The following is a 244,802-nucleotide window of genomic DNA, read 5'->3' as shown; positions in this document are numbered from 1 at the left end:
TTGTAGCTTTTGCGTGCCGTCGTCTAAGCAAACCAGGCTAGGAATTGCCTAGGGACAGTAGAAGCTACTACAAAACATGTCTAGACTCTAGACAAAGATGCTAACAAAAAGGCTTACTTACCTTACTTCTCAGATGCGTCTGAAGCAAGCATACATGCTTATTGAATCAAGTGTAGTGGACACGTGGCTCACAGCCTACCCTTGTAGGCTATATGCAAAAATGTCAGTCATCAAAGAAGTAGTTCGGATCCAATTATAAATCTAGGTCTAGGTTTAAGTGCGGTCTGCGGTCTATTTTGGGTTTTTTTGCGTAAAGTAAAAAATTCCCATCTGATCCTGATTATTGAATGGGGTTATCAATTTGAGAACGTCACTGATAAGTAATATATTGATGTTTTGTATGTGTCAATGAATCACGCAATTCATAACAATTTGTCAAATATAACAAACATAAATTAGGGGCCATTCACTTATTACGTTACGCAAAAAACGAATTTCTAGACCCTCCACTCCCTTTTTACTATCCCTAGACCCCCTCCCCCAAAAAAGCGAACGTAATAAGTGAATGGTCCCATACCTAACTCAAGTAAAAACAACAAATTGTTTTAAAATAATATTTTTTTTTTATTTACTTGATTTAACCTACAAATTAGTCATCATCATTGATTGTTGGTGGTTGAGCATTTGGAGGAACTATGGCATCTGATGGAATTTGAGTTATTCCTGATCCTTGACTCCATCCACTTACAGTTTCTTGTGGCTTAATGTTGGAATATTCTGGTGGAATCTCATTTGCTCTTGTTGAGCCATTGGCCGCGGTCCTTGATGAGTTTACTGGATTTGGCCTGTTTTGTGTTTCGTCAATACATACAACGTAAATCTCACGACTTATAATCGCTAAAATTTCCCAAAATTATTATTTAATCACGAATAATTTGTTTTTTGTTTCGATTTCTTACGAACTCTATCCGATTCTTTTGGTACGGTTTGTTGTAAATCGTCACAAGTACAGTACTTAACACCCAAATAAACAAGCAAAATAATGACACAAATAAATAATACAGCGTCAGGGTCATGCATTTTTTAATAGCTCTGGAATATTTATGGTAGTGACTCCTTTGAAAGTTTAAGAATTACTGATTTCACTTAAAAATTTTTAATATTAATTCCTATAAAATACAAATTTTAATCTAATACATTTTTTTAAATGTGTTAAGAATTTTAATATTATACGAAATAAAGCTTTATACATAAATAATTTAGTAATTTCACCATCACAATTCTAAATTGTCAAATTAGATCAGTGCTGAAATTTAATTTTAGAGTTGGTGGCAGTGGTGGCATTAAAGTGTCGTAAGGTGGAGGGTTGATTTCAAAATTATTTGACTATCTCAAGTGTCCGTATAAAAATCTTCTATTTTAAGTTAAGTGGTTCATTGCCTTAACAGGCAAAGAACATGTTTTCACGGTACATAAATACCACTACGGTATCTAAAAGCGTTCTGCTTGCCTGTTAGGGTTTGTGCTATGAAATTTTCATGATATAGGGTCACTAGAAGCAGAAAGTTAAGCATGATTGACAACAGAGATTGTAATACACTTGATAATTTAAATTGGCTAATTTTAGCTAGAAAAACAGCGAGGTATGAGCAGAAACTGATATAATCCATGGATTAGATATTTAAACTTACCATTTGCAGACAGATTTCTCTTTCTCTTCCTTAAACATCATTCTACATATTAAGCTTAAACAGAAATAGAATATTGTAGCAAATGCAATAATATGCAGAATTTCCTAATGTTATACGCCGATGAATCTATGACCTGGCAAATATGCTGTGCTGTTCGAATCATAACATTATTTTAAAGTTTATCAAGTTGTCTTGTTGCCCTTAATTAAACAATTTTTGAAGGACGTTGACGTTTTTCTAGCATTTATGTCAAGATTTTTGTATGGTTATGGTTCTATTTATTATAAATATTTTACATCATTATATGTATCTAAAAATAGCAAATGATGTTAACTAAGAAATAACATTAGCAAAAAGTTAAAGTTGCTTTGTCATTCAGCTTCCATTAGTCCAATGCCAAACCAATAATAGAACATAAAGCACAAAATAAAACTTTTTTACTTTTGTTAATTAAGCAAATGTGTCATGTAAGAAGAAAGACTCAGTTTCAGACTCAATTCACACTTGTTTGCAGTTCCATAAGAGTAATTAAGCAAAAATGATATTTGTCTGTAAAATAAACCTCAAAATGGACAAGAAATTAATCAAATTAAATAATTTCCTTTTAGGTACCCAACAGCAATGCTCAAAAAGACACCCAGAATGATGAAAAATTGTCCAAAATAGTCAAAAAGGAATAAAAAAATCCTAAAAAACACAAATTCTCATTTAGTCCAGTTTTCAAAGTCAATTCCTATGAGATAGGTAAGAAGATTGCCATAAATATCCATCACATTTCATTTTTTCTGTACATTTTACTTCTGTAAATGAAAGAAAACAGAACCAGAAAAAAAGTCTACAAGATTAATCTGCCTAATATCTTATAATGCCGAGTAATAAATGAGTAATAAACTAAAGATGGAATTTAAGTTCAATTTTTCATCTCCAATTCTCTCTTTTTTCAGCTCTTTCCAGAACATAAAGTTTAATAGATTATCATTAAATCTTTATACTCGTTTCCGGAGTTCATGCATAAGTCTTCGTCGTCTTTGAAACTAACTTGGAAGTTTTAAAAATGCATTATTTATGCAATATAAATTGTGTTGTGAAACTTAATCCTTTCTATACTGACTTACATTGTAGATGGGGGTTGGGATTATGGGTTAGATAGGATAGAAAGTATAAAGTTCCACAAGCTTCTTATTAAATTGGTTTTTGTTTCTTTTTGCTATACTCAAATGATATCCATATGCAAATCAGATTGTGCTCTAAATTTTTTATGAGGAACTCCTCTTAAAATAGCATTGATCATCAATACAAGTCGATGGGATGTTGTGTCAAAGTGACCGAATTCTTCTAGTTCAGTTATTTTGTATTTCTGAGATTATATCTATCTTACCACATCATCATGACAAGCACTCAGTATAGAACATAGTGCTCTACGTAGCTGTTGTATTGTGGATTGACAGCTGGTGTTGATATCGAAGAATCTTCTTTGCATGCCATTTCAGATATACTATTAATAAATCCGTCAGCTAAAAATGGATATACAATCTATTGTATGCGAGTATAATGTTACTTGTCAGTAGCATGGCATGATAAAAACTTAAATGGTTATATCAGTATTGTCGGTGGTTTTACTATATTTAAAGGGATTCGAATAGAAAAAAGCTTGAAGCTTTAGAACAATTCATAAAATTCTGAATAAATTATGATTTAAATTTTGTTTCACCTGGGGATATAGTTTCAGGGGAATTAGGTGCATCTAGAAAGTACTTTTTCGTCATCTATGTCTTATCAGACATCAGTTAATAAATCCAAATTAAAGCTGAATCCAGAACCAATTCATTATCATATCGCTCTGGGGTCGGGTGATCGATTAGTCGATATGTCGGGCCTGATTCTATAGAAAAAAGTAAACTTCCCTACAGCATAGCCCAAGTGGGATTCTAATCCACGACTTTTTAATTACATGTCAAGTAGTCATACCTTTTGAGTTGCAAGATAGTTGGGCACAATGCTTATTTGAATTAACTTTCTCTATACAATGCTCATTGCACAACTTTTATCGTTGTATTTATTCAAGGCATAAAATCCAACATTTTTGCTATTCAATGCAATATACAACAAAGAGGCATGGCGTGAAAAGGTCAGAAAATAGTATCCCCAAGACAACAAAATCTCATTGTTCCGAATTTTGCTGAATCCAAAAAAGCAATTCATCTTGAAGTTATGAATGTGCATTTCCGCAATTTTAATTTATTTTACTTTGTTTGTAAAGTATTAAGTTATGGTCTAGTCATCATTCTTTGCTACTGTGTTGACTTTGTTCCTGCATATATCATTGCATACAGTTAAAGTGAATAAACTTCCGAATAGCACAAGTGGGTTAATTTGTCCAAAAATCTGGAACCAGCTCTGAGAGACTCTGGAATGGTGTCGGAGACAAACAAAATACGGCATGAAGTCAGAGTCTCCATCAGAAGACCGGATTTTTGATCGAATAAACAATTTGTGCTATTCAGGACTTAATTACATACTTCCTTGGTTGAGGCGCACGAGGGTCCATTGCCGCGCGGAAGAAGTGTCTAAAGATAGCTTCAGGACTATTTGATAGAAATACAAAACTTCTGAAACTAAAACAAATTTAATTTGTGAGATTTTCTTTGTAACTTCAAAGTCGATAACACATTTTATTCTATTAACACCATAAGTTATGTGCTTGCCCATTAAAAAAAAGTTTCAATATTGATCTAAAATTGTAGATTGTCGATGATGCTTAATTCCTAGTTGAAACTTACTTACAAATTCAATAGATACTTCAGGAAATCCTTAAAATGAGAGAACAAAGAAAACAAACAAAAAATTAAATTTCGATAATAAATGAGCATCTTCCTGAAAAGTAGAACAAGACCAAAGAAGAATAAGATGAGATGAACATTTTTCTGCAAGACTAATCTGTAAGCGAGGAAGTGAAGAATAAGAAGATGTAAAATAATAAAAAAAGTAAAAACAAATTCAATTGATAAAACATTAAAAAAGTTTTCTTTTTATATTCCACTCAATACTCTTTTTATTGATTTTTAAGAAAAAAAAGGAAAAATTTGTTGCTTTTCATTTAATGCTTTGATTGCAAATTTATTATTATTCTGTTTTTTTTTGTCTGATACACCTATATAACATGCTATATGAGAAGATAAAGTTTATTTTTTTTTATTTCATCTTAATTTAATTCAATTCTCCGAGGTCAGATGAATGAACAAAAAAAAGAAAGTTTCTATTCGATTCCGCTTTTTTTTTTCGTCTTCATTTCATTCCATTTCCGTTTTCCAAACAATTTTTCATTTCTTTTTCGTTTCTTTCATTCTTTGTTTCAATGTGATTGTCGTCATGCAGCAATGAAACAATTCGTTTTTTTTATCTGGGTTATTTATGGAATTGAAGAAAACAGGCTCACTTCTTATACTTATTTCTCTGTCTTGATTTCTTAATTGGGTATGAATGAAAATTTCTTAACATGGCATTGATTTATTTTAATTTAGTTTTCACATGAATTCTAAACTAAGGAAGATATACGATTGGGGATCGTTCAAAAATTACGTGTTCTGAATAGCAGAAATCGGTTGATCTTTCAAAAATCCGTCTCCAGGCTGGCATGACACTGATTTGAACGGGTGGAAAAAAATACGCTTTAACTGGTAAATTTCCAGTTAACGACCAATTCTAACCAGAGCTCAGAATCGATTCAGATTTTGTAAGAAAAAGTCGACACGACTCCCTTCAATACGACTTCGAGCTCTGGTTCTAGCATATTTTTGTCCATTTGAGTTAGTGCAAAATTTAAACCGAATGCCAAATTGTCGGTCTTGTTGGATTTTGAATCGTTTAACCTGTGCTATTTGAATTTGTTTTTTACGGATAAATTTGGAAGGCTGTTTTGATATTTTTATATTTCGTTCATAACTGACCTGAGCGACACAAATGAAAAAGGCTCCGACAACCATGGATCCTTTAATTCTTCAAAGATTTTGAAAGCCAAATGGTCGCTCGAAGACAACTCGGATTTTTTAAATAGAGTCAGCTTCCATCTGATATCAATAAATGTATCCGTAGCGTAGTCTTCTTCATTTGTGTCACTCGGATTTAGTAAAAACTGTGATTTTCAAGAACAAATTCCATCCTTGTCACAAATTTCCCATAACTCTCCGTATAAGGAATGTTAAGCAGTTTTAATTCCCTATTTAAATGTTCCCGGAAGGCACAATTTATACAATCATCATGATCTAAAACCAGATTTTTTGCATATTCTACACAGTGTGCCTTTCGGGGTTTAACTAGAGCTCAAAGTCAACTCGGATTTTTTATGGAAAAGTCGACTCAAGTTAACTCGACTCCATATAAAGTTTGAGTCGATTTTGAACTCTGAGTTTAACATAGGAGAGTGGTACTGAATATCAGTTTTTCAGCGTAACGTTATTTATGAACGACCCCCTAATCGATTTTTCTTTTCTATTTAAAAAATATATACTGTTTATCTAATAGATTCAACATTTTTTCCTCTGAATAAATGCAAAAAATTTTGTTTACGGATTTTTTTAGTTTCATTGAATCAATTTTTCAAATGAGAATTTTTTTTTACATCTGTGTACAAAAGTTTATAATTCATAGGTGGGTGGATCTTTGAAGGAGGATTCATCTTAATGGCATCCTATTTAGAGATACTTTAAATGATATTATGCAATATTTCATTACTATATCAAATAAAGATTTATATTCTACTGGGAGAGATTCTTGCGGTTCATTAAAGTTATAGATTGTTTAATATTTTGGATCTTTGCAGTCTGTCTTTAAAGTCTAGTCACTATTTTTTTGAATGTTTAAATACGAAATATAAGTCGATATCAAGCTTTATTCGATGACAATTTAAGAAATGTAAGATTTCCGACAACAAATGAGGTTGCTTAACAGGGGCGCTATACAGGTGTCGATTTCCAGGTCAATCCTTTTTGGATAATATTCTTAATTTTGCTAAGGTTTTTCGAAAAAAAAATTCCAAAATCCTTTTCAATTTTAGTGTTTGATACCCCCCTGAATACACCCCTTTCCGCATAATAAATGAGCTAATTTATAGACTTTCATCTAGTCGATAAGTATACATAATTAAGAATAAACATTACGATTCATTTTAATTAACTTTCATGTATGCTACATAAGACTAAAAATCCTTTCAATCTCTCTCTTAATTTCCGATCAAATATTTATATTGCATTTATTCATCATCACATAGTATGTATGTCTAGGTGTAAGAATTCATCATTGTAACTCCTTCATTATCGTTTCATCATGAATTATCACAATAAGGATTTTTATCTACATTTAACTAAGTAAGGTAAGGTAAGTAACTGTAAGGAATTATTACTTTTTAATGAGAAATATTGAAGTTGTTTAATTAAAACTTCTGGTTAAGATTTGTTTTAAAAGAAATTATATTTCAAGACAAATACTACATTACTGCTTATTTGAAATATTTTATGCCGTACTTGAAATGGTTTGAAATGTGGAAAAAGGTAAGAAATGATAACAAGTTGAGGAAATAATAATGGCAAGGGATGGTTGTTGATTTTGTTATATTGTTTTACTATGAACAGGCTCAGACGCTCATCTGTATCCCGAATAGCACAAGTCGATAAATCTATCCAAAATTCGGAACCAGACCGGCTTGATTCTACCATTTTGAAAATGAATCCGAATGACGATCGTGACTAAATTGGAGTCACGAGGGCCTTTGCCAGATTTTTGATCAATTACGACTTGTGGGACTTATGCTGACTTGTGCTATTATTCGGATGGATGATAAGTGTCTGAGCCTTACATATGATGTCAATTTCCATTAACTCTATCAAGTCTCTTATTTTTCCATCAAATTTTAATGAACTAACCTAAAACACTCTACAAAATTCAAAATTTACATCCCTTGACAGTAAATTTTCTTTTTAAATTAAAAGTTTTTCCACAATTTCCATATTTCATACAAATGAAACCTAAATGTGTCTACATATGTGATGGAAATACATATACGAAGAAGCTGATGATAAATTGATTTAAATTGAATTAAACTTTTGCATTTTTAATACTCAATTCATGTATGAAATATTTATTCACATTTTGACAACTGCTTAGATACAGGCACGTCGATTGATTATTTGAATTTTTGAAAATAATATATTTTTGTCAAGGATATTTTGGGGGTTGTTCATGTATGACGTTCAATGTTTTTGGTTTTATTCAGTATTGACACCTTCATTTTATGCTTTCTCATTATCGGGATCGAGATATCCCGGGAAATTTCAATCCTGATCAATTTTTGAGACCGGATTTCGAGAAAGCATACTTCAGTGGTAGGAGAAAGAGTGTGTCCTGGCATGAATCTCGGCAATTGAATCTTAAAAACTTAGAGGTTTCAGAGATTTTTTCCAGAGTTTGAAGTCGACATAAATTTTATGTAGAGTTGAATAGACTTTTCCATACAAAATCCGAGCTTTGGATTTTCCCGAGCAGCACGATGCAGCGACTATGCATATTTTATATAAAGAGGATCGAAATCAACCATCGCGAAATCGTCAGGGCCACTGTCTCACCGTTAATACGGCGTTTCAGTGTCCTTTCAAACACATTGTGCTGTTCGGATTTGTCTCGAAAAATCTCTAGCAAATTAAAAATTTTGTCAAAAATCACTATCCTTCCCCTACCTCTCACACTTGAGCGAATTCTCAATACTTCCATGGACGTCATAAATGAACAACTCCATTCAATCATGCATACTTTTTGATACACATTGAAACTATGTAGGGTAATAAAATAATCAGAAATATAATAACGAATTCATGTGGAAAATATGTAGGTAGTTTGATTTTCTCATAATATAGAAGCTGCTATAAAGGTTTACCATTAATTAATAAAATATCCCGAGCAGCACAATGAAGTCGTCAGGGTGCATCTGAATTGCCGAATTGACAATAACACTTGAAAGTGCCCTGACAGACTAGATGATGCCAAGTGTCAGACACTATCGTGAAAATCACGATTTCTATCCCTAACAGTCAAAGAGCATGTTCTTGAGAGCTTAATGTACTAGACGTGTATGCTCGTAAGCGTTGGTGAACACGCACTTTGCATGATAGGGCACGATTTTTATAATAATGTCTGACTATTGGATGATGCCCAATATCGGCTCATTTTTACATCAAATTGTGCTGTTCGGTTCTTCCTTCTTCTTTGTCATCAAGATTTCACATAAATACTCGAGTAAAATTTGAAAGAAAAAATTCTTTTTAAACACAAAGAAGAAATTTTTATCAAATTTTTCGTTGAATATAAATATTTTTTTTATTTTCATCCATTTATTATCATATTCTCGCCTTATTCTTACTTTCATCGTTATTAATAATTAATATCTACTTCCTTTCATCATCGTCATGAATCTTATATATCTCTAATATTCTTCTTCTCATTTTAACATACACAAAAATTGAATTTATAACTCTAGGTGAAGATATTTAATTTATTCTTTCGTTTCCTATACTGTATGTTCGTGTTTTCGTGTGTATCTTTCATTGTTTTATCATGTACAAAAAAAATTATTATGAATATTGGGTAAGAATGACGTCTGACTGTATTATAAGGTTGCTTGCTTGTTGCTGTTGATGATGATGATGATTAAATTATCCTTGGAAATGTTTTGATGAACAATTTTTCTTTTTGTTCTTCTCTCTCAACTTTTGTTTATCTTGTCTTATCATAATCAAATATCTTTAGAATTTACTTCAGTGTATCCAATTTCTGGTACTTAATCCTCTCAAAATAGGAGAAAAACTAGCAATAATTACACTTAGTTTTTGGGTTGAACATTTACAACTTTTTGGGTTCATGACCCAAAAGTTTTTTGGATAGATAGATGTTAGTTAACAAAAATAATCCATTAAGGGATTTTCTGATGAACTCAGATTAACATTTTCAAGCTTATTAATTTGTTTTTGATGTCGATTAGTTGAAAAAGCGAGTTGAGAAGTTATTTGGGGATAGTGGGTGTCATTTGAATATTTTGGGACACTAAGGTTATATGGTATTATTAGTTACATCAAAAGTGTATTGAGTTGTAGTTTTAGGAAATTGAAGTATTGACATCATTGACTCTAAATAAGTTCTCTCATGGTTGTATTAAGAAGATTTTTGAAAGGGATATTAATTCAATGAATTTTCTGTAGGATTCAAATTAGGATACCCTAATTCCATTACTTGCATCTTTAATACTGAGCGAATCAAAGAAGATTCCTTCATGATCAGTATGATATTCATTTGACAACCATAAGAATGTCACACTGAAGTGACTTACATATGGAGATAATAAAAGAGCTTTGGTGTAGCCTCTAAACAGTCCGAAGGGGAGCCTTCTTCATTTGTGTCGCTCGAGGTCAAACAATTTGAGAATGTGAAAAATTAAAAACCCCTCTCGTCGACAAAATGCCGTCGATTTTTTAGAGCCACTAAGAAAAAAATTTGGAAAACTAATCTAAAAATTTCAAATCCTCTTCTACTCCATACTACGTCTAATTACTCATTTTCAGTTTGGAACTAGAGCATCCCTACCCCAGAACTTTCTGTCAGATCCCAAAGAAATCAAGCATGATTTCTAAAAAAAAGATTGACAAATTTTACAGCAATTGAACACAATTGGTAATTTTTTGACGCAATAGAAGCTTTAAAAATGTTCTACAAAATTCTCCCAAGGATACAATGATTCGGCGAAATTGTTGAACAAAAAAAAATATATATTCGGAGCTAACAAATTATCTCTTCCATTTAATCGAGGTCAAATATCTTTTCTCGTTATTTTTCTTTTTATTCTTATGTTCTTTTTCTGCATGAAGAGATAAATGAAAGTAATTCATTAACATTCCATGGTGTAACAAGCATCCACCCCTCAAAATTGGAATATAATGACTTAATGAAAAAAATAACAAAAAAAATTCTCACTGTGCGGAATTTTTCATTTTCATTCATTTCTTTTAAGTCGGTTTTTAGCGGATTTTTGAAGGAAAATTCACTTTGATCGATCGGTTGGCTGGGTGGATGGGTGAGGATTGGGGAGAAAGCTCGGATTTGAAGCATAAGCTCCGTCTTATATAGTTACTGACTATCTTGACTTATGTGCGAATTCTTCAAGTTTTATCTACAAAATTTTTCCAAATATTCAAAATTTTGAATTTGAACTTTTCAAATCCTTCATTTGTCAATCAATTACTGATCGTTGGCCAAAAATGCGCTGAAGTCCCTCAAAAATACGAGGAAATTCAACATTTTCTTACTTCTCATTTGAAAAAAAATTTATCTCGATTTACTGTTTGTCTTTTAATTACGAAACTTTCTTTCCTTTTTTAACTTTTATTATTTGGTGAAAATAAAAATAAAAAAAGATGAAAAGAAGAAGGAAAAGTTTTTTTTTTGTTTTCTTCTACGTGCCTAATTTAATAAAATATACAAATTTTTCTTAACTTTCCTTCGTTTTTTCATTTTCCACAATTTGATGTTTGTTGCTTATTTTTTCACCTTACCTTTTTTTGTCGTTTTATTCTTTTTTAGATTATTTTAGAGGAAATTATAATTTGAGTATCATTAAATTTTATTGGAAAGCATTTTGTGAGGCTAGGAAATAAATTTCAAGTTTTTTACATGTTTTGGAAATGTCTTTAAAATTGTTCAGAGAATTGAGGTTGTTATTATGATTGTTGTGCGCTTTTATTTTTGATCATTATTTATTGAGAAATGTTCAAAGTTTGAAGTCGTCTCGGATTTTATATCAAAAATTCAACAAAACTTCAGACAAAATTCGAGTTGACTTCAAACTCTGGAAATATGTAAAGGATTTTCAGTAATAATGGCAATTTTGAATAAGTTTCTAATTAATTAGATACTGTGACAGATTTAGGCATACTCAAAGAACTACTAAAGTAAAGATATTATTAGAAATGGTTAGAAAATTCTTTTGGTGTAAAAGAAACCGACATTTTTAATTAATTTGTGTACGATAGCTAGGCAACCACAATTTTACAACCTGATGTTGAAAATAAGCTAGTGGTAACCTTAATTAGAGACGTCATCTACAGGATTCCAACGATTACAATTGGTAAATGTTCATAAGAACATAGAGATTTTTGGACAAATTCTGGAATTTTGACAAAAAATTTGTAGTTTTTTTTAAATTCTTTCGTGCAAATTTTCCTTTCGTAAATATTTCAAATAGAATTCAGCCAAAATTTTTCGAATTTCAAAATTTGGATAATTTTAGAATTCTAAAATATTACCTTTCACAAAAAATCATAATTGGTAGAAATCTGCAGAAAAATTTGTAGAATATTTTCGAAAATTCTGTGGATCCAATCGAATTTTTTTGCTGTCCAATCCTAGCAGTAAGTCATGACGATTTTAACAAAATTTAAAAACATTCTCGTAGTTAATGATAATTTTCTACTAAAATTTCAAACAAGTTCCTTTAAAATTTGTCCTAAATTGTGGTTACGGAGAGAGGTAAATAAATTTGAGGTTTGACTAAGCTAATGTGCAAATAACTTGCTTCCTACTATTTTAATTAATATAAATCAATCCATCCACAAATCAGAAAATAATTACATTAGTAACATGTGTGCAGCACAGAATTATTAATATATGAAATATTGAACAACTAAACAGCAGCAGCCAAAATTTTCATCAATTCATTGGAATCAACCACCATTATTCTTACCTAAATTTATATTCCAATAAAATGGTTTACAATTTCAAATGCATATGCTTCAATTACAAAACTTTTCACATTTCAGAATAATCATCTAGTGAACACATGTACAATAATTGAATTTAATTCATGTCAAAAATGAATGAGATGTAGATTTAATTAAAATGTTCATCATATGATGGAGATTTTATGTTTTTTTACCAATAAAATCTGAATTTTCAATGTTTTTTGTTCTCATTGGAATCAAAATAATTTAAACATAGTTTCATGGACAACTCCTTTTTTTGTCGCAGTGTTGATTACAATTAAAGACTAATGAAAAAGTTTTTATGCTGTTTTTTGGTGCAGAATTCACAGAAAAGGTTGATGATGTCTCTTAATTGCATACCTTTATGTTACTTTACATTCATCCCTTGTCACCAACATGTAATAAAAACAACTCTGATTTTTTTAATAATTAAGTTAGAGAAAACCTCAAAATTAATTAAAAATACATGAAATCCTGTTGCTTCCAGGCTAATTCACTATGAAGTTATACAATAAAATATGCAAATTGCAGATTTATTCATTAAACTTTTAATTAACTTTATTTAAGTTCCTACATTTGTATTCATTTCCTGCATGCTTCCTTGTTTTGTTGTTTTAGTGTCTATGTGGATTTTATGTAATTTTGATGGATGCTTAGTATGCATGCTTTTGAGACATATGAAATATTGAAGGAAAGTTAGTGTGAGTAACCTTTGTCAATGTTTTATAGATAGTTAAGGTCAGTTTTAAGTTATTCATTGAAGATGAAAAGGTTGATATGACAAGGTATTCACTGGAATGTAAGTTGATTTTACATCTCCAGAAGTTCAGGATTTTGAATCATGGGAAAATGTGTACATACCCGAAAATCACAAGTTTTGGTCTTTCGCATTCAATCAATTTGACACTCAAATGAAGACGTGACATCGATTAAAAATGCCTACATTTAGCATGGAAATTGGCACACCTAATATAACCAATTAAGTTACGTCAGCCTGAAGCCGTGTTTTTGATTGATTATTCAATTTGTTCTATTCGGATAATATTCAGCATTTGGTACAAGAAACTTTAACGAGTTCTTCTAGGACCCAAAGCAACAAAACGAAATTATTAAAAAATTGCTACTACGTCTAGTTAACAGCAAGAATTAAAGATAATTGCCTTGTTCATTTTGATGACGAATAATAAAATTTATACCATGTCATTTTGAAACGTTATTAAAGCATATCCGAAGCTGCTTTACTAAAATCTAAAAACTAATAATTTTCTCAGAAAAGCAAATTTGATCTTGTTGTTACTGCAATATTTTGGAATATTGCTAAAACAAACAAGCAATTATTCTCAGTAAATAATGACTGTGTCATCAGCTTACACGTATGAATTACTTATGTAATTTACCGCAAAATGTTTAAACATTAAGATTAAATTAATAAATATCATCGACAAATAAACGGATGAATTAATTATGGAAAATGCTGTTAAAAGGTCATATTTGCCTAGTATAAATAATTTATAAAATTGCATATTTTATGACAACAGAAAGGTTGATGTAGAACCGACGAGAATGCCTATGGGCAGCAAAAAATCAATCAACTTATACTGCCAGTGCTTCTTTATGCTTATGAATTGGACAGATTTTCTACCAAAAATCATCCTATCAAGATAAGTCACTTCTTACCGTACCCAAATGTCACATGAAACTTTTATCGAGACCTGATCTACAAGATTCATAACAATTTTGGTTGCCTGCAAGGAAAATTCATTAATTTCGAAATACATCGAAAGCATTTGATTGGATATATTGAATAACAATCGCTAAAATGAAGTGAATTTATCAACCAGAAAAAAATAATAAATTGCTTTCATCGTAAATACAATGGCATGGGTGGTTATTTCCTTTCCCTTATTTTTCGGATGAAACCTCATTATAATTTCCTCGTTTTTTTTTTATTCATTTTACATAATTACATTGAATTTATTACTTTAAATATAGATTTTGTTTTACTCATTAATTAATTAATTCATTATCTACTCATAATATATGAAAATGCATATCAATTTTCACATGAAAATAAAGCGTATTCATCGCTCTTACAACGATTTGGTTTTCACTTTTTTTTTGAAATTTTTACAAATTTTTTACGATTTTCGAGTGGTACTTCTTGTATGCTGTCATAGGGTTAAGTTCTTTTAATTGATTAAATATCCCGAACAGACAAGATAGCATGCTCTTGAGTATGCTCAGTTAAATTGAATGAGTATACTCATGAGCACGCTGATTGCCTGTTAGGGTATAGTTTCTTAAATGATTTTGATGCAGTCAAAGGTCAGACACTATCGTAGAATACGATGAAATCTTGATTTTTAAGGAAAATCACAATTTTTTCGATAGTGTCTGACACAGTTGCAGATGCAGTTTTATTAATTTAAGTAGGGATTCTTCCATATCATCGGACTTTGAATCCATTTTGAGTGGGTTAGTAAGTCTAAGGGAGGTCAAGGATCACAATTGATCTGTACGACCAGCGAAGTAAGTAAGTAACATAAAATCACGTGTTTATTTTCTTAATCACCCTAAACCACGATACTAACCGTCAATCTTTGCATAAATGATTGCAAATAACTGCAACACTTAGCAAAGCTTAATGTCAATGCTAATTTTATGTCAACTCGAGTCAATTCTGAGCTTTCTGTTTATTTAGTATGTCAACAAATTAAGAAGAACTCATAGTTGACTCGAATTTTATATAGAGTCGAGTCAACACGAGTTGGCATTTGCATGTGAAATCAGAGTGATTTTGAGAGCAAAATCTAAGATCTCATGACAGGATTGCAAACAAAGTTGGCAGGACTCTGAGAATTCTAGCTCCATGAGTTCAAAAATGCGCTTCCAACTGAAAAGGACTGAAATCCGGACAAAGTGGTGTCCATTAAAGTCTGGTCTCTACTTTTTCTGGGGTATGAATTCCAGGACTCCGGACTCTAATGAAAAAGAACATGAAATCGACTCGAATTTTATATGGAGTCGAATCAACTTGAGTCGACTTCTCTATATAAAATCCGAGTCGACTTCGAGGTCCGCAATGGAGGCGCCTCAATATTAGAGTCCTGACGCAAAACATAATTTGAGAGTCACTAATATTGATGAATAACTTTAAGACAAGATTCATAAAAGTTCAATGATAAATCCTCTTCTGTCTTATGCTCGAGATTTTGATGTACTTCATCTCAAATTCAAGAATCTATGTACACATAACACATTGGGAATTTAGATTATGTACCAATGTAATATCCATTAAAACATAGCTCCTAATTCAGCAGAATTAAAAGCAACATTTTAACATTCCCAAGGTAACTTTATCGCATACAAAACCCCTTAATTATGTAGAATACTAATTAATTAGGTATGTAAAATTTCATGAACATACTGTAATAAAAATATGCTCTAAAGAAAACAATTAAAGAACATCCATATGAGAGCATACATAAAATACCACTCGAACATTAATTAAATATTTTATTATACTTATTCTGTGAATTAATATATTCCTCATAAAATGGGAAAATATTTTCCCTTACTTCATCTTCTTTTTATCTCTTAAAAGCATAAAATGGCATAAATCTTCTTAAAGATTTCGTCACAATATTTTTCATTTATACTTCAATATAATTTTTTTTATTAAATTTATTATTTGGTCATTTCGTTTTCACATTTTTTTGACTCTTTTTATATCTTCATCTCTTTATCATGTCCCCTACGCGCGCAACCGGGCTATTGTAATAATAAAATAAGAACTAAAATGAAGAAAATGGATATAAATAAAGGATAATGCACAATAAATTAGGATCAATTTGTGAATGATGCGTGAAACACATAATTTTTTTTTTCATCTTTTTTTTTGAATTCACAAGCTCAATATTTTTTATGTTAAATTTATTTTATATTCGTGCAATTCCACAAGTGCCATCGAGGAACGTAAAAGTAATTTCTTATTTTTTTTTTTCTTAGGAAAAACACATTTTTCAGTCTTTATGGAAATAAATCCTCTCTATATTATGCGGTGAGTGAATATTTGGCGTGTATCTGTATGTGTTCGTGTTTTTGTGTTCCTGTGTACTGTACTTTTTTATTCTCTTTGCGTAAATGGATATTGCTTGAAAGCATGTCACATAAATATTGTATTACTTTATTTTTTGGTTTTAAAGGTGCTAGATATTGAGAAGACTATTTTTTTGGCTTTATTACGTGAACTGTTGCGATTAATGATCCAGTACTATTATGCATTCGAGGCAGATTGTAAGTATTTCATTCATTTTTGAACATCTGACTCATTGACCAATGGAGAGATTCATCTGAATTATTATTTAGTTTGTCTGCTTGACTGACACACTTGCTAATTTGTGATTAATGTTTAATCAAATCCTATGAAAAGGAGTTCTTTAAAAGCACACCATAAAGAGCCCAAGAGAACGTGATTCTGGCAGCAGAGCTTAGTATGCTCAATTTTGAGAGTAGCGTTTTGAGTATTTTCCTTGTTTGTTCTCGTAAGCATGTTCCTTTATCGTCGGGCTTCAATTGATCCAATTAAGACACATGTTGGTCTCGCATCAGCCTGACGCAACATTTCTCACCTTTTCTACGATTAGCACTTTCCGAAGTAATTATTAATCGAGCAGCACTATTCAACTGACAGGTTGCTGCTTTGTTGCTAAGTCACCAAGATATAAGAGTCTTTGATTTGGACTTTTTATGGTAAGTAATGAAATTTACAGCATCGTGCTCTCCGGCAAGAAACTCTTACGCTACAAGTATCCCTGAATAACACAACGTGTTTGCTAGAGCACCCATAAGTCTCCGTGTAAACTGCAAGACGTGAATGTAAAAATGAGGTTTTCCGCTCAAGTTAAAGCCGAAATTTCCATCAATACTTCACTATGATAGCGTTTGTTAACACTAATTCACTCGGGTTTTAATGTGGAAGATTTCAAATTTTAAGAATAAATTTCAACATCTTCAAAGTCTCTTGCTGAATACATCACTAAATCTTTACTAGTAAAAGAGACTTCGTTTGCTAGAGACTTTGATCAATTTAATAATATTGAACATTCACAAACCTTTAAAAAAATTTGAAATTCTTATTCCATAAAGATTGCGGATGATCAGGCAAAAAAAGCCACATCATCATGTTCCCCTAAGAAATATGCTGAAACCTCGTCGTCGACATATGTACGTAAATTGAAATTCTCTCATGAATGCTTAAACTCTTGCACGAACTTATCTCAACATTCTTCCGCTCACAGCATCTCCATAGAATGCATAATAATAGGCTCTGAATATTACATACATACATATATGCTCCTTGCAAATATCTTTCTCTCTGTTGTATTTGTGCGAGTGTATCAATTTGTGTGTCCACATGTGTGTTTATACGTTGAACATTAAGAAGTGTTTTTCACGTTCTCGAATAATACTTTTACTGAGTGCATTAATCAACTATGTGCTCAAAAATCGAAATCACATATAGATTAACATCTACGTGACTGTTGCTTGTGACTCTTCTACATCAGATCTTATTTTGTTTGATTTCAGAGTTGTTGATTGCTTGAAAGCTCTAATGTTGACTTCTGTGTCATCATCTTGACAGCATCATGAATTTTCCACTTTAAGACCAAGATAACCACATAGAGATCTTATGCTCAATTCATGAAATATTCAGACCTGCCTTAAAACACCACAAGCTCCCACATATGCAACAACTCTGAATCCACTGCACAAGAAAAAGAACGAAAATGGAGAAATCTCAAATCCCATTAAGGGTGATGCATTATCATAGCAAAACTTGAGAAATCCCAAAATATACATTTTCATTCTTTTTTTTAAACTTGCAGCATCAACAGTCCCAATTCTATATTTTATTAGAAGAATACAACGAAAATTTCTAAACATTTTTATGTCTCTTTAAAAAATGAACGATTATGTGCGAATTAAAGCTCTACGGTGCGTAATAAAAATCAAATAAAATTGGGATCCTGAATGAGGGACATGATAAAGAGCGAAGTTTATGCCATCTGTTCATATTTTGCTTTATTGATTGTCTTTGCTAATGCAATTGATAGAATTGATCCGACAAGTGGAAACATTGCAAATCCGAGTGTTGAAAATGATATTCGTCCAATATTTTTGTCGAGATATTGTGTCACTTTCAAAAAGCATCCTTGATTATAAATTTGTGTCTCATCTTGTGTATCACATCGTACAGGTCCCGGTGTACGACAACATGAGCGTGGTACTGGTCGTGGTGGTGATAATGTATACCAATCACGATAGTCTGTATTTCCACAACATCCAAGCTATACACGTTCCATGAGAAATAAAGTTGGTGTTTATTTAAATTACCATGAATATTTAATATGTACTGTATATGGATATGGGAAGATGTAAATTAATTTACGAGCTACTTACATTCTCTTGCATGGCATCAAAATCTGCAGATTGCATAACGGCAGCTGGCCCATAATTGTGAAGACTCTGATTCAATCCCTTTCGTAAACCACCCGTTAAGTGATCTTTGTACGTGTATAAGCTTACGGCTAAAGTTAATTCTACAATCAAAATAACTGCCAGAAAACCAGAATACTGTGTTGTGATAGTTTATACAGTAGAGAGTATGTAAGAGACAGCAAAACAAGCAAAAAGAAACATAAAAACGAAATTAGTATTGCATAATTAATTTAGTTTCTGTGTGTTCCCTCCTAACATCACCGACAGCAACAACAACAGAGAGAGGAAAAAGGCAGTAAAATAACAAAAAAACATTATGTATATCTCTCTCGAATGAATAACAATGAATATAAGATACCATTACATATTTCCATTGTTTTTTTTTGTTCTTTGTTGTTTACTTTATGGATACGCACATACCATACACATGATACACATGTGGGGATTAACCATTTCTATTTTTAAGGGTGAGATTGTCGTGATTTTCTCATGACTTTTTTGCTTTTTGTTTATTTTGATGGCATTTGGACGACATTTTTCGATTTTTTGGGAGTTTCTGATTTTTATACATCTTAATCTGATTACACAATCGTTACAGAATTGTTTTGTTGCTTTTGGGCTTGAAAGCTGCTTGATTCTGACTTCTTGATAATAATGTTAGTCTGATATCCTAATTGTCAATATTTGTTATTCTGGATTTATTCAAAGTAATTCTAAGTAATGGCTATAGATTTTACTTCCTAGAAAATTGGTTCTGTATTTTGTAAAGTCCTTGAAGCTGTGGTTGGGAAATATATTCTGGGAAATTTGTAACTTTTTGTCTTGCATACATGAAATGTATTCAACATATAGTGTTTTTAGGAAAGAATGTCAGCTCAACGTACGGACAGTGAATTGTACAAACTAGGTGACAGAGCCAGCAACAGAGTCAGATGGAAAGCCTTCTGTTGTAACTTAAGCTCCACATAGGAACATGGTTGCAGTAAGTAAGTAAGTAAGTAAGTAACGTTTTTAGGGCCCAGACTTATAAATTGGAGTTATTGCGATTAATGTTCTTGAACGAAAGAACTCCGATGTTGTTACAGAGACAAGACCTAGGCATTCCAGTTCGTCTTGGCATCGGTACGACCGAGACCGAGACCGATACTTCGAAAAAGCTTAACTAGAACTGCAAAATCGAAAAAGAGCTTCGTAAATTAGACAAATACCGATTTTTCGTAAATGGTCTCTATTCTCTCCATTTGCTACGATGCACCTAGACCTACACTTATTAAAGTTATACACCTATCCTTACCTCAACCCTAAGGTATACTCTAGGGTATGCCACAAGTGCAGGTTAAGGGTTAGATGTATACCGAGAAACAGGCTCTAAGGGCCAAATTGGAATGGTGTTGACGCATAAGGCCTACCATTTAGGCTATTGATCTCATTTCACAGCTTGACACATACATAACCTCCTGTCAGAAAGAACCTTCAGTCAATAGGAAACCCCAGTTAATGGAAACCTCCAATAAATCTCCAAAGTCATCCAATTTCCATTCAATCTCAAAAAATGACTTGATTCTAAAAATATATAAAATAGGATAAAAATGAAACAATCATGTTACTCACCAAGTAAAGAAGCGATGATTGTGCTTTAACTGTACAACAGCATGCGATTGTGCCGACAAATAGTATAAGTAAACCCGTGCCGACAAGTATGATTTGAAATGTATTTGTATAGTATGTAGACAATTCCATGTAACGATGAAGGGCAATTTGAACCCAGATGCCCGATGCCAACATTGCTAAGCCCGAAACCTTAACCGTTATCATTTTTGTTGATTTTGTTTTTTTTTTGGGTGTGTATGTTGTATTATATTGTTATTTTTAGAGCCCGAACAAAAAGAGATGACGAAGAAAAGAAAAAGGAACAAAATAAAAAGTGCACAGCATCATCCGACAACCGGAGGTACATCCATATAAAAAAAGAGAAAGAGAGAAAAAATGTCATTAAATTTTCATCATAAAGTGTTTGAAAATTGTATTGTTGTTGTCGATTCTTTTTTTTTCTTCATCAGGTTCTTCCACACCATCCTCTTGTAATAAATTGACATCGTATATGATATCGACGAGATGGCATTTGGACACAAAAAATATATCGATTATTTTTCATCAGTACGCTTTTTTACGATTCACACAAAAAAAATTTAAGGTCTCTTTATGTGAAATCTGTTACTGTATCGGTATTGATTCAATTTCTAGTGTATGAACATAAATGAATGTCATGATGATGGTCAAGCTTTTTGTTGTCAGTTCAGTATAAAATTCAATTAAATTAAATTAAATTTTCTAGACAACTGGATAACTAAATGACTGTAAATTTATTTTTATGTGTCATGCGTGGCTTTTGAGATCTAACATGACTTTTTTTTTCAATTTTTGACAGGTATAAATTGCTAGATATTTTATGATGCATATCAATTTATGGATTTGTTTCAATTTATTTCAAATATATGTTCAAAAAAGCTACAGATGAATTTTTTGAGCTATGTTTGGTAACACAAGCGTGAAAAAGGTTTAATGTGATTCCAAAAATTGATTGTTTGGTGGGTGATTCACAAATGATGTCTTCTAACTGTGAGAACTGCATTTGAATGCGCCATATATGTGGCTTTATGACACTCTTAGCTTAACTCGACCATATACCATCCTCATCTTCTCGTGGAGGGGCCAATTCCAAACCAAGTAGTCAAACGAGGCTCTGGTTAATACAGAGTACATTGGCCTTGCAAGCTGCCACACTTAAATACAAGCTAAATGAACAAAGGAGAAAGCAGGAAAATGATTTAGATCAAGCTTATAAAAGCTTTTTGAATGTGATGCCAGAGCAGGATGGAATCCGATATCGAACCATATATAGGTGAATCAGCTAGTGTGAGAATAAAGCGTCTGTGCCTGAGTGATTATGCTACAGATTGGAAATCTGTATCATTCTTTTGTAAGTTCGTGAGTACGTGAGTTCGATTTCCACTAGAGACCGATCTTTCAATCGTTATACAGAGTGCTGTCGATATGACATTAATCCTGCCAATGTACATGACATTACAAGGCCATAACTATTATCGCACAGTCCTAGGGCATAGGAAAAGGCATACCTATAGCATTTGACAAGAAGAGCCAACAAGAAGGCCAATTTATTTGAGTTTCTAAATATTATGCCTGTAATACATTTTTTTCCTTTGATAGGTAATCGATAGGTGACAATTTTGCTGTAGGCATCATACATCCCCCTTAAAAGTCACACATCGCTTACAAATTACACTCCTACGCATATCGATATATTCATAATTCACAAACATATTAGTCCTAGGTTTGCCATTTCACAGTAGATTGCATATGCTGATAAAATGGAAATGAATTTTTCTGTCAACTCATTTTGCATACCAAAATTCAAGTTATGATACACAAAACATTCTCTCGATATGATAATTTAATATTTTTTGCCTATTTATTTTACGACTCATGACAAACTTGCTGCCTGCTTTTTATCACCATCGAGTATCAGATATTTTATGCTGTATAGATACATTCACCTTTTTTTGATCAATTATAAAATAAAGTCGTAAAAAATTTAACAACTGCGTATAAACAAAATTTGAGTTTTGGGGATACAGTCATTGAATAATTTAAGATACGCAATGGGAAATAAATTCAAAATCCTAATTTAATGGAATGATTTGACCTCGAGGAAGTGTGCATTTAACATGATATGTTTGACGCAATGCTCGTTAAATATTCAAAGAAGGAACTGGTGATGTCCTTGAGTTAAATCTCTAAGTATTGTCTAGGATGGTTCATTCTAAAAGCTACAAAATATTTGATAAGGAAGTTATGCTGGATTTTATACGTTAAAATAAACTTTTATATCCTACAACATTTAAAATCCATAAAATCATCACTCATCTGAAACGCTTCTTGAAACTCGAATGACACTTAAACTGCTGTTTAATATCACGAAGCAGGGATTAGGTTTTATGGACTAGAATCAATTGAATATAAGAAGCTTAGTGACAGGGGCACAACTGAGGGGTAGAGGAGTTGGAAAGGAGGTCGAACCGGTTCTTTTTGGACGAAATTCTCCTTTCAATACACCCTGGCATTTCTGGCTATGCCTTCCGATCATTGAACAGTACGGTACGGTATAGGTACACCATTGGTACAGTCCAATGGTACAGCTGGTATGTAAAGTGGTACCGTACCAGTGCTGTACCTATACCATTCCGTACCGTACCCTACCATCTCCAGAGAAATCGACCCCAAACTTCATCCCTTTGTATTTCTAACTACACCCCTGTCATTAGGCGTACATTCACCAATGGCTAGACTGTCATGCTATAACTTTTACAATTTACAACCGTTTGGGAGCTTCCTTGAATGCTTTTATCCCTCCACAAAGTTTCTTTTTTACATAATCGATTACATACTGAATAAATTCTAGTTGAAATGGGTCAACATGTTTCATTGGGGAAATTCAGTAACACAAATATTTAATGACATTTAGATTATCTGAATTGTTAAAAAAGTATTTTTGCCATGGCTAGATGAACCATCAAATGTCCATTACTGACTTGCATTAGATCTAACTTCGTGACATACTTTATATATCCCCAAAATGGAAATTTGGAATGAATGAATGGAGTGAAACATCCAGAAGGACATATCCCTTAAGGTTCATCCATATTGACCAAAATTGTTATAATTTAATCAAATGTAATGTGTTAAAAATTAATGAAATGAAAGAAATGTTAAGCATAAATATGTATGTAGTATCACATACCATATCTCAGCTCATATTTTGTGACATGCAAATGTCTAAAAAAGCAATCAGCATAAAAAAATCTAAATGAAATGAAAAAAATCTGCAGTGAACATGGAACAGCAGCGGATGTGGTTTTGAGAACATCAAGATATGAAATTTTTAGAAAAAAAGTACTTTTGGAACCAGCACAGAATGTGAATGATGTATTTAGGGTTGAAATGATTTAGGAAAAAATTCTAATTTTGCATTATTTTTTTTTTTGGAACTACTGCTTGTGCAAAATTTATTGTTAGATCAACAATTTGAATATTTTTTGATGAAGTTTCACATATGTGGGATTTTTAATGGAATTTATTATGATTCAGCCACAGTCATAAATATTGAATTTTTATTGCAATTAGTGAATTAATAATAGAAAAAACGTCAAAATTCATATATTTTATTGGATGTGGTTCTATAGGTATGACTTTGAGCTTTTTAATAGACTATAACACAATTTGAGGTTGAATTGGGGTAGGATTGGTCATTCTAGGCTGAAGTTTTCGTGGAATTGAATTTAGTGTCAAATTTACATCAAGTCGATATAGAAACGGGACCAGCATCTATTAAACAGACATAAAACTGGATTTTGAAGAATTAGGAGTCTCATTGTTGCCTTATGTGCTGTTTAAACTTGAATACTACCACGGGAGGAACTAGAAATGGAAGGGGCAGGAAGAAGTGTAGGAAGGAAGTTTGTGCTTGAACCAGAAATATATTTCACTATTCTTTGTTTTTTAAAATTCTGAAGATAGTCCTATATTTATTAAGATCAATGTCCGAGCACCAAAAAAGATGAACGTTCTACCAAAGAGCATTTAAGGCTCCATCAAAGTACCGCCAAATAGAAGCTGCTTAAGTTTAGCAGCCATATGAATGCTTCACGGAGTCGGCTTTCGTCAGGTGTTAATAAAAGAGATCTAGCGGAGCCTTAAAAGCTGTTAGATAAGAATTCTTCAGTTTTGTTGCTCGGGATGATTAACTAGTTTAAATCAAAATTAAATTCAAATTTCCCTCAAGAAATTACTTGTCAATTATCAAACCAAAATTTCAGTTCCTTTAATTTAATGAAAATAAATAAACCAAATTCCATGAAATTGTAACAAGCACAAGAATTTTCACAGTTGATGGTTACTATTTGCGTAGAAAAGGAAGAAGACTTAAATTCTCAAAAGTTAATGTTATGGGCAAAAATTACATCTTTTTAAGAAAGTTCGTGTCCTCAGAGATGACAATCTAATAAATGAACCAACATTGAAAAACTTTGAAACTTACAAACTTAATAAAAATACCTAAAATTCCTTCAAAAAAGTCTCTTCACAGTTGGAGGAAGTAGATTAAAGATAAGCAGCATCTTTAAGGCTATGAATAAAAAAGAAGAATCTCTAGTAGGAGATAAAAAGTAAGTCCCAAGTGGAATTTGAGAGATACAAGGGTATAAATCTTGTTTTTCGTGGGCGAAAATAAGCCTTAATGTGACAATTTGACATGTTGTAGGCAATAATTTGTCAAAAAAGTCCAATAATTCAATATGTTAAGCTATCCAATCTACCAAATCGATTTTAATCAGGTAACGAATATTGCTGAACATTTTTCAAATTTTCCATCATGACAACACAGCAGTATGCATCAATACAATACATGTATCATGTACATACAATGTCATATTTGTTGCTTTTTCATTTAATTTTCTCAAACATATTTATTTCATCCCTCATGTCAGAGTTGGCTCGTGGAGTTGTTAGGAATTTACGATTGCTTTTCTTTCCAACTCCCTTCCTCGTCTCCGTTCAAAATACATGTTTGAAATAAATTAGATTCTGTTGTCGTTTTTCAGTTCCTTTTTTTGTCATCTTACTAAGTCACAGTATGTTTATCTTTCTCTCTATCGTATACTACATTTTTATATGTTTTCATATGCTATGTGAACTTTATGATTTCTTTTTTTTATCATATTCTCTTACTTCATAGTGATTCATTCTATATTAAACTTTAATACCTGGAAAAATGGGGGTTGAAAATTTCTGCGGATTGTCTAGAAAAAATTCTTGTTTTGGAACTTATGAGCTACTGTATGCTATGTGATCTGCTTTGAAAGACGATAAGCCTGGAAAAGGCTAAAAATAATATATCTAGGCTTGCATGTTTGAGACAAGGAATCTAATTTGGCAAGAGTATGCCTAAAACCACTAGTTTCCTGCTGTTCTATGCCATGAGTCCTTTAGGTATGCGAGGCTAGGACATGAGTAATTTCAACAATCACTGACATATGAAGAGTAACTTTATTTGAGTCAGCTGAGAACATTACTACATTTGGCCCTCGAGTTAAGGTTTTAGGCTTCGTTTCCTTTTTGCCGAACAGATTTCGAATTCATGATTGTCTTCACTATACGAATTTGAAACAATTAAGTATGAAATTTGCTAGTTACGAGCTCTTGACCCCAAAAGCACGACCTAGAAATGGCAGAAAATCCGACCCTAGTTCGATTTAACTCTTGCCAGGTTCTACTTTGTCGAATCAAGAAGGTATTTATCGAATCTTGCTATTCGGTAATTTCTACTTTGTGAGCCTCCCGGGTGGGAATCCTTAAAATACCCAGAAACTCCAAAAAATTGCCATGCGCCTCAAAACTTCTCAACTCCAAAAAAATTCCAAATATTATTTTTACAATTGCGCACACAAATGTTTCCCTTTCAAAGATTTTATTTCCAGCTAAAGTCCCGCATTTTTATTTCCTATTTATTTTATTTTCTTGTTTTTAAACCTGCTACCCTAGGAATCGTTGTATGCTGATTGTGAACTTCCAACTCTCCCACTTTTACATCACACGGTGCATTTATTTTCATGTGACAACAAAAAACTGATATAATAGTTTTTTATATCCTACTAAAACGAAATAAAGAGGTAGAAAAAAAAATTAAAAATGGAAAAATATTTTGATGATAAACTTTATAATGGCACAAAAGCTTTTAAACAATTCCACGTAGGGGAGGAAAATATAAAAAAAAGTTTTGAAATAAAACTTGTTTTTAAAACCAATGCGAAAGGTGGAACGAACAACGAACTTGTCAGCTAGAGATAAATATTTTTGTTTTGTTAAGCGCTAATTGCCTTTTGCTTTGTTTCGTGGGTAAAGTTATGATTAGTATTATTGAAGAGAATGTATCTTTTGCTTTTTGGTTGATATTTTTGTCAGCATATTATTTGAAGTCTTGTTAAACTTCTCAAAGTACCGAAGTAAAATGAAATAGAAGTATGATTTTAAAATGGTATGCCAGATTCTCATCGTATATCTTTACGTTTATGTTCAACATAAAACCTGACAAATAACGCTGATTTATGAAACATTCCTAAGCATTCCATAGCAGCTTCGTTACGATTACATTTATCAGCATTAAATTGCAGTCGCCTTTTTGATTGACTGGCACATATTGAAATGTTATCACCATATGCTGGTGCACCACGACCACAGGAATCAATGTGACCACCATTGATAAAATTATGTCGTCGACAATCGATTCTGGATTCTTAGAATTGATTGGTCGACACTTTAGCAAATCAGACAAAGAGCGTGCTCTCAAAAGAAGAATAAGCTGATAGCAACACTCACGAGTATACTCATCTAGGATATTTAAGATTATTAGGTTCTCGGGAACATTTTCTTTGCCTATTCGTGCTAACTACTACGTCAAAAAATAAAACGGCTTCATAAGAATTTATTGTTATGTGCATTTTTTAAGTCTAACTACCCTTGAAGGGTAATAAATACGGATAAATGCATTCCATTCTATTCTATTCTATTTTCCTTCTAATACATAGACAAAAGGATTGAAACATACTACATATGATTACTTCTGAATGCAACAGACAATCCAAATATAATTTCATTTTCTATCCTTTTGAAATTGTTGAAGCTTCAAGCTTTTTGTCTGCCACAGACTAACTCTATGTATGAAAATAATTCTTGATAAACAGATTAAAAATACTCAGCATATAAAAAGGAGTAATCCATGGCAATAAAATAGAACAAAATTCATTCACATCATCCCATCTCATCTCGAAAAGCTAATCTTGATTGACAACAGTAGAGAATGAATGATAAAAAAAGAGTCAACTTAATCCTTTTTAAGTGCATTAAACCATTGACATACAATGTTACGTTTACGTGCTATCAAGCTATATAGCACAACATACATATTGTTAGCTTCTCATTGAACCAACATTTTAACCTTTAAAACACTCAGCATAACTTTCTCACTCGATTCTATGAATGGATGCTGCTACAGCTAAGAAAATGTAAAGTTTACGTGCCTTTATGCTTAACTCATTGACTGACTGTTTGTGCTCTATTTACTAACAATAAAATATATTATATTCAGGACAATTAAGGGGATTTAAATTAATTTAAGATTACATTTATTCACATAAAATTTGAATAAGCTATGGAATGGAATTTATCATGAGAACTTCTACATGCTGTGTGTCAATGATTGTTGTGAATTAAAATTATTGTTCCTATTTCGGAAGGAAGAAAATAAAAGAAAAAATGGAAACTTTATTGTTATGCTGAATATCTTTTTGAATAATTTAAGTGAAACTTGGAACTTGGATGAAAAATAATTCACAATTCTGGTCGGAAAGGACTTTATCAAAAAATTATTGCAGAAACTTTTTTTTCTTACTTTTTGACCTGAAAACTTTTTTAGCATAAAAAACTTTACATCAATGACCAAAAGGAGATACCACAATGATTTTGAATATTTCTTGTAAATCTGGACTTTTTGGCTCCTCTGAGGATGGTGAACTTTTCAAAGTTTTTTGGATTCATGAATTTTGTACTCAATAATGAATATAAAGGTCAATTTAGACAGCATGTTTAAGATCAGTGACATTTATATCTTAAATGTTTGATTTTCAAGTCGTTGGGATGTTGTAAGCTATTAAAAAGAATAAACTGTAGGCTATTCCGATTTAAAGGTCTCAGAGTTTTGCGTTATAAGCGTATTAGTGCCAAAGACAGTTTAACGAGTCAGGGTTCGCAAAACCACCGTACTCAAATTTAGAGCTACCGTGTATAGTGGAGTTCGAACCACTTTTTTGACATATGTAAGCTAACAATCCCTTTATTAGTCTTTAGGTCCTAATCAGTAAAATGTCGTAAACCACATTTTTTGCCATAAAAATGAGTCAAAATCAGCCGTCACAATGCTCTCAGGACAACTTTGCGTCTTACCCTTGTCTTGTAGTGAATCATTCAAATTCAAAGCTTTTATGCATTGACATATAATAGGGACACTACCAGGGTGCTGGTAACAGAACAGCAGCCTTTCTGGTGTTTAGACACACTTCTCATTATTAACGGTTCATCTGTAAACCTGTCATATCATCAATGACGAACACACACGCTTCATTTATGATAACACATCTTACAATCAATGCTGATTATCTTTGACATGCAAATTATTTACCGAACAAATTTTGTTCGTAAGTTCAAAGCAATTTTAAATGTAGCCCTAGGCACTATTGTTAATTATTTCATCTATTCTCATTCTCAAATCCTTTAAAATTTAATTTTATGATTAAAACATTTTCATATTTCAAAAACCTCATTGTCTTGAAAATTAATTAAATTTAAGAGATGTCAACAAAAGGATTAAAGACGAGCTTAAAATGTTTTTTCATAGAGCTTTAAACTTGAATGCTATAAAATCAAAATATTTTACAAAAATTCCAAGAAATCCTTGTAAATATATTCAGTGAAGTGGATATACAGTAACAAACATAAAAGGAAATAAAATTAAATTAAAGAAAAAAACATCAAAAAAATTCCATCATTTTAATTTGTCAAAAGATTTTTCTATCTAATTATGTCAGCTACAATTCATTTGAATAAGGGTAGGAAATGTCGTGTTAAGTTCTTTTGTTGAATTTATTTTGGAATGAATAATTTTTCAATTCTCGGGTTCAAAACTTGTTCTTAAATGCTTTGTTGAGGCACATTTCATTTTCGTTGTCAAATAAGGATAAAAAAAGCCGCTAAGTGTCCATCAGGATACCTCCACATCATTTTGTAGAGTTATAATCAACACTAGACGGTTCTGGGTCTGGTTTCTGGACGGTAAAAGAGCTCATGGACGGCCAAAGAACTTTAGGAAGGAAGCTGTCGATAGAGATAGTATTGCGCTTGGTATTGGAAATTGGCAAGTGGAATCCAGCGATAAACCTAGCTTCAGGCGACTTCTGTGGGAAGTCATGGATCACAACTGATCTCTACGACCAGTGAAGTAAGTAAGTAAGTAAGTAATCAACATGGGGACGTAAGTGAAGCAAAAACTGTAGCCAATGAGTTCCTTGGTATAGGATAAGTTGAAATTTTGAATAAAAAGCATCCTTTGCCATCCTAGACCTTGATCAGACTTTGAATTATAACCCGCTTCTTCCCCTGAATACACTCGTGCCAATCCATAAACACCATCGTTGTTAGTAAAAGTTTAAGTCGTGAAATATTCTGAAATCACCATGATATCTGATTTTGGTTCATTTTTTCGGCAAAAAAGACATTTTGCTAGATTGTGTCACTAGGGGTAGCAGACCAGAAATTTGAAACCTTTTCCACACAAGCTCAATTTTCTCATAAGCCAAACAATCAATTTTTTTATTCAGAATCCAAAAATTTATTACTTGTAACTTGATCGTATGAAAGAAAAACTTTTGAACTTTACACCCACATTAGACGATATATAGTTACTGCCATATTAACCATCATAAAATAAAAACAATTAAGTTAAGAAGAAAATTTTGTTTTTTTCCTTTTGACTTTTCTACACATTTCCATTTGATAGAGGACCTCCTACATAAACACAAGGAACAAAGATAATAATGATGTCTCAAATGTCATCATGAAAAAGTATTGTGAACTTTGTAAGTGGGTTGATTGTCATTCATAATAATTATAAAATGAAAATTGAAGCTTATTATTTATGTACGTATTTTATAAATTAACTATAACATATACAGCATATATCCAATATATATTCTTTTGCTTCCATCTAATAACATAGAATAAAATGTTATTACGAGTATCTTGTGTATTTTGTAAAGCTTCAATTCCTCGCTTTTGCTCGCATCCTCCTTGATATTATTTTCCATCCCCATATATATATATATGAAATAATTAATTTAATAACCGTAAAGCATATTCATGTGCATGCGCAACTTTCACTTTATTATTTTATTCATGAAATTTTTTTTATTTTAAAATCGATTTTGATTAAAATTTTTCATGGAAATACCTAAACTAGGAATATACTTCATCAAGCATGACAAGAGCTTATAATATTAAGTCAACATTGTAACTTTTTTTTGTTTCATGACAAAAAGCTATCTTAATGCTTTTTCATAAATTCTATACTCGGAAATCTTTCATCATAGTTGAAGAGTTTTGAAGGAAATTACTGCATATTTAAAATGTTAAGCATCCGGTATTTGATTGCTATATTGCTTTTTGTAAAATGAGGATTAAATTCTTTGATGTTTGTGTAATTTGATTACGTCCCCGAGTGATAGAAATTGCAAATGTGATGTCATGACTTCGCTATGGTTACTTTTATTAACATTAAATTGAAACTGTCTTCATAAGGATTCCATGCAGCTTCAAAACTAGCCATGACAGATTCTGCATAATTTATGTCGCTCGAGATAGAATTTTCAAAGTTTTCGAACTGCTTAACAACTCAATGATACTTATTTATCATATTATCTATAACTTAATTAACTGTAATTTCATTACGTTTAAGCGTTTTTAGGAAGCTTCTGCAAAAAGCAGATCAACAAGACAGCAAAAAGGATATGTAGATGAGTAAGGACACTTAGAATGAAAAATGCTACAGACTTTTTAAATGCTACAGATCAAGACTTTTCAGCAGAGCTTGTTGTAGACCTGGTTTTTGTATGAAAAAGTTGACCAAAGTCGACTCGACTTCATACAAAATCTGAATCGATTTCGAGCTCTGGTCCAATACCCTCAAAAGCCTCTAAATTGTACAAAGTTCCACACAAATGAATATGGACGTTATATGCCACCTGAACATACACAGAGCGTGCTCATGAGTATACTCACAGAATTGATCATACTTAATCATATTAATTGAATATCCCGATCAACAAGCTCATTTAGGTGGCCATGTTCATTGTCTGTAAGGACCATATGCATTCTTGCTCGGGATATGCAGAAATTATATATTAATATGAATTCTCCATGTTGTCGATATTAAATATTTCACATAAATTGGCAAATGTCCACCTTCCTAGCAACAAATTAAATTGTTTTCACGTTTCTGGATGAGCAAACAATATGTTTTAATAGAGGAAATGCTTAAAGTTAATAAAAAATTAATTTTTTGTATGATCACATTGTTGTTCAAGCAGTTTAGTGATTCAATTCATGGAATTTATCAGGAATTATTTTCTGCGAATTTTTAAAAACATGTTTATTCATAAAATATTTTAAAAAAAAATATTCGTGCTTCTCCAAGCCAATCTTCTTATACAGGTATTCACATAATTTCATAAAAATCAGATTTATCTAGACGAGTAAACAGTCGAAGTGGAAATATATTAAAAAGTATTCAATATTCGCACGAGTTCACATTCATGGAATGAGCATAAGACTTTGTAAATGTAGATTGTAATTCAATCTTTCGAGTCATCGAATAGATAATTTGTACGATATATTAACATAGATAAAAAAGTGTTCTATTTACCATCTTCAAAAATCTTCTTAATCACATAGAAGGCAGCAAATTGAACCTTTTAGCCAATTCAACATTAAAAAATCTCATCCGGAGCTATAAAATTAAATTTTTTTCTTTTATTAAAAAAGGCTGCTGGAAGTGTGTTTTTATCATTATAGCGAAATATTGGCATAGAATTTCAAATGCCTTCATGCAAATTAGTGAACATTATTGAAAGAGAGGAAATTTCAAAAGGAATTTCTAGTAATAAGCTTAATGAAATATACACTTGAGCAAACTGCTAAAAAGCGTTTTGTTGTGGGGTCTGTCTATTTATGATGTCCATTTTAGAAATAGGTATTCAATTAAGGGGCTCCAGTGGTGAAAACTATTTTTCAGTCCTGGGTTATAACCCGGACCTTCAAAAGGAAAACGTTCAAAACAAGGCTCCCGCAGATTATAATCTTCATACAAAATGATTTTCAAGATTATAATCTTCATACAAAGATTATAATCCGAAATAATCTTCATACAAAGATTATAATCTCAAATAATCTTCATACAAAGATTATAATCTTTAATAATCTTCATAGAAAGATTATAATCTTTAAAATAATCTTCATATAGAAGATTATAATCTTCTAATACAGTGAATTTAATTTCAAATATAAGGAAAATACACATTTTATGCGAAATTATCTATTTTCCGAGCTTTTTGTTAACTGTGCACTGTGTATCAAGTTTCAAACTAGCCCGAGCGGCATCAACCGTATGTGTGGTAGCCAAATGGCAGTCATGCGGCGCTGCCGACTGCCGACTGCCTTGAGTCAAGGCAGACCAATATTCGCCATACGACTGCCTTTCTGCCTTGATGGCGCCCCCAGATGTCGATTTATCCGCTTGAGCGGCTGCCACACAACCGCCATTGCCGTTAGATTGCCTTGCCTTTTAATCGCCGTGGCGGTGACATAAAGGCGCTTATGCGGCGGTCGTCAAGGTAATATAAAGGCACTGCCTCGAAATTGCCTCCTCACTGCCTTCTCACTGCCTTTAGAAATCTGTAATAAAACTGTTATAATCAAACATAATTTAAATTTTATTTTTCAGTTATAAATTCTCTCTTTATTTCATCAATATCATAATTTTTACATTGTACTACATTATTTTATTATTTTTGTCCTCGTGATTTCTACGGGCTGTGTGCATGCAATTTCTGGTGGCGTCCAATTTTTTGTACACTTCTTGAGTTTATGATGCGGTAACAAACAAAGATGACCAGAATAAATTTTAATATGATTTAGACCTGAAATGATAAAGAACATTTAGTTTATTCTGTTTTATTCATAAAATGGAACAAAACTAAATACATACCTTTATCTGTCCATCCAATCTCTTTATTTTTCAAATTTTACATCAAAATTCGAAAACACGCGGAAAAGTTATTTTGTTGTCGGTGGTCACATGGCAATCACAAGGCGATCACATGGTGAAGATCACACGGAGGCTTAAATTAATAGAAAAATCATTGAAAATTTGATTTTTACTCACTATAAGTCCTTTATTTAATGGGGTGGTTGATCTTTGTATGATATTCACTCAATTAATCGTCAAAAATTGTCTTCAATTTCACTTTCCACTGTTTACTGAAAAAACACACATTTTATTTTTTATTTTTCATGTCATCACATAATTTTATTTAAAATTTCCATTACTTACATCAATTTCCTGTTCCAATTCAAAGAATTTTGTGTCTTGTTAGGTCCAAAAAACGCTCCAGATTTATTATTTTGCCGATTTTTTTCATCTGCGATGTCAACACTTTAAAAATTACAACTCAAATGAAGTACACATGAAAAAATTGTTGCACTGTTGTTAATGAAGGCGGTCACATGGCAGTCACAAGGCGGTCATATGGCCGCCACGAGGTGGCCATGAGGCGATCGTACAAGGCAATCACAAGGCAAGCAAAAGGCAATCACAAGGCAATTATTTGTCAGCCACAAGGCGAACATATATGGCAGTGCCTTATGGCAGCCTTATACATGGCAAGGCAGTGTGAAGGCTGCCACATAGCTGTCATTGCCAAAAAATGCCGCTCGGGTAGGTTTTCACTCAATTGCAATGAAAATTGATGTGAATAATTTTATTTTTAGGAATATTTCACCCTAGGTTAAAGAAAATTCAAGTAAAAATTGACATTTTCGAGGGTTTTTCTGCCATGTTTAAACAAACTTAAGAGAAATTAGGCTTTTCTGTAGGGTTTTACAACCAATTTGGCTTTACTGAGGAGTTTTTCACTTTTAATAAGGAAACCGACCCAAAATTCGTCGAGTTTTTCACCTTTAATTAGAAAACAGAGTCCAAATCGGCTTATCTGAAGAATTTTTCACTCTAAATAAGAAAATCAAGGCCAAATTCGGCTTTTCTGGGAGGTTGTTCCTCCCAAACAAGAAAACAAAGGCCAAATTCGGCTTTACTTAGAAGTTTTTTACTCCAAATAAGGAAATCAAGGCAAAATTCTGTTTTTCTGAAGAGTTTTTCGTCTTAAATAAGAAAACCGAGGCATAGTTTGGCATTTTTAATGGGGGTTTTCATTCCAAATAACAAAACCAAGGCCAAGGTTTTCTAAGGTTTTCCATCTCAAATAAGAATACTGAAATAAAATTTGACTTTTCCGAATAGGTTTTCATCCTTGATATGAATACTAAGGCAAAATTCTACTTTTTTCAATAATTCAATGTAAATAACACTTTCGTAATAATTAAAAACTTAATATGACATTAAAGTTGAAGATTATAATCTTTAAAATGATTTGTATGGAAAAGATTATAATCTCCATACAAAGATTATTAAAGATTATAATCTTCATACAAAATTTTAAAAGATTATAATCTTCCATACAAAGATTATAATCTTTAATAATCTTCATACAAAGATTATTTAAGATTATAATCTTCATAGAAAGATTATTGAAGATTATAATCTGCGGGAGCCTTGTTCAAAATTTGTCAAAAATTTAAATATTTGCATGAAAAAACGGGACATTTTGAAGCTTTGTCGGGAAACATCAGTAAGGGAGAAAAGCACAGCAGCGTCCCGGCCAAAATACAGCAGATGGTCGCCCTACAATAGCTCCACAATTTCTAACCCATGCTCTGAATACCTCCCTGAAGGGACGACGTCAAAACATCGAATTAATTAAAAATTGCTGTAATTTTCTGGCAACACTTCTGTGGGAAGAAGGGTTTCTGATATGGATAGTAGGGAAAGTGGTCGTTCACTTATTACGTAACGTTAAAATATGGACATGTTAAACAGCACCACAACCCCACAGTGATCTAAGCGTATACTGATAAAGACACTTGCCCTGATATGATTGATGCAATAAGCGCAAAGCCTGTGCTTAAAACATCTTAAGAGGATACGCCGGAACTATTGCGTATAAGTATATAGTATAAGAATTTGATTTCCTCATATTTTTATTTTCACTACTTCTTAACAGCCCCCCACACAGAAAATATCTCGAAACTTTTCTATAGCCCAAATTCAAAAGCGAGTCAACAACATTTGGTTCATCTCGAAATAGCATTGAACTAATACATGAAAAAAATTGTTAATCCTTTCTCACAGCTTACATTCAGTTCAATAAAAGAAGCAAATCCTTTTTCAATGACGACAGAAAATTTTCACTTCTATTCAAAAGATGAAGAAAAAAAATCACTTTCTTTTTAAGAAAAAAAGCAATTTTGAAGGTCCTTCTCGTTTTTTAATATCATGCACAATACAGTACGTTACTATACAGTATGGATGAAAAGAGAGCGTGAAATGTAAAGAAAAAAATGAAATTTCAATAGAAATTCATGCTTAATGGAATAAAATCCCGTTTTTGTGAATTGATAACAGAAACGTGACATTTGAGTAAAAAGCAATTGATAAGATTAGGACGACGAGAATATTGAGAGCCGTGCCAAATAAAATTGAGCATGTATAATCAAATGAAAACATCGCAGAGAGACTTGTCTCTATAAAAAAATTATTAAATATATTTTTCTCAGTCATAATCGACACTCGCGTAGACCAGACACTCGTTTACCACAGCTGTGATAACACATAGAGAGATTCCGCAATGAAAATAAGCAGCAAAGCGGAAAAGGTTGAAGTTTTTGTCAATACGCTAAATCATTCATTTATTGCTATCACGACAATTTATCTAACGTGGTACTGCTTTCATGTTGGCTTCACAGAACTCATAACATTTCACGTGTGGCTAACGACAATCGGCTATCAATTACTAATGGCAGAAGGAATTTTAGCCATGTATAAACGAAATACCTTAACAATGCTTGCTGATAGTAAAAGACAAAAAACGATAATACATTGGATATTGCAGACGAGTGGTGGAATTCTTGCTATAGTTGGCATTATTGTACAAATTATTTCACGTTTTCGACTTGGAAAGCCTCACTTTAGTTTGATTCATTCAATTATTGGTAGTGAAATGGTTTTTGTGTTTATATCATGTATTTTTATGACTAGAGGTTCCAATATGCCTGCAAATTGTGATAAAAAAGGTTAATTTGAGGTTATCAATAGATATTTTACAGTTTTATGACTTGACATTGCATTTAATCTATTTGAAACCGGAAATTAATTTGTTATGGGTGTTTATAAAGCAACAGATGTTCTGGAATTTGTGAACAATTAATATTGTTTATGTATAAACAGCACGTATCGTTGAATAATGTTTTGAATGGAAATTGTGGGAAAACCAAAGTGTTACTAATTCCTGAATTAAATGGCAGATGCGTCATATTGATACTTACAAAAACAGAACAAATTTATTTTGAGCGTAACAATATTTTAAACCTTATTATAGTCATTTGATAAAATTATAGTGAATGGTCAATTACAGTAGTTCATCATTGTAAATTGTTGGTCTAATTGGGTTTGGCATTTGCGCAAATTTTTTGACAAGAACTGGTTCATTTTAGAGGTCTTTCACTTATTAGTTTACAAAATAACGAACCCTAACAGACAAAGAGAGCGCTTTTAGGTACCGTAGTGGTCTTTCTGTACCATAAAAGTATATCCTTTGCCTATTAGGGAAACTTTTTTCAAAATTGAATTCCTAAATTCAACCCTCCCACCTACCCCCATCTGAATGTAATTAGCGAACAGTCCTTTAAACAGATTCATTTGTTGACTATTTATTTAAGATTTGGGCACATGTTACTAAATAACCATACACACATTGATTAAGAATAAAGTAACATCTGGATTATATCCATATAAACGGATACTCATAGAATATTGAAATAGGTTTCAATAATTTAGTCTTAAAATATGCTTTTTCACTAACCATATTGAAGCCATAAGATTCAGATGTGCAGTATAATAGTGAGTAGCCTTTCTCGTATCCAGAGCTCAAAGTCGACTCGAATGCAATATGGAAAAATCGACTTTATTTCACAAAAAGTTTGAGTCTACCTCGAACTCTGTTCGTACAACGACACACCACAATATGGCAAATATTGAGCAAATTGGCAAATTCATGGGTATTTTGAAAATCTCGGGGGCAAACTTGCGATTTTTTAAGACACATCACTTTACCGTGACTCACAGGTTGCTCATCACCGGACATAAGTACGTCACACTTATTACGTTCGTCAATACAAAATCATTAAATTATGTTGTGTAAACCTTAAATGTAGGTCACATATTGCATCATTAATGATGTAACCAAAATGTTCCATATGTATTGCATTCATATTTCTTAGGAATGTTAATGTAATACATATGGAACATTTAGGTTACATATATGAATTAAGTTTTTGGTATTACGGGTTATTACAAGCTTTTTTTACTATTAATCCATATCAAATCGATATAGAGAACCTCTAGTCAACACGTTTCCATTCTCATTGACTTGGAAATTTATATTTTTTTTTTTTCTCACATCTTTTACCAGGCCTGATTTCCTTCATATTTCTTATCTTGTCGATTATCTCAGGATGTTCAGCATTATACTCGATCGAATTGAAAAAATATTTGAAGCCAATATACAGCAAATTCATTCACAATCTCCTAGCTTTAATCACATTTGTAACTGGTATGGTATCTGTTATCATTGCTTACGATACAAAAACATGGGCGAAGAAACATGATCCTGGTAATATGAGAATCTTAATGATGTGGCTGCTAGCCTTCATAATTATATTTACTTTAATTGGACCTATTAAAACTTTATGGAATCATCTAAAGACAATTGTGAGTAGATGAAAATTAAAAAAAGCGGGAATGGAAGAAATTATCCTAATTTAATTTTCATTATGGAATCTCGTATATATATCGTTTTAGAGGAAATTTTTTGACATCGTAAAAAGCAGAAACAAGTAGGAAAGTAATTGATATTTTTTTGAAGCTCATTTTTTGTATTTTGTAGTTAGAACAAATTGTTAAATTTAATAAATTAAATTAAATAAAGTAGAGTTCGTCGAAAATCTGGAGATCTGCGGTTCCTGTGTTTTAGATGCGCATACCTCCAGGTTTTTGGCGAACGCATTAATCATTGTGTGACCTTATTGGATATAAAAAAGTTAGAGCATTACTACATTTGGTATTGGTAATTGGCAGAAGGCAGTCAAGAATAAAGCCAACTTCAGAGGACAGCTAAGGGAGACTTTGGATCATAATTGGTCTGTTGACTGATAAGTAAGGAAGTAGGCTGAAATCTCATATCGCTCGACTTTAACTTTTGGACTGAGACTGAGATCGAAACTTAAACTGAGACTACTGAAATTGAAGTTGTGGCTGAAACAAGCCAAGACTGATACCGAGACCGAGACCAAGATTGCAAGACCTGTGAACAAGATCGAGATTGAGACAAAGACTGAGACTGAGACTTACACTGAGACTGAGACTGAGACTGAGACTGTGACCGAGACTGAGACTGAGACTGAGACTTACACTGAGACTTAGATTGAGCTTGAAATTGAGATTGAGATCAGTATCTAAACTGAGACTACAAGGAAATTGTTCGAACTTCGAACAATATTGGTTTAGTTCCTGAGATTAAGAAGTCTTTGTCTGGGTCCCGAGAACCTTTATGCAGTATATCCCTTCATCTACCCTACTTTAGGCTCAAAAAGTTTAAAAAGCTCATAATTTAAAGACTCTTTTTGAATAAAATCTAGTCAAGTAATAAAACAGCCTTGATGGGTCAAAAAGCGACAATTTTTCATGCAACAACTTTTTTTCTCCAACAATTTAAATTAAGTACGGTGATAAGCATGATAATGAATGATATTAAATGGAAATATATATCTTAAATTTGAATAATTTCTCATTCTCATAATTGTTTTCATTCAAGTTCTTCTACTTATTCATGGTGCTCAATTTAATTTATTTGCTGTTATTGTGGGATACTTTACGCTTAATTTTTTTAGGTGGAAACTTTCTCTTTTCCTCTCTAACACAATGACGATGTACAAAAAAATAACAATAAAATGAATGACGGAAAATTAAATTTTCTTTGCTGATTTACATTTTCTACAGTCTCATTTTTAAATTGATGTTGGGTATTGAGATGAAAATTTGCCTGCGTTTTGGGAAAAGTTTTGTTTTGTTCTATTGTTTTCTTGATTTTACAGTTCCTGCTCATTTACTGAGGACAATTGAAAATCAGAATTTAGAATATGAATCATATCGCACAATATTCTAAAAATAGATATAAAGCATTCTAATATTAGAATTTCTGACATTGAAAATTGTCTATTAATCATTAGAGAAGTGCTGTGCCAACTTTTTAGTCCCATTTTGCATCTTGATGATAATCTACGATCGTAACTGCACACGAAATGTGTTTCATAGCACTAGTGGACTAAGGGCCGTGCAAAACTAAATTATTTGACTTTTTGCATATCAGGGGCAATCCAGAAGTCTTTTGATGGGAGAAGAAGCATAAGTGGGGGACATGGTGTGAGGCGTAGTTGATATTTTGATGTGAAACACAATACTTCAGGGAAGGAAGGAAGGATAATGTGAATTTTGGTCCCAAAAAATCAAACAGATTGAAATATTTATCCAAAAAGTGGATTTGAAGGAAGTGGGATTTGGGGGTCAATCCTCTCCCTGGATACACCCCAGCTTTGTATTCCTCTTTACACCTCATTACAACTCATTCCCACGTTCCGCGTAATGCTCCGATTCACAATATTTATTTTTAGAGACCAACCAATATTGTGGAAGAGCTACTAAATAACAATAAGAAGGAAGTAAATCGATGTAGCAATAAAAGTTTTTCATTTTCCAAACAGAAAATTGAGATTTCCCATTCATCGTCATAAAGCATTAATCTATAGACTTTTAGTCAATTCAAGGATTTATATGCAAAGTTTTTCATCACGTCTTTTTGTACCGTAAATTATCAATCTCATCTACCTACGATCAATTACCAACGAATTCGCGTTCGGAATAGAAAGAGAAAAATTTTTGTGAGAACAATGAGAAAGTTTTCAGGATCGATAAATTATTTCAACAAATTTACATAACAACAGTTTATTCATGAGAATTAATCTCATGTCTTCTAATGGAGGGTTAGATAAACTTTGTTTTATTATTGGGGATTGCACAGAGGTAAGGGTACAATATACTTAACTAGTCACTTTTGATACATACTTCAAAATAGCACAAGTCTGTTAATTGCTGGCTATAGCAACTAGCGTGACAAATTCTGGCAAGCTAACAGATTTGAACTGACATTCGGCATCAAACAAGTCTGGGCCGATTTTTGGTTGTTTAAAATTCGTGCATTTCAGGTTTCCAAACGAAATTACTTTGAGTTAAATAGCTAAATTGTTTAATCGATTTAAATCCGACCTACCAGGCCGTCATTTTTAGACTTGACCCGAATTGGTTTTGGATTTTGCAGTCACGTCTGCTTGGGGCCAGATTTTTAATTGTTTTCAGACTTATGCAGATTTGATGCCTTGTTCGAAAATTTGAAATTTCAATATGCTTCCAGGTATGCTACTTGTACTCCAAAGAGCATGTGATGACAAATTAGTATGACATTCACTATATTTAAACGTTACTGAATATTCACACATTCCCACAAAGAGAAATTATTTTTGAAGACAAATATTCAGGAGAAAATAAATCTTGTAACGAGTAATGACAACGTACTTAGTCGAAATGAGTTTAATTTTTCTACATTGAACTTGATTTTATTTTTTTGTTAATCAATTCCTTAATCTCTTTAAATAATCTAAGAATATTCTACGTGACATCAAACTTTCTTAATCTGTCCATTTTGAAGTGGATGAAAATCTCTTGATTACTATTTAAGTGTGCTAAGATTGTCGCGTTAAGATTAGAGCTTTTATTTCAAATAAATAAATAAGAAGACAGTTGCTATCTAGAAACAATATATTTTGAAGTTTATCAGTCTCGAGCGGAACTGGATGCGATTAATCTAGCTATAAGCTGCATGCATATATCATGGTAAATTACACAAATGAAAGTTTTGTAACTGAACATTCAGATTGTCTAATTGCAGACTGTTCCAATTGGAGTTAGCATTTTAAGAACTTATACCTGTGTAGGGTCGGTTACTCATAATGTTAACTTTATAGGGAGGTCTGTACAATTGTGTAGTTATCAAATTAACCATAAAAAATCAGCAAACGTGACTTCTGCCAAATAAGACGATAAGAGAAAATTTGATTCAATTCAGTTCAACTCATATCGATACTGTAGTCAGGAGAGAATTTTCCATCTTTTATATGAATGGCCAAATTTGAACAATGCACTTTTGCTTGAAATATACTCGAATACACTTCAAATACACCTCTGAATTGATTTTTAATAATTTTTCAAAAGCAGATTTTCCAAAAGGCTATATAAGCTATATACCTTAAGAAATACTGAATCATTCAACGGTGACCGTTAGAATTGTTCATATTGAGCTTAACTCAAACCTTCTAAAAGTTTGAAAAATTACTTAAAAGTGACTGTAATGGAAAAAGTTGATTCAAAAAGTCCATCCATATGGGATAAATGTGAAGTTTTCATAAATACAGCAAATCATTGCTTGATTGCAATTACGACGTTCTATCTCATATGGTACTGCCTTCAAAATTATGAAATGACTGGAACTCTCACACAACACGCATGGGTAACAGCAATAGGATATCAAGTTCTTATGGCTGAAGGCATCATGGCTATTTATAAAGCAAATTCATTAACGTCCTTGTCATCAAAAAGAGAAAAGAATCATATTCATTGGATATTACAAGTGATTGGTGGCACTATGGCTTTATATGGGATTATAATTGAAATAATCGATAAAGAACGTGCCGGTCGAAGACATTTCCGTTCATTGCATGCAATTTATGGTAAGAGTCATAAAGGAAAATTTTTGTTGAACCTCACTTATGTATGTATGGATGGATTACATCGGCATCCGTTTACATATCCCTTTTTTGTGCATTCTTCTTGTCCAAAAATATTTTTATGGTTTCTATTTTAATGTAGACTTTTGGTACGAGGTTGGTTTGTTTATTTTATGGATTTATGGATGTTTACTGATGTTCAGTAACTATTTTTTATTATTTTATATTTTAATGAAATGCTTTAAGTGCTAAAAACTCTATAAAATGCGTTCCATCCATATCCATACACAAATCATTCCAAAAAATTATTCAAACGTAATTTCTATTATTTCTCATTTTCCTTTTCCGCAACAGGTCTCGTATCCATGATATTTCTGTGTATATCAATAGTCTCCGGGTTAACTGCTCTATTTTCATTCGAAGCACGAAGATACCTTAAACCAGTCATATCTAAGTTCTCACACAATATTCTATCACTTGCGGCATTTGTGACTGGAATGGTATCACTTATTTATGCGTGGGTTGATATAAGGTGGGCATCAAGATATGACCCAGGCAATTTAAGATACATGAGTGCATGGGCATTGGGATTTATTATATTTTTCTCGTGCATTGGAGCTCTTAAATCATTGTGGAATCAATCAATTGGAGTTATGAAATTATTTTTGTGTCAACCTAAAGAGGAAATTGACAATGATAGTGAAAATCAGTAAAACAGTTTAATAATATTTTGTGACTTAAGTCCGAATAGCAAAAATAAGTTGATTAATCCAAAATCTGACATCAGGTCGGCGTGACTCGGACTTGATGTCGAATTCGTTCTTAATTCTGCATTATGCCAAAGATACGACAAATTGGTGTCAGATTTTGAATTAAGTAATCAATATGTGTTGTTCAGGCTAGTTTTAACCCTACAGACAGCAATCTAGAGATTATTTAGAATTAAATTTATTGCCAGTTGACTATAAAGCTAAGTTTATAAGAAGCAGAAATTAGAATTTATGATTTATTTTAAGATGCATAAACTCGAGCAGCACAAATGTGGAAAGATCAATCGTGAAGCTTTTTAGGCTCTGCTAAAGCTCTTGTAGCGTCCATTATGCTTCCAAATACAGGAAAATTCCATTTGGTATCAATAAAAGTACTTTACCGGAACCTGAAAAGCTTCGTGGTAGAGCCTTCAACATTTGTGTAGCTAGGGTAGAGTTTAATGTTTTCAAAATGTTCTTACAGTGATATAATCATTGATTTTTTTTTCATTAAATTATTGAGTGTCTTGCAAAATGAATCTGGAAATTGAAATCGTAAGAATGTAAAAAATTATGGCAAGAAAATCTGATGAGAAAATTGAATTGCTGTAATAAATGAAGAAAATTGTGCAAAAAAATCAATAAATTCATGTATTTTTCATGTACTTCGTTTTTTCGCTTGTTAGCATTAGGACTTTAAGATAGATTGAGATAGATATGAAGATTAATATACCTGAACTGCACAGTTTGTTTGCTAAGACACCGCTTTGTCGCTGTCCAATCGTTGCAATAACGATAAGATAAATGCCTGATAGGTACACGACATAGAACTGGCAGAAAACCCGACAGCAGACCAGTGTGACTCTGACCTTTGGCTGAGTTTGATGAAATCCAGCCTCAAACCAGAGTCAAGTCGTCTTGGAGTTTGATTTCTGACTATATTTACGAAATGGCCTTCCAAGATTCCAAGTTGCCCTGCGACGTAACTGCACCGTGACGTGAATTCAATTTCTTTCAAGTCAATCCCCATTCCTTACTACAACCCCACTTTTTCATATAAAATATTCCAAATGAATAACAAACAATCATGAAGAAACATCCATAAATTTGAAACATTTTGTCAAACTTTCCAAACTTTCTCATTCATCTTCCTTAAAAAAGCATAAAACTCTTTATGAATTGAATAAACAGTAGAATAGAAAGAAAAACAAAAAATTGGAGGTAACAAGACGAAACAAAAAGCAGAAAACGTGACTTATGCCAAATAAATTGATAAGAGAAGAAAAAAAACTTGATATAAATCATATTATTATCATTTTGCGAAAAAAAAGCACTTTCCGAAGCACAAAATATATAAAAAGTGTGTATTTCAAGCAATATTGAATCATTTAATATTGGTCGTGAAAATTGTTAATATTGCTTCTCGTCATTCCTTATTCGGTAAACAAAAAAAAACTTTTTTCATTCAATTCAATCATAGCATATTGTGAACGAGAGTGAATAAACAGTAATAAGTGACTATGTTGACGATGGATATTGATTCAAAAAAATCATCCATATGGGATAAATGTGAAATTTTTATAAATACAGCAAATCATTGCTTGATTGCAATCACGACATTCTATCTTATGTGGTATTGCCTTCATAATTATGGAATGACTCATACTCTTACACTGCACGCATGGACAACAGCAATAGGATATCAAGTTCTTATGGCTGAAGGCATTATGGCATTTTATAAAGCAAATTCATTAACGTCGTTGTCATCAAAAAGAGAAAAGAATCATATTCATTGGATATTGCAAGTGATTGGTGGCTCTTTGGCTTTATATGGGATTATAATTGAAATAATCGATAAGGATCGTAGGAATTTAGCACATTTTATATCATTGCATGCAATTTATGGTGAGTTAAAATTCATTTTCCTAAATTATCGGTATACTGCAGTGATGGGCACACTTTGGTGGTAAGCCTCGATCAAAATTGCATTTCAAAATAATTTGTCGGCACACAGGTTGCCCATCACTGTTCTATTGCCTGAATTAACTCAAGTATTTGCCAAAAAATCACTCAAAAATTTCTCATTTCTCTACCGCAACAGGTCTCGTATCCATGGTATGCTTATGCTTTACAATACTTTCCGGATTAAGTGCTCTGTTCTCATATGAAGTGCGGAGATACCTTAAACCAGTCATATCGAAATTCTCGCACAATACTTTAGCACTTGTAACATTTATAACAGGAATGATTTCATTGATTTATGGATGGACTGACACAAGATGGGCACGACTCTATGATCCAGGAAATTTAAGATACATGAGCTCATGGTCATTAGGGTTTATCATTGCTTTTACATGCATTGGAGCATTTAAATCGTGGATATATCAACTAATTGGAGTTGAAAAATTATTGTTAAGGAAATCGGAGAAGGAAACTGTTAAAGATAGTGAAAAGCAGTGAAATAATGTGTTATCAAATACGTGACTAATTTCATATACAAAGATAAGAATCTAGAGTTTCGAGAATCGAGAATTTCTTAACAACTGACTGCACTTCACTTTAAAATTAAGTTTCTAAGCAATAAGATGTGAATTTATGATGTGAGCTAAGTGAAAAATAACTTATAAATATTAAAATTATAAAAAAATTATAATTTGTTTAAACTTTAATGGCGTCTACGTGATCCAGTTGATTTTATTATCAATGTTTTTCATACATTTGCTGAGCATATTGCAATATTGGAAATGAAAACTTAGTTTGAAAATTCAAAAACTTTGACAAGAAAATCTAATAAGAAAATTGAGTTGCAATAACTAATGAAGAAAGTTGTGCGAAAAGTCAGAAATTATAGATGCATTTCCCTTAGGAATGCTTATTAGGATGTATAAAGGAGCATTCGAAAATTAGGTAACACTAAAAATTAAGTTTTTTATTTAAATACGACAAATGCTTGTATGATTGCAATTGTGACTTTCAATCTCCTATGGTAGAACTTGGAAAATTTTGTAATGACTGGAACTCTTACTTAGTGTACATGGGTTGGTTGTTGCAATAGAATATCAAGTTCAACTTCATTAGACCTCTCTACTTAGAGCTCGAACTAAGTCTCCAAGTAATTAGACTCGACTCCAAATAAAAATCGAGCTCTGCCTCTGCCTTAACGCTTTGTAACAAAATTTGAAATCCGTCGCAAAATTTAAACCCCTATCTTACCCCTTCCTAAACGTTACATAATTCCCGAACGTTTCCCTTAGCAAATCTGACATGAAAAATGAAGAAGATAGTGAGAAGAAATAAATTAATTTATTTCCAATACGTGACTACCTTTACTTGATTTGAACTACAAAGATAGCAATCTGCAGATTATTCGAAGTTACTATCTTCTACTTTATTTTAAAGTTATACTTCTAAATACCATAAAATGAGAATTTATGACGTGAACTAAGTGAGAATTTTATTAGATTATAATATTTATAAATCAGAAAATGATTATATATTTGGTACCTATAGATTTTAATGATTTTAACGTGATCAAGCGGATTTTATTAATTTATTGATTTTTCATAAAATTATTGGGTTTATTCGTACATGAAAAATGAGAATTTGAGTAAAATGAAATCTGGAAATTGAAATCGCAAAAATGAGAAAAATTATGGCATGGCAATCTGATGGGAAAATGGAATTGCTGTAATAAACAGGAGAAAAAGAAGAAAATGGTGTAAAAATCAATAATTTCATGTATTTTTCAACACTTCTTCAACTTTACTTTTTTCATTGATTAAAATAAGTATAGATGAGGATAAACTTTAGCAGACAAAGAATAACCACAAGAACGTGTCTTTGTGGAGACTAGAGTGTTTATTAGTGAAATTACTCATGGTTTAAGCTTATCTGATATGTGACTAGTCAGAAAAAAAAACAGTAGCAATAATGTTATCAATATTTGTAGAAAAACCACTCAAAAAACCATAAAATCGTGTCTGGTGTGAATTTTGTGGCTAATCGACATTATCGGTAATTAAAGTAAATCTCAGGAGTCGTTCATAAATTAAGTCACGCAATTTTCAAGATTGTCAAAAAAGTAAAACTGATTCTTTTAAAAACCATAAATCTATTTAAACACACCCTAAACGTAACATATGAATCTCCAGAGGATATATAACCTCTTATAGGAGCGTAGTCAAGGTGGAAAATCCTTACTTTCCAGCAATATTTCCTCAATTTGCAGATCATGCTTTTATGGTACAAAAATATTGCAAAAATGCCACTACGATACCTAAAAGCGGCCTATTAATCTGCTAGGGTTCATCACTTCTGGCTTAGTAGCTGACTGAATATAAAATAATCGACACATTCCTTATCTTAATTGAAAATATCGTTTATCAATTTTCTTCATATTTCTATAAAATAATTAAAAAATCTCTTCACTTAAGAAATTCGATAGTCTCAGAAAAATCCACAGTATACTTCAGCAAAATGTATATTCGATATAAAATACAATTAACTAATTTAATGATCAATTTTCAATCTATAGATATTGCACTCTTTTAACAAGCATCTTTACTGATTAGACTTATAGAGATTGTGTTACTGAATATCTTCCCGAATAGCACAAATTGGCTAATCGATATCCCGAGGCCGTCGTGAGTCGGGTATAGTACCGGACTCAGTTTTAATCTGGCACCATACCCAGTGATCGAAGTCGACACACTTGAAATCGACTTCAGTCAACTCGACTCGACTCCGAACTCTGACTATCCTTGGTGGATTGATTAACCGACTTGTGCTACTCGGGCTTGATTTATTGTATCTTTTTTCAATCGTGCCAATTAAAGTCTGAACTTCCAGTCATAAAATGAAAAAGCTCTTATTAAATACTAAAGTACAAAAAGTGAAAATTGTATAGAATTGCAAAGTCTTGTTAAGTAACTTGATTTTCATGTGAAATTCGTGTCGACCTCAAGCTCTCTTAAGTTCGGAAGTTATCATGTACTTTAACTGATATTATTAATAAACATGAGAACTTTGAGAAAGATGAACAACTTCCTGTAAGCTCACATTTAATTACAAAAAAGCTTAATTACCAAGAGTGTATTGTTGAAGAAGTAAAAAACAATTTAAGGAAGGAAATGCTTTTGTTGAGTAAATAAATTTTACTATGATGCAGGTGCTTTAATTACCCTTAACAGACAATGAGAAAAAGGCTTGATCATCAGTATACTCAATAAAAATAATTGAGCATGCTCAATTTTGTAAACATACTCATGAGTAAGCTTGTCTGTTCGGGATACGCCACATATTTACATCAGACATGGATTTTGAGCTTTGTCAGTCATTTTGAAGGAGAAATCAAAGTCAATTCGAATTTCAAATGAAATCGTCATTTCCATACAAAATCGAAGTCAACCTCTGGCCCTGAATTTATCAATAATATGATAAATTATCATATTGACTATCATTGTAGAAGTTTTCATTACATTTCTCTGGCAAAAAACGACTCCATCCAATGCATTTGATTGATTATGATATTTTTTTTTCTACTAGATTTATTTTCCCATTTCTTTCATTTAGTTCTTCAAGTAATTTATCTTTTTTCAAAAACTCATTAATTAAATTACAAGTTTGCAGAGCACTTCAAGCTCTTCATAAGTCCTTTGGAAATTGGAAAAAGTTCAATTTGCATAAGAAATGATTTGCAAAGTTTTAAATCTGCAATTAAAATAATTAAATTAAATTGCATCTGCAACATCTGCAACATCTGCTTAGTCAAGGTCAACTTTCCGCACCTTAAGACACCTGGCTTCTTCAAGTTCTATATAATGTATGTACCCGAATAGCACAGATCGGTTAATCGACAATAAATCCAGCCCAAGTCACCGTAACTCTGACTTGATCCCGAATTCGGTTTAAATCCGGCACCATGTCAGGGACAAATCAGTCTGGATCCTAATTTTCGATCAATTAACCAACTTGTCTTATTCGTGTACCAAGAATGGATTACACCAGAATTGAAACAATAGATATTATATATCACCAAAAGTCATTTTTCACTCATTCCAATCATCTTCATCTTACACATCATGTTGTCTTGTTGAGGGATTTTTGTGATTGATAAATAACCAAATCACACTTGATGCTACAAAGAAGGAAAAGTTGAGGATGAAGAAAGAATTTGAATGAAAGATTGATAGAACAAAAGTTCTTTTTTTGTGTGTCTTTTGCTGTTTTTGCTCGAAAGCTGAAATGATATCAAGTTGTGTACTACTCGGATGTTACTCTTCATGCGATAATGTTGATGAGGGTTTCAGGGGTGTGCAACTTTATAGAAAATTTGAATTTTTTTCAGAGTTTTTATGTAAAATGTTTTCAGGAACACAAGACATGATTCAGCATTTTTGCAAAAATTCCTCTCAATTTGTCATTCCCCTGTTTAAAAAGGTTCGACATGAGAAAATTGAACAAATCAATTTGGGTTTTCGGCATATCGCATCGTGTAAGTCAAGTAATTTTGAGATAAGACGAAACGTGACATCTTAAAAGTAGAAGTGATAAATGACGGGTGATAATGGAACTATATAATACTGTATTATGTTCAATTGCTTTCCATTTAGTACGTTGATTAAGTTTAAGACGACAAGAGTGAGATTTTATAGCTGCATCAATTTAAATCCACGACATTTTTTACATAATGAAGTCAACCGAATCACGGACAGCACTCGAAAAGATCGAAATTTGCATAAATACATTAAATCATGCACTCATCGGAATTACAACATTTTACTCAACATGGTACTGCATTAATTATGGTTTCGATCAGCGTCACACAACTCATGTACTGTTGACATCACTCGGATATCATTTATTATTGGCAGAAGGCATCATGTCAATGTATAATGGAAACACTTTTACATTGTTCTCGAGACGTTCGACAAAAACAAACATTCATTGGATTCTACAAGCAACTGGTGGGTCATTGGGATTGGCCGGATTCTTCCTTGAAGTCGTGCAACGAGCACAAGCAGGCAAAAAATTGTTTCATATTTGGCACGCTCGTTTTGGTATGTAATGAATGTTATAATCCTTGTGAGAACTTTGTTAGTGTTTTTGTGCAGTTATTCGGATGTTATGAGAGGCCAGACATCCACATAACCTCAATAATGCATAAAATCTGACAAATTTCTCTCATAAGTCCATTGCATGGACACAGTAAATTTACATCGACCATAAATGTAATTTTGCTAATGTCCATAAATCTTTCTCTTTCATGTCTCATTCACTCCATTATGTTACAATTATAGGCTTGGTCTCGGCAATATTTTTGTGTCTATCAATACTCTCCGGATGTTCAGCGCTGTTTTCAGGCAAAGCAAAAGCCTTCTTGCGGCCAATTTTCTCGAAATTCTTCCATAATGTATTTGCAATTTTCGCGTTTATTTTCGGTATTATTGCGATGATAATTTCATACAACACGCGAAGTTTTGCACGTAATATTGATCCTGGTAATATGAGATATGCAATGATTGGATTTTTATCGTGTATCCTAGTATTTACATTAATTGGACCGCTCAAAACTCTCTTCAGACATTTTGGTATTATGTTTTCATCGAGTGCAAAAACTTCCGATTCGGAAAATGGAAGTGCTTCATAAAAACAATGTTTTTATTTCTATTAATTTAGATAATGTGCCAAACAAATGTGAGCGTGTGTTGTAGTTTCTTGTTATTAAGATGGGGGGGTCATTCGATTAAAACTTACTGCCATTATATTGCTATGTGTCTAGAATTCAGGACAAATGAAGCAAGTATGGAATTTTTTTAGTATTAAGCGACATTTTTGTGTTCATTTTAAGGAAGTTATCAATAAAAAATTGAGTATATATAAAAAAGCTATTGTTTCATTTCAGCCATTAACAATCCCACATCCTGTGCATAAAATAAAATATAATATGAATTTTTTTATGGCTTGATATCTATAGCATCCGATCTGGATAAAAAAGATTTTTATTCAAATTTAACCAAAATCGATTGGACAAACTAGAATGTATCGAATAGGAAAGATTATCATTTGAAAAAATACAAAAAGGGAACGTTCGGAAGTTATGTGACACTTATAATTACAACGATTTAGAATCCCCATTCCTCTTCTTCTCACCGGGTATAGCCCTCTAATATGCAGTGAGTGTAATTTGTGGTATCCAATTTTGTGAGCATCCATGTACTCATGACTCTATGTCTGTTAGAAAACGCTTTACATCAAATTCATGGACCAAAATTTGGAATCCGTTACAAAATTGTATACCCCTCCAGCGGTGCAATCAGAAATTCTTTGAGGAGTTATGAAAAATTCAAGAAAATTGATGAATTTTTTTCTAAAATTTAATCCTTTCCCTTCCCCTGATTAAGCCCCTGCCTCTCGAACCAGACTTACTTCTTATTTTCTTGACTTGACTATTGCCGTGTTTACAGAACGTCTGTGAACAGTTTTATCTTTCGATAACTTCTGTCAGTTCGGGATATTGAGAAGCACCTAAGCGTTACCTAATTTCCAAACGTCCCCAAATGAGTTTTTCATTTTAATATGAAAATATGTGTCTTTCAACAGAATAAAGCCATTTTCATATAATGTTATGTGCTTCCTCTACAGCAATACGAGCCAGAACATGCTCATATCGGTGTAAAGGAAATAATTTAATTTTAGGGACCGTAAATGTGGTTAAAATTACATTGATTGTGGCTTCAGTAGATTCATATTTAAGGGGTTGATTTTACGTGATAATTTTGTGTGTGTCTACATCTATAGCAATAGCAATGAGCAAAGCAATGAGTCGTAAGGTAAGTGTACTTTATGTTCAAGTAAATTAAATTTCTTTTGAGGATTAAATATTCATTTTACTCGCAATTTTATCAAGATTTATGAACATTCTCGCCTGAGGATCCGAAAAATATTTAAAAATTCTCTTTAAGTTCAAAAGCTATGCAAAAAATTTATCAAAAAAATAATTTCTTCTTCATCATATTTGAGTTTTGTAGATGTATGAAACATACTTTACCTCATACCCCAGTCTCTATGTGAAAATTTTTGAGGAAAAGACATAAAAACATCCGCACTCACAAAAACATGAACATAAAATTAATATTCGGTCCCCCTTTTCTATCTCAAAGTTTTACGGAATAAGATAAGCGTCTGGAATCATTTTGTCTCGATTTATGTGCTGCTTGTCGTAAAGTTTTGCATTGAGTCTATCTATTATCTTGACTTTTGGATCTACATCTGAACTGATGATAGTTTCGGAAGCAATATTTTTTTGGATTTATTACTCATTATCTCGTGTTTTTGTTCATTTTTTAATTATTTCTGTTGGTTGGATCATTTCCGGAGCAATATCCCGAATTTGGCTTTAAAATTTGAAGGGTGTCAGTTTAATCTCCATATATTCATACTGCTAGGGTATTTACTTGCAACCGTCCTTTAGTATTGCTGCACTTAGCGTTTTCTAAAGGACAACACGTCAAGAATACAAATTCAAATTTCCATAGAAACGGAAATAACCCTAAGCTGCACAATACAGTTGCTAGAGCGCCTCTTAGTGACCACATCGTGACGGCAAGACAAGAGAATGTCCTAAGAGGCTGAAATCAAATGGCATGATGGCTCATCGGCCCATTTTTTGAACAAAAACTGGAATTTGTTGCTTCATGTCCTAACAGATAATGAGCTAACTCACCTAAATGAGCGTGCTGACGAGTATGCTTCATTAATATAAGAGAAAATGCTTAATTTAGTAAACATACTCATGCTCCTCGTATATGCTATTCAGATCACATTTTCTAATCAAAAATCATAACTTTTCAATGACGTTTTAACTTGCTAAGTCTCTTTTTACCCACAGTTTCCTTCCGAGCATCGAGAACATTAATTTTCCCAAAAGCATTCTGCCTTCTTAATGTTTAATAAGTACAAGACAGACATATATTCATGAGCCCGTATGCTTTTAATTAAAAAATATATATATATTTTTCTGTTTTTCTTCTTCCCTGTTGTATTTCCATTTGCTGATGAGAAGCTTTGCTTCTTTTTTTGCCCAGTAGTAACGATAGAAACAACTTTTTGCTGGTTTATCGATCGTTAATGGGAAAATTGTTCTTCATATTTTCTGTAGATTTCTAACTCTTTGACTCCTTGTTTAGAGGTACTTAGGAAATTTAAGTTTGTAGTGATCTGTGCTTTTAAATGTTCAACATCTAGTTTTCTATACACAGAAGCTTGGACGTATATAGATTTTGCAGGGGTTTTTGCTTTTTGCTTCTCGAAAACCCTAAGTAATCTAATCTCTAATCTGCGTTTTGCAGACGGCAAAAAAGCGTGAGAGAGGCCAAAAAACACTTGAAAATGGGCTGCTGATAGAGCAACGGACAGCTGACAACCGAACCAGATTAAAGTGGTACCTGAAAGAGGCCATGTGTATGATTTGAATAAAAATCGACTCAAATAGCACAAGTCGGTTTATTGATCGGAAATCCGGGTTTGACTCTGGCATGGTGTTGGACCTAAACCGTATCCTGCATCAAGTCAGAGTCATGACTGTCTGGGACTAAATTGTTGTTCAACTAACAAATTTGTGCAGGTGGAGAAAAATGACTGCCAAAGAGGAATTTGACCTCAAAGTCTCACACCTTCCTACACTCCTACACAGAAGAACAGCATGCATAAAGCAGCACATCAACTCTAATTCTCACAAATAAAATAGTTAAGTTATTTCAACTTTTATGGTATTTTATTAAAACACTCAATAAATTACGTGACTTCAGAAGCTCTATCGATGAACGACACATAAAGCACATAATTCTCAATACATTTATTTTTCAGCACGAGTAACATAAGCATATATATGTCATCACATAATGATGGATTACACTTAACTAATTTCATGATGAAATATTCATTTTCGATAAAAGTTTCAAAGACTAAATAAAGAATTGGATATGTAGATGGATGGATTGATGCTGGGTTGAATTAGAGGATAGATTGAGGTTTTTCTTTCTTGGTTTATTAATGGACGAGCATTAACGTCGCAATAAATATATGAGATTATTCATCCTTCTACCCACGTTTGTTTTCCGATTTTCATATACATCATGAATAATTTTCTTCGAACGTCAAAAAGGAAGGAATAAAAAATCATAATTAAATTTATTTTTTTCTCGTGCTGAATGTAAACTTTTTTGACACAAATGTTCATCATTTTGGTGTCAACTTGAATCTTCTTAAAATTCATAACTTCTTCCTATCAACAATGTTTCGTCATATCAAGTGATATTAAATGAAATGAATGTGAATGTTATCAACCAAAATGAATTATGGATTTTTTATGGATGTAAGTGAAAAAAATAGGAAGAAGATGTAGGCATAAAGTAATGTAAAGCTAGTAAAATATGGTAAGATAATGTAAATAATTTCCGGGACAAAACTTAAAGTGGTGTAGAAAGTTAGTTTTTCAACTTGATGTGCTGATGATTTGTTTAATGTTATGCCTTTATATAATCATGGATAAGCATATTCAGTGTTGTTATCTAGCTTTTTAATTTATCAAGAATGATTCCAACTGACTTTAAGATACACAAACTAATAAAATTTGAATCAAGTATGAAAATCAAAAAATCCGGCTCAGGCCAGCATGACTATGACTTAGAACCGTATTCGGATTCATTTTAAACAGGCACCTTGCCAGAACCACGCCGGCCTGGTTCTAGACTTTGGATCGTTTGATTGATTTCAGCGTAAGGCACTGTCTTTCCTCAAATATGATGGAAAATTGGTCTCAAATCTTGAGATCGAGATATTGAATAATTAATTTATATCCCTTATTTCGATCCCGGTCTCGATATCGATCTTGTAAATTCGTTAAGTCTGAGACTTGGTGACTTAAACCGTTGGGACATTCAAGAAAGAGAATGGGGGTGTATTTTTGCGTATTTCTGTCTAAATTTCGAGTTAACATATTCCTGCCATGGTGATAACCTCTTGAGATTGTATGCTTCCTCCTGGATACGCTCCTAAGTCTTGCATATAATAAACATAACACTAACAAATGTTTAATCATTCAACAACTGATTTAACAACACTGATCTCAGCTCATCCCAAAATCTGTTTCAATATCATTTGATACCATATTATAATTCGCATATCCCAAAGCTATCAAGCCACGTGTAATTTTGAAAATCAATTACTACTATAGGATGTGTAGAGCTTTTGAAGCAGAAATAAACTTAGATTTTCAATTTTTCTATATGTATATCTAAAACACCCGTATGAAAAATTAATGAAGGGTGCAGTAATTTCAGATGTTTTCATTTTCATCCCCAAATACTATGAAACCCGCCTCTAAGTTATTCAAAAGCTTTCATGTCATTGAATTCCTTTGTGAGCATATTAAAAACTTTCATCCCCTGAATGCATTGTTCTATAATATTAGTTTTGTGTCAGCAGAATAAAAGGGGATATTTACAGTAAAATCTCATTTTCATCCTCATAAACAAACTAATATGGATATACAGCATAAAAAGAACTTTCATATTTATGCAAAATACATACTTAAATACACCCCTTAAAAAATAAAAGCACAAAAGGTCAGAGCTGAAGGAATTTTTTTTTGCAAAAACACTCTGGGCAAGTTGTTCATTCAGTGATGAAATATAAAGCCTCATTTCTTCATGCCTTTGATGAGAGAATGAGAGTGGAAAGAGCGAGATGAAAAAGTTTAATTTTTTTTTATACCCAAAAAAACCAAATGTGAGGGCGGTTAATGTATATGTATGGCAGTAAAGTAAGCAGCAACAGTTAAATGAACTAGAAATTTTTTTACTCTCTCTTTCTCTCTCACTCTCTCATAATTTAATGGAATTTTTTTGACCTCCTACAGCTTCATGGAACAAAAAAAAAGTAAGTAACAAGGTAGAGTACATCAATTTTGATGCTACCCTACAGACATGTTCATTATACCGAGAGATATTCAACTGTAACTGTGTATAGAAAGATGATAGATAGATGCAGTAGAAATCCCATTGAGAATTTTGTATAAAGAGCTTCCTTAAATTAAATTTAATATTTTATACAGCAGTGCCACAAAATAAAACATAATGCATAATGTTGCTGGATGGGATGATACATGCGTATATAAGACAATAAGGAATATTTTTTTGAATGAAATTTAATGGAAAAAATCTCATGTATGAGTTCACTCTTGTTAGGCTTATGATGATGGTGTTGAAAGTTATTAAACTTCAATTATGAATATTGGGATGTCAGTACTGATATGTTCATCGAAAATTTAATCGAGTTTTAAAATTGCAAGGATGAGAAAAATCCTTTTTTCAGGGAAATCTTGAAGATTTTCATAGAAATTATTCATAGAACATCCAAAATCTTCATATGAATAAGATTAACAAAGTTTTAAAAGAATAAATGAATTTGACAGGAACATGTGAGAGAATGGCGAGTAGACAAGTTTCAAGCAACATCTGAGGGATGCCATTTATCTGTTTGATCTGCGAAGTAAGTAAGTAACAGGAACATGTGCAGTTAAAAGCAAATCTAGCATATCCTCAACATCCGACACATTGAATTCAAAAGAGTCTTGATATCGAGATTGACACAATTTTATCCCTAAAATCCTTGAGACAATGAATCATGAGATTTAAATTCTAATGTTGTTCTCGGAATGACAAGCTATATCTAGCTATGTAGTCTATCCCAGAATTGGCAGGACTGTGAGAGTTTGGAATCCAAAATAGTGGGTTTTGAGCTTCAATGAAGTTTCATGGAGGAGCCTCCACATTGGAGTCTAACCAATTCTGTATTCCTTCATGATATAAAGATGTGAAGTCTACATTGTGAAAAAACTGCAATCCTAATCTTTTGGACTGCATTAGCGGTCCTTACAACCAGAGATACAACTAGTCAAATATAAACCTGTTCACTCGGAGTACGATTCAGAATAACAAACCTTAAATAAGTTGGACCTTAGTTCGACAATTTTCTATAGCACATTAGCAGACAATGAGCTTACTCACCTAAATGTACATGTTCATTCATGAGTATGCTCCTTGTCTGTTCGAGTATACAGTCAACCCTCATTTGCTGGTCATATTTTAATTAAATACTTAATAAGAAATCTAGTAGAGAACAACTTGCAAATCCAAAATTTTTATTCATCTTCTTTCCATTACGATCTGTCAGAAAAATATTTTAAGCTCAACTTAACAAATTCATTAATGTTTATTCCTTTTTCTCGTTAAAGCAATGATAATGGCTAGAGATGAATTAGCAAATTTTTATGGTGTGCTGTAAAAATCCTCATCCATAAAGAACAATTAAGAACGATATTTTATTTCTATGGATTACAGTGACGAGCATAAATTCTCAAAATCCAAAGTCGTAAATTTCAATGATTTTCAAACAAAAAAACTGGAAGTACTCGTTAATTTTTAGGAGATTTTTCCATCATTAAAAGGCATAGAAAATTTGTCTTAATGGACGAGGGAGTTTTTGAAGGAGAAGGATGGACATTAGGCACAGACATGAATGTAAGAGTAAATACTTCAAATGGAATTTATATTAGTCATATAATTGAGTTGTGCTTATCTTTCGACAGAGGCTTCGGAGAAAAACTAATTGCTTGAGAGCTTTTATGTCAATTGAAAGACTTGGAGCAGAAGAATTAAGAAATTTTTCAGAGAAGTATTTTCACGGTAAATTTAATTTTCTTGTCATAAGTATTTCTTAAGTATGGAATTACTCATCTTTTTGAACTCAACCGAAAAGTGTGTTAAGCATGGCGTGTTCATCTGCTGGCCTTGAAATTTATAATGATTTTATAAGCTTAATAAAGTCCAAAAGCAATGATGCAAGGTCCATGGCAAAGTCCTTAATTGAATATGCTAAATTAAATTATCCATGTCATTAATCATCGCGTAGCCTTCATTAGTACATCCAAGAATAGAGACTAAGTAGATAAATCACATGTCCAATTGAGAGTCACTGTTGTCATGGAAACTGAGTCTTTTAGGATCCACATTCAATTATTGCTCTATTGAGTGTAGTAAGTTTCAAAGGTTGATGCCTTTAAGATGCTCTAAAGTTGCAGCATTGTAAAAGCGCTACAATAAAGACGAATCGCATAATTATTCTGTCTTATCTCACGACATTCAGATTTGTTAGTCCCGTGAAACATTCAATACACACTAGACTAAAAGGTGAATATCATGTGCAGTGAAGACAGCAATGTTCTGGAAATTGCATTCATGCGGGCCAACTTGAACACGTTGTTCTTGAATCTGTCACTGCAGAAATTTCTAAACCCTAACCTGCTATGAATATACTTTCTATCGATGCAAATGTTAATGTAGTGCAGCATAGCTTCGATTAGGAAATAATTTTAATAATACGATTATATCGCAAAACGTCTTATGGATCTAACTGCATTGCTTTTTTGAACATGTCATGATTAATCCAACCTTAACAGACAAAGAGCATGTTTTCATGGTACAGAAGTATCACTACGGTACCTAAAAGACTTTTTTTTCCTGTCAGAGCAATTTTCAAATAGTGTGAATATAATTTTACAAAATTTAAGAATAATTTTCTACTCCTTCAAGGCTTCGACACTTATTGACTTATTGTCTACGCTCTTGTATTTAAATCATTATGAAATAAGGACAAGTAGACTAAAAATTTTATCCATTCTATACCAAACTCGATAAATAAATTGATTGTTAATGTATTAACAATAAGTTCTTATTTATAGTATTTATTATGAAATCTGTTTAAATTTTGTGTTCATTAAGGGAACATTCGTAAGTTACGTAATGCTAAAAATAGCTTCCTTTCTCGACCAACCGTAACGCTTTCTACCAAAATCATGCAGTAAAGTTTGAACTACAATAATAAGAAAATTTCTAAATCCTTCCTCTTCATCCCACCCCCGTGGAAAGCGGCACATAATTTCCGAACATTCACAAACCCACACAATTGTTATCTGTAAATTAAAAAACCCCTTTTGTCTACAAAAGTGTTCATTTATTTTCCACGTAACAATAATGAGATTGTTGACAAAAGCAAGACAAAAGCTCTTAAATCACTGAATCATAATTAGAATATTCACAGCATTTTCTCATTGATTTTCTTGTTTTATAACTCCTAGATATTTTCTCCTTCCTTCAGCACGAACTTGCGATAATTTTAAAATTTTCCATTCGAACGAATAAATGAAGAAAAAAGGAATGAAGACAATAAATTGCTTATAATATTCTAATGTTGCTGTTGCTTCATTCAACCCCCGCACATGAGTTCACTTAATGTTAATATCAACTTTTTTCTCAAGTGAAGAGGTGTAGCAATTTGTAGATATGAGAAAGAACTACGAAAGTAAGAAAAAGGCAAAACAATGAAGCACTAATGAGTAAGTCAACGACAAGGTTGAAATAAACCTTGGAAAGACTTCAATGAATCTTAAATAGCATAGCAAGAAAAAGCGGAGAAGTTCATTAATATTTAGTCACATGTAAGCATTAAGAAGGCATGACAAAACATTGCGGAATAAACTTAAACCATGTACACATCATCATTCAACCCTATATGCTGTATAAAAACACAACAAAGCAGAATGGAAATGAGAAGTACACGTTTATCGATTTTTTTGTTCTCCTCTCCAACAATGGAGTTTCTTTTCTCAATTTTTTTTTTTGCTGTTGTTCCTTCATACTTCTTTTGTTTTTGTATATCTTTATTTACCATGTAAAAGCTTGGAAAAAAATAAAAGTTTCCCTGTGAAGCCTAAAGCTTTCTTTTTTATGGTCGGATGGCTTTAAATTATGCAAATCTCTTCCAACTTGTTTATGATTTCTAATCGGAAATGCTGTACAGTAAAAGAAGATACAGAATCGAGTCTTTCTTGCTGTTTTTCTTAAAAGGAAGAAAATTTCGCATAGTTTATTATGTATTACGTTTATTTTTAGATAAGGAGGGTAGCTGTCTGAGGAAATTTACAGTCAAATAAGACAGTTGAAATGGTAACTAATTTCTGAAGATTCACGAATTGAACATGATTTTTCAAGGGGTTTTTAAGGTTGTATGCTACAAAATTATCACATAATGTAGGAAGGAACAAGAAGAAAGCTCGAAGTCGACTCAGATTTTGTATGACAAGCTCAAGTGGCAAGTTACGGGAAATTTCATCTTTTTTCGTCAAAATTGACTAAAATAGCCTTTATGTCGCCATCAGGGTACATTCCCCGGAAAGCACATGATGTAGAAATGATCGAAAGTCCGACCTCAATCCAACTTGATTCTTGTCTGAGTCCGGATATCATTGAATCTGGGTTGCACCATAGAAACAATTGTTCGTGGTCGGATTTTCGGCAATTTCAACGTCGTGTGTTTTCTGAGAAATTTTATCATGCGACTTTGATCATCACGATGACGCAACAGTGCCCATTATGTCCTCAGAATATGTGAACGCTGTCGCTATTCTATATTCTAGTTACTTGATTCCAATTATAAGCAACATGGTGTAGGTTCTAAAATAATGACAGTTAGATGCAAAAACGAGTAATTTGTACAAATTTTGTGATAAGGCCAGCAACAGAGTCAGATGGAAGGCCTTTTGCAGAAACATTGGCTCCACACCAAAGCATGGTTCCAGTAAGTAAGTAATTATAAGCCGAGAATTTCTAAAGTTGAACTTTGAAATTGACAATTGACATTTTAATGAAATAATCTTTAAACTTCTCTCATTTTTCACATAATCTCACTGATTTCAATTCCCCTTAACTTCACACAGTCTGTTCAGGACTTCCACATCATTTCACATTTTCATGCTTCACGTTAAGAATTAATTGCAAACTTCAATTAGTGCCACATCGAAGATCTATTTAATTATTTAAAACCGCTGTAAATTTATAGTTCAATGAGTTTTAAGCTAGCTTAACATTATAAATTCGAAACTACTTCTAGGCATCTCAATTCTTTCAAGTTGACTTCAGATGCTTCTTTCACAAACAAATCCAATGAAGGAAACTTTTAGTCATATTTTAGCATAATTTTAGGAAAATTATAATATTGTGACAAAAACAATTTAACTTTACAATTTTGAGCTATGCCAGATGAATAATGAGCTCATTATGGGAAGTCATAATGAGTATTATGTAATGATCAAGAAGTCAATATGAAATTCTTGCTTCTATTCTAGTGGTAGGCAACCTTTTTTGTGCTACAGCACATCTTGGTGGTAAGCCACAACCGAAACCGCATACGTCATTCGGGTTATGACATTCCCTAAAAAATTTGGCGATACATTAAAGTGCTGCTGCACTCAGATTGTCCACCTCTGCTCAACCCACATGAATCGTGACATAAGTACGGAATCTCACCAAAAATTACAAAATTTATTCAGTCACAGGTTGTGCCTCAATATTTATCATGCACTTCACATATTTTCCCTAAAAGTTATGCCACAAAGGATCTCATTCCGAGCGACACAAATGAATAAGAAGGTTGCGTCACGGAGCTTTAAAAGCTATGGCATCCAAGTGTGTGTCATATGGCATCCACACTGAGGTGCAGCCCTTTTTGATGGAGGTGCTTGTATGGAATGGCAATTTATGGCGAGTTTTGGCATTTTTTAGGGACATAATCCTAGCAAATTGAAGAATTTAAGGTTTAGGGGTCAAATAATTCGTCCCTGCATCCACATGACAGCTGCTTCCATTTAGTGTTAATAAAAGAGCTTTAGCAGATCCATAAAGCCTCCGTGACAGACTCTTCCTCATTTCTGTCACTCGGATGCATGACATGTGTGAGCTTTCATGAACTAGCTTCAGAATAATTGTTTATTATAAAATATTGTCACGTCAAAATATTTTTATGGCCATCATATGCTACAATACATCATCGAAAATTGTTGTGAATAATTTTATCATCAACTGTCGTTCAGTTATATTTCATGTCATGACGTCAAACAATGATACAAAACATAAGAAAAAATGTTGAACATTTTACAAATGGCTTCTTGACTTTCTCGATGCTTTGTGCTTGAAATTCTTGACTTGATAAAAAAATGCGCTAAGGTTCATCAGCATTGAGGCAGTGAAAATTTCCACCTTTTTTTTTGAGTATTTTTTATTCTGTAACTCAAAGGGATATTTAACATAGAAAAAGGCAAAAAGTATGAGATTTAGTCATTGCAAGAGACGTGAGAGATGTGCTTTGTATATATTTACAATACCGAATGTGTTTTTGTGTTAAAAATTCTGTTTTTTTTTCGAGTATGTTGTTGAATTTACAACTCACGCAATCAACAGTTTATTGTTACAGTCGAAAGGTCGGAGTCAGTCGAAGGCTCGAATGATAAATGTGTTAGTGTCTGTTTTTTTTTCACGTAAAACTTTACATTTTCTCCATTTCTTACTCTCAAGGGAGCATGAACATTGGGAGAGGAGTTTCTGGATAATTGAAATCCATTAAGGATTCTTGGGGTTTGATGTAGGACCTAAAAGTGGTCTGTATTCTTAGAATAACCCAAAAGAGGATGCCGTCAGGCATAAGATCCTCTCTCGTGAAGCAGAACTGGAGATGAAGAAAAAAAAGTTCGACACGAGTTCCAAAACTTCTGCGTGGAACATTAAAGTCAAGAAAAAAGTAAGAAATTAAAAATGAAACAGCAGAAATTTACCCAGAATGCAATATTACTGGCCATCAAGAGACTTTTGATGAGTCCCATTGCAGCTGTCGTCTGTAAATGATCACTCATTTCTCACTCAATTATTTCTCCAATTTTTTTTTTATATTCCACTTGAACGCCTTATGTTGCACTAATAAAAACCGCAAAATCACCAAATTTTTTTAAGGAAAAAATTTATTTTCAGCCACAAACTTTTTTGTGCTCACTTTTCAAGCCTTTTTTTTATTATTTTTCTCTCACTTTATAGCACAAAAATTATTATTTTCCCCAACAAAATACACTCAAAAAATAACAGAATTGATTCGTTGTGATGATTCTTATCACACACTTTATGATGTGCTAAATGTGTCCATAAATATTACTCACTTTTCGCGATAATAAATATATGTTGTACTGTCTTTTTTTTGTATTTTTTTATGCACCCCCCGTCACAAATAAAAAAAGTGAGCTGGAATTTTTTTTTCAGCTATAACTTTTCAGTTCCTTTCCTTTTTTTTGTGCTGTGTGATAAACCGAACTGTGAACAGAAGGAAAAATTTCTCTGCAGAACTTTTCTCAACCGTGGACAGTAGACGAATGATGAGAAGATGTGTGTTACTCCGTGGGAATCTTGTTTATGTTACAGAGCATGAAGGTTTAACAATGACGTCACTGACAATTTTTCCTCTCGGGTTTTTGTCTCTCGTTATTTACTGGAAAGGAGAAAAGGAAAATGCTTGGATGTGAGCTTTTGAAAGCTTTGTCGTGAGCTTGAAATTTTTGAATTTTTTATGGCAGTTATTTTTATTTTTTGAGATTTTTTCCTCTCTGAGAATTTTTAATTAATTTTTTAATTTTGTAGGCATTGAGATTTACTTACTTTTTCAGTCTATAAAGTGCTTCTGATATGATTAATCAAATTTTATATTTATTCGTATTTTCATTGAGAATATTTTCTATAAATTGTGGTGAGTTGCTATTCTTATTCACTTAGGGGACCTTTCCTTGTTATTAGTGGTTCATCCAAGATTAAAGGCCTGTAGACAAGAACGCAGGCCTGCAACATTGGATGAACTATAAGGTACAGTCGAAAAATGCAGGCCTTCGCATCTAGAATGCAGGAAATTCAGGCCTGCAGTTTTTGGCCGAACCCTTCTTATAATGAAACATATCTGATCCTTCATATTCTAATTTGAAGCCTACCCATACCTAATACACTAGGAGATGGATCAAAAAATCAAGCATAATAAGTAAATACTCCTATACTAACTAAACATACCTTAATTTTACTAATTTTTTAGAATCATGCACAATTCCCTCATCTGGAGTCTCAGGAAATTGCGTCACACTTAATCAATGTCCAACAGTTCAAGAGGAATTTAGAAAAGATCGGACGAAACTACCAGTTGTTTGTAATAAAAGTTTAAGAACAATTTGTTGCCCTACTGAAGCGTTATCTCTTGAAAATTCTTTAAGTTTTCGAGGTCGGGGAATCCCTGAATCCCAAACTCAAACAAATAATAATCAACAATATTTACGTTTGAATGAAGGTTTGTTGGAATTTGTGAATTTTTTTATATTTAGTTGACACGAATAGCACAGATCGGTTAATGGATCAAAAATCCGATTTTAGACTGACTCTGACTTGGTGTTGGGTTTGGGATTTGGTTTGAATTTGGCGGAGCCACCAATGTCTGGTGTAGGATTTTGGATCAATTAACCGATTTGTGCTATTCGGAACAGGGAAGTTGACCCAAAAATCCATTTTTCTCTACACATGCCCCTGCGGTCGACTAATCGCACCCTATTTCACGCAGAATTCCAATTCTTTTCCAAACATCCCTAACTATTATTAATCAATTCCAGTATGTACAAATTTCCGAAAAACGATGACAAAGAACGTGACAATATCCTCATTCATAATCGATGAGCCAGAAGAACTTCAATTAATTAATTATTGCAACACAAATCAAAGAGACATTGGAGTTGCTGAAAAAAATGAATTTCCACATGTTGCATATATTGTTGGAAAGAAAATTCTCAGGGATAGGAATGGAAATGTCGTCAACCCAGTGCAACAAGTTGCTGAAACAAAATGTTCTGGTTCGTTAATTACGGAAAATTTTGTGCTCACAACTGCTTTATGTGTTAGTAAAAATCTTCATTCGTCTGCAATCGTTCATTTTGGTGTTTTTAATTTGACATCGGAATTCGAAGCGCATTCAACAGTTGAAATTCCGAAACATGACTTACTGACATTTTTGGAAATTTCTTTACTCAGACTTACGAATGGAATGAGTTTGAGTGAAAGTGTAATGCCAGCATGCTTATCGTCTGTTGATAATAGTAAATTTGTGTTGAGTGGATGGACAGGATATAAATATGAATGCAATCCACTTTTGAAGAAATGGTACATACAAGGTCAAGATGTTATGAAATGTGGGAAAACAAAATTGTGTGTCGGTTCCTCTAATATCATCAATTATCATGAGGTAATGGAAATTAATTCATTTTCTTTAATGAGGAGAGATGAAGCAACTCCGTAAAAATATTAATTGAACTTTAAATTTCAGACTCTTTTACCTGCAAGTCCACTACATGTTTATCATCCTGAAAATAGCTGCCAATATATTATTAAAGGACTTTTTAAGAGAATTTTTATGGAGAAATATGAATTTGTATCTTTACAAACTTACTTGCCATGGATCGAATCCAAAATTTCTGGATAAAATCCACGTTAAGCTCCCGTTGCTTGATAAGCGTCGTCAATAGGGTTTTCAATCTTGGGATTGAATTGTACTCAATCACAGAAATGAAGTCCCCCAAGTCGTCAAAAATTGTAAAATTCTGTAAATAAATAAATATGCTCCTAAAAAATGTACTAGACTAGTTAAGATTTTTGTCCTAAAAATTGTAATAAAGTCAATTATTAACGCTTCCCTTGCTTCGATCATGAGTATTACAAGTCATCACTATTACATTAATTAACGTCAAATAGACATCATCTCCGGGTGAAATCCACGTTAAAGCCTTGACTCCCAAGCAACACAGCGGAGCATTCAAGGCTCCACTAACATCAAATCCGGTTTTCATGTGAAGAGCAAATGCCAAAATGGAGACCATATCTCATCCTAATGGGACCATATGCCCACATGGAGGCGGCTTCCTTATATAATGTTCATGTAAGAGCTTCAACGGATTTTCCTTCACTTTTGTCGCTAGGAAGAATTAATATATTTTTGTCAAGTTTTTTAAAATTTCCGAATTTTTGAAAATCAGCTATGCAATAAAAGTATTAAAATGATCAAGTATCAAAAGATTCATCTGACTTTATTATGATTTATTTGACAGCACAATATTTTCGTAATTGCCCTTTGAACTACATTATAAACTCTTATTTTATTTATTTACCATTTTAAAGCTCATTTTTACTCATAATGCTCTCAAATTTCTCAAATAATCTATGTTGATTTCGAATATTCCTTTTGTTTAGTTCTTATTTAAAAGTGATTGTGTGCAGTTTAATTACTAGCTTTAAATATCAATTAAAATATGAAGTAAGAGATTGGTTTGTTAAGTTTTGAAATTGTAGCTGAATTTTGAACTTTTGAGGAATTTAAGAGTTGTTTAAAATTTAATCAAAATTGAAGTTTTTTGGAATTTAAGTAACAATCCAACAAAAAATTAGAGGTCATACTCAAATGACGTCAGTAATAAAATTAAGCTTCCCTCTCCATTTTGTCACTGAATTCTCATTAGAAAAACTTGTGTGAAACGACACGCGACTCTCAATCTTTCACAGAAAGCATACGGAGCATAGAAATGGACAAAGATCCAGCTACAGACACTTTTCCCTCAAGCCAGATTTCTTAAAATCTGGAGGGGGGTCACGTTAGGCTGGGGCGATACTTTTGCCTATTACTACGCCATGAGCCTTAACAGACAATGAGCATGCTCTTGAGAGCTTGCTTAGCTTAAATACACTAAATTAGCATGCTAGTGAACGTTTCTCTCATCTTATTCTGCCCTTGAAAGCTTTTTGTATGCTAGGAAAGCCTTCCGGGTTTGTAATACTTTAATGTTTGAAAATGTCATAGGGTCATGGGGAAAGAGAACGGAGGGAGGTCGATTTTTTCAAATAATAGAAATGAGGGATGTTAATGTCGATACATAATAAATGATTCCATTTTCATCATTTTTCAGATATTCAATATACATAGTAGTCCTCATCATTTGGCTATCATTTGTGTCAATCAGCGAACAAGATGATAAAGATTATAACACTATATTTAATGACTTACAAGAAGAAGAAACAATTGAGACAAAACCTCATGATGGTACTTTTGTATGTATTCGAAAGTATGTGATAGAAAATCACCTAACAACGTATGAAATACAGCAAAATCCTAAGAAAATTGGAATGTTTTATATCGACTGCAAGGCAGTTATAAAAGAGTCTAAACAATTTGCCGCTGAATCAATGGCTAGTGATGAATCATTGTCAGCAGAACAAAAGGAATGTGTAAAAAATAAATTTCTTAAAGGGGATTATTTTGACAGCATGGCTGTGGCAGTTGCTCTAAGGCAAAGCAACATAATGGGATTCGATATGGCGAAAGAGAAGAATAAGTTTGTTGAAAAAATGAAGGAAATGACTAATAAACTCAATGAATGTGTCATGAAGAAGGAAAAGAAGAAGAAGGAGGAAAAGAAGGAAGAGGAGAAAAAGGAATAAATGACATCAAGAATTTGACCTATAAGACACATGGCGTAGAAATGGACTAAAACTCGATTCCTGGACAACTTGAACCTAGCCTAATACCAGAGTCAAGCTGGCCTAGGGCCGCATTTCTACTTTATGTGATCAGACCTAAGTGACATTCCTTACAAATAAAATTCATCAATAATCTTTCGATATTTTTCGAGAACAAAATGTCTTTTGACTTTTAATGTTGGCGTCAATTCTCCAGTCACAACTGTGAAGTCATTCGGAAGAATTGCAAATTTTTGTATTCTCTGTGGATTTGAGAGTGCTTGAATGTTGACTCGGTCGATGACATTTTGAAATGCTTTTAATATTTTCACATCCTTAGAGCTTAAAATGTCACTAAGTTTTGAATATTTTAAGGAGTTTTGGTCCAACCATTTTTGAGTTTCAGGTGTCAGTTCATCTTTTGGTTTGAAATTTTCGTCAATTTCAGTTTTTAATGTCAATAGAATTGTCAAGAACTTCCTTTTATCACCAACTAGAAACGCATTTGATATTGCTGGACATTCCAGCTTCACGAGATTCTCAATTCGTGTTTTCGGAATATTTTCACCACCACTCGTGATAATCATCTCCTTCTTCCGTCCAGTCAAATAAATTAAACCATTTTCATCAATTCGTCCTATGTCGCCAGTATGCAGCCATCCATCATCATCAATTGTTTCAATTGTCTGCTGTATATCATTTAAATAACCCATGAAGACATGACGTCCACGCATGCAAATTTCTCCATCACCATTTTCATCCATTTCTATAATTTTAGTTTCGGTTCCATCAAGACAAATTCCAACACTTTCGAGTGAATGAATTTGGGTTTGATGTGATGTTAAGCAATGGACTGTTGACGATTCAGTCATTCCATATGCCTCATATATAGGCATGCTTAAAGAAATGAAAAAAATTTTCGTCTCATTGCTCATCGGAGCACTGCCTGTGAATAAGAATTTACATTTTTGAAGACCTAAAGCTTCTTTAATTCTGTTAATGACAAAGTAATTTGCAAGTTTACATTTTAAGGACGATGAATTTGGTGTGAAATAATTTTCAGAGATTACATTTTGTGACCATGACAAGATTTTCCTCTTAATTAAATTAAATTCATTGATTTTTTCACTCAATTTCTCTTGAATCTTTTCGTAAATTCTTGGCACAGCAACAAAAAATGTCGGCTGGATCTCTTTAAGACATTGAACGACTGACTTAATATCTGTAAAATATACAGTACCTCCTGTGTTGATAGCAATGAATATATCAACCGCAAATGCTGTAAGATGTGACAATGGAAGGTACGAAATGAATGTATCATTTCCAGCATCCGCATAATTCATTACTTGACAAGACTTCTTTATATCCCATATTAAACTGTCATGTGACAACATGACACCTTTTGGAAATCCTGTTGTACCTGATGTATACATTATCGTGCAGCATTCATTCGGTACAATGAGCTTTAATCTTCTTTCATATTCTGTTTCAACATCATTTGTGTCAAGTTCCATTAGTTCATTCCAATTTAAAATTGCATTTTCTATGAAGTTTAAATTCATTTCAGATAATTGAATTATGTGTTTAAGATGCGGTAAATCATCGTTAATTTCATTGATTTTTTGAAGCTGTTCAAGACTGTCGATTATTAAAATTTCAGCTTTTGATGTCTCGAGGATATATTGACATGCTGTTGTACTGCTGGTTGTGTATATTGATGTTACAACGCCGCTATTAAATTGTGAGAGATTGTAAGTTAGTAGATTCTAGACATTGGGGCGTTCAGTGATTACGTAACGAGACATCGACTTTTTGACCATCACCCAACCACATTACCCACCCGCTCCGTAACAAAGGATGTACCCTCAAACTTAGATATTATTCAGATACCAATGCCAATAAAGGAACGTTCGATGATTACGTAACGCTTAAAATACCATCACAATTTGTAACAAAATAATGAGCCAAAATTTGGAATCCGTAATAAAATTGACAACCTCCTACCTCTACCCCCTCCGCTATGCGTTACGTAATTTACGTACATTCCCCAAATGGTATGACATACTCTCACTTGGTACACAAATATGCAAAAAATTCTAAATTTTCTTGCATCTTTATAAATTTTTTAAAACATGCTCTTTTTACCATGCCGAATACTTAAGAGTCAATACAGCAACAACATGCATACAATACATTTTTTCCCTTAAAAATGTAAGCTACATTAAACGACCATCACCAACTCAATTATTAGTTATTCAAGTCACAAATGTAAACCAATTTTAATTTATTTACCCAGCATGAATGGCACCCAAAGCAGCAATGACCCATTCAGGACAATTCCATGCAAGAATTGCAACAACACCACGTTCGCTCAATCCAAGCTTGATGAAAACTTTTGCCATTTTTTCCACTCGATTTTTGTATTCTTGATATGTGAGAAAATTCCATTTTCCATTTCCATTACGACTTGCCAATGCCAAATGTGATGGAAAATTTGCGACTGTCTCATTGAAAAAGTCAATTACTGTTGATGGCTTGAAATCATCTGAATTGGCTTGAATTATTACTTTGTCGTTTAAATTTGTTGCTCTGAATGTCTCCATTAGGGAATTAAATGCAGGAAATGAATCGTGAATGTCTAAAAAGTAAATGAACATTTTTCACACGTATTTTTTGAATTTATTGAATAAATTGGTGAATAATTTGACATAATGAAATTTTTTGTTATAATTTACTAGATTTGTCTGTCATGTGTTTGATGTTTTTAATTAACACGTGATATGCTTGAATCGAAAAATGGTGATTGAAGTGTATTGTCATCAGGGATTGATATCAGAGCTCAAAGTAGACTCAGAATTTTGTATGGAAAAATCGACTCAAGTTGACTTGACTCCATACAAAATCTGAGTCAACTTCGAGCTCTGATTGATACTTTGCTCACCTCAACAGTCGAGTTACTAAATGAATTTTGAAAAATTTTTCAATTCTCAATAATTGAGTCCTATAAATTCATCAATCCTTACACCAAATCTAGATTTGCAAAAGTGTTCAACTTAAAGAACCACAAGTGCTAGTACATTATACATTCACTGCATTTGGTGAAATTGATCATCATAAATTACAATAATGAGTTCATTAATATTTCTACACATTGTAACGTTCAATTTTTCATAACGCCACAGTCATTTGTGTGCACATTGATATTCAACACATTGATATCAATTATGAGTTAATTTACAAAAGTTCCACTAAAATTCAGCATTTTGTTCGTTTTTTATTCTAAATTTTTCCCAATAGTTTGCATGAAAATGTTCGTCTCACTCATGAACTGGAAAAAGTAGACCTGAAAATAAATTTTAAAAAAATTTTGAGTTTGTTGAATTTTGATTATCTAAAGCTGTCAATTGTTAACGTCATAGAAAAATTAAAAAGCTAAATCCATTTACTAATACAATAGTACAGGCCGGGATGGCAGACAGTGCAGAAAATTCGAAAAATCTGAATCAAGTGACTGTTATCTTACACATATTCTCCAACTATTTCACATCTACCCTAGACTTACTATACCTGCTCCTACTCTATGTACACCTACCTACATTTACTTTCAACTACCAAAAGATAACCTTAGGTATGCAACAAGTGCATGTGTATGAGCAAGTGTATACCAAGGTCCTGTCCCCAGATTGGCGTGAGTCTGGCTTTAGTCCGGATTTCTATTTGTCTAGCTAAAAGTCAGTGTCACGCGGGTCGTGTCCCTTCAGTGTGTGACTTAACGATAAATTATGTAGATTTCCTTATTTTTCTCAAAAACCCCAAAAAATTGAACGATTTTTAGTGTCGAGAAGATGTATTGAAACCAAAAATCCCTTAGATTTGTTCCTGTACTATTGCCACTTGAATAATAACGCTTCAGACCAACTGCTTCCATGTAAATTTTGAATATCATCGTAAACGATCTGCAGATCATTCCATAAGCTACAAAAGATAAAATCCTCACCATATAAATTGTTATTGCTTCCGCCATCTGAAAAATATGTTGTCAGCCAATTAATCTAAATTTTCAACAGCCAAAACAAGTCAATTACCCCAATTAAAACGCCATAATTTATGTAGAAAAATCCATTGGCATCAAATAAGAATTTGGAACAGTGACAATGCTGTAAGAAAAATCGTCGCTTTGAATGCGTGACACTTTCAAATTCCGATTTCCATTCAAATATTTCAGCAAGAGAATTGTCACGCTGAATTTGTATTTCATTGCAAGAATAAAACAAAACAATGATGCTGACTATTTTGCCCCATGGACACGAACACGATTCTAAAATTAAAAGAAAATATTTGATGAACTAAATTAAAATTGTTTTAAAATGTTTCATGAACACACGTGCAAAATTTGGATTATTTCCAAAAATGAATCCACCGTAAATCCAGTAAGAATCAACGATAATGTATATGACATCTCCTGTGAGGTTTAAGAGCAACATCCATTTGAAATAATCTCGACTTAATTGAATAATTTTTGCAATTTTTAAGTCAAATGTTTTAATTTTCTTTAGATTTTTCTGGACTTCCATCTCATTGCCTTCATTTTGCTGTAAGATTTTTAATCTTAAATGATTGAGGATCACTAGTCGTCCACTTATATAGTCGCAATGGAATATGAAGTATATGTACACGAGTCTATTCATGTTTAAGGAGAATAATCGTGTTTTGATTGCCAAATGCCAGCCAGGATCCGAATGCACTAGCCTGAAATATTTTAACAAATATAGTTTCTATTTTCCAAAGTGAAGGGTCGTTCCAAAGTGACGTCAGCATAAAGTAGAATGGATAAGGGCTAAATTGGATAACTTAAACAGACCAGAAAGTTATCCGGAAGCTACACGACATGGAAATGACCAAAAATTCAATCCACCGCCTTCTTTGTTCAATATCCTTGGATTTGAAATCTATCAAATCTGACCAAAACTTCGATGAAATTTGAACACAAAACAGAGTCAAATCGGCTTGAGCCTGGACTTTTACGACCATTTTTAAGTCATGTACCTTTTTTTTCAGTTAGCTCTTCATTTTTAGTTAGGGCCTTTATAATTTCGTGGGAAGAGTCAAACTTCAGTTTTGGTGCATTACTTTGAATGTCATTTTCCGAGCTCCCCAAGTGAAGGAGGCTCCGCCAGTGACCTTCTAAAGCTCCTTCAAGGCTCTCTTATTAACATCAAATGTAAACCTTCCATATGTTTACCAACAAAGACGATTTGATATTAGTAAAAGGACTTTGGCGATGCCTTAAAGATTCTCTGACGAAGCTAGATTCGTTTTGTCGCTCGGGATTGCAAACAACCGAAAAAAACCAATTTAATTTCAATATTCTTACGTTGTTACTTGAAAGATTTCAATTCCAAGTCCAACTGCCGTTATAATGAAGAATTTCGTAAGAAAGAAAACTATTCGTTTAGCACGAACTTTCCAGTAAAAATTTTCATCCAACTTTTCAAACTCTTCATTAATTTTTCCCTTCATTGTCTCAAGCTCCAAACAAATATTCCGATAGTTAAAGAAAATAATTCCATTAATCGTGAATGTTGTAATAGGTCCAAAAAGTTCAATAATGTCTGTAAATTTGCTGAGTGGATCAGTTGATATGAAGAGATTTCCTTCGATTAAGAATTGTGTTAACATTACAAGTTGAAATGCTAAATTTATGAACGTGATGAAAAAGTTGAAAACTTTCGATTGTTTAACAGCACGAAATCCAAAAATTGTGAAAATTTCCTCAAATGTGCTGTAAAAAGTTTTAACAAATTGTTTTTGATTCATTTTTTAAATGTTAAATTTTGAATAAATTGAATTGGAATTTTTAAATAAATTTGAATTTTCCTTTTAAAACGTTGAATTCTAGACTTCGTATGTTAAAATCCTTATTGACAATGAACAGAATATCTGCTTTAATTTTCTCGTAATTAGTGTGCTGTTGAAATTAATTACCCACTAATTAGCCTATTAATGCTCAATCAATCAATTTGAGCTAATAATTTTCTTTCTTAGTAATGAGATTTTCGATAATTCTATTTTTGAGCATTGCCAAAATTCAATAATAATCAGCATGTGATTTGAAAATTCAATAATATCCTCAAGATTCAATTAAAAATCAAAAGTTTTGTAAATTTTTCTTTCATTATTTTTGATGGAAATTTTCCTAACGGTCAAAATAAATTTGAAATTATGTTGCGGTGTGTTCAGTAAAATCCAAAAATCTTCAGGGATTTGAAATTGTATGAAAATTTGCAAAATCTTTAAAAACCTTAATATTGCAAATTATAACAATTTCTATGCCAACTTCATAAATGAAATGAACCTAGCAATGCAAGTAGAATCCTTACATCCAAAAATTCCCAAATGTCATTATCCAATAAATTGCAAATCTTATCAAAAAGACTTCACTTAACCCTGATATTTACAAATAATAATACGTAAATTTCCGTAAATTTAATCAGCTGTTGTGAAAAATTGTAAATTGTGAAATAAATTCAACTCTTTAAAGTATCAACTAAAGTGCAAGTTCATCAAATACTCAACATTCCAATCGTACAACTTTAAGATTACAAATTAAAAACATAAAACGTGAGTAAAATAAGTTTTTAAAAATTTATTTACACACAAAAAAGCCGACAGAAAAAGAAAATGTTAAACTTATAAAAATATTGATAATTAATACATATAATTTGTATTGAAAATAATGCCTAACATTAGTATAATAATATATTAAATGACTTATCAAAATATTTAAACAATTTTTTATCTCTTAAAATCTGATCTCAAAATCTTTATAATCGACTCTATTGATTGTATTCCAATTCTCAAATTCGCATTTCTCAATTTTTGATCCAGGACATCCGATGTGTCTGAGCCACTCGACCCTGAAACGATCGTGAGAAAGTAAAAGTTAAAAACAGATGAAAAAAGTGTTGAATTAATAAAGCAACAAATAAAAACAAAGTCGTTATTCACTTATTTCTTAAGCATCTATTTTTATAAACTAGAGCAGCAAAAAAAAGTCTCTCAAAAAAAGAATCTCATTTTGGCAGAGACGTTCTATTTTAGAATGGCTACAAACTATCTTACTCGATTTTTGAATATTCTCGATACATTTTAGACACGGATGAGAAGGTCACATCATACTTACATTTTGTCAACTTCCGGCTTAAGACCTTGCATTTTTCCTACAATTGTTCCTTTTTTGCTGTTCTTGACCCATCCTCGAATGCCTGCATTTAAGCAATTATCACGACAATGCTTTGTGAAACCGACTCCTGATTGATTAGAATTAAAATTATAATTAATTGTTGTTAAATTTGTATTGACAAGCATGGACATTCCTTCATCCAGATTAATATTTGACTACATAACACTTGGTATTTGATCAACTTCGGCTTCCTCAATCCCTTATTCAGATTACCGAATTCTTACACATTTCAGTAATTTCTGGATTTGATCATTGAATCAAATTGAATTGAGATATGATTTAAATACAAAAATGCTCACATTTCTGGTTTGCGTGTCTGCATCCCTTAACAAACTATAAGGCAAAGTTCAAAGTAAACTCGAATTTTGTATGGAAAAGTCGACTTAAGTCGAATCGACTCCATACAAAATTAGCGTCAATTTTGAAATGTAGGTCTGCCATCATTGGCCGAGTCCTAAGTGACACGAATGTTTCATACTATTTGGCAGTGTTGGACTTGATTTTCACTTGGAGTCGACCAGACTCAAGTCGACTTATCAATACTAAATCAGAATAATCTTTGAAGGCTCTACAATTTGGAAGCTAAATGTAGTCAATCCAGATTCTGTTCTAACCTATTTTATATCACTAGTGTTATATAGTCCAAAATAAAAGAGTGTCCATGCCTTTTTTTCTAAAATATGCTAAATTATTCCGAATCCACTTTACCTTGAACATGACCGAAAACTTCAAAATCACATTGTACCAGTAGATTTGTATCATCCATTCCCATAATTTTCTCTTACTTTTTAATATATTTTATATAGAAAAATAATTTATTTTTTAAATTTCACTCTCTGTAAGTGCAGTTATGTCACCGTTTATACGAACAATAAAATTGCAACTGAAATGAATGAATGAAATCGAATTTTAAAATTATTTATTTACTCTTTTCTCGCCGATCGAGAAGTGCCTTCTAGAATCAGCAACGAAAAAAAAAATTCACCTCTTTTCCTGCTTCCTTGGTATTCGACTTTCACTTCACTTCACGAAAAATGCGAAAAAAAAATTTGTTTTTTTCTCGTACGATTTTTCTTTCAGCTTTTTCGATATTTCACGAACGAATTTTCCGATCAAACTGATGCTCATCGATAGAATGTCTCTCAATATAACCGACCACTGACGTCCACTTTAATGAAAGTATAAGTCAATTAAGTAAATAAGCAACAACACGTTTCATTCTTACGACAAACGAACGGAACAACAACAAAATATTATTATTCTTTTTTGTTCCGCTCTCTTCCTTTATTTTTGTTTGTTGATGAAAAGGGAACTACGTCAAGATGAAAATTAGCGTAAGCCTTAAGATCAACAAAAGAAAAGAAAAATTGACAAGATTTTTTGGATGAAAAAAATGTTAATAATGTTGACATTTTGGGTGTAGACTCATGTCTGTCATTAGTCATTTCTTGTGTGCTAAGTGATGTAAATGACCTTCTGCCTTGAATAGAATCAATTACTATTTTTAATAGACGGAAGTTATAGACTCTCACTTTTTTGGCGATATAATTAAAATTTTCAATATAAATTGACTAAAGGAAATGATGATTGAAATGGTTTTTGTCAAGGTATGAGTGACCCTCTTTTACCTTTGATACTGAAACTTCATAAACTAGTGCTTTTCAAACTATACATATGCACACTTTATATCAGATCATTAGTAACGACAATCGGGGATTGATTCTGTTGTAATTTGTTTCTTGTCCATGTGTCTTGGCAATAAACACTATTGACTAGGAATATTTCAGGGTGCACTAAATCTAAATCAGAAGGTTTAAGTCAGCATTGGGCCACACTCTCTAGAAACCGTCGATATCTTAGTAGGGAAGAGCATTTGACAATAAGATGGCATAGGGAAGATAAGTTGGGACCCTCTTCTTTAAATTTAGTAGCTCATTTTCCGAGCAAATTCTCGATTGATGTTTCAGTCCTCGAGTAGTAATTATCGAGTGTATTTTACAAAAATGATTGACAAGCTCAAGGATTAAGTTATGAATGAAGTACACAAAATTTCAAGTTTCTGTCCCAAAGTATGGTTTAATGTGAAGCTCGACTGTGAGTGTAATAAGTGCAACTAACACAATCACTTCTCTGTGAAAAACACATCTATGTCGCATCCCTCGCATTAAGGATCCTCGCATTAGATTATAAATTCATTCAAAATAGATAATTTGAAGTAAACTGACACAAAGTTTCTCTCATAAATTCAAAAAAGTCGCTATCTAAAAATTCCTTAATATCTAAATTGATACTCACAAAATATGTATCTTTATTTATATCATTAACGACTAATTTTAGTTTAATCGCTTTCTCTCTTAAGAGATTAAAACAGACTATACGAAATGTACGTTAGCATGAAATGGTGATTCAATGTATTTTTGTGTACCATGCTTACAGTTAAAGGCCGTTAATATTTTCAACGCAATGTAGTGCGTTGTACAAAACAAAATTTTCATCTCTTAATTTGTAAACAGCCACGAGTTAAAAGATGAAGATAAGAATAAATAGAATGTGTATTAAGAGGGGAAAAAGAATTCTCTTGGATGTGCCAAAAAATATTTTCGAAAATTCCATATGCTGAAAATTTGCGTGTTTATAATTTTAAAAAGTGCTTGTGTTATTTTTGTTGATTGAAATTTTCATGGAAAGCAGGGCATTAGAACTTGTTCTTTACACAGTGTAAAGGGCACGTAAATGAAAAACATCTCTGCATGGAAGTAAAGAGTAATAAAAAATGCAATTGAAAAACTTTTTTAATTTAACAATGTTCAATTGAAACAATTGCTACAGTCAGCAGCTCTGAAAAGTATGTCCTTGAATAAATTTTTTTGGCAAAGAATGAAACATGAAACAATCTAGATTTTACTATAGTGAGTCATTAATAATTTTATTAAGATTTTAATTAATGGATTTAAATCTAATGTCTAAAGCAGTCTAAAGCTTTTAATATAATACGGATTATATTTTTAAACTGCGATGCTGTCTACAGACTTAGAAATGTAAATGAGCAGAACAATGACGTTTCTAGGTGCTATGATTTGAGTATGAAGTGATTAAGGGACAAAGTTAGGGGTTGTAGAATAAAAGCAAGAATTTAGGGATACGGGCTTGAGATTTGTGTCTCGAATAATCCTAGCAAAATGAAGAACTTTGTCTACAGAGTGAAAGAACAAGCTCATAACCCTCAAATTCTCCTTCTCGGCTACGCCACTGCTTCAAATCTGTCAGTCTTGTTGGTCATGTTGGTCAACATCTCCGAGCAGACAACTTGACATTATCTCTAGTTAACAACTAGGTCAACTAATGACATTTTTACCAGAACTTTCTATGAAATTTGTCATTTGTCGAGTTATTAACTAGACATTATGTCAAGCTATTCACTCGGGATTCCTAACAGACAAAGAGCATGTCTTAATGATACAGTAATATCACTACGGTACTAAAAAGTCTGTTAGAGTCTTTATCTGTTAGATATGAATCATCATCAACAAACTCTATCAGGGAATTCACCTTAATTACCCAAAAATCACATAAATTCGTCCACCATGAATCCTTTGAATTTTTTCTCTCAGACTTAATCTATCTTGCATGAAAAACGGCTGTTTACAATTTTCTAATTTATAATCAACAAGACGACAAAATTTTCTTCTTTTCATGTTCGAGACATTTTTCTGACACCTCTTAAATATTTGATTTGTTTGCTCACACTTTTGCGATGACTAAAAATTTTACATTAAAGAGAAAATTTATGGATGTGGGATATTTTGAGATTAATAGATTAGGCTGAAAATGACATGAGAGTGATGGTCGTTAGAGATGTTTATGGAATGCAATTAATGATTTTTAACGGATTTTAACTCTAAAATTAAGGTTTTTGAATATACTTACTTGGGTGGCCCAAGTTTGCTCGCCATACTGATCAACAGTGATCCATGCAGCCTCTCTTAGTTGGCGTCTGAAGTTGGTTCTATCGCTGGTTGCCCTTTGCGAATTATAATTACCTTTGCTGTAATAATGGAGTTTTTATAGTCATAGCCAATTAATAATGATTTGTGAGGATTTTGCATTGATATAGATAAGGCATCACAATGTTTAATGAGCTTTGTTAACAAATTTCGCAAACTACAGTAACGTTTGGAAATAACGTAACGTTTAAGAAGGTGGAAGGAGAGGGTTGGATATACAGTTTGGTTACTAAGTCCAAATTTCGGTTCAAAATTGGGCATTTTCAAAGCATTTTGGTGGGAGGAAGAGTCTAAAAACGCTATTTTTCCCGTTACGTAATTTATGAACGTCCCCTAAAAAGTTTTCCAATTAAAAAATTATTTTTGATGTTCTTTATGTTCTCACACTTATCCAACGATATACCTGACTCTCCAAAAGAGTCCATCCTCAAGAATCCACCCACAAGACATCCATAACAACCACCCAAACTGACCCAACATTTCACTTAAAAATATGCTTTTTAAAAATTCATTTTCCTCTCTCATTTCTACTTTGTAGCTAATTGGATATAATTTGTTAAGCTTATTCGATGCAAATTAAGTAAACAAGTTTTTAATTAAATTTTAAGGTACTGAAAAATGTATAAAATAAATGAAAATTTCATAAAAGGTAGAAACATCTCGTGCTGTTGCTTTAAATTTAAATATTATAAGGAAGAAATGACATCGTTAAAATTAATTTTCTTATTATTTGCTGGTTTAATGCTGTTATCATCAACAGCTAGTCAAAGTGTTATTCTACAACATGGAAAACTTTGTACATTAGAAGTAGTCGGTCATATGATGGACCAGTATGGTCGTCGATGGCCGGTATATAGAAGAGTTTGTCGTTTAGTTATTCCAGGTGCATTGGGTGATGAGGTTATCGATGATGAAGATGAAACTACCGCTTTGAAAGATGAGCATTTCAAGGATCATTCCAACCAGGAACTAAGACGAGCTATTCTTGCTAAAATATGATTCTAAATTTGCATCATGATGATGAAATTGCAAAATGTTCTAAATAAATTTCATGGAAAAAAATGATAATTTAATTGAATAATTAGCTTCAGTTTGATTCTTTTTCCAGCTTTTATTTTATTAATTTAAATTCACTGTCTCTGTCTATAATCTCATCATTAATAACATTCTCATCGACGTCGTCATCATCATCATGATCGGATATAACAATTTATAAATGGAACGGTTAAGCCTAATTATTTAGCCGAGTGCCCTCCCGTAGATTGCCTCTCAGCGGGTCACTCATAAAAATTGTGTATTAACTTGACATAAAAATTTTTCATTTCACATAAATTCACTCTGTATTAAAACTATGAAATTTGTAATGATTGTCAAGGGTTAGGCAGTGTATGAACTGAAAAATGCAATTAGTTTTTGCAAGAAGGAAGTATATTGAGTGCATAGAGCATCAAACTAATCATGACAGAAATGAAATATTGCATTTTCAATGGTCAATTTGGATTTTTGAAATTTAACGGTTTTTTGGAATTTGAATTCTGGTTTTTGGTTTTGATTGATTTTTGAGACTAAGGCCAATGCCTGGATTACATGAGAATTCTATCAAGTCTCAATCTCGACAAATTTCGAGACCGATACCGAGCCTTCCTCAGTCCGTGCCTTGACATTTAATTACAATTTTCCATAGTTTCACTAAAAAGTATCCGAGACAGTAATAAAACATTAAAGATAGAACTTCCGACATATCTTAAAAATATCTCATTTTTATTATTTATTATTTTAATCATAATTATTTACAAAAATGGCATTTTTTTATGATGATAAAATCAAAAATTTACAATTATAATAAACGTCTACTATGAACAGAGTATATAGAATTTGTAGATGTAGGAAATGGGAAGCTACAAGTATTTTTTTTATGAAAAATATAATCTTAATGTTTTAAACACTCTATAATATTTATTATCTATTTAATGGTTGCGTTGAACAGTTATCAGGCATTTTTACTTTGTTCAAAATCTCTAAGCAGCAGCTAATGAGGTTTGGGACTGTTGAAAGAATTATGCGGATATAGAATGAGTAATGAGAATTTAAGGGAAGTGGGTCAGAAAAGGGTTGGTGGGTCAAAAGTCTCTCAGATGGAATATTTATATTAGTATACTAAGCTTCTTGAGAACCGAAATCACCCCACATTTAGGTACAACAAACTCTAAACTACTTGAATTATTGAATATTTTAATTTAAATATTTATGAGATTAAAGTTTGGAATTGGCAAGGGATAGCCAGCAAAAGAGTTAATTTTGGACGACATCTATGGGAGGTCATGGATCACAAATGATCTGTTCGGCCAGCTAAGTTAACAAGAAAGTAAGTAAAGTTTTCATGTCTGAGCTTTGTTATGGTTCATATTGAAACTTTTGATTTTCTGAACAAAATTAGCAACAGTTATAGGGAGGTAGGAGGTCAATACTATTCGTTTTTGGAGGGTTCGTGAAAAACTGGACGATCAATAAGGTGCAGCCAAACGTCTTGAGGTCTTGGCTCATGACCAACTCTTTCTATTTTGTTATTTAATAAAATAAAATCTCAGAGATGCCAATAAGATCCCAAATTTGGATTAAATGGACAAAAGATTCTATTATTCTATAAAGACTATAAGGAACCGTTTCAAAATTACACAACGCTTAGGGAGGATTGAAGTTTAAAATTTTGTTACAAAGTTCATGATTTTATTGCAAAGCGTTACAGCGAGGAGTTGGATGTCTAAAAACGCTATTTTTAGGGTTGCATGATTACCGAAAGCCATAAAAGTTCCATAAAATATTTTTGTTTCCATCCGGTAAGAACACGGCATATAAATGACTGAAAATCCAACCCTAGACAGGCAAGACTCTGGAGCCAGACCAGATTCAATGAAATCCGACCTTCAGTCAGAATCAAGTCGGCCCGAGCCGGATTTTTGCTCATTTCTTCATCGTGTGCCTTCCGGTTCCAAGTTAATCATTCAAGAGATTCCCATTAAAGAAAATTGATGCTATACATCTAAAATCTTCTTATATTTTCTATTCTTATTTCGAGCACTCTTTAAGATCCTCTTATAAATTATTAATAAACTATAAATTTCATTCTCATACGCTTCAATCTGAAGTTACGCATAATTCTTTCCGCAATTTCAAACTCAAAAGCCCTTAAATGTAATTTTTCATGATACAATTAATTAATAAAAGTTACGATTATATAAAAGCATATCGCATAAAACACAGAATAAGAAATGAAAAAAAATGAAAAAAATTTCCCTAAGTATTCAGAGGAAGCAATTAAGAATTAAGAAGATAATTTTATTTGAGTAGAGACTTACGGATAATTCGTACAATCATTAAATTATTCTAAAAAAGGTTCCGTTCATTGAAAAAAAAATAAACATTCAGACATTTGAATTAATTGATCATTCATCATCGCATAAAATTCTATGCTCATCATTACTGTTCTCATTTAACGTATCACTATCATTACTAAATTCGTTACTTGTTAACTTTACATCATCGGGGATGTTGACAACTTTTGTTGTCTTTACTTTCATATCACTGTCACATAAGGAATGATTCATTTGAGGCTTTTCTATTAAGAGCACTGTATTATTGTGATCAATTCTATCGGTTGTCTCATTAAGGCGCTTTTGCTTTTTCGTTCTCTCCTTTTGGAAGAATAAACGAATGTAATAAACTGGAAATATAACGCACTGTCCTGCTGGTTCTTCGGCATCGATGTACACTCCACGTACGAGAACTGAGTTTGAACAGTTTAGGAGAATCAGAAGTACTAATGATACACCATGTGTTAGCCAGTCGCTTAGAAGCTTGTTTTCTGTTAGAAATGATAGAAAAAAATTGAATTTTAAGTAAAATGCTCTAAGTTTTATGAATAGTAAACAGGAGGTGGAAACGCATTTGAACTCAAAATAAGGATGCTCTTGACTAATTTTTTAATCTAATTCAAGAATCAATCAGTCAAAGAACCCAGTCAAACACTATCCAGTCAATTTTCAATTTTCATATGATCCATCCCAGTGTTGGACAACCTTTGTAGCACAATACACTAGTGTGTCCTAAAAATGTTGTAAATGCCATGTTTCTTTCAAGACTTTCGACCAAGAAAATTGAAAGGTTGCCTAACACTGATCTATCCTTTCACCTGCTTATATAAGGAGCATTAAGATCATGCGACAAAATTCATAATTCACGTTGCATTCAGACCATCTAAGAAGTGGTCTTGACGGCTTCGTGACAGCTGACTTCAACTCATTTTTACGGTGAAAAATAAAGTATGTCGCATTGTGTCACTCGGGTGCATTTTACTTTTGAAAATGGATTTTAAGGGATCTATGTAGATTAATAGAGTCCAGAATGACTGCTTATTTGGTAACATGCAGGACATACTCTATTTGCTGTATACATATGCAACTGGTTCAAAGAAGCTGTGTAACACTCTATGTTTGATCAAAAATATTTGTAAAAGGCTCTAACTTTGATTAAATCTCAAAACATCCCCAAAAGTGATTCTTTTACTAGAAATTATCTAAAAAATTTCCCTCTTTAAAGCATTCAAGCACATAGTTATCAAATGTGTAGCTACATATGTATCTTTATCAAATACCCAAAAGTGAGCATCTTTAAGAATACCTCAACATATTAATATATAGAAAATATTTCACAAAAAAGACATTAGACCTACCAGGAAGGAAGTAAATATCCAATAACGCCCAAATTCCTCTCCATACATTAACGGTACCAATGAAACTCACAAAAAGGAAAATATCAGCAATAATAATTCTCCAGAATCCTTCAAGTTTCTCGCAAGCCCATTTCATTATGGGTTGCATTGAAAATGTTATTCCAACGATGGCATATCCAATAATCTAGAGTGACGTTTGTGGAAAAAAAAGAGTAAAAAAATACAATTTTACGATCAGTAAAAAAACACGAAAAGCGCAAGAATCTCGAAAAAAATCATCATCCATCATTTGAATACAGCTCGTCATGTAATTCTTTATATATCTACGTACATACACGCCTCTCCATCTCCTTGTTATCAATGCTTTCTGATTCACACATAAGCGTATTCAAATTTGAATTAATAAAAAATTAGATTAATGGCATATGTTTTTCAAGCATATACTGTAAGTACTAAATAAGTTAATGCTTCTACACACTTTACAGACAAAAAAGTCTTCTTTTGATTCTTCCGTCAATGTACTCATGTTGATTGAAAAGGTACTTGCCTTTGATGACAAAGCTTGAGGTAATTAACAAGAATTTTTCTTATTTTGGCAATGACATTTTTTAAGAGCAAAGATTTCTTTTGATGTGTAGACATTAAAGACATTAAATTTTGTATGTTTTTGAAATTGAGTTGAATGGCATTTCAGATTGGAAATGCTTAAAATTGTAGCTAAAAAAGCATTTGTCGTATTGTGATTAGGTATCCAGCTGACAATTGTACGTCTATGTATATTTTTACATGTGCACACATTTTTAAAACATCAGATTCTTTTTTTAACAACTTTATGATATGTATATGAGTCTGTTTGTGTTCATCAAGGATTATGGTCATTCTTCTACGAAAACTAAAATTTCTTAGTTTTTAGGTTTACTTTAAACAAGAAAATCCATTCGGGTCCAATTTAAAGGAATATATTCTTATCGACAGACAACTTGACATAATGTCTAGTTGAAAATTAGACCTACGGTGGACTAATGACATTTTTTTCGGTACTTTCCATAAATTGAGTCATTAGTCGACCATAGAAAAATTAAATAAAATTTGGCACAGTGTACAGATTAAGAATTAGGTTAAATTTTGCCTTTATAAATGTCCCGATCAGCACATATTGCAAATGTTTTCCATCACCGTGACAAGAACTACTTAGAACCATTTTGCAGCCACTTGTTGAAAACTACCAACTTTGTCAATTGGCAGCAACTTGGATCTTAGTAAGTTCCCTTTTTGTCGCTATGTTAGCAACATTTCAATATGTGCCAATCGGATGTAAAGCTATAAATACTTTCATAAAACAGAACACATGAGCATCCTTTCTATTGTTCAATTTACATAATTGCACATTAACCTTTCAGGCATAGATGAACTCTTTTGATAGATGTTGTGTAAAGCTCTTGAATTATATTATATAAATAAGGTTGTAAAGAGTCTTGTGTGAACATGTGTCGTGTACTCTCAATTTTAATCTCAGCCGTCAACTTTGAGTTCATTACATCAAGTGCTAGAAACAGTACTTCATTACACTTAAAAGAAGTGTGCACTTCATCTTGTTTAAAATTTCCAGCTGTGAAATTCAAGGAATTTTTGTAAGGCAGTGCTGAGGAACTTGTACAATGTGGTACACAAGTAAGAAGGCAGATTTTATTGGAAATAACATGGATAGCATGCCGTTTGGGGTTTCTTACTAACTTACTTCGCAGGCTGTACAGATCAAGTATGATCCATGCCCCCACCCTCAGTTGGTACCTGAAACAGGCTCTATTACTAGCTTCGGGTTTAATACTATTACTATCGACAGCTTTAATGTGCAGTTTCAGTCGTGGTTAACCAGCAAGGTGTGCCGTGGCACCCTAAAGGTTGCCCACCACTGCTGTAAGCATTAATTTGCCAGTGGACATGAAAAAATTCTTCAAAAACAACTTTTTAGTCGCTTCAAAAATTCTGCTGTAATAAATTGAATTATTAATGAACAATTTTTACTTAAACGTTGCCATTTAATATTTTTTGCGACGAATATTCGAAGCTTTAAGTTTCTTGAATATCAAATGAAGCTCCTTTCAAGCTATTCGCTCAACAAAAATAAGAATTCAAAAGAATTTCATGCGGCAATAGACCAGCCTAATTCACATTCACAACGAGCTCAAATAAAGTGGCTGATATTTCAGAGATTTCTTTTTCATTCAATTATACTCACAAGTGATGCCCACGCCGATACCGTTGCATCCTCAGGAAAAAGCTTTAAATCTAACAGCACCCATAATCCTATTATTATGGAAGATTGCAACAAAATATGAGCTTTAATATGAGTTCATGTTGAAATTTATTTTTATGCTTACCTCGCCATACAAACACGACAAGTGATCCGATGACAAGAACAGAAAATAAGCAATCAAAAATGTATAAGCCGGGCTCTCGTGTTCCCTGTGAAAAAATAAGTCAAAAAATAAAGGAGAACGTGATAAAGGCAAATGTACTTTAAATTAAACTTATTCATTCTTCTATTGTATAGTAATCGCAAAAAATCAGTTTTGATAAATTGCTCTTTGCCTTTTTATCAGCCGTTTTTCATTTTATTTATATTCAATTTGAGTTTATTTCATTAAAATTTAATTTAAATTAAATTGCTTGTTGTATCGAAATAGGAAATTTTTTTTTTGCTGGAATGTAAATTGTTCAGACTGGAAGTTTAGTTTACGTTAATTTAATAATAATTTCTACAAACTCTGTAAATAACACAACTCTTTCAATGTGTATAGATTTGCTTATCAATGACTAGATTTACTGTAGGTGGGCGAGCAGTTATGAGTTTTAAGTTATATTTGCAAAAATCTGATATTGTTAGGGTGTAAAGAAATAAGATGCTGTAATGCATAAAAGAGCATAAACCTTCGAACGTCAACTCCCACCTTTAATACTCCACTAGATGCAATTCATCAAAAAATTATATTCTTAATAAACATTATACGGAAGTGACCCTGTTATTGTTATTTTTTGCAAATTCGCTACTTTGCTAGCTATACAGATCAATTGTGATATATAGCTTCCTTCAGATGTCGCATGAAACTGGCCTTATAATTTGCTATGTAATACAGTGTCTGTCAACAGCTTCCTTAAATGAATTGTTTGTCTTTTTAAGCGACAGAGACAACATGTGTCTGTTACAGACTTAAAAATTTGTCATTTAAGGAGTCACGCATAGGCCTAAAAGTCGGTGCATAAGCTTTGGATGCGACTTACATTTTGAATATGTTTGAAATTCTATAGCTAGTTTGTTGATAGGTAGATGAGACTGGGATATGTTCCAATTGCTAGAATCTGCATACGTTCAGAGCGAATGTCATTTAATCAATGGAAATTCAGAGAAATCAGAGTTCATTTTTGAAAATAGATCATATTCCGTAATGAATAAGTTAATGAGTTTTCTAAGTGATTAATTGATGATCAACTTTTCGACTAACGATGTAGTTTTGATACGTAGTTTAGTGACCAGGACAAAGACAAAGATTTCAATGAAATTCTTCGACAAATCTCAAAACCGAGTTAGGGAAGTCTCGGAATCGAAAGCCCTTATAAACTGATTAGTAAAAATCTTGTTCATTCAATTTTGGAACACACTGAATTTATGATTTCAAACACAATGGCTCTGCACATAGAGCAATCTCAGTCGTGGGAAAGTAAATCCAATACATGAGCTAAGGTGGACTAATCATTATCATTAATAAGATAATAAAGTCAAAACATTAATTCACGTGACTCATGCATTTTTTCAATCAATTGACCACCCACAGTAAATAGCCAAACAGAGGAAGCAAAGCATTATTGTACATATACACATTAAAGTATATTAAGATGACAGAATTTGATGTGTGTACATACTAAGCACATGTTTGATTATAAGAATAGCATAAGAGGCTATATATAGAGCATAAATTTCCTCGTGTATATAGCGTGAGGTGCTTTCATTTTACATGCACGAGAAGTTTGCTCTTGAATTAATTAAAAACTCATTTTCACATAAAAACCTCAAGTTTTTAACTTTGTGCGAAGGATGTGCATGAAAGATTTATTACAGCTACAAAAAGGTTCATACAATGTCAATGTCAGGAAGTTGGTGTCTGTAATTTTTCACTTACCGACTTTTTGTACATTGTAGGAATATCAAAATATTCTTTTGAATGATCTGTTACAATAACAAACGGGGGTGCAGTTACATTTCTTAATGCCTTTAGAGCCATTAGTGCAATTATTGCAAAAACCGTTATCGACAATACAGTCCACATGTCTCGTGCCGTATACTTATCAATCAACTAAATTAGAAAAGATTTTTTTAGATCAAAATTGAATTGGACTTTAGGGTTTGTTAAATAGCTTTACTTGCCAACCACCCCTCCACGTGTTAACACATATGATAGCAAAAATACTTGTATAAAGTCTTGAGCCTATATAAAATGTCAGCCTATGCTCATTTGGATCAAATAAATTCCTAAAGAATCCTTGAAATGTTGTAAAAACCAGATGTCCTATAATTCCTATTACTAAACTAGCAAATGAACTGTGCAGCTTATCATTTGGAAGTAAAAATTTATCTGATAAATTCCATGTCCCTCTCCAGTATGTCACAACAAGTGGTCCAATAACAAATGATGCAAAAAATGTATCAAGAATTTGTAAAAATGCACTATGATATGTCATCTTTGTATAATATGGATCTGTTCCATCCGCTAAACCTGCTGTACTTCCGCGCATATTTGAGATTAATTTAATTTAATTTTATTATTATTAGATTAATTAGATTTAATATATTTTGATATGTTTAGATTAAAGCACACGTTTTTATTTAGTTAGTTTAGGCTATAAATGATTTCTTATTCGTCAATGTCCACGCTTTCATTCTCAAATTGATCGAATTTTCATGCTAGCACCTTCTCCGCGACATTTTGATGCTCATCATTTATTAAATTATCTTTATTCACTTTTCTCAATATCACAGGATTTTCTATCTATTACAAGGACATTTCCTTTCGCTTTATTGCCACAGAAACACGTGATTTTAGCTATGCACTAAGCAGAAGTTATTCAGACTTTTTGATTTAAAATTTATTGCTTAATTTTTAATTCCAATTAAATCCAAAACAGCACTAAATTCTGTTCAATTTAAATTTATTACACTTTTAATCCTTAAACGATGAGATTTATAGCAAAAAGCTTGTATTTTTGAAAATTACAAGCTATATAGGTACTTAAGTCTGTGAATTTAAAGAATTATTTGCATATCGATTTAATTCAAAATTTGAGCAATTTTTTATGAAATTTCCAATTTCAGCACCATATTTTGAACAATGTGATCCTTAAAGCAGCACCGATTAATGTCTTTTTTTTGGAGATTATTGTACTATCAGTCATAAAACTTTTATTATATCTCATAAAACTTTATGTATTGTACGTTGATTTATGCTTATTCATATTTTAAATTGTCGTAAATCTTTTATGAATTTAAATTTAATTTTGTAAAGAAAATTGATTCCTCGAAATGATGATTGATTCACTGAATAAATAGAGTTTCGGAATTGAATTCGGTTCCTTTTTTGAATTAAATTTGAAGATATTCACTGAATTTAATTTAAAATTTCACAGCTTTTCAACTGAAACTTTAACTTATAGAACTGACAGTTTTTGCAAATCGAGTAGCACTTATGAACCAAAAATTAATCCCTTCCTTAAATCCACTAATTATACAATCAACAACTTTCTTTATCATTAATTCTTTAATGCACAACTTTTAACATTATCATCATTTTTCTAGGCAATTATGATGATTATATTTGGCAATAAGTCGTTACACTTAATCTCCTTTTATCTTTTATTCCTCTGTATACCGATCACGAGTAAATTCAGTTATAGACTGTTATCACTTTAATGATATCATAAATTTTGTGTGTACTTTTTATTTCACATATATTCACGTAATAATATTAATAATTTTTTTGTATTTTTCTGATTCACATTTGTGATGTTCAGTTGTGTACATTTTCTTAGCAAAATTCCCATGTAATGTTAGTGCGTAAATTGGCAGTGTGCAGTGTTGGGAATCTGACTGTTTTACAAGTGGATATAAATACGTTGTAACTAGGCATGGTCAGGGAAATGATTTGAAGAATTTTCAGTCACAATTTTTACTATCGTGTCTGATATTTGATAGCTAGTTAAAAGGAAGTCAATGACTTTTTCGACCGATTTTTGTCAAATACCCTAACAGGTAAAGAGTATGATGTTGAGGGCTTGCTCACTTCAAATATACTAGTTGAGCATGCTCATAAGCGTTGTTTTTAGCTTATTCTGCTCTTGAGAGCACGTTCTTTGCTATGATCGCCCTATTAGCAAGACCCTATAGAAGACCACAAAGCACAACTTTGTTAATCGATCAGCCATTCGGCCCCAGATTTGTGATACTCTGATTTAACCAAATTCGGTACCATACTAGAGTAACACTGACCTATTGACAGAATCTGGATCGGTTAATCGACTTGTACTATTTGGAATTAAAGCTTGGATCAATGACTTTATTAATGATACAGAATATTAAATTGAGGAACTTGGCTCCTTTAAATCCTAAGATATTTTCAAAAAATTATGCGAAAACTTCCAAAATGACCCTTCTCAATCCATACCTTAAAGACTATCTAACCAAAAACTCTAAAACTCCTTAAATGCGCTCTAATCTCCCCATAATACAAACTTCCCAAAAAAGCATTCCTTCTTCTTCTTTAATGTTCTGATTAAAGAGCTTTTATTCATGAAAAAGTATGTGTACATGACTATGTATGCCTTTAAAAGTTCTATTCTCTCACTACAAAATGCTTACATTGTATCATAACAATACAAATGTAGAGTTAAGCATAAAAGCTGAGAGCATAAAAAATTTAAATGTATGCTGGTCTAAAATATCTTTTCATGTATTTCGGACATTATCAAAAAAATATTTATTATCACAGAGAGAGAGATGCGGTCGAGTCATCTCACACTATTGATATATTTGTGTGTTTGTATGTCTAAATGCATTTATGTCTATATCTATATTTGTGTGCCTTAATCCGGTGTTTCGCAAATATGTAAATTATATTATTTTTGGCGCATTCTGCCGAGATTCTTTTTATGATGATTATTAATGGGAGAATTGCGGATCAGGTGGGCTATAAATTTAATATGTTAATGTTTTGGTCAATTTTTTGGGTTCTGTCCTTTGTAATAGATAATGTTGTGGCTCGTAATATTGTAATTTGTTTGCGGAATCTGTTGGAATTGTTAAAATGTAATCAACAAGATTAGAAACGTGTAAAGGACATGTACAATGCCAACTCAATTAACTTCATTCCTGAACAGGATCAGAGGGGTCATTCATTTATTATGTAACGCCAATTGTCGACATTTGACCGCTTCTAACGACCCTCATCCCTTCGTACCAAAATCTAAATTAATCTCAGCCCTTCCTCTGATTACTCCGACTTAATGATACGTAAGTGAAAAGACCCAAAGAATGTGTTCAATTCCGACTTTTGGGTTTTTTAACTTCATCGCTGAACATGATCACAACAACGCGATTATAATCGATTTTAAAACTTTCTAGGATTTCCCCATTTCCCCAAATGACCTTGAACCAATTACGACAAAATGCGCCACAAATAGACACTATAACAACCTTACAACTTTGTTTTTCTATTCACTAATTTTTGATGTGATTACAATAAGTGAATAAAATATCCACAATATATTCTGTGCACAGTGATATGTTTTGATATAACTTTTTGATACGTTTCAGCTGCATTTACTGGCTAGAATTAAGTTTTTTTCAATAATTAATGACTTTCTTTACACTTTTAATGGTACAATTAAATCTGACACTGAATTTAATTTGAAAAACCTTTGGACATGACATCACATTATTATCTTATCAGCAATACTACTTATTGGAATGCTTTTCTTAATATTTTGACTTATTTATCACGATGAACTATACAATTAAGTCACTATTGATAAGAACAACTACAATCTATACTGAATAGTTCAATAATATTTGCAATATAAACTAAAATTCTTATCAAATTTGGGTTGATATGCACTGAGTGATAATCCAATACTGAAAAAATGAGAGAAAATCTTTTATTCACTTTATAAAAAAAAAGGTAATCACAGTTTCAATATTGCTTGTGTATTATCTATCATATATGAACGTAGAACAGCATAGTTGGGGTAATTGAGCACTTTGAATGTACACACAGTACAAGCACATTTCATTTATGACATTATGTTCCCTTCACAATATACTTTATAGTCCAATTCTTTTCTTTTCTGTATTGAATGTGCGCGCGATATGCTTTCACGTGACATGTGTCATAGCGACTGCAGTCAAAGCTTTAAACTGCAAACAAATAAACACGAAACAAAACTACACCAAACAAAAAAAAAGTTTTCGAGCTGAACTTGAACTAAAAAAAGTAAACTTTCGGGCAGAATAGATAGAAAGTTCAGCTCAATGAAGCTTTATTAAGCAGTCTCGAGAATTCGCGTCTGGTGTGTGGGTTTTGAAAGCTCAAATAGCAAACTAAAAAGCATTTATAGAGCTTGAAAAATTATTTTGTGCAAAAATGGAAAGAGAAGAAGGAAAAGCGAGCAATTGAGACTGTGTGACGTAAGGAACAAAGAAAGAGTTGGCTTGTAGTGAAAATATAAAAGAGAAATTTTTTGCGGAAGACATGATTGGGTGGTGTTGGTTGATTTTGAATCAAAAGAGTAGCAGTGAAGAAAATATTATTTTTTTGGAGAAAAGGAAGGAACAAAGAGAAGATAAACTGTAAGGCTTGAACTTAATCTTTGTTCTTTTTTGACAGGGGAGTTGAGGGAAAAATTGTAAGGAAATGCATTGAAAAGTCAGTAGCAGCCGAGGTTGCAGGATTTTGTATCTTTGGAGAAATTTCTATAGGGTTCATTATTAATAATGTCCTTTTGCAGGCTTAGTATCCATAATTGTTAAGATTTGTTAAGCTAAAAGTTTTAGAATCTAGCTAAAGTCTTAAAGAAATAGAAAGTAATTTGACCATAGTGGACAAAAATACGTTAAAACTAGTCGGGAAAGCAAGTGTTATTTGAGAGGATAAACAAAAAAAAAAAGTAACTAACATTTGGCCCTGATTTTTCCATTTGGGTGAAGTAGACTAAATTGAACTGACGTGTTGATCCTGGAAAGGACATATCATAGAAATCGTCCTTGTTTTTCCTAAAATCTGATCTTAGGTTGACTTGACTTTAGCATGAGGTCGGATTTCATCAAATCTGACCTAAAGCAAGAGTCACTTTGGCTTGGACATTTCAATGTGGCACACGTGCTTTCGGAGATAAATTAAAGTGATTCAGACTGAAATTGAGGGAGACGAGTCGACTTGAACTGTCTTTTCCATACAAAATTCGAATACACTTCGAGCTCTGATTAAAACTCTACAGCAGCCTACATGCTCAACAGTAGAAACTGACCCGAAAGTCACACGGTGTGCAGATAGACAGCGTTTTTCAGTGTGTCAATGGCTCCAATTGTACACTTTTATAAAGAATATTCGTGAATATTTTCTTCTTAAAATGAATAAAAAGTGAATATTTCCAAAAGCATCTAGAAATTATAAAGAAGATTCTAAAAGAATTTCCATGGTAAGATAGAATTTCGATGGATATTTTTTTAAATTCCATATTCTTTCAATTTGCAAGATTCAAGTATAATATACTCTTAATAAAATAAATCTGATATGAAATTTCAAATTTGCAGAATATTTTGTAAAAATATTTTCATTATAAAAAAATTAATCTTCTTTAAAATATACAGAGAAAGCTTTCATTCGAGACGTAAGCTCATCAACAAGTTTTCATTTTGGATTATTTGGCATTAAAGATATTTTTCAACATTTTCATACAATCTGCATAACGTAACATTCTGTTCGTTTTGATTTTATTAAGTGAGATGTAGTCCATTGTGATTTTGGATGTAAGCTTAGTTTGCAGCATTCTCGAGTCGACAAAAATACGTCATGACTAGTCATCAACTGGACTATAGCCTTGCGGATTAACTTGTCATCAACTAGTTATAACACAATTTTGTCCACTCGGAATTTTTAAACAAATCCTATAAATAGACAATAGTTTGTGGAACGTTGGACGGTTGTCCTAAGAATTTCAATCATCCGTTATTAATCATGGAGTCGATTCAAAGCCTATTATTGCATATTATTCGTAAAACTTGAATTTAGAATCAACTGACTCAGTCGACTAAAGTGGACATCATTCTCTGGATTAGTGTAGAGTGAAGCATTTCCAGACACACTTCAGACCGCAATGTGAAGCACTTAATTTTAAGGGAATAAAGTTTAAGCATTGATAATCTCTTAAATTGAGCGTTAATGCTATACGTAAAGCATGCTTTAGTTGAAAAAGATAATAAATCAGCCATCGAAATCAGTCAACACGACGCCATTAGAGCAACTTTACATGTTATTGTTAATAAGGCAACGAAGTGATAACCTAGCTAAAACCTTGAGCTGTTCAGGATTTATTTCCTTTAAAAGAAAAGCTACGAAAACTCCCCTTTAAACAGAGAAAATTTGATAATACGAACATCCAAAACTCGTCCTGGCTTAAAATATTCTAACCATATCCACATCCGCTCTTTACTTTCTCGTACTATTTTTCAACTGTATTACGAATATAAAATTTTATTCAACTTTTCTCCAAAGATCTCACAGTGTCTATATTTTTTACAACTCTTTGCTCACTTATGCAAAGAGCAGATGGAACTTTTTTATGATTCTAAATAAATTTTCTTGTTCAAACAATGAAACTTGCTACTAAGCAAAAATCATGTGCGCTTCATTATCAAAATTTACATATCAACGAGTCGAGGCAAGGTCTTGCCTTCCCATCTGTATTACCCTTGCTGCTTTATCGATTACAAATTCTCATAGTGCATGCAACTGCATGCTAATCAAATTCTCGTTTTTTCTTTATGATGCATAAAATGCTTTAAACACGTGCTGAACTTCCTTTTTTTTGTATTTTTAGACTTCCTTTATTTGAGAAAGCGCAACTTTAAAAATTCGATCAATATTTTTTAGGCTTCTTTTCGGTTTGTGCTCTTTTCAATGAAAAAGGGGAGGCTTTTATTAAAATAATGTCTTGCAAAATAAATGAGACGATGACGATGATGATAATTAGAGATCTGCATAAAAATAGACATTAAAATTCACGTCAGCTTGAGATAAATTTTATGTTACTTTTATTATCGCATTCAACAGGCTTTTAAGGGGCGTAGGATGTAATTTATTGCTACGTGTTGATGATCATTAGATGACAAGGATTTAATTAATATAGTTTCTAATGATTTTTGCAGCCTTGAACAAACAGTTCAAGTAAATATGTTGCAGCCAAAAACTGTAGACCTGCGCGCATCCACAACATTAGAGATTCAGGCCAGAGCTCGAAGTCTAGTCGAGTCTACTCGAAGTCGACTTCATTTGAGTCAAGTCGAGTCGACTTCAAACATATCGACTTCGAGTTCTATTCAGGCCTACAGTTCTTTCCCGAACCTTAAGAACAAATAATCCTTTCCCAACAACTTGTCTCGAACGGGGATCAAACCTACATTTTTCGATGTAAGATCATATGCTTTTACCTCTAAGAAATCCAGGTTGTTTGAATTGCTTAGCAGAATCCCAATTTAAACCATTATTTTGCTCTAAAGATTTCTAGACACTGTATTGATCATTAAAATTGATGCGACTTTACTTGACAACCTTTGCTAACAATGAATGAATATCAGAAATGATATCAAGGTGTTGCGCTTTTCATTTGAGTATTGATACCTTGATAGATGTTTGTGTATGATATATGTGAATCACATGAATGCATTATGGATACAAGATATCAAAACGATTCGCAAATTTGAGCTAAACCTACACACCATTCAACACCTCAACCCACACAGTTCAACAATGATCAAATATTTCTTTCATATTTCCTGTGCAGTGTGGGATGCTTTATGAAAAGATTTGAGCTTTTTAAATAATGGCAATTAATCTGTTAGTTTTACTAAGTATGGCAGGCAAAAGGAATGATTTCATAGCACAAAAAGGTCACTTCAGTACCTAAAATGTGTCTTTTTGCCTGTTAGGGATACTACCAAGGAATATTGAATTTCCTCTCCTTATTACACTCTAAATTGACAGCGAAAGTATAAAATCATTTCTCAACAACAAGCAATTTCAGTATCGGCTCCAAGGCTCAAATTATTTTTAGCAATTTTAATCCAAAATTCTCATTAAAATTAATATTAAGGCAAAGATAACAAAACGATTCAATTATAATATTTTTATCTAATTTAAATACGTAATTAACTTCTTAAAGGATTATCGTCAGCTTTATTCTATAAAAATCCTCATAAAAAATTAATATTGAGGCTTTCCTTCCGACACTTTGATTGGTAAACCGCTTAGGAATTCAATTTATTCATGCTTTTGGTTTTGTGGATAAAAAGTATCGAAAATATTTTATGGCAAAGAAGGAAATTTCCAATTTATCATATAAAAAGAAGATTGCAATATTATCAACAGAACTGAGTTCTTTGCCTCTACAAACAATAATATTTGTACTATACAGAAAAATGTCTCAATATAAAAAAATGTCTATATACTCACATCAATACGATATCGCTAAATGATGAGGAACAAGGGAATGTAAAGAGAAAGATGAATGCAGAGAAAAAAAAATACATAAAATGATTAAATAAATAAAGTAAGGCAAGATGAATGTCGTTTGAATTTTTGTATGACGCATTTTTCTTAGACTGAGGAAAACTGATAAGGATTATAAACAATAAATTTGCTAATCTTGACACCTAACTGGCAAAGAGCATGCTTTCATGGTACACAAATTCCACTATACTACCTAAAAATGGATGATTTGCTTGTTAGGATACATCTTTAGGACTTTTCACACTCCATCGAAAACTATTGACACTCTCCACTGTCCAAGTCCAATTTTGACACCATAGTGACGAGTCGACGATATACTTAGAAACCACAACGATGAACCGGCAGTATACTTAGGGTATACTTAAAATTTAGAGGGTAAGGAGGGTTGTTGGCGACTTTTCTTGAAAAACCTTAGCAAATTAAGGATTTTTTTTAAATGAAGGGTACGGTTTTGAAACCCAAGCAGCCCTCATCCCACCAGAATACATCCCTAAGTGGCTGCCACTAGTTAACAACATTTCAAGATCAACAGCATTTTAAAGGACACAATAGCAGATAATCTAGAGTGACACACAGCAGAAAATTTCAGTTTCCGCCACCAAAAGCAGCCATCACTGCTCAGTCCAGAAGACTAAACGTCAAAATGACGACATGACTTCTCAATAGATATGCACATTTTGTCATATCTTCTCCTCATCCTTTCCAGAAAAATGCGTCAATACAAAAAAATAATCAATAACGTGTCTACATACCGTAGGGAAATTGAAAGCAAATTCCTTTGAGTCTGTTATGATCAATACTGGTGGTGCGACTAAGTTCCTCACAGATCGCATCATTACAAGAGGAATGAAGCAAACAAGAGATAATAAAACAGCTGGTTCAGCTTCGGGACCTAAAAAGAAGAAAATATAGAGTCATAATGATAAATTTTTCTTAGCAATGACAATGTCAATAAATATTTGAGCATAAGAATGGAATGGACAAACAGAACGAGTGATATTTGTTGAATGTTATAATGGGAATTAACCTATCACTATTCTACTATAGACAGCTATACTTCTTTATATTGCGGATTATAAACATTCTTGAGTGGGTGAGAAGTTAAATAAAGTTCTTTAAGGTGATTGCTCTCTTAATTGTGTGATGAAAATGCTTCGAATGGACTTCGAAGAAGGAGAAAAATTGGCTAGGGGTGATTTTTTTATAGAACGCTTAATGGGTTGATGGTTGTCTTTGTAAAGATTGACGTGATAGCTTTTTTAATGAATAATTAAATTAAATTTCACAGCGTTATAATGAGTTTTTTAGATTTTTGTAACAAAACTGGGTTTGAGATGGTTTTGGGATTATACATTTTGGATTAAAATACGAAGTATTTTTGGTATTTGATGTCTCCATTATCAATTCAAGGTCTACATATTTGAACGACGCAAATGAAGAAGGCCCCATATAAATATGATTTGAAAGTCAAAACTGAGCTCAAAAAGTAGATAAAAACCCATATTAAATTCCAAGCAAAACGGTTTTGTCACATATAGTTCAGAAAGCTTTTCATAGTATTATGGTTCAGAAAGTCAAAACGGAGCTCGAGCAAAGAAGGGAACAATTTTCCGCCATGGGGATATTCCACTGGAAAATCGTCCGTCCGGAAAGTCGAGCGACTCAAATAGTGAAAATCGAGCGATGAAGGCTTCACCAAGGACTCAATTCGGAAAATCTCAGCAAAACGGTTTTGCCCAATATAAAAACCCAAGCAAAATGGTTTTGACCCATATAAATTATTGACCCAGTACACCCCAAAAGCAATATGGAGGTTGTTTCCATTTGGAGTTAGTAAAACAGCTTTGGTGGGGCCCTAAACGCTCTGTATTGGAGCCTTCTTCATTTCTGTCACTCGAGATACTTCCAACTAGAACTAAAGCTCGACGTTGACTCAAAGTTCACCGAATTTTGTACAAAAAGTCGATTCTAGTCAACTTTCCTCATATAAACTTTATGTCAACTTTGAACTTCTTCAATATCAAACAATTTCCAGTTCTATCGCAGACAGTTCACGCCATGTCAACCCGCAAAAAAATAAAAAATATCTAAACTAAATCAACAAAACCACTTGTTGATCAACAATGTAAATAAAATACGATAAAAAAACAACAATTTTCTCTTCCCCATTCGTCTCTATATTTAATCTTGAGGTTTTTACGATCACAATTTGTCTGTCTCTCACATTTATAGCTCATTCTAATCTTCTTATTATGTATATCGTATTTTTCCTATCGCCGTCGTAACAACTTATTCCGTTTTTTTCTAAGCAATTAACTCGATTTTCATTCAATTAAACGTTTGAATGCCAGAGCTTAATTTTTTATTGTTGTCTGTTCTGGAGTTTTTTGCTGTTGTGAGCTGTTTTTGCATAGCTTACAAAGTTGACAACTACTTAAGGTCATTGATAAAAGACACCCGAGTCACACAAATGAAGAAGCTTGGAAGAAGCTTTGTCAAAGCTCATTTATCAACATTTTAATGGAAACCGTCTTTGTGCTATAGGCACAAGGCTGTTAAGTGGATGCTCCTTCCGTTTGGAACTTTGAAGGAACATTCTACATATGCATCGCTCTGGATATCTTAAGCAAATGGAGATTCTGACTCAATGTACCCAATTGAGACACAAATGGCAAGTGCTAGCTGTGAGTTCAATTGGCATAGCCATCAGATAGCCAATTGCATGCTCATGAAACAATTACAAAGTTTAAAGCCTCTAAAAATGTCAAAAAAATTGTAAATTGCTTTTTATAGCTTTTTATATTGACATGAGTGAGCACACCTTTAAAACATAATAAAATAGCATGTCTACAAAAGTCTCGAGTTTCTTCTTGAAACTTTACCTCTAAATATAGAAATTTTGCATCAAATATTTAAATATTTATGAATGTACACATTCTATATAATTCTAGCACGCTAATATGTAACTTATGAATATTACTTAGTTACTTCCTCCTTTTTCTCCGAGCAGCACAAATGGAGATGGCTCGGCTATGGAGCTTTTAAGGCTCAGTCCAAAGTTGACTTTCATTTTTATGGAGACAAACAGGGAGTCAATTCGATTTGAGTCGACTTTTCCATTAAAAATTCCGAGTTCTGATTAACACCAAATGGAAGCTGTTCCGTGTGACGTCCAAATGGTTGCTTAATTTACCCTAACATACAAAGAGACCGCTTTTAGGTACCATAATGGTCCTTCTATAATATGAAAGCATGTTCCTTGAATGTTAGGGTTAGCGCCTTTATTTGGAGCCTTACGTGTCTCATTAGCATTCATAAAAGTTGTTTCCATTTAGTATTAGTTACAGAGCTTTAGCGGAACCTTAAAAGTTCCATGGTAATGCCTTCCTCATTTGTGTCACTCGGGCTGCTTACATTAAATAGTGCAAATTTATGGACTATTAAAACTGTACAAAAATGAATAATATGTGATAAATTACCTAACAAATTTGTTGCAACTGCCCATCCACCTCTCCTTTTTTTTCATTATGAAAAATGTGCATGCGATGAAAGAATAACAAATTGTGCATAAATTTTGATGCATGAGATAATTTATGGTAAATAATGATAATGTATTGAAATTATTAAAAATGATATGAATGAATAAATTTTGAAACAACATTGAAGCTTTGAGGAATTCTCATGAAATTTATATCCTGGAAAAATTTATCAAGGCTATATCTGTATCGGAAATTTAATCGGTTTTATTGAAGTGCCTAAAGAAAGGAAAAAGCAGACAAAAATTCATGCTGTAAATATTGTGATCAATATTTTTTACTGGAGGTCCTTCTCGGAATTATGAATATTAATAATGCCTAGACTGTAATATTTAAGATAGGCTGATTATATATGCTTCAGACATAATCGATACGAAATAGAAAAAGGCATAATACTTTTTAAAACCAAGCAGGACAGTCTATATTACCCTAACAGACAAATTTCACGCTCTCGTGAGCTTGAACACCTAGATGGACATGTTCTTGAGTTTTGATCTTAGCTTACGTTCCTTTCAAAACATGCTCTTTACCTGCTTGGGTTAGGAATGCAAGGAAATACGAGTAAATGTGGATAAATTGACGAATAACCCTAACAAATTGCAATGGTCCCAAAAGGCACAGAAAATGAGTCAGGACTCAAAAAAGTGGAGTCCGGACTCCAGTGCAAGCATCTTCACATTGGATTCTGGTTTTGACCCCCAATGTGAATGTAATTCGTGACAGTCAAGTGGCAGCCACATAAAAATTGTCAATTGGACGCCATATGCCATATGATCGCCATCTGATTGCTATGAAAAGCTTATGCTGATCGGGTTAGGATATCCATAGACATTTCCATAATTTTCTAAAGACCTTAACGGCTCTCATTGACGTAAAAGGAATCTTTACAGATTTATTTATATTCTTTCATGTTTATCAGACATAAAATATGCTTCTTATTTGTTATAACATCCATGAAAATATAATACAATGCCAAGCAACACGTGGGTGATTTTTTTATAGGAATAATGCTCTCAGGCACATTTTATTTATGAAGCCAAATTCTAATTCCATCGAATAAAAGGGTGCATATTTTTAAATAAATTTTTTTTACGTATGGAGCCAAAATTGGATACAGAATTTGAAATTTCATAAAATCATTTGTTATAAATTCCCTTGAGGATTCTTCCGACGGTAAGATTTATTCTGGTTAAAAATAAAAGTTTTTATGACTTCTTGTTCCTTAAGAAATTTCATCTGAGAAAAAAAAGTCATGAAGAAGTATTCAAAGCTTCAAAACTTTTCAACAAGTAAATTCTTAATGGATTATAGATGTTATGTCTTACCAATGCATAATGCATCCAATACTAAACAAATATGTATAAGCTTTCTTCATGAAAAATACATGAACAGTTCCAATTGTGGAAAACTTTGACAACTTTTTCATCATATCACATTTTGGATGCAACAGTTCTCTCAATATACAGCAACAACAATGAATAGCCATACCAAATATAAAACAATTTGTTGCTGGATAAATGTGAGGATATTCATCCATACAACCCCACGTACCACGCCAATATGCAATTACTAAAGGTGCAACAATAAATAATGATATTAACGAATCACTGAGGTTGAGGAACCTTTTTGTCCATCTTGAATGATTTGCTGGTGCGTGGATGTGTAGAGTTTTATATAAAATGTGGGTATCAAATGGTCCATCAGAGCATGCCGTCGTTGACATTTTGTGACATCACAAATTATATTTATGGTTATTTATTTTGATACTCTTTTTTACTGACGGTGGATGTCCTTTGAGTTTTTTTGACTTTTTTCAGAATTATCAAACAAAATTTCAATCCGACATGATAATCACGTCTGGAAATGATTCACAAAACACTTTTTATTTTAGGACAATTAATAGCTGAATTTGTCCAATTTTTTCACAAAAGCACTTCCATAAAATAAGAAAATTTATAAAAAAATTCAAACAATTTTATTCCGAACTTCCGTTTAATCCTGCTATCTGCATCACTCGACAGCTTAATGACGACTAAAGAGGATTAACACTGTGAAGTGTAAAAAATACGGACAGAGAGCGAAAGTCAATCAATAAGGATATTTGACAAATAATGTCCAACACAATCAACATCATTGCCTAACTCAATACAATATAACATTTTTTGTCTATTTATATATCATAAATGGACGTGCTTGTGGTTATGGCGTAGCACAAAAAAAGAATGTTTTTAATGAAAAAAATGTGTATGAGTTATGCATCATAGAGAGTTGATTTAGTAGTATGAAATGGACATGGGGATAAATTATCACTTGTTGCAAATTTTATGGACATATTCTCATGATTGCTGGATGTTTGATGCACATGAATGTGAATGTTTACTTTCTAAAGGTGAAAAAATTTGCACTTTTAGAATCTTTGTTAGGAAAAATCTTTTAAAAATCATTGAGAGATATTAAGTGCTTAATTTCCTTCACGAAAGTGGGTTACAGCCTTGTTAATGGGGCGGAGCTAGGATTTGTTGATGTTGGGATCAGGGATAATCGGGAAGGATGAGGTCAGAGATCCCCCTCCCTTTTTTTTTTAAAAATTCAAGCTACGCTCAGAAACCCAGACAATTTAACAAAAATGTTTTTCTTTTGTATGGATGATTGACTCCATAACAGACCCATTAGCCATGTTACAATATAATTTAAATTGATTCTCGGAAGGCGCTGACCAAAAACAATCATTATGATGTCGTCAAGACACTTTCATGTCTTACCCTCAAGTGGACTACGCAATTATGCTTTGCTTTAGTGACTACATTGTGCTACTCGGGATACTATATCATGTCAAATGTTTACTATACATTTTCAAAAATTGTCAGTTGTGCTTTTATTTAGACCTGTGGTAGGCAACTGGTGTGCCACGAAAATTCTCAGGTGTAGGAAAAGTTCAAAATAATAGGGCTTAGGTGCTAAGTCGTGGAACAAAACTGGATGTCCACCACTCGGATTTAGACTGAAGCCAGACGATAGGGCCAGATTTAACAACACTCCTTCGAGGTCATGGATCACAACTGAACTGTACGACCAGCGAAGTAAGTAATTAAGTTAGATGCTATGTGGTGTCGTGTCACAAATCTGGTTGTCCACCACTGACTATGACTGAACAGTCCTTTACGATGTCCAATGCCTTCGATACATTTGACATAGCACCTAGACCAATACTTAAAATTGTCCCACAAATAGATCCAAATCCAGTTAATCAATCAAAAATCACGTCCAGGTACAGGTTTTGATCTGATTAACTGATTTTGGCTTGCAGCCAAACCTGAAACACAGTTGATCTGTACGGCCACCAAAGTAAGTGAGTAAGTAACTGACTTATGATAATCGACTGTGCTGGTCGGTGTAATAGCACTTCCATAATAATTTTATTCACCTTATTTCAAATGTCATCCATCAATATTATTTATTTTTTTGTTAGCTTAAAGTGTCTAACGAATCGCACAAATTTATATCAACATTAATAAATTAAACATGATGACAACGTTAGGTGATGATGATGATGATGATATTGATTAAAAGTTATTTGTATGTAAATATATTCCATATTTTTTTTTATCTATTCATAATGTAATCATGTTAACGCTGTGTGTTCTCACACTCTCTACATACTTTTATGTATATTATTTATGTTCCCTAACCTTGACGATGATAAAAGATGAATAGACTCACCCGCATATATTGGAATTATTTCCCATATACATCTCCATATCATGATACTCGAAAATGCAAAAATATAGTGATAAATACGATAAATGATTGTCCGTCTTAGACCCTTCAAGTAAATCGATTTGACTTTATTATCATTTCCTGTGATGATGAAACTTTCAAGATGATCTCGTGCATAGTAAATAGATGATGATAATATATAGCATATGATGAGAGATTCCCAAATTGGAAAGATATTATAGACTTCATGATAATAATTAATATTATTCCATAGACCCTTCCAAAAGCCTACAACTAATGGCGATACAATGAATAAGGATATACAGCAGTCTAAAAAATTTAAAAATCTTTTCTTCCGTTTCTCCTTCTCTTCATGCTTCGTCGTTAATTCTTGATAAATTTTCTTCACCATTTTTTTTTAATACGCGATAATCTTTTGCATCTGGAGATTTCACAAAGACTGAACAGGAATAATCATTTTTCCATCTCCCAAGTATGCAAAATTATATAAGATAAATTGTCATAAATCATCATGTGATTTATTTTTACACTGACTTTATCTCTGTTCTGTTTTGAGTAAATATTTTTATGATCAAGATCTTAAATTATTGCATGTAGGTATTTATAAAAGATAATAGGAATCATCTTAGTTCAAGAAGTTTCTTTGAAATACAATTAAATGCTTCCTGTTTCCATCCACGTGTACGCTGTCATTCAATTGACTATTCTCATGACTGCAGATGCAGCTTTGTTTTGATAATTATTTATCTTGAACTTAAAGTCTGCGGAATTAGAAAATATGCGATTTGATCTAAATTAAAATGATCTTCGCCTTGAAAAAGAGCACGTTTTGTGATAAGAGCGAAACTGGAAGTCAAAAAACTTTTTGACGTCATTTAGCTAGTTTAAAATTAAATTTGCGTGAGATATTTACGAGGATGTTTACCTTTACTTATCTACCAAATTTACAATTCTGCTGTTCTGATTAAAAAATTTCCATTTGCGTTGTTTCTATTTGGGGTCGTTTACAGAAAATCCGTGTTTCTATGACTCATAAAACTGCGATTCAGGTTAGGAGTGTCTAGTAATATATCAAATGATATATTATATCATATTTTAAGACCTAATGTTTCCAACCAATTGCTTACGGGGATTACACGGATTTAAGACGCAAATAACCCAAATGCCAATTACTGACCACCATAAGTGTGATGAACTTTGAAGCCACTTTTTTTTTCATTGCATCTAGTCTTATGAAACATTTCTGCATCATTCGAGTTATTAAACGATTAATTAGGTTCCAAATTCTTTTGGAAATTGGAATACATTTCAGAAATTGGATTCAGAACTCCTAATCCTTGTGACAACGCTTGACCGTCCGGGATTTTTTATAAAAGTAGTTTAATAAACTTCTGAATTATGAAATATGGTGAAATATGAATTGATATATATTAAGCTCGTTATCGCATAAGATAATTTACATAAATGAGTTTACTAAACCTAAGTTGACAGAACTCTAATGTGGAGGCGCCTCCATTTGATCTGGATTTCAAAAAAGTAGAGTCAAAGCGCACAATTTTAAGGATTCAAAAGTCCACTTAAAAAGTCCAAAAAGGCACCTCCAAATGGACTCGAGAAGTCCTGCCAACTTTGGTCTATCCAAACATAAATATTATAAAAATTCATAAAATATATGCTTTAATATGCATTAACTCTTCAACATTTTGACATGACAAAATACATTATCTTAAGAAAGTTGACACAGACACAACTAAGTGCTTGTAATTAGCAAAAGAGTCATATTTCTATTTTGAAGTATCTGATGTTATTAGGATAGACTAACCCGAATAGCACAAATTGGTTAATCGATCAAAAATCTAGTCCCAAGTCAACGTGATCCTGACTTAATATCGGATTCGGTTTAGATCTGGTACCATATCAGAGCAACGTGAGCCTAGTGCTGGATTTGTAGATTGCAAAAAAACTCGAGAGCGACCACAGAACTTTTGGAAAAAGGCTGTTGATAGAGACAGTGTAGACTTTGGAATTGATAATTGATAAAGGACAACCAGCGTTCGAAAAAACTTCAGACGCCAACTATGAGAGACCATTTATCACAGTTGATCTGTATGGCCAACGAAGTAAGGAAGTCAAGCAACTGAGTTGTACTATTCGGGTAATATAATGCATAACAATCATAACTTTACATATTTCATTAAAGATCTGAAAATTCAGACGCAAAATTGAGTCAATAACCCAGTTAATAATTTCATAAACATAAACATGATGTGTATGCAGTCACGTTTCCCATTCAATTTACTCTTATGCAATTATTCTTTGTTATGTCAGGATAGATGATAGTAAAATGTAATTTAAATTTACCTTCTGGGTGTCCCCATAATGATCTCCACATAGGAATAACAAAGATATTATAGAGAATATCATAGATGCTAAGGAAGAAATTCTTTTTCAATTTAACCAGCTTCGTATCGTCATCAAGAATTTTTAAGTGCTTTAAAACTGCGAGAGAGAAGGAAGAAAGAGAGGAAAAAAGTGAACAATTTTTATTTAAAACAATAAATTGAATTGAATGATGAGAGACACGTCTTGATATTTTGCATTGCAAACATAATTTTGATGATTCTCACTGTACGTGTCTCTCACGGTGTAGAAAAAAATCAACGTGATTATTATTACTATTATTATTTATTATCAGATGGAAGTAACATTCTAGATATGTGTTTAGAGGTTCAAAGTAACACATTTGAATAGTTTTTGTGAGCATCATTTGTTGATAAGGAAAATTGCTCAAATTCCATGACTAAGATGATAAGTATCCGATTACTGTATTATAAGTATATTTATGTGACCTGATTGACACGTGATTTCTCATAATATTTTGTAAGTGTCTGGGAATGCTTTTCAGATTTCTATTAAGTGATGTAGTAAAGTACTTAGTGAAGTGATATCAGTGGCCTAAATGATAGAGCGTTGGCCTTATGTGCTAAATATATTGGGTTCAATCCCAGGTCATGCTTAATTTTCGACGCTATTTTCTATTTCGGCGTTCTACTTACGAAACTCAATTCGATTTTTGGGTGAAATTTTGAGATCTTTGGCACATAATGTTGCTCTATTGTTAGACATATACACAAGGGTATGCTAGTATCTATATGATTGTCTTGATAGAGTCTTGCACACACGAATTATAACTATGTAAATTGTAGAATATATCAGGACTTATGACATACTTTTTGTCCTTCTAATATGCAGAGCTTGCAATTGATTCAGATTTTACTGTAAACTAATGTTGCAGTGCTGGGTAACCTTTTATTCTCACGGGACACCTGAGTGGTAAGTTATGACCGAAACCAAACACGGCATGAGACTCATGGTATTTCCAAAAAAAAATTCCGGCTCACTAGTGCTCACATAGGTTGCCCACCACTGGTCTAAAGGGTATGGTACAATTTAAGGGTTAAAGTTTGGATATAGCAATTTGGGTATAATAGAATTAATAGCTTATCAATCGCATTGCTTCTAGCTTAAAAGGCTGAGCCTTTCAAACATGACATTATTAAGTTGATTAACAGTGATGAGACGAGTTCGTAGCAAGCAATGACTCATGACTAGATGTGATGCAAGTATGTGTGACTGACGCCAAATACTCAAATATCTTTAATAAGCCTTATTAAGCTCTATTTCACCATCAAAATCGAAAACCTGTTTATTCAAAAATTAGTATAGGAACGCAAATTTCCAATTTAAAACCAGACACTGCCAGTTATTCAAATAATCTACAAAACGATTGCTTCCAAAAATATTCATTGAATTTGTTGTTCTATGTACATTTTGCGTAAGACGCACTTCCATAACAATAAATCGTAATAAAGTCCACAATTTACATATTCTATTAGAACCTCTAAACATTATAAATAAAGTAAATAAAGTCATGACATTGAACTTACTGAATGTGCTCCTTATTAGCTCTAAAATTAATGTCAGAATTGCAGACACAACAAATGATGGAGCCATCGGAAAAAACTGATGATAATGGTCGAGTAGATCCCATGTCCCTCGCCCGTTTTGAAGAAGAAAAAATTCAATTAAAAAAATTTTGATATTTTTTCATAATTAATAAATATTTTTCACATTATAAGGCACAGTAAGGCACAACATTTTATTTTCAAATCACAAGCCTGGCACACTTCTTTGTATTTCCGTATTTGCGTTATCAAAATATTTTTATAACAATAATATAAGAAATTCACATACCAAAATGCGATAATCAGAAATGGAATGAAACCATAAACCACAAATGTTTGGTAAATGTCTAAAAGTATATTCCATAATGAACAATTAATATCTTTACTATTCTCACAACCTTTACACTTTTCACTTGAAACCGATGGAAGTAATAAAATTTTATATTTCATCGCTTGCTCCCGCAATATCGAAGCATTTGCTTTGACTTATCAATCCATACTGACCTGTTCTTATCAATGATTGCATGTATGTAAAATCGGAAAGATGCTGGTTAAGAAATTTAGCATTGTGATGGGTGTTTAAGACGCATTTGTGATGGATTTGAGTTCTTTAGTTGAGGGCTGGTCAAGGACCTTGATGCTTGATAAGATCGACTCTTGTATTTGGCACGAATAGCACAATTTATTTGCTATGGCTCCGCTAAGCCGTTATGCTAATGGTAAGATGGGAAGTTGCCCTGACGGCAATGTGACAGCTGATTTAGACCATTTTTATGGCATCGTGTAGTTTGCCTCATTGTGCCAGTCGGGCATGCTACACAAAGTAGAAGAAGAAATTTAAATGGAATCCATACAGATTACTATTGAACTATGAACTTCATGTAGCATCCAAATGACTGACAAATGATGCTTTATGTCGTCTGGGATGGTTACTTTTAGTTTAATCAATCTGTTACTTATTATTGAGTCGAATAGTAAGCTCTGGGTGAAAATCAGGGATCACGGTACCATCTGAATAACTTTGCTTCCAACCGACGACATAGTGATTTCCTATCGAATACATTGAGCTATTCGGAAGGTTCTTAGCCTCAATGATATCCCAGTCTAAACCCAAAATGCTCCTGATTGCTCATACTTCCTACAAAAATTACACTTTAAAATGAGAGAATTTTTCATTCATACAATTTTTGAGTTCTATTATTTTGTGAGTACTCATTAAATATTTAAAATATCAGAAAATTTGCAATATGAGAACGAGACATTATCAGGCCTTAAACGTCATGGGTAAATTTATATTAATCATATAAATCATATTTCATAATTTTCGATCTTGGTCTGTTCTAGAATATTTCAGAGAAAATAAATATGTTTTTCAAAATATTTATGTACTAGAAAGTTCTGAATTATCAATTTTTTTTTTTTTGAGAGATAGAGTCATTGAAATTAGTCATCACAAAGAGGTCGATGCAGTTGAGTTTGTAAAGAATTAGTTGTGAATGTTATTGTTGTTATTATTATAGTATGTTTAATTAATGTTAATTAATCACTAAATTATTGATGTTCTGCCAGAGCTCGAAGTCGATTCGAATTTTGTATGGAAAAGTCGACTCAATATAAAGTTCGAGTGGAAATTAAGCTCCTCTGGGGTCGACACGGTATGATACGGTACTTGAAGTGTATCTATAAAATTTTACAAAGTGAGGGAGATGCAGTGAAGTTAGGGGATGTGACTAAATTTTTTGAAAGCTTGAATCATTTACAAAATAGACTAAAAGCATTTGAAGGGGTTTACAATTCTGTGAAGGAAGGAAGGGGTCTCAATGGCCTATCTGACTACGCTCTACGTACAGGATACACAGTAAGCAATATCACTGAAATAATAAAATGTAAAAAGTATAATTAAAATATACACTTAAGTAAAAATGTAAAACAGTAAGGTACACCGTTTATGGTAACCTGTAAGGTACCTGTAAGATAACATACCAATATCAAATTAATCGACCTCTTATATTTCTTCATAAAGACATCCTCATAATCATGAAAATATTATAAACTTCAGTAGCTGCGCAAAATTAATCAAATTTTTGTTTATTGAAAAAAATCTCAGTTAAACTTTGAGTAATTCCATTTCTAGTGAAATTTTGCCATGTGAAATAAATTACGAAATCAAAATATTACAAAATTTACAAAGAATGCAGCACTTATCTCATTTAAATTCATCTTTAAAAGAATTCAAAATTAAGAAATATTTAAAAGATTTTCTTTAATAAAAGTTTAAAACAATTCAGATTAAACATTTTCATCTCCGTCATCATGAGATGCACACAATAATGAAATCGAAATTAAAATCCATTTCCTTTTACAATCTATGACTTTGCAGTTTTCTTGAATCTCTCGATCTTGAACATCAGAGTAAAATAATAATAAATTAATGTCTATAAACTTTAATCAGCTGTCGTCATTACAAGGCAAAAAAATATGAGAAAATGTTACAGCCCGCCAAATGGCTTAAAGAGGTTAAAAGAGGCACATATTGAGATTAGAACTTATCAATTTCATAAATGATGATCAAAATCATTAGTCCAGAATCTCATTTTTTCTCATCTTTACTCTCAAAATTTCATCGATGATTCTTTTCATCCCGTCTGTAAATATTTTCATTTATGAGTTAAAGCAAGTCTGTTGTGTCATGAAACTGATAAGAAATGAAAATGTAAACAGTTTTTTCTTAATTATTTATGGAAATGATTTAAGTCAATTTACTCTAGACACATTGACAGAACTCGTGACTTTATTAAAATTATAAACATCTCCATGCGCAATTCATTTTGAGTTAAATCATTCAATTTACAGGATAGAAATTACAACAATTAGTTTATAAAACAAATAAGTCAGGAAGTTAAAGCTTAAAGAAATTTTGCCGATTTCTAAAGCAAATATTGTTGTAAACATTCCGACCCGAGCGACACAAATGATCTTATAAACATCAAATGGACTATGTACCTCATGGAGGCACATGTAGGCGGTTCCATGTGGAGGTCAAATGCTTGATACATTACAGCGGCTTCCATTTGATGTTGATAATCAAAGCACTTTAGCGGAGTCTTAGAAGATCTTTGATGGAGCCTCCTTTATTTGTGTCGCTCGGGGCATCATATGGTTGAATAGCTGTAAACAATCATCTGAAAAACATGAAAGACCTTAGGAAATTCTTTTATTTTTCACAAATGTTTAGAAAACATGATGAATGAGTTATGTTGATAAAGTATGGACAATCTTGAGTGCTATTATAAAAATATATATATATGTGACGTCAATTCATTGAGGTAGATAAATAGCTGCAGTTCTAGCAGTTATTAGGATGAAAATAAATTTATTCTTTATCGATTTACGTAGTACAATGTTGTTGACGTCAAAGAATTGGAAGCTAACTAGGTATACTTAGAGATGTTTCATAAATAACATTCATTCATAGTTGGTTGGACTTGACTGTGGAGTAGCATCCAAAAAAGTTAAGTCCGAACTTCATTGATGTCTAGACAATCTTCTTCTTCGCGTCTTAGAATTTTCTAAAAAATGCAAAAACAGTTACTACTTACTTCCTGGTAGAAAAGATCCCATGTGATCTATGACCTCGTTTAGTTGGCGTCTGAAGCTGGCTTTACTGCTGGCTGCTCTTTGACAATTATCAATACCAAATGCTTCACTTTCTCCATCAGTTGCCTCTTTTCAAGAGTTTATTTGCCACTTCTGTAACAAAAGCAATTAAAGCAGCTTTAAATTTGACAACTGATGATATTTTGATAAAAAAAATTTTATTTCACTGAAAATACAATGTGTATCTGAGGATCTCTACATTATTTATTTTAAAAACCACTCGAGACAGCTTCACTTCCAAACCAAAGCTCATTTAATCCTTTCACTGAAATAAATTAATAAATAAACAACGGCGGGTCGTTCACTTATTATGTTTAATGGAATGGGAAAGCAATCAAAATTTAAATCACAGCTGTTCCAAGAATTCTTATTTTAGTCATTGCATCAATTCAGTTGAAAGCAACCTTTTTGTGCAAGGTACTCTTCGACAATTAAAATTTGCTGTGGTTAAACCTGAAATTTTACAGCCTTTAAAGTTTCAGACATGAAGATTCATTTGTGTCACTCGGGTAGTGTGCCGCGGCACATGAATTGTCCACCATTGCATTAATCTATCACTTAAATCTTTCTTACTCTCCACTCCCCAGAACACAACAAGTAAACGCTCCTCTTCATACATTAACTGACACAATAATAAATTAATTTTAAAATTAAATTCTTTATTCTTTAATTCGACTTAATTAATTAACATTTCAACCATAATAATTCTCTCTTCATTTAGAAACAAAATTACAAATTGTTTATATCATCATCATTACCATTAACAACAATTATATTTTTTCCAGGAAAGAAGAAGAAAATTCTTTTTATTATTTTTTTGTCATTTTTCTTGAAAAACAAATACAATGAAAATTTATGTGAGATTCTGATTTGATGATTAGTTTCAGTGTCATGTCATTCTTATCATTCTTTAATGGGATTCGTCCAAAACTGCAGAACTCAGAAACAGAAGGGGATAAAGGTCAGAAGGAGGGGGCTTGAAAGCTGAATCGCCTTTAATACAGGAAAAAAGGGCTTGCAATCTTAAACAAACTATAATATACAGCCGAAAACCGCAGGCCTTACCATCAAAACATAGGAAATTCTGTGATTTTTGTGAACTCTACTTTTCATTAGGGCCGATCACTTATTACGTAACGCTGAAAGAGGGAGGAAGGGTTCTGAAGGTCGAGACTTTGTTATGGCTTATTCAATCAAAATTTTGTTATGGAACGAGGAATCTTGTCAAAAAGTCAATTATTCGTGTTACGTAATAAGTGAACAGCTCTTAACTGTACGGACCCATTAAACCATATTTTAACAAGCAAAAAGACCGCTTTTAGGTACAATAGTGGTATTTCTGTACCATGAAAGCATGCTCTTTGCCTGTTGGGAATCCTTTACTTTATTTCAACATCAACATTCATCATAATGTCGTCACATTGTCAAAATGCTTTAATTCCGTTTAAAAATTCATTGTAGAGATGAGTGGCCTAGATTAAAAGTAGAAAGAACCTTTTTTTTTTTCTTTTTAAGAAAGAAACCCGAGAAAAGTAAGACTTTGTGGAAGGAATAAAATATTTAAGAATTTTAAAGGTAAAAGTTCGATGTAAATTTTTTTATAGAAGAAGTTCGCAATGCGATGAAACTTTATACTCAGATAATGTTTATAATAAGCTCAGAGGAGGAGATAAAAATGTTGGTTTTCTGTGTAAACGTTCACTAGAGAGGTGAAAATTATACAGAATGAAAAAAAAGTTTCGTAATGAGCTTACTCGTTACTAATAGACGATGGTTGTGGTATGGATATGTATACGGTATGATTGGTGAAAAATCGGGAAAATTACATTTTAAAAGCTCTTTTTGTAGTGAGCCTATAAATTAAGTAAATTGGATGTTTAATAACTTAAGTGGATTTAAGAATTGAATGTTATTGAAATTAATTGTTTTATGCTGAAATGATATTGAGTTGAATTGTAATTAAAACAACGCAATGGTGCAGCGAATGGATGATTATTGAGGATTAAATATGCAGCTTAAGTAGGACAATGTTTCTATTTTTCAATCAATTTCGACCATTTTTGAGACATTACTTTACTAGAATTTGGATATTTTTTGCTTCAAAATCCGAACAGACATGGAACATGCTCATGAATATGCTCACAAAATTGAGAATGCTCAATTATATTGATTGAGTACTCTAACAGACAAAGAGCATGCTCGTGAGCGTTTCTCTCACTTTACTTTGCTCATAAGCACGGTCAATGAGGTGGATACGCTCTATTGTCTCTTACGAAATATTAAAGAACTTAGGAAATTTCTCTAAAAATCATAGAAAATTGAATAGTTACATGTCCAGAGCTCCAAGTCCATTCGGATTTTCTTTGGAGCTGTGATGAAGCAGACTGTGGCATGCCACACAGAAATGGCTTCCATTTGATGTAAATGAAAGCGCACTGACGAAGCCTTAAACCTTTCGCGGTGGAGTCTTCTTCAATTGTGACGTTCGAACATATATTTTTTCTTATAAGTCATAAACATGATTGCAATAAATCCTTGCTCTTTCTAGCTGCAACTTTTGAATCCAACTGATTCAATTCAACATATTATTTAATAAAATCAATAGAAAAACCAATTTACAAATAAGTATTTTCCCATATTTTTCCATTAAAATATTCAAAAGCATCATAAAATCTCTACCTTTAATTGCATGCTACACATAAACATCATTATAATAAAATCAATGAAGCATCCGTGCAAATTAATTCAATTTTAGGTATTTCTCTACGTAAAATGATTTTTCTTTAAAATTCAATGTTCATTAAGCTAGTCTAATTAACTGTCTGCTAATTGTTAAAATGATATTAAGTTTCTCTGCTAAATTTAAACTTCAGCAATGATGCTCATAAAAAGACTGAGAGCAGTGATTCACCAAAATTTCACTTTACAACTTGCAAATTTACTTTATCTCTCATTCTCTTTGTGTTCTCTGCTGTCCCTTTCTTTGTCTTTGATGATAAGCTTCCATTTTTCATTTCTCTCACTTCGCAGTTCATTCTCATTTATTTCATATTAATCTCAATCATTGATGACTGAATTACATTAAGGCATTAAATTCAGTTGTATGTAAAGTATAAAGTAAGTATCTTGCTGTATCATACACAAAAAAGATAAGAAACTTTTCATGAAATTTACATGGTAGATTTAAAAGGTCATAATAAGTAGAGGATGAAAAATTGATAATTGAAGTGAATTTTTTGCATCTTAAGCAATTTTCTGAGTCAGATGAGATGGGATAACGGATTTTTTGGGTGATGGGAATTTTGGAGTGTTTTAGTCTAGTGGAAATTTAAGGATTGAGTAGGTGTAGATGTAGAGGCGTAGTAAATATGGCTTTTATGGCTAAGTTTGAGTGCTGTGGTCTAGCAAACCCTCATTCGTTAAAATTGTCATTAGCCCTGAGACGCATATAACGCGAAGCTCTGGAACTTTCAGATCTGAAAGATTCTTAAGGTCCTGGGGTGTGCCCAGAATTTTTTGAGGTTAGGAAGAGAGGATTTTTAGATTTTTGTTTCGAAAAACTCTAGCAAATTGAAGAATTTCGTCTAAAAGGGATAAAACTTTAAACAACCCCACACCACCTCCTCCCCTCTCCAATGAATATGCTTCTGGCCATGTCACTTGGTATAACCTTGGTGACATTACGTCCTTTGGCAACATTCCCTTTTCCCGAAAACTGCGTTAGTTTCTAGCAATTAAACACAATTACTCACCAGATTTCATTTAATTAGGTAATAAAGCAAATGAGCATTCAAAAGGAAAAAGAAGAGTAAAAAGCCAAGCAAAAAGATTGAATATCATAGCTGGAGGTAAAAGTAGTTGAAGTACTTTCCACTTAATTAGATAATTGATGAAAATTCTTTATCATCATTGTAAAATTTTCACTTGAAAAAGCTTGTACTAAAATCTAAGTCCGCATGAACATGAGAGATATTTTATGTGTAACATTAAATGCTCCATGGGATCTCAATAAACATCATCATTTATTTTTCAAGAGGAAAGTTATGTGCTTTTTACACTATTTGGGATTTTTTATGTGGATTCTTAATGGGGTTGAAATTTTTTGACGAAATTTATGAAAATGTGTTTCCTTGAGACATTTTTATTGACTTTTAAATATTTCATTTTATTGAACTAACCCGGAAAGCTTACGCTGTATATACGGCTGAAAATCCAGCTCCGGACTGACTTGGATCTGGCTGAATCCGGTTTTCATCGAATCTGGTCTGGGGTCAGAATTAAATCGGCCTGTGACTAGATTCGAATAAATCTGGCTTCAGGACAGAGTTAAGTTGCTGTGGATCCAGATTTTCAGCAATTTTTACGTCGTGTGCCTTCCAGTTAAACTTTGGGGTCACTTCCAAATGACGTCAATTTCTTTGAATTGCAAATCAGTTTTCCTTCTTCTTTATTAATCTTCCAATAGATAAGATCCCAGAGCTCAAAGTCGACCCTCAAATCGACTCTGTTCTGAGCTTTAAAAACCCATTAATAGCTTCAAATCACCCATCTCCTCTCAATTTCCTGAACTTCATTCACAATCGACTCCCCAATTTATTTTTAGACACATCCAACATTTTACAACTGTATTTACCAATCGATCCAAAATAAAATTTACTCTTTTCTTTTCTATGTATAGCTCGTTTACGTTGACGTTTGGTACGTGATTCATATGATTGATCCTTTTATGGGAGTAGAAAAAGACTCATGTGGATATTCTATAGAGTATTTCACTTAGAAAAAGACGTAAGAAGTAGTAAAAATTTATAGTAGATTTTTCTTTATAAAGGCAAGAATGGAAGAAGTTTCAAGTTAAAGTCATAAATTGTATACAAAAGATTTTATAGAGAGATTTTCATATGGAAATGTGATTAATTGGCAACAATGTTTGTTTTAGGGTAAAAATTGATGAGAAGATTTTAATTTTAAGACAATCAGTGATTAGAGTCGTGAATAAAATTTGGAAGCATTTAATTTGTTAAAAAAATTCCTGTAAAGATTTTAATGGAAGATTAAGCTTAATGCAAACACTTTGAATCATATCTGTATTAAAAATTTGTGTAGTTATTGGGATCGTTCAATAATATCGTCTGGTCTTTTTGGGATATTCAAAAATGTAATAGTACTGGAGCTCGAAGTCTCCTCGATTTTACATAGCGTCGAGTCCACTAAAGTCGACTCTTCAATACTAAATTTGAGTTGACTTCGAGCTCTAAACTGTACAAATTGATCAAAAATCCAGCCAAAGTCCGACTTGATTGTGTCTTGACTTCGGATTTAATTTACACTCTTGGACTCTGGAACTAGACCTAGTGACTCACACATTTAAGTTTGTTACATGTCAGAGTCACGCTGTGCCCAGAGTCACGTCGTTGTGGTGAGTCATCGGCCTAGGCCATTTCACACTGACTAAGTGTCGGATTATGGCTTAATTAATCGATATGTGCTGTTTAAGAATGTAGTAAACTATATTTTTTAGTTACATAGCTTCTGTCCCAAGCCACACACTGAGAAAAATTCATATTTTTGCTGTCAAATGGCTCAATAATAGCAGTCATGGTATCATTAGGGCACCATCAAGTTATTCGGTCTGTTTCTACCTTCAGTGCGACTTAGTCATTTTCTAATGATTGTATTGTATCATTAATAACAAGTAAACGATCCCAAGAACCACAATTTTTACGAAATTCTATTTAAAATTGTTTAAAATTCGAATTACATAAGCTACTTTATTGATCAAATTCTAAAGATATTAATAATTTAAAAGAATACCTTTGACAATAAACTCGTTTAAAAGATTCTTAAATTATCTTACGGAGAAAAGTATATCTCAGACAGGATCATGCAGATATTCTCGTACGTATAAAAAGAGATGAAGAGTAAAAACTTGAAGGTTTAAGAGTAAAAATTTTTTATGTTACAAAATAAGACAATCTTAATTAAAAATTTTCTTACATAATTAAAAGCTTACAAATAATTAAGAAAAGGAGTTTTATGTGGGAAGACGAGATGCAAGATAACTTTTTATTTCAGGATTAAGCATGAACTTCTTCTTAAGACTTTTTTAATCAACATCATTAAAATCCTTTTTTTGTTATGCTTTTATAATGATTGATACATAAACCACTAACGATAATGTATGATATAATTAATATAATACAAACGATTAATTGAAGTCATTAATTGCTCTAAATACTTTTTAGCAGTCCATTAAATGAGTTCATTTTCTTCCTTTTCTTTCCATTCATCTAACAATCTAACATTATATCAACTACAAGCTACAATTCACATGCTGAATATGAATTTCTATCACATAATTTACAATTCTACAAACAGATCTAGATTAATTCACTGTCCGCCTTCTTGTCATTAGGAATGAATTAATTAATTTATTAATTGGACACGTTTTGATGGTCGTTGATAGTTTTAAAATGATTTTGACGTGTGTTTGTGTCTTCTATTTAATTAGAAAATCATTTGGGAATAGAAACTGTCGAAGGATTTCTTGATATGCCTTCGTCGATACTTCAGGAATGTGTCATTTGGATATTAGACCCGAGTAGCACAAATTGGTTGGTCTATCAAAAATCTGGACGCAGATTAAACCCGGTAGCATGCTAGAGTCATGTCGGTCAGAATTTTGATTGATTTACCGACTTATGGCGTTTAGTAGAATTGCTCTTAAACGATAATCCTAACAGACAATAAGCATACTCATGAGTATAGTCAATCAGTATAACTGATCATACTCATTTTGTGAGTTTAGTCATAGCATAGCATCTGTCCCAATTCACACACTGAGGCAAATTTCAAAGTAAAATGCTCAAAATAGCCGTCAAGTATCCAGTCATTAGTGTACCATCGTGACATTTGAACTTTTTCTGTGAACAGAAGAAAAAATCTTGAAAATATAATTTTGTTGATCTGTTTGAGTTCAATCACAAGCATGCTCATTGTCTGATCGGGTAAAACATCCAAACCACCCCAATTTTACCATCAAGTGTCAATTAATTACGTTATAAACCTCTAATACAAATCATTTTCTTCCTATTTCAATTGATTAATCAACAATAATTATTTCTTCTTTCTGTTCTATCAACAAGTCAATCACACATTTCGATATAAAGTATTTAGTGGGTTGAATTTTGTTCTGTGCTTCTTGTAGGATATTCTTTAAAACGTTTTTTTTTTGTGATTTTTGAATCCCTTCCATTTTTTGCATTTTATTATAAAACTTCATTGACCCGAGCCGAATTTTATTTTTAGTATGAGCATGCGTCGAAATAACCCAAAAGCCCAATTTCACCATCAAGTCCCATTAATTAGTTATAAACCTCTAATACAAATCGATTTTCTTCCTATTTCAACCGATGAATCAACAATAATTATTTCTCTCTTTCTGAGAGACACAAATGAAAAAGTATTAGTGCTATGGAGCTTTTTTCAGGCTCCGCTTAAGCTCTATTTTTAGCCATTTGAGTTGAAATTTAGACGGCTTCCGTTTCGTGTTAATAAAAGATCTTTAGCAGAGTTTGAAAAGCTTCTTGATGGAGCCTCTATCCTTTGTAATGCTCGGAACCGTCAACTCATCAACGGATATCCGCCAACACACCGACTTAGCGGTGCTCTAGTAATTATATTATCCCACTCGGATTAAAATTCCTATATTTCAAGTTCCTGACAGCTTAACCACCTACAATCATTATTCTGCTCAATCTATTTCATTGCTATTTTTTACAGACTTTCTATCGCTTCTATAATTAATAATATCCTTCGAAGAAATATCCTTGAACTTTTTTTTACTATCAGAAAATTAACAAGAAATTGATGAGTAACTTCGTTTTAAAATAGATGCCCTAAAGTCTTTATACCTCAATCAAATCTTAAATAACCCTTTAGGGTAGCATTTTTTACCTTATCAGTTCTGAGAAAAACTCAAGGATTGTGGGAAGTATGAAAAAGTTTAAAGCTATGAATAACAAAAGCTTTTCTTATGAAACCCTTGAGCAATTATAAATTTTTCCATATTGTTGGTCAGTGCTGTCCAAGCTGTGTTATATGACACAATGAACTGCATGCCGTGGGGAATCTGGTTGATGCTTCCCACTAAGATGTGCCGTCAGTTTTGGACAGCACTGAATTAGATTAGTTTAAAATGTGTTTATCAAGTCCACTTGAGAACTACTCAAGCTACTCGTCGTACCCCGACACACCGGTTACTCATAACTGCATATGACGATGAAGCACAGAACAAAAGCTCTTGCCCTGATTGAAAATATCACGAGTTAGTATTTATTTTTTCTTCAATATGATGAAATTTATCTCATTTTTGTAAGTTTTGTTACTGACAACTCTAGCTACATTAATATGTCTTTTTTCTGGTATGTATGTTGAATATGTATACATGATTTTTTTTGGAATCGTCAAAAATGATGTCGGAAAATTGTTCCTTTATTTGTCAAATTTAAATTTGAACTTTTTCTTCGTTGGCTTTTTCTGTACCGTAATTGGACTATTTGAGGCTGAATTTGAGTTTGAATTAATATTATTACCATTACTTTCGGGAATCTTTTTGGGTTTACTCTTAACAGGCGTTACAGGTGTTGATGGTGTCGTTGTTGAATCATTTGTATCACCTGATTCCCAACAATCCTCAATGAGAATTCTTGGTACGGTAATATCCTCAGGATATCTCCAAGGTTTTCTAAAATGAACTTGTGACTGCTTCCAATTCACATACCCGAGAGATGCTTTCCTTAAATCTTTTATCATACGTGGACCGAGTGTATGTGTTACTTTATTTACTAGCCATGGCGGAAGCTTTCCACATGGATCACATTGTGCAACGTAATTTAAGACGCATCCTGTTGGTGCTCTTGGGCGTAACAAAAATCCTGTTATATGTGTAAATGCTCTGAAAGATGATAATAATATTTTGTTATTAACCCTCGGGTATTACAATGCTGTATCTATTTTATTTGTCTCATTCCTTTCCGTATACATACCTTACATATCCTTTTTTAGGTGGAAAATCCTTATGCGGAACTGAACGTGATATTAACATTTGTTCACCATTCGGTCCTGTATCAAGCCAACTTCGTTGTAATACAAAATCTCTTGGTCGTAGTGGTGGCGGACATTGCACTAAAAAAAGGAAGAAAATAAAGAAAAATTGAGCATTATGTGAAGGAAGAAGATGTGGAAATTTAATAATAAAAGCACACAGAGACTACACAGACGCAATGTACAAAAGAAGTTGGAAGAAAAAGGAATGAAACTTTATTATCACTGCCATTAAATTATTTTTCATTTGTGTATACAATGGGACAATTGTATGTTGCTTACTGCTTACACTTATGTTGATTTCAAATGACATTCTTTAATATATTTCTGGGAATAATAAAGACACAATTTAAAGGGAACAGCCGTGAATTTAAAGGTTACGTGGAATTTTACATGAAATTCCATGTTTTGTTATCAGAACGATGGTATAATAGCCCGATGCACATCAGATGAGGAGGAAAAATTAAAATATTATTCCAAGCTCTTGATAAAATTAAATTTTGTGCTTTGTGAAATCTGTTCTGTTATTTTAGGACAGAGCTGCGAAAAAAAATGATTTTAATGGAAAACTGCGGTGTAGGCGGATTTTTAAAGAGAATATTAAAATTGTTGTATATACATACTAAGGGTTTCTGATGCTGACACCAAGAATGAGACTTTCCAAAAAGCAAGACTTACTTACTTACTGGAACCATGCTCCGATGTGGAGCCTAGGATACTAAAAAGGGCTATTCATTTGACCCTATTCTAGGTATTCTCACAGGGCGTATTCAGAGGATAATAGATGGTTGTGGATCAATGGGTCCAAAATTCCTCCTGAGATTATGATTCATAAATTCTTCAAAACCTTTCCATCAAAGTATTTCTGGCTATGGACTTGTAGTCTCAATTTTGAGTTCTATTTCGAGAATTGGTTTGGACCGAGACTTACATAATCCCAAGTCTAAACAGTGTTCCAGTACAATGTGTTCAAATTGACAAAAATTTCAACTGGATGGTTTTGAAATTTCTGAGTTAAAAAGCAACAAAGATTCAAAATTGATTCCCCAAGAGTACACGGCGTGGAAAGGTTGAAAAATTTGAGAATTGAGTCTCCAGGCTAGCATGAGTCTGGTGTGAAACCGGATTTTGCCGTTTCCGACTGAAAGCCAGAGTCACGTTGGTCTGATGCGCTCTTCCACGGGGAACTTATTCACTTCGTCTCTGATCAGTTTTGGGTCGTTATAAGAAGACTCTTGTATTTTTGAACATTTTTAAGTCACTTATTTAGTTTAAGTCAGAACTCGACGCCGACTCGACTTTGCATAAAAAATTCAACTCAAGTCGGCTCGATTCCATACATTATTTGAGATGACTTCGAGTTCTGATTTGGAAGGCAGATCCCTCATTATCATCCCTTCAAGTTGACCTTGGTCTCTATGACTAGTAATTGAAACTCAAATTCTGCAGCTAGTAACAACGCATACACATTTACAGGAAATAAATAATAGCAATCACTTTAATTAGTGTGCTAATTACTGAGGCATAATGTATTTCCTCTCCAAATTAAACATGAACATATTTTCATCCATCACACAAAAGCTTCATTGACACAGTTTTATCGAACCATTGAAATTCGATCTAATCAAAACAGAATCCATCTTCTCCTAATTCATCATGCATGAGAACAAGAAGATAATGTATCTAAAACTCTAATTTGTTAATCACATATCTGACAACTGACAGACTCACTAAAGCTTTATATCCAAAAAATTCAATCAGAATTAATTTGTTTTTCACATAAAAAGCCGTAGGAAGCTTATACAGCAACATGTTAATCAATGGAAAATTTTTTTCTCCTTTCTTATCTCATGCCTGTATAGAAAAATTTGTTTGAAATATTAAATGTTAATTTTTCGACAGCGAAACTCATTTTTGTGGAAATGTTGAAATAACATTTTTATGTGTTTTATTTACATTATTTTGTTTGGAATTTACGAGCATGTCGAGCTTAATTTTATACGATACATTGTGTGAAATTAATTCATTACGGAAACAAGAATAAGAAAGAAGATTTTTTGTTGAATAAAAGTCTAACATGAATGGGAAATTCAGCTTAAATTTACACGAACATCTATGAAAGTGGTTGGCAACCTGTAGCATCTAAAAGGCAGCAATAGTAGTGAAAAAGCGGCAATGGTCTAGTTGGCTGGGAAATCGCTTAGTCGAATCAAAGGTCCCGTACTCGATCCCAGGGAAAGTTTAGTTGAATTCGGGTGCTTTTTCATTTTTCTAGTCATTCCAACTCGGTTTTTGTGATTCGCGACACACAAATTGTGGCTAAGTACGTAGCATTAATATACCGCGTGTCATTCAGCTTGCACCAAAACACGAACCGAGCTTCGTAACTAGAACGGTGAAATGGAAAAAGAGCTTCGAAAATTAGACATAACCTGGGATTGAACCCAGGATCTATGGCACGTAAGGCCAACGCTCTACCATTTAGGTCACTGATGCCATTTCACCGCTTGGGATAAAACCGTCAGTCATCACGACCGTCATCAAGGTTTCAGTCGTAACTAACCACTAAACTGTGCCACGAAAAATTTAAGGTTCCCAACCACTGATTCTATGATGAACATTTGCAACATGATGAGTTGTAATCATCAACTGAAATTGGTTACGAATTGGAATTTCTGTGAAAATGGAGTTCTTGATTAAATTCCCGCTTGGATTATTAGGAAAATTAGTTGTTAAATTGACAAATATGCTTCAAAGCTGTAACAATTTTACAGTAAAAGTTTTGTGATGGAAAACTTTCACGTTTCAATCTTTGATGACTGAATATTAAATTTAGTTGAGTCTAACGATAAATTTTGTTAAAAAAATTTTTTTCATTTGACTTTAAAGTTTGAATTGGAAAGTTTCAAGATTTTTCTGGAAGTTTTGCATGATTTCATTGTGATGAAACTAGTAATTAGAAACTTCCATATCTCAAAATGCCTGTTGTTTTGCATATTGATAATGAAATGATATAAGTTGTTATCGATGAATAAACAAATGCCAAAAATCTATAAATCAGAAGCGTAGCCTGAAGGTGAAACGAATTAGTAAAATTTTGGTAATTAGCACTCAGTAGCCAACGAAAGAGACAGCTTCAGGCGCACATTAAGAGTCGTCATGGATCACAATTATACATCTTGTCAGTGAGCCAACGAAATAAGTTACCAAGAGATGTTTTTGGTATGAAACGGTACACAATCCGATTGTCACATATGATTGTTTCCACCACGACGTTTAGATGAAAGCGGTAAGTTTGGTAACAAGTGACATATTGGCTCCAAGTATACGGCCGTCTTGGCGTCGTATTCACATGGTATTCACAACATTTGTATTTCTACATATCGAGGCATTCAAGTTTTTTGGCTCTCTCGTTACTTCGCTCATCGTACATATCAATTGTAATCCATGACATTCCATAAATGTCACCTGAAGTTGGCTCTATTGTTGACTAACATGCCAAGTGCAACACCATCTCTACCAATATACCTTTCAGATCTCTATCCGAGTCTGATTATTTAAAGTTATTGCCAAAAACTTAAAAATTTCCAAAAAAATCAAGCTTTATACCTACTATAAACATTAAAAGCTTCTCATATTCCCAAAGTAAAATAAAACTTCAATTGAATTCGTATCAAGTTTTGAATGCAGTAAATTCCTTTTGAAACAAAATACAACATGTGACATGCTGCATAATATTGAAGCCTTGAAAAAGCACAATCATTTAGTTTGATGCTTCCTACGTACTCCAATTACTACGACTTTGACAAGTGATTCGACAGCTGTGAAATTTTAACAATCACATGTCTGTTTGAGATTTTCTTATCATCACATAACCGCTTTGTAGTCCTCCCACTTGAGTGAGAATACAGCATACAGCATATAGACAGTCACGACGATAAAGGTTAGTGAATTTTCTCATGGGAAAAATTGGAATCATAGATAAGCCACATGTATAAAAATTCAAAACTCTTTAATGGATATGCAATAAAAATCCAGCACTAACAGAACCAGAAAATCACAAAGTAGTTAGAATTTAAGGGTTGTAAAAAATTCCCCAAAGATTCAATCAATTGATACACTAAACATTGTTGCCAAATATCAGTTCATGGTGCTTTTAACACTCGAACCAATAAAACTTTTAGGGCATAACAGACAATTTGTTAAATTACAGACAAATAACTTTCTCTCTTCCTTAAAACATACACAGAACATTTGTCCAATTTATCTTTCATCCCATGTACAACCATAAAAAGAAAATTCATCCATGCATGCATTTAGGCTATAGACAATAAGATATATCTATTTAATGATAAACTCAATCAATCTATCATAATAGGAAACAATAATTGAGTGATGGACAAGATGAAGTATCTGATTGGTATGGTCAGAGATGATTATCGATTTGTTGATTCAGGGTTGGACAATTTGTTGCTGTCAATCTGATTTGAAGGACATAACAGTCAATCTGTTTTGAAAAACATGAAAGGGAATTTTTGGTTAAGGATAAGGATAAGCAGTGAAATGGCATCAGTTTCCTAAATGGCAGAATACTGGCCTTAAATGCCAAAGGTCCTTAGTTCAATCTCAGGTCATCATTTTGAAGTTTTTAAAATGTAACTTGATGCAGAGTATATGTCTTATGACGTACATGCGTCCTTGCAATGTTTAGATATTGTAAGTGACTCGAAACTCAATTTTAACTGCAGATCTAATGAATGTAGGACAGTCGATTATTGATTGCAATTCCTCTAGCGTATAAGGCTGAGACCTTCAAACATTAAATATGTAAGGATTCTCTACGACACACTTTAGCACACAATCTGCTCTGTGAAAATCTACATATGCAAATTAAAGACGCTCAGTACATTGTCTAACAAACTATTCCTTCCATATCTGACCTACATCAATATAAATCATATAAAAATAATCATAAATACTAAAGATATATTCACTTACTTGCGTAATAACCAACGTCATTGTTAACGTTAAGCAATCCAATCTCGAGAGATTCAAGCATGTGGGTGTCCCATACTTTTCTGTAGTCAGGATCATGTAGAACATCATATAATGTTTCCGATGATATATCAGGGAAGACTGTTTGTATTTTAACCATTTGAAAGGAACAACCATCAATAGGCCGAGTCCAAACTTTTGTATCAGACTTATCAAGTTCCATTGTCCATCCATCACTCTCATCGACTAATTTCTTTAATTGATCAAAGTCGTTGTCCTCTGCTATTCTGGCCATGATTATCTTGTTTAAATTAACTTTGGGATGGTCTTCTGAGGCTGACAGAAATGGAAGTAAAAAGAAGATGATGTAAATTACGACAACTATGTAGCTCATCCCCCGAATGACTAATTTCTATGGCAGTTTTCGTGCGTTTTATTTTTACATACATATACACAAAATTTATCTCTTTTGGGACTTCCTACACATTATGTATGTTGTAAATATATAAACACTTTTGAACACGAATATTCAGAGGATATAAATCCTCAAGCATGGAAGAAAAAGGAACAGAATTTAGTTAAAATCTTTACAGACTTTATTTGTCTTCTTTCCATTCTGACTTTCTTCAATTTTTATTATTATTACATCCATAAATCCCTTTTCCTCATTCAAGCTCTTTTTCCTTATAAATGTAAATTCTTTCAGCTGTGTAGGCAGAGCTTATAGATTTTGACCGATTTGCCTGCTATTTTTTTATGAATGATAAGTTTTTACGGGAAATAAATTTAACATTTTATGAATGAATGGATGATGAATTTTCATCTCCTTTTTTACACATTTTTATCTTTGTGCCTATCTTGACAAAAAAAATTATTTTCATTCATTGTTTTAAAGATTATTTGCTAAAAGGTTCCTTCCGTGAATCGTCAGCAGTATTTTTTTACCATCAAGATGAATGTAAATTGAGTTAAGGAGAGTGTCACAAAAGGCAAACAAATATTAGATTGGACAGGTTGCTATTTGAATGGATGTATATAAGGGTTCTCAATACTGAGACCTTGACTTCCCGGTTTCGGTATCTCGAGATTTATCGAGACATAGAAAAATTCCTTTAAAGTCTCTAGCTTGGTCTCGGATTCGGTCTCTGTATCAAAATTTTGTCGAAACTGAGACTTCAGGAAATCTTAGATGCATATCTATTATTGAGGAAAGAAAAACAAATATGTGCCCGTAACAGGCACAGAGACCGCTTTTAGGTACCGTAGTGGTCTTTCTGTTTCATGCCAACATACTCTTTTCCTATTGGAGTTCCAAATAGTCAACTTGACATAATTTCTTGTTATTAACAAGACCCAAGGACGACTAATGACATTTTCTCTTAAACGGAAATGTGTCAATTAATAACTAGACATTATGTCAAGTGGTTTACTCGGAAAAACATCAAATGTCGATACCCCGAACAGCAAATTGTGTTCACTAGAACACTGTTTTGTCACCATAATGGTAGGATGCGTAGTTGTCCTGAAAACGACGTTATGTGACGCTCTGGTACGTTGCAGGCACAAAAAATCATTTTTCATTACTTTTCATCTCACTTGTAACTGTATATCTATTGTTGGCAACATTTCAATATGCGACGATTTGGGAAGCTACAAAATATCCTAATACAATATTAAGGTCTATGGATTTAACCAGTTCAGAGTCCCGAGTGGACAAAAATATATTAAGATTGCTTACAGACAAGTTAATGTCTAGCTGATGCATAGTATTTTGTCTATTCATGAACTGTAATATTTAGCTTCATAAAATGTTAAAAGCCACTAAACCGCATCTTTTCATAAAATATCCAAAAGACCTTCAAAATCGTATAATTCAAAGCACATTCTCACTGCCTTCATCATAATCCTCAACAAAAAAAAATACATCACAAAAAATCCAATCTCTTATTTTGAAACATGTCAAAATTCTGCCAATTTCACATCAGCATTTTTCGCTACCTTTTCCGAATCCTTTTCAACGATCATGAAAATGTTGAGAAGAAAGGAAGTAAATGACAATTAAGGAAAATAATGTGATGAATGTGATGAAAATTCATAAATTTTTGTTATTGTATGTTTTGAGGTAAGAAGGTCTCTAAACATCGCCCATAGATGAAGACAAACACACGAGCGTAGGATGAGATACTTACAGAAGAAAAAAAGTTGTTCCTTTTTCAAGCTTGTTTACTTAAAAAGTCTGTTTTACATATGTTTACAAATCTGATTACTTTTTGACAGATGTTTTTGTATTTGGCTTGATTTTTTATGCTTATTCTGCGTAATCCTGACGAGAATTTTTAATTTAACTTTTCCTCAACTTTTTTCTTATTTATTGGATTGTCAACAGCATACAGCGAGCATTAATTTCACTTCACAAATTCACTTGGATTTTGACAACAAAAAATTAATTTCACGCAAAGAAAATTTTAATCAATTTTTCATTGAAAAAAGTTCAGAAAGCCCCACATGACATTCAAAGCTTTCCTTTATTCCGTCCATCAATATTTATACACATAACGTCCTCTACCACATCACGTGAGAATGAAATACTGCATAAATTTTTTTCTTCTCTTTCACAATTTAACTCTAGCACATAAATTTCCTGTCCTTAATGTCTTATGTGAATGTACAGGCCTATACAGAGATACCTTATCAATTATTCACGCAACCATTTCGGTTTTCTTCTTTTTTCATCAATTAATATCCAACTAATAAATTATGATGAAAAATAAGGAACAAAAAAAAAAAGAGAAACTTGTAATCCATCCGACACAAAATGAGAAAAAGCGTTTAGTTCAATGGACTGTCTGAATATTATTGAATGGAAATTAAACGAGCACATTTACGTTGAGTTTTCATTGTGAACTGGAATGTATGTGAGATGGAAATGAAATTGGGTTAAAGAAGAATAAAAGAAGGGAGAGAGAAATTTGTGTACTGTATAATATTTTGTTTTGGCTTCATGCAATAAGGAAAATGTGCGAAGGTAACATATCGCGCAGAATCAATATTGTGGAGTTCCAAGAGAAAAGTTTCCATTGAAAGCTCTCTATCCGCAAGCTTTTGATGGAAAATGCTTGGATCGAAACATATTTTGAATTGTTTGCCAACTGAATTTTTTAAGAGCTAAGTTGCATTTATTTTGATGGACATGGGGGAATATTGTATTTCAGTCATGCAATATACTTAATTGGCACACAAATTTCATTTTTTGTCATCAAATAATAGCCTCCATGAAGCGACTGTATGACAGTAATATAATATTGTGATTACACACAATATTAATATGTGAAGCTGACATCTACAATAAATTGACGGTTTTACGTCTGGAGGGTGGCATAGGGAAATCATAGACGAGTCAAAGGTGTGTCCGAATATGTGTCAATTGCGGCAATAAATCAAGAAACCTTCAAATTCCAGACTGAATTAGAAACTGGAAACTATCCCGGAAAGTAATCGACATTCCGCGTGGCACAAGACGGTGAACTGCATTTTAGCCATAAAAATGGGTTTAAACTAACCATCACGGAAATTTCGTTGCTATTTGGGATAGAAATGGTCTAACATCCGACCCCATGGCGACTTGACTCTGTCTTGAGGACGGAATTCTTCGAATCTGACCTCCTGAGTTCGGAGTCAAGTTTGCATGGGCTTGATTCTCTGTCAATTCAATGTCTTGTGCCTTCCAAGAAAACTATGTTAAACTTCCAAAAACTGTTTAAAGCTTCTCGAATTTAGAATTTCGAATTAAGATCCTAATGGATTGAGAGCTCACTGTACACGAGTACAAGGTGACCTTGTGTACACTCACTTAAAATGGGAACTCCGAGGAAATATTCCGTTTTAATTTCATAACAGGCAAATTGATTGCTTTTAGGCTATAGAATGGTATTTGAGTACCATTAAAGCATGCTCTTTTTCTGTTAGATTTTAACGTTGCTGCACCACTGCCCTTACCTTTCACTTCCTTTCACCTAACTTTTCACTTTTACATGCCCTCAAATCGCATGTCCTCAAACTTTCAAAATCACCCCACAAAACACAACTGGAAGGCCATATGTTCTGTCGGGAATTTGTTTTCGACAAAGTCAATACTTTCTCTCTCAAACTGGAAGTCTCGAAAAAGTAAAAAAAGAAGCCTTGTCAAAACAAAGCTTATTCTTGTTCGAAAAGCGGTAAACAATATAATTTTTAGAATAAATATCATCTAAATTTAGAGTATCTGATTTCTAGACTGATTAAGAGTTATTACTGAGAAGTGAAAGGAAGCTATTGTAATCAAGTGAGTCAATATTTAAAGTGGGTATGTAAGGAAATTAAAGACATTCTTAAAAGAAGTAAAATAAATGAAAAAATAAATAATTCATTGCTTTTTATGAGATTAAAAGGAAGACTATAGCAAAATTTATGTGATGTATGCATCATATATGTTATTATTGATAACAAATTCAAACTTATGTGCTGAATATCAAGTATGGAAGATTATTCACATTCATTTCATGCACTCGTCAAATTGTTTATTCAAACATGTGTTTTTGTTCCTTTCTATAGCTATTTATTGGAGCTACATAAAAAAGTAGTACTGAATATTTATTTATTTTACTGTCTCGAATTTCGATACTTTTGTTGCTTCTAGCTATAAATATTGTTTGACGAAATTCCAATAAGCATGTGTCATAAATTGGAATTCTTCTTATGTTATTGGAATTAATTAATTTAATGCAATCGATTATTTTTGCCACATGTATTAGCTGTGAGTCATAAGAGTCATCGAATGATAATGACACATTTGAACATTATTTCACAAAAATCTATAAGTCTTTCATAATCTAAGTCAGTGGTGGACAACCTGTGTGCTGCGACACACCTTGGTGGTAAACCTCCATTAAAACCCGACATACGGTTCATGGCATTTCGAAAATTTTTGGCGGCTAACTTATGTGTCGCAGCACAATGTTTGCCCACCACTGATCTAAGTCTTTCTTCCTTATCAACCAAAGAGTGCATTACGATTAAAAACAGTATTTTCAATTATTTTAAACTCTTTAGTGCCTCAGTACACACACAATAAAGCTATAAGTCATACATATAATTTGAACAAAGACTGATTCTTGAAATATCAACAAATTCGGTAAAACATTTGGCATTACATTGACATTTAAACATACATATTCTTGGAAAAGTTATAAGTGACATTTTAAAGTTCAAAAAATGTAAGCGTTTCGTGGAACTTGTTACAGCTTTCTCAAATAAAAATCATTCAACAAGAAAGTATTATGAGTCGTTAACTTTATGTTTGTATTTGAGAGCTAAGAGGGGATCTAAGGGTGTGTGGTAATTTAAGGGAAATGCTTTAAATAAGGAGCGTTGCTGGGAGAGGGGAAGTGGACGTTGGGTGTTCAATCCATCTTTTGAGAATCGAAAAATCGTTTGTATTGGGAATTTTTTATAAAAAATAAAGGCTGTTGTTCAACTTGGTAATTGGAAATACTAGGAATTATTCAAGATACAACTGTGAATAAAATAAGAACCAAGATTTCAAAAATAAACGGTCAGATCCTACCATAGTAATTTTTTTTATTTACACCTCTGCTTTGACGTACTTGGATGATGCCCGGAAAGCATACCATGTATAAATGGTCGAAAATTCAAACTCAGACTAGCACGACTCTGATTAGATGAAATCCAAGCTCAGGCCAGAGTTTCATCGTTTGCTTTTTGGGTTGTTTTGAATATTTTGGTTCAGATCCGTCTAGATCTGTATTCATGTATTTCTGACACAATACCGAGCTTTTCTCTGACAAAACAATTCTTAGAAAATCTAAAGATTAAATGTCTTCTATACCTTTTTGTATGAAGACAGTGAATGACCCCACTTGAAATTATTTGATAAATACCCAAAGAGAATTTAGAGTCAAAAGCCATATTTTTGCGTTACATAATTAGTTAATGACTCCTCAGCATGTCAGAACCATAAAACTCTGAATTTTACATTCTTTTACACAATGAATAAATTAAAACAAAAAAAAGTCGAAAAAAGTTTCAGAACATTTTAACTTGTTTTCTCTTCAGCTACTTTTTGTTTCAGACAACAAAAATTTCCTCTGCTTTTATTAAGCTGAATGTTTGCAGATTGCATAGCCCACGGGGCAGTAAAAATTGAATTAAGGAATCAATTTGAGAGGAACAAAAAATGGAAAAAAATAAAATTTGAACACACATGTCAAAGTAAATTTATAAAATCCCAAAAGGGCATGCACAGCAGTACTTGAAAGTTTTTACAACAATTTTGCTTCTCTCCGATGATTATTGCTTGCCAATTTGTTTTGAATACGAAATTTTTCATGAAATATGAAGGAAAAGTTGGAGAAAAATTGTTGAAAAATTCTTTGATGTGAATTCCACGAGGAAGTGATTTTTGATAAAAATACCAATTCCAGCGAAGAATTCGATATTGATCGAAAGTCAGTAAATGTCAATGTTTTGATTCGGTAATCCTAAATATGATGCATATTAAAATTATTGGATTGTCAACATACTTTCTGAACAAGAATACGCTTGAACTGGATATTAACTTGCCATCAACTAGTCATACCGTATTATTGTCCATTTAAGCTTCTTATTTCACTGCAACGAAATTGTCACAAAAAAACATTAATGTGCTTGCATAAGAGAACAAAGTCAACTCGAATTTTAATGGCAAGTCAATTACTTTACATGAATTGTTAAAAAATTCATATCCCAGACGACAAAAGCCAAACAAAATACGAAAAGTTTGTACGGATTCCCTATAGATTCTGTACAAATTCCTTGGTTTACTTTGTAACACTCAGAATAAGCTCCCAATGAATCAACAGAAATGCATCAGAAAGGAATGTTTACAGTCGTTGAAATTATTGAAAACTTTAAATTTGTAATATTTTCTGATCAATGTTTAATTCATGAATATCCTCCAATAAAACTTTTTTACCAGAATTCTGAAACTTTTTGAGAATTGTTTTTAAACACATGTAAACACATTTGGGAATTTCAAAGTTGCAGTCAAGTTGCAGTTAAAATATAAATCTCAATAGACAGAATCCCAAAGAACAGAAAACTGTTAAGTTAAAATCAGTTTTAACAACAAAAAGGTAGGAATAGGTCGAAAAATCATATTTAATAGATCTTAGCATTCCCGATCTTAACAAAACACTGTCCTTGCTAGAGCAAAGTTATATCGCCGATTTAACGGTAAGACATGAAGTTTCACGTCGTTATTGCACGAGCAACTGCGGATTTCAATCCATTTTTACGGCGAAAAATACGATTTGACGTATAATGTTGCTCGGGCGAGCGACTCAAACCAAGAACAATCAATCACGGAAACGTTGCCTTCTTGAGTTGTGTTACTCGACCACGCTAGGAATTGGTGCATGATTCCATAACTTTTGTCTTTGAAAACTAGATTACGTTCCAGAGTCGCTCTAAATTCAAATTTTTATATGAAATTTCTATATTAATTCGAAATCTACTGGAAAAGTTGCATATAAATAGGGTATCATAAGACAAGAGATAACTTAATGCTTCCTAAAATTTGTGTAAATAAAAGTAAATGGTCTTTAAATTCTGATCTTGAAAACGCAACAGCTGTTCAAAGAATATCTTTCATTCATTGATTGAATCCGGTGCTAAAATCTTCAATATCCAAAATGTCAAAAGATCAATTCCGAATAAAAATTCAACCAAAATTTAAATATTAGGCAGTAGAACCTCATATAAAACTGAAAATATTCAACGAAGACAAAAGCAATGTAAATTTTACTAGGTATACATTTGATAATCTCACAATGAAATAAAAAAAAGCAGTAACAGATGTTTACACACATATGAATCGAGAGGAGAAAAAAGTATCTACTTCTTAAACAAGAGCCGTGCGGGCACGAACTAACTTGGCGAATGTGACTGATAACGAATGAATGAATGTATAAAATACAACAAAAAAAGAGTATAAAGCGTAAAAGAATCAACTAATATTGATGTGAGCCTGTTACACATTGTGGAAAAAAGTATTCACTTTCTATGCGCGACTGATTGCCGTCGTGTGATTATGATACAATAATAATTTTTTATTTTTTTTTTTTAGTTAGTTGCCTATTTAACGCGGTCGAAATAACATCTTTCCATTTCACTCTAATCTCGTTTCAGATTTCCTTCATTTGTGATTGAGAAAAAAAATTATATTTTTTCAAGTTCATTTCGTGCAACAAAAAGTTCATTGATTTAAAAAAAATATTATTAAAAAATAAGAGCATTTGAAATGGCAGCAGCTGTTGATGGATTAGAAATTAACTCAGGAAATACCGTCCTTGACAAAAAGATTGAGGAATGGCTTCAATGGGATAAGGTAAGAATGAAAAAAAAGCTTCTTCTTTTACTCATTTAATCCTCGTTGAAATGGATTATAATTTTGAGAGAGGTTATTCTTGGAAAAGACATAGGGACTTATGTAGAACCCGAACATCACTAGGTGTTGGCTAGGGTACCGTCACGTCGCTGTATCAACGCTGACACGCAGAGTGTCCTAGCCGGCAAAAAGCGTTCTCTCAAGAGCAGAGTAAGTTGAGAGCAACTCTCATGAGCATGCTCATCTAGTATACTTGAGATAAGCACGTTCTCGAGAGCAATAGAGCCAGCTTTATTAGACATCTAAGAGAGGTCATGGATCGCAATTGATCTATAAGACCAGCGAATTAACTAAGCACTCGAGACCATGCTCTTTGTCTGTTAGAAATTGCTCTCCCTCTCGAGTGCATTCTCTTTGGAGAAGTTGTTCTTCCTCTCAAGAACACCCTCTTTGTAGAAGTCACTCTCCCTAACAGGCAAAGAGCATGCTCTCATTCACCTGACATATACTAGATGACCATGTTCGTGATCGTTGCTTTCAGCTTACTCTGCTTTTTAGAGCACACTCTTAGTCTGCTAGGGTTGCCGTCAAGCTAATACCGACCAGTCACACACAAAATACGTTTCACCACATTATGCTGCTCGGGCCAATCGCATACTGTTTCGTTCATTTTCATTTGACGAGCCTTTAATCTAAATTTGCTTCTGATTTATGATGTTGATTTATTGTGACGCACTGACAATGTGTAAATACATTTTAAGAAGATTCCATATTAGAGCACGTTCTATAGCAACATTAAAAAAATATGTGTGTGATACTAGACACTTCCGACAAAAAAAACAAAAAAAAAACAAAAGCAAAGCTTGATTACGTAGATTATTAATTCAACATAATAATAATATAATAATAAAGCTGATATACAACTTAGGCTTCATTTGTTGATCCATGACTTGCTTTTATTTCTGACTTTTTTATGCGCAAATTGTTTATTAATTGACATAGAAGCAAAGAACCTTTTGGAAATAATGGCAGTAACATCCTGAGTGGACAGGCTGCGTTTAGTAGACCGTATGTTTTGTTATGAACTTGACATTTCACAGCAAGTGACACAAATGTCAAATTTATAACATGAAAATAGGTCGTTTAATCGCAGCATGGCACATTCAAGCACTGATTTTGGAATGAATACAGATTTTGGACTTAATTCACATGGCCATCTTCGAGACTGCGTCTCTCCTTAGTTATTGTTCTCAAAATCGTCTATCCAAACATCAAAATGTAGCCAATCGCATTTTCCGGCATTAAAATGTATCGAATTCAGCATCTTGATCTAAGGTTGATATGGTGAAATACCGGTGGCCTAGCGATCAAGCTGTGCTGTTCGGGTCATGCACATATTCATCAAACATCCAAACGCTAGAACCTTAAAGCTTACATCTAACTTTAAATTATGTCAACAACAAAACTGTCAGTATTGCGAAACCCAAACCCTATGAATGTGGTTGGTTCATTCATCCTCACAAAGCATAATAACCCAATTATAGAATATACTATTTATAATGCACAACTCACGCATTTATCATCCACAATGTGACCACATCTATCAAATAAATTACTATTCAGTTTGTGTTTACATTCATATCTCTATCTTTCTCCATTTACTATAGAACGAGAAGACATTGAATGAGATTAAGTCATTGATCGTATCGAAGGATTATGAAACTCTCGGCAAGCGACTTTTGGATCGTATGGCTTTTGGAACTGCTGGATTACGTGGTCCAATGCGAGCTGGATTTGATTCCATGAATGACCTTGTAATTGTTCAAACTGGACAAGGATTATGTAAATATGTGAAGGAATGCTTCCCTAAGGCTGAAGATCAACAACGTGGAATTGTCTTGAGTTATGATGGACGATACAACAGCAGGAGGTTAATATATGTCAATTTGTCATAATAAATTAAATTATTCATCATATCTTTATACCATCCTTCCACTTTTAGATTTGCAGAACTGACCGCAACGATTTTCATAAATGAAAATATTCCTGTATATTTGTATAGAAATGTAACCGCAACTCCATTCGTACCGTTTTGTGTTCAAGAGAAAAAAGCTCTTTGCGGTATAATGGTCACAGCATCACATAACCCAAAGGAAGATAATGGATATAAAGTATACTGGGAAAATTCAGCACAAATTATACCACCGCATGATAAAAACATTCAGAATAGCATACTGGATAATTTGGTGTAAGATATTTAATTGTTATCACTTATTCATGAACACCTGTGGGTTTATTCACTAATGACGTCGGTTTGGGAGTTGGGAGGAGTTTGGTCTTGCACTTCCAGTCATTTCTGGTTGACTACTGGACGTCATACGTGAATGAACCCTTTAAACAGTGATGTACAAGCTTTCTTGTGCCACGGCACATACTTCTGGCAAGCCACGACCGAAACCGGCATACTAGAGTGCCGCGGCACACAGTTTAGACATCACTGCCTTTAAAACCTAAATATCCTTTCCAGATCATTAACAATTGACTCATTTTGTCATTTTAGTCCATTGGAATCATCATGGAATCTAGAAGCATTAAACTCAGGTCTCCTCCATGATCCATACGATGAAATGTTTGCATCATACTTCACCAAGATGCTTGCTGTAATTCCACCGAAATTTTTGTCTTACAACGAAGAAGCACAACTTAAAATTGTTTACACTGCCATGCATGGTGTCGGCTATCCATTTGTCGAACATGCTTATGAAGTCTCAAAATTAAAGCCAGTTCATGCTGTGCTTGAGCAACGCGATCCAGATCCAGAATTCCCAACTGTCAAGTTTCCAAATCCAGAAGAAGGAAAGTCTTGTTTAGTTCTGTCAATGAAATTAGCTGATGAAGTCGGTAGTGACTTGATTGTAGCAAATGATCCAGATGCTGACCGCCTGGCAATAGCAGAACGTGATCCACGAACAAAACAGTGGAAAGTATTCAATGGAAATGAAATTGGCAGTCTACTCGGTTGGTGGTCTATCCAATATTTCAAAGAACAATATCCCGAGAGAAGTTTGAATGATTGCTACTTGCTGGCAAGCACTGTCAGTTCCAAGATGCTCGGATCGATGGGTAAAATTGATGGATATAATTTTGAGGAAACATTGACTGGATTTAAATGGATGGGAAATCGTAGTGTCGATTTAATGGAAAAAGGCAAAACCGTGCTATTTGCGTACGAAGAAGCAATTGGATTTATGTTCTCGCCGACCGTCCTTGATAAAGATGGTGTATCTGCGTCAGCTCACCTAGCAACATTAGCATCATACTTAAAAGTCAAAGAGGGATTGAGTTTGTGTGAAAAATTGGATCAATTATATGAAACATATGGCTATCATTACTCAATAAATAGCTACTATTTGTGCTATGAGCCTGAAAAAATTGTCAAAATATTTGAACGTATACGTAATTGGAATGGAATGAAAGATGAATATCCACCAGCCGTACTCGATGGAAAATATAAAATTGCTGGCATAAGAGATTTAACAACTGGCATTGACACATCGCAACCTGATAGAAAATCATTGCTGCCATCCAGCAAGAGTTCACAAATGATTACATTTACATTTGAAAATGATACTGTTGTAACAATACGGACGAGTGGAACGGAACCGAAAATTAAATACTATTCAGAATATTGTGCAAAACCCGATGAAACGTAAGTAAATCAAGTGGTTTTATACTATACGGAATCAAGTCGCATTTTTTAACCGATTACGAGCACTGCAACTGATATGTTTTGTCTATGAAGTCTGTAATGTTATCAATAATTTGATATGTTTGTTTTGAGCATTTAAGCGAATTACTTGCTTACATTCTCATTCATCTGGATTTATCTTGATGGTTCTTTAATGTTGTAACTAAGATAAGGAATTGAGTTAAGTTGTAGACAGTCTCAGTTGGGGTTGAATCATTCATTTCCTTTTTGCTGCTGGATTTGAGTTGTGGTCTAATACAATGATAAGAGTTGTGTAATGAACAGTGGATAGAAGAAGGAGGTTTAAGGTGTTATTTTTGCAACGCTGACTGACAACACCCGGTAGCTAAGTGGTAGGAGCATGTGACTTAAATGAGAAAGTAAATCATAAGACATGGGTTCGAGTCCCACTTGGGCGATTTTGTTGAAGAAGTGTTCACTTTTCTCTCTCGAACCTTAGAATTAGTAAGGTTCCGAACACTTTCTTCCTGGGTTTGTTATATCGGGAATCTTATAGGATCTGCTTTTAGATAGAAGTCCAAAGTCGACTCGGTTTTTGTATGAAAATGTCGATTAATTCTACTCGAAATCCACATTTTGAGTTCAATTTCGATTCAGATTCAGCAAAACAGACACCTGTGACAGGCAAAAACCGTACAAATTCTTCATAAATTCTATGGATTTGTAACAAAAACCTTATCAAGATTTTGTACTAATTGTCTATTACAGTTGCCTGTTTTGCAATTTAGCTTAAGATCCTTCTGTTTACGCTCATGCTGTACCTTCATGCTTATCTTCGGTTTATAATGAAATGCGCCTTGACCACCTCTTCATAACCGATATTTCATGATTTTTCCATATTAAAGTATAATAACATTCAATTCTCTCTTTTTCATTCTTCTTTATATTTACAGTGATTGGAAGCAAGTCCAAGCCAACTTGAAGGAAATCGTTGACGCTTTGGTAAATGAGTTTTTACAACCGAATGAAAATGAATTGATTGCACGTGCAGATTAAATATTATTCAATATTTTTTCTTTCTTTCTTACACTACATTTGTGGAGCAGAATATATTTATTATTTATTTACTGTCAATTGTATACATTTTTTTTATCACAATACAATTTGGTCTGTGAATAACGTAACAGATGTTCAGGAAGTCAGACTTTGTATTTTAAAATTTTTTCTGTTGGTTTTAATTATGTGAATTGGATTCAATTCGATATTTTGACATAAATAATAATTTTTTTAAATATAAATATAAGTGGAACTGCTACAAAATATTCATAAGTATTCTTAAGAATTAATGTGAGTGTAAAATCTTATTAGGGTATCAAAAATATTAACTGTACCCTAGAAAATAATGAAATAAAATGAAATTAAACTTGATCAAATAAACAGCAATTTTATGACTTATCTAAGACAGTTGTGGGCAGCCTGTGACACACAGGTATGCCGGTGTTCCGTGAAATATTTCAGGTGTTCCGCGTACTTATTAAGTACCCTAACATACAAGCATATGCAATGTCCATTGAGCATTTTATGGTGAGCATGCTTATAGGTACCGTAAGACACTCAATTAACATATGCTTGTATATTTGGGGTATTGTTTGAGTTTCACTGTTTGCAGCGTAACAAAAGCCGTTCACTAGGCCTAACACTAGGTTAGATCAATCAATATGAAGTTGAACAGGTTTACTATTTTGGTGTTCTGTATGAAAATTGTTGTCTGATATGATTTTCTAGGATATCCCGTCTCACAAAAAAGGTTGTCCACCACTGTTCTCTAAAGGTATCATTCATATATCAGAGGTCGAAGTCGATGAAGTCACTTCACTTTACTTCACTGAAATTTCATTCAATTTCACTCGAAACCGAGGGGATTGAAGTGAAGTTCAGTGAACTAATACCTAATACCAACTTCAATTCACCACGTTCGACCTTTGTCATATAGTTTTAGTACCATAAAATATTCTACAATTTACATTCTCTGCACGAGTGGAAAGGTTCATATATGATGAACTATATGTCTAACTCTAAGGAAGACAACTATTGTCATCGTGATATGATTGATTACCTTTAGCATTAGACATACAGCTAGTCAAATAAACGTATCCTCGTGCCTATAGTCCATAACATATAACTCATGCTGTATTGAGAACAAATATAAAAGACATTAACTTTTAGTTAAAAATTGTATAAAATGTTGCAGACTTTCCATTCAATTTGAAGTTCAATTCAGTAAATATTTCACATTCTCCGTTCATCTTTTATAGTAACTTGACTTGCATTGACAGAATAAGTGACATAAATTTATTTATCACAATAAATAATATCAAGAAGTAATAAGTGTGAGGAACAAAAAAAAGTTCAATAAAAGTGATCATGAAAACAGAATAACTGAGGGTACTTCTGCTTCTTATTTTTATTCTATATAAAAAATCATAAAAATTTCATGTGAAATAAAAAGTTTATAAGAAATGACTTAAGTTTGGCAGAAAGTTAGCTCTTGTCATATCCTCTGCTGCTATATACGGAAAAGTTTTTCAAAATAGCAATTTTTTATTTATTGAAGGCATGAGTTTTAGCAGATTTAGAAGAGGAAGGCATCTTCTATAGATCACTTTGAGTTATGAGGAGTCATGGCTTATTAATGATGTCATTAAAAAGTCTTGAATTTTTCAGACACATTCTTTAGAGTTTCTAAACTTTTTACCATTATCTCAAAATTAGACATTAATTAGCAATCCCTGTATTGTCCCCGAACAGATAAGGAGTATGTTCATGATTATACTTACAAAATTTAGCATGCCCAACTATATTGATTGAGTATTACTAATGAATATGCTAATTTAGGTGAGTATGTGCATTGTCTGTTAGGGGTCGTAAGCATTTAGAGAATCTTTGGCATATCGACTTCATTCTATGTAATGTTTGAAAGATTGGTGTCTCTTGAGATTCGAACCCTTGTACTCACGAAAGAGTGATACAGCTTTCCAGTCTTTTTCTTAACCAGTCAGCTACAGAGACCTTTTTCTCGCAATTGGCAGATCCGTCTATATGTGCCTCGATACCCCACATTCCACTTCTACTACGACGCCACAATCCCTTCCAATTTATTAGCAATTTGAATTTTATTTTCAGATTTTCAGACCGTAATTCACCTAAGTTGTTCAACTTCATTAAAAAATTCCAAACAAAATATAAATTTACATGCTCCTTTTTGATTATTTTATTAAAAACACGTGGAACATTGTTGAAAGTACTTGAACAGTCTCATTCAAATCATCCTTTTTACTTGAGATTTTCGTAAAATTCCCCAATTCTATTCTCATAAATATTTGATGGAAGAAAGGTTTAAAAGAATTTAAATTAATTCACATCATTAAATTCCACGAGATTTGAGAGTTTATTGACATAAGAGCTTAAATGAAGGTAATGGCATATTATTTTAAAGTTTAAATTTTTTGATGATATTTTAAGAACTTTTTGGAATTAAAAGCATGATATTCACTTTAGAGATTTGCTAAAATGTAAAGGGATTCTTACTGAAATATATTATTGTGCATATTCATGCAGACATAGTTGTACTTTTTAATTCTGTACATTTCCTTTCATGTATTGAAAAAGTTTGGGTTTGGAGACACAAAAGTGCACATTGAACAAGTCAAGGCAGGTAATACATGACTTTTTATTCATTTTATAGTTGTTAAGGACTTGTCTAGAATTGTGGAAAAAATAACGAAGCCAGGAGTAAGCCAAATAAGGTTTCAATTTAGTTTAGATGCACAGAGCTCATCAGAGCTTGAATTCTAATCGGATTTTGTATATCAAAAGTCGACTCAACTCCATGATAAATTCGAGTCAACTTTTAAGCTTTGCTAAAAATAGCAAACATTCTTGGCAACATCACACCCGAATAGCACAAGTCGGTTAATCCAGTGATGAGCTTCCTTTTATTTTTTGCGGGACACCTTTGTGGTTAGCCTCGGCATATGGTATTTTCAAATAAGTGGCGGCACATAGGTTGCCCAACACTGAGTTAAACGATCTAGCACAAAGGCCCTGACCGACGTGACTCTGGCTTGGTGTTGGTAAATCTGCAGAGTAACGCCGGCCTGGTTCCAGATTTTGGATCATTTTGTGGGTGATGCTGTCAAGAAGGTTCCCGAAAGAAGCCAAATTTCAGATCAATAAACCAACTTGTGCTATTCGGGCAAGATTTCAATAAATGTCAAAAGTGAGTACCTTTTTAGAAAAACAAAACAAAAATTGTAATGCATTGTAAACCGAACAAATTATTTTCGTTGACATTTAATGCTTTCAAGCCCTTAAGTATATCAAATTTGAAATGAACCGTAATTAAATATTTCTGTTCTCTCTCTTTTTTTCGTTTCTACGTAGGTAATGTATTGAGTAGAATTCGTCGCTTTCATGGAGGATTTAATAAACATTTTGTGGGAGCATCTGAGTGCATTCACTGATTTTATTTTGAGCATTTAATTGACATTCAAACATGTTTAATGCTTTTATCAAATTGAAAATTCATCTGATAATCATTTCAACCGCAGAATTGTTAAATGACGAGGTTGATTTTAATAGGACATTGAAATTGTGCTTTTATTGACAGCCAAAATTTCCGTCCGTAAATTCGGTAAAATTTCAAAAATTTAGGGTTGCAATTTTAGGCAGAATGCTACACAAACCTTCACATTGCCCGAACAGCGATCATTTAAGACAAAAACTGCAATTCGATGAATTGTGCCTCTCGGGTTCCTTACTTACCTCGTGGAACCATGCTCCGACTTGAAGCCTAGGTTATTACAAAATGCTTTCCATCTGACTCTATTGCTAGCCAAATCACAAAGCTTGTACAAATTCTCAGTTTTGACATCTAACTAGCATTCCTTCATTACCGTCCTACGCCATGTTGCTCTTGGAGCACCTTTTCCCTTGTGGATTGTGCCACTCGGGTTGGTCTTGCACACTTCTTAGAAAATTACATCTTAGCAATAAAATAAAAGTTTGAACAAACAAGGATAATTAGTACAAATATCATGTATATCAATAATTGTTTCATACTCGTAGCATGTGGAGAATACAAGATTATGTACATACTGTTCATATAAATCTTTATGATTTCGTATAAAATAAAGTATAATACAAAATATAATAGGATATTTTCATACTGTGTTGATTAAATTAGTCTTGTAAGCTTTTCATCTTTTAATGATAACATGACTTGACTAATTTCTGTTGTAAAGCAAGAGTAATTGTAGTCTTTTCCGCCTTTTTAATGTTTAAATGTGTGCTTTATTGTTGGCAACATGGATATTAATGTTTTTTGGAAGTTTAGATACTTCAATTGATTGTTAGATGTGATCAAGATGGAATTGAAGTTCTAGGCAATGTTAGAGACAGAACATCAAGTCAGAATCTAGAATGATGTAAAATGTTAAGCTAAAAAATTAAGCTGTAAATGTTGATAATATCACATTGTACCTATACTTACTTACTTGCTGAACCATGCTCCTATGTGGACCTTAGGTAACAACAAACTTTCCATATGACTCTGTTGCTGGCTCTGTCATCTAGTTTGTACAAATTCTCTGTCCGCACGTTGAACTGACACTATTTCACCACCGTTCTGCTGTTTCTAAAATAGAATAGCTTTTATCTAAAATTCATTTTATTGGAGTCCTTACTCTTGAGTAAAATTAACTTCAGTGTTGGCTCCAAAAATTATTAAACAGTAAACTTTAAGTAAGAGGTCGTTGGCTAAGTACGTTCCCTTTTTAGGGGAAGAGCAGATGCGGAGCCAGGTGGCGGGGGCATTGGGAACATTGGCCCTCATTGAATAATTCCTTTTGCTACATTTTATCACATTTAAATTTTTAATTGCTTTTATAAAAAAGTTTCAAAAAAATCTCCTAGTAAAATATTCTGCTTCCGTGCTGGGAAGGAGGTCTTCGATTTGGATCGGGGGCAGAAATCGAATTGATATTTACCCTTGAAACGCAATCCCATAATTTAAACTACCACTTATTAAGTGCAAAAACATTTGTGATTGAATGATCTATTAAACAGTCAACAACGTATCTGACATACCATAAATTTCAAATAACATATTTTTCTAGTTTAATAGAATTGAGCATAAAAATTTATGTTTGCATCATGTTCAGCTTTTCTATTGATGTTTGAAAAAATTGGATAAAAAAAATCATTGAAACAAAATATAAAAATTTCAAAGAAGAATACAAAAACTTCAAAGCATGTCAAGTACAGTAAGAATTCTAGCATGATGCTTGTAAATCCTATTTCCTCCAAAACACATATTCTAATTTAATGATACCCTCGGCAATTTGCCATCAAGTATCGATTTGTTATTTAATTTTATTTTATTTCTTTCATTAATGTTTATAAACAATAGACAGAAGTACTCTGTTGAAATGAATATTCCTCTCTTATCGTATTCTCTTTGTTGTACTTCTGTTTTATCGTAAACGCTTTTATTTGACACCACCTGTCAGTTTATGTCTTTGTTTTGAGCATTTTTATTCTTTTTTCGTACTTTGTAGTCGATATAAGTATCAATTATGTCTGAAAATAGTTTGAAACTTTATTAGACTTTTATCTTCTTTTTTTTCATTTCCGTATTAAGTAGGAAGTCTGACTTTGACTACTGAGTTTTCAGGGACATCCTATTGATTTAGATATAAGTTCAAAATAGATAGTTTATTTGTATTTTTTTAAGTTTGGAAGTTTATAGTAAATCTCAAGTAGCACATAGTTTTAGTTTTATTTGTTTTGTTATCTCATTGAAAAAATGTCAAGAGTCTGACACTAGGATCAGAAGTTTGGAGAAGCTGATGTCTGACTCTGAAGCTGATCAAACTGTCAAGTGCGTAGCTTCTCGTCAAATCCATTTGCTTACTTTACTGGCCGGACAGATCAATTGTGATCCATGACCCCACTCAGATGGCGACAAAAGCTGGCTTTCAGTCAATTACTATTACCATGTGCAATACTGTCTCTATTGAAGGCTTCCTTCCTTTCCTGAAGTAAAAGATTATCCACATAACCTTGTCTGAAGGGTGACATCCCCACTATCAAATTAAGGATAGTAAGGGTTACAACCGCCCAAGCCCCTTAAGACTCCCTTGTCTACGTCCCTGTAAGACACTATCGCAAAAATCGTGAAAATTGCTGTTTTTAGGACTATAAAAAATCGAAGAAATGATGTTTCTAAGATACGGTTGGAATCGCAGGCCTGTATTTCTTTCATTATAGATGCGCAGATCTGCAGTTTTCTGCTGAACCTTATATTTCGTTCAAAGCTGTAGTTTTTGTCTACAAGCCTACAATTTTGGACCTACACAAAATAATTGTGATTTTTTACTATAATGTCTGATTCTTGATAAAAATAGTATGTTCATCCAGCCTCACCTATGCTAAAATACTGTCCAAAATAAGCAAAATATTATTTGGTCTATAATCAAGGATTTACAACACATTTTGTGGCGAAAAGCAATTAAATCATAATTAATAAAAAAAGATCCTTTTAATTAAAATTAAAAATCCTAACTTATGCCTTCATACCCACCATCTGTTTATTGCAACCCTTTCGATGAGCAATGAAAAAAAAAGAAAAAAATCTGCAATTTTAATCCATAAAAATTTGATCTTGATTCATGATAATGCATAAAAGACTTCTTATAAAAGATCCCTTCTCAAAACTTTCCTCATTTTACGAGCATTAATCTATCTGATATTTCATGTATTAATTTAAAATGAAGATAAGACAGTTTAAGGATATTTTCCATTTTCTGCTGATTTTTTAATGATATTTTTCTAAATAAAAAAGAAATAAATAATTAGCCAACGACGACAGCTCATTTATGGTAAAGGAATTGGTCGCCCAATATTTATTTATAAAAATAATGGATAGGAAAATTTTGTTGGGTATTTAAACACATTAATTAGGAGTTTCTAAAGAGGAATTATTGTCATTAAGAATGTTTTTCTTCAAAAGAAGATAAAAAGAAGAATAATCTCTAAAAAATTTGTAAAGTAGCAGAAAAAAATGTAATTAAGTAATATTTAGATTTTGGAATAGCTGCAATAAATTTTTCAGTTTGACCAATAAATTTAAACTTACAGACAGTTATTTTCCCCCTGAGTCATTGCCTTTGATATTGAAAACTGATATTATAGTATGGGATTGTTCGTCATGACATCATACATATTAGAAACTCTGAAAGCTTGATGCAATGAAAGCTTGAAACGATGTTGCTGCGACACCATGTTAATATGCGGATAAATGGTATCAGTGGCCTAAATAATAGATCGTTGATTTTCATGCCGAAGGTCCTGGCTTCAAGGGTGCAGTTTTGTCGTTTTATGCATATCCATTGTTAGGTGAATCCACAATGTAAATGGTATACTGGATGATTTTGTTTGCAGTATGTTGCGCACTCGAATTGTAACCAGGTCCATAACGGGATAAATCAAGTGTAATTATACAGCGTTTCTTTGTAATGTACAGAGCTTGCACTTGGTTTAGATCCCACTTTAAACTGTTAACTCTAAAGGGTGTGATACAATAGGTGATTAATCATCCACCAGCTTAGTCCTTCAGCCTTAATATAAACTTAGACCCAAAAGAAAACCTAGCATTTTTTGAATGCTTACTCTACATTAGCACAACTTTATATGTTACTATCGAACCATTTCCTAATTTTGAATTCACAATTCCAAATGCGCTATTTACTCCAATTCCAAAAGCTCATCCATATCATAAGTTGACTTTTTCATTCTTTCAAGTATTACATTATTCATCAAAAAATAAGTAATATAAAAAGAAGCGAAGAGAATTAAAGTAAAAGAATTTTTCATTTAGGACTAAAACAAAGAATTCCTCCATCAAAATTCTTAAGAAATCGTTTGTTGCTGCAGATGTAGGATGAAAATGTTGAATTTTTAAAGATTGTTTAATATTCCTAGCAACTTTTATCCAGCTTACAATTGAAAAATATCTAAGAATTAAGAATTAATTGCTCACTAATTGACGAAATTTTTCGGTACTGAAACAAAATCTGCTGGTGGATATTGCGACAATCTTAGTCCCATTTTTAAGAATATGATATTATTTATTCGGAAGCAATATCCGTTTTTATGTTGCTTCTTTTCCTTTTCATTACTTTTGTAGATATAATATTTGGCAAAGAAGCAAGAATTATTTGATATAATTTTCTATAAAATATTAGAAAGTGTTGAAATCTTAGCAGAACAGTGCTGAAAATTTAGTAAATGTTCAAATATTCAGTAGCTTATTAGTGAAATGATAAGACTGGAATAGAAAGAGATTCCTAACAGAATGAGCATCCTCGCATTAATTGAGCATGATACACTCAATCAATTTTGTGAACATGCTCATAAACATGCGGGTTTGGTTCGATTGCCCGCTGAACACTTGCCCATTGATTGCTTGCCACTGACAATTTCCCACTGGTACTTTCCACACTGATTATTTTCCCACTAGCTTTTTGTCCGCTGGTAAGTTTGCCTCGTATTTTTCCCCACTGGTACGTTTGCCCACTGATAATATTCTTTCAAAAGTAATGCGTTTTAAGACCCGATTTGACTGGCAACTTGGCTAGCCTAAACTCTGAGAAGGAACCACATTAAATAGCTCTAATTCGTAGAATTGCCCAACACATTTGGTACATTGTCTGTTCGGATATGTGGCAAAATCGGCACTGTTATCGTTAGTATGTTAGATGTACTATCCTCAAACCTATATATATTGCTTATCTCCTTAATGTTACATCGATTTAAGGCCCTAATAGAGCTACATCTAACAACTTGTTCCTATTTCTAAGATCAATCAGACGTTTAGTCATCATAGCTCCATCTGAACTGGCAAGTCAAGAAATATTCATGAACACGATCCTCAAGAGAGCACATACCAAGGGTGTAGGTAGATTTTTAGAATCCAACGCAAAAATTAGGGACGATCTGAGAATTTTATCTTGAAAATCCCTAGAAAATTAAAGAAGTTAATCCAAAGGGAGTAGGAGGTTTGACTCTAGCTGGAATCACTTCAGAAAAAATATGTTTATTCTCATTTTTCTATCTCCTCATTTCGCTTCTATGGATTCATAAAAAGGAGATTGTTTCATCATCGCGTGAATCTTTAAACATCTCATCTCATGATACTCATAACATCATTGAAAATGTAATATGAAGCTCTTAAAAATATTTAAATTTGAAATAAAGGCAACACAGAGGAATACCTACATTTTATTTCTACAATTTCTCTACATTCACCGTTTCTGAATCTCGTTACTTTATTTTACTGCTTTTAAAAATTACATATGAAGCATGAAGAGCAAGTAAATGAACTTAAAATTAGATACACATATAAAAAAAATATACTCGAAGTTTACAAATCATTTTGTGCGGAAGAAGAACATAAGAACAAGATCTCTAAGTAATAATGAGGAGAACAAATTGATTTTTTGTAAGTACCGAGCATTTCCATATGAGAAGATTTAATTTATTTGAAGACAATTTTTTCCGCATTTTTATTCGTAAAGTTTTCTGCTTTATTTATATATTCATCAACAACAAAAAAATCTTTTAAGAGTTTATGGTTGAAAAGAAAGAAATTGCTCGGATTTTATCGAGTCAGCAGTTGTAACAAATTGTTTTCAATTTTTTTTTGAGTTTGTAGATTTTTGCAAAAAATTCTTATAAAAAGTTGTTCATTTCGCATTGAGTTTTGTGTTGATGAAAATTATTAAAATCGAGATATTTGGAATTTTTCTTGAAGATTGTTAAGATTGATTCAATTAGACCAGTGCTTCACAAACTACGTTGAACGATACACTACTCCTGGCAAGCATACGGCCAACAACGGTGGTGAGCAACCAGTGTGAAGCAGCTCATTTGAATACTGGTCTAAAAAATATGAATAAACTGTTTCCTGATCAGCTTGAATCTAGCCTGAGCTCAGACCAAAGCTGAATTTTTTCAAATCTAACCCCGTCCAGAGTTATGTCGACTTGGTGATAGATGTTTCAAGAAAAATTTAATGATAGTCTAAGACAGAACCAGGCAACCTTTTATTTTTCACGACATGCCTTTGTTGATAGCCTCGGCCGGAACCGCACACGGCATCCTGTACATGATGTTGATTTTTGTTGCCTTTATTGAAGACGAAGATTTGTCGTGATGACGGTTTTTTCGTCCAATAAACGTTTTGCTTTCCCAAACTCTGCATGCTGCATGACTCAGGGTAAATCAATTCAACGTAACTAATCATAATTTGTGTGTCGCGAATCCCAAAAACCGAGTTGGACAGAACAGGATACAGTGTTAGAACAGCGAAAAAGTATCCGAATCCAACTGGACTTTCCCTGGGATTGAATCCAGGTGGGTCATTAAAACGGTAGTCCAACGTTCTTACCACTTGATTTTTGCCGCTTTTTCGCTGCTAACATCCGGATCATGACATTTCTATAAAAATTTGGCAATGTAGCACGTACAGGTTGTTATTGTCAAGCACGCTGCTCTACTTAAGTTGTCCATGGCCGCTGCATTCTGTCGACAAATTGCCAATACTAAATGCTCACCTGCACTCTCAAAAAAAATTTGAGTAATAAGTGTACGGTCCATAACTTTATCATCCAAAAAGCATTCATCATTGCTTACCCAAATGGAAAATGTTGCAGTAAGTCGACCATATGTCTAGTTATGAATTTCACATTTATGTAACTTGCATTCAACATCAAGATCTTTACTAGACGTACAGTCGCCTTATTGCAGTCTATTCCATTGATGTCAATAAGAAATGTAAGTGTATCATGATATTTTTTGCTAAATTTTGGTATGTCGCCTCCTGAATAATTCAAGAACCACTGAATTCAACCACAAATCAATTCGCAATAATCTGAAACAAAACTACAATAAACATGACAACTGTTACTGAACAGCTGACAAAATTTTCAATCTTTTCAAACTCACACCGTAAGTGTAAACCAAACAGACAACGATTAAAGCTATTTAAACATGGAATTAGGATGTTAAAAAATCCGTGCTGTGGATACATACAGAAATGTAAAGATCCAAATCAATATTTGCCTTTTACGTGATGCTATGCGAGAAGCAAGTGTTACATTTTATTTTTGGATTGCTTCTTCTGAAGAAAATCTTAAAGTATTGAGTATGTTTGAGGCTTGTGTTGTGCCTTAGGCAAATTATTTGTGTTCCTTTCAAAGCATTGCTAATATTCGAATAAATCTCTTTAATGGTTCTTGGAAGTTATGGCAATCCAATAGGAAGAAAAGTGAACAATCGAGTAATTTTGGTGCCTTCTTTCTAAGAAAGGATAAAGTAAGGGTGATTTAGTCAATAAAAATATAAAAGATCAATCAATCTGTGTACAATACGCAATTTATTAAATTCTCGATCAATCATTATTAGGAGTTCTGCATATAGATAGAAAGGGATTAAAATAATGGACCGAAAATGTTCCGTTTGATGCAGAGGCGTAGGCAGGAGAAGAGGAGGGTTATGGCTATTTTTTTTAAATATTGATTGGCTTCGCTATGCTCGGACTTAATCAGGAGTCGGACATAGTCTGAAGTTGGACATATCCGGGAGTCGGACATAGTCGGGAGTCGGACATAGCAAGGAGTCGGACATAGTCGGGAGTCGGACATAGCCGGGAGTCGGACATAGCCGGGAGTCGGACATAGTCGGAGTCGGACATAACCGGAGTCGAAAATAGTCATAGTCGGGGGAGTCGGACATAGCCGAGTAGGTCATAGTCGGGAGTCGGACATAGCCGTTTTGCATCAAGTGTTTTTTTAGGGTAAATATCCTCATTAGCAAGTAACATTTCTTATTTGAGAACTCCAACATAATCGAGCACCAAAAAAGAGTCCTACCAACTCTTTATCACTTTTAGAGGTTCATAAATTATTCAGTTCAAGACTCTAACTCTCCTCATCCTCCCCCTTGATCCATCCATGAAGTCCCATTAAGCATGTGCCTCTTGAAATCGATTTTCCTACACATATTTGTAATAAGCCATTCATCAGATGAAAATTAATTTGAAATTTGATATCCAATGGTGTAAGTTTACATCACTTACATAATGCCATTAATTTCATCTCACTAACTGACATAACCAAAAGATTACTATGCTGTGACATTGTAACACAACCCCAATCTCTTCAACAATCTGAATTTTTCGGCATTTAAATGTGCTATCTCTGATTTTTTTGTTAAAGCCAAACTAATTCATCGAAAAGGATATATTTTCAGACAAATTTATGGTTGTGCCATTGCCAAAAGCTTTGAATTTTCCGCTGTCGATTTCCTAAAACGATGTGTTTTTTAAAAACGAGGGTAAATAAATCACTTTATCGGTTTTCACTGAACTTAACACCCAGTTTGAAAGACAACTTACAAGATTGGTGGTGATTCGGAATGTACTTAACTTATGTATGTGTGGAAAATGTGGAAACACTTGTTAGCCACACGTGGTTGGGATTTTGTTCTTGTACTTTTTTAATCCTGAGCGACTCAAATGAAGAAGGTTCAGCCATCGAGCTTTTAAGGCTGCTAAATTTATTTTACTAATACCAAATGGATGCCGCCTCCATGTGAATATCGTTTAAATGTGGATGTCGCCTCCATGTGGAAGTCGCCTTTATGTGATGGTCGCCTCCATGTGATGGTCACCTCCATGTGATGGTCGCCTCCATGTGATGGTCACCTCCATGTGATGGTCGCCTCCATGTGATGGTCGCCTCCATGTGATGGTCGCCTCCATGTGATGGTCATTTCCATGTTGATGTAGCCTCCATGTGGACGAGGTTAAATGGCATTCAAATGGCTGCCGAATCAAGATGGCTTCCCTTTGGTATCATTTGTGTCGCTCGGGAATGTGGCGAGTCCTTAAGCACATCAACCTTTTTGTCCATTAAAGTTTAGGAAATTAATAATTAAAACTTGAATCATACACAATTTCAGATGCACGTGCACCAAATTTATTCATCTACAAACTTTTTTTCAGTACCTTAAGTGTGAATCTACAATCTAAATTGAATGATAGGATGAAAATTGTATTTTTTTTTATCTCAAATAAGTGAAATTCAATTAAAATAAATTTGAACAAAAATTTCATATTCAAGGCACGTTTCTGACATCCTGCATCCTCAAATTTGAAAGGAAAGTTTTTTTTTTTATTTGCAAGCATCAAGCATACTTGGACGGTCAATAAATAGAGTTTTGTAAATGAAAAATTTAAAGACAGATCTTGGATGGTATTTTCCCATTGTCGGTGCTTTCAATCAAACGAGTAAGAGGTATTTTGTATCTTAAGTAAAGGACACGAAGGGATTGTTGACATTGAATTTCTTTATAAATTATTCTTTTGTAAGACATGGCACGGTTCCTTGATTTTCTGTTGATTGAGTTTGAAAATAAGAGCTTTGTTTAAAATCGTACCTGACCAAATAAAATTGTCGGGGCAACAATGTATTCAAGGATTGTAGATGGATTATTTTTGTGTCAGAACCTTTGAATTCCTTTCTTACCTTGAATTAATTGCTGGTACAGTTCATGATGCATTGAGCATGCAGAAATGCTGACACTTTGCTAGATGATAGACATTAACAGGTTGTTGCAATTGTATAATTGTCCTGGAAGATATACAGCGTAAAAATATCTGAAAATTTGCCCACAGAGTGATATGAATCTACCTTAAGGCCGGATTTAATCAAAGGTAGGCAACAGCAAGAATCCCATTAGTCTAAAGCAATATTTTTGGTCATTTTTACGGAGTGTGCTTTTCAGATGTATGTACAAATTGCACACCTCAATGGTTTATTCCTTTATTGCTTTCAACCTAGGATCCAAGTCGGACATTTAATTACGTAACAGATATGTTTATTCTTCGGACCTATTCCAAATCGGTTTTATGGTTCACAATTCAAGTTAGATACTTTGTTTAATCTTCGGAGTTCATAATTTCCAAAATTTTAAACGACAATTCAGATGAATAGCTGATCCGTGATTTTTGCATCAATTCTAATTTGTATAAAATGATTCACTATAAATATTTCGGAATTTTTAGATGAATGTCAAACCCTTACTATAGACATTGATTTATTCATGATCGCTAGCGTGTAAAAACTAAAGCAAGCGTTTGGCAATTTGGACGTCATAAAATTTCCTATGTAACATCAGTCAACTTTATGTCTAGTAATAAATTTGACATTTCATGGCAAGTTTCACAAATGTCAAGTTTATAAGATCGACTAATCGAAACCTGTTCACTCGACACTCAAAATAGCATTGGAATTACAATAATGATTTGCTTAAGATTCATTATTCATGAATAGCTTTATCATCTGCCACCAGATCTGCAACAATATCAGAATTCTGCATTAAAATGTAAATAAATCCTTCCGTTATGAAACGACGGAATGAAGAAAAAACAGCAAGACTTATCTCATGTCTTCTCCTTAAGAATTATGCATAACTCGCTCCGTGATCCTAAAAACTATAAAACTGCAGCAGTATCATGATACAAAAAAAGTATAGAAGAAACAAAGCACGTCTCATGCAAAAGACATTTCTCATCACTAGATACGAATAGAAGTTTGCAACTGAAAAAAGTTAAGGGAATAGAAAAACAAGCAGCATAGAATAAAACACTTTATTTTAATAAAACTTTTTTCTTTTATTTTGAAATTTGAAATGACATTTAAATGCCAGGCCATTTATAATATAAATGGGATTAAGGAACAAACAAAAAAAATGACAAAATGATGATACCTGATGATGTTGATGAAATAGAATAAAAATATTGTAATAAATTATAATATAAATGTATACTTATAGACAAACTCATGGAAAATATTTGACCAGCAAACAAAGTTATTTACTTTTATTATTTTCTCTCTAAATTTAGTAGGTATTTTTATGCGCTTGATAAGTTATTCGTTTTGAAAAGTTTTTCAATTTAAAAAATATTTGCGTATTTATTACATGCTAAATTAGGTTCATTGGTCTATTTTATTTATTTTTTGGAATATATTTGTGCTATAATTTTAATTTTTTTTTCCAAACGAATTTCAGTTTTTAGTAACATCCAATTTACATATTATGTATAGTTTAATTAATTATTGTGTCATTCGTAAGAGAATTAATGTTCTCGGCCGCAATCAATACAATATGAATCTAATGATGTCTAATTTAATCAACCCTTTTGGTCCTTAAAATTTGAAACCAGATAAAATAATAACAGAGAATCGGGAATTTCAACTTGGGTTTGTCCAAAACTGTATATATTCAGCATTGTATTCAAAACTGCAAATATTCATCATTGAACTATTAGGTAAAGCTCAAAACTGTAAGTTGGCGCATCTAAAATGCACAGAATGTGGGCTTGCACTTCTAAGACGAACCCTAATTACAACTCAAATTTTAAGAATAATTGCATGGAATTTCGTCAAAAATATTAAGTTAAGTTTTACATTCGAGGGTAAGTGAAAGTGAAAAATTCACGATTAAATATCAAGAGCAAGCTCTTGAGAACTTGCTCTTCTTAAATTTACTAGTTGAGGATGCTTGCTAGCGTTACTCTACTCTTGAGAGCACGCTCTACGTCTACTGGGGATCAGGTTTAATTATCAGGGGCGTATTCAAGAAGGCATGCTCTCCTTCCCACTTTTTGGACAAAAAAACTTTAATTTGCTAGAGTTTTCAAAGAAAATAATCCCTACCTCAGCCCTCTATCCCTCCTTTTCCCTCTCAAAGGAGACGAAATCAATTTGAGTTCGCCACAGTTCGAAAAGAATCGAGTGAAATTTGTATGAAAATGTTATACTTCATAAGTGTCAGCCGAAAAAATTCCGTGCAAATTTCAATCGATTTTTAAAGAACCATAGTGAATTTAAATCAACTTTAACTCAACTCCCCCGTAAAAAAAGTTACATCCTAGGGTCTTTGTTAATTATTGATAAAAAATCTTCTAAAAATCAGGATTATTATTAAAAATTTATTTATTCTTTCAAGGTCTTAATCTTCAATTTTAATACAGGTGTTATTTATTTTGATCCCATAAAGAGATGATGCTGTACTAAAGGGTCTGTTTATATATCATGTAACGCTTTTAGGGAGGGGGTCGAGATTTTGTTACGCCTTAAATAATCAAAACAATTTTGCATAGAAATTTCGTTAAGGAGAAGTCGAAAAGTCAATTTTATTACGTTACGTCACAAGTGAATGAACCCTACATGGAAATTTATTTTTCAATTTATTGAGGTTTTAAAAGGAAAAAATGAAACCCTAATAACTTCTAGCTTGCTTCTATCTTCATTCGTGCATTATTAAACATGGATTAAATCATTATATCCAAATCAACTCTCAAAAGCCTGCACATTCGCCCTTTTAAACAGCATATTTGCCTAAATCCTTCAAAATACATTATCAACCTCGTAAAAAACAACCCCAATTCATGACTTGACATGATAAACAAACATAAATCTCTACATTATTGCAAAATTTATAAACAAAATCAAACCCGTAAAAAATAAGATGAAAATCTTCAAAAAAAGGAACACATGCTTTCATATTCCTAACAGGAATTTCCATTCTTACAACAATCTTCCTCTTTTTCTTTAATGTCGACCCAATGTTGTCGATTTTCTGTTATCGTTTCAAGGAATTGCGATGTCTCGGGAAATATTTGCACAAATATCTCATATGTTGGCTTTACAACCGCATCAAGAAATTCAATTTGAAGTGCTGGAACGTTTGCCTTCTTCCTGTCAAACATTAAATTTGGTGACATTCCCATTTGCTTTTCGAGATCGCCTTGTGTGAAAAATTCTGTATAGACAAGCTCGGCCACACGATAGACAGTTGTCCACGTTTTTATTTGGTCATTTAGGTCACAGCATGTAATAAGTAACGACAGTAACATTCGTTGATGATTTTGTATATTATCCGAATTAAGTTTCTGCAAATCTTTATAAATTCTAAAGTGATTTGCTAAATCGGTGGCGAGTATCAGTTCCCTCAGAATATCAATTGATTCCATAAAATTCTCTGTTGACAATGAATCGAGAATTTTACTTCCTGGATCATTTAAAATGCAAATCGCTTGAGATAAATGATGACGTTCATTAATGCTTCCTTCGGACGAATAAAGACGTGCCAACATACTGCCACTTTGCGTCATATATGAGTTATTAAAACCACGATGATCTAAATCATGACATAAGCATGAGATGAGGAATGAAAGTCCTTGCAATTTCGTTATGATTCCACGTTCAATTAACTTTAAATTTTTCATACATGCATACGAGAAATGTGTAACGGAGAATGCATGTTGCCAATTATGATACGGCATATTACGATAACCTTTTTGGACTAGCATAACAAATCTTGCGAGCTTCTCTTCAGGCATTTTAAATTCAGCAATAAAATTTAAATCCATAAACATTTTAATACATAGATATATTGAACTATGATCATCGACATCACGTGGACAAAAGTCAAAACTTTCAAAATTTGGAAAATTATCAATGACAGTCGCTAATGTTGAACTATTAAGACAATTTGCAACATCTAATTCTGGTACTTTCATATGATAAAGTAGCAATTCCTGCGAGAGCTTATATCTTGCTTCCGCTTTCTGAACTCGTTTGTGTACCAATGAATGCATTATGCTAATACCGCAATAGACTGAAAATGCTGTTGCCGTTTCTTCATCACATTTATCAAAATGAAATCCGTCTAGCTTATTGCATAGTTGAGCAACACCAATGACACGTTCCTCATCACATATTGGAAAACATAAGATATTGCGAGTTTTAAAGCCAGTTTGTTCGTCAATTCCTTTATAAAATAATGGATGATGATATGCATTATGTATATTTAATAATTTTCCCGTTTGTGCAACATGACCGGCAATGCCTTGTGTGCCACTTATGCGAACCTCTTTCGATTGCTTTGTTTGTTGTGTTATTGCAGTTCCATCAAATACTTTTGAGACTAATTCACCTGTATCTTTATCAATTAAAAATAATGAACATCTTTCAGCTTTGGCTAGTTCTCGTGCCTCAGCCATAACACCACGTAAAAGCTGTCCGAGATCACCAATCTTGCTAAGTAAACGACGTGCGACTTGAAGTAGATTTTGACATTGAAATCGTACCCTTTTCTCCTCATAAAGCTCAAATGCTGTCAACAAGTGACCGAGAACATATCTTTTTTTGTTGTTGTTGTGAGGTAATTACGATGTAATAGGAAGAACAAGAAGAAATAATGGAGTAAAAAAAAGTAACATTAGGCAAGTTAATAAAAAAAAGACTTTAGTAAATATTGAGAAGATAATTACCGAAATGTATGTTGGACATAAAATTCAAACTTATCCCTTTGCGAGCTATCGCCAGCAATACACACGAAAAGCGCATTAGATGATTTTATGGACTGATGGGGATTGCTGCCTTTGACATCAAAAATTAAAGTGTTATGCTCCTTCCCGACAACCTGTTAAAGAGGAAGAACAAGAAAACAATGAAATAAAAATGAGTTTTTTTTTACGTAACTGAAATGGGAATTAAATATATCACAACAGACTGTTTCATGTCTTTTGCAGGTTTCATGCCATTAAAATGTATGTATATATATACAGTACTCATGCAATGAGATTATTTTTTAATGTGTTTTATGTATAAAAATAGGATAAAGACAGGAAGAGAATATGTATCAAGTTTATTGAGGTTTTTGACAGAAATCCACAGCCATAATATTACATTATTTAAGCTCGCAGCTTCAAAAGTTTCAAAAAAGTTTCAGATTACACAAAATTTCGTACTTCTTATTTGTATTAGTAAATCAATATGCTCGCATGCCACATCTTGTTGATTGATTGCTTATAATTTTCATGTGATTTTATTATGGAAAATTAATTTCTCATAAAATTATTGAAAATTTAATGAATTTATTACTGAACATTGACGTTGATTAACTGAATTATAATTCTAACATGTGAAATCGATTCAAGGATTTGTCAACAATTCTCATGAGACTATTGTTTGGTATAATATAGCAATCAGAACAAATAATGAATTCGATATTTTTCACACGTGGTACATAAGAAGTTTTGTTACAAAGTAGAAGACAAAAGTAATCGAGGAAGTATAATTGATTAGCATAAGGGTTGTTTTAGACGCATTTGTGGCTGATATGGGAATCATTCGCGAATGATGGACATCAGGAATCTGAATTTTAAGATTCACTCGAAAAGCACGCTGACAATCCGTTCAAAGATCGACTTGAGTCTGATCTGAAACCGAATTTAATTGAATCTGAGCTATGACAAGAGTCACACTAGTCTGGGGCTGAATTTTCGTCTCATGACCTCCATGACAACAAGAATCAACTTGAATAGCATCAATAGTTAATTAATTTCAGCAAAAAGCCTACGTGACTCTTTCATGGAGTCATATCTTAAGCCTAATCAAGTACCAAGTCAGTGTCACGATGATCTAAGGCCGGATTTTTTTCCTCGGTTCACCTTATCCGCCATAGGAATCCTGTAATGCATTTTGCAGCTAATAATTTACCATTTTATGTTAGGAAACGGTTCACTTAGGAAAGATCCTCTTCCGTAACAAAATCTCACCCCCTTCCCTCCCTAAGAGTGTTACTTAATAAGTAAACTACCCCTGAAACATCCTAGACTTTTTGTACCATTTCCAAAAATTACTTTTTCAAGTTACATCCTAAATAAATGAGTCAACAAACTAATAAGAAAACGCGTCACAAAGCATAGATCATCAGTTGACACGTTCAACATACCATAGTGACAAATGCATACCAAAACAATGTGTCAAGTCTGTAATGTCTCAACGCAGAGTGACAAAGATTAAGAGCGTGAAACGGAATGTACATGTGGAAACAAAATATCAAAATGGACAATCAGAGTAAATATATTTCGCAACACATTTACCCTTCGCTGTATTTTATATTATCAAGCTATCGTATCAGAATCTCTTCCTTTTGTTTGACATCTCATATAACAGAGAATAATTTTTTTTTTCTATTCTCTTATTTTATTTCCTTTAGCTTGTGAATTGTGTATACACATTTGAGATGGTAAACGACACGAAAATTGCCTCTAAGCCTCTCCTTCACTCACTTACAATGACAGAAAAATCAACAAGCGTGTATTGTATGTAATCTGATGAAATTTTCATCTTAAATTTATTTGCGAGTGGAATCCTTTTCGCATGTAGTCAATGTGGCTGTCTATATCTATTCACAATTTATTTATGATAATTTTTACATCATAAGAATATTTTTTCACTTCATTAAGGCACTCTGTACTCGCATTTCATTTCTCCTGTCATGGTAGATTAAAGGCAATTAAATACACCCAAACTTATCTCTAACGTAAATTAATTGAAAATCATTTATCATTACATTTCAATTAAAGAGTAGCATTAATTATTTTTTGATAAATCTAAGCTCACATAAGAAAGTAGAGATATGAGGAAATTAAAGGGATACTTCGTGTATTTTGTAACAATTCTGATTAGAAACGGTCAGAGATGTCAGGAAAAGGTCATAGAAAAAACTACTAAAATGAGCAATTTTCGCACAGATTATTCCAAAACAAAGAAGAAATTTGGGTCTAAAATGCCACAATTTGGCACCGAAACGTAAATTATGAGCAACCCCTAAGGTATACGTCATAATTTATATCATAATCATTCTTTGTTGTTCTACAAAGCAACAAATATATCCTAGAGGCAAACACGCTTGGTGTAATCAGCTCTGATTAATTAATATATACAGAAAACTTATCGTGACCTGTATTTAGGGTGGCTATGTGCTGCATTTTTGTCGAGACGAAGGTGTTGCCCGAGAGATACAAATGAAGAAGTCAATACATCATGGTGCTTTTAAGTCTCTGTTGAACATCTTGTATTAGTATCAAATGGAAGCTGCCTATTTTCAATATCAAGTACATTACTGTTCTATTAGCAGCGAAATGCCTAGCGCCTCCAGATCTCTTTTACTATTTACATTCTATTTGGGACCTCATTAAAGTGGTTTAGCAAACTTTAAAGCCCATTGACCTTTCACGTTGATTTCAATAATTTTGGCTGTGTTGCGAACAGAGCACCAAAATGTCCCAATGTACATGAAGTCTGATCTTCAAAACCCCTCTGTATACGCCCTTGAATTAGCCCCTATAGTGGCTAACTTAGAAATGTCCCGATTCAATCCAAACGTATCCCAATAGTTTACAAAAATTCAATGGTCATCCTACATCTATTCTATAATCTTTAGATCATTCTGAGAATAAACACGTATGAATATTCCGTTGGGATTATATATGAATAGAACGGATGTATCTTCTAACTATTGCCCTTTCCATTTACTTCACCCTGATTTTGCTCAGTAGGTTTCATATTAATTGGCAGATTGAATTTTCTTAATTGGGTATTTCCAAGATTCTTATTGTAAAAAATTAGTAATTTTCTTCTTACACGACAAAAACTGAGGAAATCAAATGCTTATTGCTAAGTCCCCCTTGTCATAGATTTTATCATCTTTGTTATATGAAATCATTACAACAAAAAATTTTTATTGTTCATTCATGGATCGCCAATCAACAAGAAAATTCACGTGATAAATTTTGACACTTAATTATTTTCTTGTCTATACAATAGACATAAATGTTTTTTATCTTCATTTGATAAATTATTTCATTAGTCTGCGTCACTATTGACAACGTTCAATTATTTCGACATCCACTCAAATCTGAACCTCATTTATTGAGAGTTACTAATAGCAGTTGAGGAATGCTAATGATACAAGATACAATAATTCGTGAAATTCAATCAAGGTCAAGATGGATCGAAATTTTTTGGAATTTTAATTAAAATTTTCAAATGAAAAAAATTGGGAAATTTTTATAATATTTCAAATCATGGAATTGAATCAGGAGCAAATCAGGAGTTAGCATGCATCCTGGATATGCTTAGTTAGGTAGTCGATCCAAAATCCAGTATCAAGCCTGTGTGACTCTGGCATGATGTCGCATTCAAACAAAATCCGAGACCAAATCAGAGTCGCGTCCTCCTGTAACCGGATTTGAAGCGTATCTGGAACCAAGTCAGAGTCACGTCGTCTTAGGAACAGATTTATACCAAATCCGGCACTAAATTCGAGTCACGTCGTCCTGGATCCAAATTCAAACCGAATCTGACACAAGTCAAAGTCCCTTCGTCCTGGAATCGGATTTAAACCAAATCCGGTACCAAGTCAAAGTCACATGTTCCTGAGACTAAATTCAAACCAAATTCACCACCAAGTCAGAGTCGCGTCAGCCTAGAGACAGATTTTTGATCAATTACCCGATTTGTACTATTAGAGCCTTTCTATAAACATGAAGATTCCTTTCAAACAAGAAATTGAAAAGATCACAATCAAGGATTGAATAAATATTTAACAAGTTTCTAGTAATGTCAGCATCAGAAGGATTTTCTATTTTATTCTTAAATTCTCTAAATCTCCTTGGGGTCGTTAACTTGTTATGTAACTCTTTTGGGAGAAAGAGGAGGTGCTGAGATATTAATATTCTAGATGTGTACTCCTGCAAGTTTCAGTTGTACTTTATATTTTGTCCATGGCTGCAGCTTTAGCAGCAATTTTGGACGAGCCCTTTTATATTCCTAATCCATGAGAATTCCATGCTACAGTGGGAGATGAGCGAGGAGACGAACTTTTAAAAGCTAATTCTTCACGTTACAAAATAACTGGACAGTCCCCCTTTCAATTTCAATTCTTATCTTCTTCGTTCCTTTCTTATCATGAATCCCCTTTTCATTTGTTCATTGATTTTTAGGGATTGATCCCTTAATATCACAATGCATTGTTTGGGAATTTACAGAAAGATTTAATAATGCAAACAAAAGAATTTTGACTCTGATCTGACACAATCTCAAGATGGTAATATGTAAAAAGGAAAGAAATTGAAGATATATAATCAATGATTCTCTTTTATTCCTGCTTAAACAATTGGAATCAAATTTGAATTCTGTTCAGTAATTAGGGATGAACTTGATATACAAAGAGACTTTATTCATCAGTAAATCGACTGCCTTTATCAACAATAAAGAACACAAACGTTTTGCAATGTCTGGCAAATACCTACTCAACTCAAATAAATATAAGAAACCACAATGTCTAACATACATGTGTAGTTATTCAAATATTATAATACTTTCTTGTTACGTCAACAATACCAAGAGTTTGTTACTATATAAAATGTTATATGTAGCTATATCAAAGAGCAATAGTATGAACGAACGTGCTATATATTCAACATGCAGAAGCGAGACGAATAAAAGTACAGTAAACATGTCTAAATAAATGTCTTAATGACGTATATGTGGGCCAGTCGATAAGATTACGTAAAATTCACATGAGAATGAGAAAAAAATCCCCAAAATATATACAAAAAATTCTTGATTTAAAGCATAGATGTATGGTTATTCAGATTGTTAAATAACAGAAGTGGAACGGCATGACAATCCCTTATCAAGTGGAAGAAAATTCAGGAAAATATATAACTTGCTTACTAGCGTATGAAGTAAATCAATTTTCTGTTCTATTGTTATCTGTTGTGAGACACACAATGTATTTTATGCTATGTTAGTTTACTGAAAAAAGGGAAATTCATCGAGGAAGCAAGGTGAACTAGATAAGAATTTTTTTCCATTATTAGATGACTAAAGCGCTACTTTTTCGGGTCGTGTCAAATTGATAATTTTGTTATGTTCGCTTTTGCTTTTTTGATGTGCTTTCATGATTTAGTGTAGCATAATGACGGTTATTAAGACTGCATTCTCAAATGCCATGACTAAATAGTTCTGAAATTGAGGAAATAGTTGTATCAAAGTGCTTAAAGGAAGTTTGTAACGCTTAAGGGGAGGAGATGTACGACTTTGTTAAGGAATACAAAATTTGGGTTCTTATTTTATATTACAAAGCATTAAGATGGAGAGGAAGGGGCTCACGTAAGCCACGGCCGAACCCCAACATGTCGCACATTAGTGTGCCATGGCACACAGTTTGAACAACACAGCTTTAAGGAAAAGGATGCAACAATGTCGTGAACATTGTGCAATTTCATATTATATCGACTACATTCAATGTATAATACAGAATTCAGGACGGAAATGAAACCCACAAAAAATGATACAGATTTGTTTCGTAACTATTCGAATACTGGATCGATACTCCAGATTCCACTCTACTCAGACACCACAGTTATAATGCGAGAAGGAGTCACCAGTTTTATAAGCTAGAAGCACTATGGTTAAATTAACTATAGGACCCACATCTTCTAGACTTCTTCAAACTTTTTGAGACACGGAAACATTTGGACGTAGAATATTGTTCTCGGTGCACCTGAGCTTGTTCTCCGACATACCAGTGTGCCGTACAGTAGTGAAAAGCACTATTGTTCAGCTACAGCTTATAATTGAATCCAAGCCACTTGCTACTTAACTAGAAATTTGTATCAGGTGCCAAAAACTCTCGTTACAGCACTTACTTAATATCTTTTCCAATTATATCTGTTCTTTCAGGTAAAAAAAAAGTATTCTCAAACTCACAAAAAAGCTTTTATTTCAATCTCAAGCAGAACAATTCATATCCGTTAAGAGTCTTCATCCAAAACATAAACAAAATCGCGTACTTTTTTTTTCTATAACAAGTTAAAAATTTACTTCCGTGGGGGCTGAGTTGTTCTTTATCTTATCATATAGTTTACTTCTTATTTTATTTACGTTTAAGTCATGAAATTTTCAAATTTAAAGCATCATTTAAAGAACGACTGCAAGATAGATAAAAATGTTTCTATCAATGACGACATAACAACAGGTTGTGTAAAAAAGCACGAGTATGGGAAAAGGAAGACTCTCTGAATACCATACGTGAAATCCTCAAAGGTTTCAGATTTCATATGCATTCTTAGGATATCTGCATGTACATCTATGTAAACGATGAATTGAAGATATACGGAAGGAAATACTTTGAGTACAAACATGCTTTTGAGAGCTGGATGAAAAAAAAATTTACATTTACTGACATTATTTTTTCAGGCAATCTGAGTCGAGAGAAAAATACATCAAAATGTAAAAAGGTTAAAAAATGCTGAGAGTGATGTCAGCTGCAGTCTACAGCATGAAAATTTTAAAGTATAAAATAAATATAAATTTTACAATTTTTATTTCCATACATTTTTGCGTCACAAGATACGATATAAATTCATTTTCCTAGGAATTAATATTTTCTTTCTGTTCTGTTATCATTTTTTACAAGTCAGCCAGTTCTTATCAGTTAATGATAAAAAGGCATTGAAACTTCTGAGTACATCACTAGACAAAAAATTGAGAATCTCTTCAAGGGCAGTTGACAAATTCAACATTGAAATGATAAATTTACAGATCATAAAACCTCGTATCATGTGTCAGAAAGATAGTAAAGTACCAGGGACAACTTTAGTCATTGGAAACATCGAAACTCATTAAACGCAAAAAAAGAAAGAGAAGCCAAACAAATTAAAGATTGTTTAATTAATCACTGACATATAAAGTGTCGAAAAATTAAGCCAACGACTATGTTCATAGGCGGCAAAGTCAATAAAGCCATCTTTATCGTTATCACTCATGCTTCCGCTACTGCTTCATCGCCAAAATCGAGGCCATTAATCGATTTATTGACAACTTTTTGACGGACGGAATAAACACGCGGGTCATTTCGTAGAGGAATTATGTTCTACTGAGGAAATTCATGCATGTTTTTGATTGAGATGAAGAAATTGAGGAAAAGATGAAGATGAAATTGATTTCTGTGAATTATAGAGTTTTGATGCCTTGACTACAGGAAATTCTTGTAACACTCTCGGAATAAGTGGATCACGTATCAAGAATGTATGGCAAAGGCTTCCAATATCTCGGTTTCTTAGAATCAATTCCTGAAATTAAGCCAATCACAGGATATCTCGATAACAAGAATCTATTAAATTACAGGAAGGATAACAAATGTTGAAATGTTTAGATTTTCAAATTTCAAAAAGCATTCAATCAATCCCAAATAACAAAAAAATGGAAAGAAGCTGTCGATCGAAATAGTATCGCATTTGGAATCAGAAATTGGCAAACGGTAGCCAGAACAAGAGCTGGTTTTAGGCGACATCTGAGGGAGGTTACACAAATCGGTTTAATGGATCAAAAATCTGGCCTCAGACCGACATGACTTTGACTTAATACCAGATTCGTTTTAAATTCAACTTGTGTCATTTTGGTATGCTGCGTATCCGAGCATACACGACGAAGTGAACTGCAATTTTAGTCTTAAAAGGATTGAAATTAGTCGTTACGGTGCAGTCAGGCCAAGATAGCGTCTTACAACGCGCACGTTTTTCGTGATTCAAAAATCTCAAAATCCTTAACGAGTTTTACTGGATTTAGATAGAAACAAGTGAATAACAAGGAAAATTATTTTTAAAAAGCAACAGAATTAGAAAGGAATTAGTCATTGACGTATAAGATTAGTCGATAAGTACATTTACGCATTCTTATCCAAAAACATTTGTTTATCATGGATTAAATAAAAAGCAAAAAAAGTAGGTCAAGAAAAGAAAATGAAATAATTAAAATGCATTAAACATGAGCTAAATATTTTGAGATGTACATAATTTGAAAATACGGATGTTGGCATCAAATTCACAAGATATTTAAAGAAATGAAAATAAAATTCAACAAGTCAATTGGAAAGATGGTCAGAAAAATTTATAAAATCACGACACTCGATTCACATGACTGCCTAATATTAGACTTTAAGTAATGTCTCAATATTGAAAATGACTCTATATGCTGTAACAAATTTGCTATAAATTTTTTATTAAGCTTGTCCATTTTGTGTACCTTAATAATCAAATAACCCCCCTAACATTTAGATAAATATAAAAAGGAAGCATAAATCATCGATTTATTTATTAGACTAGTTTTTTTTTTACATATACTTTAGTATGAAGGAAGTTAAATTAAGAATGACAGCTCCACTTGTGTACAATATCCAATTTTAGTTTTTTTTTCATAAATATTTTATAGGAAAAAGTGTTTTTCCCTTCATATTCCTCGTTCAGAATGACGTTGATACTTGAAATGAAAATTGAATTGAAAATAGATATTCGAAGCCAAATGAGCATGTTTATTTGAGAGTTTCCACTTTCCTAACTTTTTAGAGGTTCTATTCCGGAAAGGACAACTGTGTTCGGTTGCCCGAGTGACACAAATTAAGGAGAATTGGACACGGAGCTCTTAAGGCTCAATTTAACCTTTTTTATTAACACCAAATCCATTTGGCTGCCAAATTTAGGCAGCTTCCATTTGGTGTTGATAAATGAGGTTTAAAGATGCCTTCTTCATTTGTGTCGCTTGGATCCGTCGCCATATTTATAGCAATATGCGAAGCTTTTGCGTTCTCAGTGAAAAATGCAGCTCACCGCTCGGGTATGCTAGACATTTTGATGAATTTGGGGCAAAATCTGATGGATTTATTCATGAAATAATATCAATGCATGATTATTTAATGTGAAAAAATGGTTTTTGAATTAAAAATATCAAACTTCCTGATATTTGATCGATTTCTCGACCCAAGTGACTAAAAAAGGCAAATAAACTCCTCTACAGAGTCATTTCCATTTACACTCGAGAATTTTCTCTATCTACTAAACCCCTGAAAATTTCCTGTCTCTATTTTCATCCCACATTTTGGTTGGGTCATGAATGTCAAGAATGTTGAGTGCTTTTAAAGTTCCTCCTTCGATTATCATTTGAATTTAGATAGTTTGTGTGCCATATGTGTGAAATGGATATCATCCGTTGTGGTAAGATATACATTTTTATAGGATGAAAATCTCATTTTAGATGGAGATAATTCCTAAGTTACGTAACATTTTGAGAAAAGGAAGTGACAAAGGATGCATTATGCTGTATTACGAGTAGACAGAAGGGCTTGATATTGCTAGTATTATATAACATCCAAAACGACCCCATAGTGGCTGTAGATATAAATTATTAAAAAACATGCTGTTCGCTGAACTACCAGCACCAGCTGTTATGTTAATAGTCAAAAGATATCGACTTTAAGTTCAGCGATTTGCTTAATCTAAAATAAAGTAGCTCGAATGTTGAAATTTACAGTTGCTGACTGAACAATTTTTAAGTGTGACTCACAATTAATAAAAAAAAAAGCCAAAAATGATTCACAATCAATATTTTATGAAGCTTACTGTTGTCATGACATAAAGTACATTTATGATTGTGAAAATGATTTTTCATATCACCGCGGTTTGAAAAACGGAAAATAAGTCAAAATAATTGAATACAGCAGTTCAATATGAAATATTTTTTCATATTTTAAAACCGGAAGACTTTTCAATTTTCATAAATATTGTATTTTTTCGATCAAATAGAACTGACTCAATAGCTATGCTATATTTGCATTTTCTTGCTTTTCTATGTCAATATTAGTAAATATTCATGACTATGCAAAGTCAAATTAAACTACGTCAATTTCCTGAAAGATATTTTGGGGTAGTATAAAAATGATGACCCAATTATAGGGGAAAAAAATAAATGCAAATAACTGTGTGATGCTGAGTAGCGTGACAAGGTCGTTTGACGTCAAGGATCAAATCAAAAAACTTGCGTTTCCCTTTCTATTCAGTTTTATCGTTTTCATGCCACTGTAACAATTTGCACAGTACAAAAGTGAAATCAAATTGTGTGAGAGGAAGGAACACTCGTAACAATAGCTTGAAATACTAGCAAATTTACATGAATATGATTTGAATTGAAATTAGAGCATTAGGGGTCATTCACTTACCAGATCTCGAAATCGATTGGGAATTCGTATTCACTCGAGTTTAACTCAAGAGTTTGGTCAACAACCAAGACTTTAATTATCCTGCGCTTTAGATGCACCTAAGAAGTTTACAAGGCTGCATATTCTAGTTTGTCTGATTGCAGGCTTTTGGACGAACCTTACTAATTCCGTGTGCTTTTTAGAAGAAGGGAAGAGGGGAGGGTCTTTGATTTTTCATCAGCCTAAATCTGTGTAGTTCAAACTTTTTTGCATCACGGTACACTTCGTAGGTATGCCTCAACCGGAATCACACACGACATACTGTTGAACAGCACTGGTACCGCAGTCACGTTTCACAATTTGGACAATACAAGCATATTTTCTATATTCATTGTATGAACATTTTGTAGCAAGGGACGTGTAGGATTTGAAAACTCACTTTTTCCGTCACGTCATAACTGAATGTCCCTTCAGATTAATGCAAAAATTAATATCCATCACTAAACTTAACTTGATTTTATTAGGATCATTAACAGTCACCCTATGCAATTTTTAAAGTCATATACTGCTGTTAAAACCACAGCCACAGCACATAAATTACCTAGGTAGACAATTTATTTTATTACCCAAAAAAAAGTCATTCTCACTATATAAAGAATTTAATATACAGCCACAAAAACGCATTAAGTCAAGACAAATCCAAAAAAAAAAATCACACAATATTTTATTGAGTATAAAAAGTGCTAAAAATCACATCAATTAAAACGGCGTGATAAATGATTGATGATGAAAGGAATGAGAAGAAGGCTGTCATGTCAAAAACATTTATATAGCAGTCTTAAAATACTTGACTGAAGAGAATGTTATGAACTTTAGCGAGATTCAGTTAAAATTCAAGTGTTTGTAGATGAAGGAAGGAAAAGAAACTTTAAAGAGGAGCACAAGAACGTGCTTAATTGTCACTGGAAACTTTTAAGTTCCATAATGGAGTAGATTAAACAGTTTTACAAGACCTCATTAAAAATTATGAAATAATCAGGACATAATTGGAATGAGAATGCAAAAGAAAGACATGATGTATGTCATGTGGTACTTAATATTAATCTTGTCATCACTTACCATCTCAATAACTTCAGAAAAGCTCTTATTTAAGTCAGTTACTTTAAATGGATGATCATTTGATTCACATGATGAATTTTCTATGTCCGAGGTGTTTACCTGTGGATATACAATAAAAATAAAGAAATAATGAAAATAAAGTTAATGTAGCTGGTAATATAATGTAGGCAGAACAGAATGTGAGTCATAAAATTGAAATATTTCAACCTTTATATCGATGAATAAGTATGTATATTAAATCAGTGACCAAAGGTTTTGATTACAAATTTCATTAGCAAAAATATCAATTCATTGTCACTCGATTTATTCTTTTTTTTTTGTTACTTTTTATTCACATTTATTTACATACTTCATTAGTTTCAATTTTTTTTTTATATGTGACATTTATTCAATATAAGCAAATTGTGACAAATGATTATTCAGCATGTGGATAAATCATTCAATCAATTTTGTATCCAACAGATACGCAATATATTTACTTTTCAACATTTTTTTTTCATCTCTTTCCTCTGCCATCGACTTTTTGGCACAATGATGCGTAAATGCTTTATTTACGTTTAAAATCTTTTCCAAAAGAATGAAGATAAACTGAGAAGAACATCGTGATTTTTTTTTCATCGCTACGTCACTCATTCAAAAGCTGTTGCAATGTACAAAATAAATTGTAATTTTGGTCAGTTTGACTGGATGGCCTTATATACAAAGTGCATGCTCACATTAATAAGAAAAAATCAAACCATGATTTTTTTATGCAAATGAGCGTTAACATGCATACACAGAGTATGCTCTTTGACTGTCATGGGGTGACTATGCAATTCAATATGACAGTAAATAGAACTAGCTAGGAAAATGTGAATAAGTGCATGAAAAGCTAGAAAAATAAATATAAGCAAGATAAGAATGATTTTATTCAGATCTTATCCTATCAAGAGTTAAGAAAAAACGAATCATATTAAAAGTTGAATAATCTGAATTGAATAATCACGTTAGTCATAAGAATTGAACATTGTATTACAATTGCAAAATGACATATAAATGAACTAAATAACTAGAACGACTTGGAACAGCTCACAACGACTGAACATGCTTGATAGCGACAGGGCACAATTTAGAGCCTTCAGAAAATGACTTGAAATGACAGGAAAGGTTGAAACCGACTTAGAACGAGTGGGAATAAGTGAAAATGGCATGTAACGACTATTTTGCTCATGGAACAACTGGAAAAATTCAAATTTCCTATATTCTATATACAATTACATCTTGAATAAACTAAATAATTAAATTTGGCATTGAATTAGATTATCAATTATACATAAATCCAAATAAGAAAAAAAAGATTGGAAGATTCCTCAGGGTCACAATTGCTTTTGACCATAATCTAGTGGATAATCTGGAAGAAACTATGAATTTCATAGAATCCATGGAATTTGTGGAATTTATGGAATCAATGGATAAATTTATGTAAATCATGGAATTTATGGATTAATTCGTGGAATCCGGACTCTTTAAGACAGCTCCTGTCATCATTATCGCTATATTGTTAGTATAAATATATAAAAATGCGCCATAAAGGGCGTCTCTCCATATGTTTTCCAACATTTTCTATATTTTCTTGAGAAGCACTTCTATAAACAAACAAAAGAAATTTTAGCTATCAAATCTTCCATTAAAAACGTTCACATGAAAGATTTAATATTTCTCTTCCTCATGCTCTTTTTACAAAAAAGATATCGACAAACCAGACAAGAAGTGGCGTAAATTTGTTAGTGAGGGAGAGAAGAAATAAGGAAAAAAGCATTTGAAATGATAGAAAATGAGCAAAAAATAGAAATAATAATTTTTATGTATACAATTTTGGTGCGTTTGTTTTTATTTCAAACTTGAAGCCGGTCAAGGGCAAATAACGCAAGTAAGCTAGTAGCTCAATACATGAGAGTCTACAAAAAGGTTTAGATTGCATGTTTGAAGCTGTGCCAGATTAATTTGAATAATAACAAGAGAGCAAATAATAATTTCCATTCAACTCAACACAATCTAAAAATAAAAATAAAGAAAGAAAAAAGATCTCATAATCAGCTTAACAGAGTTAAAAAGATTAGAAGCATTTCTCATCATTTTTATCTTAATATATTTTTATCTAGAACAGTGGTGTTCAAATCTTTCACTGTGGTACATGAGACTGAATGTTTTGCTTCATGTTGTGTTTTGCGGTGAAAGCAATTTAGTTCCCAAAAATATTTTTACTCGCTGTGTTTTTGCGGGAAAGAAATAAAGTTTTTTAAGGAAGAAGATAAAATATAATTTTTTCGAGTGGGATTATGAATTATGGTACTTATAGCTCACTTTTATAATTTTTCCGGATCTTTTGAAATTAATTTTTATAAACAGACAAAAAAATAAGATTATTTTGAATTGCCGGATTAAAATGTCTTGAGATTAATTAATATTTTTTTGCGACTTTTATGTTATCTGATGAGACTACATTTACAAATTACGATCTCAAGTCTGAATGGAGACTAAGGAGATTATCCATAAAGAATTTTTTAATTGAGTTCATTACCCCGGAAATCTTTAGTCGGATGTGGAAGCTTTTTAACTGTTTAAGTGATTAATTTCAGCTTTTAAATGTTTTTCTCACACAAATAGTGACTAAGTATGCAGGTGCAATGTATATTCAATACAAAATATAATTTAGCACAGTTGAAATTAAGAACACTAGGAAGAGCAACGATCTTTAAATAATAAAATGATAGAACTTTGCAATAAGTACAATTTGATCACTTGTCTAAAGATTGGGGAATGAACCATAGAATTAGCTTAACAATTGGAATGAGATTCTATAGGTAGGTCGTAGTGGTGGGATATTGAAGGGGTTTGCAATTTTGTTACGGATTTAGTAAAATAACATTACGATAGAAAGACGAGAATCGGTCAATTTTAAGTGTCACACAATTTCTGAATGCTCCCTATCCGTACCTCGAGTATATGCAAGTGAATGTCCAGTTGCAAGCGAGTTCTAACGTATTTTTGCCCACTTGGGTAGAGAATCTGACTAAGATTCAATTAATGATTAGAGCTCGAAATCTTTTTCATACAAAATCCGAGTTGACTTCGAGCTCTGATCCTGATCATATTTTTATCTTTTCAAATATCTAGCTAAATATTGTGAGAACATACAGACAGTAAGGTAGAATAAACGAACACTAATAAATATACCTTAAAGTCATGTAAAAGAATTTGAATTTATGAGCATATGGTGCTTCAAAAAAATAAAAATAAACATATCAGGCAAACAAATCAGAAGATAACAGAATTATAGCACTTAATTTTGATAAATCACAACATTTAGTTCCAACCAAGTTCAAACAAGACAAGCGCTTGATTTTCTGAATTATGTTTTTTTCTTCTACCAAAAATTGCTTTTGATAATTTTGTTTGTGTTCTGTTGGCATACGAAATGTGTTATGTATGTATGTCTTAATTTACTACTCATTTTATAATCACTAATTTACACATACGATTTTTTTTCACGTCTAATATCAATATGTAACGTGTTGCTGTTGCTAAATCATAAAAATTCACTGTTTATATAGGTATTCAGCATAAAAAATGAGCAAATGATGTAGTAAAAAAAGCAAATAATAACTTAACAAGCTTCATACTGTCATTGTTTAATCTACCGATTCTTTTTTTTATCAGTTCGCAAAAATTCACAGAACAAAGGGGAGAAAAAAAATGTTTATTGCTTTACGACATCTGTCTCCTAAGGAAGCAGTCACAAAGAGAATGTGTGGAAATCTTATGAAGTCGTCTCAAACATATGACTAATGTGCACACATAAAATGTATCAACATGCCTTGTGTTCACATATTTATCTTGATAAGTCATCATAATTTCAATGTATTAAATATAATTATGAGTATGAATCTTATGCATTACTGCGTACTTAAGGCAATCATTTATATAGAATTGCACAAATCGGTTAATTGATCTAAAATCTGATCTCAAGCTTGAGTGACTCTGATTTGATGCTGGATTCCGTTTAAATCCGGATCCACCATGTCAGAGTCACGCCAATCTGATGCCAGATTTTTGGATCGATTAGGCAACTTGTGCTATTTGAGTATGAAGATCAACATTTGTATTTCTGAATTAAATCTTGAATTTCCAATTATTACTCGAATATGACTTGGCACAATTCTACGGAATTATACTTAGATAACAATTAAGAGATCTTGGAATTAAAAAGTTTTAAATAACTGATAAACATCAATAATAAGTAAAAGTTTAAATAGTGATAATTATGATAAACTCAAAGTTCCTCTTCATTAAGTTAATTACATTTTAAATCATAAGAGTTAATACTCAAGAAATTGATTAAAGTTCAGAACCCGATCAGCACAGCGTGATTGCTAGGCTACCGCTAGGTTTCCATATAAACGATATGAGGAAAATTGTCCAATGAGATACGGCCATGGGAAGGGTCGCAGTAGGAGTGCTCGATCTAACTATGTTTCAAACTTTTGCCCATAAAGCACCATAAAACTGGATTAAGACCCATTTTTAAGAGAAAAATCCTAATCGCTTTATTGTGCCAATCGGGAAAATTTAAGATTTCCAACTTTTCTCAAGTCAAGTTCTTCTAATTCTCATCAAACAGCAACATCAACACTTTTCAGTAATCTCTAACTCATCATCAACAGTGTTCTTATTAATCCACTTCTTTTCAATCAAGTGATTCTTAAAAATTTCATCAAATCTTCAAAACTTAATAAAAAAAAAAAGATTTTTTTCATTAGAGTACATACACAATCACTTCATACAATCAAGCCACAATGTATTCATAAACACATTTGTCTGGGGAAAGAAAATAGCACAAAAATCGAGTTTTTTCTATTCTTTATCATAGAACAAGTACTTTGACTTTCATCTAGAGAAATTATATGTAGATTTTGATAAGCGACATTCTTTGCATTTTTAATAATCTTCTCATTGCTGCTCTACATTATTATCACATCGTATTCTTGTCTTCTTGTTGTTCTTATCTTAAAATAATAATAAAATTGATCTCATCTACGGAAAACAATTTGCACGTTCTCGCACTAAAAAATTACGGTCAAGTTTTCATGATGATGACAGAACCGATCAGCATATTATTCATGGCAGTCGATTGCTTATCACCATATAACGTTCAAGTGGTTACATTCATATTAACTGGCATAAAATATAGTCAGATGTCACTTGGATTCTATGTGGTCGTCATTTGGCTGCATGTGGCCGGCATTTGATTGATTGTGGCTGGCATTTGACTGCAACGTAGCCGGCATGTGCCCATGTGTCTGGCTTATGGCTGTCATGTGACCGACATTTGGTTGTCATGTGGACGGCATTCGACTGCCATGTGAACGCCCTTCGATTTTCATTTGGACGGCATTAAGCTACTAATTGGACGGCATTCGACTGCCTTGAATAACATGTTCCGATCGGGATACTATTCATGAATATCATAATCTTTGTTGTTGCCATTTATCATCTCTTTCGTTATTTAATGACTAATGCGTGTCCTATTTATTGTACATCTAATGTTTATATTGCAAACAATGACCGATTTATGGTAATTTACACTCATCATTCAGCGAAAGTATTTATTTATCTTTTTTTGTGCGGAACTATGTGACTTTGTCTTGCGTAAAAAGAGAAGCTATTTGTGTGGATATAAAACATGAAAAATGATGTCATTAAGTGGCAGCAGACATTCCATCCATTCATTCACAGATTTTTTATATTGTTTATTTTTGTATCTCTTTTTTGCATAATCCTGATTTAGAAATAAATGACCTAATAAAATAAAATTTAGAAAAGAATTTCCTTTTAAGCATGCGATGTCGAGTTAAGTAAAAATGATTGTTGCCCATTTTTATCTAGTTGCTAATATATGTGACTCATGATGTACTTAGAAGCTATGATAATTTCATGATCGGATAGATTTATTTCATTTGTTCTATGAAATTCATAGTTTTGCTGCCTGAGTGACATAAATGAGAAAAGGTTTAGGTGACATATCAGTATGACGTGGATCATAGTTTAAGAAGGACTGCCTAGTCTGAATCAAGTTTTTCTATAACCCTAGTTTCTACATCTATGATCCTGATCTATGAATTTTTGTCAAACTGCATGTTTGGAATCGATTTCGGGAACTGGAAGTGCTAAGATACAACACAAGTGTGTTGCTTAGATACAGTTGATGTTCTAGTGGTGTGGTTGTATCGTGCCTTATGTCATGAAATAATGTTGATAAATGTATCTGAGACGGAACTTTTAATGAATCGAAATGGAGTCATTCTCCTTTATGTTCATATAGGTTTCCTTTTATTTCACGTTTTTTATGTACAAGCAAAGCAAAGAGGACGTTCACTTATTCGTAACGGTTTTTGTAGGGAGGAGAAAGAATGGGTTGTGATTGGAATCATCAGATGATTTCTCGTGTCACATAATAAGTGAACGACCTCATAGACTCTTGTGATTGCAATTTAAAATTCAAGAATCACCAACCTCATTTCCATATCATAACATCAAAAAGATTCTCAAATAAAACATACATACTTTCAGATTTATTTCCAAAAACGTCATCAAACACATTCAAAACTTAATTACGAAATTAGACTGCATAAAGCTGTTTCCTACAAATTTGATTCATGCATATTTATGCAAACTACGTAGAAGCTTACGAATCTAGATGAATTTTTAAGTCTCAGTGTATGTATATATAAAACTTTATCATCAAACATAAAGAACAACGTCAGAAAATTTAAGTTTCATCAAGCAAAACAACGTAGTATGCACATCCAATCACATTCATTCAGAAAAGTTTTACGTCAATGAAGTTTTTTTTCTTCCTATTTTAATATTTAAAAAGCTCCGACTGTTTTATCAAAAATTATTTAAGCATCATAAATTAGGGAAGTAAATAGTGTAGAAGATGTAACAAATGCGGCTATTTTTTTCTGCGTAGTAAGCCAACATGTTGTAAGCCATAAAGAAAGCAATTTTCTTCTTAATAATAAATTTACGGCATGTTCAGCTAAAGAACATGGAAGATTTATCACGTCAGTATACACAAAAATTCTAAATGGGAATTTGGACGGATTAAAGGTGCTTTTTACCCTCTCTGAAGACAATTGTACTCAAGTGAGCAGCTTTTAAGCATGTGACAAGAATTAGCTTTTGTATGAACATCTTTAGATGATTTTAACTTAGCCAGATCAAACCAGATACATTCAAATTTGACAGATTTATTCAGCATTAAATCATTCCCAATTAGGCTCACCACCTGGTGTATTTTAAACAGATTTATTCTCCTAATTTCGATTTTATTTATCTGGTTCACGAAAGATTTAAAAACAAATTTCATGCTTCCAAAATTAGAGCACAAATATTAAGAATTTGGGTCAGTAATGGAATAAATTATTACTTTAATGCTATTTCATTTTAAAGCATAACATTATGATAAGTGAAATTACCTATAATTTATTGTATGTATGAATCAATATGAATAAATAATATGAGATAATAAGTATATAATTTTGTTTTTGGTAAGTAATTCTAGGGTCGTTCACTTCTTATGCTCGACTTTTTGGACGGGATAGGGGTTTGCGAATGAAACCCATGACCAAAGCTAGTTTTGAAGTCTTTGGTGCACATTATGTGCTAGGTATACAAGGTTATACTTGTATCTGGATAACTATCTTTACGAAATCTTGCACACACGAATTGTAACTAGGTACATTGCAGGATACATCAGGTCTTATGACGTACTCGTGTCTTTGCTATGTGCAAAACATGCAAATAGGTTCGTACCCCACTATAAACTAGGCCTAAAGGGTGTGGTACAACAGATTAATAATCGCAGTGCCTCCAGCTCATAAGGCTTGGCCCTTCAAGCATTATGCATATAGAAGTCGAAGCTGGCTCAAAACGAGTTTCAGAAAGACGTTTAGAACACTAGAGCGCCATTAAGCCATTGTGTCACCAAAATGATTACATGACGGGTTCTATGACGGAAAAATGTTCATTACTTCGACCGTATTAGCTAGGCATTATGTCAAATTGTCCATTCAGGAAAGCTGTTTTGTTCTTGACCTGTGAAATTTGTATGTCATTTATAAATTTTTCCTTTTTACATCCCTTAATTCTCAAAATATTCTTAAAATGCCCCTAAAAAATTCCAATTTAAATAAACAAAAATATAATAAAAGCACACACATTTTAAACAAAGTCTTTGTGGTACATCCAAATGAGAGTGTGGAAAGAATAAACTAAAGTTTAGTTAATGTATTCATCTCTTAATGTCGATTCTGCTTTAAAGAAAGAAAAATAAGATAAAAAGGGGAAAAATAACCTCGTTTCCTTTGAGGAAATGAAAACATTTTAATTTTATACTGCTAGTGCCTCTTTCCTAATTCAACAAATGAAGAACAAGCAAAAATATTTTATTTTATTTTTTGAAAGATGAGAAGTGTTTTTCACAAAACTCCCACAAGCTTTTTCTATCCATCAAAAACTGAGTCGATTGTTATATCTTCCTTGTTTCTTTATTTATAGTTATAAACAATGCTATTTTCGATTATCATTAGATGCTCTAGCCAAGTCCCATAATTAGATTTCTATACAAAACGAGAAAATTTCATTTGTTTCACATATCGAACAAATTGGATATAAAAGCACCGATGAGAGGATGTTTTTTTTAATTTCTTACGCTATTTACACCATGAGATTATCTTTAAGGGTTCAAGGATGGTGACTGCATGATAGACATACCAACAATGGGTTTGAACGAGAAAAATTGAAAATCAATATATCACATCAATACGGCAAATAATGTGATAGTCAATATAGGAGGATATCGACACTACAATATTCTATCCATACTTTTTTCTCTTTTTTTTCGATATCGTGATAAAATAGAATGTAAAAGCGGCAATTCTACATATTGGAAACAATGGCGCTTTTTTCTGTTGTAATCGAGTTGTCAATTGAAATGTAATAAGATTAGGGTTGGTAAATTTAGAGTTGAGCTCAGAATTTTTCAGATTTCAATGTGGAGGTACCTTCAATGGAGTCCAGAAAAAAGTAGAGTTCAGACTCAAGTGGAGGCACTTTTGTGAGCTTTTGGAGTTCGAACTCCCAAAGTATTGTCAATTCTGTTTGAGCTTCTAAAATGGATTCATGTTTATGATGTGATACTCCTAGCAAGCATTCAAAAATGTCAAGTATATTCCAATTTTGTATGGAGACTAGTCAACTTGAGTCTACTTTGCTATACAAATTACGATTCGACTTCGAGATCGGTTATTAATTCTATTTTGATCACCAACATTTAATCACTAGGATACCTCTCCGTCGCAGGGTTGACGACAAGAAACTAGAATACCCTAACAGTAGCATTAAGACTGTTTTAGATTAAAATTAAAATTCACCCCTCAGTTCTGTTCAGAATCATTTGCATTAAGTACCGGAATCATTGATTTTTAACGTCCTTGTCATAATCTTAATAATTCAAATTACTCTCTTAGTCAGCCACTTAAAAAATACTACAGAATCGACATTTCCTTTATAAAGATCTGCTTAAAAAATAAGCATAAAAGGAAAATATCAATGTGCAATTGATAGCTTATAGGCAAGGTTTGCCCATTAACACCCATTCATTAAAACCACATGAGCATATTTGATTTAGTATATCCACTTTGAGTTTGGAAAGAAAGAAAGAAAACGCTCAAGCATGCAATGAGAAAATTAAAGTTAACATCGATTGAGAATGATGTTCGAAATTAATTGGATCTTCAAGGCCTCGATATCGTGTACAATATTTTGGTATCTTTATTTATTGTTCGCATAGAGCAGTGCTGTCATAAAACCACATGCTTTTTTGCTTTGGAAAGAAAGAAAGAAAACCTCAAGCATTGGCATACTTAGGATCTTCAAGATAAGCTTCGATCTAAGCTTTTTTGGTCCGCGGTACACTTTGGGGATAAGCTTCGATCTAAATCACACATTTCATCTTTAACAGACAAAGAGCTCTCATGGAAAGAACACTACGGTACCTTAATCCCCACGACGGTCTCGTTGCCTGTTATGGCATACGACTCATGGCATTTCCAAAAAGATTTGGCGGCACATTTTTGTACTAAGGTTGGACAATACTGGCAAAGAGCATTTTATATCATCAGAACATCTCACTCAACTCCAAAAAACAAAACGTCATGACACGTCATGAGTGATCGACCATAATTAAGTAAAAGCTGAACAATGTCTTCTTTTTGGATTGAAATTAAAAGTTTTATGGACCATATAATAAGAGAAATTCATCATCAAGACGAAAAAAACTGTACATTATGTCGGTTAACTAGATTGAATCACAAATTCAACCCAAATACTCTCTTAATTCCAACATAAAAAAATTTCCAAATCCATAGATTTAGTACATAGCTTAGTTTGGAGCTATTAAAATTTCCACCGAAACGGCAATAAATCTCAATTTACTTCTTCTTTTGTTTATTTTTATATTTTGGTTCGCATTAAACTTTTGCTCCCTCAAACTTGACCTTGTTGGAATCTCTCAATTGTACATTTATTGACTGTAAATCAATGAATATTTAATGCGCTATCTTATCCACCACAAGGGAGCATTTGAACTTATTAAAAAAAAATTTCTAGCTTCTAAGCTATGGAAAATATAAAATGACATAAAATAAGGCAAGAGTCGATGCTTAATGGCTTGAGAAAATAATGCGATGATGACAAGTGGTCGATCAAAAAAATATTTATTGTGATGAACCAAACACCATGAGCATGTGAGCAGCAAATGTACCGATGCACATTTAGATTTATAGATTACGAAGGAAAGAGAGAAAAAAAGGAAGGAACGAATAATAAATAAATTGAAATAATAGTTTTACTCGTTGATCATGTTATTATCGATTCCTTTTAATATTGCCATTAGACTGTATTTGTATGCTCCTCTTTGGAATTTATGACTTTTTTCCAGTAGTTCAATGGATATCAGTGGGACAAATGTGAATGGAAAAAAAGATGTGAATGAAGGATCTTAAAGGAATTTAATGGCTTGGACGCATTTTATGGATGTTATCCTAAATGGCAAGAAGCATGCTCTCTATAGCTTGCTCTACTTAAATATACCAGAGCACCTTATGGTACCAATAAGCATGCTCATTTAGGATAACACTCATAAGCATGCTTTTGGTACCGTAAGTTGCTCATTGAGCATATGCTTGTATGTTAGGTTTACTCTTGGCTTACCCTGCTCTTAAGAGTACGCTCTTTGTCTACTAGCGTTAGCAAGGGGTTCGTTAACTTTCTAGGGGGTAGGGCTTAATAGCTTATACATAGGAAATTGTTTAGCAATTTTTTAACAAGTTTGGGGATCTTTAGACTAGGGTGACTATCAGATCTTCATCAAAATAGGAATTAATTAATGACGGAAGACGGAAGACATCTGAGGAAAGCCATGGATCGCATTTGATCTGGACGGTCAGGGAAGTAAGTAAGCAATAATAAATTTTCTAAAGCATACAGGATTTAATGGAAAATTTCAAAATTACTGTCCAGTGAAAATATACGCAGATAGCCACCCTAAGTTTGCCCTACACTTAGCACGTGGTAACAAGAATTAAGATGTGTCAGTGTGCCAATACCCCTGAAGAGAACATCCATAAACCATCATTTCAAAATCATTTCCAGCATAGAATTCGGCAGTCATAATTTCCAATTTTTTAAAGTAAAATTATTGATTGCTCACAGCAACATCCTTCGAATCTTTCTATGAAGTTGTTATTTCGAAATCATTAAGCTACTTAGCGTGAGTTCGCATTTTTTCCGTCCATCGATGTACATTTCAAGTATTATAATTTTTTCCACGAAGATCTTTATTTTGTTTAGAAAAAGTCGGAAACCTTGATAATTTCCAATCAAATTTTATGTAAATGGATATCCTTTAAGCAATATTTAGGGTTTAACTTCTATGGTAATTTTTTTTATATATATTTATGCAGCATGTACAAAAACAATTTGAATTTCTAATTTCATAAAAATGCTAAACTAATGTCCAATACTAATTAAAATATTCATTATAAGTTAATCTCTTTTATATTCTGTTTATTGGATATTTCAACAACATTTTAGGAAGGACAGCCTTGATTAACATTTTTGTCACAAGCACTTAAAGTTGGAACTCAAAAATGTCCTCAAAACAGCTTCAAGGTAATGTCAAAAAATGAATTTTTCCTGTCCAACTTATCAAAAAAAGTCGTCAAGGATCTTGGCTAGCAGTCAAACTCAAGATAGATAAGAATTTCACAAAAGAAAGATTTTAAAGATGCCTTAGGACATATCAAATGACTATATTTCCCTTTTTGTTTAGTATTTATGTCATTTTTTGTGACAAAAAAAAAATTATTTGAATAAATTGGGGGACAATCATGTCATTTGTGACGTCTACTGTTTATGTGGTGGTCACGCTTTTACACTTTAGTCAATCTTTGGTATGAGATTCAATAATTTTTCATTCGACACAGATGAAAGAAGCTTCGTCACGGCTCCGTCAAGCCTTCGTCATGAATACATTTACATACATCAAATGGAAACTGCTTCCGTGTGTTTCATTTTTAGCACTCGGGATTTGTTGGATTTTGTGACTTGGTTCAATACAACGACAAGAGCTGTGCAATGAGCATTGGACAGAGAAAGAACGTTTAAATAAACACTTTGTCACACTCTCTTATAACCCTCGGTAGCTCAGTAAGTAAGAGCATTTAACATGTAATTAAGAGGACGTGGGTTCAAATCCTAATCGGACTATGTTGTGAGAAAGTGTCCTTCTTCTCTAGAACCTGAGATTTCGAACAGGATTAATACACAGATTTATGATCTTTAGCAATCCCCGGTAGCTCAATAGATAAGACCATCTGCCGTATAATTAAGAGGGTGTGGGTTCGAATCCCAATCAGACTAAGTTGTAGGGAAGTGCACTTTCCTTCTAGAACCTTGGTTTATAGGAAGATTCCAAACATGATTGACACCTAGATTGACTTAACTTATGAACAATTCCCATTGAAAAATATCTTTTAAAGTGACATTAAAGTTTGCCCAAAGGATAATAGGAAACAACAACAAAAAAATAAGAGCAGCAAATCTAAATTCCATTAGATTGTGTGTCCTAGAGGATATCATATTGAAAAATAGACGAGACAACATTAGAGCATCATCTAAGGGGTTGCTAAGAGGAGTGAGAGAGGAAAAGTAATAATAAAGATTGATTTAGTCACATCTGACACGTGCTGAAGACCAAATGAATGAATTGCATAATTGATACAATTTCTTTCTTTTTCTAGGTCAGATGCATGATGGTCATAATATAAACACACAATTCAAATTGAACTAAGTTCATTCGTAACTATCGCTTTAATTCATTAATTTCGTGTTTTGTGACATTTCCGAGTGCAATTAATTAATATAATAGAGACTGGACTGGAGGAAGTAAGAGAAATGTAAATGAAAATCATTTCTAAATTGTAGTGAATAAATTTTCATACATCTCTTCTTTTCTACATGCGATCGCGCCCCCAACGCGCATAAATTGCCGGAACTTTCGCCGTTCTATAGACCGTGATTTATATTTATGCATTTAATGTTTTGTGATTTAAGATTTATTACTTGTTTTAAAATAATTTTCATTGTGGATGTTTTGTTTTATCTATTTGGATGCCCGGTTATTACTTTTACTTCCCATAGCATGCGATTGCTAGTGAAATATGATAGAAAGGTTATTAATTCAATTTATTATTTTCCATTTTTTTTTTGAGTAAACACGCGCACATTACTCTAACTAACCGACTCATTAAAAGTCTCACTTCTTTTGTTTGAAAATCTATTTTTATCAATTGAATATTTTTTCACTTTTCTTGTGATGTGCCTGAATTGCTAGATGGAGCATTTTAACTGTTTACGCAATTAATTACCGACGTTTTTAAATGGAAAATTTTTTTTGTGTTCGCGTGAAGAATTGAAGATTCTACAGTGTTCTGCATTAACACTAATTACCAATAATAATATACTTCATTATCATCTCAACTTACCGAAAATCTGAACTCCTTTTCGAGTACATTATCGTTTACCACTTGAATCAACCCTTCTTGTGTCTCTTCGCTTGTCGGCAATAATGGAACAATCAAGACATATTCTACTGATAATAAATCCTTTAAATATAAATTGATCTTCGATTGTAGAATTGTTGATTCTGTTGTTGTTGATATACTTTCGAGGAGTTGTAGGAGTTTGAGAGTATCATATACAAATTCATTATTATTTTCATGATCTGCATTCATTTTTCTTCTCTGTTTTTAACTTTTTTCCTCTCTCAATTGATACTATTTATTTTATTATCACTCAAAATTTAAGTATTAACTCTCAAAAAATTAATTATACTTCATTTTTCTAAATTTAATTATTTATTTATAATTTTTAAATTTTTATAAGCACTCTTTGTCATTAATTTTGCTAATTTTTTCTGTTAATTTTTTTTCTTCTAAGTATTGAAAACAGCACGAGATTGAAAATTTATCGTCTATACTTTTCGAGCATCGGAAGTAAACTGAATTTTCTCAGAGTGAGAATGAAAACATGTGATAAACATTACAGTACTGTCAACGCACAGTTGATGTTTAAATTGTGTTAGTCGATTGTTTCATAACACTCTGAAACATTTCAAATGTTTGTTTTGAATTTTTAATGGCGGTTGAAGGCTTTCTTTAAATTAATAATTAAATATCCCTAAATGTTTCTTCATAAATAACTGTAAACTTTCTTACTCAACTATTTAACTTTCTTATAATAATTGCTTCATATTTAAAAGTCGTCATCGTCGTCCATATTTTGTAGAATGTCAGCATGTCTCAAACCTAAGAATTAGAAAGATAAGCATAATTAGTTTTTAATTTAAATTTCTTTTTATTGAATTGTCTTGAAAGCACATGAGCCATGTGATAGCTTTAAAATTAGATTTGTGGCTGTTCACTTAGCCCGAGCGACACAAATGAAGAAGGCTCCACCATGGAGCTTTTAAAGCTCTAAGTCTTATTTATTAACAACAAATGGAAGCCGCTAATTTTAGGCAGCCATATGGACGCCAAACGGAGGCGGCTTCGATTTGACATTAAAAAAGGTTTAGCGGAACCGTCCTCATTTGTGTCTCGCGAGGATCAATTCACTTATTACGTTCAAAAATAACGAACTTTTTTCAAAAATGATCAATCGAATTATCGGTGGGTTTGAACATTTTCTGTTGTTTTAATCTCATTTACCCCTCCCATACCCCCTAAGCAAACAGCTCATAATTGTGTGTTACGCAAAAATAACGTAAATTGATATAAAATAGCAGATCACCCTTCTTCCTCCCCCTTCCCCTTGAACGTAATTAGTGAACGGCCCCTTAAAATGAGTATGATTATTTATTTTCGGAATAAAGCCATTCCATGAATATTCATAAAACTAGAAATATGTAAATACAAATCAAATGTAAATGTTACACATGGACTGTATTCATCATGTCTTGAGTATTTAACAGGTCACTCAATTTCTAATTTACAGAAAGCAAATTAAATGCTGGATATTTTAAAAGAAAAGAAAAATGGAAAGAATGCTTGAGCTTCCTTCTCATCTGCATTACCCTTGGTTAGACCCTCAGATGTGCTTGACTCGGAGGTCTTCTCTGTTGTGGCTTTATCAGTATCAATATCCGTTGAAGCTGATTCACTTTCATTGATTGGTATTTCATTGGCAGAAGCATCATTATTAGATGATACAGTTGAACTTTCATTTGATGATACAGTCGCTGTTTCATTAGATGTGCTTGGTTGACATGCAGTCATATTGTATGCAATTTGTGAGAACGTATTGAAGTCATTCTCAATTCGATTATTAACTTGAGTTATTTGTTCATTTGTGAATTGCACCACAGAATGTAAAATAGCTGATACAGCTGAGAAGATTGTATTTACAACATTTGTGCCATTTCCGGTAGAATTTAAGTTAGCTAAACCATTAAAATTGGATGAAACTGTTGATAATGTGCTGGATACATTACTCAATATGTTACTAACAAGCTGTTGAGCTTCACCGACATTTTGAATCGATTGAATTATGAATGGCTGAACACAATTTGATGAATTGGATGTGATATTTACTGGTGCCATTGTTGTTGTTTCATCCATCAATGTTGTTATTAAAGAACTTTCATCAACGGATGATTTCATGACTCCAAGATAATTATTTAATTCATTCATGGCAGGTGTAATAATAGGATCATTATTTACGTTCATTGATGACACTTCCGTTACATCTTTAATTGTATTTAATAAAACTTCAGAAATTTCATTCTGTTCATCTTGAATTTTCGATCTAAGTTCATTTAACTCGTCACGTATGTCTTCACCTGCCAAAAAGTAATTGAGCATTACAAAGAAAACATTAATAATACGAAGAACTTACCTTTTGAAGATGTAACCGTTATGGCAAACAATAAAAACAAGAAGAACTTCATTCTGGTTGCTGTTTACAAAAAAATTTCACTCTTCACTCCAAGAAAGTCTACGACTGAATGTCAACAATATTTATACTACATGTCCATTTTATACCCGAAACAAGATGCTCCACAAAAAAGAAATTTTCTTAGTGTTTATCTTTTTAATGCTAATTAGCATTTCTAAGAAATTTCTCATGCAAATTTAAGGTAGAGTGAAAGACGAAAGAGCATATTGACACGTGCTTCTTTCACGTCGGCTTTGTCTCATTTGTTATTTGATTTAAGAACGGTAATGATGTGTTAGTTACTGCATTGAGTCGTTCGTTAAGGCGCTTCTTGTTTGCTTTTATGGTAGTTGATGTTGTGAATTATTGTTGCGTGTTTAATAAGGTAGTAGGTCAATTGTATGGACGATCGTCTATTATGATTGTGTTTTGAAAGGAAAAGGGAGGTCTGGTGAGGTTGTATGATAATTTGAGCAAAATCCGTAAAGCACAACATGTTCGCTAAAGTACTGCTATGTCGTTGTATTGACGGAGAGACTCGGAGTCAACCTGACGGCACCGTGACGGCTGATTTTGACTCATTATTAACTAATCATAGAAACCTTTGGAATTTTATTTAAATTTTTATATTTTTGTAAAAACATCGATCAATTCTCAATAAAAATAAAACAAAAAAATGACAAGCAAGTGGGCACTTACGACAGCTGTCTTTATCAATTACGTCCTTGGTGTCTCCGTTTTCATCGCACCTGAAAAAAATCAACTATCATATATTGGACCAATGCCTGGATTGATAATTTTAATTTCTTTAGCAATATTATTTTCGGAAACTCAATTGATACCGGCGAGATACAAACAAGATCATACATGGATATTCTTCATCCTTGAGCTGATTTTGAGTCTAGTTCTGTTGGAGTTTTTCATTGTTAAAGTTTGGACGAGAATTGAAGGATTTATGTTTTCCATCATTAAATTCCTTCTTGGACGTGGAAATTTATATGAAGAAATGGGAGGAAATGGATTTATGTCATTGTTAATTTCTGGTATTGCCTTAACATTCCTTCTTTATGCAATTAGTGCAACAAGCTCAACAGAGGCAATAATCAGCAACATTGCTGAAACTTATAACAAAATTGAGGCTCTCTATATGAAGTTTAAACAGTATTCATTTACCCAAAAAGCATGTATGCCTCAATCATCAATGCAAGCTTGCAATATGCAGCCTCAATCATCAATACAAGCTTGCAATATGCAACCTCTACCTGTAAAATCTGAACCAGCTCAAGTATTTCGCTGCGTACCAGTTTGTACTCCTGTAACACAACCATACAAGCGAAATCCTCAATGTCCTATTCATGGTGATCATGAAATCAATCATCATCATGTTGCATCTTCAACTGTTCGATCGAATAAAAGAAGCATGTGATGAGGAAATTAATTATTAACGGTTGAAATAAATTTAAAGTGATATGTTTAAAACGGATTTCTTAACGGTCTTTTTATTTTTAAATTTTTGAACTTCAATTTTCAAAATTTTGAACTTCAGTTTTCAAATCCCTGAATTTCACGAATTTTTTCAATCTGTTATTTAAATTAATTAAGGCAAGATGGAGCAAGCAAATTTAGTTAAATTATTAATTAACAATTCATCAAACGTTTACGAAATAAATTTTGACTGGAATATTCCGAAATACCAGCTGAATACGATTTATTCTGAAAATCTGAAGCTAAGGGATGATCTTGAATGGTAATGTCGATATCAAAAGTTCTATTGTTTATTAAATTATATATTTTTTCAGTACAATTATGCTTGTTCCGAAAAAGTGTTATGGACGGACCATAAAGAATTTTGTTCGCTCGCAATCGACGATTTTATTCACAAAAGTTCCAGACGATGGTCGAGAAACTTGGTTTAGTTACAGTATACGAACAATTACGAATTTTCCATTGGCCTGTGCTGGATTTCGTAGAATCGAGATGAGCTCTGAAGCATATGTTGGAAACCGAAACAATTTATCTACTGCTAGCTACAAACAATTACTTGATAAGAATTCTTCATTAAACTTGAATGTCAAAGTAGGCGTAATTATCTTAATTGTCACTTGAAACATTAACAATTTTTAATTACAGTTTTATCTTGATGATATTGGATGTTCATCATTCAGCATTGACCATTTCGGAGAAGGACATACTCTATTGTCTCCATATTTTTCTTACGATGACATCATGTATCCTGACATTACATTAATCAGCGCCGACAATAATAAATTTCCTGCTAATAAAGCAGTTTTAGCAGCACGCAGTTCAGTTTTTGCTAAAGTATTGGCTGAGGATATTGATACTTACGTAATCGAAGGAGGATTCAGCAAGGATGATATCATGGCATTTCTTCAATTTCTATACACTGATACAATTTCTGTCGATAAATTAGATGACAGTGCAATCAACTTGATGGAATTGGCATCTAAATATGAAGTTTCTGAACTAGTCAACTTATGCCAACAATATATTTTTAAGGAATGCAAGACACAAATAGCAGAGTAAGTTACAATTCCTATTGCAGCTATTTCTATTTTTCTTATTGATTTGATTGTTATTTGCAGCATATCTATGAAGATGAAGAAACTATCTAGTGAGGACATATTTGCTCTGGATAATTTCAATGAATTTAATCGATGCGTAAAGAATTTGTATCGATGTACTAAGGACATTAATGCCATTAAGTAAGTCAAAAAACTACTGAAAAAGAATTTAGTTAATATGTCATTGAAGACATAAAGTTCCTAATCTGTAAACACAATTTATTTAGGTGTTTTATGCTATAAATTTACAAAATAAAGGAACAGCGAAATAAAAAGGTTGTAAGAAATAAATGCAACTAATATTAAGATGGCTTATCTTCTGCTTCTTTTGGCGGTTGTATTTGCTGTGCTTGAGATTGTTGAACATTAACTAGTGACGTTACAGCTGTTTGAATTCCGTGCTGCCAGAATTTTCTTACATGTGACATTTTCGCGGTGAGAGTTCTAGCATCTAATGTCATTGGATCTCCTATTAAATCGGGATTGCTTGATGATCTTGCTAATGGTGCTAAGCCTGATGGATACATCACAGGTTGGAAGGGTTGAAGGGAATTGTATTGACTACTTGATCTGAGAATCATTAGAAGATTTACATTAAAAAGTCATACTTGAAATGACTAGACACAAACTCACCTGCTTTCATAGTCTTCAGAATGTCTAAATTTATCTATTTCGGAATTAAGGATAATCATATCTCGATGCTTACTTAATAACTGCTTCGTTAATCTCGTTCGATCTTTGTGCAAACTTCTCTTATCATTTAAAAGCTTTTCTATTTGAATTTTATACGACTTTTCACGTGCAAGATTTTCATCTTGAAGCTTCTTAAATAATTCTATGGCAGAGATTGTATCATTCTTCATTCCACACAATGTACGATTCTCTTCTACAAGTTTATTATAATCCGCTAATAAATGTTGATATTTTGTCTGAAGATCCTCAGACTCAGTTTTCATCTGTCCGTGAACACTCTTGATGTCCGATACTGCATGTGTATTCTAGAATTTAGAAGGATTCTATTTGAATTATAATTATTTACGAAACGAATTGTGACTGTAAAGAGTATTCTTACAAATAATTGGAAGACTTCTGATTTAATCATTTTTAGTTCCTCTTCGGTTTTTTCGAGTAGTTCTGAGAGTCCCTTTTCTTTTTCCCTTAGTTCCTCACTGCCGGCTTTAAGATCGTTTAACTAAAGATTGAAAATCAGTTATTAGAAAACAATCAGTCAATCCAAATTATCAATCAGGTGCTGTGTTTACGTATCTAATGTGAATCTACGAATCTGTGGTTATGCAACAGAAAGCAACCCTGATAATATATAATTCAATACCAGCTTACTCTGTGATTAAGTGTTCTATTTGATTCCCTTAAAGCTTCATTTTCATTTCGAAGGTGATGCACAGTATTCTCATGTTGCAAGACGACCCGCATCTGATCTTTCATTTGTTCTGTTTTCGCTGCAATTTCATCCATCAATTTCTGCTCTCTTTTAAATGCATCTTCCTTTCGATTCTTAATTTCATGTGATATTTCGTACGCATGAATCCTCCATCTATGGACAAATTGATTTTTATCAATATTGATAAGCATAAATGCTGCAAAAATACTTACTTCTCTTCTCTGGTTGTTAGATCTTCTAATTTTGCACTTTTTGATTCAAGTTCTGATTCGATGGCAGCTAGTCTTGCTAGATTTTGATTGAGTTTATCTCTAGATGAATTCACCTCATCATTCTGTTCCTTTACTCGCATTTCAAGTAGCGATACTTTACTCTTCAATTCGCCTATAATCTGAATTGACTTCAGACACTCATCCCTTAATTTACTCTTTTCCTCGAAGGCAGTTTTCTGAAGTTTTTCATATTGTTGCGTTTTCCTCTTCAAAGCTTCCGTTGCTTTTGAACTTTCTAATGATTTGTTCATTAATTTTGTCTTAAGATCATTAATTTGCATCACAGTTGACGATGTACGCGTTGGTGAATTTTTAGCTGAACAACTACATGATTTCTTTAGCATTTCGTGCTCCGTTTCTATTCGTTGTTGCTCTACTGTCATTTCTGATATCCGTTTATTCTTATCACATACGTCTGATTTGAGATTTTCTATTTCCATAAGTAAGCTTCCGTTCTAAAATAAATTAAAGGTTAGTGGTGTCCTAACAGAAATCAAGTAGTAACTGACCTCAAATTGAATCGTATCCAAATTAACCTGCAATTCACCAAAACGCGCCTCATAAGATTCTATAGTTTTCCTTAGAATATCATTTTGGCTTTCGAGATCTTGCATTGAATTTTGAAGTATGGCAGTTTGTTTCATAAGTTCCTCATGATGTGTACTCTGTGTATGAGACTGAATAAGTTGCTCCGTAAGAGCTGTGATTTCTGATTCTAGTTCTTTGATTGTCGTGTCAGATTTCATTTTTTGGGATGCCATTTTTTCGAGATATTCAGCTTCCTGTAAGTGCAAAACATGAAAATTTTTTATTAAACTTTGATGCATGACACACGTCAGTAAAACTTACAATTTCAACACAACGACTACGGTAATGTTTCAGACAATTTATATCTCGCTCACGATTGCTAATTTCCTTCTCAATTTGCTGTTGCTGTTCTCTCTGTGCTATTTTAAAATTTTCCAACTAAAATTAAATAAAAAATTTTCATTTAATATAATAATAAGCTAAATTAAGTGCAGGAAGTTAAACTTTTTTATGCAAAAAGCAAAAGTGAAAAGAAAATGGAAAAACTTTTTTCAAGAATATTTTTCCCCCAAAAAACCAGCATAAGAAAATCCATGAACCTTGAAGAATGTGTTTTACATGCAATCGCAAAAGCACTTACAAACACATATTTTCACGTGAATGGTGCTAGAAAAGAAATTCATTTATTTCCAATATAACGTCTCGCAAAACCGTGACTGAAGTAATATATTCTTCTTTTATGCCATCAAAAGGAAATAATATGAAAAGTTTGAATAGGTCTTTGTTTGTGAAATGAGAGAATATGACGCATGCCTTTCAAATATTAAGATTTTTGGTCATGTTTGGCTTCTAAAAACCCATTGATTTCGGTTACTGGCTCTGTCACCTAGTTTGTACAAATTATTTATCGACTAATTAAGCTGACATCGATTCAAACAGTCTAAACCCCATCAAATGCTGAATGCCATAATTGAAATTAATTAGTAGCATGTGTCTGAGCCAGTGTTGTCGACTAGTCTACTAGATTATTAAGGAAAAAAGATTCGCATAAAATTACAAGCATTTTCCCAACAAACAGAAAGATCTGTGCTTGAAATTTGAGTAATTATTAATCTTGAATCTACATCGTTTTTGGAGTAGTAAGTCAGAGCAATTTCTTTGTGCGAAATAATGTGAAAAGATTTAATCCGATGTAATTAACTAAGTTGAATCTAAGATACTGACAACAAATACATCTTGTTCCTATGATATACAATCGATTATTCTGAACAGCACAACGTGTTCTGTGGTGCCGGTCTACGGTGCCGTATTAATGGAATGACGTGAATTTGTCCCGAATAGCAAAAAAAGGTTAATCGATCCATAAATCCGGCTCCAGACGGTCGCTATTCTGACTTGAAGCCGAATTTGATTCAAATCCAAAAATATGTCGGCCTGTTACCGGATATTGGATCGATTAACTGATTTACTATTCATACAATTTGACTGTACAGACAACACCATAACAGCTGATTTCAACCAATTTTCCGTATGATCAGTAACATGCAGGGTATCATGTTTGTAACTGAATAAAGAATTTTCCATACAAAATCCCGAGTCAACTTCGAGCTCTGTTGAAGAATATGTAAATCTTTCATATAAGACTATGCTCATCGATTCTAATGATTCCTCTATTAATCACATTCTACAAACAACATGCCCCTGAAGTGCCTAACTCAATATTTCTTGACGGGAATTTATTCGACTCGATCAAAACGAATGAATAAATCATTTTCTTGGCGAAAAGTCGCTAAAAGCTTGAAGAAATAGGGAAGAGAAGGAGAAATGAAATTTATTGAATTTGATGATATTTTTCCTGTGACATAAAATTATTGACGTCCTTGAAAGGAATGTATTGGGATTATCCTGTGTGTTAAAAATAACACAATTGAGGAAGTTTTATAAATAATAATAAATTGCGATTATAAATGTATATTTTTCCTGTAGATTGATTTGACGGCTTACAATGAAAACAATTCACATTTGAAGCCTTCAATTTTTTTTTGGACTACTTCCACATATGAGCTCTTGTCACGAAATTTTCTTCAAAAATATTTCTTGCTAAAAAATTTTAAACTTAATTTTTCGTCAGTTTTGAGTTCTTTTGAAGCCTAGCGTTATAACATCTGGATTAGTTTGTAGTGAAAACTGTCAATCAGGTTTTGTGGAAATAGTCGAATTATGCAATCTTACATAATACAGTAAAGCAAATATTATTTATTTCAAGTCATGAGTCAAATATCAAAAATGTTGCAATATGTATATTGTGCAGTAATGAGCAAATAATGAGTTGCTTTGTTAGTTGATGACTTGCTGATGACTACTTGCTCGTTTCTTTGATAACTAGGCGATTATTTCTTGACAATTCCTTTGTTAAGTTTAAGTTCAGTATTTAGGGATTGGATGGCACTTTTTGGAAGGACAATAATTTCCAAAAAAATTGTACATAAATTAAAGACTCTAGAAGATAGCAATTGATAGACACTTCTGAAATTGATAATTTAAATTGACAGAGGAGATCATACAAAAGAAGCCAGGCTACAAACCGAGTAGAAAATGCCAAAAATTCCGTATCAAGCCGATTCGACTCTGACTTGACGGCGAATTTATTGAATCTGGCTATAGTTATAGCGATATCATAGACGTCTCAGGGATTTCATAGATTACATTTTATAGGACAGACATAAAGAAAAGCTAGACAATAGAGCTAAGAATTAAGGTATATATTGAATGAACTGTTTCTACACTGCAAATTCACTATGTATTGGACAGTAAATGAAATATTATTTTACAAAACATTTCAAATTTTGCTAGACTTCATTCTAATTTTAAGAAGACGCACGAGAGTCGATTGCCGCATTTAGAATTCGTCGAAAGCTGAATCTATCTTTAGATAACTTCTGCCTGTTTCTAATTCCCAGCACTTTTGCATCGTTGCTCACACAGCAATCCCATGAGCTCTTTGGTCTACCTCGAGATTTCATAATGGACTGGACAGTAAATGAAACATAAAATCGTTTTAAACCAATCGTAAAAGATGTCGCATTACGCTCTATACGTAGCCTAACAATTTTTCCACACAATTTTATAATTTTGCAAATATTTTATATATTAATTTCCAGACAAAATAAAACTACTATTAAGAAAGTAAGTCATTGCAGTTGTTTATGGCGCCAAACTTTACTGATAATGATTGCATTTTTATTGGTATTCAACTATTAGCCTAGCGACATTAATTTTTAAAACAAATAAACAATGTTTTGCACGTGTCAAACGTCAATGCACATCCCCACAGAGAGCATAATGATTAGAACTATTTTTGCAATTCAGATAAATTTATTTTCAATGCACATTTCCTTGGAAATGACCTAAGGTTATCTAAAATTTATGTTCTACGGTGATGTGAATGAACTGAATGAAAATAAACTCAATTGTATAATATAAACAGAATTGAATCGCACGAATAGAATTCTTTACGTTCACAAAATACATTCACATTTAAAGATGTGAAGGTGAAATACACAAATCAATGATTTTTTCGAGATAATTCTTCATTACGATTAGATACGGATTACTGTAATGTGTAATGTATGCTTGAACCTTGAAATATTTTATACTAATTGGCGGTTGAGAAAATTATGTAGTCCCTTTGAAGAACTTTGTATATTTTGAGGCTATACATTTGGAATTGGAAATATATTGAGGATTTTACAACGGATTATGGTCTACAAATGTTGGATTTTGCGTCTCCAATACAACTTAGAACTGTTGTACCATTTTACTACTGATGCAATATAAGTAAGCATTATGTCTAGGAACCTATGGTAGCTAGAGCACTTGACACACAACTAAGAGATCGTGGGTTCCAGTCCTACTCATAATCTCTACCTTTTAATACATTATAATTTCTAAAATTAAGTAGGAAAAGAGTAATCTTCAAGCTTTAGAGATCATCTTAAGGCACTCATTTTCTTTCTGTATAAACTCAATAGAAATTATGCTCATCTTCAAAATCATAACTTTTTTTATAAACATCACTTCTGAATGAACATTAAAAATGAAAACATTTTGCTATTAAAATTAAATTGGAATTTTTCAATTCTAATAAAATTCACACGGAATTGGGTCAAAAGTAATTGTTATTGTGCGTATTGATATCTCTTTTATGCTTTACACAGCTATAAAAAATTTTCATTTTCAACATGTCAGTGTTGCTTCCTGAGTACATATGAGCCGTAAACACAAAACAATATGGATTTCTTGTTTTTATAAAAATTGTTGAACTTTTATAGAATATTTTTTAAAAACAGAGCTGGCGACTAGTTTTTTAAACAAATGGATTGAGTTTTCTGCAGAATGACGTCTGAGAACAGTGCGATATTGTCGGTTGTTTCTCTTACAATATCATATGTGTAGATGTTGTAGAGAGGATGCTCGTAGTACTCAGAATTTGATTTCATTGATTACTGAGAACTGACCTTTAATAAAAACTGAGAAAGTTCTTTCACTTAGGAAATAATTTACAATATTTTTGAGTAGAAACCTTAATTTGATCATTTTAAACAAGAGTACGTTATGCCATACTCTGTCAAGAACACCTTTCTTCACAATAACTCACACCAACACTGGAAACTTCCAAAGTTTGCAAAGAAAACTTTTACAACTTAAATTGAATGATTTAATCTACATGAAATGGAATGAAAATTTTCTTTTTATAATGAATCATTTAGTTCCAAAACGAAAGCTCAACCAAAATCGTTTTTCTCATCTGTTGAATTTCACTTTATTTCCAACAAAAATTTTACTCGTCTTGCTTCTTAGTTTTTGTACTTATTGCATTTATTGAATTTAAAAGGCAAATGAAGTATTCTTTTTTTTCGATTTCCAGAAGAATGGGAAAATAAATTAAATGCAAAAGCAGGAATGACAAGTTCTGCAATACAATTTATGATACCATGAAAAATTTCTCATTTAAGGTAAATATTTGATTTTTTAAATAAATATTTTCATTTTTGTACCGTATAAGTTGATGATTTATTTTATTTTTCAGGTAGGCTCCTTCCTCAATCACTCAATGGAATGAAAATGGAAAACAATTGTTTTGAAGGTAAAAATGTGATTCAATTCCATTTTAAATCAAACGCGCTTGTCGAATTGAAAGGTCATTAAATAGTTCTTTTTTAAACATTATATTGCTCCCTGTCATGTACAGTGGTAAATTTTTCCAAGTAATTTAGTTTTATTCACCTTTCATAATAATCCATGCTGAACATTGTATGATTTGTACTACACAATAATCATAAATATCAAATTACATAATCATCTGCCTTTTTTATTGTTCATGTCATAAATATAAATTGCATAGAGGAATTAAAAAATTCCAAACTTTTCTTGTTTCTTAAAGCAACCACTGAAGGATATCCTTTTCTAATTTCACACAGATACCACAAGACGCAAACAAAAATAACAAACTTTCACTGTTTTATTAGGTCAATGTTCAAAGAAAATGAAAATTTATGTCTAGCACTTTTTATGCAATCAACACTTTAGCGCGCGAAAATTTTCATCGAGGAAAAGCTCTACTCTAACCGCCTAACTTATGGCAAAGGCTATCTCAGACTAAAAATCACACTAGGGCAAAAATATATATTATTCTATATTCGATGGAAAAATATGTTTATACAGAAAATCTTTTTTTATGTTTTAATATGAAAATTTTATGCTGATAGTGTATGCTCATCGCAATACGATATAAATACAAATATACAGCATAATGCCTTTTGATAGTAGTATTTTATTTCGATATGTATTTTCCTTTTACCACGTTTTTTGTTTACTCGATTTCTAGAACCAATCGACTCGTGCTTCTGGGGGACAAAATAGAGAGTCAGCAACATGGCGTAGGACGGTAATGAAGGAATGCCAGTTAGATGTCAAAACTGAGAATTTGTACAAGCTTTGTGATACAGCCAGCAACAGAGTCAGATGGAAGGTCTTTTGTAGCAACCTAGGCTCCAAGTCGAAGCATGGTTCCAGTAAGTAAGTTAAATAGAGAGTCAAATTGAACTAAGAAGTTAATTGGTGCTTTTGAACTTGAAAACTAGATTATAAATTTCTGGAGTATCTCTGGTATGCAATGTTGTATCAGAATAGTGTTGAATCTGGAGTATGATAGCGAATCTGCTAGTACGAAAGTAAGGCCTCTGGCCCAATGTTTAGACTACAAAACGGATGTGAATCAACCTTTCGTGAGTTACGTATTTGTCATTTAGAAGTAAAATAAATCTTTTCATTAACCTGAACAGCACAACGTGTGCAATAAGTACAATTCTACGTCACCGTATTAACGGCAGGACACAAAGTTCCCTTGACGGCAGTATGAGGGCTGATTTTGACCTATTATTGCGTCAAAAAATACAGTTGAAAATAACAGATTCCAAGTAAGACTCAAAGCTACATTCAACTCAATTCGACACTAGACTTTATTTGTCAACAACCCTTACTAAACATTTCACAGAACTGTGCTTCTATAGTAGTCAGTACATGAAGCAAATTTTATTCACAATTGAGTAAAATTTTACTACAAATACCATTCGATCACGTCAAAATACAAACGAACGTAGCATAAATGAGAATTTCATGTGTTAGAAAGGACATTTGTTTTATGAAAATATTGACACAGAAACGGAAAGAAAAAAAAATTTCAAAAATCTATCAGTCTGCGAAGTTTTTTTTGCCGTTTCTTGAGTATGTCTGTGTGTATGAAAATATGGCAGAAGCTACTGTTGATGGAAAATGATTTTAGTGGATAAAAACAGATATTTGCAATGTATTGGAATGAAAGTACAATTACAATTGCAAAAAATATCTTGTAGCAAGTACAAGTTCTGTTATGACATGCTGCTGAATCAATCGTAATGATTTATATTCATGTACGTGAATGATTTATTTGTGTAGGACAGAATTGGAAAATAAAATATGAAAGAATAAAATATTTATGCAACTTGTTTTTAACAGATTTAACTGGATTTATTGCATTATTGTCTGTTGTGCACTTCATATTTGCTCTTTTAAATTACTCGTGGAGGAAAAACAGAATTGTTGTACTCAACATGCTGCTGTTGATTGAACTCAAAGTGACAAACGAAGAATTCTAAGATTTAGGATCATTTGAAAAATGCAAGTGTTGATCAAAATTTTGAAGACTTAAGTAAAGCAGAGTTTGAAGTCGAACATTTAGTAAATATAAATCTAAGCTATAGTGGGAACAAGTGCTTGAAGTCGTGCCCACCAAAAAAAACCGAGTCGATTTGAAGTCGCCTATATTTGAGTCTTGTCGAGTCGACTTCAACCATATTGACTTCGAGTTCTGGTGGGAACTAGAAGAACTAAGGGAATGTCCGTAAATTACTTAACGCTCAGGTGGAAAGAGGATTTACTATTTTGCTACGGTTTAAAATTTTTGTTCATCATTTTGTTTTCAATTTTCAAACGTTTCAATTCGGACTGACAAAAAGATTTAAATTTAGTAAATCTGATTTTTGTCATATTTATGCGAAACTCTTGAGATGTTCTGATACGACGCAAAACTGAGTGGTTTCAGATTTTCTTTTGGTTGGCGCTATAAGAATTTTGATAATTTGAATTTATTTTACCGTATCTTAGTGTATTGCAACAAACCGTTTGAAAATCAGTACAGCTTGCTAAACTTGTTTCAGAGTCCAAATTCCAGATACCTTTTCATCCAGAAATTTCTTCCAATTTCTTAGTTCAATTGATGTCACGCTTGTATGTCGATTTTAAAAATTTGCACGGTATATCAAAAATTTCATACAAATATGGATAACAAATTGCAAAACTAATTCGTGAAAAGCAAAATGCAAAACTAATTCGTGAAAAGCAAAATGCGCACTTTTTTCAGCAATTTTATAAAATTTCCAGATTTCTTCGAATTTTTTCTGTTTATTAGCAACAAAACTAAACATAGCTATAGCGCAAATATTTTCATTTAGGGTAAAAAATAATTCTAACCGCCTAATATGTATTTTAACAACATAAACAAACATGAGAACTCATTATCGCTCTTCTTTTCAGGAAACAAAGTCAGAGCAACTTTTAATGCGACTTTTATAAACATTCACACAAGCATACATATTCATTCAACAATATGCAGGTGCAGTTCCTTGATTTTCCTCTTTCAACAAAACATAGTTTCAATTTTATTTATTTTTGCGCTCCTAAGTAGCAAAATTGTCTGAGCATGTGTGTGATATAGGATCGAATATTTGTAGAAGTATTTACACATTTCATTTGCATATACACATTCAAAATAGTTGTGAATTGAGTCAAGTAAATTTATTGATATTAGATGATTATCGATTTTAGCGTAAAGGAATTTTCTTAGCACTTTTTACGTGTCAAAAAGGTGAATTGTTTAATCGTTTTGGCCTTTTTCGATTTGAACTTATTGATCTTGCCCTTATTTGACACAAAAATAGCTTTTTAATTAAACACTGTGAATCATCAAAGTGAGCTCGAAGTGATCACACAGCTTGATATGAAGTTGAATCGAATCATCACGACTTATTGATACAAATTCCGAGTTAAGCTCTGCTTCAAAGATCCAATTTATCTAATATTAACATTATAGATTTAAGTCACGTCTTTTCAAGGCATTGTCACTGAATTTCTTCCGGATGGAAAGTTCTATTGTTTAATTTTGAGTGTCAATGCATTGAATCCTTCAAATTATTATCTACATAAGCTTTGACCATAATAAGTCATAATATCAACATTAATCTCAATCTTCTTGTCCATCTTCAAATCATTTCACATACATTCTGTTACTTGCGTTAATCTGTCATCATCCATGTACATTCTCACTTCTATTTTTGTCTTGCTTGAATCAGATTGCTTTTGCAGGAATATTCAGGCATATTTATTAAGTAATTTGTAATTAATTTATTGAGTGATCTTGAATCACTGCTATTATTTATCGGCCAGCATCATCAGATACAATATTCAATGAGTAAGTGATTAAGTGCGAATGCATAAACAATAGTTATTGTCATTTTCTCAAGCCTAATTTGGATAAAAAAAAGCAGTATAAATGTTCCATTGATAAAGGATAATATTAAATTTCACAATTAAAAATATAAGTTGATGTGATCATGTCGTGCATGAATAAATGACTACAATAGCTGTGAGAACAGCAGGAAAAAATTTTAAAGCAATTACTTCATTATTTAATAAAATGTTTTTATGTGATAATTGTTAATTGCATGCTTAACATTTTCATTATTGCACGGTCAGTGATCTCGGAAACAGTAGGTCTGTCATTTTTCAAATGACTACAGATAATAGTTTCATGGAAATTAGAGATGTTTACATTGAAGTTTTTATTCAATAACTGGAAACTAAAGTTAAACAAGTTTATCGTCACTTGATACATTTGATACGTCAAATGATCTAATTGATTGAAAACAAATCACACATCTGTTCCAATTATAATTCAGACAGATCAAATCGTTTTCAGACAGCTGTTTAATCTAATTATAGTCACTAATTAATGAGATACTAGAAATAATGAGATTTGGAGAGTTTATGGAAATAATAAGGTTATGTGAAGGATGGCAATTAAATTTAGAATCAGTTTGTGTGCCTCGAAGTGACTTTTTGTGACCGCTAAATTAATCCTTTACTTTAAAAGTAAATCTATGACGTCAGTCAATAAGATGATTGTGGTATGTTGGGATAAGAAGGAAATTTAGGTACGGTACAGGCAATTGCTTAATGTTCATGCAGAATTCAGTCATGCAAAATGTATGACTGCTTAAAAATAATCTCCGAATGATTGGGGACTAATAAGCATTATTCGTGATTGATAACCGAACAATTTTGAGGCACGACTCAATGTGAAATTTGAATGAAGCATTAAGAATAAAGCTGGACATCTCAAGATTTTGACACTTTAATTGACATTTTTATAGTAAAATTATCCACACATGTTATATCCCTCAATTGAATTAACGAAAATTACCTATAAATACCTAGTGTCATGTTAATGATATAGAAGTAAAAGCTTCTAATGATTAGACCCCATTAAACTAAAAAGCATTTAGCTTCAATTTAATAAAATTGTGAATGTCGCAGGAAGCGATGTTTATTAATATCAAAGCTGCTAATTAATTCACGTGATATAGCAAAATTTATGTACGAAATTCGAATGACGCAAATATTTTTTATAAGATCAATTCCTCCACAAAAAAAACGACATTTAAGTGTAAATTGATACTTGATGTTTTTTAATCGAATAATCCGATGAAGATTAGTGAAATCACTTAAGAAGCTTTTTAATTTTAACAAAAACGTTTAAGTAGCAAATGCATACTGCCTTAACTCATTAGAATAAAAAAATCAACCACTAAATGTCATTTTAAATTGAGTCATTATCCACTTAACAATGAGAGCGATTCCGTGCTATAAAAAATATTTCATTCATGAATAAAAATAAATATTTATTTATTAACGTCATTATGATTAATGCACGATTGTGCTTAAAATTGATTTCTCTTCGGAAAACATGCAAAATAAGGTAGACAACTGGAGGGTTGGATGAATTTGCATAATTTAAATAATTCATGACATCTGGATTAAGGGTACGGAAAATGAATTATTGTCTGATTCAATAAATATTTTGGGTTGTGATTATACTTCCATGACTGACTCATTAATGACATCATCAAAGGAATAGAGTCGTAGACTGGAACAGAGTTGCAAATTGTCGTAGGTTTAACGGAAGCAGGTAATTTGTTACAGTTCGTAGTGTGTCAACAGGTCAAGCTTCTAACTGTCACAATTGGCACATGTCTAACCTGACCTGACAGAACCTGTCTCTCAATTTGTGATATGTAACTATCATCGCAACTCTGGTCTGGAAAAACGTTATATCTGGTCTAGATCCCAATCTGAATGCAAAGCGGGAATTATTGAATTTTTACTTCCATTCAAGTTGGATTTAATGGAAATGCATCATAATGCTGACATCAAGTACCGACTCCTGATTTTTCGGTGCAATGTACCGTTCAGGGTAACGTCAAATAACTTAATATGCCAATAAATGGACATCATAAATTAACAATTCCTTAATAAAAGTCTCATCGCAACCGCATTTAATCCAGAGCTATTAAATTACTAATTTATGAATAAACCGCGAATAAATTTTGCAAAATGATTTAGAGCTCATCTCAACTGATGACATGAAATATTCATTAAAATGAGAAATTTCATATTTTTAATGATTTTTTAGTTTGAAAGATATCGATGTAGCACTTGCTATTGTTTATATTCTCACATATGAGAATCTACTTCTTATTCTTCTCATCTTTTATTATTTACATTGGCTTAATGCCAGGAATGAAATTTTTTCGCATTATTTGTATGAAGGATAGACCAAATGGCAAAATATGACTCACCGTGCGTTTGTTTTTTTGAATCTCAACAATTTCTAGCAGATCTAAAATGTCCTGGTTTAGTTCAAAAACCTGCGATCGTAGCTGTAGATTCGCATCCCTTAAACGATTCAATTGTTCGTCTTTCTGAATTGTCTAAATTATAAGAAAAAAATAGTATAATAATTATTGTAAATGCTTTTAACATATTAACTATAATTACAACTTACTTCCTTTAAGAATTGCTCATTCAATGTATTAACAGCCTCAATGTCATTCGTTTGCATCTGAAAGTTTTTTTTATAACACTTAATTCGTAAGTAAGTGTGTGAAAAAAGAGTAAAATCTATAAAAATTATTGAAGCCATGAAAAAGGCATCAAAAAAATACCTCAAAAGTTAGGAAAAAGGTCACACACATTAATGTCACTGTAAAACATGCAAGGGATGAATGAAAAGCTATTTATCAATTAATCTTTTTTATTTAATTAAATTAAAAAGGTTCTTAACTTACAGGAAGAAACAGATTAATAAATTTTTAATTAACTTAATTTATAAATTAATGTTTATGCTGAATATCATCGTACATTATTGTAAATTTTTGAGCGAGAATAATTTTTTTTATTCTTTGTAGCACATTTTTTTGTATCTGTTGATGCTTACAATTTATTTTTTACTGTGCGAATTTGTTATTGAAAAAAAAAAACGCTTTTTTGTTAACGCCAATTATTGTTAATTGGAATGAGTGACGTAAAGCAAATAGAAAGAGACTGCAAAATTATAATACGCATGAGGTTAAATTATTAATGGATTATTGGCAAGTTAATTAATAGAATTTTTGTTGTATGACTCATTCATAAATTTGAATCTCTAACAGGATTGATCTGGATCAAAGTCCCTAAATTAAGCATGCTTCTATTAGTAAGACTTGATATGAATCGAATAATTTTTTTTTGCTGGTCCCAGACGTCAAACAATGTCAGAATCAGATTATGTTTTGATCTCTTGCTCGAAATTGTGACGCACACTTAACCCGACATGCACAAGACGGCAATAAGCCATCATTGTGTAATCAGGGCAACTTCGTGTCTTACCATTAAAATGGCACCGAAGCATACAAGTTCCTTAAGAGGCAAACATCATTTTTGGTACAGAAATACCAATATGAGGTCATGAATGATAATTGAAAAGTACGAGCAGCAAAGTAAGTAAGTAAATACCCATAAGGTACCTAATAGCGATCTCTTTGTCTGTTATTGCTGTTCGGGTTGATGTATAAAGCAATTATACTTTTTCGGTACAGGAAACAGATGGAACTTCTTATCATTTTACATTGTACAATCATTCATAGATTATTATTATGAAAATAATTCTCAATTTGATTAAAAATTAGACATACATAAAGATTCCTTTGTACCATTATTAAAAATATATTTTGCCAATCATAGAGCATTCATAATTGCTTTTCATGTCTGATTCAATGAAGCATTTTTTTACACAAAATTATTATTTACAGCACGAAAAATTATGGAATGATTTAAGTTACTAACAAGTAACCTACGTCATTCGATATTTTTTTAGCTTAAAATTTGATGGTCAAATGAAACACGTGCTGTAAATTTTAGATTCATTTACTGGTGGATCGTTAACTTGCGATGTCCAACATTTAATTGATGCCATAGCTCGAAGTTTACTTGAATTGGACATGGAATCGGCTCGACTTGAGTCGATTTTGCTTCCGAGTTCTGATTGTTTTTTATGGCGTAAAGAATGAAGTTATGACGTCATTTGTCTAAATGCAGTGGTGGACAACCTGTGCAGTAATGGACACACTAGTGTACAGCCAAAAACTTTTGGAAATGCCATGAACTGGATCAGGCAGTTTCTGTCGAGGCTTACCACCAAGATGAGCCACAACGAGAAAAGGTTGCCCACTACTGATACAACAACTACTGCAAACAATTTATTATCATCATTTGTCCGTTCTTTAAAATATCAATTTGCGTACATTACAGCTCTATTTGCATTCTCAATCGTTAATTAGTTTTCTTTTATTGAATTAATTTTATTGCTTTACGATCAACATTTAATTAGCATTAACATGCGCTTTACAAATAAATACCAAGTTTGTTATAGGTCGGTTCTATGTTATCATTGCACATTTTTTTTTTGTTTTTTCTTGTTACATTTATCTCATGCCGTGATCTATTTATAAAGATTAGTAACAAAGACACAGTTTTTCGTTAATTCACACATTACGACATTCACGTACGCGGCATTTTTTTATAAATGGATATCTATTTTCGGTTGCTTTAAACTTCTTATTATTGTGAAAAACTATATGTCTAATGTTGCTCTTTAATTCTCGTTGAAGCATGTCAACATTTTTACATACAAAGGTAAACACAATTTTCTCATTTTCATTTTTCTTTTGTGCCTGCTTTTCTTTTCATCAAACGCATTCTCGTCATTAGAAAATGAAAAGCATAGCATCCGTTAGGGAAGCAATTCGTTGGGTCAATAGACGTAAAAAAATATTATTTATGACTTTTGGTTAGACATGAAATATACATTATAATATTTCATTGCCTTTATGAACCCTTTGTGCCGTCAATTGACAATAAAATTGATGATTTATTTTTTTTAATTTACCAACTTCATTACTAAAAGTTCAAAACTGTCATTTAGTATATGAAATAAAAATAAATTTACAGGAAATACATCAGAATGCTAATTTAATGCTACTCCTTTCGAATTAATTACTATTTCTTTTCATGAACTCATTAGGTTTGTTTCATTGAAATATCATATGAATGCATACACATAAGTATGGGGTCAATCACTTATGACGTCCTGTAATTGGGTTTGTGAAACATGATCCGATTGTGAATCGGTAACAAGTGACAGTCAGCTTCAAGAGAAACATTTTCATTAATCCCCTCAAAACTCTAAACCGGCTATTCACTTCAAATGCTACAATGTGTGTGCATTCATACAAACATCGTTATTAATATACTTAAAGTTATGAAAAAGTCTCACTCATCGACCCAACTTCATTATGATCATCATCATTATAAGATGCAAAAAAGACATGTGTAATGCCCACGTAGTAGATATTAGTTTTCACTCACAGGCAATCAAAAGAAAAACTATATTACGACATCAAAAAAAATGTTACAAAACTTTTTTCTCTCTTTTCTTGTTCTTTTCGTACACATAAAAAATAAATAAAAACACAGCATCACTTAAAAGAAAATGTTATAAAAATATAACAACACACTCAATATGAGCATCGTATGCACTCATCATTACGATCATCATACACCAGTTTTCCAAAACTTATTCTTTAATGACTTATAGTTTTTTCCACTCACTGAATTTCCATGTTTAAGATCTTCGATAGCTGTACGCATTGTTGAAATGGTTATTCGCATATTATTATTCTGGAAGTGGTTTTCAGTTTCTTTATGTCGATTCCTTTACAAACTTTTTAGATTCGATTTCTTACCTCATCCTCCAACTCTATATTCCGTTTCTTCATTTCATCATAATAATCTCGATGACTGGCAAACTAATGGAAAGAGAAATCATTAAAATTCTGGTTTTAATACTTAAACTTTTGAGTGCAGTGCATAGAATATGCAATTTAATATCAGACAGCTGTGCTCCATAACAAATCACATGACACACTCGTGTGTGTTCTTAAAGTTGTCATTTGAAATGAGAAATGAACGTATTGAAGGCTTTTTCAACGCATTTTAATTGCCTTTTCATTTCAATATGTATCGAATCACATTCTGTCTGCCATAAATAAGCTATAACAGAGTCTATTGGGACATGGCTGAGCAGAGAAGCATTTACAACTTTTTATGATCATCAAGAATTCTTAAGAGTCTTTTGGACATTGCGTGACTCTCTCTAATGCATTACAAAACATACGAAGTGTCCCTAATTAACTTCCAGACTTTTGAACCCAATACTTACTTTACTTCTAGCTTCTCCAAGCTCATCCTTCATTTCAGCATTTTGTCGCTTTAAAAACTGAATTGATTCATTGTGATATTGAATGGCACTTTTAAGTTGATTAGCCTGTGAATGAGATAAATAAATAAAAACATCAGATTCAAGTATGACGATGAGAAATTATGAGTTGCATGTACAGTGGCAAGGCAAGCACGCAATGCCGAAGATTGCATCGTACAAAAGTGAAATTATTTATAATTTTTATGTCTAAAAATAGAAACGGAAATCGTACATACAGGAGACAGTAAAATTTTAGCATCAGAGTTGTCAACATTATGTTTTAGAATATGCTAATTTGAGGATAATGGAAGCGAATATGATGAACTGGGTTACTAGCTTAATAATGAAGGTTCAATTTTCTGACAAGTAATTAAGAGATTTTTCGAAAGATTTGAAGGTCTTGCAAGTTATTGTTTTTGTTGGCCATAAAATTTAAGAAACAAAGCAACAATCCTCATTAAAAATCAAGTTTGACTAATTTATGGCAATGGGAATCATCATGCACATCAATTGACAACTCTGAATTGACTGAGACAGCACATGACATATTACAGATTTATTCGCACAGAAAATATTCGCATATTGAAGGAACAAAACTCACCATTTGACAATTTTTATCCCGCTCAATTTGGATAGTCTTTAAATCATTTTGTATTTCACAGATTTCTCCTTCTTTGATCCGCAATCTCTCCTCTAAATCATTAATTTTTGCGTTTTTATTTCTTAATTCACACTTTCTTTCTTCAAGCTCATGCTTCCACTCATTAATCACATCACTTAAGGATGAATGTCCATTTGTTAGACTGCTATTTCCACTACTTATTTCAGGACTACTTGTACCGCCGGTTAAGTCAATTATATCGGCGGATATCTCTTTGCCCAACTGTAATAACACCATTTTTGATAATTAGTTGGATTCAATCAAGTATCAGCACATAAAGTTTCAAATTTCCACAACCCGAAAGAAAATTCCCGACACAATTTTCTTCAAATACACGTCTCGACTGTCTCAAACTTACTAAAACGGAGCGGAGAGAACATGAATCATTTCAGAAAATCTCGAGATTTTTTTTTTCTTCTCTCACTTAAAAGAAGAAGATCTTAATTTTAGTAAGGAAAACATTTCTCTGAGAAAAAAATGAAAAGAAAATGATTTTCCACAAAAATAAACAAAAACAGATCAAGAGAAAATAAGAAGCGGCAATTGAGCCTTGATTTTCTTTTCATTTGCTTTTCAACCGGTTTAATTTTACATGAAAAAGAACACACGGTGGCATGAAAGGTGATTACACCTTAATAAGAAAAATTAGACACGAGAAATGAAAAATTCAAAGGAAATTCCAAGCAACTTTGTCATGGTGTGAATATCAATTTCATGCAAATTAGATAGGTAATATTATAACTGCTTGCTGTTAGACATATGTTTTTTGATAATTTTTAGTAAATTTGACTGTGAAACATTTTCATGACAGAGAAACAGTTGTGATCTTTATTGATATCATTAATTTAATTTCACAGTCGGCAGACGTGACATCATAGCTGTGTGTCGCAGTAAAATATTAAAATTCAACATTAGTCGAACGCGAAGCTAACATTTAAATTTAGCAGATCATGGAAAAGTTCTATGATATTCTGACATAAAGTTGCCACAGCATACAGCAAGTCTGAGAGCTACCCATCCCAAATTAATTAAAAACCCGAATAAATGAGCGAACTGCATTCATCGCCCAAAATATAGGTCGAAATCAACCGTCACGGTGCCATCAGACCATCTTCGTGTCTCACATCCATTGTAATACAACGACATAGCGAACACGTTATGCTGGTCGGGAAAAATTCTGAGAAATCCTCACATGACACGATCGTTGTCGCTTGACTTTTTTTTCACATAGTGATCACGTTACATAATCAAGTATGTGTTACACATTATTTCCACTTAAACAAGTTATCCGACCCTACATTTGAAACCATAAACATTTAAGAAACAGAAATAAAGCCATTTACAGCTCACATCTATAAATTAAATAACTTTTGGGGATAAAAAAGAAGAGAAAATTAAGAATTTGTTGTATACAAAACAACAAATGTAAACTTATCGTATACGAAGCATTTCTAAGATTAACCATAACGCGTGTCTCATAATGTATTGCAGGAGAGAAAAAAATGCCATAAAATTAATTGTTACGACTATTTGAGGATAGAATACAAATATAGATGCAATTAAAGTCTCGAAGAGTAAGCATCTTTTATTGATAAGCTAATTAGTTAATGATTGACGTAATTATCGCACACTTCATCCATCTCAATGTTTACATTAATTCAATAGAACTTCATTCAACTCGATTCCACAATTTATAATATGATTAGAATCATAAAAATTCACTTAAATTGTATTCTCGCATGCTGAATCATTTTGCTTATTTACATTTTGATTGAACAACGACGCAAACTAATTTACGCCTTGGACAGACACAGCATTATGTGGGATTTTGTGCTTAAACTCAGTATAAATATATAAAAGGAAAGGAAATAAACTTGTTTATAACAGAATCTATTGATAAAAATAAGAATTTTAATAGTGGAAATGACACTCGCTATGCATCAACTTAACTTTTTATGAATATGAAAATTTTACAGTAAATCTGAATAGATGAAATATATTTACAATATCATAAAAAGGTCACTATTGACGTCAAAATGTGTGAATATAGCGCATTTCTGCGAGACAAACTAGGAATATGATTTCTCAGCATTTTTACACGTTTTTGTATTCATTTCAATAAAATGCGAGGAATTTTTACGTTATTTATTCCTGATTTTTATGTCTCGTTTTCAGTTTTTTTCTGTGTCTAATATCACATGATGTTTTAAGTCCAGTGACATTTATGCGAAAATTAAAATCTCAAATTACAATACATTAATGATTTTCCCGAGTCATTTCAATGTCAATCTAGATATAAATATTTTCGGATATGAATTATATCATTACGTATTTAGCAATTTACAGTCATATATGATCATCAGCTGAAGCGATTTATTTCTAAAACATTAAAGTTAATTTACCAGGTATAGAGAATCTACGGCCTAGAACATTAAGCTGCCATTTATAATCAGCTAATAAACATTCGACAGATCAAAAAATTATTTTTTTTAAAAAAAACCAATAAAATCTTAAGTAGAATAAAACAAACATTAAAGATAAGTATATTTAAACAACTTCATACTAAATGCCGCTTCTATTAATCTTACTTAAAATGTAAGCGTTCTTAAAATAATTTAGCGACGTTTACAAACCATGTAATTTGATTCACTCGCTTTGACTTGAATAACTAGAATTATATGAAGGGTCGTTCACTTATGAGGTCTTATGTTTAAGTTGTAGACGATTAGTGTACTTAAAAGTTGCTCTAGACAAAGCAGTGTTGTCCAAACTGTGTGTCTTGTCACACTAGTGTGTCGCTGATGTATTTTAGAAGTGTCATGAACCACATGTAACATGTCGTGTTCGATTTCAGTCGTGGCTTAAAATTAACAATTTGAACAGCACTGATCTCAAGAATGGAGACGGATATAGGCAGACGTAATATAAGAACAATCCCCAAAACATCTTCAGACAAAATTGCGCTCCAGCCATCACACCTGTTAATTCCATTAAGCTACATACTTCTTATTTTTTCGCGCATTTTAAAAACGAGTGGTTTTTATGGCTTTAAATATTTTTTCCATGTTCTTTCCGTTATAATATACAGTCATCAAATAAAAAAAAAAATATGGTTGTTTGATTTGCATTTGCGTCACTCACCAAATGTGATAAAAATTGAGCTATGAAGCGTCTATCACTTTCGTAGTTTTTAATTTTAAAACAGTCCCGTTGACTATCAAATTCCTGTTGATGATTTTCTGGCAGTTTCAAGTTATGAAGTTTTTGTATATCTACACTTAGGTTCTGACTATTTTGTTGCGATTCTACGTAAACAATAAATTAACATAAATAAGTGCTGTAAATAAAACTGACGTAGTTTCTGTATTCCTTACCCAATAATTTTGCTTTTAAGCCATCAATCGTACTTTTCAGTTCAACATTTTCTTTTATCAATTTATCCACATTCGTTTTGGTTGAATTCACTAATTTGACTAATTTATTAAGCACATCAAATTCAGGTTTAAGTTCATCTTCAATTATAGCAAGATCACTATGATGAAGCTTCAGTTCTGCTTCTTTTGGTGACTCACTGCTCTTCTCAAATACTGAGCCTTCAATTTTCTTTATCTTATGCTTTAAGACATTTAATTTATCTGTTTTCAAGTTCCTGTCGTGTTTCTATTAAAGGATGAATAAAAATAAATAAATTACTATAATTATATAGGCTAATAAAATGTTTAATCAGCTGTAGAGCTAAAGGGCGTTACATTAATGATGCTTAACTACATTGTTCGATTTAAAGTTTAAAACAAGTAAAAATGTTGACGTTTTTATACAAAGCTATAAAAGTTAGCGGATAAACAAGATAAATATCTATTATAATAAAATTCAATAAATTCGCATTTAAAAAATGCTTAAAATATCTCAACTAAAGTAAATAAAGCATTTATCAAATGTAGCGCCACAATTCTTGCTACTGAATGTAAAACACTCACATTTCTTGATTCACATTTTCGTATCATTATCAGCTCATCTTCAAGTTTTGTTATCAATAAACGATTACAGCTGTTTTCACTTTCAATTTCAGTCATCGTCTGCTGTAGTCTCTCCATCTCATCTTTATTAATGTCATCAAAACAATCAAAATTTACTTCTGACATTGATTTTCCCACCATTGAATCCTAAAGAGAATTAGATATGAAGGAAAACAAATTTAGTTCAAGTTTACGTGTCTTTTTTTAGAGCTTTTTTCAAAATTGATATAGATGGAAGCAAACAGATAGATAGACGTAAGAGGAAAGTTAAATATTGAAACAAGTCTGTTTGACAGTTGTACAAAAATTATAAAAGTAGCATATGATCAATAAGGAAGTTAAGTTAATAGCAAAATAAAAATAATTTTTATCTTTTTTTTTGTGCCAACCTGATCAATATCGGATAGGGAATAAAATGAGTCGCCTTTTGCAATATTGTTAATTTTATGTGCAGGAACTGTCAGGTAATTGTTTCTATACATTATATTACTCTCTATTAAATCAGCACTACTTCGACTTTGTTTGAGTTCCGGCGTTCTTGGAGGTGTCATCATCATTATTGGAGATATATTCTGTACGAGATTGATCAACAAATAATAAATTAAAAAGAGATAAATCAGTCATGAATATAAAAAATTCAGTTCCAAATCCCGTTTGAAATAATTTAATTAAATTATTCTGATTATTTAGGTTTTTTGTTTTTGTAAAAAATGCAAAATGAATGAAAATAAGGTGATGTTTAGCAGTTCTTATAGTTTAAATGTTGCGCAATTCAAAAGTAATGAGCATGAAATTTTGTTGATTGTAAATATAATGTATATTTTAGCGCATTTCCCACTGAATTATTTATTTGTTTGTTAAAAAAAAAATATTGCGTCGGTTTATTCATACTATGTAATTCACACTTTTAGGTCAGTCTTATATGAATGTCATGAACAACATGGTGCTAATTTCTGAGAAGATATGGAAATTTAATATGTTTAGTGATATTAATGAATCGATCAATATTGTCATAAAATACTTTGTAGGTCCTTATATCAATATGGAAAATTTAATAGGAATCCAGACATTTAAGAGCTTTTAGAGGAGAACAGCAAATATTGCAGGATTTGTAGATATTTTGTTGGTTTTATGAAGGACATAGACATTCTGTAGAGAATTTGAATGGAAATTATTCTATTCGATCTGCAGTCACGATTTGGTTCAAATCAAACCGATCCCTACATTTAGACAAATACTTTAGATTTGAGCTCAAAGCAGACTCGAATTTTGAAGAAGTCAAGTCGACTTTTTCATACAAAATCTAATTCAACTTCTGAAGTCCTTCTTAAGACACAATTAAAATCAGTCGTAATTAATAAAGCTCATAGTTCATCAAAAATTTTGACTGAATTCTCCAAAACAATACCTTAAAACTAAATTCAATCAAAACCTGTCTTATATGCTAATACAATTTATACCTTAAAGCATACGATGAGCAATGATAAAAGAATTTTTTGAGGACCTACCACAACATATTTTCGGACTTAAAAAGCATGCGATCATTTTCTGAATCATTCATTTCGTAATAAAATGTAAATTGATGATTAAGAACTAATACTAAGTATTATGTCTGTTTTTCTTTAGAATGATTAAATGACCCACTTGTTGGAATAAAAATTATCAAGAATGGGATTTTCAACGTATATTACCTACAAAAACCCACTGACAATGATTTGGAATTTCCATAATATAATCAGAAATTGTCCATAAATGTCAAATAAAATATTAAGTCAGTGTGACATTCTTAACCGAAAAACGTGCTAATCACCTAATTATAAATGGTAATTTAAGCTGCCATCATGAATATTCAAAGTAAATTTTGTGTAAAATTTCCATTTACCATAAAAAATTAACAAATGAAAAAAACATGTCCAAGAAGCAAGAACCCGTGATGTGTGCATTTACAAGATTTCAGAGCTCGATGTCGATTCGGATTGTGTATGGAGTTGAGTCGACTTAATATGGCTTTCCCATACAAAATCCAAGTTGACTTAGGTCGACTTTTTCATACAAAATCCGAGTGGACTTCGAAGCTCTGCAGGATACCAAACAGTTTATATAAGTCATGATTTATTAATACTGATAATTTATAAAATGACAAAAATGAAATTGTGAATAATGTTAGTATGATTAATCAATAGTGTCAATCGTTTTGAAGAATGAGAAGCAGTTCTTTTAATTGCTTGAAAAATTCTTGAATATCTTTAACGTCGCATTTTATTTCGTCCATAACAAGATGATGATTAAATACATAAGAAACTTCACTTTTCCAAGGTGGAATTTTCACGGATATATTTTTGAGGTCTCGATGACACTTTTTGTGTTTTTCGTACAAACGATCTGTTAGTCCGTAAAGGTATTCTAGATATTGAAGTGCAATCTATAGATTCATCCTAAAAAAAATTAGGAATTTATAAAAAAAGACTTTTTGATATGATAATCATCAACAAATGTTATGATGTCAATAGAGATCGCGTGTGATTGAATGTTGAATAAGTTCAATGTCATAATTCCTTTTGATCTTAACTTTGCTTCTTATTCTTCAACGTCAAAATGTTAATATTTACAAGTACAATAATGTTGTATCCCCAAATATAGCAAATAATAGTATCCAACAAATAAACACAAATTAAGCATAATAACAATAATAGTACTAAAAATCACTACCTGTTGCTGATTTTTCGTAATACGCCTTAGTTCACGTATTATTTTCTCACGAAATTGTACTTTTCTTTCATACTGCTCTAACTTCTCCTCCAATTTTATAATCTTTGAACGTAAATGTGCTATGTAATCATGTTTATCAGCGATCTCAAATACAAGCGCTTCCATATCACTAATGTTGCACTATTTTATAATGAGACATTATTTTTTCTCTTTCAGCTAATATTATTAAATAATTCATCGTGCGATAAGCTATTTAAATATTCAAGTCAGTACAAGAATTTTTTTTATCACTTAAATTTGCAAAACAATAAAATTGTAATTTTTTTTAATGGTATAATTAAATGGCTTCGAATTGAAAATAATTTCGATAAAAAATAATTCCAAAAATAATTTGTCAAATAAACGCACGCGATCTAAATTTGCTTGATAAAATAAGCTGGTTTATCTAAAGTCTTTAGCAATTTAGTAGCACTGACCTTTTGAACGTTATGGATCTGCTTTTTATATTCCTTGATTTTATTCTCGTTTTTTATGTTCTTTTCTTCAAGATATTTAATCCTTGCTGACTTTTCTTCCTGAGAATAATGTAATTTATACAGACATTAATGATTTTATAGATCAAGAGGCACTCAGGATTAGAGCTCGAAGTGGACTAGAATTTCATATGTGGTAGAGTTAACTCAAGTCCAACTCAAGTCGACTTTTCCATACAACATCCAAGTCAACTTCGAGCTCTGACTAGAATTGTCCATGTAATGAATTGCTAGTTTATGGAAGGATTTAAAAAAGTTCAAAGATTAAGTGCTGGCTCGAATATACACAATACATCTGCAGATTAATATTGATTATGCGAAGGTGTGTTTAAGCTTAATCTTGACCCATCTTGACTAACCAACTTGTAAAAGGCGCCAAGCCCAAAACATTTTTTATTCTTAAAATCATACAATGATTACAAAGAATTTCTAAAAATAGCAGGTAAATCCCACCATCCCAAGTCTTAATTTACGATTATAATCCACAATTAATATCACAACAAATCACTTGACAATGATGCTTAAACATTGTTAGTTTTTAATAAGATTTTGATATTTTTTTGTTTTCACTTTTATTGGAATATCCCAGATGGTTTTTACGCATTTAATATTTCAGTTCCAATTCATTATTCTCATGGAAAGTACGGTTTAATCTACAAAATGTTTCCACTTACAAGTATAGCTTGAACTTCCAAGTCCATATTTTCTTTTTTAGCTGATCCTTCATAAATATCCGTAAAGCTCTCCTGATTGCCATCATTTATTCTTTTGGACTCTTCTTTAATTGCTTCATTTTTTATTTTTAAATCGTTTACTTCAACATGTTGATATTTTGGACACGTGCTCTGAAGGTCATTGCTATTGTGATGATGACGCAAATTGTCCGGTTCGTCGTTTGGCTCGTTTTTGTTATCAAGCCTATTGATGAACATTTTACTGGAATGTCGAGTTTTTTTTTTATATTTATTTGCTTTGTATTTCTTCTTTTTCTTTTAAGCATTGCAGTACAATGAATCGTAAGAAAGTAGCAATAATTTATTCTCATTCTCTACTTACTCTGTTAAATCCATTGCAGCCATAGCGGTATCTTCAGGATTTTCTTTTTTAAGGTCAACTTCAATCGTTGCACTAGTTAGATTTACTGATTTATCTGCTGAATGTTCCAAGGTTGAGACTTTACAGTCCAACTGTATTATTAACTCATAGATAATTTCAAGCAGAGTGTTCACGTATTTTTCATAGATTAATATCTGGTGAAAAAAGATAAAAAGAACATGAACAACCCAAATATAGCACAATATCACTTCTTCTTTTTTTATCTAGTCAGATAGTCAAATAAGTAATAAAAAATTTTTTTATGACTTTATTAGCACAAAAGATTCTCATTATTGTTATTAAAGCACACGATATATTTCAATTTACTCCCTGAACGCTCGAGGATCGCGATTAATCTGTACACACCTTTCTATTTTTTGCACAAATTAACATGGCATTGGTAATTGTATTTTTATTTTATATATTATTTTTGTTCTCCACAGTTTTGTTTCAATTTACGTGTTTTTTACGAGTGACTCAATAATAATGAAAGATTAATTGAAATCGCGCACAAATCACTATTATTTCTATATTTTTTTGCCTTCTCTCTCTCACAGTTCTCATTATAGCACATAAAACATTTTTAAATGACACAAAATAAATTAAAAAGTTGTGATGCACAGAGCTGAGGCACTCATTATAATCCTATGCACATAAACAGAGCAGACGATGCATTTCGTCATAATTCACATCACTTTCTAATCATAGGAAACCAACAAATAATTAATAAAAGAACTTAATGAATTAATCGCTTTTCCACATACATGTGTATAAGTGAATTTCATCACATTTAGTACTTTATGTCAGTCTGGGTATCGAATATCAACACATTTTGAATTTGCGTCACGAGAGCAGACAATTTATTCCAAAAAACGGAGTTTTTTTTTACTTCGTGTATAGTTTTTTTTTCCTTCTTTTAAAGATTAACAACTTCACAATAGTAGGAAGACTTCATTATGGCTCTTTTTAAATATACACTATTAAATGATTTGTGGTTACCTCTCCATAATCCGTAGATGCATTTTCCAGCATATCATTATAGTCTTGTTGCAATCTGTTTATGGCTCTTTGTGTGGTTTTTTTTAAAACGTTGTTGGAAGTACAGTAATAATATGGAAAGAGAAGCGAAAAGAAAAAGAAAATGATCAGTGTCAAGATCAAAAAATGGGCATAACAGGAAGTACGGGAAGTTGTCAAAAAAAGTATATAAGACATTTTTGCAACATATTTGGAAATATCTCTATAAATGTATGTGACAAATCGAGGACGATTGTCTAATGATTAATTGTTTTCATTTTCATTAGTATTTACTCAATCGCTTTTTTATATTCTTCACTTAAACCATCCAATCGACTGTCTTGACCTTCTTTCCGGATTTTTGAAATTTCACTTTTCATATTTAAGCGCGTTTTAAAGCCCGTAAGCATGTCGTAGACAAATTGAAACATCATTCTTTAATCTCTCTTATGATAATAGCAAAACGTGAGCTTCAAAATTTTTAAAATCAGCATGGAAATAAAATATGTTTACTGCAATCAAAAAATGTAAAGAATAATTTTGATATTTACTCGTATTTTTCTTTCTTTTCTGTTCTACTTTTAACAAAATTTCAACAATCTCTTATCACTACTTTATCAGTCTTTGCATTTTTAAGTAAATTGGCATTAAATGAACACTTTTAAGTATAAAAATAAATTAATATTTGCGCGACACGACTTTCTCGTTCAAAAATTCAACAGATACTAATTTTCTGTTTCAGCCGTCGATATTCATTTCAGGATTTTTATTGCGACACTCTGAAGTTATTTTATTTGTAGTATTTAATTCTAAAAACTCTGTTTAAGACTGTTTTAATTAATTAAAATGGCAAAATTTTGACAAGAAATTTAACGAACTTTTATATTTTGAAAAATCTAAACTTTCGTTAAATCTTCGTCAAGTTTTTCATAAAATTCAAACGCTAACGTATTTTACCAATTAAATTGATTTTGAGAATTTCCAAGCAAATACCATGAATTTTGGACAGCATCAACAGGCAATCAATCAACAGGTCTACATAGCTTCACAGAATATACCAGAATGAACATATTCTTGACGGAAAAACATAATAATCTTAAAGAATAGTCCATAGTTCATACGAATAGCCAGCATAAAACAGCTTCTAAGTCTGAAAAAAGAGAAAATGTACGATCGCACAGAAAGAAACGTAAATACTTCATACGTTTTTAAACAGCGCGATCAAGTCGTTATAAAAAAGTAAATTCAAGTTGAATTGAAAATTCCTTATAAAATAAAGTTCAAAGACACTAAATTGGCTCAGTTATGTTTAATTTTTTATTTACATTATACTTCATTACTTCCTTTTTTATAATTTCAATTTTTTTTCTCTCATCATTATCAAATTTTAACTAAATTATCAATTTTCTTTCTCTTTTTCATACTAAAACATTAAAAATCATTAAACTAATTTAATAAATGAAAGACGATTCATAATCGACAGCAATACTTTTTTTTCACATGAACGGTGACAACTCTTAAGTCAGTGAAAAAAAATGCAGCATCCGTCAACGGGTATCAAAAAAATTGAAGAGAAAATACTCTTCAAATATTTATTAAAATAACACAGAAGAAAAATAGGTTTCGGTTAGGGAAAAGATGTCTTTTTGTGATCGAGAACGCACGTAGAGCAATTGACACAATACATTTTGAAGACATTACCGAACAGACAATGAGCTCATGAGTATGCTCACAAAATTGAGCATGCTCAATTATATTGATTGAGTATACTCATGAGTACGCTCAAATAGGTGAGTATGTTGAGTATACTCATGAGCATGCTCATTTAGGTGAGTATGGTGAGTATGCTCATTGTCTGTTAGGGTATTTCCTACTGGTTTTTAAGCTTTTTTTCCAAATTTGTTATTAAGCATCTCCATTTTATTAATATGAACCAAAACAACTCAAGGATTAATCAAATGAGATTCAAATATCATGAAAGAAATCATAAGCTCCTCTTTTCCATTACTTCCTTTAATTTTGTGTTGTTGTTTTTTTTTTTGTATAAGAAAAATAATTTTTTGTTTTTGTTTCTTCTTCTGTTTTTAGAAATTTAAGCTAAATATATATAAACTTTACGGTCTTCTGGTGTTCGTGCAAGATACTCTCGTTCAATTAATCCTTCAATTCGCTTCTTTATGATAACTGGCGAAGGCAGGAAGCGACTACGTAATTGGGTAGTGACATCAGAAACCAAAAGGTTGTGCTACAAAGAAAAGACAAAGCATGAAAATTATCAAATTAGACACAAAATAGATTTTTTGATTTACCGCAAGCTTTTTGCGTGATTTCATGATTCTAACAATTGCTGCCTCAATTTCATGTTTACGGTCTTCGTCGACCTTATTTCTCGTCTCTCTACGCTCTGGCTCGGTTTCACCCTTTGCAGCAACTGTTTGAATTTTAACTCTGCAGACACAAAAAAAAAGTTAATTAAATTAAGCTTAACAGCAAGCAAAGGTCAATCATCATACTTGTGGAATTTAGACACAAATCCATCATTCACATAAAATTCATTAGACGGTTCAATTTCCTTCGTTTTCGGTGTTCGCATGAGCAATCGTTGTTGTAATTTACCCATTGAAAGAGACTGCAATGCACGAATAAGATCCTTTTCTGGGATGTCGGTTTCTTGTTGAATCTCTTCATATGACATTCGCTCACGATTATTGAATAACATCAATACGCACATCTAAAGTCATAAAAACATAAAGCAAATCATTAGTAAAAATTGATGATAATTTATGTTAATTAAACAAGATTTGGTGTGGCTTTGTTGAGCTTATTGTGCTATTTTTGGATGTAGGATTAGTGCGAAAGGAATGTAGGATTCGTGCATATTTTAGATAGGCCATTATCTTCATATGTACGTAATTTAATTAATAAATCCTAGCCCAATTTCCTCACAAACACCTCTTGAACGATAAGATAGACGAAATTACATTACCTGATAAGTTGAAACTTGAAGAACATGTTTTCGTACATGCAGTGACTGTGAGCTTGAACATGCACCAAGTTCCTTTCCATTGCTTCCAGCTTCATTATCAGTTTCTTGTTTAGTTCCATAAAATACAGCGTTTATGAATGCAGTACCTTAAAAAGTCAAAAAATGCCATTAAATTTCCAGAAATTTTTGATAAAATGACTTTATACCAAGTTGAGGCTGCAGAGTTAGCTGTCGTCCTGAGTGTTTTGCTAAATAGAATCGTTTAAATGCGTCAAAAGCTTGACTTGGAGAGATTGGAATATTGCAATTTGGCGTCGACGATTGAGTTGGCCAAAATCCAGTTGTTAATATTCTCACACTTAAATCTACGCCACTTAATGTCATTCCTTGCAAAGTCACATGATTCTTAAATTCTTCCATAATTGTATTTGAAACTTGCATGTCCTTAAACATTCCCTCAAGTTTTGATGTAAATTGACATCCACATTCAGTCTAAAAGAACAAGAATTCATTAGCATTAAGCTGTTAATAATCATAAAAAGCTTAATGTCTCTCACCTTTAACTTTGATATCATATTCTTTTCGGAATCGTCACTAACGGATTTATTAAGCAGCAATCTCTTTGCTAAATGTGCTTTGTAATATCTCTCAAATACATCCTTTTCAAGCAAATAGCGGAACAAAACCATTGTTTTGTCCAAAATTGTTTCAATTTCTTGCTCAGACATCTAAAAAAAGGTAAAAGTATATCCATAAAAATTAGTCCCTAAACATGAAGGAACGTGTCGATGAATTAACAAAAATGTCACACGTTGCATACCAAAAGTTTAGAGTTCTTTCTTGAAATAACTTCACGATCTTCATATTCATTTTCATTAATAATCTTGATTTTAAATTTCAATCATGAAATAATTTCATTTAAATTAATTAAAATTTATGCATGCATAAAACTGATTTTAATGGCTTACCCCTTTGCATCCTTTCTTGAGCTTATCATCAATAAATAGCGATAAATATTCTGGCGATTTATTATTCAAATTTAAGAAATATTCAAAATCCGATGAAATCATGTGCTTAAATGTTTTCTCATAATTAAATGAATGATGAAGGAAGTGATCAAAACGATCTTTCAAGTCAAGTAGATTTTGAACAAATGTAATTGGATTTGTTCCACCTTCTTCTTCTTTTACTAGTGATGTTCCTTGCTCTCTAAGATATCGACTAACACATTCAGATATTGTCTTAATTCCATCCGTTACACGAGAGAATAATTTATACATGCAAGCTAAATCATCCGTTTTCGTATTCCTTAACATATAAACAACTCCTGAATTTTCCATTTCGACAATTGTACGCATATGTTTCTTAATGAGCTCATCTTGAACAACATCAACAATTCGTTGCTCGGTACTTTCATCCAAATATAATTTAGCACGTTCAGCTTCTTCTGTAATGCGTGCTTCGACACGCTTTATATATACACTTGCGCTATTTTCTGATAAAAACTTTTGTGATTCCATTGCATAAAATGCCGCTGATTGGGTTAGGAATGGACGTTCAAAATCTTTCTCATATACCCAACGACTATTAATTCCAAGTATCATTAACATTTGACAGGCATTTTTAATTAAAAGATGCTCAATTGCTTCACCTTTTCTCTCATTCATAATCATTGATAATAATGTCTCGCGTAAATGATTTCTAATTCTTTCATGGCTAATTATCTCATCACGAAATATTATAAGACCTAAATTATAAACATTATCAACATCATTTTGTTGCACATAAACGCGATCCATGTACATGAGTATGTCTCTTATCATAACCATTGATGTTTGATGATCTGTCCATGCTTGATTTAATGTTTGTAGGAAATTATTATTTAATGCTCTTAAGACATCTTCACGAACTTTTTGTTGTAAATGATGTGTAACGACTTCCTTTAATCCATGATATAGTCTTTCGCCATGTTTATGAAGAACCATTGTGTATGCATTACGATAAAGTTCCTCAAACGATAATCCTGAATTATTCTTTTTCTGTATCTCTTGAATTGCATTTTTGAGCAATGACCAAATTGATTCAACGAACTTCTCATCCATCGTCATCTATAAATATAAAGAGAGCATTTTTTTGTATTGTTAGAAATAGTCGTACTCATTCGCTTATCAAATGTTCCCTAAACTAAGACACACAAAAATCAATGTATTTGAAAAAGGTATGTGATTTGTAGGTGTTCTCAAACTGGGTGTTTGAGTGACTAAAGCGCTGTTGATAGAGTACTCAAATTACAGACTGGAATTAACTCCATAATATTTCCATATCATGAAAATGGAATGAAAAGTCGAATGTCATTTTTAAAATGTTGATACTGACTCCATAATAAAATTTCGGCTTTTCGTGTACATAGTCTATGACATGAAAATGTTCGATAATATGTCCCAAACGTTCGACCGTCTCGGCGCGCAACATTTTTATTTATTGTTAAAATATATGCTGATTTTTGATTGATATTTAGAATTTTGAAACTCAAATTAATTTCACAAAAATATATAAAATTATCTTAAATCAGTGTTTACTGTGATGGGGAAAAAATAATTACGGTCTCATCATGTTTTATGCAATTTTCAAGATAGTTGACAGATAAGATTACAACAATAACAATAAGAGAAGTAAGCAAATTATTAAACTTACAGGAAATGCCCGAATCCTCATTTTTCCTTCCTTTTTCTGTGGTTGTTGTCGATTCATTTTGAATTTTTCTATTGTTCTTTATTTACTTATTTTATATTAATGCAAAAAATACTAAAGTTAATGGCCAACGCGAACAGTATGGCCTAAATTTTGTTTTGTCGACGAAAAAAAAATCAATTAATAGCTACCACAAATATTATAGTGAAAATCATAAACGAAACTTTAAAAATTACAGAATCCTTTATCTTTCAATTTTTACATTTCTCATTAACGGTTTACTGCTTATTCAGTTAATTATTATACGATATTATTCTTTGTCGCGAATATTTTACTTTCACTTGTTTTAAAAAAAATTTTTTGTTCTTTTTGTTTTTTCTCTGATCCAGAAAAATTTTATGCCTTAAATTCTACAAATTTCCTGATTATTACACAAATATCTCGTGAACACAACACTTAATCATTGTTAGATCATTAGTTTTACAGATTTTTCGCTTTAATTATACACTATTTTATGCTTGTAATCTTGAAAGTCTGTAAATTTGATGAATTTTTAAGTTGTGTAAGGTTTTGATATTAAAACATTTGTATGGTTATGCAACTTGCGCAAGGGCTGGTTTGAATTTGAAAAATCAGTTAGAAAATGGAATTGAACCTATGGCATTTAATACACATCCTGATGTTCCTTAACAACTTTTTAAGTTCCTTTAGAACAAATAGGACCTGTTGAAGCAGCATGTGTGCAAGTAATAAGGATAAAAAGGATCAAAATTGCAATTTTTGTCAAAAATTTTTGATATTTGCAATTCTTAAACAAAATTAAGGAAATTAATGGAATACAGTCATAAAGACGGTCATTCTATAGAATTCATACTTCATTAATCATAGACAACTTCATGAGATGTTGAAAATACGATCCCCTTCTGCAATTCCCGTCAAAATCCAAAAAATCGTTAATATTAATTTTTATACTTAATCACAAAACTTTATTTCTAAAACTTAATTATATTCACCTAAGATAGTATTAATACTGATAAAGATCTTTCCATTTTTGCAAATGATTACTTTTATTTTCAATAACTTTAAATAGGTATTTTAGGACTTGAGTTGATTGGATTAACTATTTCATGCACAATATTCATTGAAAACATACAAAACAACTCAGGCTAAGGCCAATTTTGTTAGATTTTTCATGATGATTTACAGGAACAGGTAGACAGACATCAATGATAAATGATTTCCTTAAGTTTCTTGTTGCACAATATGAATCCTGCTTATTTCTTATTGATTTAAATTATTGCCTATATTTAAGGTGCACGAAAAATGACGTCCAATCAGCCTCAATTACTTTTTGCTTTTTTGAGTTTAATGTTTCTAGGTTCCAACACATAACTTTATTCCTTTAATTTAAAATATTTATCCCTAACTTCCTCGATTGTATCGCACCACGTCAACGCTCCACCTTCTGGATCTTCTAAATAATATATTCGATTTGGCTGTAAATTAGAAAGTAAATCATGTCAAAAAGCTGTGGATTAATCATCAAAGTCCAACTTACCGTATGAACGAAAAATATCTTAAAATTCCTACGTTCACAAGTTAGTGATGAGTCAAATGGTATTTCACCTTTCTTGACATTGGCATTAGCATCGATATAAATTAAACGGGGTGTGCTGGTCAGCAGTAACATTCTTCTTCGTGAAAATAATCCTTTACGTTTATTTATGAAGCCATGTTTGATGATGTACTCATTATCTTCTACAAATTCCGACCATTGTAAATTATTTTTTTGATCCTCTAGCAATTTCTTCAATGAGTCTTGATCTGCAAATTTAAAATGTCAATAATAAGTACATCGTAGTAAACAGCATGTGATTAAAAATTCTCCGAAAATGAGTCAATAATATAAGTGACACAAATTCATGGAATATCAATGTGTAAACTCACATGAACTTGAATTTGACGCTAAATCTAACTGTAATATCCTATTCAGTTGACTCTCTCCTAAGCCTGTCTCAATGTCATCGGAAATATGAAAATTGTCCTTTTTAATTTCTGACAAAAGCAATAATGGAGATGTTTGTGAATAGATCTTGTCAAAATCTATCGATGCAAAAAACTCGTGATTCCTTATTGATTTATAAAACTGATCTTTGGGATCGGAAGCGCCGAGTCTTTTCTCTGGATCTACAATTAACAACTTTTCTATTAAGTCTTTTGCTTGATGATTAATATTTTCGGGGAAATTATAATCCATATTTTGTATCTTTTGAAACACCATGTATTCATTTTCGCCAGAACTGCCAAATGCTGGTTTTTTGCAAATAAACTCATACAGTATGCATGCATAACTAAATAAGTCTGTTGAAAATAAAGACTTTTTGCCTTTTAGAATTTCAGGTGATACATAAAGAGCAGTTCCAACAAAACTTTCCCTCCTTTCCTTTCGTTTCTCTTTTGGATTATTGTTATTTTGTCCATCATCATCTTCGTTGATGCTATGACTTAAATGATTATGATGAATTTCTTCATCCTGTAAGATTTTTGAACTGCCTAAATCACCTATTAATAAGTGCATATTTGAATCTAGGAACAAATTTTGTGGCTTTAGATCACGATGAATTATATTCTTCTTGTGCATTCCTTCAACAGCCTTTAGTAACTCTGCAGCATAAAACCTTGAACAGTCAATGTTCATTAAGTCAATATAATTAAGAATTTCACCATTTTTGGCGAAGCTCATTACAAAAAATAAATATTTAGTTGATTGAAACGTGCACACTAATTTAACTATTCCTGTTGTGTTACTGAGTCTTAAAAGGGCTGATTTCTCTCTCTTGATATATTCTTGCTTCTTTTCACGAAATATAAAGCTCTTTTCACATACTTTAACTGTAAGTAAATAAAGAAGGAATTAGAACACTGTATCATGATTAACATTGTTAAACAGGATGTTTTGACTAGTCACAGATCTTAGATTGACTTAATCGCAATCCAAAATTTCTGTATCAACCAGAAGAATCTATATTAAACAGGTCAATGTCAGATTTTGTCTGGATCTCCCAAACAGCCAGATAACAAGTTATTCACTGAAAGTATGCTACTTACTTGCATATTGCTTATTAGTATTAACATCTTTTGCCAAATATACGGTTGAGAAGCTTCCCTATATCCGATTAATTAATGAAAATAATTTTTTTAAGAAAAATTAAAAATTTGTTCATTTTTCACTGAAAATTTGACTAATTTCATCGTTATTCACCTCTCCTATAACTTTTGCAAATATGTAATTATGTTCACTCATGATTTTAACATAATATATTTAATTAACTGTGATAATAAGTTGAATTTATTAAATTTTATTAATGAACGACCATTCCAGTGGCTTAATGTATAAAACTCCTTTAAATTGAACTAATCCTTACTTAAATCTTTAGTTGATAGCAGCTGTAATGTAGTTAAAACCACAAATATTGATAACTTTATAATAGCTCGGAGTTGTTTGTGAAAAAATCAAACTATAATTCCTGTGCCTAGCTGCAATCCCTGTAAATTCAAATATCAGATAATCGTTATTCAACAAAACATTTTAAATTCTTTTTGACCGTTATTTATAATTTTATGACTTCTTGATCTGGCGAATCAAATTGATGTATAGTATCCAGTTATTTTAAGTTAATTATATTTCACTATACCAAATTTTTACAGCACAGATGTGGACAGAAGTACAACGAAAATTGTAGTTCGTTATTGAGGGACTTTACATGGTTGAAATTATAGAGGTTCAATTCGAGCAGTTTCCTTTCAAGACTAACAACTAGAAGGAAAACAAAAAATCAGAATTTTACTTATTAAAGGATATATACGCTTGAAGGAACCAAAGGAACAACTTTAAAATGTCAGTGGACACTCAAGATTTCTATCTACGATATTATATTGGACATAAAGGAAAGTTTGGACATGAATTTTTGGAATTTGAATTTAGACCTGATGGAAAATTGAGGTAAACAACCGCAAATTTGCATTTATCAACAAAATATGCTTTAAATAATTATTTTTAATAGATACGCCAACAATTCCAACTATAAGAATGACACAATGATCAGAAAAGAGGCTTATGTCCATACATCAGTATTGCAAGAATTGAAGCGCATCATCCAGGATTCCGAAATTATGGCTGAAGATGACTCATTGTGGCCACCAGCAGATCGTGTCGGTAGACAGGAACTCGAAATTCTTATTGGTGACGAGCACATCTCATTTACAACATCGAAAATCGGCTCTTTGCTAGATGTTGATCAGTCAAAAGATCCAGAAGGCTTAAGATTATTTTATTACCTTGTACAGGATCTGAAATGCTTGGTATTTTCGCTCATTGGATTACATTTTAAGATTAAGCCAATATAAATTAATTAATTTAACTGTCCAATTTATTTTCACTTAACTTACAATACATAATAACTTGAATGATTTTGATTCTTTAAATGTTCGTGATTCCATTCTTTTCGAAATTATCCAGAAGTAACTGTAAATTCTGATCAAATAATTCGCACCTTAATGGCTGCTCGAGTGAATAAAATGGATTTTTTAAAGCATAATCTGAATACAGTTCATAAATTTTCTTTAACAGCGCTTCCACTCCAGTCTGTAAAAAATGGCATTAATTATAGAACTCTATATGACTAGTAAGTATGTTAAATCTACCTGAATCGGCTCAGCAACGACCATAAATTTAACTCCAGTAAGTGTTTGAAAGCAATGTAGTCTAAATGTATCAGCTTCGAGTATTTGAATTCCAGAACTTTTTGGTTCAGGAGATAATTGACTAGCAATTGCAAACAGTGGATAGAACATTGATGCTAGGAAAATTTTCTCATTCGTTGTCATTCTTGGTCGACAAAAACGTAAATTTAGTGGATAATTTTCCTCTTTTTCAAGAATTTCTTTTACTTCCTTTCCATCTTCCAGTACAGTTCCATTGACTTGTATGCCATTCACAGCCATCAAATGATGTCCAACTGAAAATAATGTTTTATTCCTTAATAACTTAATTACAGATTTCTGATTGTAACTTACCAAAAATTCCATCTCGCTGTCCAAAAACGACAGTAATAAATTTCTTATCAAAATCTAGTTTAAGATCCAGTGGATAGCTAAAAGTTTTCTCTGTTTCTATACGTGGCACGGAATGATCGTGATGAAATATCAGCCCTCCTGACTTGCTTACAATATAAACTCCATAAATCATTTTGTGTAAATTGAGTAATGTTAAGGAATTAAACTTTTTAATAAATTTTCAGATTTTTTTGCCAAGAGATAATTTCTTTCCAGACAAAATATAAACAAAACACAAAAATTTGAAAATGAAAAGACCGTTGAAGATATGAAGCCAATATAATGCAATATGTAGGTAGTTGGAACTGATAGGAACTTACAACTTGGCTCGACTTGGAAAACGAATTGGAAATTATTTGAAAATAATTTATCCATAGCCTGCTCGATTCTAAAAATTATAAGATTCATAATTTAAAATCCCCAGCCTCAATTGTCTATTCCAGCCTACTTATTTGCGGACAATGTTCATTAAAAGCGAAGAATTCAGTACAAAATGTCAATAAAAACATCATTACCATATGATTTCTATCATATTAATCAATATTTCTGTTACACTAAAAAAAAATGAATAAACAAAACAAAGTAGGCATCAACAGCAGCAGACACAAAAATACGAAAAAATATTCTCTTCATAATAAGCCGTAAATTCTGTTTCCTGATGACATTGAATATTTGCAAAACTTCCGTTTCACATGTGCCTTATATGTTTGGGAATTTCATCCAATAAAGATTTTTGTCAAAATATTGACCGTGCCTTCCTAGACAAAGACTTAATACGACGAGATTTATTAAAAATGCTGTTATTAATGTGGCATGAAACTTACAAGACGCAAATATTTACGATACACAAAAGACTCTATCTTCGCAAGTATAAGCACGTCTATACGTCAAATTACATTTCTTCATCATCTCAAGACTTTTTTTCATATGCAAATGTTGACAATCTCTTTGTATGGAACTGGCTCGCTATTTCTTGTTGATACTTGAATATTCTTTGTGTCATTATTAAAGTTGACTTGGCTTCGTGAAGACGTTACTTCTGTTAGTATCATCAAGTGATAGATTTTTGCACAAAATGAAGTATTTAGTTTTGTTATTAATTTCTGTGATAATTGTCATTGATCTTTCGGAATCACATGTGCTACAGAAAAGATTTTTGTTCAATAAGTTTCGTCCCCGTAAGTATTTGTACTGGATCTATCCATATCGATGATCTTTTAACATTTGTTGTGTTGCAATTCCAGACGGACATGGATATGGCTATGGATACGGTTATCCGGTCTATCCAGCCATTCCTGTAGCTCCAATTGCACCAATAGCACCGATCGGATTTGGAGGTCCAATTGGAGTTGGTGGATTTGGGGGTCCTTTTGGAGGACCTTATGGACATTATGGTGGTGGTTTTAGTCAGAGTTGTAAGTTCAATTGAGTTTATTAAGAAGTGCATTAATTCTAAAAACATTTATTTAAGATTCTTATGGCTATGCTGGAGGCTACGGATATGGCGGTGGATTGTATGGCAAGCGATAGAATTAAGTTTTAGTTCAAGTCATATTGTAAATAGTTTTAAATTATTGATATAAATAAAACAATATTAAATAAGAGATTTACGATACTTCCTGTCCTTGGAATACAGACTCCTGTATTCATCACATCAGCACAGTTATATAAAACATCGGTCATATACCTTTGAGACGCACGACAAGAAAATTTCATCATCTCTCTGCTTTAAACACAAATGTATAATGAACTAGACTTTAAACATGTATCTTTTGCGGAATTCCCTGACATTGAAATTTCTCTTAGTTCGTAATATGAAGCAAAACGGTTTGAGACGTCTCATGAATAATATTTAAAATGGAAATGATACATTCCAGTGTTGTCCAACTTTTTTGTACAATGGCACATGTCGATGGTAAGCAATGACCGAAATCGCATAAGGTATGCAAAGTTTGGCATTTCCAAAATAAGTTTTTACCGCGAAACATAGTTTGACAACACTGATCCATGCGTATTAAAGAGTTTACAAATTCAGCTTAAGGCTGCAGACACCTTTGTCTAAAATATTAAAATTCATAACTTAATGATCCTTAAATTATATTTAAGAGTCAGAATAATTGCGAATATTTGGATAGGTAAGTATTAATTGGAATTGTGGTGTCTGAGCAGAGTGGAATCTGGGGTATCGCCATATACAGGAGAATCAGTAAATTTTTTGATCAAGGCTACTGTGGCCGAGTGGTTAGACAAGAGGCCGGAAATCTGTATAACTCTTTTGTGAGTACGTGGACAAGGACTCGTACAATGTTCAGAACATTACAGGATTTAACTTATTTTCAACAAGTAGCAACGCAAACTTTAAAATTGAAACAAAGCTCTACTAAAGCTCTTTTGTTAACACCAAACTGAATCCGCTTTATATGCCATCCATATGGCTACCGAATAATGTGATGAGAAAGGCATGTCATGTACCAAAAGAAAATTTTGGAAATTAATTAAAATTATAACCTAGCAGAATTTCCAAATTGAAATGCAAATCATTGTCAAGAGATTAGTTGGATATCCTCGCAAACTAATTGAAATTAACATAAAGTCTGAAAGAGAAGCTGTAACTAAAATCCGTCATGATTATGTTTTCTGAGAAATCTAGTCGAACGAAATGAATGTTCAGCGAGAATCGATGATTTAAATCCCATAAGCCATTCCAAAATGTGGTTTGAAAATGTCAGGTCAATTGAGCGATTTTCCGAACACGATGATGACGATAAAGTTTCCAATTTTTGAATATTTTCTATACTACATATCATGCAAAACATCATTTCCAACTCATCAATATTCTCAATCGATGTCATAAATTAACAAGTGATGAAGTAGTTCTCTTGGCACTGAATCAATTGAACATGACTCTTATTTTTCGATTTACGACAAGATATTTCGACATATCTGTATCTCGTTCCTTGTTCTCATTTCGTAAGTTGAAATTTAATTTTCAATAAATTTTCCACTAAATGAATTTTATTACAGATTAAGGACTGGCGGCAAAATTGAGAAATTTTGTTGCAGCTGTCAATAGAAATTTATTGGAAATCACAAAAGTTGAATCTGATTTAATTAAAATGCATGGATGTCTTTGATACATACCTGATGAAATCCCGAAAAGTGCAATGTATTCGCTAGGGCGCCACTATGTCGATATGTCAAAAGAACTCGAAGTCGTCTCGAATTTCATATGAAAAAGTCGACTTGAGTAGACTTTTTCATACAAAATCCGGACGACTTCGAGTTCTGCAAACACGGCAAGACGTTTAGTTGTCCTGACGGCATCGCGTGACTGAGTTTCGATCATTTATGCGACGAAAAATATAGTTTGCTGCATCGTGCACAGCTCGGGAATACATCAGAAGATAACAGTCAAATCCATTCTGTCAATGTCCTCATTCATTCATTTACAGTCATGTATGCGAAGCTTCAACTCAGATTATCGAAATACAATGTGATAGAAAATTAAAGTACTTTGGAATCGATTAGGATTGAAGTAAATTCAAACATGCATCGTTAAATATCATTCTCATATTTATTTGATACTTGAACAGGAGAAAAAGGATAAAAGTGAATGAAATAATAAAGACTTGAATTGATACTAAAAAGTACGTAATACGATTGAGTTTTCAAGTGATGTTTTAATACTAAACTAGATATTGTACTTCTATATCTCGGATCTCATTCATATGGCAACAACACGAAAAACTTATTAAAACAAGCACGTAGTAAAATGCACTTAATAATTTTACAACTGGTCATAAAGATAAGTGCTTGAAAATGCTCAAGAATATTATGCTAAAATTCAATTATTAGATCCGAGAGAATAATCAAGAGTTTAAGACTTTCTTGACAATAACGATGTGAAAAAGCTCCAAGTGTAATATTTTTGATAAGTTTATGAATCTTAAATGAACTTAAATTTGTTTGGATTTCATGCTTTAATGCAAAGTTATTTCAGGTATCATAACTTTATTGGGTTTCATGTTTCTAGTGATCGTGAACATAGCTAATCCTAATAATTCTTAAGGTTCTTAACACTATTAACATCTATAGCCCGAGTGAGGTTTGAATCTACCCTCGATTACATGTCAAGTGCTCTCTTCAACTGAGCTTTGGATTTAAGTCTGGGAGAGAGCTAAAGTTTAAGTCTAACCCGAGCGGCACATTGCCGTGAACTGCTTTTTTTCGTAACAATAGGTCGAAATCAGTCATCTCTGTGCCTACTACGCGTTCTATTGTTAAAAAGGCGACGTAGCGGTGCTTTAGAGAACATGTTATGCTGTTGGATTTGGCCAAGTTTATATTGACCAATGCTAATTACAGGCATACATTACTCTAGTAGCCTTTCATTCAAAATTAGTCATTTGTACCAAGCATCATTCCATTGGATTCTCTTTAAAATAATCTACCAATTTCATACATCATTTCCAATCGATGATAGTGATTGATTAACTGTTGAAAAGCAATTTATTGTGGTTAAATTCAATATTCAATAATAATTAATGTTCCAGTAAAATTGTGGCAATAAATTTTCAGCTGCATGGAATCAAAAACCCGTAGATATTCTATAATTGATTTTCCTATTCGAGACTGTAAATAAGATTTGAATGTTTATGTCAATAAATAGATTAAAGGCGGTTGATAATGAAATTGATTGACAAATAATCTGCAGAAAATCATCATTTGATTTATTTGTCATGTATTTGAATTACAATTTCATCATACTTGGATGTTGAATTGGATTTAAAGTCTATAGTCATTGATGAATACAATAATTTTTAATTTCAGCTACATTCGAGCTTTATAATTGATTTATGATATACTTCTTAAAGTTCCGGATTAAATTCGATTGTTCTTCAAGCTATATGAGCTGCATTAAATCAGGTTAAAGAATAATATCACAATAGTACACAGCTTAATTGAATTTCATATTATTTTCTTTACATTCGAATATATGATACAAGGTACGCAATCAACAGTCAGTTGTTGAATGATGATGATGCTCACTTGCAAGAGTATAAAGTAAATGAATAGCGTTGATCAGATAAAGAATGCTGAAACAGAATCAAAATTAATCTTCTTTTACTTTCGAGCAGATTTACTAGCTGTTCATACTTGGAGCTACTACTTGGAGTCAGTTTGTCCATTATATAAATCTCTCCGAGCATCACAAATGAAGGAGACTCGATCAGGGAGCTTTTTTGGTACCAAATTTTGGTGTAAATCTAGGAGCTTTGGCGGTGCCTTCTTCATTCCTCTCGCTGGTTTTCTGAATTATTCGAATCAATGATTGACATTAACAAGCAACTGAAATCCATTACTGCAGTCAAAAGCTGAATTTAAGTTTTAAACAATTTTAATCTCAAACTGAAGCACTAACTACAAACTTTTTTCCCCTTAGTTATCTGAGGCAAATATGCAGAGAAAATATGTTAATCTCTTAATTCGCAACATAATGCTCTACCAAATGTTCCTGAAATAACTAAGAACCCAAAAATTTATCCTCTTGTTTACATGCAATACTTGTGTGAATATATTGTATGCTTCAAAGGTCTCATTATTCACAACAATTTGTACACGAATGAATATTCCATTGTTGTTATTATGAATTCAAGCAACATCAAATCAGTCTGGAGTGAGATTTTTTTCAAGATGAAGTTATTATGCTTATGAATCAGTTCTCATCAAGATACAATTATTTGCATGGTCATGCATCTATTGTTACTTCAATGTAAATTCCTGATTTGAGATTGTCTTGAGATCTAATGCTGTATTTCCGACCGATTCTGCCAGTTGCACAAATGAGGAATATGGCATAGACCTTTCAAAGCTCCACTAAAGCTCTTTTATCAAAGCTAAATGGAAGCAGCCTCTATTTGGCAGTCATAGGGAGGCGGCTTCCATTAAGTGCTCCATGTCAGCGCTTTCTTCATTTATGTCGCTCGGGATTGATTGCGTTGAAGGAAGTAAACGATGTCTTACAAGCTGTATCTATAGTAAACAAGATTACTTAGTCAATTTCTATAAAAATTCCAAGTTCCAAGAACAACAAAAAAGTTCTTAAATATCATGAAGAATCCACAATGTGGTCGGATGTCCGTAAATATTTTTTTGTAAAGCCTGGAGAAGCTGTAAAACTTTGAGTGGGGATTTATAGTATAATATTTTATTAACCACGATTCTTTTACAACTATTAGTGACTATGGTAGAGGAAATACAATAATTAAATGACTCCCAGTGGATACAAAGGGGGCTTCAAACAGTCTCGATACTATCGTTTCCATAATTCTTATCCATATTTAATGTTTTATGGATTTTTATGTATGAGATTCTATAATCTCTCACCCATTTGCTTCCCTTCCATTTCTTCTCATGTATAAAGAAAAATAAAAGTTTCTATAAATCACAGTATAGCATGGCAGTACATGAGAGGAAAAGTTTTTTCTTTTCAAAAAACACACATAAAATGTGTTATAATATGTTGTTAACTCCATGGCAGGCAGTGACTGGCTTATGATGGTGTAACAAATGTGGAAATGGATAAGACCTCAGACACACATATTTTATATTCCATACAATATTTTTTTATTGAATTTCATATTCCTTAATACTTTTTGTATGAACAATGTTGAAGACAACACAAATGGAAAGAAGTTATGCCATAAATTTTCACAAAGATTAAAATCAAAATATGATAAGAAATGGCATAATGGAATGGACATCTACATTAATAAATAAAAAATATATCAGCGATGTCGTTCGATTCCCTCCGCGCACGTCGCGAAATTGAAGAAGCTTTATTTCAAAACGAATTATCATCTACGGAAGTGAGAATCGTGACCACATTGCTGATATTTTTATCGTCTGTGAGATGCATTTTGCATTGTTATATGTTAGTGGTTATGCATGGAAGATGTGTTAATGAGAATGTTGAATATTAAGAGGAAATGCGAATTAATTAGGTAAAAAATGAAATTTTTATGGAGGGACTTAAAAGAACTTTTTGGAATTTGGTGATTTGAGAGATGGAAGAGAATGGAAAAGTCATTAAAAGAAGTTGTTGACAGAAAAAGTATTGCATTCAATACTAGAAATTGGCAAAACGAAGCCAATTTCACATTTTTTTGGATTTGACAAGATTCGAACCCAAGAAATCTGAATGAAAAAAAAATGTACTATTTGTATTCTCAAACGTTCTGAGACTCACCCCACAACCCACCTGGGCGTTCTCCGTTTACAAAATAGTACAAATGTATCCGGCAGAAATTAAATTTAAGTTGCTAATTGCGATTTTTTTTTTATTTATTTTTTTCTACGCATTACGCAGTGTAACAAAATTTTTCATGAAATGTTCTAAGCGGTTTGGATTGTTCAGGAATGGCACAGAAAAGTTTTAAGCGGTTTGGATTGTTCAGGAATGGCACAGAAAAGTTTTTAGCGGTTTGGATTGTTCAGGAATGGCACAGAAAAGTTTTTAGCGGTTTGGATTGTTCAGGAATGGCACAGAAAAGTTTTTAGCGGTTTGGATTGTTCAGGAATGGCACAGAAAAGTTTTTAGCGGTTTGGATTGTTCAGGAATGGCACAGAAAAGTTTTTAGCGGTTTGGATTGTTCAGGAATGGCACAGAAAAGTTTTTAGCGGTTTGGATTGTTCAGGAATGGCACAGAAAAGTTTTTAGCGGTTTGGATTGTTCAGGAATGGCACAGAAAAGTTTTTAGCGGTTTGGATTGTTCAGGAATGGCACAGAAAAGTTTTTAGCGGTTTGGATTGTTCAGGAATGGCACAGAAAAGTTTTTAGCGGTTTGGATTGTTCAGGAATGGCACAGAAAAGTTTTTAGCGGTTTGGATTGTTCAGGAATGGCACAGAAAAGTTTTTAGCGGTTTGGATTGTTCAGGAATGGCACAGAAAAGTTTTTAGCGGTTTGGATTGTTCAGGAATGGCACAGAAAAGTTTTTAGCGGTTTGGATTGTTCAGGAATGGCACAGAAAAGTTTTTAGCGGTTTGGATTGTTCAGGAATGGCACAGAAAAGTTTTTAGCGGTTTGGATTGTTCAGGAATGGCACAGAAAAGTTTTTAGCGGTTTGGATTGTTCAGGAATGGCACAGAAAAGTTTTTAGCGGTTTGGATTGTTCAGGAATGGCACAGAAAAGTTTTTAGCGGTTTGGATTGTTCAGGAATGGCACAGAAAAGTTTTTAGCGGTTTGGATTGTTCAGGAATGGCACAGAAAAGTTTTTAGCGGTTTGGATTGTTCAGGAATGGCACAGAAAAGTTTTTAGCGGTTTGGATTGTTCAGGAATGGCACAGAAAAGTTTTTAGCGGTTTGGATTGTTCAGGAATGGCACAGAAAAGTTTTTAGCGGTTTGGATTGTTCAGGAATGGCACAGAAAAGTTTTTAGCGGTTTGGATTGTTCAGGAATGGCACAGAAAAGTTTTTAGCGGTTTGGATTGTTCAGGAATGGCACAGAAAAGTTTTTAGCGGTTTGGATTGTTCAGGAATGGCACAGAAAAGTTTTTAGCGGTTTGGATTGTTCAGGAATGGCACAGAAAAGTTTTTAGCGGTTTGGATTGTTCAGGAATGGCACAGAAAAGTTTTTAGCGGTTTGGATTGTTCAGGAATGGCACAGAAAAGTTTTTAGCGGTTTGGATTGTTCAGGAATGGCACAGAAAAGTTTTTAGCGGTTTGGATTGTTCAGGAATGGCACAGAAAAGTTTTTAGCGGTTTGGATTGTTCAGGAATGGCACAGAAAAGTTTTTAGCGGTTTGGATTGTTCAGGAATGGCACAGAAAAGTTTTTAGCGGTTTGGATTGTTCAGGAATGGCACAGAAAAGTTTTTAGCGGTTTGGATTGTTCAGGAATGGCACAGAAAAGTTTTTAGCGGTTTGGATTGTTCAGGAATGGCACAGAAAAGTTTTTAGCGGTTTGGATTGTTCAGGAATGGCACAGAAAAGTTTTTAGCGGTTTGGATTGTTCAGGAATGGCACAGAAAAGTTTTTAGCGGTTTGGATTGTTCAGGAATGGCACAGAAAAGTTTTTAGCGGTTTGGATTGTTCAGGAATGGCACAGAAAAGTTTTTAGCGGTTTGGATTGTTCAGGAATGGCACAGAAAAGTTTTTAGCGGTTTGGATTGTTCAGGAATGGCACAGAAAAGTTTTTAGCGGTTTGGATTGTTCAGGAATGGCACAGAAAAGTTTTTAGCGGTTTGGATTGTTCAGGAATGGCACAGAAAAGTTTTTAGCGGTTTGGATTGTTCAGGAATGGCACAGAAAAGTTTTTAGCGGTTTGGATTGTTCAGGAATGGCACAGAAAAGTTTTTAGCGGTTTGGATTGTTCAGGAATGGCACAGAAAAGTTTTTAGCGGTTTGGATTGTTCAGGAATGGCACAGAAAAGTTTTTAGCGGTTTGGATTGTTCAGGAATGGCACAGAAAAGTTTTTAGCGGTTTGGATTGTTCAGGAATGGCACAGAAAAGTTTTTAGCGGTTTGGATTGTTCAGGAATGGCACAGAAAAGTTTTTAGCGGTTTGGATTGTTCAGGAATGGCACAGAAAAGTTTTTAGCGGTTTGGATTGTTCAGGAATGGCACAGAAAAGTTTTTAGCGGTTTGGATTGTTCAGGAATGGCACAGAAAAGTTTTTAGCGGTTTGGATTGTTCAGGAATGGCACAGAAAAGTTTTTAGCGGTTTGGATTGTTCAGGAATGGCACAGAAAAGTTTTTAGCGGTTTGGATTGTTCAGGAATGGCACAGAAAAGTTTTTAGCGGTTTGGATTGTTCAGGAATGGCACAGAAAAGTTTTTAGCGGTTTGGATTGTTCAGGAATGGCACAGAAAAGTTTTTAGCGGTTTGGATTGTTCAGGAATGGCACAGAAAAGTTTTTAGCGGTTTGGATTGTTCAGGAATGGCACAGAAAAGTTTTTAGCGGTTTGGATTGTTCAGGAATGGCACAGAAAAGTTTTTAGCGGTTTGGATTGTTCAGGAATGGCACAGAAAAGTTTTTAGCGGTTTGGATTGTTCAGGAATGGCACAGAAAAGTTTTTAGCGGTTTGGATTGTTCAGGAATGGCACAGAAAAGTTTTTAGCGGTTTGGATTGTTCAGGAATGGCACAGAAAAGTTTTTAGCGGTTTGGATTGTTCAGGAATGGCACAGAAAAGTTTTTAGCGGTTTGGATTGTTCAGGAATGGCACAGAAAAGTTTTTAGCGGTTTGGATTGTTCAGGAATGGCACAGAAAAGTTTTTAGCGGTTTGGATTGTTCAGGAATGGCACAGAAAAGTTTTTAGCGGTTTGGATTGTTCAGGAATGGCACAGAAAAGTTTTTAGCGGTTTGGATTGTTCAGGAATGGCACAGAAAAGTTTTTAGCGGTTTGGATTGTTCAGGAATGGCACAGAAAAGTTTTTAGCGGTTTGGATTGTTCAGGAATGGCACAGAAAAGTTTTTAGCGGTTTGGATTGTTCAGGAATGGCACAGAAAAGTTTTTAGCGGTTTGGATTGTTCAGGAATGGCACAGAAAAGTTTTTAGCGGTTTGGATTGTTCAGGAATGGCACAGAAAAGTTTTTAGCGGTTTGGATTGTTCAGGAATGGCACAGAAAAGTTTTTAGCGGTTTGGATTGTTCAGGAATGGCACAGAAAAGTTTTTAGCGGTTTGGATTGTTCAGGAATGGCACAGAAAAGTTTTTAGCGGTTTGGATTGTTCAGGAATGGCACAGAAAAGTTTTTAGCGGTTTGGATTGTTCAGGAATGGCACAGAAAAGTTTTTAGCGGTTTGGATTGTTCAGGAATGGCACAGAAAAGTTTTTAGCGGTTTGGATTGTTCAGGAATGGCACAGAAAAGTTTTTAGCGGTTTGGATTGTTCAGGAATGGCACAGAAAAGTTTTTAGCGGTTTGGATTGTTCAGGAATGGCACAGAAAAGTTTTTAGCGGTTTGGATTGTTCAGGAATGGCACAGAAAAGTTTTTAGCGGTTTGGATTGTTCAGGAATGGCACAGAAAAGTTTTTAGCGGTTTGGATTGTTCAGGAATGGCACAGAAAAGTTTTTAGCGGTTTGGATTGTTCAGGAATGGCACAGAAAAGTTTTTAGCGGTTTGGATTGTTCAGGAATGGCACAGAAAAGTTTTTAGCGGTTTGGATTGTTCAGGAATGGCACAGAAAAGTTTTTAGCGGTTTGGATTGTTCAGGAATGGCACAGAAAAGTTTTTAGCGGTTTGGATTGTTCAGGAATGGCACAGAAAAGTTTTTAGCGGTTTGGATTGTTCAGGAATGGCACAGAAAAGTTTTTAGCGGTTTGGATTGTTCAGGAATGGCACAGAAAAGTTTTTAGCGGTTTGGATTGTTCAGGAATGGCACAGAAAAGTTTTTAGCGGTTTGGATTGTTCAGGAATGGCACAGAAAAGTTTTTAGCGGTTTGGATTGTTCAGGAATGGCACAGAAAAGTTTTTAGCGGTTTGGATTGTTCAGGAATGGCACAGAAAAGTTTTTAGCGGTTTGGATTGTTCAGGAATGGCACAGAAAAGTTTTTAGCGGTTTGGATTGTTCAGGAATGGCACAGAAAAGTTTTTAGCGGTTTGGATTGTTCAGGAATGGCACAGAAAAGTTTTTAGCGGTTTGGATTGTTCAGGAATGGCACAGAAAAGTTTTTAGCGGTTTGGATTGTTCAGGAATGGCACAGAAAAGTTTTTAGCGGTTTGGATTGTTCAGGAATGGCACAGAAAAGTTTTTAGCGGTTTGGATTGTTCAGGAATGGCACAGAAAAGTTTTTAGCGGTTTGGATTGTTCAGGAATGGCACAGAAAAGTTTTTAGCGGTTTGGATTGTTCAGGAATGGCACAGAAAAGTTTTTAGCGGTTTGGATTGTTCAGGAATGGCACAGAAAAGTTTTTAGCGGTTTGGATTGTTCAGGAATGGCACAGAAAAGTTTTTAGCGGTTTGGATTGTTCAGGAATGGCACAGAAAAGTTTTTAGCGGTTTGGATTGTTCAGGAATGGCACAGAAAAGTTTTTAGCGGTTTGGATTGTTCAGGAATGGCACAGAAAAGTTTTTAGCGGTTTGGATTGTTCAGGAATGGCACAGAAAAGTTTTTAGCGGTTTGGATTGTTCAGGAATGGCACAGAAAAGTTTTTAGCGGTTTGGATTGTTCAGGAATGGCACAGAAAAGTTTTTAGCGGTTTGGATTGTTCAGGAATGGCACAGAAAAGTTTTTAGCGGTTTGGATTGTTCAGGAATGGCACAGAAAAGTTTTTAGCGGTTTGGATTGTTCAGGAATGGCACAGAAAAGTTTTTAGCGGTTTGGATTGTTCAGGAATGGCACAGAAAAGTTTTTAGCGGTTTGGATTGTTCAGGAATGGCACAGAAAAGTTTTTAGCGGTTTGGATTGTTCAGGAATGGCACAGAAAAGTTTTTAGCGGTTTGGATTGTTCAGGAATGGCACAGAAAAGTTTTTAGCGGTTTGGATTGTTCAGGAATGGCACAGAAAAGTTTTTAGCGGTTTGGATTGTTCAGGAATGGCACAGAAAAGTTTTTAGCGGTTTGGATTGTTCAGGAATGGCACAGAAAAGTTTTTAGCGGTTTGGATTGTTCAGGAATGGCACAGAAAAGTTTTTAGCGGTTTGGATTGTTCAGGAATGGCACAGAAAAGTTTTTAGCGGTTTGGATTGTTCAGGAATGGCACAGAAAAGTTTTTAGCGGTTTGGATTGTTCAGGAATGGCACAGAAAAGTTTTTAGCGGTTTGGATTGTTCAGGAATGGCACAGAAAAGTTTTTAGCGGTTTGGATTGTTCAGGAATGGCACAGAAAAGTTTTTAGCGGTTTGGATTGTTCAGGAATGGCACAGAAAAGTTTTTAGCGGTTTGGATTGTTCAGGAATGGCACAGAAAAGTTTTTAGCGGTTTGGATTGTTCAGGAATGGCACAGAAAAGTTTTTAGCGGTTTGGATTGTTCAGGAATGGCACAGAAAAGTTTTTAGCGGTTTGGATTGTTCAGGAATGGCACAGAAAAGTTTTTAGCGGTTTGGATTGTTCAGGAATGGCACAGAAAAGTTTTTAGCGGTTTGGATTGTTCAGGAATGGCACAGAAAAGTTTTTAGCGGTTTGGATTGTTCAGGAATGGCACAGAAAAGTTTTTAGCGGTTTGGATTGTTCAGGAATGGCACAGAAAAGTTTTTAGCGGTTTGGATTGTTCAGGAATGGCACAGAAAAGTTTTTAGCGGTTTGGATTGTTCAGGAATGGCACAGAAAAGTTTTTAGCGGTTTGGATTGTTCAGGAATGGCACAGAAAAGTTTTTAGCGGTTTGGATTGTTCAGGAATGGCACAGAAAAGTTTTTAGCGGTTTGGATTGTTCAGGAATGGCACAGAAAAGTTTTTAGCGGTTTGGATTGTTCAGGAATGGCACAGAAAAGTTTTTAGCGGTTTGGATTGTTCAGGAATGGCACAGAAAAGTTTTTAGCGGTTTGGATTGTTCAGGAATGGCACAGAAAAGTTTTTAGCGGTTTGGATTGTTCAGGAATGGCACAGAAAAGTTTTTAGCGGTTTGGATTGTTCAGGAATGGCACAGAAAAGTTTTTAGCGGTTTGGATTGTTCAGGAATGGCACAGAAAAGTTTTTAGCGGTTTGGATTGTTCAGGAATGGCACAGAAAAGTTTTTAGCGGTTTGGATTGTTCAGGAATGGCACAGAAAAGTTTTTAGCGGTTTGGATTGTTCAGGAATGGCACAGAAAAGTTTTTAGCGGTTTGGATTGTTCAGGAATGGCACAGAAAAGTTTTTAGCGGTTTGGATTGTTCAGGAATGGCACAGAAAAGTTTTTAGCGGTTTGGATTGTTCAGGAATGGCACAGAAAAGTTTTTAGCGGTTTGGATTGTTCAGGAATGGCACAGAAAAGTTTTTAGCGGTTTGGATTGTTCAGGAATGGCACAGAAAAGTTTTTAGCGGTTTGGATTGTTCAGGAATGGCACAGAAAAGTTTTTAGCGGTTTGGATTGTTCAGGAATGGCACAGAAAAGTTTTTAGCGGTTTGGATTGTTCAGGAATGGCACAGAAAAGTTTTTAGCGGTTTGGATTGTTCAGGAATGGCACAGAAAAGTTTTTAGCGGTTTGGATTGTTCAGGAATGGCACAGAAAAGTTTTTAGCGGTTTGGATTGTTCAGGAATGGCACAGAAAAGTTTTTAGCGGTTTGGATTGTTCAGGAATGGCACAGAAAAGTTTTTAGCGGTTTGGATTGTTCAGGAATGGCACAGAAAAGTTTTTAGCGGTTTGGATTGTTCAGGAATGGCACAGAAAAGTTTTTAGCGGTTTGGATTGTTCAGGAATGGCACAGAAAAGTTTTTAGCGGTTTGGATTGTTCAGGAATGGCACAGAAAAGTTTTTAGCGGTTTGGATTGTTCAGGAATGGCACAGAAAAGTTTTTAGCGGTTTGGATTGTTCAGGAATGGCACAGAAAAGTTTTTAGCGGTTTGGATTGTTCAGGAATGGCACAGAAAAGTTTTTAGCGGTTTGGATTGTTCAGGAATGGCACAGAAAAGTTTTTAGCGGTTTGGATTGTTCAGGAATGGCACAGAAAAGTTTTTAGCGGTTTGGATTGTTCAGGAATGGCACAGAAAAGTTTTTAGCGGTTTGGATTGTTCAGGAATGGCACAGAAAAGTTTTTAGCGGTTTGGATTGTTCAGGAATGGCACAGAAAAGTTTTTAGCGGTTTGGATTGTTCAGGAATGGCACAGAAAAGTTTTTAGCGGTTTGGATTGTTCAGGAATGGCACAGAAAAGTTTTTAGCGGTTTGGATTGTTCAGGAATGGCACAGAAAAGTTTTTAGCGGTTTGGATTGTTCAGGAATGGCACAGAAAAGTTTTTAGCGGTTTGGATTGTTCAGGAATGGCACAGAAAAGTTTTTAGCGGTTTGGATTGTTCAGGAATGGCACAGAAAAGTTTTTAGCGGTTTGGATTGTTCAGGAATGGCACAGAAAAGTTTTTAGCGGTTTGGATTGTTCAGGAATGGCACAGAAAAGTTTTTAGCGGTTTGGATTGTTCAGGAATGGCACAGAAAAGTTTTTAGCGGTTTGGATTGTTCAGGAATGGCACAGAAAAGTTTTTAGCGGTTTGGATTGTTCAGGAATGGCACAGAAAAGTTTTTAGCGGTTTGGATTGTTCAGGAATGGCACAGAAAAGTTTTTAGCGGTTTGGATTGTTCAGGAATGGCACAGAAAAGTTTTTAGCGGTTTGGATTGTTCAGGAATGGCACAGAAAAGTTTTTAGCGGTTTGGATTGTTCAGGAATGGCACAGAAAAGTTTTTAGCGGTTTGGATTGTTCAGGAATGGCACAGAAAAGTTTTTAGCGGTTTGGATTGTTCAGGAATGGCACAGAAAAGTTTTTAGCGGTTTGGATTGTTCAGGAATGGCACAGAAAAGTTTTTAGCGGTTTGGATTGTTCAGGAATGGCACAGAAAAGTTTTTAGCGGTTTGGATTGTTCAGGAATGGCACAGAAAAGTTTTTAGCGGTTTGGATTGTTCAGGAATGGCACAGAAAAGTTTTTAGCGGTTTGGATTGTTCAGGAATGGCACAGAAAAGTTTTTAGCGGTTTGGATTGTTCAGGAATGGCACAGAAAAGTTTTTAGCGGTTTGGATTGTTCAGGAATGGCACAGAAAAGTTTTTAGCGGTTTGGATTGTTCAGGAATGGCACAGAAAAGTTTTTAGCGGTTTGGATTGTTCAGGAATGGCACAGAAAAGTTTTTAGCGGTTTGGATTGTTCAGGAATGGCACAGAAAAGTTTTTAGCGGTTTGGATTGTTCAGGAATGGCACAGAAAAGTTTTTAGCGGTTTGGATTGTTCAGGAATGGCACAGAAAAGTTTTTAGCGGTTTGGATTGTTCAGGAATGGCACAGAAAAGTTTTTAGCGGTTTGGATTGTTCAGGAATGGCACAGAAAAGTTTTTAGCGGTTTGGATTGTTCAGGAATGGCACAGAAAAGTTTTTAGCGGTTTGGATTGTTCAGGAATGGCACAGAAAAGTTTTTAGCGGTTTGGATTGTTCAGGAATGGCACAGAAAAGTTTTTAGCGGTTTGGATTGTTCAGGAATGGCACAGAAAAGTTTTTAGCGGTTTGGATTGTTCAGGAATGGCACAGAAAAGTTTTTAGCGGTTTGGATTGTTCAGGAATGGCACAGAAAAGTTTTTAGCGGTTTGGATTGTTCAGGAATGGCACAGAAAAGTTTTTAGCGGTTTGGATTGTTCAGGAATGGCACAGAAAAGTTTTTAGCGGTTTGGATTGTTCAGGAATGGCACAGAAAAGTTTTTAGCGGTTTGGATTGTTCAGGAATGGCACAGAAAAGTTTTTAGCGGTTTGGATTGTTCAGGAATGGCACAGAAAAGTTTTTAGCGGTTTGGATTGTTCAGGAATGGCACAGAAAAGTTTTTAGCGGTTTGGATTGTTCAGGAATGGCACAGAAAAGTTTTTAGCGGTTTGGATTGTTCAGGAATGGCACAGAAAAGTTTTTAGCGGTTTGGATTGTTCAGGAATGGCACAGAAAAGTTTTTAGCGGTTTGGATTGTTCAGGAATGGCACAGAAAAGTTTTTAGCGGTTTGGATTGTTCAGGAATGGCACAGAAAAGTTTTTAGCGGTTTGGATTGTTCAGGAATGGCACAGAAAAGTTTTTAGCGGTTTGGATTGTTCAGGAATGGCACAGAAAAGTTTTTAGCGGTTTGGATTGTTCAGGAATGGCACAGAAAAGTTTTTAGCGGTTTGGATTGTTCAGGAATGGCACAGAAAAGTTTTTAGCGGTTTGGATTGTTCAGGAATGGCACAGAAAAGTTTTTAGCGGTTTGGATTGTTCAGGAATGGCACAGAAAAGTTTTTAGCGGTTTGGATTGTTCAGGAATGGCACAGAAAAGTTTTTAGCGGTTTGGATTGTTCAGGAATGGCACAGAAAAGTTTTTAGCGGTTTGGATTGTTCAGGAATGGCACAGAAAAGTTTTTAGCGGTTTGGATTGTTCAGGAATGGCACAGAAAAGTTTTTAGCGGTTTGGATTGTTCAGGAATGGCACAGAAAAGTTTTTAGCGGTTTGGATTGTTCAGGAATGGCACAGAAAAGTTTTTAGCGGTTTGGATTGTTCAGGAATGGCACAGAAAAGTTTTTAGCGGTTTGGATTGTTCAGGAATGGCACAGAAAAGTTTTTAGCGGTTTGGATTGTTCAGGAATGGCACAGAAAAGTTTTTAGCGGTTTGGATTGTTCAGGAATGGCACAGAAAAGTTTTTAGCGGTTTGGATTGTTCAGGAATGGCACAGAAAAGTTTTTAGCGGTTTGGATTGTTCAGGAATGGCACAGAAAAGTTTTTAGCGGTTTGGATTGTTCAGGAATGGCACAGAAAAGTTTTTAGCGGTTTGGATTGTTCAGGAATGGCACAGAAAAGTTTTTAGCGGTTTGGATTGTTCAGGAATGGCACAGAAAAGTTTTTAGCGGTTTGGATTGTTCAGGAATGGCACAGAAAAGTTTTTAGCGGTTTGGATTGTATCAGGAAAATGGCACAGAAAAAATATTGTTTTCTACGCAGTGTAACACAATTTTTCATGAGGGCAGAATATGTGTAGAATCATTTCATGTTGAATTGTGCATCAAAGAAAAAAATTTTAATGGAAATTGCTCCGCGAAAAAGTGAAAAATGCTCAAAAAATGGTGATTTTGTATGAAAAAGAAATTTTCTTTTTACTTTTTTTGGATTTGACGGGATTCGAACCCAAGAAACCTGAATGAAAAAAAATGTACTTTTTGTATTCTCAAACGTTCTGAGACTCACCAACACAGGCGTTCTCCGTTTACAAAAAGC

At 32.7% G+C, this 244,802-nt stretch overlaps 19 protein-coding genes and 4 long non-coding RNA genes across 36 annotated transcripts; 10 read left to right on the top strand and 13 right to left on the bottom strand.

The window, feature by feature from the left end:
- Nucleotides 1-600: 600 nt before the first annotated feature.
- On the bottom strand, nucleotides 601-1,097 carry LOC139092491 (uncharacterized). The gene is made up of 2 exons (XR_011544604.1): nucleotides 960-1,097; nucleotides 601-897 (listed from the first exon to the last, which is right to left on the bottom strand). It is a non-coding gene; the product is annotated as an uncharacterized lncRNA (long non-coding RNA).
- Nucleotides 1,098-16,983: 15,886 nt separating this feature from the next.
- On the bottom strand, nucleotides 16,984-64,022 carry LOC139092474 (tetraspanin-6-like). 2 transcript variants are annotated; one of them, XM_070642882.1, is made up of 4 exons: nucleotides 63,428-64,022; nucleotides 20,600-20,788; nucleotides 18,950-19,123; nucleotides 16,984-18,837 (listed from the first exon to the last, which is right to left on the bottom strand). In XM_070642882.1, the coding sequence occupies exons 1-4, from the start codon at nucleotides 63,503-63,505 to the stop codon at nucleotides 18,547-18,549; spliced, it is 732 nt and encodes a 243-aa protein (XP_070498983.1). In that variant the 5' UTR covers nucleotides 63,506-64,022; the 3' UTR covers nucleotides 16,984-18,546. The 2 variants fall into 2 exon arrangements, with proteins under 2 accessions (XP_070498983.1, XP_070498984.1); XM_070642883.1 differs by lacking the exon at nucleotides 63,428-64,022 and adding an exon at nucleotides 38,518-38,895.
- LOC139092476 (uncharacterized) lies at nucleotides 36,635-39,056 on the top strand. The gene is made up of 3 exons (XR_011544602.1): nucleotides 36,635-37,051; nucleotides 38,530-38,828; nucleotides 38,919-39,056. It is a non-coding gene; the product is annotated as an uncharacterized lncRNA (long non-coding RNA).
- Nucleotides 42,511-44,363, top strand: LOC139092485 (transmembrane reductase CYB561D2-like). Its single transcript, XM_070642896.1, has 2 exons — nucleotides 42,511-42,955; nucleotides 43,307-44,363. The coding sequence occupies exons 1-2, from the start codon at nucleotides 42,577-42,579 to the stop codon at nucleotides 43,663-43,665; spliced, it is 738 nt and encodes a 245-aa protein (XP_070498997.1). The 5' UTR covers nucleotides 42,511-42,576; the 3' UTR covers nucleotides 43,666-44,363.
- On the top strand, nucleotides 44,506-46,301 carry LOC139092484 (transmembrane reductase CYB561D2-like). Its single transcript, XM_070642895.1, has 2 exons — nucleotides 44,506-45,606; nucleotides 45,803-46,301. The coding sequence occupies exons 1-2, from the start codon at nucleotides 45,222-45,224 to the stop codon at nucleotides 46,159-46,161; spliced, it is 744 nt and encodes a 247-aa protein (XP_070498996.1). The 5' UTR covers nucleotides 44,506-45,221; the 3' UTR covers nucleotides 46,162-46,301.
- Nucleotides 50,085-51,586, top strand: LOC139092478 (uncharacterized). The gene is made up of 2 exons (XM_070642888.1): nucleotides 50,085-50,759; nucleotides 51,000-51,586. Exons 1-2 carry the CDS (start codon nucleotides 50,390-50,392, stop codon nucleotides 51,347-51,349), a joined length of 720 nt encoding a protein of 239 aa, XP_070498989.1. The 5' UTR covers nucleotides 50,085-50,389; the 3' UTR covers nucleotides 51,350-51,586.
- A 295-nt stretch (nucleotides 64,023-64,317) lies between the features above and the next one.
- LOC139092489 (serine protease snake-like) lies at nucleotides 64,318-66,734 on the top strand. Its single transcript, XM_070642900.1, has 4 exons — nucleotides 64,318-64,383; nucleotides 64,717-64,965; nucleotides 65,282-65,907; nucleotides 65,989-66,734. Exons 1-4 carry the CDS (start codon nucleotides 64,323-64,325, stop codon nucleotides 66,142-66,144), a joined length of 1,092 nt encoding a protein of 363 aa, XP_070499001.1. The 5' UTR covers nucleotides 64,318-64,322; the 3' UTR covers nucleotides 66,145-66,734.
- LOC139092488 (very long-chain-fatty-acid--CoA ligase bubblegum-like) lies at nucleotides 66,720-70,006 on the bottom strand. The gene has a single exon (XM_070642899.1). The coding sequence runs from the start codon at nucleotides 69,728-69,730 to the stop codon at nucleotides 68,300-68,302; it is 1,431 nt and encodes a 476-aa protein (XP_070499000.1). The 5' UTR covers nucleotides 69,731-70,006; the 3' UTR covers nucleotides 66,720-68,299.
- A 1,179-nt stretch (nucleotides 70,007-71,185) lies between these two features.
- LOC139092486 (uncharacterized) lies at nucleotides 71,186-72,940 on the bottom strand. Its single transcript, XR_011544603.1, has 4 exons — nucleotides 72,553-72,940; nucleotides 72,254-72,486; nucleotides 72,166-72,192; nucleotides 71,186-71,511 (listed from the first exon to the last, which is right to left on the bottom strand). It is a non-coding gene; the product is annotated as an uncharacterized lncRNA (long non-coding RNA).
- A 1,698-nt stretch (nucleotides 72,941-74,638) lies between these two features.
- Pgm2a (phosphoglucomutase 2) lies at nucleotides 74,639-139,535 on the top strand. 2 transcript variants are annotated; one of them, XM_070642868.1, is made up of 6 exons: nucleotides 74,639-74,789; nucleotides 134,191-134,389; nucleotides 136,057-136,319; nucleotides 136,392-136,637; nucleotides 136,950-138,098; nucleotides 139,052-139,535. In XM_070642868.1, the coding sequence occupies exons 2-6, from the start codon at nucleotides 134,303-134,305 to the stop codon at nucleotides 139,152-139,154; spliced, it is 1,848 nt and encodes a 615-aa protein (XP_070498969.1). In that variant the 5' UTR covers nucleotides 74,639-74,789; nucleotides 134,191-134,302; the 3' UTR covers nucleotides 139,155-139,535. The 2 variants fall into 2 exon arrangements, with proteins under 2 accessions (XP_070498969.1, XP_070498968.1); XM_070642867.1 differs by lacking the exon at nucleotides 74,639-74,789 and having other exon boundaries at nucleotides 134,126-134,389.
- LOC139092465 (acylphosphatase-2) lies at nucleotides 74,800-76,579 on the bottom strand. Its single transcript, XM_070642869.1, has 4 exons — nucleotides 76,397-76,579; nucleotides 76,120-76,294; nucleotides 75,352-75,478; nucleotides 74,800-75,085 (listed from the first exon to the last, which is right to left on the bottom strand). Exons 2-4 carry the CDS (start codon nucleotides 76,181-76,183, stop codon nucleotides 74,971-74,973), a joined length of 306 nt encoding a protein of 101 aa, XP_070498970.1. The 5' UTR covers nucleotides 76,184-76,294; nucleotides 76,397-76,579; the 3' UTR covers nucleotides 74,800-74,970.
- Nucleotides 81,582-108,679, bottom strand: LOC139092467 (uncharacterized). 4 transcript variants are annotated; one of them, XM_070642871.1, is made up of 9 exons: nucleotides 108,504-108,679; nucleotides 108,196-108,309; nucleotides 106,610-106,747; nucleotides 97,727-97,866; nucleotides 96,918-96,932; nucleotides 86,526-86,610; nucleotides 86,384-86,451; nucleotides 84,145-84,328; nucleotides 81,582-83,277 (listed from the first exon to the last, which is right to left on the bottom strand). In XM_070642871.1, the coding sequence occupies exons 1-9, from the start codon at nucleotides 108,661-108,663 to the stop codon at nucleotides 82,859-82,861; spliced, it is 1,323 nt and encodes a 440-aa protein (XP_070498972.1). In that variant the 5' UTR covers nucleotides 108,664-108,679; the 3' UTR covers nucleotides 81,582-82,858. The 4 variants fall into 4 exon arrangements, with proteins under 4 accessions (XP_070498972.1, XP_070498971.1, XP_070498973.1 ...); XM_070642870.1 differs by lacking the exons at nucleotides 106,610-106,747; nucleotides 108,196-108,309; nucleotides 108,504-108,679 and adding exons at nucleotides 100,454-100,488; nucleotides 101,836-102,357; XM_070642872.1 differs by lacking the exons at nucleotides 106,610-106,747; nucleotides 108,196-108,309; nucleotides 108,504-108,679 and adding an exon at nucleotides 104,231-104,705.
- Nucleotides 120,074-129,048, bottom strand: LOC139092480 (START domain-containing protein 10-like). Of its 2 annotated transcripts, none has more exons than XM_070642890.1 (4): nucleotides 128,157-129,048; nucleotides 125,971-126,303; nucleotides 120,915-121,053; nucleotides 120,074-120,823 (listed from the first exon to the last, which is right to left on the bottom strand). In XM_070642890.1, exons 2-4 carry the CDS (start codon nucleotides 126,260-126,262, stop codon nucleotides 120,361-120,363), a joined length of 894 nt encoding a protein of 297 aa, XP_070498991.1. In that variant the 5' UTR covers nucleotides 126,263-126,303; nucleotides 128,157-129,048; the 3' UTR covers nucleotides 120,074-120,360. The 2 variants fall into 2 exon arrangements, with proteins under 2 accessions (XP_070498991.1, XP_070498992.1); XM_070642891.1 differs by having other exon boundaries at nucleotides 128,235-129,048.
- A 14,539-nt stretch (nucleotides 139,536-154,074) lies between the features above and the next one.
- On the bottom strand, nucleotides 154,075-183,749 carry LOC139092481 (cGMP-dependent 3',5'-cyclic phosphodiesterase-like). The gene is made up of 4 exons (XM_070642892.1): nucleotides 183,389-183,749; nucleotides 169,239-169,337; nucleotides 157,561-157,712; nucleotides 154,075-157,429 (listed from the first exon to the last, which is right to left on the bottom strand). The coding sequence occupies exons 1-4, from the start codon at nucleotides 183,635-183,637 to the stop codon at nucleotides 155,794-155,796; spliced, it is 2,136 nt and encodes a 711-aa protein (XP_070498993.1). The 5' UTR covers nucleotides 183,638-183,749; the 3' UTR covers nucleotides 154,075-155,793.
- A 300-nt stretch (nucleotides 183,750-184,049) lies between these two features.
- LOC139092482 (uncharacterized) lies at nucleotides 184,050-186,472 on the bottom strand. 2 transcript variants are annotated; one of them, XM_070642894.1, is made up of 3 exons: nucleotides 185,799-186,472; nucleotides 184,978-185,742; nucleotides 184,050-184,210 (listed from the first exon to the last, which is right to left on the bottom strand). In XM_070642894.1, the coding sequence occupies exons 1-3, from the start codon at nucleotides 185,848-185,850 to the stop codon at nucleotides 184,158-184,160; spliced, it is 870 nt and encodes a 289-aa protein (XP_070498995.1). In that variant the 5' UTR covers nucleotides 185,851-186,472; the 3' UTR covers nucleotides 184,050-184,157. The 2 variants fall into 2 exon arrangements, with proteins under 2 accessions (XP_070498995.1, XP_070498994.1); XM_070642893.1 differs by lacking the exon at nucleotides 184,050-184,210 and having other exon boundaries at nucleotides 184,826-185,742.
- Nucleotides 186,473-187,403: 931 nt separating this feature from the next.
- On the top strand, nucleotides 187,404-188,564 carry LOC139092469 (uncharacterized). Its single transcript, XM_070642876.1, has 4 exons — nucleotides 187,404-187,584; nucleotides 187,637-187,913; nucleotides 187,968-188,377; nucleotides 188,441-188,564. Exons 1-4 carry the CDS (start codon nucleotides 187,445-187,447, stop codon nucleotides 188,562-188,564), a joined length of 951 nt encoding a protein of 316 aa, XP_070498977.1. The 5' UTR covers nucleotides 187,404-187,444.
- Nucleotides 188,565-188,617: 53 nt separating this feature from the next.
- On the bottom strand, nucleotides 188,618-217,138 carry LOC139092492 (putative leucine-rich repeat-containing protein DDB_G0290503). 7 transcript variants are annotated; one of them, XM_070642902.1, is made up of 24 exons: nucleotides 216,715-216,892; nucleotides 216,458-216,633; nucleotides 216,146-216,212; nucleotides 215,108-215,301; nucleotides 214,726-214,987; nucleotides 213,995-214,093; nucleotides 213,519-213,698; nucleotides 211,199-211,381; nucleotides 210,771-210,956; nucleotides 210,168-210,453; nucleotides 209,935-210,098; nucleotides 206,734-207,015; nucleotides 206,094-206,198; nucleotides 205,618-205,680; nucleotides 205,484-205,552; nucleotides 202,341-202,418; nucleotides 202,135-202,266; nucleotides 190,943-191,059; nucleotides 190,603-190,875; nucleotides 190,034-190,548; nucleotides 189,761-189,974; nucleotides 189,492-189,611; nucleotides 189,053-189,417; nucleotides 188,618-188,989 (listed from the first exon to the last, which is right to left on the bottom strand). In XM_070642902.1, exons 2-24 carry the CDS (start codon nucleotides 216,595-216,597, stop codon nucleotides 188,722-188,724), a joined length of 4,362 nt encoding a protein of 1,453 aa, XP_070499003.1. In that variant the 5' UTR covers nucleotides 216,598-216,633; nucleotides 216,715-216,892; the 3' UTR covers nucleotides 188,618-188,721. The 7 variants fall into 7 exon arrangements, with proteins under 7 accessions (XP_070499003.1, XP_070499004.1, XP_070499006.1 ...); XM_070642903.1 differs by having other exon boundaries at nucleotides 202,341-202,397; XM_070642905.1 differs by lacking the exons at nucleotides 216,458-216,633; nucleotides 216,715-216,892 and adding an exon at nucleotides 217,121-217,138.
- Nucleotides 215,483-216,701, top strand: LOC139092495 (uncharacterized). Its single transcript, XR_011544605.1, has 2 exons — nucleotides 215,483-215,546; nucleotides 215,704-216,701. It is a non-coding gene; the product is annotated as an uncharacterized lncRNA (long non-coding RNA).
- A 328-nt stretch (nucleotides 217,139-217,466) lies between the features above and the next one.
- On the bottom strand, nucleotides 217,467-222,411 carry LOC139092494 (cullin-3-like). The gene is made up of 8 exons (XM_070642909.1): nucleotides 221,844-222,411; nucleotides 220,118-221,257; nucleotides 219,707-219,877; nucleotides 219,356-219,641; nucleotides 219,150-219,295; nucleotides 218,677-218,894; nucleotides 218,473-218,611; nucleotides 217,467-218,408 (listed from the first exon to the last, which is right to left on the bottom strand). Exons 1-8 carry the CDS (start codon nucleotides 221,898-221,900, stop codon nucleotides 218,256-218,258), a joined length of 2,310 nt encoding a protein of 769 aa, XP_070499010.1. The 5' UTR covers nucleotides 221,901-222,411; the 3' UTR covers nucleotides 217,467-218,255.
- A 506-nt stretch (nucleotides 222,412-222,917) lies between these two features.
- LOC139092472 (3-phosphoinositide-dependent protein kinase 1-like) lies at nucleotides 222,918-225,351 on the bottom strand. The gene is made up of 6 exons (XM_070642880.1): nucleotides 225,266-225,351; nucleotides 225,103-225,170; nucleotides 224,949-225,006; nucleotides 223,788-224,732; nucleotides 223,399-223,664; nucleotides 222,918-223,336 (listed from the first exon to the last, which is right to left on the bottom strand). Exons 2-6 carry the CDS (start codon nucleotides 225,142-225,144, stop codon nucleotides 223,235-223,237), a joined length of 1,413 nt encoding a protein of 470 aa, XP_070498981.1. The 5' UTR covers nucleotides 225,145-225,170; nucleotides 225,266-225,351; the 3' UTR covers nucleotides 222,918-223,234.
- A 282-nt stretch (nucleotides 225,352-225,633) lies between these two features.
- Nucleotides 225,634-226,438, top strand: LOC139092471 (protein mago nashi homolog). The gene is made up of 2 exons (XM_070642878.1): nucleotides 225,634-225,843; nucleotides 225,905-226,438. The coding sequence occupies exons 1-2, from the start codon at nucleotides 225,737-225,739 to the stop codon at nucleotides 226,245-226,247; spliced, it is 450 nt and encodes a 149-aa protein (XP_070498979.1). The 5' UTR covers nucleotides 225,634-225,736; the 3' UTR covers nucleotides 226,248-226,438.
- Nucleotides 226,243-227,160, bottom strand: LOC139092470 (trafficking protein particle complex subunit 4-like). Its single transcript, XM_070642877.1, has 3 exons — nucleotides 226,917-227,160; nucleotides 226,545-226,858; nucleotides 226,243-226,485 (listed from the first exon to the last, which is right to left on the bottom strand). The coding sequence occupies exons 1-3, from the start codon at nucleotides 227,086-227,088 to the stop codon at nucleotides 226,321-226,323; spliced, it is 651 nt and encodes a 216-aa protein (XP_070498978.1). The 5' UTR covers nucleotides 227,089-227,160; the 3' UTR covers nucleotides 226,243-226,320.
- Nucleotides 227,161-227,976: 816 nt separating this feature from the next.
- Nucleotides 227,977-228,561, top strand: LOC139092490 (glycine-rich protein 3-like). The gene is made up of 3 exons (XM_070642901.1): nucleotides 227,977-228,133; nucleotides 228,200-228,370; nucleotides 228,427-228,561. Exons 1-3 carry the CDS (start codon nucleotides 228,031-228,033, stop codon nucleotides 228,483-228,485), a joined length of 333 nt encoding a protein of 110 aa, XP_070499002.1. The 5' UTR covers nucleotides 227,977-228,030; the 3' UTR covers nucleotides 228,486-228,561.
- The last annotated feature ends 16,241 nt before the right edge of the window (nucleotides 228,562-244,802 follow it).

Source organism: Chironomus tepperi, unplaced genomic scaffold (genome assembly GCF_022539635.2).
Source record: "Chironomus tepperi strain 1889 unplaced genomic scaffold, CSIRO-AGI_Ctep_v1 contig_301, whole genome shotgun sequence".
In the NCBI taxonomy this organism is placed as follows: domain Eukaryota; kingdom Metazoa; phylum Arthropoda; class Insecta; order Diptera; family Chironomidae; genus Chironomus; species Chironomus tepperi.
Note: the sequence above shows the minus strand (reverse complement) of the source record. Positions and strands in the feature narration are given on the sequence as shown.

Coding starts and splice junctions, on each gene's coding strand:
- LOC139092485 (XM_070642896.1), top strand. CDS start 42,577: ATGGAAAAAGTTGATTCAAAAAGTCCATCCATATGGGATAAATGTGAA. Junction 42,956..43,306: donor TTCATTGCATGCAATTTATG/GTAAGAGTCATA, acceptor TTTCCGCAACAG/GTCTCGTATCCATGATATTT.
- LOC139092484 (XM_070642895.1), top strand. CDS start 45,222: ATGTTGACGATGGATATTGATTCAAAAAAATCATCCATATGGGATAAA. Junction 45,607..45,802: donor ATCATTGCATGCAATTTATG/GTGAGTTAAAAT, acceptor CTACCGCAACAG/GTCTCGTATCCATGGTATGC.
- LOC139092478 (XM_070642888.1), top strand. CDS start 50,390: ATGAAGTCAACCGAATCACGGACAGCACTCGAAAAGATCGAAATTTGC. Junction 50,760..50,999: donor TATTTGGCACGCTCGTTTTG/GTATGTAATGAA, acceptor TTACAATTATAG/GCTTGGTCTCGGCAATATTT.
- LOC139092474 (XM_070642882.1), bottom strand. CDS start 63,505: ATGAGTGATCATTTACAGACGACAGCTGCAATGGGACTCATCAAAAGT. Junction 19,124..20,599: donor AATCATCGCTTCTTTACTTG/GTGAGTAACATG, acceptor ATCACAACACAG/TATTCTGGTTTTCTGGCAGT. Junction 18,838..18,949: donor TTGATGCCATGCAAGAGAAT/GTAAGTAGCTCG, acceptor GAACGTGTATAG/CTTGGATGTTGTGGAAATAC.
- LOC139092489 (XM_070642900.1), top strand. CDS start 64,323: ATGATTAATCAAATTTTATATTTATTCGTATTTTCATTGAGAATATTT. Junction 64,966..65,281: donor ATATTTACGTTTGAATGAAG/GTTTGTTGGAAT, acceptor AATCAATTCCAG/TATGTACAAATTTCCGAAAA. Junction 65,908..65,988: donor ATATCATCAATTATCATGAG/GTAATGGAAATT, acceptor TTTAAATTTCAG/ACTCTTTTACCTGCAAGTCC.
- LOC139092488 (XM_070642899.1), bottom strand. CDS start 69,730: ATGAATTTAAACTTCATAGAAAATGCAATTTTAAATTGGAATGAACTA.
- LOC139092465 (XM_070642869.1), bottom strand. CDS start 76,183: ATGGGAATGGATGATACAAATCTACTGGTACAATGTGATTTTGAAGTT. Junction 75,479..76,119: donor AGTTTTCGGTCATGTTCAAG/GTAAAGTGGATT, acceptor CTAATCAATCAG/GAGTCGGTTTCACAAAGCAT. Junction 75,086..75,351: donor AAGCCGGAAGTTGACAAAAT/GTAAGTATGATG, acceptor CGATCGTTTCAG/GGTCGAGTGGCTCAGACACA.
- LOC139092467 (XM_070642870.1), bottom strand. CDS start 102,233: ATGTCAACGACGGCATGCTCTGATGGACCATTTGATACCCACATTTTA. Junction 97,867..100,453: donor AGTTGCAACAAATTTGTTAG/GTAATTTATCAC, acceptor TCTTCTTTTTAG/GTCCCGAAGCTGAACCAGCT. Junction 84,329..86,383: donor TATCGGCGTGGGCATCACTT/GTGAGTATAATT, acceptor ACGTCACTCTAG/ATTATTGGATATGCCATCGT.
- LOC139092480 (XM_070642890.1), bottom strand. CDS start 126,262: ATGGCCAGAATAGCAGAGGACAACGACTTTGATCAATTAAAGAAATTA. Junction 121,054..125,970: donor TGACGTTGGTTATTACGCAA/GTAAGTGAATAT, acceptor TCCTTTTTTTAG/TGCAATGTCCGCCACCACTA. Junction 120,824..120,914: donor CCTAAAAAAGGATATGTAAG/GTATGTATACGG, acceptor ATCATCTTTCAG/AGCATTTACACATATAACAG.
- Pgm2a (XM_070642868.1), top strand. CDS start 134,303: ATGGCAGCAGCTGTTGATGGATTAGAAATTAACTCAGGAAATACCGTC. Junction 134,390..136,056: donor AATGGCTTCAATGGGATAAG/GTAAGAATGAAA, acceptor CATTTACTATAG/AACGAGAAGACATTGAATGA. Junction 138,099..139,051: donor TGTGCAAAACCCGATGAAAC/GTAAGTAAATCA, acceptor TTATATTTACAG/TGATTGGAAGCAAGTCCAAG.
- LOC139092481 (XM_070642892.1), bottom strand. CDS start 183,637: ATGAATGCAGATCATGAAAATAATAATGAATTTGTATATGATACTCTC. Junction 169,338..183,388: donor AAAAGGAGTTCAGATTTTCG/GTAAGTTGAGAT, acceptor GTATATCCACAG/GTAAACACCTCGGACATAGA. Junction 157,713..169,238: donor TTTCTGAAGTTATTGAGATG/GTAAGTGATGAC, acceptor CCTCTTTAACAG/GTTGTCGGGAAGGAGCATAA.
- LOC139092482 (XM_070642893.1), bottom strand. CDS start 185,850: ATGAAGTTCTTCTTGTTTTTATTGTTTGCCATAACGGTTACATCTTCA. Junction 185,743..185,798: donor AACGGTTACATCTTCAAAAG/GTAAGTTCTTCG, acceptor ACTTTTTGGCAG/GTGAAGACATACGTGACGAG.
- LOC139092469 (XM_070642876.1), top strand. CDS start 187,445: ATGGAGCAAGCAAATTTAGTTAAATTATTAATTAACAATTCATCAAAC. Junction 187,585..187,636: donor CTAAGGGATGATCTTGAATG/GTAATGTCGATA, acceptor ATATTTTTTCAG/TACAATTATGCTTGTTCCGA. Junction 187,914..187,967: donor CATTAAACTTGAATGTCAAA/GTAGGCGTAATT, acceptor TTTTAATTACAG/TTTTATCTTGATGATATTGG.
- LOC139092492 (XM_070642902.1), bottom strand. CDS start 216,597: ATGATGTTTCAATTTGTCTACGACATGCTTACGGGCTTTAAAACGCGC. Junction 211,382..213,518: donor TTACGAAAAATCAGCAACAG/GTAGTGATTTTT, acceptor AATCTCGTACAG/AATATATCTCCAATAATGAT. Junction 202,419..205,483: donor ATCTTAAACATGGAAATTCA/GTGAGTGGAAAA, acceptor TTACGAATTAAG/TGTTATAAAAAAAACTTTCA.
- LOC139092494 (XM_070642909.1), bottom strand. CDS start 221,900: ATGAATCGACAACAACCACAGAAAAAGGAAGGAAAAATGAGGATTCGG. Junction 219,296..219,355: donor AACTCTGCAGCCTCAACTTG/GTATAAAGTCAT, acceptor TGACTTTTTAAG/GTACTGCATTCATAAACGCT. Junction 218,409..218,472: donor AATCACGCAAAAAGCTTGCG/GTAAATCAAAAA, acceptor TTTTCTTTGTAG/CACAACCTTTTGGTTTCTGA.
- LOC139092472 (XM_070642880.1), bottom strand. CDS start 225,144: ATGAGTGAACATAATTACATATTTGCAAAAGTTATAGGAGAG. Junction 224,733..224,948: donor TACTAATAAGCAATATGCAA/GTAAGTAGCATA, acceptor ATTTACTTACAG/TTAAAGTATGTGAAAAGAGC. Junction 223,337..223,398: donor AGATATTTTTCGTTCATACG/GTAAGTTGGACT, acceptor TCTAATTTACAG/CCAAATCGAATATATTATTT.
- LOC139092471 (XM_070642878.1), top strand. CDS start 225,737: ATGTCAGTGGACACTCAAGATTTCTATCTACGATATTATATTGGACAT. Junction 225,844..225,904: donor AGACCTGATGGAAAATTGAG/GTAAACAACCGC, acceptor TATTTTTAATAG/ATACGCCAACAATTCCAACT.
- LOC139092470 (XM_070642877.1), bottom strand. CDS start 227,088: ATGATTTATGGAGTTTATATTGTAAGCAAGTCAGGAGGGCTGATATTT. Junction 226,859..226,916: donor ACAGCGAGATGGAATTTTTG/GTAAGTTACAAT, acceptor CATTATTTTCAG/TTGGACATCATTTGATGGCT. Junction 226,486..226,544: donor TCGTTGCTGAGCCGATTCAG/GTAGATTTAACA, acceptor CATTTTTTACAG/ACTGGAGTGGAAGCGCTGTT.
- LOC139092490 (XM_070642901.1), top strand. CDS start 228,031: ATGAAGTATTTAGTTTTGTTATTAATTTCTGTGATAATTGTCATTGAT. Junction 228,134..228,199: donor GTTCAATAAGTTTCGTCCCC/GTAAGTATTTGT, acceptor TTGCAATTCCAG/ACGGACATGGATATGGCTAT. Junction 228,371..228,426: donor TGGTGGTTTTAGTCAGAGTT/GTAAGTTCAATT, acceptor CATTTATTTAAG/ATTCTTATGGCTATGCTGGA.